Source organism: Lampetra planeri, chromosome 24 (assembly GCF_965212315.1).
Source record: "Lampetra planeri chromosome 24, kcLamPlan1.2.h2, whole genome shotgun sequence".
Classification (NCBI taxonomy): domain Eukaryota; kingdom Metazoa; phylum Chordata; class Hyperoartia; order Petromyzontiformes; family Petromyzontidae; genus Lampetra; species Lampetra planeri.
The window spans coordinates 693,406-981,763 of NC_136130.1; the positions used below are offsets into that span (position 1 = coordinate 693,406).

The window sequence follows — 288,358 nt, forward strand, 5'->3', positions numbered from 1 at the left end:
CTACACTTGCAGAGATGTCTGCATTTCGGATTGCATTCCTAAAGGTAGATCTCCAGGCTCGATAGTTCTCAGAGTGGTCATCAAACTTAACGAGTCCTGTGTTGATTATTTCGCGGTGAGCCAGCTACCTAGCAAAGTCCCCTAGTCCTGCTGATCCAGGGTGTGTCCATACTGGCGCTTGTGAGGTGGCATTATTGGCAGGATTGCCTTGCATGCCGTCATTCGCGATGGCGTTGGACTGTGGGCCCAAAGGGTTTCGATCACGTTGGTTGGATCCCCTTATGTGACTGTCTGGAATGTGGGTCTGACTTGGTGCATCTGTAACGGATTCCGGAGACACTTGTAGAGGTAACTTCTTTATTACAATACAACACTCCAACAGTACTCCAACAGTCCAACACTCCAACTCTCCAACACTCCAACTCTCCAACACTCCTGATACTCTGTTACAGCCTAGGTACACAGCCTAGGTACACAGCCTAGATACTCTACTCTGGCTATGCTCTGGAACTCGCCCTCACAAGGTCGTAGAGTCGGGAGTTCCAGAGTCCCACCACTGGCTCTCACATCTTCCCAGGGTCCTCCGATGGCTGGTCTTGGGTCTTGGGTCTTGAGCTACGACTGGCCCTGATCGTCCAGGGAGCTCCGCTTTTATGCCCAGTCCCCAACGAGGGGTGGGGCCGTGTGCGCCCCCAGATATCCCACAGAGCACACATAGCCCCCCCCTTTGGCGGCGCCAAGGGGATTAAGCGCCTGGGAACTCAACGCCTGATGCCAAGAGGCTTAAGCGTCTGACCTGCCTGAGAACCCACGCCTGGCGCCAAGGGGATTAAGCGCCTGGCCCTCCCAGGGACCCAGAGCCCCCAACAGCCCCTCACTTCTTATGTCACTACACATCCACGTCTGACCCCACGTGCGCGACGCTGAGTCGGCGACTAACTCTCAGGGCAGGATATGCATTTCCACCATTCCCATAGTCAGCATTCATGTTCATTCGGTGTGGAGATGGCGAAGCCTGAACGTCCACCCTTCATTATGGTTTGGTGGAGGACCAAAATTAGCAACAAAAACAGGAACTTCCTGTATACATACGCTCCACCTCTACCGTGAGGCAAGACAACACCCCTTGTAAAGCAGGCCTCGTCTACACACACATGCATGCATCATGGTCGGGATCGAACCCACGACCTCCTGCATACCAGACGAGGTGGTTACAATCCCACCGCCGCAGGTGGGTGGGGGCTGACTGCTGCCGTAATGCTCCGCGACCAATGGGGAGGGGAGGGTGCGAGGTGGGGGGTGGATCGGCCACTGAATGGCATGTCCTCACTTAAGAACAGTGAGGCTCTTATAATTACGAAAATACAGCCACACACCTGCTGGGACTTTGCCAGGGAACACTTGAGCATACACCCCTTGTAAAAGCAGGCCTCGTCTACACACACCCAGGTCTAAGAACACACACCTTGTACTCGATAACATGCAGGCCTCATCTACAACATGCACACCGAGTACTCTAGTCCTGTGCTTCTCAACCGGTGCGCTGTGGCACCTTCACGGGTGTGCCGTGCTATATTCGGTGGCTAGCAGTAAGTACCCGGCATTGCCCGGGGGAACAATATATTTCAAAACTTCTCAAAACTTAAAAAATAACATACATATGTAGTGAGTCCAACTGAGTCGCAGACGTTGTCTTGGGAGCAACACTATTTATTCAATAACTCAACACAACATAACAACCTACACTTGGGTGTTGAATGCTCATCTAGCCACGCAACGGCAGAACTAGACACGGTTCGCTATCCCGGCCCGGACCACAAGCTGGGTCCCGGACCACGTAGCTAGAGGCTTCTTTTACACGATGTCAATCTTCATCACCAGCAACACGAAGAACCCCGAGCCCCTCACGGGGCCCCCGTTATATTGGCCCGGGCTGGGGCTGGTTCTGCCCCTCGCCCCGGCCACCTTCGAGATCTCTCGAGCTCTTTCCCGAAGGCTCCCGAGAGCTCTTTTATACCACATGACCGCCCAGCGGCCCCCGTCCACCGGTGCCCCCCCTCCAATATCATCTGGTCACGTGTCGGCCGGTCAACCAGCGTATCATGCCCCAACGTAACCCTTACTGGCTGACGCTCCCTCTCGCTCCCTCACCGGGAGCCTGCACCGCACACTATACGTGGTGCCTCCGCGCTGACCAGCGCTCACCCAAGCCCCGCTAGAGCTGGTACTACTGTAGAGGAGTAAAATGGGGACATGACGTCAGGTGTGCCATTCAGTGCGATGACGTCACATCTCCTAGGGTACTTAAGGGATACCCCATGACGTAAGCGGGGTCACTGTGGGAACGAGTAAAGTAAACAGGGTGAAGAGGGAACCAGGGGTAGAGAGAGGGATCGAATAGGGAGTCTGGGGAGAAGCCGGTGGTAGCCGTAGAGGTGCTTCTCTCTCCGGTCGGTGGAGTCGGCAGAGTCCACGATCCAACACGAGAGAGACTGGAGCTAGCCGGCAGGGACCCAGACTCAGAGTAGGACCCCTAGCCCCTGGGAGTTGTGTACCCTGTGTAATATTGATCAGCTTTAATAAACCCTGGCGGAAGCCCTTAACTTACCTCCGTCTACGAGTACGTCCGTCAGAACTTCTCTACACTACGCCCAGTAAGCGGGCTACACATAATTCCAAGTTGCCAATACATTATCCGCCGTGGCTTCGTAAGCCTGGCAGCACACAGTGACATTCACAGTCACTACAGTAGTAACTGCACACATTGGGGTGGGAGGGGGAGAAGAGGACATCACACTTTGAAGAATTACCTCAGCGTTGTGTGTCTTTTTTTTGTGTATTAAAGCGAATGATAATTTTTCCCCACCCCCACCGATTGCGCGTGTGCGTTGCTATGGGAACCACGACGTTTCGTGCATGCGATGATGCGTGCTTTGGCGCGCGCTCAGCATAGTAATATAATCATTTATACTATAAATTTTATAGTATGCGGGGGCGATACTCTTATGCGGCGACGGAAGCTCATTTTATGCTAATCTCTCTCCCTAATCTATCTCTCCCTAATCTCCCCCATTAACACAACTGACATGCTTGCGTCCGGGGATAGAATTCCTCTCCAGCTCAGACCCCGCTTGCTTGCCCATCGTCACATAAATAACCTCTTGTTGTAACAGCTCTCTCGCTGGTTCAGCAGTTCCACTGCTGGATTATTTTTTCCGCCTGAGGACGACATCTTGTGTTGTGATCGAAACGTCGTGATTTATTATTTTTTTTATTAAATTTGATTGTTTTTCTATCTACGTGACTTTACCGAAAGAACCAAAGAGTATAGTACTAAATTGTCAATTTAACTACAGTGGTACACCGGAGATCGAACTTAATTCGTTCCAGAAGGCCATTCGAACACCGATTTGTTCGAACACCGAATTATTTTTCTCCATAAGAATTAATGTAAATGACATTAATTGGTTTCAGACACAAGACATCTCTCATTATAAAGCATTTTTACACGAAGTTTACAGTAATTACATGCATAAAATCATACAAAAAAACAAGAAACACAATCAATAAATGGAATAAATATATGGAATAAATCAAATAAAGTTGATGGCTTGAGTGGAAGGTGGTGAGGAGGAGGTGGTGGTGTTATTGTATAATAACGTCTGGTAACTGCCCTTCTGGGGTTCTTTCTCTTTTGTGCCTCTTTTATGCTACTAGCTGTGAGTCACTTGAGCTCTTTTTGACTAAAAACTTATCTAAAGAGGTTTGTTTCTGCCTCCGTTTAAGGATGTTTCGAAAATGACACATTGCATTATTATTAAAAAGATTGCTCACTCGGTTGGCCACTGCCTTATCTGGATGATATTTTTCTACAAAATTCTGTAACTCAACCCATTTTGCACACATTTCTTTTATCACTAAAATAAAGTAAAGTTAAGGAACGATGTTTTGCGGATAACTGCACTGGGTGAAAGCTACGCGTTAACTGAGCCTCTCACACGGTAAAACCTTTGTCTGGGCAAGCGTCATGCACGCTGGCCATACGCGTCTCAGCCGTACAGGTTCTTTCAAGTCGCGATTGCCCGTTCGACCTCCGAATTTCTTTCGGTTTCCGGGGCAAAAAATGTTCGGAAATATCGTTCGAACACCGATTTGTTCGAGTTCTGGTGCGTTCGATCTCCGAGGTTCTACTGCACTTTAAAGTTCGAAATGTAAACCCCAGTTTGTGAGATCAAAGCGTCGCAAGTTGCGTACACAGACAGACGGAGAGACACACAGAGAGACAAAAAAATACTTTTATCAGTAAGAATTAAAAGTACTTGCAATAGTAATTTACCTAAATACATTTTCCCATAAAAGGCCCATTGGCATTGTACCGTTCAGCCATGCTACTTAGGGGGAAAACGTTTAACGTGCTACATGTAAAGTTTGCACACAATAACCCTAATCTTTATAATTCATATAATTATATATTTTAAAGCAATTTGAGGATAAATGAAAAGAAAACTTTGATCATTACCTGAATAATTAAAATAAAAGCCAACGCGCGGTGGGAAAAAAACTTTCACTTACGCTCCAATAATCGATTTTTTAAATCGATCAAAGGAATCGAAGGTTGTAGATTTCTTTAGAATCGGCCTATTCCCGTTTAATCGATACCACAAACGCTCACCCGATATCGATTCTCGCCAGTCCTGGATGCGGGTTGACGCCGCACACTCAGAGGCGTAGCTAGGATATTTTGCGCCCGGGGACGAACTATAAAATTGCCACCCCCCCCCCCCCCCCCCCGTTTAATCACATTTTCCTATTACATCGAATAAGGAATAACAATTTAAATTTTAATGAAACATTGTATTTAAAGAAGCAAATGTATAGAAATTATATTACATGGCTCACTCAGTCATTGTCGTAGACTGGTTGACATAGTCTACAAAATATTAATTTTTCTTGATTTCACTGTCGCAAACTGGTCAATCACGTAATAAAAATCTTTTTTTTCAAATGTTTGTCTTTCAACGCTAAGAAGAGCAAGATCGCTGAGACGATCTTGTCCCATTAAAGCACGCAAATACGACAAAATAAGTTTCAATTTTTTGAACGACCGCTCACAGCTTGCAATTGAAACTGCTATTGTTAATAAAATTTGCAGTGAAATTCGCAAATTCGGAAATATGTCGTCTCCATAACACACATTAAAACCAAGAAGATCCAAAGGAGTTTCTGGTAGAACTTCATTCCGGTTACTGAGCAGCATTTTGCAATCTCCAATTTCTGTGAAAAGTTCGTGCCCATTGATGTCGGTGTCATAGAAATTTCCAAAATCTGTGCAATTTCGACGAATTGCATCGACATCTGTGTCGGATAGAAGAGTTTTGACGTCCAGCAGAAATCCAAATTTTGTGTTCAGGTCTTTTAGTCGTAAAAACCGTGTTGACATCTGTTGAAGTCGATAAAATACGCTCTTCATAACGCGCATACTTTCTTCTTCTGTTGAAAGTCCTGCATCTCTTGCCAGTTCTCCTGGCATCTTCCGACGTCGCCTAATTCTTCTGTCCACATCGATCCCCCAGGCTGTGTGTGGTGCCGTCGCCACGAAGCCGCTCGGCGGGCGCCCCATCTACGACCTTGTGATGCCGCCGCCACGAAGCCGCTCGGCGGGCGCCCCATCTACGACCTCGCCACCACCAAGCGACGGAGCAAACCCCGCTTCCCCCTCACCTCACCTCACATAAACACACCCGCACGCATTTCCCCCCCATAGAGCTCCGAGGGGAGGTCACCTGGCTGACCGGTTTTCACCCGAGAAGTCCTTACCGGGATAATCTTCACGGTTTCCTGCGGCCAGGGAATTGGACGACCTCCCCCGATGCTGATTCGCACCGCGGCGCTGTGACCGGCATTAAGATTGCATGGTTGCGGCGAGGGGCCACTCGGCCACCGTGATTGAAACGCACCCCACGCATGCACGTATCGACGGGGCAGGCAGAGGAGGAGCGAGACGGCTAATTGGCATGACAAAGGCGCCGTGCACCGGCGCGGTCAGGCCGACCACCCATTATTATGGAGGGGCATAAGAATAGAACTAATTTGAATACGCGCCGCGCATAAGCATTGTTATGGAGGAGCATGAGAATGGGACTAATTTAGAATGCGCGCCACGCGTAAGGGCCGCGGGAGCAAGGAGGGCTGGGGAGGCGGGGCCCTGGGGACGGGGAGATAGGATAAAAAGCGGATGTAGCGAGGTGGAGGCTCTCTTGCTCCGGAGACAGGCCACGAGACGCTCTCCAGCCCAGCGACTCGGACGTCCGTGCGACGCATCGAGGTACGCAGTGAGGACGGGATCAGCGGAACGCCGTGGGCACCTAATCGTGAGTAAGTGGAAAGGGGGTATTGGAAAAGAGACTAGAGAGTCCAGAGCCGCCTAGAACATATCCCTCCGATAGATCGGGTACAGACCCAGGGACGATAACGTAGGCCTGCCACGCCGATCGATACTGTCCCAACAGTAAAGCGCAGTCGCCGAGAATAAACCATTAATAACCCAGCACAGCCTCGAGTGGTCTTACGAGTGAGTGAAGCGCGTGGTGCTGTGTGCAGGTGTGTGCGCTCGTAGCGTGGGGGGGGGTCGGTGCTTCCACAGGTACCCGCTCCGTCTATCGCCGCAGGGACTCGCGCGGTGTAAGGGCAGCGTCATTCGCCCTCCGACCCCTGACTCTCGTTCAGAGCGTGTGATTGGTGGAGAGACAACGCAGCGTTTACAGGTGAACGAGAGCGGGCGGCGAGCTATGCCTTTCACACGAGCTCGCCGAGGGGCGGACCAGGGAGGGGAGCCGTCGGGCGATGAGCCTAGCGACGGCAGCAGCTGGTCGCAGACCAGCGAGGGGTCGGCAAACGGAGGAGCCGCTGCCATCGGCACGCAGCAGGGAGGGACCTCGGGGACCAGCGGCCCCAACATGTGCATCTTGTTTTGGCGTTTTCTATAGCAACTTGGCTCAAATCATCACGAAGCTTGACAAATTCATGCTCCAAAGATTCAAAATCAGTTGCTGTAAGCGCTTCTGAACACGATAAATTTTTCCAAGAATGACATTCCAGAAATGTAATAAAACTATGAAGTTAAAATTTAATACGCATGCCTGTAACTGTTCTGCATCACTTCTGGTTTCAGGCGTCATAGTTACGTCCTCTGATAATTTGTCTTGCAGCCCTACTAGTTCATCCAGTCCTTCATAGATAGCTTTAACAGCTTCTGATCGTGTATTCCAGCGTGTTTCAGGCCGTCGTAGTTTCCGCCTCCAAAAAACAGGCCAGTGACTAAGGCTGAAAGACTGCGCCTGTCTGTTGTTTGGGACGCTCTTCCATGTAAGTTCTTAATAGGCGCGCGTACCAAAATGTAATTACATGACATGTAGGTTGTGTGTGGCGGGATATATAAACTTTTAGGTTGAGGTGTAGATTTGTGCAGTAGTTTCAGGCTGCCGCGCCCGCCGCAATAAGTTATAATGTGACGTTGTAAGCCTCATTTTGGCGCCCCTTTACCTTGGCGCCCGGGGACATATGTACCCCCCTGCCCCCCCCTAGCTACGCCTCTGCACACACTTCATGGTCACCCCCCCCCCCCTAAAAAAATATACAAAAGTATATTTTTATACAGTCTGGAAGCTACCCACATGCCAAATTTCAAGTTTCTTGCATGTCGGGAAATATGCTAAACATTTCAAATAGCCGGCTCTATGGTGTGAGTGCACTGTGGAATAGCTTTACAACCCGGCTTCGCGCGGGACTTGGATTCATCACGCCCGCGCCGCTTTTGTCTCCCCAGTGGCGATGTTCACACACCACACCAGTTACTCGTTTAAGGCTGAGTCGACCTAGGTGAGGTCCAGGACCAGTTCAAATAATCGTCACCAGTGGTGGCCGTGGGCGGAAATCAAACTCGGGTCGCCAGGTTCATAGTGCAGCGCGCTAACCACTACACTACCGCTCCCCCCCCCACACACACTACCGCGTCCATAGGTACACATACACGTGCTTGCTGCAGACACACACAACTTTCAGGGTGCGTACGGCAGTAAGCGACTGAAATAATAAAGCAATGCTGCGCGAAAAACGCCTTAGACCTGCAATACATGTGTATGGCACTTTATTCGCCGAGGGTTGAGGGGAGATGCGTGACATCAGCTGGCACACTGCGTTACGCTTCCGCATGCGGGTGACATCACAGATGTGACGTCACAGCTCACTTACCGTGCAAAATATATGCATTATTGCGCCCCCCCCCCCCCCCCCCAAAATATATACAAAAGTCTATTTTTATAATTTTTGCATGGTGCACAGTCTGGAAAGTACCCACATGGCAAATTTCAAGTTTGTTGCATGTCGGGAAGTATGCTAAACATTTTTAACAGACACACATATTCACAAATTTTCACTTTATATACACATATATAATAGCCCCTATCTGTCATTCTGTGACTGTGATTAACGCCCCCGGATTGGTTGAAGTGCGTCACGTGACCGCGAGCAAGCAGCCAACCAGAGGTGTGCCCCTCCAAAACATGTACGCCCCCGGATTGGTTGAAATGCGTCACGTGACCGCGAGCGACCCAATTCGTGTTGTGGTGTGCCCCGCACTTCGGAGGCCCGAGAAGCAGCAAGATCACGGCCACAGCGCCGGAGACGCAGCCACGGAAAGCTGACGGTCGATCCAGTCACACACGGCTCACTCATACACACAGCTCATTCACACACACACAATCGCATGCAGCTCAGAGGAGACGGATGAGTGAGAGTGAGTGAGGCAGAGCCGTGCTCCGTTCACTGCTGCCCTGAGGAACCCCCGTGCTCTCTCCACTGCTGCCCTGAGGCAGAGCCGTGCTCGCTCCGCTGTTGCCCTGAGGGACAGCCGTGCTCTGTCCATTACATTAGTACTCGAGTTTTTTTGGTGCTTAAATCCACTGCTGGATGAAGGCCCACCGCACGCTGTGCGAGTGGATTGTAAGGATTTCCTTGACCAGTCTGTTGGGGGCCGCCGCACGCTGTGGTTGTTGGGCGGTGCCGCAGGCTGTGATTGTTGGCGGGTGCCGCAGGCTGTGGTTGTTCGGGGCCGCTGCAGGCTGTGGTTGTTCGGGGACGCTGCATGCTGTGGTTGTGAGAGTGAGGTAACTATATACTATGTTGTTGGGGGGCGCCATCGGCGCCCCCCAACAACCTAGTATATAGATAGTAGGAGAGAAGAAAACCCCACGACTCCACCCTCCCATCTCCATTGGTCGAGGCGCAGCACGGCAGCAGTCACCCGTCAGTTGAGCAAATACGGAGACACACACAGACAGGCACGGGGGATACAGACACACAGAGACACTGAAACACACATACACACGGAGACACACACGAGAAACATGGACACATGCACTTGGGCAAATAATTGTCACGGGTGTTGGCAGCGCCACTCGATTTCCTCCTTAATGAGATCAGCACGAGCAAGGAAGGGATTGTAAATTCTCGCTTAGCTACGATGCATCCCACTCACCCGTGCACCTACCCAGTTTTTGGGTTGGTGTAGCCGCGAAGACCAAGCCGGCTCTATGGTGTGAGTGCACTGGAATGAAAGATTGAGAAGCGCTGTTGTAGAAAAGCCGCCTAGTACTCTAGGATATGCACCTGCTACTCTATAACAGCGGTTCTCAAAGTCGTTTTCTTTTTCGCGGACCACTTGAAAATTGCGCGGGTTCTCGGCGGACCACTTGGTTAACTTTTATTTCTTTCTGCTCCAAATGAAAGAACAGAACACTCACATTTTATTAACTCTAGTCACACCTTTTTAATATGATCAATGTGATGAAAGTTCCATGAAGTCGGGTGTAATGATTGTCAGCTTTAGGCCTCACATCAGGTTCAGCATTGATCCCGCTTCTTCGTTTGGACTCGAAGGCGCCAAGTGAGATGACATCCCGTCTCGCACAGCGACGGAGTGCCAAGTGGCATCGCAAAGTGCACTTGCGTTGTGTGCAGGGTTCTGGCTGAATCTCCATTTCTTTTTAATCCAAAACTCCCAATAGCAAGGAAGGTCTTTTGAAATTACGACTGTGAATGTGTACGTCGCAAGAATGCTCCGACACGCGGCAGTCCCTTGTGCCTTAGCACAGGCCAGCAGGCAGCTCGTCGGTCTCAACGCCGAGTGGGGTTCACAGAATCCAGTCTGTTGGGTTCGGCTTCAACTGGAAAGTGACCTTCAAAGTGTATCTTGAAAGCGACCAAGGTATTCTTCGGTCTTATTTTTTTGTCGTCAAGAACGAGTTCGTGTTCAGATGGAAAGCCTTCCGATGTTGGAAATGCGCGAGTGTCATCTCTCTTCGCGCGACTTTAGGCAAACAGGTCAAGTTTTTTTTATCGTTGCATTGTTTTTTGACTCGCGCTTCCAATACAGTTGTAGTGTCATTTATGATGGCACTATGGTATGGCGACAGTACCGTGTGAGTGATATTGTATGTGCAGAGCCTCTCCCTGGCACCTGAGTGTGCATACCAGGGTAAAGGCTGAGTAAACATGAGGGGGCACGTGACCGGATGAGGTGGTAACGAGGACCAGGGAGAGGGTGAGAGGAACACGTGATGTGGGTCCTGAACTGTCACGAAGGATCTGGAAAAGGGGCGTGGCCAGGGGCGGGGCCTGGCCACGCCACAAGTATAAAAGCCGAGCCCCAGGAGGGACCGGGGTTGGTCCTGGCTGGGAAGAAACCTCCGTCGTCGTGGTCTCCGGTCTCCGCGCACGTGGACCAGGCAGTGTGTTGGCTGTCCAAGACCGATTTAGTAGTTGTCCCATCCAGAGTGTCAATATCCATCTCCCCCGAGTGTATATAGTTAGATAGCAACAGTAGTTCACCACCCTATGTCGTTCTCCCGTTAGTGTTAACGTAATGTTAGTTAATAAAACGTGTTGCCTCCAAGTTCAAGTGCTTCGAATGAACCCATTACACAGTCACTGAAACCCCCTGCAGCCCCAAGTTAAGCTCAATGAGGCGTGCGAATACAGAGGTGAAGCCAATCCCGAGAGCCAGGATGCATCTTCAAAACAGCGTGTGAATTGAAATGGTCTATTAGAAATAACTTTACTTCTGAAAGTAGCTTCAACAAACAAGTACTATGCCTCTTGACAACCACCTTATTACTTCTGTATGATGAAGAATGTGGACACGGGCATCACCCATTTTACTGCACAGTTCACTAAAAAGTCGGGAAATTCAGTTTTGAGCTTTTTAAAAATTAAATTACCTTTTCCCAGCAAAATTCAAAACGGCCTTTATTTCCATGGCGCATTCTTGACGAATGCGTAATCATCTGTACGTAAAACTTTTTTATCACACTATCGTAGCCGATGTGAGCTTGCCTGTGACGAGTCGCATCGTTTCATTGTGCACTGCTGGTTGCTACGGAGAACCAGGTGCATTTATCTTTATTACAGTAGACTCGCGATTACCCACGTGAGGTTGAGCCGATTTGCAGATTAACAACGCACCTGAGATTGTTACATGAACAAATAACCCATGGATTTTCCCGTAAGCCCAAATTAATAATCTAAGAACAGTCATACAATGTTATTCTTGGAAATGTTTACTGTATTACAGGTTACGTGCTTTAACCGAACCAATATGTGCTCCGGTTAATCCTAAATCCACGTGATCGCCTCTACAGTACATTAGCTGCATATATTTTTAACAGGGGGCAGAGTTTAATTGATTTGGATTGGCGTGGCTCTACTGTCCACTTAGTGGGTCGAGTCTTCTGAGCGTGATCAGGAAAGAGCTATCACTGAGCACGCGCATCATCGATCGGTCGATCGTGAGTATTCATTATAAATCGAAAGACTAACAATCCAAATCGTCAGTTGTGCTTCATTTTGAATGATTTATCCGATCATTTATTTTCAGTTTTAATCTACGAAAGTATACGATGGCAAAGAAACAGAAAAAAATGTATCTGTATAAATGGTGTTGGCATAGAGTTCCGCGGAAAATTTATATATGTTTTATTATTCGCGATTTTTTATTATCCGCGACTGGCCTCCCCGTCATTAGTGCGGATACTCGAGTCTCCTATATTTAAGAGAAGACAATGGTGATCAAGGATTGGACCCCGAGCTCCCACGTGCACAGTAGGGTACCAGGCACACCCCTAATTTAGATTTGGGGCTGACTGCAGACTGAGTCGTATTCTATTATTTAATTTAATTTATTATTTTATCTTTAGACGTGACTTAACCGAAAGAAACAAATAATAATTCCTGCAGTCACGAAAGTTCTAAAATTAAGATTGAACCACTTCTACGGGGAAGTTTTAAGCTAATCTTTTTTCTCTCTCTCTGGCGACTTGTTTTCTCTGCCTGTGTCCTCTCTTTAGATTGTTCACACTTAAATTCTAACTTAGCAATCTTTGAAATACGTAATCAACCAGGCTATGCGTTAATTGTGTGTTGACCGACCCTCTGTGTTGTATTACATTACATTTCGATTTTTTACTAGGTTATTTAATTTTAGTGTGTCCTTCTCCTGATTTTCAGGCTTGCTTGCCGTGCCATCGCATTCGCAGCACCACGTCTGTTGACCACTCATTGATATGCTATTTTTTTCTCTAACACTCCTCCCTCTCTCTGCCTCCGCCCCCCCTCTGTCTATTTAAGGCCACCCCACAGAGACGATCACCCCTCTCTGTTACCTGTGTTGCTCTCGCTATGTATCTTGGTGATATCTGTCTGCTAATATGTCTGTCTATAGTTTTCTGGTTAGATTTTATGTCGCTATTTCATTATACCTGATGATGATTGCTTGTGTTGCAATCGAAACGTCGTATTCTATTATTTAATTTAATTTATTATTTTATCTTTAGACGTGACTTAACCGAAAGAAACAAATAATAATTCCTGCAGTCACGAAAGTTCTAAAATTAAGATTGAACCACTTCTACGGGGAAGTTTTAAGCTAATCTTTTTTCTCTCTCTCTGGCGACTTGTTTTCTCTGCCTGTGTCCTCTCTTTAGATTGTTCACACTTAAATTCTAACTTAGCAATCTTTGAAATACGTAATCAACCAGGCTATGCGTTAATTGTGTGTTGACCGACCCTCTGTGTTGTATTACATTACATTTCGATATTTTACTAGGTTATTTAATTTTAGTGTGTCCTCCTGATTTTCAGGCTTGCTTGCCGTGCCATCGCATTCGCAGCACCACGTCTGTTGACCACTCATTGATATGCTGATTTTTTCTCTAACCCTCCTCCCTCTCTCTGCCTCCGCCCCCCCCCCCCTCTGTCTATTTAAGGCCACCCCACAGAGACGATCACCCCTCTCTGTTACCTGTGTTGCTCTCGCTATGTAGCTTGGTGATATCTGTCTGCTAATATGTCTGTCTATAGTTTTCTGGTTAGATTTTATGTCGCTATTTCATTATACCTGATGATGATTGCTTGTGTTGCAATCGAAACGTCGTATTCTATTATTTAATTTAATTTCTTATTTTATCTTTAGACGTGACTTAACCGAAAGAAACAAATAATAATTCCTGCAGTCACGAAAGTTCTAAAATTAAGATTGCAGACTGAGGAATTCAGCTGCGGTGTTGTGAAGTGAGGGTGCTTCTGATCGCTATTTCAGATAAGGCCACTGCCCTTCAGAAGAACGCTGCGCTACGAAATAATGTTTCGCAGATTTCACCCCCCCCCCCCCACCCCGTGTACAACGCAGAATCTCTACTCATCATCGTCTCCAGACTTTATTTTTTTTCATTGTTAATTCGTTCATTTCTCAATCCGATTGTATTGGCGGGGGTCGCAGCGGCCAGCATGTTGAGTAAGATGGTCCAGACCTCCCTTTCCCTGGCGACAAACTGTAGCTTTTCCTGTGGAATTTCAGGCCAGCTGAGTGACATAGTATCGCCAGCGTTTCCCCGGCTCCAGGATCTTCGTCCAGTGGGACGTGCCCGGTAGAGTTCCAGGGGGAGTCTATCGGGGGGGGGGGGCATCCTTACCAGGTGCCCGAACTACCTCAACGGGCTCATCTCGATCCGGAGGAGCAGCGGCTCGACTCTGAGGCTCTCCCGGATTACCGAGCTCCTCACCAGATCAAGGAGAGAAACCTCATTTCGGTCCCTTGTACTCGGGATCTGATCCTTTCGGTCATTACCTACAGCTCGTGACCATAGCTGAGGGTGGGAACGTAGGTCGACCTGTAAACCGAAAGCTTTGTTCAAGAACTCAGCTCCTGCTTCACTACCACGGAACGGTACATTGCCTGCAACACTGCGATCACCGGACCGATCCACCAGCCGATCTCCCGCTTCCACTTACCATCACTCGCGAAAGAGACCCCAAAGTACTTAGACTCCTCCACTAAGGGCAGCTATTCCCCCCTCATCTGGAGAGCACAATTCTACTTCAGATTTATATACCGCCCTTTCCATCTCCCGGGAGTGAACCATGACAACAGATTTGGAGGCACTGATCCTTATCCCAGCCACTTCGCACTCGGCATAAAACCGTTCAAGTGCATGCTTGGAGATCACAGACAGACGAGGCAAACAGGAAAACGTCATCTGCAAAAAAATAGCGATGCCACCTCCATGCCCCTGTACTGGATACTCTCCATACCTCGGCTGCGCCTTGATATCCTGTCCATGAAAATCACAAACAGGAGTGCAGACAAGACGCACGCTTGGCGGAGTCCAACACCCACAGTGAACGACTTTGATTTAACACCAAAAATACGGACACAGCTCTCACTCCGAGAATAGACAGACCGGATAGCACACAAAAACTGCAACGGTACATCATACTCCTTCTCCAAGTCTGCAAAGCAGAGGTAGGACTGGAGAAGCATACTCCCAAGACCCCTCAAATATCTGTGAGAGGGAAAAGAGCTGGTCCATTGCTCCACGACAACGACGGAATCCACATTGTTTCTGCTGAGTCTGGGGCTCGACCACCGGGCGGAGCCTCCTCTCGAGCACTCTGGCATAAGCTTTACCTGGGATGCTGAGGAGTGTGATCCCTCTGTAGTTGGAGCACACCCTCTGGTCCCCTTAATTTGGGAACCACGACCCCAGTTTGCCAATCCAGAGGTACTGTACCCACCTTCCATGCAACATTGAAGAGGCGCATTAACCACGACCCTCCTACGCTGTCCAGCGCTTTCAACAACTCTGGGCGAATCTCGTCCACCTCAGCTGCTTTGCCGCTTACGAAGGCCCTCAACCGCCGACCTGTTCCCCCCTCACAAGGATTCACGACAGGAGGAGAGGAGACAGGGCAGACCGGCTACACTGTATATATATTTCGCATCTAGAAGCTCGCTGACACTTCCTCTCCATAATTATGCAACCTTTCCACGGACCACCTGAACAGAGCCCGCTGCTCTAGAACGTACATCAGTAATACTCTAGAATATACATCTCTTATACTCTGGAACATACATCCATAATACTTTAGAACATACATCTCTTATACTCTAGAACGTACATCTGTAATATTCTAGAACGTACATCCGTAATATTCTAGAACGTACATCCGTAATACTGTAGAACATACATCCGCACTTAGGGCGGTCTTCAATGAAACACAGGAACCCTGTCCGTGGCGCAGTGCGATTGTTTTTACAGTAATGGTCCGAATTAACACGTACATACAACATGCAGCACTTTGATTTACACTCAGCAGCGTGAGATATATATAACGTACCCAGCGGAATCCGTCACGTAAACATCTCCAATAGCAGCAGCAGCGGGTTAACTCGCTCTCAATATTAAACGATAACAAATATCAGAAATAAAGATCGCTTACGACGGGAAGAAAAAGCAGCGTCTTGGTGACAAAATAAGTTAAGCAAACGCTTCGCCGGCTGCCCGTATCCGTTCCTCTACGTAATGCCAGAGCAGGGTTCCCTTCGCTTTATGCGGTCGATTAGTTAACAAGTATAACCCGTAAAAACAAAGTTTTTCACTAACAGGACCCTGCGGGGTGGGCTGGTAGGAACGAATAACCAAAGAATATAAACATAATGTATTATTACACTTGTTTAGCCAGGAAAGCCCCACTGAGTCTAAAGGTTTTGTAGGGTCCTGCCAAGTGTTTGCAGTAGGGGGCGATGTTGCTACACCGAATCGGACGATACGAAGGGAGAGTGTGAGGCCTACTTCTAGGCTTTAGGCCTAGCTGTAGGCGTTAGGCCGCTGTGAGTTAATTTGTAATTTAAATGTTTTAATTATTTATGTAAAAGCTTTAAATGTAAATGTTTCTATTTAAAAACATCAGGGAATGTAACATTGTAAAACATTAACTCCCTTTCACACACGCGGGGGTACGATACGAAGGGAGAGGTTGATGCCTAGTTCTAGGCTTTAGGCCTAGCTGTAGGCTTTAGGCCGCCGTGAGTTAATTTTAAAATTAAATGTTTTTATTATTTATGTAAAAGCTTTAAATTTAAATGTTTCTATTTAAAAGCATCAGGGAATGTAACATTGTTAAACATTAACTCCCTTGCACACACGCGGGGGTACGATACGAAGGGAGAGTGATAGGCGTAGTTCGAGGCTTTAGGCCTAGCTGTAGGCTTTAGGGCGCTGTGAGTAAAATTTGAATTTAAAAGTTTTCATTAAAAGCTATCTGAGGGAATTATAAGGGAATGTTACACTTGTTTAGCCAGGAAAGCGTCACTGAGTCTAAAGGTTTTTGTAGGGTCATGCCAAGTGTTTGCAGTAGGGGGCGATGTTGCTACACGGTCGGACGGACGGTCGGACGGACGGACGATATAATCTATTGTAGGCTAGTCCACTTCGTTCCTACCAGTATAAATCCTTTATATGTGTGGCGGCTAGAGTCCTCTCGTCCTCTGGCTTGAGATGGCTGCCACCTATGGGTCAGATGATTGCATGGCACCATTAAGCAATTGGTAATTAAATATAATATTTTTGTCCTAAAAGTGTAAAATTTTGTAAAAAAAGTTTCACGAACATTCATTGTCACGCACAACGAGTCTGTGTGGAAAATGTCAGCTCGATTAGATCACGGGAAGTGGGTTAAAAAACGACCGAAAGATTTGCACGGTCGTAAGCAAGCAAGCGCGCAAGTGAACTTAATATAAAGGATTTTTAAAAAAGCGGGCAGCGCAAAGCGAAACGGCATAGTGTGGGGACCGTACGGTCAGCCAACAAGCCAGAGGGGAGGACACAGTACACACACAGTGTACACACAGTACACACACACAGTGTACACAGAGTACACACACAGTATACACAGAGTACACACAGCACACAGTGTACACAAAATACACACACAGAGTACACACACAGTATACACACAGCACGCACAGCGTACACAAAATACACACACAGTGTACACACAGAGTACACACACAGTACACATACAGTGTACACACAGCACACACATTGTACACAAAGTGCACACACAGTGCACACACAGAGTACACACACAGTATACACGGAGTACACACAGCACACACACAGTGTACACAAAGTACACACACAGTGCACACACAGAGTACACACACAGAGTACACACACAGTATACACAGAGTACACACAGCACACACAGTGTACACAAAGTACACACACAGACAACACACAGTATACACAGGGTACACACAACACACACAGTGTACACAAAATACACACACAGAGTACACACACAGTATACACACAGCACACACAGTGTACACAAAATACACACAGTGTACACACAGTACACATACAGTGTACACACAGCACACACAGTGTACACAAAGTGCACACACAGTACACACACAGAGTACACACACAGTATACACGGAGTACACACAGCACACACACAGTGTACACAAAGTACACACACATAGACAACACACAGTATACACAGGGTACACACAACACACACAGTGTACACAAAATACACACACAGAGTACACACACAGTATACACACAGCACACACAGTGTACACAAAATACACACACAGTGTACACACAGTACACATACAGTGTACACACAGCACACACAGTGTACACAAAATACACACACAGAGTACACACACAGTATACACACAGCACACACAGTGTACACAAAATATACACACAGTGTACACACAGTACACACACAGAGTACACACACAGTATACACGGAGTACACACAGCACACACACAGTGTACACAAAGTACACACACAGTGCACATACAGAGTACACACACAGTATACACAGAGTACACACAGCACACACAGTGTACACAAAGTACACACACAGAGACAACACACAGTATACACAGAGTACACACAACACACACAGTGTACACAAAATACACACACAGAGTACACACACAGTATACACACAGCACACACAGTGTACACAAAATACACACACACAGTACACACACAGTATACACACAGCACACACAGTGTACACAAAATACACACAGTGTACACACATAGTACACACACAGTACACATACAGTGTACACACAGCACACAGTGTACACAAAATGCACACACAGAGTACACACACAGTATACACGGAGTACACACAGCACACACACAGTGTACACAAAGTACACACACAGTGTACACACAGAGTACACACACAGTACACATACAGTGTACACACAGCACACACAGTGTACACAAAGTGCACACACAGTACACACACAGAGTACACACACAGTATACACGGAGTACACACAGCACACACACAGTGTACACAAAGTACACACACAGTGCACACACAGAGTACACACACAGTATACACAGAGTACACACAGCACACACAGTGTACACAAAGTACACACACAGAGACAACACACAGTATACACAGAGTACACACAACACACACAGTGTACACAAAATACACACACAGAGTACACACACAGTATACACACAGCACACACAGTGTACACAAAATACACACACAGTGTACACACAGAGTACACACACAGTACACATACAGTGTACACACAGCACACACAGTGTACACAAAGTGCACACACAGTGCACACAGAGTACACACACAGTATACACGGAGTACACACAGCACACACACAGTGTACACAAAGTACACACACAGTGCACACACAGAGTACACACACAGTATACACAGAGTACACACAGTACATGTGCAGTACACACAGTATTTACAGTACACGCACAGTACACACACAGTACACACAGTGTGCACGCAACACACACAGTACATATGCAGAGGCGTGTATGGGCTATATCAGAGGTCGCAACCGGGTACCCGATACCCGTACCCTACCCGATACCCGGCTACCCGTACCCGGCCGGGTACGGGTACCCGTTTGCGACCCTGGTGCGGCCGTGTACGGGTAAGGAATCAAAACCCGTTGCGACCTCTGGGCTATATGTAGCGATGTGAACGGACTGGGAACACTTACCTGTAGGGCAGTGGCGGCTCCTGCAAAATCTCTCAGGGGGGCAAATGTCTGGATGATTGATAAGGATAAGGTCCACCCATGCAATGGATAAATTAACAGCTTAAGCATGTAAAGGAAACTTCACTTCTTTAATATTAATGAAAAATAAAGTGACTCTTACAATACATCTTGTTTGTTTCTATACTCACTATTAAAACAAACCACTCAAATTTCTTTTATTAAAGATTCCACTAGGTGGCGACAAATTATATTGTTTGATGAAACGTGCTTACGTATGATGACGTAAGCACGTATGATGACGTAAGCACGTTAGGGCGAGCCCTCCCGGAAGCCATAGAGAATGCATTGCAGCGCCCCCGTTCGAAAAAAAACATCTTTGAATGTAAGTCTATGGGACCACTCGGGGCGATTCTCAGCTGGAGGGAAATCGCCCAAAAAGAGGCGGTACTCCACAGAACGTAGCATGACGCTGATTGGACTATATCCAGAGGCACAGTGACGGCTAGCGTGCCTCTGTGGTTGAATGACATTGGTGGTGCGTCGCCCAATCGCCCTAATGAAGAAACCGCCCCTGCTGTAGGGGCTGACACAGTCCAGCAAGGGCAGTCGCAATATCCCTCGCCCCGGAGCAGGAGGGGGCGGTGTCGTGTTCTGTGATCTCCCGGGGCCCCTCCCAACGGGTGGGGGCTGCGGGGTGTCCTACGATCCCTCGGGACCCCGCCCCTCGGTTTGGAGGTGTATAAAAGGCGGACCTCTCTACAGGCTCAGGGCCAGTTGAAGACAGAAGACGGAGCAAGCTAGGTAGGACCCTGGGACCCCTAGCCCAACCACCCTTGTCAGGGCCAGGACTCTGTGTGGCTCAGTGGTGAGACCCTGGGAACCCCCGGCCCGACGTCCTTATCAGGGCCGGGTCCAAGCGGGCCAGTGGTTGGGACCCGTACCCTGGCTAGGTCGGGTCAGATAGCCTCCCCTAGGAAATACATAGCCGGAGGACCTGAGAGCGTAGCCGGTGTCAGGCACGCTAGCCGTAGGCTATGTTCCTAGGCTGTATAGCTGGCTGTTACTGTTGTGTGTTATAAATAAACAAGTGTTGCCTCCAAGATCCGTCTCCAGAATCTGCAACACTACACAGAGTACACACACAGTACGCACATACTCTTTGGTTCTTTCGGTAAAGTCACGTAGGTAGAAAAAATAATAGATCACGACGTTTAGATCGCAACAGCAAGCGACCGTCTTTTTTCAGAAGACGGTCGCTGTTGTTGCGATCGAAACGTCATGATCTATTATGTTTTCTACCTACGTGACTTTGCCGAAAGAACCAAAGAATATGGATTACTGCAGTCACGAAAGCTTCAAATCAAGTACGCACATAGTACACACACTGTACACACGCAGTACACACGCAGTAATACAGACAGTACACACGCAGTACACAGTACACATGCAGTACATACACAGTACACACAGTACACAGTGTTGTTCCATGCCCGACCGCATAGCCGCCAAATGAGAGTGAATTCAACCCACGTAGAGCTCATATTTGGTAGAAACAACAGGTTAGCCGCGTATTTGGGAAACTGCAGAAAGGGAACCCGTGCAAAGCGAGTGATACCCGTAACGAACCAAAGACGAGCGGGGGAAGTCAGCAGTCAGGCGATGAGAGGGTGCCAAATGACACCCAAGTTCTGCAGCCCTCTATATATGACGGTGTTATGGGGCAACTCATGTGTGTTTACGTATGGGAGAAAAGCAGAGCACCTGGATAAAACACACCCGAGTGAGAGGACAACACTCTATCCCACACAGACGAATGTCGGGAGTCCGAATGTAGCTGGAGCTCCTCCTGGTGTGCTAGGGTGCGGCCACCTCTTCAAACGCCCGCAGGAAGGGAGGTTCACAGCATTGGGGTGCGGCGATCTACAAACCCTTGCTGCTGCTGCTGCCTCCACGGTTGCTGGGTTACAGGCAGCCACGTGCAGCAGCAGCGTAGCGACCGCCAAAAAATGACACAGATGTGTTACGCAGTCCGCATAGGCTGGAGGCACGCGATTCGCTCGTCTGCTTATTTATTTTCGTTTCGTTCTTGATACGACGGCGCGGGTTGTGGTTTTTCTCGGCTTAACGAGCACTCGCGCCTTGACTGACACAAAACGTCACGAGATGCGGAGAGGCGAGCGTCACGTTGATGGGGGCCACTGCAGCGAGAGCACGGGCGGTCGCCAGGGGCGACGGTGCCGGTGCTGGGCGGTCGCCAGAGGCGACAGTGCCGGTGCTGGGCGGTCGCCAGGGGCGACGGTGCCGGGCGGTCGCCAGGGGCGACGGTGCCGGGCGGTCGCCAGGGGCGACGGTGCCGGGCGGTCGCCAGGGGCGACGGTGCCGGGCGGTCGCCAGGGGCGACGGTGCCGGGCGGTCGCCAGGGGCGACGGTGCCGGGCGGTCGCCAGGGGCGACGGTGCCGTGCGGTCGCCAGGGGCGACGGTGCCGGGCGGTCGCCAGGGGCGACGGTGCCGGTGCCGGGCAGTCGCCAGGGGCGATGGTGCCGGGCCAGGTGCTCCCCTGGGTTTCCGTTCAGAAGCAGGAGCAATGACTACTTGTGCTCAAAATTCCCATTTTACGTTAACTTATATTGAGTGACTTACCAAGTTACAGCCACTTACCAATATCTTGTGCTGTGATTTGTTTGATTTATTTTGGGCCCTCCTGGTATAAAAGCCTCAACCCATGGCAAGTGACCCACCCCTACTTAACATCTGTGTAAAATAGCTTTATAGCTCATTTTATTCCTCCAGAAGAAATACAAATTCTGATTATGAAATGGCCCACGGCAGTTGAGCACGCCACACCACTGTTCCCCCTGTACTGCGAGTAGCGTCCTTATTAGAACTGTAATGCGATGGAATAAATCCCATAGCTTACTTTGACTCATATAGCTCACTCACTGCGTCACCAATGCATTAACGTGAAAGAACGTGTTTGCGAAACGGTGCGTCCTTCTTACGTTTGCAATGCGATTGTTGTTTTGCGTTTGATTGCCGCAACGCAGCGCCGGTGTTTCCCGCACGCGCAATATTTCTCTTGCACGGTATCCGTGCCGTGAGCCAGTCCCTTCCCTTGAGAACTGCCGCCGCCCGCTTTTATCCCAGATTTCGATTTCCCCGCTAAATTACAGCCACTGGATTCGGATAAAGCTCTAGGATTGAGTTGGAAACTGGTAAAGTGGCAGATGACCACGGCAGCTAACAGGCGACCGCGGCAGATGGAATGCGGCCGGCGATGGACGAGCGCGGCGTCGGTCGCTACATGGAGCTCTCGAGCGACTGGTTCACGTAGGGCAGCAGCTTCGCGTCCCGGCGGCACGGCGCAGTCCGCGACGGCGCGCCGGGACGCCTGGCGCAGTTCACGTACGAGTGACGCCCCGGCGACGTCGCCGGCAGCGGGGTGCTGGCACTGCTCTGCTGCCGAGAGCGCTCGCAGCTCCGCAAAGTGGAGCGCGGGCTGGATGTGGATGCGGCCTCGAGCGTGGCGACGGCAACGCCGCCACCGCCGCCAGCATCGGCGCCGTCCGGAGGCTTCGGCGACTCGAACGGCGGCACGTAGGCGAGGTTCGAGAAATTCCCGTTGGAGAAAGGTGGCCCCGGCCAGAGAGACGGCGCGTGGCCGTGCCAGACGTACTCGTGGCACGGCGTCCTCGAGGTTTCGTCTGCGCGGTCTCCTCCCAGCGGCGGCGGCGATGTCGCGTTGTCCCCGGTGCCCGGGGACGCCCGACGGTCTGAGAGGTCGTCCTCAAGCCTCGCTGCGTTCGGCAAGAGGCGGGCCACGCTCGCGTCCTTGTTGTTATTGTTGTTGTTGCGTAGAGGCGGCGGGGATCCGATGCCAGCGCCCCGGTCCGTGACGGATTTCGGCACGAGGCTCGGAGCGGACTCGATCAGAAGCGGGAGCTCGATTTCCTTGCCGAGGTCGTCAAAAATCTTTCCTTCGAAAACGTCGATCATTGCCGTCTCCCCTGCGATCTTCATCGTTCCCAACTCCTTCCTCCCCGCCGTGGGCGATGTCTCTGTCAGCTCCGAGAGGACCTCGACGACACAGACCTGCGCGTTCGAGTCGGCTGGGACTGTGCAGCCGACTTCATACGACTCACCCAACCACCTCTGTTGCATAAAGAAGACAAAGATCCCCCGTATAGCCTTAACAGAACTGTTGGGGCAGGTGCTGTTAGCGAGCACCTATGAAGGCCGGCACAGCACACGAGGGGGTGTGGGTGGCCAACACCACGCCCGGCAGCCTTTGTCTCCCTCGTGGCGATGTTTAAACACTGCACCAGGCACTCAATGAGCCTGAGTCGACCTAGGGGATGCCCGGGACAGGTTCAGATAATCGTCACTGGTGTTGGCTGTGAGCGGGAATCGAACCCGGGTCGCCAGGTTCGAAGCGCTAACCGTTACACTACCGCTCCCCACACGTGCACACACATGCACACACACACGTACACACACACGTACACACACACATGCACACACACACACGTACACACACACATGCACACACACACACGCGCACATGCACACACAACAACAACCACCACCAAGTGGCGGTGACGTCACCACGGCGCTTGTGCCAGGCTATGTGCACTCTAAGGCCTCGTAGGTCACGGGACAGACCCATGTGTCATGGGTTGACTGACTAAGATGAGTGGCCGATGCGCCACCTGTGCCCCCTACTGTGCCAACTTGTGCATACACACACACACGCGCGCACACGACAAAGATCGCCCGTTCATAACAGGTTTTTTTTGTTAGATCGTGTAAAATAGAAATGTGTGGTTAAACCCACCACCAATTCGTAAGGTCTGTCACGTAATCAAACAAAAAGGTATGTCACGTAAACAAAAACTGGCAATTTGTTACTAGTTCACCACATTTATATTTATGCGATCTAACTCAAAACCCCATATTATGAATACTGGTATCTAAAGCCTTTGTGTTAAATCCCCCGTTCAGCATTGCTGCCGTGACCTGCAGTGCTGGTGGTGGTTGAGCACGCTGTGATGGAGACGAAACAATCGGTGTCTGCTCGAGCGACTCCCACACATGGGCGGATGATCAATGTGTGAAGTACACGGCACACAGCAACCGCTGTCGTAGCAGTAGCGCTAGTCGAGTGATAAGGAGACGAGCGACCACCGCTGAGCAAGTGACTGGAATTGAATCGGTCACTGCCGGATCATCAATCACCCAGACCGCTGCTTCACTCTGAGTTGTATCCCCGCACCTGCGATTGGCACGGTTGGCTACGTACGGTGCGAAAGAAGTTCAACGTACACACGGGCGTATGAGGTGCAGGAGTCCGTGAGAAGGACCTGCGTGCGCCACCCGGGCGAGGGCAGCAGCAGGGTGCTGCCTGTGCTCATTTACACGCCGCTGGGACGAGCGCTCTCCAACTCACTGCCTGGAGCTCGTTTCCATCGGTGACTTTTATCGCTGACACCGTCGAGAAAGCGACCGAAGAGTTGAATAAGGAAGCGCACCGAGTGGGGCTCCAGATGGACAGACACAAAAGTGAGGCTTTTAGATTTACAGATCCACCATCCCTGCCCATTCACCACACTCCATCCACCATCCACCACACCCCATCCACCATACACTACGCCCCATCCACCACACCCCATCTACCATCCACCACACCCTATCCACCATACACCACGCCCCATTCACCATGCCCTGTGTCCACCACGCCCCGTGTCCACCACACCCCGTCCACCACGCCCCATCCACCACACCCCATCCACCATCCATCACACCCTGTGTCCACCACGCCCCGTGTCCACCACACCCCATCCACCATCCACCACACCCTGTGTCCACCACGCCCCGTGTCCACCACGCCCCGTCCACTGCTTTATGCCTGTGGAGCCGGCACTGGCCATCTGGTGCCCAGAGAATGTGGGGTAGAAGTGAGGGGGCAGTGGGGGCTGGTGGCGGTGTGGCTACCTGGAAGAGGCCGGCAAAGTGAGTCTCCAAGCTGGGGATGGGAGGCCACACGTGCTCCTTGATTCTGCACCACACAAGAAGACAAATGATCATCCCTGTCGCCTGTTACAGACACCTGGGGCGAGTGGCGTTAAAGCGAGTGGGGCCGGTGAAGGCCGTCACGGCACGCGAGGTGGTAGGTTGGTAAACACCTTTGTCTACCCGATGTTCACTACACACCGCGCCAGATACTCATTGAAGGCCACGTTGACCCAGGGAAAGCCCAGGCTAAACGCACACACAAACACACGCACGCACACAGGCACACGGACACACCCGTGCAGTGCGCACACTTGGCTGGGCCCGTACGAGGCGCAACGTAGCGGTGGATTGAGCATGCGGACCTGCCGGCGTGAGCGAGCGACGCGCCCAGAGCCATGAGCAGCAGCAGCAGCAGCGCCACCACCGCCAGCGCGCGGATGATCCAGGCGGCACCATCTGCACCGAAGAGAAACATCCTCCGTGTAGCCCACACACGGACTGCTGGGCCAAGTGCTGTTCGTTGAGCAGCAGCGCCTGTGACGGCCGCGCCCCTATGAAGAGGTGGTGTGGCCAGCGCCATGCCATGGCCGTCTTTGTCTCCCCAATGTTGATGTTTTAACGCAGCGCACCAGATACTCATTTAAGGCCGAGTCGATCTAGAGGTGGCCCAGACCCGATTCAGATGCAGGTGCGTGCATTTCATTCTGTCCCAGGCTTGGCCTCACCGCCGACGCCGCCACTCGTTATTGTTCGCAAGCCGTGCGCACACTCCTTGCGTCAACGCCTTTGCTTGTTATCATGAGGGGTAACTGTGGCTGTGTTGTTATCGTGAGGGATAACGGTGGCTGTGTGTTGTTATCGTGAGGGGTAACTGTGGATGTGTTGTTATCGTGAGAGTTAACTGTGGGTGTGTGTTGTTATCGTGAGGGTTAACTGTGGGTGTGTGTTATCGTGAGGGGTAACTGGCTGTGTTGTTATCGTGAGGGGTAACTGTGGCTGTGTTGTTATCGTGAGGGGTAACTGTGGCTGTGTTGTTATCGTGAGGGGTAACTGTGGATGTGTACCCTCATCTCGAGTTCGTTGTCCTGCCATGGGGTAGTGACTGCTGCCCGATGTTATAGTGCAAACGTGATTCATATTTGCATTTTTTTGTATTTATCCATGCCCTGTAATGTACAGGGTGCTTCAAAAATGTTTACACTTATATGGGACTATCGTTTTTAATGGAAAAGAACGGATAATACTACACTGTCACATCATAAATGTCTGTTAATAGCGTCAAAAAGTCAGAGTCTCCACTTGTTCGCCATCATTGTTATCGCTTGTCTGGAATCTTCTCCAGGTGGTCTCCAGAGCCCGGAGGCACATTTCTCGTACTATTGTTGCCAGTTCGCAGAAGTGTAAGAGCATTTTTGAAGCAACCTGCACTTGGAGGAATGCCTCGCTTCACGCGGCACTTTGCAGGCATCTCGACTGGCGCGTTGAACGAGGGCTCGCTGTTCTGTACGATCCACCCGACTGCCCCCTCCCTCGCCCCCCCGTTGTTAGTCACGTGTCTGGACGCCACGGGTGGCAAGCTGTTAACTACCTCGCCTAATCTACCGGACGTTGTGGGTTCGATCCCGACCCTGACGCCTGCTGTATATTCGGAGTGTGCGTGTCTCTCTCCCCGTGGTCGCGTGGATTTTTCTCCGGGTCCTCTGGTTTTTCTCTCCACGTTTAGAATCATGTTTTTAGATTATTTGGCTGCTATATATGTCCACGTGATGATAAGCCACTTTGTTGAGCTATCATTTGTGGCCAGGTCGCTTCTGAAAACGTTCGACATAGCTCAGTGGGCCTTACCTGGTAAAAAAAAAGTTTCGTTTAGTTATGAGTCCATAATTATGAAAATATCTTAGTTGTGTTGAAACGCGTTACTCTAGTAGGTTTTGGATCAGGAAAAAAATTATCGGGAACGCATCTTAGTTCATAAAATGTGTTACATTATGTAAAGACGCGTTTCAATACACGATTTTTTACTTTTGCGTTCAGGTGTTTCGATATCGCAGCTGAAACGCATACAGAGGCACGCCCGCATTCGTCACCGATGTTGGCCGTGAGTGGGAATCCAACATGGGTAGTCGGGTTCGAGGTGCAGTGCTAACCGCCGTGCCACCGATCCCAGCGCACGCACGCAGACAACGTGACCGCCAAGTTCCGCCGTGTGACCGCCACGTTCCGCCGTGTGACCGCGCAGACAGAACGTCGGCAAGTCGGCGGCGCGCCACGTTGTTACTACGGAGATGGAGAAATAGCGGCCCTCCTGGGGACGGAGGAAACGCCACCGCCACTTCTTGCGCAAGGGCGACCTGGGTTACAATGTCAGGTGTTGTTAGCGAGCGCCTATTAAGGCCCGCGCTGCCGCTCCCTCCGAGGGGGTGGTGTAGCTGGTGTGAGCTCACCGATGATGAATCGCACTATAATTGTGCACTCTGCAAATAGCTACAGGGAGCCAGGTACGATGTTTTGTGTTAAATAATGATGATGATTGTTGTAAGAGAAGGCAATTGTGGTCATTGGGTCCTGAGGCGCCACGTCCACAGCAGAGTACGGGGGCATGCCTCCAATTTAGATTTGGGCTGACTTCGGACTTAGGAATTCAGCTGCGTTGGTGTGACGTGGAGGGTGGTGTGACGTGAGGTGGTGTGACGTGGAGGGTGGTGTGACGTGGGGGTGGTGTGACGTGGTCGTGTGACGTGGAGGGTTGTGTGACGTGGTGGTGTGACGTGGTGGTGTGATGTGAAGGTGGTGTGATGTGAAGGTGGTACGACGTGTGTGGTGTGATGTGATGTGGAGGGTGGTGTGATGTGAGGGTGGTGTGACGTGGTGGTGTGACGTGGTGGTGTGATGTGAAGGTGGTGTGACGTGTGTGGTGTGATGTGACGTGGAGGGTGGTGTGATGTGAGGGTGGTGTGATGTGGAGGGTGGTGTGACAGGGTGGTGTGACGTGGTGGTGTGACCTGAAGAGGGTGGTGTGACGTGAGGGGTGTCTCTGTTCTCCTATCCCGATCTCGCAAGGATTCACCGCGGGAGGAGAGGCGTCAGGGTCGACCGGCTACACCAGCACCACGGAGGCGGCGTGCTGGTGTCGCCAAGTCCAAGTAAACACTCACGAGAGACGGGAGTCCTAACCCCTAGGGTTTGTGGTTTTACCCAATTTCCGGGTGATATTTTCAAACCTGGCAATTTTTCGTATTGCAACACCGGCATGCGCCACGGTGGCTAAGAGACGTTAACTACCTCGCCTGGTATGCAGGAGGTCGTGGGTTCGATCCCGACCCTGACGCCTGCTGTATATTTGGAGTTTGCGTGTCTCTCTCCCGATGGTCGCGTGGATTTTTCTCCAGGTCCTCCACATGTAAAATCAGCATCACGCATTTAGAACATTTGGCTGCTTTACATTTCTACATAATGAGCCACTTTGTTGAACTTTCATTTGTGATAGCCAGGTCGCTACTGAAATAGATCTCTAGAGCTCAGTAGGGCTGACTTGGTAAATAGAAAAAAACAATTGTGATTATTTTGGTTCGGTGTTCTGCGAATATCGAGCAAGCTTGTGTGAGTCCCGTGCGGTGCAAGAGGTTGAGACTTTGTGTTCTAGAGTACGAGGTGTGCGTGTTGTAGACTAGTCCAGGCGTGTGTTCCAGACTTCTCGGCATTCGTGTTCTAGAGAGCACACGGTGCCAGCGTTGCGGAGTTGTGTGCCTGGTAAAATAAAAAGTAGTTATCGTCGTTTTTGAGTTTCAGTGCCGTGGGCCACATCTCACCCGTGGGGGCGCGGGGCTTGACGCTGACGGGGGAGCTCCAGGCCCCCCACTCTCCCGCGAGGCTCACGCCGTCGGGCCTGGCACGCACCTGCACCAGGTAGCCCGGCCCGGCCCGCAGGCTGTGCAGCCGGTGGTGGCCTCCCTCGGCATGGCCCACACTCACGAGCTGACGGGGGGCACCGGTGGTGGGGATGAGGGGGGCACCAGGGGGGGGGGGGTCACGGAGGGAGACGCGCAGGGACCGCTGCAGCCAATCGGAGCCGGTTTGAGCCTCACAGTGTGCGGCAAGGCACGCGGCATCACCGTGCAGGGAAGGGGGTGAAGTTTCTCGCGGGCACGGTAAGGCCGGCAAGGAGTCACGGCACCAGGAGAGGGTAGCCCCCTCGTGTAGCAATAGGATTATGGTTAGGATCAGCTCGAGGTAAATTTAAGGATTAGGGTTAGGGATAGGTTAAGTATAGGGAGTATAATTATGGTTAGCATTAGGTAAAAGTTACGTTTAGGGAGTATAATTATGGTTAGCATTAGGTAAAGGTTAAGTTTAGAAAATCGCATGATGGTTAGGTATAAGGTTAGGCGGTGAGGATCAGGGACAGCTTGGGGTTGACATTAGCAATAGGATTTGAATTGGGGTTAAGAATAAGGTTGGAGATTAGGGGTTATGATGTTAAGTATTAGGGCTAGAGATAAGTTTGTGTTTAGGGTTAGGATTATGGTCAGGGTTAAGAATAAAGTTGGGGTGAGTGGATAGGATTGTGGTTAGGATTAGGGTGAGCGATACGTTTTCAACGAGGGATAATATTGTGGTTGGGGTGTGGGGCGATGAGGAACGGCAGTGGCGGACCTTCCACACGGAGGAGTTGTCGGCGATGTAGCGCAGCTCGTAGTGAAGGTGTTCGCTCAGCTCCTGGCTGGGCGGCCCCCACGCCACCGTCACGTCGCCCCCGGAGCCGTCGGGCTCGGCGCTCACGTTCACGGGGGGGCCCGGTCGCACTGTCCATACATGGCCATTAGTATCACCGTCATCATCATCGTCGTCGTCACGATCATCATCATCGTCACGGTCATCATCATCGTCACGGTCAATCATCGTCGTCACGGCCATCATTGTCATCAAAGGTTTATGTTATCTTAACATGCGTGAAATGCTTTGAACCTAGTGCTATGAGAGGCACTCGAAAATAAACATTAGTATTACTCTGATTAAAACTGCATGAAAACTCCACAAGGACGGGCTAAAGAAAATCAGTCGCCATTCTGACTGCCTGGAAATTCACGAATCCTCCTTCAATGTTCAAGTCGTGCCAAAACAGCCTCAACGCGTCCGGGAGTCTGGTGACCAGGACCGGAAGGGCAATGACCATCGTCATCATCCAGACCGTCAAGAGAAGCGAGCGGGGCTTGATGCGTCATGGCCAGAAGGGACGATGGCAAAAAAAAACGATGGAGCGGCAGCCGAAGAACGGCGTGCTGTAAGCGAGCACCTATTAAAGCCGGAACTGCACACGAGGGGATGGGTGGCCATCACCACGCTCGACCGCCTTTGTCTCCCCAGTGGAGATGTTTTTACGCACCACACTAGGAACTAATTTGAGGTTGAGTCGACCTAGGGGAGGCCCAGGACCGGCTCAGATAATCGTCACTGGTGTTGGCCGCGACCAAGAATCGAACCCGGGTCGCCGGGTTCATAGCGCAGAACACTAACCACTACACTACCGCTCCCCACACACGTACACACACACACGTACACACACACGTACATACACACGTACACACACACGTACACACACACGTACATACACACACACGTACACACACGTACATACACACATACGTAGACACACACGTAGACACACACACGTAGACACAAACACACGTACACACACACGTACAACAACCGCCATTCGCCACTAGGTGGCGGTGACGTCACCACGACGCTTGTACCAGGCCAAGTGCACCTTGAGGCCACGTGAAGTGTCGAACGCCCGCTGGCAGGAGGTCACGGGGCAGACCCAGCAGGTGCCATGGGTCGACTGACCGAGATGACCGAGATGACTGGCTGATGCACCACCTGTGCCCCCTACTGTACCAACTCGCTGTGCTTTAGCCACACGGCGCTCCGCTCATTGTTGTGAGCGTCGCTCCTCCACCCTCCGTTGTTGTTGGAGGGCGACTGCCTCCAACTGCCCAGTAGCGTCCTTCACGAGCCTCCTCCACTGAGGCCGATCTTGACACCGCTGGTACCAGTCATCGGCAAGTCCACTCAGCTCCACGTCCTCCTGTACCACATCACTCCATCTCCTCTCTAGCCCGTGCCGCGCCCGTCTAGCCCCCTCGATCCGGCCGAACAAAAGCTGTTTAGGCATGCGGTAGCTGGGCATGCGGGCCACATGACCCAGCCAACGCAGCCTTGCCCACCGGAGGAGCTCACCGATGTGACTTTGCCAAGATCTTTCAAGGATTTGTGAGCTCCTCACACAATCCAGCCCGGTTAAACCCAGGATGGATCGCAGGCAGGCCAGCCTAAATGTTTCCAACCGACGAAGATGCTCCATTAGGGGGGTCCACGTTTCGCAAGCGTCGAGAAGGGAGGGAATGACCGTGGCCGAGAAGACCTGAAGCTTCGTGCGGAGCGACTGATTCGGAGTGAGACCTCTGCTGAATAACTGGAGCCGGTCATAAGCACACTGCCCAGGTATGGGAAACTCTCCACTCTCTCCACAACTGCCCATCACCGATTGGGAGTTGTGGGGGTGGAGTGTCCGATGGTACAAAATACCCAGGCAGGTGCTTAGTTTTGGTGGGGCTGATGGTAAGGCCCCACCTCTTAGTGGCACGCTCCAGTCTCAGCAGCAGCGTCTCCAACTCCTCTTCTGAATGAGCAGCTATTACCAAATCATTGGCATACATAACGTGGTTGACCAATAGGGAGCCATCCCTTGATCGCACCCGGGCGTCGATCAGCCTCCCATTAAATCTGTACCAAATGGAAATTCCCCCGGTACAGCTATTGAAGGCTTCACGAACTACGCAGTCGAAATAGATGTTAAATAATGTGGGAGCCAGAGGACATCCCTGTCGCACCCCAAGGTGTACAGGGAAAGGCTCCGACTCCCGGCCACGTAGTTTTACCCGGCCCGCTCACCATCATGAAGGCCCTTAATGATCGTGAGCAGAGGGTCAGGGACTCCGAAAGCACGAAGAACAACCCAGAGCCCAGGCCTACTGATGGTATCATTGGAATTCCAACACATGTACACACACACGTACACACACACACGTACATACACACACGTACACACACGTACACACACACGTACACACATAGGTACACACACAGACACGTACACAAACACACACGTACACACGTACACACACGTATACACACACACGTACACACACACGTACACACACCCACGTACACACACACGTACACACCCTGCTGACGCACGAGGAAGGGCCCTAGCTGCACTTCGTGCCGCCCGTTTGCATTGGAGGCGTTCACGGTCACCAGCACGGCGCTGTCTTCGTGCACGGGGAAGCCGCAGCGCCAAGTCGGGCCTCGCTCCGCTTCCTCGTCCCACTCCTCCTCCCGCTGCCACTCAGCAGCACAGGGCTGAGCTCGCCCCCCGCTGCCGGCGCACGTACACACGCACGTATACACACGTGTATGAGCACGCACGCAGAGACACGCATGAACACGCACACACACGAACACGCACACACAAACAAGCGCACACACACGCACACGCACAACGGCGACGTTGTCGTGACAGCACCCAGCGGTAACGCCGTTCCACCGCTCGCGCGGATGTCCGCGGTTTGAATCCGGCAGGCCGCCCTGGTTATTACTGCTGGGGGTGCTTTCACAGTGGACGTTAAAGATCCTGCGACGTCATTCAAAACGAGGAATAGGCCATCGTGTAGCGGGGTCACGGTCCAGATTTTCCAACTAATAAAAAAATGACAGCGCAAACTACTCAATCTGGATTATATGCAGCAGCAATAATCGCCCCCTACTGGCAGACTGATGACCGTTTGCAGGCCAGGCGCTGAGTTACCTTGTGCCGCACAAGGACAGCTGCCACTGGGGGTGCCCTGTTTAATTGTTTGAGATGAGACGCGAGGATGTCAGTGAAGCAGTGAGACTCCACGGCGTGAAGAGGAGTGCGGCACTACCAACACACAAATCGTCGTCATCATCGTCATTGCAATTGTCGTCATCGTCGTCATTGCCATCGTCGTCATCGTCGTCATCCTCGTGATCATCGTCATCGTCGTCATTGTTGTCGTCATTGTTATCATCGTCGGCATCGTCATCACGACGGTCAAAACATATCGGCATCACCGCAACACGACACGCAGCGCCATTACCCGAGTCGATAGTAAGCCGTGAAGGAGGTGTCGCTCAGGTTGGCGGCTCGAGGGCCCTGCCACTCACACACGACGGACAGCAGGTCGGCCGTGAAGCAGCGGACGTCCAGCTTCCCTGGAAACGACGACAACGAGGATGAGGATGGGATGCTCGCGTGCGAACTCGACGGGGCTGTGGTCGCCACCAAGCCGGGGTATTGCCGTCGTGCGTGTCGGGTGGCAGCAGTCGATTTGTACCGACACCCGGCACCGTTGTTGCATTGAATTTCATCGCAGTGACTGCCGAGCAGTTTGCATGACAGACCTCATGCCGAATGAGAAATGTGTCCAGGTTTGCTCTGTGGGAAGGAGAACAACCTGAAAGGGAGCTCAGACGCGGAGTCGGCACCGCTGACATCCTGGCTTTGAATTTGGATTTCAGTCATTAAAACCGGGGTTTCAAGCGTAGCGAGTCGATGGATCTCCAGACGCGCACACACACGCGGATCTACAGATGCACACACACGCGGATCTCCAGACGCACACACACACTCGGATCTCCAGACGCACACACACACGCGGATCACCAGACGCACACACACACGCGGATCTCCAGACGCACACACACACGCGAATCTCCAGACGCGCACACACACGCGAATCTCCAGACGCGCACACACACACGCGGATCTTCAGACGCACAGACACACGCGGATCTCCAGACGCACACACACACGCGGATCTCCAGACGCACACACACACGCGGATCTCCAGATGGACACACACACTCGGATCTCCAGACGCACACACACACGCGAATCTCCAGACGCACACACACACGCGAATCTCCAGACGCGCACACACACACGCGGATCTTCAGACGCGCACACACACACGCGGATCACCAGACGCACACACACACGCGGATCTCCAGACGCACACACACACGCGGATCTCCAGACGCACACACAAACGCGGATCTTCCAGACGCACACACACACGCGGATCTCCAGACGCACACACACACGCGGATCTCCAGACGCACACACACACGCGAATCTCCAGACGCGCACACACACACGCGGATCTTCAGACGCGCACACACACACGCGGATCACCAGACGCACACACACACGCGGATCTCCAGACGCACACACAAATGCGGATCTCCAGACGCACACACACACGCGGATATCCAGATGGACACACACACTCGGATCTCCAGACGCGCACACACACGCGGATCTCCAGACGCACACACACACGCGGATCTCGAGACGCACACACACACGCGGATCTTCCAGACGCACACACACACGCACATCTCCAGATGCACACACACGGATCTCCAGACGCACACACACACGCGGATCTCCAGACGCACACACACACGCGGATCTCCAGACGCGCACACACACGCGGATCTCCAGACGCACACACACACACACATCTCCAGATGCACACACACGCGGATCTCGCGACGCAAACACACACGCGGATCTCCAGACACGTACACACATGCGGATCTCCAGACGCGCACACACACGCGGATCTCCAAATGCGCACACACACGCGGATCTCCAGACGCACACACACACTCGGATCTCCAGACGCACACACACACGCGAATCTCCAGACGCGCACACACACACGCGGATCTTCAGACGCACACACACACGCGGATCTCCAGACGCACACACACACGCGGATCTCCAGACGCACACACACACGCGGATCTCCAGATGGACACACACACTCGGATCTCCAGACGCGCACACACACGCGGATCTCCAAACGCGCACACACACGCGGATCTCCAGACGCGCACACGCACTCGGATCTCCAGACGCACACACACACGCGGATCACCAGACGCACACACACACGCGGATCTTCCAGACGCACACACACACGCGGATCTCCAGACGCACACACACACGCGAATCTCCAGACGCACACACACACGCGAATCTCCAGACGCGCACACACACACGCGGATCTTCAGACGCGCACACACACGCGCGGATCACCAGACGCACACACACACATGGATCTCCAGACGCACACACACACGCACATCTCCAGATGCACACACACACACGGATCTCCAGACGCACACACACACGCGGATCTCCAGACGCACACACACACGCGGATCTCCAGACGCGCACACACACGCGGATCTCCAGACGCACACACACACACACATCTCCAGATGCACACACACACGCGGATCTCGCGACGCAAACACACACGCGGATCTCCAGACACGTACACACATGCGGATCTCCAGACGCGCACACACACACGGATCTCCAAACGCGCACACACACGCGGATCTCCAGACGCACACACACACTCGGATCTCCAGACGCACACACACACGCGAATCTCCAGACGCGCACACACACACGCGGATCTTCAGACGCACACACACACGCGGATCTCCAGACGCACACACACACGCGGATCTCCAGACGCACACACACACGCGGATCTCCAGATGGACACACACACTCGGATCTCCAGACGCGCACACACACGCGGATCTCCAAACGCGCACACACACGCGGATCTCCAGACGCACACACACACTCGGATCTCCAGATGCACACACACACACGGATCACCAGACGCACACACACACGCGGATCTTCCAGACGCACACACACACGCGGATCTCCAGACGCACACACACACGCGAATCTCCAGACGCACACACACACGCGAATATCCAGACGCGCACACACACACACACACGGATCTTCAGACGCGCACACACACGCGCGGATCACCAGACGCACACACACACACGGATCTCCAGACGCACACACACACGCGGATCTCCAGACGCACACACACACGCGGATCTCCAGATGGACACACACACTCGGATCTCCAGACGCGCACACACACGCGGATCTCCAGACGCACACACACACGCGGATCTCGAGACGCACACACACACGCGGATCTTCCAGACGCACACACACACGCACATCTCCAGATGCACACACACACGCGGATCTCCAGATGCACACACACACGCGAATCTCCAGACGCACACACACACGCGGATCTCCAGACGCACACACACACGCGGATCTCCAGATGCACACACACACGCGGATCTCCAGACGCACACACACATGCGGATCTCGAGATGCCCACACACACGCGGATCTTCCAGACGCACACACACACGCGGATCTCCAGACGTACACACACACGCGGATCTCCAGACGCGCAAACACACGCGGATCTCCAGACGCACACACACACACACATCTCCAGATGCACACACACACGCGGATCTCGAGACGCAAACACACACGCGGATCTCCAGACACGTACACACATGCGGATCTCCAGACGCGCACACACACGCGGATCTCGAGACGCACACACACACGCGGATCTCCAGACGCGCACACACACGCGGATCTCCAGACGCACACACACATCTCCAGCTGCACACACACACGCGGATCTCGAGACGCAAACACACACGCAGATCTCCAGACACGTACACACATGCGGATCTCAAGGCGCGCACACACACGCGGATCTCCAGACGCGCACACACACGCGGATCTCCAGACGCACACACACACGCGGATCTCGAAACGCCCACACACACGCGGATCTCCAGACGCGCACACACACGCGGATCTCCAGACGCACACACACACACACACATCTCCAGATGCACACACACACGCGGATCTCGAGACGCAAACACACACGCGGATCTCCAGACACGTACACACATGCGGATCTCCAGACGCGCACACACACGCGGATCTCCAGACGCGCACACACACACGGATCTCCAGACGCACACACGCGGATCTCGAGACGCGCACACACACGCGAATCTCCAGACGCGCAACACACGCGGATCTCCAGACGCACACACACGCGGATCTCCAGACATGCACACACACGCGGATCTCCAGACGCGCACACACACACGGATTTCCAGACGCGCACACACACGCGGATCTCCAGACGCGCACACACACACGGATCTCTAGACGCACACACACACGCGGATCTACAGACAGACATACACACGTGGATCTCCAGACGCGCACACACACACGGATCTCCAGATGCGCACACACACGCGGATCTCCAGACGCACACACACACGCGGATCTCGAGACGCCCACACACACGTGGATCTCCAGACGTGCACACAGACGCGGATCTCCAGACGCACACACACACGCGGATCTCGAGATGCACACACACACGCGGATCTTCCAGACGCACACACACACGCACATCTCCAGATGCACACACACACACGGATCTCCAGACGCACACACACACGCGGATCTCCAGACGCACACACACATGCGGATCTCTAGACGCGCACACACACGCGGATCTCCAGACGCACACACACACACACATCTCCAGATGCACACACACACGCGGATCTCGCGACGCAAACACACACGCGGATATCCAGACACGTACACACATGCGGATCTCCAGACGCGCACACACACGCGGATCTCCAAACGCGCACACACGCGGATCTCCAGACGCACACACACACTCGGATCTCCAGACGCACACACACACGCGAATCTCCAGACGCGCACACACACACGCGGATCTTCAGACGCACACACACACGCGGATCTCCAGACGCACACACACACGCGGATCTCCAGATGGACACACACACTCGGATCTCCAAAAGCGCACACACACGCGGATCTCCAAACGCGCACACACACGCGGATCTCCAGACGCACACACACACTCGGATCTCCAGACACACACACACACGCGGATCACCAGACGCACACACACATGCGGATCTTCCAGACGCACACACACACGCGGATCTCCAGACGCACACACACACACACATCTCCAGATGCACACACACACGCGGATCTTCAGACGCGCACACACACGCGCGGATCACCAGACGCACACACACACATGGATCTCCAGACGCACACACACACGCGGATCTCCAGACGCATACACACACGCGGATCTCCAGATGGACACACACACTCGGATCTCCAGACGCGCACACACACGCGGATCTCCAGACGCACACACACGCGGATCTCGAGACGCACACACACACGCGGATCTTCCAGACGCACACACACACGCACATCTCCAGATGCACACACACACGCGGATCTCCAGATGCACACACACGCGGATCTCCAGACGCACACACACACGCGGATCTCCAGACGCACACACACACGCGGATCTCCAGATGCACACACACACGCGGATCTCCAGACGCACACACACACGCGGATCTCGAGATGCCCACACACACGCGGATCTTCCAGACGCACACACACACGCGGATCTCCAGACGTACACACACACGCGGATCTCCAGACGCGCAAACACACGCGGATCTCCAGACGCACACACACACACATCTCCAGATGCACACACACACGCGGATCTCGAGACGCAAACACACACGCGGATCTCCAGACACGTACACACATGCGGATCTCCAGACGCGCACACACACGCGGATCTCGAGACGCACACACACACGCGGATCTCGAGACGCAAACACACACGCAGATCTCCAGACACGTACACACATGCGGATCTCAAGACGCGCACACACACGCGGATCTCCAGACGCGCACACACACGCGGATCTCCAGACGCACACACACACGCGGATCTCGAAACGCCCACACACACGCGGATCTCCAGACGCGCACACACACGCGGATCTCCAGACGCACACACACACACACACATCTCCAGATGCACACACACACGCGGATCTCGAGACGCAAACACACACGCGGATCTCCAGACACGTACACACATGCGGATCTCCAGACGCGCACACACACGCGGATCTCCAGACGCGCACACACACACGGATCTCCAGACGCGCACACACACGCGGATCTACAGATGCACACACACGCGGATCTCCATACGCACAGACACACGCGGATCTCCAGACGCACACACACACGCGGATCTCCAGACGCGCACACACACGCGGATCTACAGACGCACACACACGCGGATCTCCAGACGCACACACGCGGATCTCGAGACGCGCACACACACGCGAATCTCCAGACGCGCAACACACGTGGATCTCCAGACGCACACACACGCGGATCTCCAGACGCGCACACACACACGGATCTCCAGACGCGCACACACACGCGGATCTCCAGACGCGCACACACACACGGATCTCTAGACGCGCACACACACGCGGATCTACAGACAGACATACACACGTGGATCTCCAGAACCGCACACACACAGGGATCTCCAGATGCGCACACACACGCGGATCTCCAGACGCACACACACACGCGGATCTCGAGACGCCCACACACACGTGGATCTCCAGACGCGCACACAGACGCGGATCTCCAGACGCGCGCACACACGCGGATCTCGAGACGCCCACACACACGCGGATCTCCAGACGCGCACACACACGCGGATCTACAGATGCACACACACGCGGATCTCCATACGCACAGACACACGCGGATCTCCAGACGCACACACACACGCGGATCTCCAGACGCATACACACACGCGGATCTACAGACGCACACACACGCGGATCTCCAGACGCACACACGCGGATCTCGAGACGCGCACACACACGCGAATCTCCAGACGCGCAACACACGCGGATCTCCAGACGCACACACACGCGGATCTCCAGACGCGCACACACACACGGATCTCCAGACGCGCACACACACGCGGATCTCCAGACGCGCACACACACACGGATCTCTAGACGCGCACACACACGCGGATCTACAGACAGACATACACACGTGGATCTCCAGAACCGCACACACACAGGGATCTCCAGATGCGCACACACACGCGGATCTCCAGACGCACACACACACGCGGATCTCGAGACGCCCACACACACGTGGATCTCCAGACGCGCACACAGACGCGGATCTCCAGACGCGCGCACACACGCGGATCTCGAGACGCCCACACACACGCGGATCTCCAGACGCGCACACACACGCGGATCTCCAGACGCACACACACACATCTCCAGATGCACACACACACGCGAATCTCGAGACGCAAACACACACGCGGATCTCCAGACGCGCACACACACACGGATCTCCAGACGCGCACACACACGCGGATCTACAGACGCACACACACGCGGATCTCCATACGCACACACACACACGCGGATCTCCAGACGCACACACACACGCGGATCTCGAGACGCACACACACACGCGGATCTCCAGACGCACACACACACGCGGATCTCCAGACGCACACACACACACGGATCTACAGACGCGCACACACACGCGGATCTACAGACGCACACACACGCGGATCGCTATACGCACACACACACACGCGGATCTCCAGACGCACACACGCGGATCTCGAGACGCACACACACACGCGGATCTCCAGACGCACACACACACGCGGATCTCCAGACGCACACACACACACGCAGATCTCCATACGCACAGACACACGCGGATCTCGAGACGCGCACACACGCGGATCTCCAGACGCACACACACGCGGATCTCCAGACACGGACACACACGCGAATCTCCAGACGCACACACACGCGGATCTCCAGACACGGACACACACGCGGATCTCCAGACGCGCACACACACACGGATCTCCATACGCACACACACACACGCGGATCTCCAGACGCACACACACACGCGGATCTCCAGACGCACACACAAACGCGGATCTCCAGACGCGCACACACACGCGGATCTCCAGACGCACACACACACACGCAGATCTCCAGACGCACACACACACGCGGATCTCGAGACTCGCACACACACGCGAATCTCCAGACACGTACACACATGCGGATCTCCATACGCACACACACACACGCGGATCTCCAGACGCACACACGCGGATCTCGAGACGCACACACACACGCGGATCTCCAGACGCACACACACACGCGGATCTCCAGACGCACACACACACACGCAGATCTCCAGACGCACACACACACGCGGATCTCGAGACGCGCACACACGCGGATCTCCAGACGCACACACACGCGGATCTCCAGACACGGACACACACGCGAATCTCCAGACGCACACACACGCGGATCTCCAGACACGGACACACACGCGGATCTCCAGACGCGCACACACACACGGATCTCCATACGCACACACACACACGCGGATCTCCAGACGCACACACACACGCGGATCTCCAGACGCACACACAAACGCGGATCTCCAGACGCGCACACACACGCGGATCTCCAGACGCACACACACACACGCAGATCTCCAGACGCACACACACATGAGGATCTCGAGACTCGCACACACACGCGAATCTCCAGACACGTACACACATGCAGATCTCCAGACGCGCACACACACGCGGATCTCCAAACGCGCACACACACGCGGATCTCCAGACGCACACACACACTCGGATCTCCAGACGCACACACACACGCGAATCTCCAGACGCGCACACACACACGCGGATCTTCAGACGCACACACACACGCGGATCTCCAGACGCACACACACACGCGGATCTCCAGACGCACACACACACGCGGATCTCCAGATGGACACACACACTCGGATCTCCAGACGCGCACACACACGCGGATCTCCAAACGCGCACACACACGCGGATCTCCAGACGCACACACACACTCGGATCTCCAGACGCACACACACACGCGGATCACCAGACGCACACACACACGCGGATCTTCCAGACGCACACACACACGTAGATCTCCATACGCACACACACACGCGAATCTCCAGACGCACACACACACGCGAATCTCCAGACGCGCACACACACGCGGATCTTCAGACGCGCACACACACGCGCGGATCTCCAGACGCACACACACACACGGATCTCCAGACGCACACACACACGCGGATCTCCAGACGCACACACACACGCGGATCTCCAGATGGACACACACACTCGAATCTCCAGACGCGCACACACACGCGGATCTCCAGACGCACACACACACGCGGATCTCGAGACGCACACACACACGCGGATCTTCCAGACGCACACACACACGCGGATCTCGAGACGCACACACACACGCGGATCTTCCAGATGCACACACACACGCGGATCTCCAGACGCGCAAACACACGCGGATCTCCAGACGCACACACACACACATCTCCAGATGCACACACACACGCGGATCTCGAGACGCAAACACACACGCGGATCTCCAGACACGTACACACATGCAGATCTCCAGACGCGCACACACACGCGGATCTCGAGACGCACACACACACGCGGATCTCCAGACGCGCACACACACGCGGATCTCCAGACGCACACACACACATCTCCAGATGCACACACACACGCGGATCTCGAGACGCAAACACACCCGCGGATCTCCAGACACGTACACACATGCGGATCTCAAGACGCGCACACACACGCGGATCTCCAGACGCGCACACACACGCGGATCTCAAGACGCACACACACACGCGGATCTCGAGACGCCCACACACACGCGGATCTCCAGACCCGCACACACACGCGGATCTCCAGACGCACACACACACACACATCTCCAGATGCACACACACACGCGGATCTCGAGACGCAAACACACACGCGGATCTCCAGACACGTACACACATGCGGATCTCCCGACGCGCACACACACGCGGATCTCCAGACGCGCACACACACACGGATCTCCAGATGCGCACACACACGCGGATCTACAGATGCACACACACGCGGATCTCCATACGCACAGACACACGCGGATCTCCAGACGCACACACGCGGATCTCCAGACGCGCACACACACGCGGATCTACAGACGCACACACACGCGGATCTCCAGACGCACACACGCGGATCTCGAGACGCGCACACACACGCAAATCTCCAGACGCGCAACACACGCGGATCTCCAGACGCACACACACGCGGATCTCCAGACACGCACACACACGCGGATCTCCAGACGCGCACACACACACGGATCTCCAGACGCGCACATACACGCGGATCTCCAGACGCGCACACACACACGGATCTCTAGACGCGCACACACACGCGGATCTACAGACAGACACACACACACGGATCTCCAGATGCGCACACACACGCGGATCTCCAGACGCACACACACACGCGGATCTCGAGACGCCCACACACACGTGGATCTCCAGACGCGCACACAGACGCGGATCTCTAGACGCGCGCACACACGCGGATCTCGAGACGCCCACACACACGCGGATCTCCAGACGCGCACACACACGCGGATCTCCAGACGCACACACACACACATCTCCAGATGCACACACACACGCGAATCTCGAGATGCAAACACACACGCGGATCTCCAGACACGTACACACATGCGGATCTCCAGACGCACACACACACGCGGATCTCCAGACGTGCACACACACACGGATCTCCAGACGCGCACACACACGCGGATCTACAGACGCACACACACGCGGATCTCCATACGCACACAGACACACGCGGATCTCCAGACGCACACACACACGCGGATCTCGAGACGCACACACACACGCGGATCTCCAGACGCACACACACACGCGGATCTCCAGACGCACACACACACACGAATCTCCAGACGCGCACACACACGCGGATCTACAGACGCACACACACGCGGATCTCCATATGCACACACACACACGCGGATCTCCAGACGCACACACGCGGATCTCGAGACGCACACACACACGCGGATCTCCAGACGCACACACACACGCGGATCTCCAGACGCACACACACACACGCAGATCTCCAGACGCACACACACACGCGGATCTCGAGACGCGCACACACGCGGATCTCCAGACGCACACACACGCAGATCTCCAGACACGGACACACACGCGAATCTCCAGACGCACACACACGCGGATCTCCAGACACGGACACACACGCGGATCTCCAGACGCGCACACACACACGGATCTCCATACGCACACACACACACGCGGATCTCCAGACGCACACACACACGCGGATCTGCAAACGCACACACACACGCGGATCTCCAGACGCGCACACACACGCGGATCTCCAGACGCACACACACACACGCAGATCTCCAGACGCACACACACACGCGGATCTCGAGACTCGCACACACACGCGAATCTCCAGACGCGCAACACACGCGGATCTCCAGACGCACACACACGCGGATCTCCAGACACGCACACACACGCGGATCTCCAGACGCGCACACACACACGGATCTCCAGACGCAAACACACGCGGATCTCCAGACACGCACACACACGCGGATCTCCAGACGCACACACACGCGGATCTCCAGATGCGCACACACACGGATCTCCAGACGCGCACACACACACGGATCTCCAGACGCGCACACACACGCAGATCTCCAGACGCGCACACACACACGGATCTCTAGACGCGCACACACACGCGGATCTACAGACAGACACACACACGTGGATCTCCAGACGCGCACACACACACGGATCTCCAGATGCGCACACACACGCGGATCTACAGACAAACACACAGACGTGGATCTCCAGACGCGCGCACACACACGCGGATCTACAGACACACACACACACTCGGAATCGAGATGCGCACACACACACACGCGGATCTCCAGTCGCACACACACACTCGGATCTTCAGACGCACACACACACTCGGATCTCCAGACGCACACACACACTCGGATCTCTAGACACACACACACTCGGATCTCCAGACGCGCACACACGCACATGTGGATCTCGAGACGCGCACACACACACGCGGATCTCCAGACGCACACACACACTCGGATCTCGAGACGCGCACACACACACGCGGATCTCCAGATGCACACAAACACTCGGATCTCCAGACGCACACACACACTCGGATCTCGAGACGCGCACACACACACGGATCTCCAGACGCACACACACACTCGGATCTCCAGACACACACACACACACTCGGATCTCCAGACGCGCACACACACACATGTGGATCTCGAGACGCGCACACACACGCGGATCTCCAGACGCACACACACACGCGGATCTCCAGACGCACACACACACACGAATCTCCAGACGCGCACACACACGCGGATCTACAGACGCACACACACGCGGATCTCCATATGCACACACACACACGCGGATCTCCAGACGCACACACGCGGATCTCGAGACGCACACACACACGCGGATCTCCAGACGCACACACACACGCGGATCTCCAGACGCACACACACACACGCAGATCTCCAGACGCACACACACACGCGGATCTCGAGACGCGCACACACGCGGATCTCCAGACGCACACACACGCAGATCTCCAGACACGGACACACACGCGAATCTCCAGACGCACACACACGCGGATCTCCAGACACGGACACACACGCGGATCTCCAGACGCGCACACACACACGGATCTCCATACGCACACACACACACGCGGATCTCCAGACGCACACACACACGCGGATCTGCAAACGCACACACACACGCGGATCTCCAGACGCGCACACACACGCGGATCTCCAGACGCACACACACACACGCAGATCTCCAGACGCACACACACACGCGGATCTCGAGACTCGCACACACACGCGAATCTCCAGACGCGCAACACACGCGGATCTCCAGACGCACACACACGCGGATCTCCAGACACGCACACACACGCGGATCTCCAGACGCGCACACACACACGGATCTCCAGACGCAAACACACGCGGATCTCCAGACACGCACACACACGCGGATCTCCAGACGCACACACACGCGGATCTCCAGATGCGCACACACACGGATCTCCAGACGCGCACACACACACGGATCTCCAGACGCGCACACACACGCAGATCTCCAGACGCGCACACACACACGGATCTCTAGACGCGCACACACACGCGGATCTACAGACAGACACACACACGTGGATCTCCAGACGCGCACACACACACGGATCTCCAGATGCGCACACACACGCGGATCTACAGACAAACACACAGACGTGGATCTCCAGACGCGCGCACACACACGCGGATCTACAGACACACACACACACTCGGAATCGAGATGCGCACACACACACACGCGGATCTCCAGTCGCACACACACACTCGGATCTTCAGACGCACACACACACTCGGATCTCCAGACGCACACACACACTCGGATCTCTAGACACACACACACTCGGATCTCCAGACGCGCACACACGCACATGTGGATCTCGAGACGCGCACACACACACGCGGATCTCCAGACGCACACACACACTCGGATCTCGAGACGCGCACACACACACGCGGATCTCCAGATGCACACAAACACTCGGATCTCCAGACGCACACACACACTCGGATCTCGAGACGCGCACACACACACGGATCTCCAGACGCACACACACACTCGGATCTCCAGACACACACACACACACTCGGATCTCCAGACGCGCACACACACACATGTGGATCTCGAGACGCGCACACACACGCGGATCTCCAGACGCACACACACACTCGGATCTCGAGATGTGCACACACACACGCGGATCTCCAGACGCACACAAACACTCGGATCTCCAGACGCACACACACACTCGGATCTCGAGACACGCACACACACGCGGATCTCGAGACGCGCACACACACTCGGATCTCCAGACACACACACGCGGATCTCCAGACGCACACACACACTCGGATCTCGAGACGCGCACACACACACGCGGATCTCCAGATGCACACAAACACTCGGATCTCCAGACGCACACACACACTCGGATCTCGAGACGCGCACACACACACGGATCTCCAGACGCACACACACACTCGGATCTCCAGACACACACACACACACTCGGATCTCCAGACGCGCACACACACACATGTGGATCTCGAGACGCGCACACACACGCGGATCTCCAGACGCACACACACACTCGGATCTCGAGATGTGCACACACACACGCGGATCTCCAGACGCACACAAACACTCGGATCTCCAGACGCACACACACACTCGGATCTCGAGACACGCACACACACGCGGATCTCGAGACGCGCACACACACTCGGATCTCCAGACACACACACGCGGATCTCCAGACGCACACACACACTCGGATCTCCAGACGCACAAACACACTCGGATCTCGAGACGCGCACACACACACGCGGATCTCCAGACGCACACACACACTCGGATCTCCAGATGCACACACACTCGGATCTCCAGACGCACACACACGCGGATCTCCAGACGCACACAAACACACTCGGATCTCCAGACGCACACACACACTCGGATCTCCAGACACACACACACACGCGAATCTCCAGACGCGCACACACACGCGGATCTCGAGACGAACGAAAGCGGCATCTGAGGGGCGAGGCGGAGGCAGCGGCGAGCTCACCGGTGACGAACGGAGGGGCCGCCGTCACCGCTGGCGACCACGTGCTCCAGGGCCCTGCGTACTGACTCTGGTCCGAGGGCCGGGCCCTGACGCGGAACCTGTACGCGGCGGCCTCCTCGTCGGGGAAGTGCAGCTCCGCCCAAGTGTCGTACGCGGTCTTCTCCTGCGGCCAACACGCACGCTCGGCTCCCTTCACGGAGCACGCGGCAACGGAGCCGAGGGATTTCCCGGCGCCGAGGGCACCGACGCCTCGTCAGGGCTCCCCCTCACAAAAGACCCAACTCACACGATCCCTGGGGTCGACGCTCACAGTTTACCCTGAAACCGCGTCCGCACAAACCGTGGCAGTAGATGCGGATACCTGATGTTGCGCAACTGGACAATGTGAAACTCTCCAGCGGTGTGCGACTCTGGTCATCCAGAACAGACCATACAACATGTAACGACGCAATGCCCCGATCCACAAATGGGAAGAAGACGTCACCGTGATACGGTACCGCTGCTCCTGACGCGGTTATCTGGACCTAACCATCTGAATGTGAAATTGAAGTCGTTGCTCTGCATCTACATCCGCCGTACGGAAGAAGGAGGAGGAGGAGACCGAGCAAGAATCTCGCTACGGCTTGGAGCGCGAGCACGGATCGCTCGAAAGACGCGGCGGCCGTGTCGGGGGGCCGGGGCGGGGGGGGCAGGAAGGGGGGCGGCCGATCACAGCCGAGGGCTCTCACGTGCGATGGAGCGGCGGGCTCGGGGGTCGCGCGGCCGCCCTCCGTCACCCGCGCGTAGCATAGCTGGAAGAGGAGAGCAAAGTCGCTGCCCGGGGCAGGCGCCCACGATGCGCGCAGGCGGCCCTGGCGGCCGTCGCTCCTCACCGCCAGCTCGCCCGGCGGGTCGACCAGAACTGGCAGGGCAGCAGCAGCGGCGGCAGCGGTCAGCACGGGACAGCGGCGCCATCTCCCCTCACGTCTCCCCCCCGCGTCTCCCCCGCGTTCCCCCGAGTCTCCCCCCCGGCGTCTCCCCCCCGCGTCTCCCCCGTGTCTCCCCTGCGTCTCCCCCCAAAGTCTCCCCCCCGCGTCTCCCCCGCGTCTCCCCCCCGCGTCTCCCCCGCGTCTCCCCCCCGCGTCTCCCCCGCGTCTCCCCCGCGTCTCCCCCCCCCCCGCGTCTTCCCCGCGTCTCCCCCGCGTCTCCCCCCGGCGTCTCCCCCGCGTCTCCCCCGCATCTCCCCCCGTGTTGCCCCCCGCGTCTCCCCCCCGCGTCTCCCCCCCGCGTCTCCCCCGTGTCTCCCCTGCGTCTCCCCCCAAAGTCTCCCCCCCGCGTCTCCCCCGCGTCTCCCCCCCGCGTCTCCCCCGCGTCTCCCCCATGCGTCTCCCCCGCGTCTGCCCCGCGTCTCCCCCCCGCGTCTCCCCCGCGTCTCCCCCGCGTCTCCACCCCGCGTCTCCCCCGCGTCTCCCCCGCGTCTCCCCCGCATCTCCCCCCGTGTTGCCCCCCGCATCTCCCCCCCGCGTCTCCCCCGCGTTTCCTCTCGCGTCTCCCCCGCATCTCCCCCGCGTCTCCCCCACGTCTGCCCCCCGCGTCTCCCCTGCGTTTCCCCCGCGTCTCCCCCCCGCGTCTTCCCGGCGTCTCCCCCCCGCGTCTCCCCCACGTCTCCCCCGGCGTTTCCCCCCGCGTCTCCCCCGCGTCTCCCCCCGCGTTTCCCCCCGCGTTTCCCCTGCGTCTCCCCCCACGTTTCCCCCCGCATCTCCCCCCCGCATCTCCTCCAAGCGTCTCCCCCGCATCTCCCCCGCGACTCCCCCGCGTCTCCACCCCGCGTCTCCCCCGCGTCTCCCCCGCATCTCCCCCCCGCGTCTCCCCCACGTCTCCCCCGCGTCACCCCGCGTCTCCCCCGCGTCTCCCCCCGCGTTTCTCCCCACGTCTCCCCCCCGCGTCTCCCCCGTGTCTCCCCCCGCGTCTCCCCCCCGCGTCTCCCCCGCGTCTCCCTCGCGTCTCCCCTCGCGTTTCCCCCCGCGTCTTTCCCCCGCGTCTCCCCCGCGTCTCCCCAGCGTTCCCCCCACGTCTCCCCCCCGCGTCTCCCCCGCGTCTCCCCCCCGCGTTTCCCCCGCGTCTACCCCGCGTCTCCCCCGCGTTTCCCCCCCCGTCTCCCCCCCGCGTCTCCCCCCCGCGTCTCCCCCGTGTCTCCCCCCGCGTCTCCCCTCCGCGTCTCCCCCGCGTCTCCCCCCCCGCGTCTCCCCCGCGTCTCCCCCTGTGTTTCCCCCCGCGTCTCCCCCCCACGTCTCCCCCACGTCTCCCCCGCGTCTCCCCCCACGTCTCCCCCCCCCCGCGTCTTCCCCGCGTCTCCCCCCCGCGTCTCCCCCGCGTCTCCCCCGCGTCTCCCCCGCGTTTCCCCCCGCGTCTCTCCCCCGCGTCTCCCCCGCGTCTCCCCCGCGTCTCCCCCCCGCGTCTCCCCCGCGTCTCCCCCGCGTCTCCCCCGCGTTTCCCCCCGCGTCTCCCCCCCGTGTCTCCCGCGCGTCTCCCCCGCGTCTCCCCCCCGCGTCTCCCCCGCGTCTCCCCCCCGTGTCTCCCTCGCGTCTCCCCCGCGTCTCTCCCGCGTCTCCCCCCACGTTTCCCCCTGCATCTCCCCCCCGCGTCTCCCCCGCATCTCCCCCGCGTCTCCCCCGCGTCTCCCCCCCGCGTCTCCCCCGCGTCTCCCCCGCGTCTCCCCCCCGCGTCTCCCCCGCGTCTCCCCCGCGTCTCCCCCCGCGTTTCCCCCCGCGTCTCCCCCCCGCGTCTCCCCCGTGTTCCCCCCGCGTCTCCCCCCCGCGTCTCCCCCGCGTCTCCCCCCCGCGTCTCCCCCGTGTCTCCCCCCCGCGTCTCCCCCGCGTCTCCCCCGCGTCTCCCCCCCGCGTCTCCCCCGCGTCTCCCCCGCGTCTCCCCCCGCGTTTCCCCCCGCGTCTCCCCCCCACGTCTCCCCCGCGTCTCCCTGCCGCGTCTCCCCCGCGTCTCCCCCCGCGTATCCCCCCGCGTCTCCCCCGCGTTTCCCCCCGCGTCTCCCCCGCGTGCCCCCCGCGTGCCCCCCGCATCTCCCCCCCGCGTCTCCCCCCCGCGTCTCCCCCCGCGTCTCCCCCGCGTGCCCCCCGCATCTCGCCCACGTCTCCCCCGCCTACCCAGCTGGTCGATGTAGACTCTGTCCGCGTGGTAGAGCGGGGGGGGCCGCGCGGTGGCGCCTCCCCCCGCACCGGGCCGCTCCCGCGGGATGGTGATGCGGAGCGGAGTGAAGTGGATGACGTCCCTCTCCGGGAAGCGGCAGCGGAACGTGGCCAGGAGGCCGCCGTGGGTGCGCTCCAGCTGCGGCTCCCGCGACGAGGGGCACTCCATCACCCCCTCCTCCTCCTCACCATCCTCCTCCTCCTCACTGGGGACGAGCACATGGACGGCCAACCTCATCACACACATCATCGTCATCGATCGTTCGGTCTCATCGCACGCAACTCCAGCCCTTCAGTGCCATCGTAACGACACGTGCCTCAGCCCCTCCCCCCCGTGGCGGGGGTTCACTGCTGGGGGCGAGTGCCGTGAACGAGCAGCTCTGATGGCCAGCGTCACGCTCGGCCGACTTCGTCTCCCGAGTGCCGATGTTCATAAATTGCAGCAGGTACTCAATTAAGGCCGAGTCGTCCTAGGGGAGGTCCAGGACCAGTTAAAGTATTTACTTCCACTGTCGGTCGTGAGCAGAAATAGAACTCGAGTCACTGGGATCGTAGCGAGTGGGCCAGTGTGTGGGTGGCTGGCTGGTGGGTGAGTCGGTGGGTGGGTGGGTGGCTGGTGGGTGGGTGGGTGGGTGGCTGGTGGGTGAGTCGGTGAGTGGGTGGCGGATGGGTGAGTCGGTGAGTGGGTGGGTGAGTCACTGGGTTAGTTTGTGCAGGTGGGTGAATGGCTGGGTGAGCAAGTTGGTTGATGGGTGGCTGGGTGAGCGAGTTGGTTAATGGGTGGCTGGGTGAGCGAGTTGGTTAATGGGTGGCTGGGTGAGCGAGTTGGTTAATGGGTGGCTGGGTGAGCGAGTTGGTTGATGGGTGGCTGGGTGAGCAAGTTGGTTAATGGGTGGCTGGGTGAGCGAGTGGTGAATGGGTGGCTGGATGAGCGAGTGGTCAATGGGTGGCTGGGTGAGCGAGTTGGTTAATGGGTGGCTGGGTGAGCGAGTTGGTTGATGGGTGGCTGGGTGAGCGAGTTGGTTAATGGGTGGCTGGGTGAGCAAGTTGGTGAATGGGTGGCTGGGTGAGCGAGTGGTGAATGGGTGACTGGGTGAGCGAGTTGGTTGATGGGTGGCTGGGTGAGCAAGTTGGTTAATGGGTGGCTGGGTGAGCAAGTTGGTTAATGGGTGGCTGGGTGAGCGAGTTGGTTAATGGGTGGCTGGGTAAGCGAGTTGGTTGATGGGTGGCTGGGTGAGCAAGTTGGTTAATGGGTGGCTGGGTGAACGAGTTGGTTAATGGGTGGCTGGGTGAGAAAGTTGGTTAATGGGTGGCTGGGTGAGCAAGTTGGTTAATGGGTGGCTGGGTGAGCGAGTTGGTTAATGGGTGGCTGGGTGAGCGAGTTGGTTAATTGATGGCTGGGTGAGCGAGTTGGTTGATGGGTGGCTGGGTGAGCAAGTTGGTTGATGGGTGGCTGGGTGAGCGAGTTGGTTAATGGGTGGCTGGGTGAGCGAGTTGTTGATGGGTGGCTGGGTGAGCAAGTTGGTTGATGGGTGGCTGGATGAGCGAGTTGGTTGATGGGTGGCTGGGTGAGCAAGTTGGTTAATGGGTGGCTGGGTGAGCGAGTTGGTTAATGGGTGGCTGGGTGAGCAAGTTGGTTAATGGGTGGCTGGGTGAGCGAGTGGTGAATGGGTGGCTGGGTGAGCGAGTTGGTTAATGGGTGGCTGGGTGAGCGAGTTGGTTGATGGGTGGCTGGGTGAGCGAGTTGGTTAATGGGTGGCTGGGTGAGCAAGTTGGTTGATGGGTGTCTGGGTGAGCGAGTGGTGGTCGTGCGTTGTTGTGACCTGAGAGCGGTTGAAATGGTAGGGTCCGTCGGCTGCCTGACCCACTCACCCACACACCCACTCACCCACTCACGCACTCACCCACACACTCACTCACCCGCTCACCCACTCACCCCCACACCCACTCACTCATAGAAGGCGTAGAGGAGCCTCGAGTGCTGGAGCTCAGCTGGCACCTCCCCCAGCTCGCCCCCCAGCTCGCCCCTCACCCCCCACTCGCAGCTGAACTCCTCCTGGCGCGGAGCTCTGCACCGGACGAAGGCGATGCGCGGCCCCAGCGCGGGGTCCACGGTGCCCGCGGGGAAGAGAGAAGCCCCTGCACACGGGGGACACCCAGCACTGTCACTCACCTACTCACTGAGTGTGTGTAGGGTGGTTCTACAGACAGGGCACCCAGCACTGCCACTCACTGTGTGTGTGTGTGTGCAGGGTGGTTCTACAGACAGGACACCAGCACTGTCACTCACTCTGTGTGTGTGCAGGGTAGTTCTACAGACAGCACACCCAGCACTGTCACTCACTGTGTGTGTGCAGGGTGGTTCTACAGACATCACACCAAGCACTGTCACTCACTGTGTGTGTGCAGGGTGGTTCTACAGAACCATCCAAGTCCGGCAAAACAACCCCCTACCTTCTTGCGGTGCCGGATGGGCAACAATGTCGTGGGCAGTGCTGTGGGGGGAGGGCCAATGCCCATTGACCTCTCCCTTCATGGCGTCTGTGACCACCACTGTGGCTAAACGGGGGCTCTGGACGTGTGCGAGGGGCTGGTAACCCCTCCACCTTCAATTTATTACCACGAAACTACGAATTAAACATAAATATGTAACAAAAAAGCTTGTGCTGGAGGCCCCGGGGGGACAGGTGTCTATGACGTCTTCTGGCCAAACCCCAATTGGCGGAGCCAGGAGATTGAATCTTCACCCTCGGGGCTCCTCTAGAAACAACGAAAAGCCACTACGGATGGCCACGTGGAATGTTCGAATGCTCACTGCGGAGGAGAGGCTGCCACTCCTTTGTTGGGAGCTGGACCGGTACCGCCTGGATCTCTGTGGCATTCAGGAGGTCCGGTGGACCGGTTCTGGCTCCTGCCACCATGAGGGGTGGACAGTCCTCCTCTACTCAGGGCAGGAGACTGCCAAACAACAGGGTGTGGCTCTTCTTCTGAACAAAATAATGAAGGGGGTGTGGGAGTGTGGCGGTGAGGTGTGGGAAGCTGTAAGCCCCAGGATACTTTGGGCTCGCCTTCCCATCAACCGGAGGCGAGGAGTAGTGGTCGTAGTTACTTATGACCCCACCGAAGACGAACATCCGTGAAGGGATGAAGGCAAAGCCGATGAGTCAGATGCCTTCTATGACCTCCTGTCACAGGTTCTAGCTAAAGTGGCCACTCGGGACAGAGTCATCTTGTTGGGCGACTTCAATGCCCGAGTTGGTCATGATGCTGGCACCTGGGCTGGAGTGATTGGAAGGCATGGGCCAGATCAGCTCAATAACAACGGTAGGAGGCTGCTAGATTTTTGTGCAGCCAATGGCCTTGTAATTACCAACACGCTCTTCTGGCATCAGCGCATCCAGACAACATCATGGATGCATGCCGGGTCCAAGCAAGAACATCTGCTGGACTACATAGTGACGGACAAGCGGATGCGAGCCCATGTCCTTGACACCAGGACCTACCGTGGAGCTGATCTGCCCTCTGACCATCGACTAGTCATCTGTAAGATGCGCCTGCCATTCTTCCACTCCGGTGGTGGGTGTACACCCAGGACCCCATTCCAACCTAAAGTGGCCTGGTCTCAGTTAGCTGATGCAAGTTGCAAGCGAGAATTTCATCATTGCTTGCAGCTGGGGTTGGCATCGTCCCCCACTCCTGATGTCGAGGGTAAATGGGCGAGGTTTAGGACTGTGACTCATGCAGCTGCAATGGCTGCTTTGGGTACGCGGTCCAGACCTCCCCAGAAACCCTGGCTGACAGAGGAGGTGTTCAGGATAGTTGAGAAAAAGCGACAGGCCCACTCTCATCGGCGACAACATCCCACGTCAGAGAATGAGGAGGCTTACCGCAGCCTTCGTTCGGAGGTTCGGAGAGCCGTAAGGCGCTGCAAGGATGGGTGGTGGTCGCGGGTTGCTGAGGAGATGGAGTCTGCCTCAGTGGCCGCGATCACAAATCACTATTTAACTCCATCAAAAAAGTAACCTGCAGCGCCACACCTATTACCATCATTAGGGGAAAAAATGGTGATTCAATCTCCGACCCCCAGGAACAGGTTTTCAGATTTGCTGAGCAATTCTGTGAGGTCCTGGGGGAGGGGAAATCCTTCAGCCAGGAAAATATCATGCCACAAAGTGGGGATAACCCTGCTGAGGCTGCGGTGCCTAAAATATTGGAAGAAGTCACCCCTGTGAGTGGCTGGCTGAGGTGCCATCTGTTGAGGAAGTACTGAAGGCGATCCGGAGTCTGAGACCAGGAAAGGCACCTGGTAGAGATGATCTCCCAAGCGAAATGCTTAGGGAGGGTGGCGTTTGTGCACAGACTGCCCTATATGCTACAGGAGAGGTGAAGGGAATTCCAACAAGACCTACATCTCTGCTTATTGACCTGGTCAAGGCCTATGATACCATCAGTAGGCCTGGGCTCTGGGTTGTTCTTCGTGCTTTCGGAGTCCCTGACCCTCTGCTCACGATCATTAAAGACCTTCATGATGGTGAGCGGGCCCGGGTAAAACTACGTGGCCGGGAGTCAGAGCCTTTCCCTGTACACCTTAGGGTGCGACAGGGATGTCCTCTGGCTCCCACGTTATTTAACATCCATTTTGACCACGTAGTTCGTGAAGCCTTCAATAGCTGTACCGGGGGAATTTCCATTTGGTACAGATATAATGGGAGGCTGATCGATGTCCGGGTGCGATCAAGGGATGGCTCCCTATTGGTCAACCACGTTATGTATGCCGATGATTTGGTAATAGCTCCTCATTCAGAGGAGGAGTTGGAGATGCTGCTGCTGAGACTGGAGCGTGCCACTAAGAGGTGGGGCCTTACCATCAGCCCCACCAAAACTAAGCACCTGCCTGGGTATTTTGTACCATCGGACACTCCACCCCCACAACTCCCAATCGGTGATGGGGCAGTAGTGGAGAGAGTGGAGAGTTTCCCATACCTGGGCAGTGTGCTTATGACCGGCTCCAGTTTAACAGCAGAGGTCTCACTCCGAATCAGTCGAGCGGCAATATATTTTCATCGGTTGCGTAACGCTGTGTGGAAGCTACCTGGTCTGTCGCTCCGCACGAAGCTTCAGGTCTTCTCGGCCACAGTCATTCCCTCCCTTCTCTACACTTGCGAAACGTGGACCCCCCTAATGGAGTACCTTCGTCGGTTGGAAACATTTAGGCTGGCCTGCCTACGATCCATCCTGGGTTTAACCAGGCTGGATTGTGTGAGGAGCTCACAAATCCTTGAAAGATCTGGGCAAGGTTACATCGGTGAGCTCCTCCGGCAGGCAAGGCTGCGTTGGCTGGGTCATGTAGCCCGCATGCCCAGCCACCTCATGCCCAAACAGCTTTTGTTCGGCCAGATTGAGGGGGCTAAACGGGCGCGACTCGGGCTAGAGAAGAGATGGAGTGATGGGGTACAGGAGGACGTGGAGCTGAGTGGACTTGCCGATGACTGGTACCAGCGGTGTAAAGATCGGCCATCGGCCTCTGTGGAGGAGGCTCGTGAAGGACGCTACAGGGCAGTTGGAGGCAGTCGCCCTCCAACAACAACGGATGGCGGAGGAGCGACACTCACAACAACGAGCGGAGCGCCGTGTGGCTAAAGCACAGCAAGTTGGCACAGTAGGGGGCACAGGTGGTGCATCAGCCAGTCATCTCGGTCATTTCAGTCAGTCGTGGAACCTGGGTCTGCCCCGTGACCTCCTGCCAGCGGGCGTTCGACACTTCAAGTGGCCTCAGGGTGCACATGGCCTGGCACAAGCGTCGTGTGGACGTCACCGCCACTTAGTGGCGAATGGCGGTTGTTCTTGTTGTCTACAGACAGGGCACCCAGCACTGCCACTCACTGTATATGTGTGTGTGCAGGGTGGTTCTACAGACAGGACTCCAGCACTGTCACTCACTGTGTGTGTGTGCAGGGTGGTTCTACAGACAGGACACGAGCACTGTCACTCACTGTGTGTGTGTGCAGGGTGGTTCTACGGACACAAGGACACCGTTGTCTGTAATCTTGTCACGGCTCGTGTGGAACAACAGCGTGCACCACCACAGTCCGTGGAACACGGCGCGTATGCAGCTCGCATACAGCTCGTATACAGCTCGCGTGCAGCTCGAGTGCAGCTCGCGTGCAGCTCGCGGACAGCTCGCATACAGCTCTTATCCGGCTCGCGTGCGGCTCGCATGCGGCTCGCATCCGGCGCAGCAGGGCAGGGGTGGTAGCGGCGTGCGTTGTTCGCCAGGAGAGCCTCAGCGAGTCTCTGCTGCTAACGCTGCTACTGTTGCTGCTAACGCCGCTACTACTGCTGCTAACGCTGTTGCTACTGCTGCTGCTAACGTTGCTGCTGCTACTACTGCTGCTACTACTGCTGCTGCTACTACTGCTGCTACTACTGCTGCTACTACTACTACTACTGCTGCTACTGCTGCTAACGCTAACGCTGCTGCTAACGCTGCCGCTTCAAGTCTCCTGTCAACGACACGGTCCGTATTGCCGGTTGCTGCTGTTGTTGTTGTCGAGTTAGTGGGAGGACCCGAGAGAGAACTCGCCCACGCACACCACGGGGTTCACTCCACGTTCCGCACAGACGGCTTCACGCACACCACGAGAGGCTGGGTGGTTCACCAGTCTTGGTGTGAGCCACCAATCCTTGCATCAGACTGGACAGCCTGACACTGAGACAGCGCGAATCCACCACCATCATCAGCAGCAGCAGCACCACCACCCCGAATCCCACCATCATCACGCGGCCAGCGTGAGGAGAGACCCCTTGAGCCCCCCCCCTCACCCCAGGGTCCCCCCCTCGCTCCCAGGGTCCACTTACCCGCAGTGTCGAACCCTCGCGCCCGCTGGGGCAGCGGCAGCAGCAGCAGCAGGAAGAAGGAGAAGAAGGAGACCGTGGACGTCACCACGAGCCCCGTCCGCGGCTCTCGGGGTCCCATCCCGCGTCGAGGGGGTGCGGGACCCTCTCCTCACCCACTTAGCCGGCGATCACCACAGCAGATGACCACAGGAGATGACCACAGGGGATCATCACAGGGGATCATCACAGGGGATCAACACTGGGGGTCACCAGAGGCCTCCCGGGACGCGGCGACGCAGAGAGACGAGATGCGCCCTGCCCCGGGGCCCCGTGTCAAGTGGCGGGGTCTGGGGGGGAGCGCGGGAGGGGAGCCCCCCCCCACGGCTCCGTGACGCGGCCAGACCGCAGGGGCTCGGCACCACCGCCCCCTCCCCTCTCCCCTCCATCCCCTAACCCCACCCCATCCCACTCTCCGTTATCCCCCTCAACCCACCTCTCCCCGGTGCGTTCCACGTGGACTGCGCACACGTAGTACACACACACACGTAGTACACACACACGTAGAACACGTGTGTGCTGTACACACAGACGTGGAACACGCGTGTGCTGTACACACAGAAGTGGAACACGATCGTGCGCGCACTGCTGCACACTGAGATCTCAGGCTATTCATGCAGACAGCGGTCACTACTCAGCACGTTCACGGTTCCAATCGCTGTGTTTTACAGCAGTTAATGCGCACTCAGTGGAACGCATTCTTCTATATGTATTGATCGGAGGTGCGGGACAACAATGCGTGGGACGTGTTTCACGATCATCGGACGCGTGTAGCGTGTAGCGAGTTCATTTGAATGGGGGTGCATTGTTGGTAAACGCGGACAGGCGGAGCGTGGTGGGGAGTCGTGAGGACTGCGGCAACCCCGAGTTATGTAATAGGGAAAGTTCCCGACTTACGAACGGGATCGGTTCCTGAGGTCTGTTTGCAAGTGGATCGGTTTGTAAGTCGGAACACAACAACGATGTGCTGTGTTTAAACGCACATACGGGTCAGTGTTATACATTGCGCAGCCGATGAAAAGATAATGCCACCCGACCGATTCGGAGTGAGACCTCTGCTGTCAAACCGGAGCTGGTCATAAGCACACTGCACAGGTATGGGAAACTCTCCACACTCTCCACAACTGCTCCATCAACAATGAGGAGCTGAGGGAGTGGAGTGTTTGGTGGCACAAAATACCCAGGCAGGTGATTCGTTTTGGTGGGGCTGATGGTAAGACCCCACCTCGTCGTGGCACACTCCAGGTTCAGCAGCAGCGCCTCCTCCTCTGAGTGAGCAGCAATCACCAGATGGTCAGCATACATCACGTGGTTGACGAATTAGGAGCCATCTCTCGACCGCACCCGGGCATCGATCAGCATCGAGTTGTATCTGTACCAGATGGAAATTTCTATAGTCCAGCCACGCACACACGTGCGCACACGCACACTCAGTTTCACGCGCACACAAACGCTCACTTTCACACACACAACAACAACAACCGCCATTCGCCACTAAGTGGCGGTGACGTCACCACGACGCTTGTGCCAGGCCATGTGCACCTTGAGGCGACGAGAAGTGTCGAACACCCGCTGGCAAGAGGTCACGGGGCAGACCCAGGTGCCACGGGTCGACTGACTGAGATGACCGAAACGACTGGCTGATGCACCACCTGTGCCCCCTACTGTGCCAACTTGCTGTGCTTTAGCCACCCGGCGCTCCGCTCGTTGTTGTGAGCGTCGCTCCTCCGCCCTCTGTTGTTGTTGGAGGGCGACTGCCTCCAACTGCCCAGCCGCGTCTTTTACGAGCCTCCTCCACAGAGGCTGATCTTCACACCGCTGGTACCAGTCATCGGCAAGTCCACTCAGATCCACGTCCTCCTGTACCACACCACTCCATCTCTTCTCTAGCCCGTGCCGCGCCCGTTTAGCCCCCTCGATCCGGCCGAACAATAGCTGTTTAGGCATGCGGTGGCTGGGCATGCGGGCTACATGACCCAGCAAACGCAGCCTTGCCTGCCGGAGGAGCTCACCGATGGGACTTTGCCCAGATCTTTCAAGGATTTGTGAGCTCCTCACACAACCCAGCCTGGTTAAACCCAGGATGGATCGTAAGCAGGCCAGCCTAAATGTTTCCAACCGGCGAAGATGCTCCATTATGGGGGTCCACATTTCGCAAGCGTAGAGAAGGGAGGGAAATGACTGTGGCCGAGAAGACCTGAAGCTTCGTGCGGAGCGACAGACCAGGTAGCTTCCACACAGCGTTACGCAACCGATGAAAAGATATTGCCGCTCGACTGATTCGGAGTGAGACCTCTGCTGTTAAACTGGAGCCGGTCATAAGCACACTGCCCAGGTATGGGAAGCTCTCCACTCTCTCCACTACTGCCCCATCACCGATTGGGAGTTGTGGAGGTGGAGTGTCCGATGGTACAAAATACCCAGGCAGGTGCTTAGTTTTGGTGGGGCTGATGGTAAGGCCCCACCTCTTATTGGCACGCTCCAGTCTCAGCAGCAGCGTCTCCAACTCCTCTTCTGAATGAGCAGCTATTACCAAATCATCGGCATACATAACGTGGTTGACCAATAGGGAGCCATCTCTTGATCGCACCCGGGCGTCGATCAGCCTCCCATTATATCTGTACCAAACGGAAAATCCCCCGGTACAGCTATTGAAGGCTTCACGAACTACGCGGTCAAAATAGATGTTAAATAATGTGAGAGCCAGAGGACATTCCTGTCGCACCCCAAGGTGTACAGGGAAAGGCTCTGACTCCCGGCCACGTAGTTTTACCCGGGCCCGCTCACCATCATGAAGGTCCTTAATGATCGTGAGCAGAGGGTCAGGGACTCCGAAAGCACGAAGAACAACCCAGAGCCCAGGCCTACTGATGGTATCATAGGCCTTGACCAGGTCAATAAAGCAGAGGTGTAGGTCTTGTTGGAATTCCCTACACCTCTGCTGTAGCAGACGAACAGAAAATATGGCATCTGTGCAGGACCGCCCTTTCCTGAAACCGCATTGGGGCTCCGCAAGCCCCTCCTCAGCGTACCTAGCAAGGCGATGTTGAATAACCCTTGCCAGGACCTTTCCCGGCACACTGAGGAGTGAGATGCCCCTGTAGTTGTTACAGTCTGTGCGGTCCCCCTTCTTAAAGAGGGGGACCACCAGGGCATCCTTCCAATCCTGCGGAACCCGTCCAGTGGTCAAGACTGTTGTTATGATGTCATGTAGGGCAGTCTGTGCACAAACGCCACCCTCCCTCAGCATTTCGCTTGGGAGATCATCTCTGCCCGGTGCCTTTCCTGGTCTCAGACTCCGGATCGCCTTCAGTACTTCCTCAACAGATGGCACCTCAGTCAGCCACTCACAGGGGGTGACCTCCTCCAATATTTGAGGCACCGCAGCCTCAGCAGGGTTATCCCCACTTTGTGCCATGATGTTTTCCTCGCTGAGGATTTCCCCTCCCCCAGGACCTCACAGAAATGCTCAGCAAATATGCAAACCTGTTCCTGGGGGTCGGAGATTGGATCACCGTTTTTTCCCCTAATGATGGTAATAGGTGTGGTGCTGCAGGTTACTTTTTTGATGGAGTTAAATAGTGATTTGTGATCGCGGGCCACTGAGGAAAACTCTATCTCCTCAGCAACCCGCAACCACCACCCATCCTTGCAGTGCCTTACGGCTCTCCGACCTCCGAGCGAAGGCTGCGGTAAACCTCCTCATTCTCTGACGTGGGATTCTGTAGCCGATGAGAGTGGGCCTGTCGCTTTTTCTCAACTAACCTGAACACCTCCTCTGTCAGCCAGGGTTTCTGGAGAGGTCTGAACCGCGTACCCAAAGCAGCCATTGCAGCTGCATGAGTCACAGTCCTAAACCTCGCCCATTTACCCTCGACATCAGGAGGAGTGGGGGACGATGCCAACCCCAGCTGCAAGCGATGATGAAATTCTCGCTTGAAACTTGCATCAGCTAACTGAGACCAGGCCACTTTTGGTTTGAATTGGGTCCTGGGTGTACACCCACCACCGGAGTGGAAGAATGGCAGGCGCATCTTACAGATGACTAGTCGATGGTCAGAGGGCAAATCAGCTCCACGGAAGGTCCTGGTGTCAAGGACATGGGCTCGCATCCGCTTGTCCGTCACTATGTAGTCCAGCAGATGTTCTTGCTTGGACCCGGCATCCATCCATGATGTTGTGTGGATGCGCCGATGCCGGAAGAGCATGTTGGTAATTAGTCCATGGGCTGCACAAAAATCTAGCAGCCTCCTACCGTTGTTATTGAGCTGATCTGGCCCATTCCTTCCAATCACTCCAGACCAGGTGCCAGCAGCATGACAAACTCGGGCATTGAAGTCACCCAACAAGATGACTCTGTCCCGAGTGGCCACTTTAGCCAGCACCTGTGACAGGTCAAAGAAGGCATCTGACTCATCAGCTTTTCCTGCATCCCTCCACGGATGTTCGTCTTCGGTGGGGGCAGAAGTAACCACGACCACCACTCCTCGCCTCCGGTTGATGGGAAGGCGAGCCCAAAGTATCCTGGGGCCTACAGCTTCCCACACCTCACCGCCACGCTCCCACGCCCCCTTCATTCTTTTGTTCAGAAGAAGAGCCACACCCTGTTGTTTGGCAGTCTCCTGCCCCGAGTGGAGGACTGTCCACCCCTCATGGTGGCAGGAGCCAGAACCGATCCACTGGACCTCCTGAATGCCACAGAGATCCAGGCGGTACCGGTCCAGCTCCCGACAAAGCAGTGGCAGCCTCTCCTCCGCAGTGAGCGTTCGAACATTCCACGTGGCCATCCATAGTGGTTTTATGTTGTTTCTGGAGGAGCCCCGAGGGTGAAGATTCAATCTCCTGGCTCCGCCAATTGGGGTTTGGCCAGGTACAAGCTTATTTGTTACATCTTTATGTTTATATCGTAGTCTCGTGGTAATTAATTGAAGGTGGAGGGGTTACCAGCCCCTCGCACCCGTCCAGAGCCCCCGTTTAGCCACTGTTGTGGTCACAGACGCCATGAGGGGAGAGGCCAATGGGCATTGGCCCTCCCCCCACTGCAATGTCCACGACAGTGTTACCCGTTCGGCACCGCGAGGAGGTAGGGGGTTGTTTTGCTGGACACACACACGTGCACACACACACGCGCACACACACACACGTGCACACACGCGCACACACACACACGTGCACACACTCACACACGCGTGCACACACACACACACGTACACACACACACGTACTCACACACATACACGTGCACACACTCACACACATACACGTGCACACACTCACACACACGTGCACACACACACGTGCACACACGTGCACACACACACACACGTGCACACACGTGCACACACACACACGTGCACACACGTGCACACACACACGTGCACACACACGTGCACACACACACTCCTAGCGGGATGCTGCGACTCATCACATGACGCGGAGGGTTGTCCTGAATACAGAGTTCTGCGGTTCAGTTCACAAGTGCGAGTCCGCCGTTTGTAAGCCAGATGGTTAAAAAAAAATACCTTATGGAAGCTCGTTCATAATTTCGGATGTTCGTAAGTCGTCGACTGCCTGTATCTCCTTCCGCTGACCTTCTGTTGAACAAGGGGTGATACGACGATGCACAGCGAGAGTTCCGAATGGATTCCTGGTCTCGAGTCCTGATGCCGATTACACAATCAGATAAAATGAGGCCACGATAATGACGGTGTCGAATGTTGAGGAGGCCATGCCGCCTGCGTGCGGTCATCCTCAGCCCACAGTTTTATTCTCTTCTTCATGATGATGGCGCCGCATGAGCTGGCTGCTGCCGTGGTCATGTCGCTCACTCTGTTGCCTGCACTCCTCTCTCTCTTCGTCTTAGCTCCCTGTCCTTTCCTTCCATTGCTCCGCTCCGGTCTCCCTGCACTGCAGCCCACGGTATAAATCTCCGCCGCAGCAGCATCAGCGACTCACGACCTCGAGTCCTCCTTTCTGCGCCAGTGGCCAGGACCGTGGCCACTGCCGCAGCGTCATTCCTCCACGGTGGCAGAGGCAGCAGCCCCAAGAGGTTTCTGGGTTATATCGCGTAAATGTAAACGTGTCGTTAAACCCGCCACCACCCAACACAGCCAGTTAGTAAGGTTTGTCACGTCAACAATACATGCCAATCCATTACTAGTTCAGCATACCGGTGTTGGAGAGTAAACCTACAGCATTTATAATGTTGTAACATTGTAAATGTTGTGGGTTTGTAACATTTACAATGTAGTCAATGTTGTGGGTTTGTAACATTTACAGTGTTGTAAATATTGTGGGTTTACTCTCCAACACACCGGTGTGCTGTGCTAGTGTCGTGTAATAGCATCAAAGGAGCCGAGAGCGGGGAGCTCGAGGCTGCCGGTTCTGGGAATGGACTCGTCTCGTCGTCGCTGTCGTCTCGTCGCCGTCGTCGCTTATCGTCTCCACTAGACGTTGCGCTACGAAGGAGAACAGTTGGCTATCTCAGTCGGCGCCGTCAGTGCTAGGCGGCTGAGCTAGTGGAGAGTGTGCGGACGAGGCCGTGGAAGTTGTTAATAAAGTGCCTCCTAGAAACTCCGTCTCTGAGTCGTTGACACTCCACGAGTAACGATTTGGCATGGTTTGTTTACATGACAAACCTTACTAATTAGCTGCGTCGGGTGGTGGCGGATTTAAGATTTAAATTTACGCGATCTAACCCCAAAAAACACCTGATTTGCTTTTTTGTTGCTCTTCTGTAAACGTTGACGAGGCTCTACACAGGGCCCATCTCAAGAGGTTGATGCCGTCACAACTCTGACCTCGTCGCTTTCTATCCTTGTCGCCATCACGCCACCTAACGCCACCTCTTCCTGAAGACACAGGAAATAAGTTGATCGCAAATCGAGCTCAGATACTTTTGTTTTATTCCAAAAATATTTTATTGGCAAACATTTCAGAGCAGTTAGCTATACACACAGTATACCAGTCGGTTTCAAATTATAACCCTAACTTCAAAAGTGAAAAAAGTGAGAGCAATGTATATACAGTGTGCCACACATATCCCTGTCGCTACAACGAGAATAGAAATAACTGTAAACTTGAGAGACTCTTCAATGCAGTAGTATTGACAACTTTTTCAATTTTAGACAACCAAGGTGTTCAACTGTCATGGCACCCAGAAGTTCCTGCCAGCTTACATAATTTTACAAAACGTAAGTAGGAATCTTCCTTTAAAACAGGAAAGAAACAAGAGAGCAGTCGTCCCTGGTGCAGGTTCTGTCAGGCTCCACAAAGCGCATTTGGAGGCCCGAGGCTAAAATAATGGCAGGTGAGGCCTAGCCCTGAGGCCTTGCTTGGCCTTTTCTTGAGGCCCGGGGAAAATGCCCCCCCGCCCCCACAATCTCTGCGGCCCTTGCGGACAATTATGATTAAAACTGTGACAATAACAAAAAAATCTTCGCAAGACAGCCCAGAACTCGGCTCCAGCTCCAAGGCCACGGTCCAGACTCGAGCACATTACGTGTCACGCAACACCTTAAAGCGTATTTTATCAAAAGAGGTACAAAGTAAATCAGATACAAAAAATTAGTAATAAAAATACTGCGGTTATTCCGGTACACAAATTCAGAAGACACTAGAATCCAGTTTTTACGAAAAGGTCGTTTCATATTGCCCAGAATTTAAATATCGAAGAGAGCGAGCAGCACCACCGTGCCGCGGAGGAGGCATCTGGCCCGGATGTCGCGGACACGGGGAGTGAGGGCGGGGCTCGCCGGCGGGTATCCGCGGATGCCAGCGCAGGCCCCCGCACGGCCGTCCGGCTCGGCCACGGCCTTAGGCTTAGGCCTCCTCCGCGGAGCAGTCGATGCCGGCGTAGGTGAAGTTTTCGAACAGAGCCGTGTTGACGTAGGCCTGAGCGGGGCAGAGCAGGGCGGCTGTCAGCTGGACGAACGAGCGAGCGCGCAGGCGGGCGGCAGATTCCCACGGTGTTTATGAAACGCTCGTGGCCGGTTTCACCGAGAGGTGCCGCGCCGATGCCTTGCGAGCGTCTTTCTCACCTTGCGAGCCTCCAGCATGCGGTTGAGCGACACGCACACCTGCGAGAACGGGGGCCGCTCGTTGGGACGATCTCTCCAGCACTGCCTCATCAGCTCATACCTGCGGCACGTCACAACGTCACGTCACACGCGCATGCTGCGGATAGCTTAGGGCATCGCGACATCACAACATCACGTCGCACGGACACTGCGGAAGAGTTCGCGTTTCGCCGAGACTCAGAGACACACCTTTGTGCCGCAAGTCTTGACTTGTCTAAGCCTCAACTTGAAACTCACTGGCACGGCATGCACAACTACTACAGCTCGAGTTCCTGCACGAACATGATATTCTCTGTCCGTCTGCTACACAAGAGGTGTAGGGAATTTCAACAGGACCTACATCTCTGCTTTATTGACCTTCATCAAGGCTTGTGATACCATCAATAGGCCAGGACTCTGGGTTGTTCTTCGTGCTTTCAGGGTCCCTAATCCTCTGCTCACAATAGTTAGGGCTTTCGTGATGGTGGACAGACCCGGGTAAAGCTGCGTGGCTGAGAGTCACAGCAATTCTCTGGTCCCCTTTGGGGTGTGAGAGAGATGTCTTCTAGCTCCTACATTATTTGGCAATGTAATTCAGCTTTCCATGGTTGTACCGGATGATTTCCCATCTGGTACAGATACACAAGAAGCTTGATCAATGCCTGGGTCCGGTCAAGGGATGGCTCCCTATTGGTCAACCGTGTTATGTATGCTGATCATCTGGTCATTGCTGTTCACCCTGAGGAGTTGGAGACTCTGCTGCTGAACCTGGAACGTGCCAGTAGGAGGTGGTGCCTTATCATCTGCCTGGGAATTTTAAGGTCATCAAGTACTCCACCCCAGTAACTTCCTATTAGTGATGAGGTCGTTGGGGAGAAAGTGGATTTCTCATATCTGGGCAGTCTGCTCATGACCAGTTCTGCTTTGGCAGCAGTCTCACTCAGAATCAGTGGAGCGGGCGTTTGCTTTGTGATAATCGACGTCCCGGACACCCTTACGAGATGAGATGTTCCATCTGCAGGGATTGTCCAGGTGAAATATCCCAAGTAATAAATAAACGTTAAACTACGGAGCAAAAAAAAAAGCTCCACTCAACAAAAACTCCACTGTCGCTCATTCCGCCCGAAAACCGCCCCGCGTCTCCGCCGAAATCTCTGGACCCGACATCGAACGCCACGACGTCGCGGGAACCACGCCGGCCGACCGGCGCGACAGTCGAGGAAGTGCGCAACTCACACTTCGTCGTCGCAACTGAGCGGCTTCTCCATGCGGAATCCCTGCGGCAGCTTCTCGTATAGCTCAGCGCACGTCATCCCACAGTACGGCGTGCCTCCTGCAGCCAGCGGTGGGTAGGAGAGCAGGTGGGTGGGAGAGTAAGTGAGCAGGCATGCAGGTGGGCAGGAGGGCAGGTGGGCGGGTGGCCATGGCACGAAGCATCGTCACTTTCAAGTGCAAATCGTCATCAGAATCGTGACAGCCGTGCAGTGAGCGAGGCTGTGCCACGAGCCTCAATGACCACGATGCCATCGCCTCGATGATGTCAGCACTCACCTAAGCTCACGATCTCCCACAGCAGCACCCCAAACGACCACCTGTGAACGGGAGAGAGAGAGGCGTTGGATCGGCGGAGCACCCATGAATCCCCGTGCGGGTCTCCAGCGGGACCCTGGTACCGGCCTGGATTCAGTCTCCAATCTCTGCCTTGAGGCGTTCGGCCCGCGGGGGTTGAGACGCGACGTGTCACCGGCGCGCATGGCCCGGCGCGTGTGTGTGATGCGAGGCACGGCACATGCGGGGGAGGGGGGGTAGTGGGGGGGGCGTTTCACAGACGCAGGCGTTGCGCCGTGCGGACATTGGGGTGACAGAGCGAGCAAGCCTCAGCACATTTGTGCGACCACGGCAGCGGCCAGTTCCGTGTGACCGTGTTCCGTGTGACCATGTTCCGTGTGACCGTGTTCCGTGTGACCGACTCTTTCACACCACTCGCCAGTCTCGCTCGCGCGGGGCGGGCGCGTGGCCGAGCCAGAGCAACCTTAAGCTCAGTCGGCAGTAAAAAATAAAGAATAAACCTGATGCAAGATAAAGCGAGTTCCTGCTCAAATGAGAATTGAGGCATCGACGCTCGTCCCTTGTCCGCAGGACAGAGCTGGTTTCTGGGAGATTTCGCATTCCTATGGAGGCGGAAAGTCTATCCGCAGGACAGCCACTGTTGGAATTCCCGACGATACGGTGCTCATGTGATCCATCCCGGGGGGAGCAGGGTGACGGGCTCTGTGGTGGAACCGCTCGCCCCACCGCCAAGTCCCCCGGAGTCAGACCTCTACAAACGCCGCGTGGCACCGTCACGCCACCGGAATAACGCGCGGGGAACCATCGCGGCACCGAGTCCCCCAACATCCCTCACCAAAAAACATTCAAGATTCCTATGACAAGTTTCCTATATTTACCCTCAATTTACAAAATTATTCCCAAATCAGTCGGGCAGGAATAGAAAGAGGATGTGGACATTTCTATTGCCCCATCACAATGGGCATGGTGAACATATCCGCTCACTATTTTAACCCCTTGGGTAACAGCTGCGGCCGCAGTGCTTAGCACACTGTGCTATGAACCCCGTGACCCGAGTTCACGGCCACAGCCAACACCAGTGGCGATGGATCGATAACTGAACCCCCACATCCCCCTTCACACTGACCAGCGTGGTGAAGTATGGTCATACAACCTCCCCCATGACCGACAACATCGTGGGAAGGTCTTCATTGAGCAGTGGATGTTGTTGTTGTTTTTAGCCAGGTCGTACTCGGCTCACCAACAACACCACCTACTGCCCGTGCTCAGAAGGAACCACGGGGAACTCTCTCAAGTGCGGTGAACCAATTCAACAACAACACTCGCCATCATGAGCAGCAGGCACCATCGGTCCACTGTTGGATGAAGGCTCCTCCCAGAGCCCCCCCCCCCCACTGCCACCCCTCGCTATCCTGCGGCCTCACAATCCGCCCAGCTGCCTGCTGCACACACGAGGAGCCTCCTCGGCTGCCACTTCGGGCGGCCTCCGTCTTTCTCACCGCGGAGACTTTTGTCCCCCGGTGCTGCTCACTGCACGAATGTCGTTTATCTCGTCTGCAGTGTGTCCAGGCCGGGGCGTCTCACGCTCACCTGCACGCTCACCCACGCGGCTCACCCGCGGGGACCCTCAGCCGCCACGTGCGGCCCCAGGTGTGCGCATCGCCGCTACATTTACACCTTCACGGGATCCTCTGCCCCCATCACTGCAGCGAGGCGGCGTGGGGAGGGGGGCTCGGGATGGGGGGGGGGTCACAGCCCCCGGCTCCACGCGCTCGGCGCGGGCGGCGGATTCGAGACTCGCGCGGCCGCAGCAGAAGCAGCACGGCCAAGGCCGCGACAGGAAAAGCTGCCGTGGCCTGGACACTGCAGAACAATCGTGCGGCTGGGAGTGCAGGGCGCAGATAAGAAGTGGGGAATGCAGGAAGCCGCACGGGGGGCGGGGGGAGCGCCACCAGCCCAGACACACACGCGCACAGACATAAACACGCGCACACACACAGACACACACACGCACAGACATAAACAGAGGCGCACACACACGCACAGACACACACGCGCACAGACATAAACACGCGCACACACACGCGCAAACACACGCACAGACACACAGACACACACACGCACAGACATAAACACAGGCGCACACACACGCGCACACACACGCACAGACACACACACACGCGCACAGACATAAACACACGCAGATACACACGCGTGTAAACAGGCGCGCAAACAACGCACAGACACGAAAACAAACACATAAATAAACACAACATACTCTTTGGTTCTTTCGGTAAAGTCACGTATAAGGATAAAATAATAAATGTAAATATTTTCTCTTTATACGTGACTTTACCGAAAGAACCAAAGAGTAATTCCTGCAGTCACGAAAGCTCCAAATTAAACACAACATAGAAATATTCCTCTATATAACCTGCTTGGGCAAGTGTTGTTCGCAAGCACCTATTAAGATGGGCATAGCACACAAGTGGGTGGGTGGCCAGCCCCACGCCCTCTCACGTTTGCCTCACCACACCGGGGTAATAATGTCAAGCTTAGTCCACCTAGAGGAAGCCCAGGACCGGTTCAGATATTCATCACCAATGTTGGCGATGAGCGGGAGTCAAACTTGGGTCACAGCGTTTTTTATCGCAGTCTGGTGGCCACTACGCCACCGCTCCCCCTCACACACCTGTAAACACACAGACACACGTAGAGAGACACACACAGACACACGTAGAGAGACACACACAGACACACGTAGAGATACACACACAGACACACGTAGAGAGACACACACACATACACACGTAGAGAGACACACAGACACACGCAGAGAGACACACACAGACACACGTAGAGCGATACATAGACACACGTAGAGACACACACAGACACACGTAGAGAGACACATACACAGACACACGTAGAGAGACACACACAGACACACGTAGAGAGACACACAGACACACGTAGAGAGACACACACAGACACCCGTAGAGAGACACAGACACACGTAGAGAGACACACACAGACACACGTAGAGAGACACACACAGACACACGTAGAGAGACACACGTAGAGAGACACAGACAGGTAGGAGAGTGCGTGGAGGGGGGTTGAGTGAGATGAAAGGGGAGAAGTAGGAGAGTGTGTGGAGGGGGGTAGAGTGAGATGAGAGGGGAGCGGTAGAAGAGTGCGTGGAGGGGGGTAGAGTGAGATGAGAGGGGAGAGGTAGGAAAGTGCGTGGAGGAAGGTAGAGTGAGATGAGAGGGGAGAGGTAGGAGAGTGCGTGGAGGGGGGTAGAGTGAGATGAGATGGGAGAGGTAGGAGAGTGCGTGGAGGGGATTAGAGAGAGATGAGAGGGGAGAGGTAGGAGAGTGCGTGGAGGGGGGTAGAGTGAGATAAGACGAGAGAGGTAGGAGAGTGCTTGGAGGGGGGTAGAGTGAGATGAGAGGGGAGAGGTAGGAGAGTGCGTGGATGGGAGTAGAGTGAGATGAGAGGGGAGAGGTAGGAGAGTGCGTGGAGGGGGGTAGAGTGAGATGAGAGGTAGGAGAGTGCGTGGAGGGGGTAGAGTTAGATGAGACTAGAGAAGTAGGAGAGTGCGTGGAGGGGGGTAGAGTGAGATGAGAGGGGAGAGGTAGGAGAGTGCGTGGAGGGGGGTAGAGTGAGATGAGAGGGGAGAGGTAGGAGAGTGCATGGAGGGGGGTAGGGTGAGATGAGAGGGGGAGGTAGGGGAGTGCGTGGAGGGGGGTAGAGTGAGATGAGAGGGGAGAAGTAGGAGAGTGCGTCGAGGGGGGTGGAGTGAGATGAGAGGGGAGAGGTAGGGGAGTGCATGGAGGGGGGTAGAGTGAGATGAGAGGGGAGAGGTAGGAGAGTGCGTAGAGGGGAGTAGAGAGAGATGAGAGGGGAGAGGTAGGAGAGTGCGTGGTGGGGGGTAGAGTGAGATGAGAGGGGAGAGGTAGGAGAGTGTGTGGAGGGGGGTAGAGTGAGATGAGACGAGAGAGGTAGGAGAGTGCGTGGAGGGGGGTAGAGTGAGATGAGAGGGGAGAGGTAGGAGAGTGCGTGGAGGTGGGTAGAGTGAGATGAGAAGGGAGAGGTAGGAGAGTGCGTGGAGGGGGGAAGAGTGAGATGAGAGGGAAGAGGTAGGAGAGTGCGTGGAGGGGGGTAGAGTGAGATGAGAGGGGAGATGTAGGAAAGTGCGTGGAGGGGGGTAGAGTTAGATGAGAGGGGAGAGGTAGGAGAGTGCGTGGAGAGGGGTAGAGTGAGATGAGAGGGGAGCGGTAGGAGAGTGTGTGGAGGGGGTAGAGTGAGATGAGAGGGGAGAGGTAGGAGAGTGCGTGGAGGGGGGTAGAGTGAGATGAGAGGGGAGTAGAGAGAGATGAGAGGGGAGAGGTAGGAGAGTGCGTGGAGGGGGGTAGAGTGAGATGAGAGGTAGGAGAGTGCGTGGAGGGGGGTAGAGTGAGATGAGACAAGAGAGGTAGGAGAGTGCCTGGAGGGGGGTAGAGTGAGATGAGAGGGGAGAGGTAGGAGAGTGCGTGGAGGGGGGTAGAGTGAGATGAGAGGGGAGAGGTAGGAGAGTGCATGGAGGGGGGTAGAGTGAGATGAGAGGGGAGAAGTAGGGGAGTGCGTGGAGGGGGGTAGAGTGAGATGAGAGGGGAGAGGTAGGAGAGTGCGTAGATGGGAGTAGAGTGAGATGAGAGGGGAGAGGTAGGAGAGTGCGTGGAGGGGGGTAGAGTGAGATGAGAGGGGAGCGGTAGGAGAGTGTGTGGAGGGGGTAGAGTGAGATGAGAGGGGAGAGGTAGGAGAGTGTGTGGAGGGGGGTAGAGTGAGATGAGAGGAAAGAGGTATGAAAGTGCGTCGAGGGGGGTGGAGTGAGATGAGAGGGGAGAGGTAGGAGAGTGCGTGGAGGGGGGTAGAGTGAGATGAAAGGGGAGAGGTAGGAGAGTGCGTGGAGGGGGGTAGAGTGAGATGAGAGGAAAGAGGTATGAGAGTGCGTCGAGGGGGGTGGAGTGAGATGAGAGGGGAGAGGTAGGAGAGTGCGTCGAGGGGGGTAGAGTAAGATGAGAGGAAAGAGGAATGAGAGTGCGTCGAGGGAGGTGGAGTGAGATGAGAGGGGAGAGGTAGGAGAGTGCGTCGAGGGGGGTGGAGTGAGATGAGAGGGGAGAGGTAGGGGAGTGTGTGGAGGGGGGTAGAGTGAGATGAGAGGGGAGAGGTAGGAGAGTGCGTGGATGGGAGTAGAGTGAGATGAGAGGGGAGATGTAGGAAAGTGCATGGAGGGGGGTAGAGTTAGATGAGAGGGGAGAGGTAGGAGAGTGCGTGGAGAGGGGTAGAGTGAGATGAGAGGGGAGCGGTAGGATAGTGTGTGGAGGGGGTAGAGTGAGATGAGAGGGGAGAGGTAGGAGAGTGCGTGGAGGGGGGTAGAGTGACATGAGAGGGGAGTAGAGAGAGATGAGAGGGGAGAGGTAGGAGAGTGCATGGAGGGGGGTAAAGTGAGATGAGAGGTAAGAGAGTGCGTGGAGGGGGGTAGAGTGAGATGAGACAAGAGAGGTAGGAGAGTGCCTGGAGGGGGGTAGAGTGAGATGAACGGGGAGAGGTAGGAGAGTGCGTGGAGGGGGATAGAGTGAGATGAGAGGGGAGAGGTAGGAGAGTGCATGGAGGGGGTAGAGTGAGATGAGAGGGGAGAAGTAGGGGAGAGCGTGGAGGGGGGTAGAGTGAGATGAGAGGGGAGAGGTAGGAGAGTGCGTGGATGGGAGTAGAGTGAGATGAGAGGGGAGAGGTAGGAGAGTGCGTGGAGGGGGGTAGAGTGAGATGAGAGGGGAGCGGTAGGAGAGTGTGTGGAGGGGGTAAAGTGAGATGAGAGGGGAGAGGTAGGAGAGTGTGTGGAGGGGGGTAGAGTGAGATGAGAGGAAAGAGGTATGAGAGTGCGTCGAGGGGGGTGGAGTGAGATGAGAGGGGAGAGGTAGGAGAGTGCGTGGAGGGGGGTAGAGTGAGATGAGACGAGAGAGGTAGGAGAGTGCGTGGAGGGGGGTAGAGTGAGATGAGAGGGGAGAGGTAGGAGAGTGCGTGGATGGGAGTAGAGTGAGATGAGAGGGGAGAGGTAGGAGAGTGCGTGGAGGGGGGTAGAGTGAGATGAGAGGTAGGAGAGTGCGTGGAGGGGGGTAGAGTCAGATGAGATGAGAGAGGTAGGAGATTGCGTGGAGGGGGGTAGAGTGAGATGAGAGGGGAGAGGTAGGAGAGTGCATGTAGAGGGGTAGAGTGAGATGAGAGGGGAGAGGTAGGGGAGTGCGTGGAGGGGGGTAGAGTGAGATGAGAGGGGAGAGGTAGGAGAGTGCATGTAGGGGGGTAGAGTGAGATGAGAGGGGAGAGGTTGGGGAGTGCGTGGAGGGGGGTAGAGTGAGATGAGAGGGGAGAGGTAGGAGAGTGCGTTAATGGGAGTAGAGTGAGATGAGAGGGGAGAGGTAGGAGAGTGCGTGGAGGGGGGTAGAGTGAGATGAGAGGTAGGAGAGTGCGTGGAGGGGGGTAGAGTGAGATGAGACGAGAGAGGTAGGAGAGTGCGTGGAGGGGGGTAGAGTGAGATGAGAGGGGAGAGGTAGGAGAGTGCATGTAGGGGGGTAGAGTGAGATGAGAGGGGAGAGGTAGGGGAGTGCGTGGAGGGGGGTAGAGTGAGATGAGAGGGGAGAGGTAGGAGAGTGCATGTAGGGGGGTAGAGTGAGATGAGAGGGGAGAGGTAGGGGAGTGCGTGGAGGGGGGTAGAGTGAGATGAGAGGGGAGAGGTAAGAGAGTGCGTGGATGGGAGTAGAGTGAGATGAGAGGGGAGAGGTAGGAGAGTGCGTGGAAGGGGGTAGAGTGAGATGAGACGAGAGAGGTAGGAGAGTGCGTGGAGGGGGGTAGAGTGAGATGAGAGGGGAGATGTAGGAAACTGCGTAGAGGGGGTAGAGTGAAATGAGAGGGTAAACGTAGGAGAGTGCGTGGAGGGGGGTAGAGTGAGATGAGAGGGGAGAGGTAGGAGAGTGCGTGGAGGGGAGTAGAAAGAGATGAGAGGGGAGGGGTAGGAGAGTGCGTGGAAGGGGGTAGAGTGAGATGAGAGGGGAGAGGTAGGAGAGTGCGTGGATGGGAGTAGAGTGAGATGAGAGGGGAGAGGTAGGAGAGTGCGTGGAAGGGGGTAGAGTGAGATGAGACGAGAGAGGTAGGAGAGTGCGTGGAGGGGGGTAGAGTGAGATGAGAGGGGAGATGTAGGAAACTGCGTGGAGGGGGTAGAGTGAGATGAGAGGGGAAAAGTAGGAGAGTGCGTGGAGGGGGGTAGAGTGAGATGAGAGGGGAGAGGTAGGAGAGTGCGTGGAGGGGAGTAGAGAGAGATGAGAGGGGAGGGGTAGGAGAGTGCGTGGAGGGGGGTAGAGTGAGATGAGAGGGGAGAGGTAGGAGAGTGCGTGGAGGGGAGTAGAGAGAGATGAGAGGGGGGAGGTAGGAGAGTGCGTGGAGGGGGGTAGAGTGAGATGAGAGGGGAGAGGTAGGAAACTGCGTGGAGGGGGTAGAGTGAGATGAGAGGGGAGAGGTAGGGGAGTGCGTGGAGGGGGGTAGAGTGAGATGAGAGGGGAGAGGTAGGAGAGTGCGTGGATGGGAGTAGAGTGAGATGAGAGGGGAGAGGTAGGAGAGTGCGTGGAAGGGGGTAGAGTGAGATGAGACGAGAGAGGTAGGAGAGTGCGTGGAGGGGGGTAGAGTGAGATGAGAGGGGAGATGTAGGAAACTGCGTGGAGGGGGTAGAGTGAGATGAGAGGGGAAAAGTAGGAGAGTGCGTGGAGGGGGGTAGAGTGAGATGAGAGGGGAGAGGTAGGAGAGTGCGTGGAGGGGAGTAGAGAGAGATGAGAGGGGAGGGGTAGGAGAGTGCGTGGAGGGGGGTAGAGTGAGATGAGAGGGGAGAGGTAGGGGAGTGCGTGGAGGGGGGTAGAGTGAGATGAGAGGGGAGAGGTAGGAGAGTGCGTGGATGGGAGTAGAGTGAGATGAGAGGGGAGAGGTAGGAGAGTGCGTGGAAGGGGGTAGAGTGAGATGAGACGAGAGAGGTAGGAGAGTGCGTGGAGGGGGGTAGAGTGAGATGAGAGGGGAGATGTAGGAAACTGCGTGGAGGGGGTAGAGTGAGATGAGAGGGGAAAAGTAGGAGAGTGCGTGGAGGGGGGTAGAGAGAGATGAGAGGGGAGAGGTAGGAGAGTGCGTGGAGGGGAGTAGAGAGAGATGAGAGGGGAGGGGTAGGAGAGTGCGTGGAGGGGGGTAGAGTGAGATGAGAGGGGAGAGGTAGGAGAGTGCGTGGAGAGGAGTAGAGAGAGATGAGAGGGGAGAGGTAGGAGAGTGCGTGGAGGGGGGTAGAGTGAGATGAGAGGGGAGAGGTAGGAGAGTGCGTGGAGGGGGGTAGAGTGAGATGAGACAAGAGAGGTAAGAGAGTGCGTGGAGGGGGGTAGAGTGAGATGAGAGGGGAGAGGTAGGAGAGTGCGTGGAGGGGGGTAGAGTGAGATGAGAGGGGAGAGGTAGGAGAGTGCGTGGAGGGGGGTAGAGTGAGATGAGAGGGGAGAGGTAGGAGAGTGCGTGGAGGGGGGTAGAGTGAGATGAGAGGGGAGAGGTAGGAGAGTGCATGGATGGGAGTAAAGTGAGATGAGAGGGGAGATATAGGAAAGTGCGTGGAGGGGGGTAGAGTTAGATGAGAGGGGAGAGGTAGGAGAGTGCGTGGAGGGAGGTAGAGTGAGATGAGAGGGGAGAAGTAGGAGAGTGCATGGAGGGTAGTAGAGAGAGATGAGAGGGGAGAGGTAGGAGAGTGCGTGGAGGGGGTAGAGTGAGATGAGAGGGGAGAGGTAGGAGAGTGCGTGGAGGGGAGTAGAGAGAGATGAGGGGGGAGAGGTAGGAGAGTGCGTGGAGGGGGGTAGAGTGAGATGAGAGGGGAGAGGTAGGAGAGTGCGTGGAGGGGGGTAGAGTGAGATGAGAGGGGAGAGGTAGGAGAGTGCGTGGAGGGGGGTAGAGTGAGATGAGAGGGGAGAGGTAGGAGAGTGCGTGGATGGGAGTAGAGTGAGATGAGAGGGGAGAGGTAGGAGAGTGCGTGGAGGGGGGTAGAGTGAGATGAGAGGTAGGAGAGTGCGTAGAGGGGGGAAGAGTGAGATGAGACGAGAGAGGTACGAGAGTGCGTGGAGGGGGATAGAGTGAGATGAGAGGGGAGAGGTAGGAGAGTGCGTGGAGGGGGGTAGAGTGAGATGAGAGGGGAGAGGTAGGAGAGTGCATGTAGGGGGGTAGAGTGAGATGAGAGGGGAGAGGTAGGGGAGTGCGTGGAGGGGGGTAGAGTGAGATGAGACGAGAAAGGTAGGAGAGTGCGTGGAGGGGGGTAGAGAGAGATGAGAGGGGAGAGGTAGGAGAGTGCGTGGAGGGGAGTAGAGAGAGATGAGAGGGGAGGGGTAGGAGAGTGCGTGGAGGGGGGTAGAGTGAGATGAGAGGGGAGAGGTAGGAGAGTGCGTGGAGGGGAGTAGAGAGAGATGAGAGGGGAGAGGTAGGAGAGTGCGTGGAGGGGGGTAGAGTGAGATGAGAGGGGAGAGGTAGGAGAGTGCGTGGAGGGGGTAGAGTGAGATGAGAGGGGAGAGGTAGGAGAGTGCGTGGAGGGGGGTAGAGTGAGATGAGAGGGGAGAGGTAGGAGAGTGCCTGGATGAGAGTAGAGTGAGATGAGAGGGGAGATGTAGGAAAGTGCGTGGAGGGGGGTAGAGTTAGATGATAGGGGAGAGGTAGGAGAGTGCGTGGAGGGGGGTAGAGTGAGATGAGAGGGGAGAAGTAGGAGAGTGCGTGGAGGGTAGTAGAGAGAGATGAGAGGGGAGAGGTAGGAGAGTGCGTGGAGGGGGTAGAGTGAGATGAGAGGGGAGAGGTAGGAGAGTGCGTGGAGGGGAGTAGAGAGAGATGAGGGGGGAGAGGTAGGAGAGTGTGTGGAGGGGGGTAGAGTGAGATGAGACGGGAGAGGTAGGAGAGTGCGTGGAGGGGGGTAGAGTGAGATGAGAGGGGAGAGGTAGGAGAGTGCGTGGAGGGGGGTAGAGTGAGATGAGAGGGGAGAGGTAGGAGAGTGTGTGGAGGGGGGTAGAGTGAGATGAGACGAGAGAGGTAGGAGAGTGAGTGGAGGGGGGTAGAGTGAAATGAGAGGGGAGAGGTAGGATAGTGCGTGGAGGGGGGTAGAGTGAGATGAGAGGGGAGAGGTAGGAGAGTGCGTGGAGGGGGGTAGAGTGAGATGAGACGAGAGAGGTAGGAGAGTGCGTGGAGGGGGGTAGAGTGAGATGAGATGGGAGAGGTAGGAGAGTGCGTGGAGGGGGGTAGAGTGAGATGAGAGGGGAGAGGTAGGGGAGTGCGTGGAGGGGGGTAGAGTGAGATGAGAGGGGAGAGGGAGGAGAATGCGTGGAGGGGGGTAGAGTGAGATGAGACGAGAGAGGTAGGAGAGTGCGTGGAGGGGGGTAGAGTGAGATGAGAGGGGAGAGGTAGGAGAGTGCGTGGAGGGGGTAGAGTGAGATGAGAGGGGAGAGGTAGGAGAGTGCGTGGAGGGGGGTAGAGTGAGATGAGAGGGGAGAGGTAGGGGAGTGCGTGGAGGGGGGTAGAGTGAGATGAGAGGGGAGAGGTAGGAGAGTGCGTGGATGGGAGCAGAGTGAGATGAGAGGGGGGAGGTAGGAGAGTGCGTGGAGGGGGGTAGAGTGAGATGAGAGGGGAGAGGTAAGAGAGTGTGTGGAGGGGGGTAGAGTGAGATGAGATGAGAGAGGTAGGAGAGTGCGTGGAGGGGGTAGAATGAGATGAGAGGGGAGATGTAGGAGAGTGCGTGGAAGGGGGTAGAGTGAGATGAGAGGGGAGAGGTAGGAGAGTGCGTGGAGGGGGGTAGAGTGAGATGAGATGAGAGAGGTAGGAGAGTGCGTGGAGGGGGGTAGAGTGAGATGAGAGGGGGGAGGTAGGAGAGTGCGTGGAGGGGGGTAGAGTGAGATGAGAGGGGAGAGGTAGGAGAATGCGTGGAGGGAGGTAGAGTGAGATGAGAGGGGAGAGGTAGGGGAGTGCGTGGAGGGGGGTAGAGTGAGATGAGAGGGGAGAGGTAGGAGAGTGTGTGGATGGGAGTAGAGTGAGATGAGAGGGGAGAGGTAGGAGAGTGCGTGGAGGGGGTAGAGTGAGATGAGAGGGGAGAAGTAGAAGAGTGCGTGGAGGGGGGTAGAGTGAGATGAGATGAGAGAGGTAGGAGAGTGCGTGGAGGGGGGTAGAGTGAGATGAGATGAGAGAGGTAAGAGAGTGCGTGGAGGGGGGTAGAGTGAGATTAGAGGGGAGAGGTAGGAGAGTGCGTGGAGGGGAGAAGGTGACTGTGCTATCTTTCATCCCAGGAATGGATTTGGGAGCTGGTGGAGGGATTTTATTTATATCTGTGGATACGGGTCAAGAAGTCACATTCATACGCAGACGCAGACACACCGCGGCACGTGTACACGAAGACACAGACGTAGACACAAGACACATCGATGGACACAAAGGGTTGTTCTCATTTGGCAAAACAAAATAAATTCACTGCAGACACACGCAGAGCCTCGCAAAGACAAAGGCAGAACGCACACACACAGACACACAATGATAACACAAAGATCCCCCGTATAGCCTTAATAGACTGTAGGGGCAAGTGCTGTTAGCGAACACCTATGAAGGCCGGAACGGTACACGAGGTGGTGGGTGGCCAGCACCACGCCCGACCGTCTTTGTCTCCCCAGTGCCGATGTTTACACACCACACCAGGTACTCATATCAGGCTGAGTCGACCTAGGGGAGGCCCAGGACCGGTTCAGATAATCGTCACTGGTGTTGGCCGTGAGCGGGAATCGTACCCGGGTCGCTAGGTTCGTAGCACAGCGCGCTAACCGCTACACTACCGCTCCCCATTCACAGACACACACACACACAGATACACACACAGACACACACACATACACACACACACAGACACACACAGACACACACACAGCAACATCCGCCATTCGCCACTAAGTGGCGGTGACGTCACCACGACGCTTGTGCCAGGCTATGTGCACCTTGAGGCCACGTGAAGTGTTGAACGCCCGTTGGCAGGAGGTCACGGGGCAGACCCAGGTGCCACAGGTCAACTGACTGAGATGACAGTGATGACTACTGTGCCAACTTGCTGTGCTTTAGCAACCCGGCGCTCTGCTCGTTGTTGTGAGCGTCGCTCCTCCGTCCTCTGTTGTTGTTGGAGGGCGACTGCCTCCAACTGCCCAGTAGCATCCTTAATGAGCCTCCTCCACTGAGGCCGATCTTGACACCGCTGGTACCAGTCATCGGCAAGTCCACTCAGCTCCACGTCCTCCTGTACCACATCACTCCATATCTTCTGTAGCCCGTGCCACGCCCGTTTAGCCCCCTCTATCCGGCCGAACAAAAGCTGTTTAGGCATACGGTGGCTGGGCATGCGGGCTAAATGACCCAGCCAACACAGCCTTGCCTGCCGGAGGAGCTCACCGATGGGACTTTGCCCAGGTCTTTCAAGGATTTGTGAGCTCCTCACACAATCCTGCCTGGTTAAACCCAGGATGGATCGTACGCAGGCCAGCCTAAATGTTTCTAACCGGCGAAGATGCTCCATTAGGGGGGTCCACGTTTCGCAAGCATAGAGAAGGGAGGGAATGACCGTGGCCGAGAAGACCTGAAGCTTCGTGCGGACTGACAGACCAGGTAGCTTCCACACAGCGTTACGCAACCGATGAAAAGATATTGCCGCTCGACTGATTCGGAGTGAGACCTCTGCTGTTAAACCGGAGCCGCTCACGAGCACACTGCCCAGGTATGGGAAACTCTCAACTCTCTCCACAACTGCCCCATCACCAATTCGTAGTTGTGGGGGTGGAGTGTCCGATGGTACAAAATACCCAGGCAGGTGCTTAGTTTTGATGGGGCTGATGGTAAGGCCCCACCTCTTAGAGGGCACGCTCCAGTTTCAGCAGCAGCATCTCCAACTCCTCCTCTGAATGAGCAGCTATTACCAAATCATCGGCATACATACCATCGTTGACAAGAGGGAGCCATCCCTTGACCGCACCCGGGCATCGATCAGCCTCCCATTACATCTGTACCAAATGGAAATTCCCCCGGTACAGCTATTGAAGGCTTCACGAACGACGTGTTCAAAATATGTAAAATAATGTGGGAGCCAGAGAACATCCCTGTCGCACCCCAAGGTGTACAGGGAATGGCTCTGACTCCCGGCCACGTAGTTTTACGCGGGCCCGCTCACCATCATGAAGGTCCTTAATGATCGTGAGCAGAGGGTCAGGGACTAACACAACCTGGAACGCTGGGCCAAGGTTCATAACAAGAACTTCATTTTCAGGGACAACGACGCAGAGACGCGAGGAGGAACCGCAGACAAGCGGGAAGGCAGTCGTGTGGTGAGCCGGCACCAACGACTGCCCAAGCTCTGCGGTCCTCTATATATTCAGGTGTTACCGGCCAATTAATTAATATTTATATGTGGGATGAAATTGGATTGCCCGGAGAAAACCCAAGCGTGCGGAACAAATGGAGTCCACATTTTTGCTGTACCACCTCGCCTCTTTTTCGACGCGCCGGGGCTATCGATTCACCCGAGAGAGCCTCGCCGAGTCTCAAGACTACTACTCAGGAGGCTCCCGCATTGGGATGCTTGGCTTACGCCCATTGATGAGAGTTGAAAACGTGGGAGCCGGCGTAACGTGGAGAATACCCCACGAACGCGAGGGGGTAAAGCCCTCGGCCCAGACGCGGTTACAAACGCCACCGCTCTCCGGCTCCCGACGCACGCGCGCATCCAGGTGACGGAATCAACGGATGCACGTGCACCCCACGTGGCTTTCCCCGGGAAATTCTCCGATTTTTTCAGTTGAAAATAAACATCCATACGGGGGCCGTGAGGTCCCGCGTCCCGGCCCAGGCCGCCCGCCGACGCGGCGAGTCTGTGCGGGGACGGAGTAACGTAAGCGCATTACGAAACGGCTCATCGTGTGAAAATGAACCTTATGGCGGGACCCTGGGGTCCCGAATAAACGAAAGTCAAAATCGTAATTAATTGATTTTTCGCGACTCCGTCCCACCACCCACATAAACGCCGCGACCCACCTGGCGCGGATCGCTCTGTTGTCACGTCGTGTCCAAGCGAGCGAGGACGATTGGGCAGAAGAGCTGAACAAGCGAATGCACTCCATGCTCGGGTATGGGCAGGATCATAAATCTTATCCAAAGCTGCTCAAACTGCCTACACGACTTAAGTCCTTAATTTGTCATAACAGTATGCATACTACAGTGAAACTGCTCTCTTATCTTCATTATTATTTGTGACCTACCAATGTCTGCAGCCAGAATCAATCGATGACAATCCTATTACCTGCAGATATTTAACAGATGCGTTGCACCGTTAATTCCTCCTGTTTGATACTTCTCTTGTATGTATGCATCTGTGCAGATAGGTTTTTTTTTAGCGATTAAGTCATAGTCCCCACATACCGCTCATAACAATGCGGATAAGAGGAGCGGCGACCCACTACTCTGTAGAGGCGGGGTCTCAAACTCGCGGCCCGCGGGCCAATTGCGGCCCTCGGGACGATATTTTGTGGCCCCCACCTTAATATGAAAGTTTAATGTTAGTGCGGCCCGCGAGTTTTATATTGTAGCAACCCCGCTGTTAGCTGCTGTGTGGGACAATGTTATGATGTTCTGGTTTCCTACTGTGTGCCTGTCCAGTGAATGCGGCATGCATGTGAGTGACATGGGGGGCGGGGTCGTGTGTGTGTGTGTTTGTGTACGTGTGAGAGTGAGTGAGAGAGAGAGCCGGGAGAAAAAAGAGTGGCTTTGGATATGCGGAGAGCAGGAGGGTGAAATTCATAGTTTTCCGCCCTCTTTCGCGCAGGTCATGATGTATCCAGTGCTTCATTTGTAAATCACAAGGTGCCGGAACGCTAAGTACATATGACAGTGCAGGTACGACGAGCACAGATCCCGGAACGCACATAAAACGACGCTTAAAACAGCACACACATGCCACTTACAATGCAGTGGGACTTATTTAGGCTATACTGCAGTGACGGTATCAGTCTTTGTGTCAGTGATTAATAAAGTGGCATCTTGAGCAAAGGCGACTTCTGTGTCCAGCGGAGAAAACGAACGGAACACACACACACACACAATTTGTTAAATTGAAGGCAAATTCAAGGGACACCACGGCTCCTTTACGCACACGCTGCACTGTGAGGTTTTGGGAGCTTCTTTACGCAGACGGATTATTCTAAACTGCAGCAGTTTATAACACGTCATTGAGCTAATATCTACATTTTACAGTCTGGGCTGTTTTACATTATTATTTACACCTGATGTGTGGATGAATTTTAATGATTTAAATTCCCTCATCCTCTGGTGGTGACATTTACGCACCGAGCCACAGTCTGTACATGACGATGTGCATAATTATTTTGGTTCATCTTAGAAGTTTGCATTTGTTATTATTTTATGAAATTGTGATGCTGTTGTTAAGAAAGCTTTATATATAACTTATTAGATTATCTTGTTATTGCGTGGCCACAAATTAGTAATTCATCCACCGATGTCAACAGGGGCTCCGTAATTTTCTAGTGATTACATTATATTGTTATATTTTATTTCAATCATTTCTTTAAAAACTTTTTTTAATATTCATATTTTTTTCGATACGAGTACCGGATCTGCTCAAATAAGTCCCGGAACGCAGGCAAGCCAACACGCCGGCACAAAGTAAGCACAAAAATGTATAGAAAAATGTGATGATGTGACTGAAGGCAGCGAAAGCCCCGACAGTGGCCAGCAGCATTTGAACCCCGTGGTCACACAATGACGCTGCCTCATATAGTCCTCTCCTCTCCCTCTTTCGGCTCTCCACTGTGCGCGCACCTGAGCGCGTCAAAGCGCAGATCCACAGCTCATCCCGGCTCAGATCCCCGTGCTTTGAACAGAGAAGCGTGTATAGTAGCAGCCGCTACAGCTGTGTCTGCCTGTGACTGGGGTGTGGGGACGAAATCTGATGGGAACGCATTACCCCCCCCCGCCCCATAATCTACGCACCTGTTGTGACCGGAAAAAGCGGAAATGACGTGCATTTGCGGAAATTACATCTCCGTGCGTCGCTGGTTGGCTAAACACTTGACTTAAACTTCATTGCGTGAGCGACAGCAAGTGGAATGAATATATATCTTGTCACAAAGCCCCAATCATGTCTTTTTCAAAGCCTGCAGTGAAGAGAAAGGTTGGTGACGAGCACAGACAATTTCAGGAAAAGTGGGAGATGCAATATTTCTTTGTTGAGCACATGAGCACCCCGACGTGTCTTATTTGTACAGAAAAAGTTGCGGTGCACAAGGAATACAACCTCAAACGTCATTACTCAACTAGACATGCTGAGGAGTATGCAAAATACCAGGGAGATGAGAGAGCCAACCGGGTTACCAATCTTAAAACATGTCTACTGAGGCAATAAAATGTCTTCAAGAAAGCAACCAAAGAGAATAATGCAGCAGTCGAAGTAAGCTACGTGGTTAGTGAGATGATTGCTAAGGCAGGAAAGCCATTCACAGAAGGCGAGTTTATCAAAAAGTGCATCTTACAGGCTGCAAGTATAGTCTGTCCAGAAAAGAAAGGTCAGTTTAGCAACATCAGCCTTTCTGCTAACACCGTGGCAGAGCGCATTTCTGACCTGTCAAGTGACATTTATGATCAACTGCGTGAGAAAGCCAAATTTTTCAATGCATACTCAGTCGCTCTTGACGAGAGTTCAGACATCACTGACACTGCTCAGCTCACAATATATGTCCGTGGTGTTGATGACAATTTTGAAGTGATGGAGGAGTTGATCACAGTAATTCCAATGCATGGCCACACCACCGCTCAGGAGATATTTTGCCAGCTGTGTGATGCCATTGTGAATGCCGGTTTGCCATGGAAGAAGTTTGTTGGAATAACAACCGACGGAGTGCCATCAATGACAGGGAGGAAAAATAGACTGGTGGCACTTGTTCAAAGAAAACTAGAAGAGGAGGGTGTGGAGGAGGCCATTGCTCTGCACTGCATCATCCATCAGCAGGCCCTTTGCAGCAAATGCCTGAAGTTTGACAATGTGATGTCTGTTGTTGTGAAATGCATCAACCAAATCAGATCCAGGGGCTTAAAGCACCGGATGTTCCGTACTTTTTTAGAGGAAATGGAGTCAGAATATGAGGATGTGCTCTACTTCACCGAGGTACGTTGGCTCAGCAGGGGAAACGTCTTGAAGAGATTTTTTGAATTGAGAGCAGAAGTGAAAACCTTCATGGAGAAGGATGGGGTGGCTGTTCCTGTGCTAAGTGATCCCAAATGGCTCATGGACTTAGCTTTTCTTGTTGACATCACGCATGAGCTGAATGTACTGAACAAGAAGTTACAAGGCCAGGGGCAGCTCGTCAGTGCTGCCTATGACAACGTGAGAGCATTCTCCACAAAACTTGTGTTATGGAAAGCCCAGCTCTCTCAGACAAACCTTTGCCATTTCCCAGCATGCAAGGCACTCCTGAATGCAGGCACACCATTCAGTGGTGAGAAGTATGTTGATGCCATTTTGAGGCTACAGGAGGAATTTGATCACAGATTTGCAGACTTCAAAACGCACAGAGCCACTTTTCAAATTTTTGCGGATCCCTTCTCCTTTGATGTGCAAGATGCCCCTCCTGTACTTCAAATGGAGCTCATTGACCTGCAGTGCAACTCTGACCTCAAAGCCAAGTTTAGGGAGGTGAGTGGAAAAGAAGACAAGCTTGGGCAATTTTTGCGAGAATTGAACCCCAGCTTCCCTGAGCTTTCCCGAATGTTCAAGCGGACCATGCGCCTTTTTGGGAGCACATATTTGTGTGAAAAGCTCTTCTCCACCTTGAACTTCAATAAGTCCAAGTACAGGTCCAGACTTACTGATGATCATCTTCAAGCCATACTGAGGGTCTCAACTGCTTCCTCCCTCAAGCCCAATGTGGCTCAGCTATGTGAGAGGAAGTAGGCAAGAGAAGCCATGTTCAGAAGAACCGTTCATGTTCTTCAATATTCTATTCATGTTCAGAAGAACCCATTGAAGTAAAATAACTGTTAGTAATGACATTTGAGAAGTTTGGATTTTTTTAGCAAAGTTTTTTTTGTGGAATACCTGATGCGGCCCAGCCTCACCCTGATACTGCCTCCAGCGGCCCCCATGTAATTTGAGTTTGAGACCCCTGCTGTAGAGTAACATTGGTATAAACGCTTGTTACAATATGAACAGCGCATTAAAAACGCGTACTATTTTACTGTTTACAAAGTGTGTTCACAAATCCACACTGAGAAACACGATGATTGACAGAGGGCTGTACATTATTTTTTTCGATAGTGCATTTAAATATAGGTACTACAGGTAAGCAGTTTTCAGTTTTAAAGGCATAGTTTAACAAGACAACACTTGCAACCATCCTTCAAACCCATTGGTGAAAAAGAGCAAAGTGTTTGTTTACATTATAATATAATGTTTACATTATAATATAATGTTTACGCAAGAGCCGGGGGCTTATGGGACCCCAGGGTCCAGCCATACGGTTTGAATGTCTAGCAGCAATACCGGAGGATCGATGTGACCACTGGGAGAACATGCAAGCTCCAAATATATAGGTGTCAGGGTCGGCATCGAACCCACGACCTCCTGTATACATCCAAGCGAGGTAGTTAACATCTCCTAGTCACTTGGCATCATCCCCTCCTTCACAGACACCAGGCGCATTATTGCTCTTGTCATTACGCTTGTTTACACCGGGGAGCCTCAAGACTCTTCTTCAGGAGGGTCCTGCTTAAGGGGGGGAGGGGGGGCGACGATTGCTGCTGTCGTCTATCCCAATTGATTAATCTGCGGTGGATAATTTTTTTGGACAAATTGTGAGTGACGCCTGCCACTCTTCTTCGAATTACTTCGCGGGATCTTTGACGTCCACTGTGAGTGAAGCAGAGGGCCACGTTCTCGCGTGATCTTTACGGTTACCGCCGCCGTCAGAGGCAGTTAGGAGCCTAATTAGCAGATCATCCGTGGCCTCGGCCTGCGGCGACTCAGCAGGCTGGGCCGTGGTTGTGTGGGGGCATGGGGGGAGGGGGCGGGGTGGGCGCGTGGTAGCGGCGCGATGAGCAGGGAGGGCACCGCATTGCGGCCCCCGATAGCACCGTCCCCCGCTGGACCCCAGCGGCCGCGTGGAAGCGTTTCGGGAGAGAGATAAGCCCGCACTTGCGGCCGCCGTGCGTGGGAAGGTGGATTGTGGGTCGTGGTGGCGGCGGGACGTGGGGGGCGTGTGGGAACGAGCCGCAGCGCCCACCACCCACCGCCCCCGCGCTCATCCCAGCCGCACGGATGCGATCAACGTCGCGGCGTCTTCACGCCCTGGCGTTTGCCAATTTGTTTACCCGGCAAAGCCTCGCCGAGTCTCAAGACGCTCTCTCGCGAGGGTCCTGCTCTTTCGCAGTATGGAAAGGGCGGCGGCGATCGCTGCTCCGCGTGATTCCAGAGTCAATGATTTTACTAAATGTGGCCAATTTGAGACCACGACGCCGGAGCGCAATGGCTCACTATTCTCCTTCAAATAACGTCGCGGTATCGGCTGTTTGAGCAAAACAGGCGGCACGTGGTATGGCACGGTTATCAACGAGGCCCACTGCATTCAAACCGCAAATCCTCTAGGAAACCAGCGGCAGAACGAGCTCCCCGCTGGTCCACAGCACCGACTCGTGCGGAAGGTCCCCACCGCCACCTCCGAAACGCTCTATTTAACTATTTTTTTTATTTTACCAGGTAAGGTACCACTGAGCTATATGGCTCTTTTTGGAAGCGACCTGGCCATCACAAATGATAGCTCCACGAAGTGGCTTATCATTTGGAAATTTATAGCAGCCAAATACTCTGTAATTACACTTTGATTCGAAATGTGGAGGGAAAAACTAGAGGAACCTGCGAAAAATCCACGTTACCACGGGAAGAGAGAGAACATGCAAACTCCAAATATACAGGCATCAGGATCGAACCCACGACCTCCTGTATACCAGACGAGGAAGTTAACATCTCGCCACCGTGGCACCCTGTACCGCAAACCGGGCCTCCTCTTTGTTCCAGTTACCCCAGGCCTTCTGCTGTGAGCTACGGTCGGCCTCCGGAGTCCAAAGCCGTCGCGTGGGATCAACCTTCCCGCTCGGCCATCGAGCACACGGCCGAGACGCGTTCCCTGGCTGTCCGAGCCCGGGCTCCGGACCTCTGTGAAGAGACGAAGTCCCACAGCCTCCCCTATGCCGCTACCCCCTCCCTTCTCTCTGAAGTCAGAGTGATTTGCTGTTCAAACGAGCGTTGAGGCATCGGTGCTCAACTCCCGTTTAACAGCCCCTGAGCCAGTGGTGGAAATTCCACATTCCTGTGGTGGGGATCCCGGTCTATACATAAAGACAACCGCCGATGACTTCCGCCACAAATTGGTACTCATTCTATTGACCCCGTGAGGAGGGATGATGGGTTGAGTCAACCCCTCCAACCGAGAATGGAACACGTGCTCCGTGGACCCGAGGGGCCTGCAAGGTCATGGGGAAGTGGTCGGCTGTGTACGCTGTGATCTGGAGCAGCCTGAACGTTGAATAACGCATGTCGGTGATGCTGCTGACGCGTTTTCAGTGGTGCGCACAAGCTCAGCCAACAATAACACACTCATCACGTACGCCAATAACAATGACACCTGCGTGCGCATGGGCCGAAATTAGAAATATATCATAGGCGACGTTTCAGGCAATGCCTCTTCTTCACAGCTATGCACGAGGCCTGTAAGCCAGCGCTGTGGGGAGGCAGTGAGGGTTGGTGGATCACCACATGCCATTGTTGCGAAACTCCCCGTGGCCGTCAAGGCGCATGGAGCGTGTTTGATGAACAGCGCTGGCGTCCTACAGTTTTTTTAGATTTTAACGACGACGTTGGGTGAAGTGCCAAACATTTGAATCCGCAGACAAAACGTGCTTACGCGACATTGGTAACCGATACAGACAGAACAACTTTCGTGTGCGTTGACTGTGTGCGATATTCATCCCGTAAACGCGTAGTGCTGTATAAGTTATAGATGTTAAATGTTTGTGCACGTCTCACTACGTATTGGCCACGCGTGTGTGGGGTTGCCAACAGTCTGGGAGTTGGCCACCTGTGTGTGGGTGGCAGGAATTGATTTGTGCCGAGATCTCGTACCGGCGTTGCTGTGTTCAACTTCACTGCAGGAGACTGCACTGTTTTGACAATAGGCCCAGTGCTGACTGAGAAGTACGTATGGGTTTGGTTTACAGTAGAAAAAAAGTGGCCACCTATTTTTGTGTGTGCTGGCATGCGCCGGCGCGTGCCGATGTGTGCTGGTGTGCCACTCACACGTCGCTTTTGGACGTATACACGCTGTAGTTCAGCGACTCGATGGCCATCCATCGCACGGGCAGCCGCCCCTGGCGAGAAGGAGGAGAGAGACACAGAAGAGGAGGGAGTGAGTGAGCGAGCGAGCCGATGCCATCGCGCCCGGTGCCAACGTACCGCCACAGCAGAGGAGCGCCCACCACACAACAAATGGCAACCACCACCAGACCCCACACACGGTACCACCATCACGTCACGTCGTTGCGGGACCTTCACTTGTCTCTGTCCTGTTTGTGGGAATCCTGCCCAGAGTCTCCTGATTCTGTTGTGACGGCAGCAAAGATGCTCAGTATCTCAAAATGGCAACGTTGAGGTCTGCTAGCCGCAACGATAGGGCCAACGATTGATCTGCTGTGGATTGTCTTCAATTTTCCATTTATGAAGGAGATGTGCTACATCGGCCTGTAGATGTTGTGATGCAATTGATGGTCACACCACCAGTGTCCTCTTGAAAAAATCCCATAGCTAGGAGGTGGGATGATGCTTGGGTTTTGAACGAGGAGGTGTTTAGTATTCTGGACGTCCACATTGTTCCACTCTGTTCGCCAGCAGCGTTCCTCCCGATCTGGGGGTGAGATTCTAGGACTGTGACAGCAGCAGCAGTAGTGGCGCCATCCCAGAAGAGGGATTGAGACTTGAGTCAGCGGCGAGGAGCATTGTTGAGGTCTAGGTTGATGGGTGGATATGTGGCTATTGTTGGCCAGAAAATGTAAAAACTCCTTTGCAGTTTGCGCTATATTTTGTGGCAGAAGGTTCACCAGAACAGGGACCCAGGGGATTTGGTGTCGGATTCAGTCTGCGAATGATTTACCTACTCAGACACTAAATAAAAGAATAGATTATTGCTACAACGATCGTTTGCATCTGTGGGTATGGGAGGACGCAACCCAAAGTAGATGGCTCTCATCTTGTAGGATGCACACTCGGAGTTGTGCGTTCAGAGTGTGAAGCCTCGATAGTGATTGAACACGAAGACTTTTAAACACACAGCATGACAGCACTGTGGTGACATCGCCGCTCTGACATTGAATGTCATCGCAACTCAGCACATTTTGTGTCAACACTAACGCCGTCCACGGCCTTGCAAAGAGAATACATAGATGTTTCGGGCAACAAGCCTTCTTCAGAGCACATGAATCAACATTGAATCATGAATGAATCGTTTATCTTCGATAAAGGCCATTGTTTGAAACGTCGCGTATTATAAAAAGTTATTTTTAAAGGCAACGCACAGTGTTATTATTGACATGGAGCATGTTGAGTTGTTGTTTGCGCTTGTACACCACTGCCAAGACAGTAGCAACATCACCAGACAATTTAGTAAAAGTTATGGTAGCGAGGATGATGATGTCACGGTGATGTCACTGGCAGACCAAGAAGACGTTCTTGACCGTGATTTTTAGTCATTTTTTTTCACATGGACGACCGCTCGCGTCGGATAGCCCGGGAAACTCGGCCAATTTGGAAGCTGTAACACGAGAGCTGTGGATGTCCCGGTTTGAATCCGTGCTGGAGCCGCTCGCCGTGAAGCCAGCTTCTCAAGTGCCCAGCCACAAACGAAGGCACGCAAACAAGCGCGACCATCAAGCTTCTCACTTGATTTTGTGAAATGCCACAGCTCTGAGAATAAAAAAAAGTCATCTTCATTGTCACGGGATGGACATTTTCCTGCAGCAGGGCACGCGGGACAATGCAGCCCCCTCGTGTGTGGGCGAGAGGTCGCCGGAAGGGATCACGGAATGTACTTCCTCTGCGACGTCTTCTCGCGAGCCGCGAGCGCGCCGCCTGACATCCAGTTTGACCTTTTCTCCAGCCGGCGTAACCGCGAACGCTTTCGCACAGTAATTTGTCTCGAACAAACTTTTGCGACAGCAAGAAAATGCACTTCGTTGAATCATTGCTTTGAGTACGTATGTGTGTGCGAGCACTATTGGATCCTTTCCGTAGATCGGGTAGTTGTTGGTTTTTTTGCTCCGATTTCTTTCCGTTTGTACCCACCATGGTCTTTTTCACGTAGACCTCCTCGCCGCGCGACAGCCCGAAGTCGGCGATCTTCGCCACGTAGTTTTCCGCCACCAGGATGTTGCGAGCGGCCAGGTCTCGGTGAATAAACTGGTAACGACAAAGAGAAAAAGATGCCCGCTCCTGTGTCAGCCTTTAACACTCTTCGGGGGCTAGCGCTGTCAGCAAGACGCCTACGAACGCTGATACGGCGCACAAGGTGGGGTGGGTGGCCACAGCACCACTTTCCCGGCCGTCTTTTTCTCCCCAGTGCCGATGTTTGCACACCATACCAGGAACAGTAGAACCCCCTGTTAACGACAGTAATTGGTTCCACGAAACCGGTCGATAAGTGATTTGGTCGTTAAGCGAGTATAGGAGATACATTTTTAAGACTTAATTCGTTCCGATAGCATCGAAAGTTACCCTTTTTCACCAAAAAAACGTACTTTCTAATATTTAAACAATGGATATTAATACATAACGATACTAACAACATTATAAATACGTAATATTAAAAGAAACATGTTTAATCAATGCATTACCTACTATAATCATTCAGAAATGTCTGTCCGTCTTGTGCGTGACAACACTCCACATGAGGCCCACCCCCCTGCGTGACGTCACTCCACATGAGGCCCACCCCCCTCATTAATATTCATGAGTGGGTGGATTTTTACACTAACGCAGAAGGTCGAGCTGAATTAAATAATTTATTAAGCAAAGTCGCTTCAAATATGACGTTTCTTTACAGAAAGTGACGGTAAAAAATAAATCTATGCAGCACAGTGCTACATCCGTGTGTGACGTCACTGCAAAAGAGCCCCCCCCCTTCATTAATATTCATGCCCGCGTGGAAATTTACACTAACGCACAAGAAGGTCGCGCACTCCACATGCCGCACCCCTCCGCTAATTAATAATCATGAGCGGGTGACGTCACTCCACATGGGGCAACCCCCCCCCCCCTCATTAATAATCATGAGCTGAACAATTTTTCTATTGAATATTTCATATTTACTGCAATATACACCCGTGCTTGGACGGGCAAAAAGGCGAGTTAATTAATATTAACTGTACCTACAATAGCCCGTCGTTAACAATGGTCAGTAAGCGAACACATTGGGCTCTAAGCGATTAGTCGTTAACAGGGGTGGTCGTAAAGAGGGGTGCTACTCTACTCATATAAAGGCCGAGTCGAACAAGGGGAAGGCCTGGGACCCGTATTGGTCGTGAGCAGGAATTGAACTTGGGTCACCAGATTCGTAATGCAGCGCGTTAACCGCTGCTCCACACCGCTCCTCACACGCACCTCTAAAAATTAAACTATTTATCTTTTACGTGGTAATGCCCACTGAGCTATATAGCCCTTTTTCATAAGCGACACGGCCACAAATGATAGCTCAACGAAGTGGCTTTTCATGTGGAAATTCATAGAAACCAAATACTCTAAACGCATGATCCTAAATATGGAGGGAAAAAGCGGAGGACCCGGAGAAAAATCCACGCGACCAGTGGGAGAGAGACACGCAAACTCCAAATATACAGCAGGCGTCAGGGTCAGAATGGAATCCACGACGTCCTGCATACCAGGCGAGGGAGTTCACATCTCGCCACTGCGGCACCTCACACACACACCTGACACCAAGACAGATCCCCCCCCCATGTAGCCTTGAACACACACACACTGGACACACACCAGACACACACCGGACCTGCTTCTCGCTCAGGTACTGCATGCCCTTGGCCACGTCTGCCGCGAACTGCAGCAGCTGCTGCGAGGAGAGCGTGGAGGCCGTGCCGTGCTCCTTGGCGAACGCCGGGTCCGTCTCCAGCACCCTGCTCTTGCGCAGGAAGTCCAGCAGGTTCCCGAACGCCGCAAACTCTATCGCGATGTACAGGTACCCTGCGCCGACCGGTCCGGGGGATCAGATGCTGGAGCCACGAAGATTCCGCCCACGTCCCCTCCGCTCCCCCTCCACAGCGTGCTAATCGCGATTCTGATTAGCGCGGTTGGCTACGTACGGCGTGAAAGAAATTCAACATGCATACATACAACCAGTGCCCGATTAAGCTAGTGCGGGCCTGTAGCATATGTTACATAGCGGCCCTAAATAAAAAAAACACACAAATATTAAAACACAAAATTTTAACTTGCATAGTAAATACTCTTTGGGTCTTTCGGTAAAGTCATGTAGATAGAAAAATAATTAAATTAAATAAAAAATCACGTTTCGATCGCAAAACAAGCAATCGTCTTCAGGTGAAAAAATACAGCAGGTGGAATGCTGAGGCAGGAATAAATGTAGTGAGAGAGCTACTGCGGCCAAAGGTTATATCGGTTTGAGATGGGAACAACCCAAGGGTAAGTGGGCGGGGCTAGAGATGGAATTTGCAAGTAAATGTAGGATCGCAGAGCTAGCTATACCTCGGCCATTGTATTGCTAGAGATTAGCATGTCAATCTGTTAATGTAACCCCACGGCTACGGTGCTGAAGAAGCCATTGTATTGCTCAAGATTAGAGATGAACATGTCAATGTGAGACGGCTCCCGCAGCAGCGGCTGTGTTAATGAGAGACATTCAGCATATTAAACAACGAGTGCCACCGCCGCATCGAGTAAAAGGGAGCGGCTGCAATGTTAGTGAGACATTTAGCCTGTTAATGTAACGACATTTAACAAGGTAATGTAACTCAGAGAGTCGGAAATAACTGCTAACATCGGCAGGTAGGATGGAAGCATCACAGCCAGTTATGACCAAAAATAACGTCCTTACAATGATTGCTCAGTTAGTACCCATCTTCTCGGTTGAAATTGTGTCTGTGTTTATATATCTGGATAGCTTCATGAACAAATCTTTGTTGATAGCCAGTGGGTTTGCATAGTACCTTCGCCTTGGAGAAATCAATTTAATGTGTGCCCACAGCGCTAAAACAATGATCAGCCACGGCAGAGGTGTTGGTTCTACCGTGTTTCATAGTAAAGTAATTGTATTTTTTCATTTGTTATACGGCCAGATAATGCGAGAAATCGCTAACCTTAAACACCCAGTCGTTCATAAAAGTTGAAGTGCAGAATCACTGAACCGGCATTGATAGCTTGAAATAATTTAGCGCGGGGCCCTTGAAAGTGCGGGGCCCGTAGCTACTACACGTGTAGAAGCTACTACACGGCTACTACATAGCTACTACACGTAGCGTTCCCCAAGTAGCACGATGCCACTCGCTCCGCGACAGCTGCTCACGCTATGCGAGTTCTAAACCAGGAGGCTTCAATGGGCCGACTTGGCCTCGGCAAGGTAAGGTAAAAGTTAAAAAGTTAAAACAACGAGCTTACCTTTACCCTACCTTTTACCTTACCACAATACAATCACTCTACCCTACCTTTTACCCTTTAGCAGGTAAGGTAAAAAGCAACGAGCCTACCTTTACCCTACCTTTTACCCTTACCCCATACAAATTACCCGATTACATGGTAATTACTAGGGCACTACACATGAACAAGGTTTATAACGGTAAATGCTGGGTAGAGCGCTTTATTCATATAGAATACTCTCGATGATTCCAGTTTTACACGCTTGTCGTTTTTGTCATTGTTGTTGTCATCGTTGTTGTATCCTCAAATCTTGTAACTAAATTTTAACCCACTTCCTAATGTGGTATCGACTGCAAACTTGGTATACTTATGTCATACTGATGACAATATATTCTATCATAAAAATATATATTATTTTTTATATGTTATGTTTCGGCTTGGGTCTAATTGTCCACGCTCAACTCACGTTGGCTGTAATTGGCCACGGTCCCTTACATTATGGCAAGCTTCAGGGCCGATTCCTGGAGTCGTGGAGTTCTGCCATTACTAGTACATTTAATAATAGCGTGTTTTTTAAAAGTTTTTTTTAAATATTACTGATTAAATGGAGGCCACGGACTGCACCACGGAGTTTATAGCGGTAAACAAGGTACCGTATTTACCGGGTAATACTTCGCGCTAACTTTACCCTACCGGATAATTCTTCCGAGCTACCTTTACCCTACCCTTTACCTTACCCCTTGGCATGTCAACACTTTTACCCTTTACCTTTACCCTTTTACCCGATAAAAAGGGTAAATTCCCTCCCTTGCCGAGGCCTAGGGCCGAGACTGGCGGCGTAGCCGTCGTCGTGAGCTGTGTGTGTCCGTGTCTGTGTGCGTCCGTGTCTGTGTGCGTCCGTGCGCGCGCGTGGGAGACATCGTTCCGTGTTGGAGCAGCGGCCTCCCGTGTCTGAGCGAGAGGGAGGCGCTTGCTCAGGTCGCGTTGTTGCGAGTTTGTTGTTGTGAGTTTGTTGTTGCGAGTTTGTTGTTGTGAGTTTGGGACCGGATAAGTGTAACCGCACCGAGTCGAGAGCCGCTGTGGTGTTTACGGGGCGGGGGGTAAGGCAAAGGGATAGCGAGCGATGCTGATAACACGACGACGTTGTTGTTGCGGTTGTCATTTTTGTAAAAAAAAAAATCTGAAAAAGAAGAAAATGTTTTTCCCTTCCCGGCAATAACGCAAGAGGAGGTGTTAAGATGTCAAAACAAGCAGACACGCCACCTATTATTGCAATGCGTCACATTCTGCATTAACCACACATATTTGTGGTCAAAACATGCAAACACATCTAATTAATTGTGGTAGCAAAACGGTTCCCGAAGATGAAACTACTTAAACCCGAGCTACTCATGACTTGTGCTGTTCACCTTTTGGCGTTCTTTTGGTCCCTAGCATCGGTGAGACAGACCCACGAAGCCGGCTGTCTCAGTTTAAAAGACAACGCATGCATTACCAAAGCACACGTTTTCATGTTTTACCACAAGCGTGTGCAGTGAATGCAGACTTGATGCCTTGTAATGTGTGTCCAGTCAACGAAGATGGTCACCGCACCGCGCGTTTTCAGATGCGCATCTGTGGCCGTCTGGAACGTTCTTCTTTCCAATACAAGGAAGCAACTAGAGCAATGCACTTCTAAATCTAGATTGAAAAATAATTTCTATGAAACTGATTCTTGTGTTTAGTTTATTGCCCCCCCCCCGCACCTCCGATTAGCATGGTTAGCTATGTACGGTGTGAAAGAAGTTCAACACATACATAGACATTGGGTTTATTGACATTTTAACACCTCTTGTATTATTGCCAGTAATGAGTAAACAGCCTTGTCTTTATTTTTATCATCTTAATAGTGGCATTAAGAGACCCGTAGATGTCCGTTGTTGTTTGTTGTTGTTCTTGGCCACAGCGACTGGCTGGCGGGATGGGCAGCACGGTGTGCGTGGGAGTTCTGCGGCACGCTCAGCAGCAGCCGCAGCCGCAGCAGCAGCAGGAGGCGGTGGCGGCGCTCTGCGGTGTCGGGCGCGGCCGGCGATATCTGCCGGCCACGAGCGGCGGCTGCGTGGCCGCTGCTCTGGTCGGGTGGAGCTACTGCGAGCGATTGCGAGTGGGCGCGCGTATCCGAGGCGGCTGTACTTGGGGCTTTTTTGGCCGCGTGGCTAAAACCGCCCGCCCGGCCGCCCGCGCACATTCTGTGCTTTAAAAACACGCCGGTGGTTATTTATTGTTTTTGGTTAAATCTCCGATTGATTGGGCGGCTCTCCAAAAGCGTCCGAAACCGAATCCCTCCCCCCCCCCACATCGCGAGGGACGGAACCCGGCTCCGATCGGCGGAGATGACGCCCGGCAGGAGGGAGCGGCGTGTTTTACCTCTGTGCTCGCAGGCACCGATGAGGTTGATGATGTTGGGATGGTGCCCGAGCTTGCACAAGACCTCGAGCTCTCCCGCGAAGTCTCGGTGGTCATCTTCAGATGCGAATTCTGTTGTGGAGGCATTTGTCAAAAGCGCGGTATTCAAACACCGACGGCGTTCGTTGTCGAACGTGAACAAGGGGAAAGGCGAAAGCTGCGTGGATTCGTGCTCGAAGGATCAATCTCGTAATCCGTCAGGTTCGGCCTGCGGTCATCTCTCCCTCTGATTCGCATGCCTGAGTCACAATGGAAATTCCACATTCCTATGGCAGGGGATAAATCTATACCACGATGGGGCAGCGGCTGTTGACTTTTCCGCAATGTGGTAACCTACTGGATCATTGGGCCGATGAATGGCAATCCGATTGGACAAAACCGACAAAGATTTGAACTCGCAACCTCACGATTGCGGCGATGCAAATCTCACCACTTTACCGCGGCACGACTGTGCAGGCTCAGGCTGAGCAACGCCTCACATGACAACATCGTACACTGCGCAGTATCGTACATCGCACAATACCCTCCAAGATCATTCAGTATCGTACAATATCGTGCATCGGACAGCGTTGTACAACATCGTACAACATTGGGCAATATCGTACAGCAACGTTGATTGTGCAACATCAAATAATATTGTACATTGTACAGTATCGTACAATAGGGCACGTTGCACGGTGTCGTACATCGTACACTGTACATGATACGGTATCGTACAGCACCGTAAAGTATCGTACAATACTGCACATCGTAGAATATTGAACATCGTACAGTATCGTACATCGCACACTTTCCTACATCATAGAAAGCACAACATTGCACAGCATCATACATCAGCGTGAAATATCATAACAACGTCGTACAGCGTCGTGCAGTATCGTACAACATCGAACAATGTCGTACAGCACGGCACAACATCGTCCAACGTTGTGCAGCATCGTACATGAAACGAACGATCCTTCACACAGCCCAAGAGTGCCCCGGGGTGGGCGATTCTGCCCGCCCGCCCACCCGCTCGCTCGCCCGCCCACCTTTGAGCATCTTGATGGCGACGTTGATCTTCGTGCCGTCCTTCTTCACCAGCGCCTTGATCACCTGCCCGAAGTTGCCCTCGCCGATCATGTCCTCGAACTTGATGTCGTCCCAGTCGAGCACGGGGTAGCTGATGGGCTCTGGGGGGGGCTTGGGTCGGCGGCTCAGGGTCAGCGTTCCCGACGCAAACTGCACGACTGGCTCGTCCCGCTGGGCACGGTGGTGGGGAGGGGTGGGGGTGGCAGTGGCACCGGGGGGGGGGGTCTCACGGTTCACGTTCATTTTGTGTCATTGGGCGAGGGGCTCGGCGGGAGACGGGCTCGAGGATCGACTTTAATTTCGCGAGAGCAGTCGACCTTCTCGTGAGCTTGGGGGGGGGGGGGGGGGGTGGCGGTGGGCACCGAAATCGCAAAAGGTGCTCCCCGATGTCAAATAAAGCACAGAGGGCGAAGAAAAATTTAAAGGAGCGCAAAAGGCGACCCGCGGCAAAAAAGCCGATCGAACGGAAATCGGAACAGAAGCATGCAAAGAGAAGCCAGCGCCGAAAAACAACAACTGGATAGAATCGGCGAAAAAACTATCGAGTATAAACGAGAGCAAAAACAACCATACATCAACGTTAATTTAAATAGCCCTCATCAGGTGAGGAGAAACCATTTATCGTGGCAGTAATAACTCAAATGATGGCCTAGATTTACCCATAACGGCCTCCCGGTACATCTGAAGAGCCCTTTAGAAGGGTGTTGCTACATTTGGATGGTTGGACAATCTCCTGAGTGGAAAGCTGGGGCTTCGCGAGGCTTGCCGTTACTCCGCATACACGACGGGACAACAACACTCCAAAGATCCACAAGGGATATATTCAAGAAACCTTTTTACATATCGCCAATGTCTCGATGAGGTCACTACCCAATAGGTTGCGCTGTCGGCATCGCGTCAGGATCCTTTCGGATCTGCCGCAGTGTTAGAGAGCGGCCCACAGACGTTCAAATTCTGCTCTGTTCTTGCGTACCATGGCGATGTGTTTGTGAGCTAAATGGCAATGATGAGATTTGATAGCCACGAGAGGGCTTCAGGAGAGAGCTCGTGTAGTTTTGCTACTCCTCCCTTGAGGGAGCACAGGCTCCAGTTATTTACCATAGAGTCCATAGTTCAGGTCGCGTGGCCACCATCGCACTACTGAGGAGTATCTTAAATTCTCCATTCATGAAAGAGATGTGCGCATCGGCCTGTAGATGGTTATGACGCGGTTGACGGTTCCACTGGTGTCTTAGAGGAGGAATGTCAAAGTCAGGGGGTTCCACGTTCGGGTCTCGAAGAGGTGTTTATTATTCTGGACGTCCGTGTTATTCCACTCTGTGCACCAGCGTTCGTCTTGAAAAGCATTAGCGAAATAATACATAATTGCGTTATTCAATTGTGGATCTTTGCAGTTTTGTGTACAAGCTACCGGACCAGGCTGGGGCGCAGTGACTCTGCTACTGATCAGATGAGTGAGAGGGCGGCAGTCCCCAACACATCAGCTGAGGCGCCCCAGAGGTTGTTCCTGGAAGATTGTATAGCAGAGCAATTCTTGTTTTGGTCTTTTCACAGATCAATTTGATGTGGGGCTTGAAGGTCAGGCTTTCTATCCGTGATAAACCCTACATATGTTTGTGTAGGGTCATAGGTGCACTGGGCTACCACAGAAGGGAACGTCAAGGAGTGGCATCTGCTGCACAATCTACTGATTGTGGCCAACTTCAGCAGCAGGCCATGACACCAAACGGTGTCACCGGCAGCAGAGAGGTTTTCTGTTGACGCTGCAAAACCGGTTTTAATGAGAGTCTTGTGGCTTTCCGGGTTTCAGAATGACGATGGCTTTGGCTTCCTTCCATGCTGTCATTTCATCTCTGCCTGTCCTGTATATGCCGGTGAAGAGGTTTGCAAGCCATTGTTGTCCATGGCTGCTATTAAGCGTCTACGTGATAAGCCACATCGTTGAGCTATCATTTGTAGAGAGGTTTTCTGTTGACGCTGCAAACCGGTTTTAATGAGAGTCTTGTGGCTTTCCGGGTTTCAGAAGGACGATGGCTTTGGCTTCCTTCCATGCTGCCATTTCATCTCTGCCTGTCCTGTATATGCCGGTGAAGAGGTTTGCAAGCCATTGTTGTCCATGGCTGCTATTAAGCGTCTACGTGATAAGCCACATCGTTGAGCTATTATTTGTAGCTTAGGTCGCATCTGAAAAGGAAGCTAATAGCTCAGTGGGCTTTACCCAGTAAAATAAAACGGGTTTAGTTTTATTTGAATATTTTTTTCTCATTCATGTGCTTACCTCTCCTATATTTAGCACTCCTGGCGTACTTTTGTACTGTTTGTTGTTGTAACGTTCTGACCCCGTGCCCCGAATGGACATCTGTGAAAAAGAGCTTTATAGCTCATCGGATTCCTCCAGTGTCAATACATATCATGAGTCTTACAGTTGCAGGTTTTATCAGCAACTCAGGACACGCAGGCCGTCATATCCCCGATGCCTCGGTGGGCTTTGTTACCCCGAGGGCCGCTGACGGTCATTGGCTCAAGGTGATGGGGAGCTGTTTCGGGGCAGCATGTGTGTGGCGAGCTTGTCCACTCCTCTTACTTGAGCAGGACAGCAGCGTGAAGAAGCCGCAGCGTTCACTGTGGTTGTTGGCGCTCTGCGCTCTGTTGGATTTGAGGCACCCCAGGGTTCCGGAGGAGCTGCCAGGCGTTACAGCCGGAGTGAAGTCCGAGACTGTGGTTACGTCTTTCCGTGTAGAGTTCAGAGACTCGAGCAGTGCGGTGCCCTTATCGTGGTCATCGCTTCTGATGAACTCTTTCTGGTTCTGGTTGGCAACGTGGCGGTAGAGGATACTCCTTCGGGATGTTGCCTTTTACAGCAGATGTCAACATTTTTATGAATTTATATCAAAGTCATCCGGCTGTGGCTCTAGGTTCTTCAATTGGGCTTCAGTAACTTTTTCGTAGCCGTGCCATTTGGCATTCTGAAAGTTCCTCCGATTAGAGAGTTCGTCCGACCTGGTCGGGCGTCAGGTGCGGAAGCCACAACAGATTCCGCCCACCTCCCCTCCGCTCCCTCCCCAGCATAGCCACCCATGCTAATCACACCTCTGATTAGCACAGTTGGCTATATACGGTGCAAAAGAAGTTCAACATACATACACACATACATACATGCTCTGGGAAAATTGCCGATTATTGTTCTTGAAGCAATTAGTAGTGACTGTCCGGTAAGTCTGGGTTATGCTCCTTATTGCCATTGGGCGGAGTGAAATGCTGCTTAGGGCTGCTTAGGGCTGCTCAGGGCTGCTTAGGGCTGCTTAGGGCTGTATACATAAGTGGATATCACAGAGCTACCTCTTAGAGTTCTTCTTCAAGTGACCTCTGGTCCACACACAGCAGAGAGGGCAGCACTGTCTCACGCGCTCTGCCATATGAGAGTGATGTTCGTCGCGGTATTTTAATTCTCAGAGCTCGAGTTTGTTGAGCCACGTTAAGCGCAGAACCAAATTTGAGGTGATGGTTTTTGTGCGGTTGTTGGCGACCGGGCTGAGAGGTGATGGGCTCAATCGTTGTAGAGGAAATGAGAGACAATGTAACTGAGCAGACAACGCGCCTCGTCCTTCCCATATATGTCTCTCCACATTAAAATGTACGGTATTTTTGCACGTCCCAACAATCACATGGAATTGAATATTGGCAGCTGGATTAGTTCAACACAAGCAAAACTCTGCGTGCCAACACTGGTCCAGAGTTTTAAACGAAGCAATCAACTATTTTTTTTATTTTACCAGGTAAGGCCCACTGAGCTATATAGCGACCTGGCCACAAATTATAGCTCAACAAAGTGGCTTATCATGTGGACATTTCTAGCAGCCAAATACTCTAAACGCGTATTTTTAGATGTGGAGGTAAAAACCGGAGGACCCGGAGAAAAATCCACACGACCACGGGGAGAGCATGCAAACTACAAATATACAGCAGGCGTCAGGGTCGGATTTGAACCCACGACCTCCTGCATACCAGGTGAGGTAGTTAACATCTCACCACCGTGGCGAGTCAAACTCAGCTGTGTAGAACCAATGAGGATGGTAGCAACCCCGTGGAGTTTTGTGGCAAAATCACGAGTGAGCACATGCCTTCTTCTTGTCCTCTCTGGTGGCGCGGAGGGCATTCTAGTCTCACCACCGTGGCACCCCGCTCAATGCAAGTTTTGCTTGCATTGAACCAATTCTGCTGAAATGATGCCCTTCCTGAAGGCAAAGTGGCTGATGGGATGTGTTAAAAAAAATACACTTCGCAAGAAAACCTCCATTGCCTCCACTGGGCGTCTCACCACCACATGTGGTCAACCGCATTGAGCAACAGAGACAAAAATCACAGCACTCCATCCGGCTCCTGTGCGCTCATGGCTGAATGGCGGTGGCGGTGATGGTGATGGCGGCTGATTTGGTTGTGGCCAAGTGGCAGAGTAGCAGTTGACTGGTGGGTTTGGTGGCAAAGGTGGCGATGGTGGTTGCTGATTGGTGGTGGTGGCCGCTGATTTGGTGGTGGCTGAGTGGTGGTTGACTGGTGGGTTTGGTGACAAAGGTGGCAGTGGCGGCCGATTGGTGGTGGCGGTGGCCGCTGATTGGGCGGTGATGGGAGTGACTGAATGGCGGTGACGGCTGATTGGTGGTGGCGGTGACGGTCGTGGCAGACATATGGCAGTGGCGATGGAGGTCGTGACGGCTGATTGGTGATGGCAGATGATTGGTGATGGCAGATGATTGGTCGTGGCGGTGCCAGCCGATTGGGCGCAGGCTGAGTGGCAGAGTGGCGGTGGCAGCTGATTGGTGGCGGTGGCGATGGTGCCAATGATTGGGCGCTGGCCGAGTGGCTGAGTGGCGACGGTGGCGAGGGCTCACCAATCCCGGCGGGTAGATGAATGTGCGGCGTCGGCGGAAGACGCTACCGCGCAGGCAGAGCAGCACGAGCACGACAAGCAGGATGGTGAGGCAGGTGACGGCCACGGAGCCCATCACGGCCAGCAGCAGCTGCGGCTCGGGCCCAGCGGCGGGCCCCCCCGTTGCCTGGGCGTCCCCACCGCCGCCCCTGTCCTGCGACATCACTGCGGGCGCGCACACACGCACGGACACGAGCGTCTCGTAAATGCATTGTAACTTACAGTACATGTCTATTGCGAAATTGAGTCGTGAGTTCTGGATTAGGGCACTGCGCTACCGACCTGGCGACCCGAGTGCAATTTCCAATAACAGCGGCGGATAATTGAACCGGTTCTCACTCAGGACTTCCCCCTCGGTCGACTCAGCCTTAAAATGAGTACCTGGTGCGATGCATATATAAAAAAAATCATCGCTGTGGAGACAAAGGCAGTCAGGCGTGGTGTTGGCCACCCACACCATCACGTGCCGTGCCGGCCTTCATGGATGCTCGCTAACTGCACTTGCTACAGAGGGGAATGTTCGTCTCTGTCTTGTGCGTATGGACTCATGCACATGTGCACATGACTGTGTATGTGATTCATGGCCAAAGTTGGGAGAGGAAATCCATTAACCAGGCACTCATCACCACCTAGTGGAGCATACAGGCACATGTACGTATGTATATTGAACTTCTTTCGCAAAGTACGAAGCCAACCATGCTAATTGGAGGTGCGGGAGTAGGACAAGCAACTAAACACAAAAAACAATTCTAAACAAAGGAGTTTTGAATCTAGATTTAAAAGTGCATAGCTCCAGTGCCTTCTCAATATCGGAAGGAAGAGCATTCCAGACAGCCGCAGAAGGGCATCCGAAAACACGCTTTGCAGTGACCGTCTTTGTTCGATGGCCAGCCATAAGCTTCATGTGATGGTTTAATCTCCTTGAAGAGATCAGCGAGGTACACGCCACACACACACACGGCCCGCACGCACCTGCGATGGTGCAGAGGGGGGGGGGGGGAGAGCAGCACCTCCGATGGTGGAGAGAGGAGGGGGGCGGCACCTGCGATGGTTGAGAGCGTGCGGAGCTCGCGGATGATGTTGGGCGAGCTCTCCCCCACGTTGTTGCGGGCGACGATTTCGAGGAGGTACGGCCGCTCAGGCTCGAGGCCCGTAATACGTGCCTCGGAGTGCACAGGCCCAGCCTCGCCGCCCTCCGGCAGCTTCACCACCCGATCCAGCGGCTCGCGGTCCCCGTACACCTGCACCAGGCGCGGTGCGCGGACGGCGGGATTCACGGCGACACAATTCATGGTATAATTCGCGATAGGTTCACGTGTACCGTCGACAATACCGGAATCTTACCGAGATCCAACGCCTACGTTGTTCAAAGACACTGGTGGTGTGACTATCAACTGCATCAGAACGTCTACAGGCCGATTCGCACATCTCCTTCATTAGTGGGACATTCAAGACGAGCCTCAGTAGTGCGATGGTGGCCATGCAACCCAACCTACAGACTATAGAGTAAACCACCGTTCAAAAGGAGGAGGAACAGCAAAACGACACCAATTCTCTCCTAAGAGACCACAACATTGGTATTTAGCTTCTGAACGTATTGCTGCCTTACACAAGAACAAAACCACGTCCTCCCTGTCTCCCCTCGCTGGTCTGACGAGCAGTGTTGTATCATGCGTGACCATGGCGTTGTGCGTCTCCCTCCCAATGACTTCTGTCCCTGAATCCCCATGCTTCCCTTTCACCATCGCCATCGTTCTCGTGGTGAGCAGAGCGTGGGGACCGGTGGTGAGCGGAGCGTGGGGACTGGCGGTGGGCCCAGCTGGGAGGCGGTGTTGGTGCCAGGGCTCACCTTGTAGCGCAGGATGATGGCAGAGATGAAGTGCCCCTCGGCCACACTCCAGGACACGGTGGCCGCCGTGTCCGTGGTGTTGTAGATGTGGACATCTGTGGGGGCGGGCGGGGGACCTGCCACACACACACGACCGTACGCACGTGCGCACACACGTACAATTACGCACACGCACACACGTGGCGCAGTCCATCGGCGTGCGCCGTGAGAGTCTGAAATCGGGAATCTGCTTCTCCGTGCGGAGCCGCGGCGCACAGATGGAGTGGCCAGGGTGATGCTCGTCTACGGTGCTGCCACCTGCCCAGGTTTGACCCAGATTTGCGCGAGGTCAAACCTGGTTTTGACGGAGGTTTGTTCCTCGTGAGCCTGAAGATTGGCACCTGTATTTGAGTGATGGCAGGAGTTGAGTTTTGATCATATAAAACACGAATTAGAGCGCGTGCATATTTAAAGAATCGGACATTTGAGCCAAAGCGCAAACGTCCCTCGTATGCCAGCCTGAACGTGTGAGAGCCAGGACTGGTGAGAGCCTGGATGGGTAAGAGCCCGGTGGTGGCGGCAGCGGTGGTACTGGTGGTGGTGGTGGCGGCAGTGTCATTGGCGGCGCTCACGGTTGCTGTGGGTCCACGCGGTGATGGCCTCGCTCCACGCGCCGGGCTCCTGTGCGTGCGCGCGAACGCGGAACGAGTAGCGCGACGCCGGCTGCAGCTGCGCCGCCGTGAGCTGCGCCCGGTCGCCGGGCGTCACGGCCTCGCGGGGCACGGCGTCCATCACCCCTGCCGGCGACGAGGAGCCGGACCCCGCCGGCCCCGCGGGCCCCGGGCCTGCGGAACCCGCGGCCCCCGCCCCGGAGCCGGGCGCCCGCCGCCACTCGACGAGATAGCGCACGATGCGGCCACGGTGCGACGAGGGCGGCTCCCAGCTCAGGCGCACGGCCGTCTGATTGAGGGCGCGAGCGCGCAGGCCCAGCGGCACCGAGGGGCCTGGGGGAGGCCGAGATGGGGGAGCGCGTGACGAGACGCAGCGAGAGACACGGCGGGGCGTGGTAAGACGCGGCGAGACACGGCGAGACAGGATGAGAATCGGACACGGCGAGACAAGATGCGTACCGAGCGAGCCAAGCAGGAAGCTGTGGCTCTGTGAGGGCGGCCCGCGGCTGCCGCAGTTGTAGAGCAGCAGATGCAGCGAGTAGCGGTGGTCGGGCTCCAGGTCCTGCACGGAGCGCTCCTGCGCCTCCAGCCCCGGCACCTTGACCTCGCGCAAGAAGCCGTCGGCCGGGCGGTGGAAGAGCAGCACCACGCCCTCGGCGTTCTCCACGACGGGCGGCGGCGCCGGCAGCGACCACGCCACCCGCACCTCCGTGCGGCCCGTCGCGGCAACGGGGCCCAGCACGGGGGCCACCGTGGGGTCTGGACGTCATGGCGGAGACACGGGAAGGGAGGGGAGACGTTGGTTCTGGGGAATCGGTCCAGGACCGCGCGGGCTGTTTTGGCGAGCGTGCCGCGCGTGGTTTTGTTTTTTTACCGGGGCAGTCTGTCTGCAGCATGGCCTCGGGGCCCCGCGGCCCGGAGCCCTCAGGCCCTGGACGCTGCAGCTGCACCCTCAGGCTGTAGTTGGTGAGCGGCTGGAGGTTTCCGAGCAGGTAGGACGACACGTTCTCCACTGCACGGGCACGGCAGAGACGCGGCACGGACACGGCAGAGACGCGGCATGGACAAAGCAGGGACACATCACAGAAATCGTCAAGGTAATCACCATAGATGTCGTAGTAATTGTAAAAATTAACTAAACTATTGTTATTTTACCAGGTCATCACAGTGATTGTCACGGTAAACGTCACGGTCATCATTAAAGAAGACATCACGGTGATCACCACGTAGGCGTCACGGTGAAGCGCGGCACTCACGGTATACGTCGCACAGCTTCTCGGCAGGGCGGCTGCTGGAGGTGTAGATGAGGCGGGCGCCCTGGAGCGGCCCGTCGCCCTTGTGCGGCGTCACCATGAGGTCCAGCATGAGCGCCGTGCTGAACCGCTGCACGAGCCGCGGCGGGGACTCGGGCGAGGGTGGCACTGCCGGAGGAGGGAGAGCGAGGGAAGGGGGGCCACGACGGAATTGAACGCGGGAACGACTGCGGGCGGCCGACCGCGCCGCGGCACCGGTCGCTGCAGCCCCGGTGGTCGACGCGTCTCCGGTTCCCGCGTTCTTCGCGGCCCGGCAGCCGGGCCTCTATCCACGGTCGGCGGGGCCCCGGCGCGGCTGCACCGCCTACTCGGCACAACTCGGCACTGTCTAACCCCAGAGCCACCGGGGTCAGCGGCGTAGCTGCCGATGGGTGCAGCCATCGCCATTAGTTAGCGTCACCCGGGAATCGGCCGCCCGCGGTGGCGATCTCGAGTGTCGTCGTGGATAATGTGCGCGGCCGAGTGACCGAGCGGACGATCCGTCTCGTTACCATTGCAGTGAAACTCACAAGGGGGGGACGTTCTTGGAGCGCGACGCTCCGATTTCAACCAAAATATAATAACGATGACGGAGCAGGATTGGTGGAATGTTACGTGGTGCCCTCGTGGACCATGGGCTGATTTAATCACATTTCAATGTTGAGGAACAAGAGTGGATATGACTACAGAAGTGAGAGAAACACGATGGGCGGCACACGACTGACGAATGTTGACATCATCACATCCGCACCGTCCTCCACAACCTTGACAGTTTTTACTTGAGGAGGTCCATTTCAAAACGATACTGAACTGGCTCGGGCCTGTGGTCGATGTATCTCGCCATGCACCATGCACACTTGATGACACGGAAAACCGGTTGTGCGCATGGGACTGCAGCTGTGAAATAAAGCCGAATGGCATCGTAAAGAGAGGGCAGGTTGATGATCGCCACGGTAAGCAGAAGGAACGGCTCCGGCTAAAGTGCACGTGGCGTGCGAGGGGTCTTGGGGCGATTGCTCAGTCGCCGCTCCTGAGCGGGCCACACGCGACGTCACCAGGCCTGCCCTGCCGCCGTACACCGTCAACACTCACGGCGGTTGGCTGACAGAGCACGTCGCCCTCCGTGAATGTTCCTTGTCAGTTCTCAAGCGCAGTAATTTTATAGTCGTCTTTGTTACTTATATGCTCCAGTATGTTGCGTGTTGTTAAGTTTTCTGCTGGACGAGAGGGTCCTTGCCCGTTAAGACCAGCAGTTCACCAGCTTTGGTTCAAGCGAGCCTGACTGCTGATGATACACCGAATGTTGAAACCTGTCCAGACAGCGAATGTTGAACCGGTTTGTAGTTTTTCGCGTCTTAAAATCAATGCACTCCCAGAAGGCCGTGCTGTGTCAGAAATATGTAGAGAGACTGATATGTGAAGGAGACACATTGTCTGGTTATCTAATTTGTCATGACATAAGGTTACATTTGTAAACCTAATATGGATAAATAATAATGATGTCAACTTGTAACGCACCACAACCGTGTAGGCACAGTGTTCACTCATCGCTCCCGTAGAGAGAGAACGACTTGGGAGGCGCGAGAGGGAACCACAGACACGAGGGAGGCAGCCGCAGCCACACCATGAGCCAGCGCCACCAACAATCGTCCGAGCTCTGCGGTCCTCTATATATTCAGGTGTTTACACGACCAAGAATTTGAGATATAGGCTCGACTGCCACGCAACGAGCATTTCTCTGCGGCGTGCATGGGGGCGAATGTGCGTGTGTCGTCGTCGTCGTCCCCCCAGTGCAGATGAGAGGTGAATTTGTTTCTTTCCAGTTCGATGAGCACAGGGAACAAAGGCCCAAAACATCGAGCGGCCAGTAACCAACAGCACTGTTATCAAACTTGTCACAGATAAGAGCGTAACACGTTTCGAGTTTAGGGATAAAAGAGATGCGGTGGGGAGCGGTTCTGCGGTGTCTGCTTCCCGCGAGCCGTTCTCTAGGCGCGCCGCACCGTGCCGCGAAAGATACCGAGAGACGATTCTCCGTCGCGTGACGCCGACAGCGCAGTGTGCATGGCGTGGGTGGGACGAGGCGGAGGAGGAAGATTGAGAGCGCGAATGTCCACGAGACCTTTGAAGGCGACGCGGAAAGACTTCTCGTCACGGCCTGCAGGTGTCTCCACGCGGCACCTCCACTCCCCATCGTCCGTCACCTTGGCCTCGGCCAGCTTGAACGTCGATGTGGTGACATTCCTCTCCGTGCTGGATGATGCAGGCTGGAGCACAGGACACGATGCCGAAATCACGTGGGGTCACGTGGGTTCACGCGGGGTCACACGGGGTCACATGTGAGAACGCAGGGTCACACGGGAGAACACGGGGTCATGCAGGGTCGCGTGGGGTCACACAGGAGAACACGGGGTTGCATGGGGTCACACGTGCGTTGTGGTGCGGTCTAGCGTGGTGCAGTTTTCCACAGTGCGGTGCGGTGCTCACGCTGAGCTTGGAGCCGTCGGGCCGGAGCAGCTCGATGTTGTCGCGCCGCGGCGTGGGGAACCCTGTGGCGGAGCAGTTGAGCTGCAGCCGCGTGCGAGCGTTAATCTCCAGGTCGTCGAGCGGCTCCAGTATGCAGGGGGGGGTCAGGGCTGCGTGGGGGGGCAGGGATCGGGCGTAAAAAACTAAGTGTGGCAATGAATAAAATAGAAATAGGGGCAAAAGCAACAGCGTTACACGGAATACAGTACACGAACATAAGTCAATACGAAACAAAGTATATCTCCTGGAACGAAAGTGATGTTGAAAATCCATTCATGCAGGAGTAAGATTAAATTGTTACGTGCGCTGATTGCAATGGTTGCGCACGACGGTTGCGTATCGTTGCGTGCAATCTCACCCTCCTGCTCGCACCGCGTGCCCTTCCAGCCCTCGGGGCAGACGCAGCCTCGGAAGGGGTCGCAGGGCGCCCCGCGTTCACACTCGCACTTGAAGCGGCAGTTTGGCCCGTAATCCCCTGCGCCGCACGCTGAGCACCACACACACACACAAGTGCAACCTTAACAGGCTGCTGGGGCAAGTGCTGTTAGCGAGTAGCACCAATGAAGGCCGGCACGGCACGCGAGTGGGTGGGTGGGTGGGTGGCCAGCATGACGCCCGGCCGCCTTTGTCTCCCCAGTGGCGATGTTTACACACCGCACCAGGTACTCGTTTGAGGCTGAGTCGACCTAGGGGAGGCCCAGGACCGGTTCTGATAATCGTCACTGGTGTTGGCTGTGAGCGGGAATCGAACTAGGGTCGCCGGGTTCGTAGCGCAGCGCACCAACCGCTCCCCACAACAACGACAACAACACGCACGCACCAACACGCACGCTCCCGAACACACAAATCCGGCAGCCCGTCCTCACTGGCCCTGCGGCGGTGCGGCATCGACCGGGAAACGCTCGGCACTGCCTGCTTCGCTCGCGGCGGACGTTCATCGAGATCCCGCGACGTCATTCGAAGAGGAAGCCTTCGCGTGCCGGCGTCACACTCCAAATTTGAATAAAATGTCCACCGCAAATCACTCGGTTGGGAAACACGCATTGCAAACCTAGGCAGGACCCTCCTGACAAAGAGTCTTGAGACTCAGCGAGGCTTTCCTGGGTAAACAAGCGGAATCATAATAATAACAATACGTCTCGTCCATGGTGAGTAAAAATACTCTGGCGCATAGTACTCCTATAGTTAATACTGTACACACCGCTGTATTAACCAGGGCGGCATGCCAGATCGAACCACATATACCCCTGCAACAAGGAGCAGATAACTACCGCTGCGCCATGCTGGTGCACAATGCATGGAGTACACAACATGAAGCACAACATAGAGCAGGGAGCACACAACATGGAGCACACAACATAGAGCACACAGCATAGAGCAGAGCACAGCATAGAACAGGGAGCACACAACATAGAGCATGAAACACAACATAGAGCACACAGCATAGAGCAGAGCACAGCATAGAACAGGGAGCACACAACATAGAGCATGAAACACAACATAGAGCACACAGCATAGAGCATGAAACACACAACATGGAGCACACAGCATAGAGCAGAGCACAGCATAGAACAGGGAGCACACAACATGGAGCAGAGAGCACACAGCACAGAGCAGGGAGCACAGCATAGAGCACAGCATGGAGCAGGGCTCACACAACATAGAGCACACAACATAGAGCACACAGCATAGAACATGAAACACACAACATAGAGCACGCAACATAGAGCATGAAACACACAACATAGAGCACGCAACATAGAGCATGAAACACACAACATGGAGCACACAGCATAGAGCAGAGCACAGCATAGAACAGGGAGCACACAACATGGAGCATAAAACACAACATAGAGCATGAAACACAACATGGAGCACACAACATAGAGCATGGAGCACACAACATAGAGCATGGAGCATACAACATGGAGCACACAACATAGAGCATGGAGCACACAACATAGAGCATGGAGCATACAACATGGAGCACACAGCATAGAGCATGGAGCACACAACATAGAGCATGGAGCATACAACATGGAGCACTCAACATAGAGCATGGAGCACACAACATAGAGCATGGAGCATACAACATGGAGCACTCAACATAGAGCATGGAGCACACAACATAGAGCACACAACATAGAGCATGGAGCACACAACATAGAGCACACAACATAGAGCACAGCATAGAGCATGGAGCACACAACATGGAGCACACAGCATAGAGCATGGCGCACACAACATGGAGCACACAACATAGAGCACAGCATAGAGCATGAAACACAACATAGAGCACACAACATAGAGCATGGAGCACACAACATGGAGCACACAACATAGAGCACAGCATAGAGCATGAAACACAACATGGAGCACACAACATAGAGCATGGAGCACACAACATGGAGCACACAACATAGAGCATGGAGCACACAACATGGAGCACACAGCATATAGCATGGAGCACACAGCATAGAGCAGAGCACAGCATAGAGTAGGGAGCACACAACATGGAACACACAACGTAGAGCATGAAACACACAACATAGAGCGTGAAACACAACATGGAGCACACAACATAGAGCATGGAGCACACAACATGGAGCACACAGCATATAGCATGGAGCACACAGCATAGAGCAGAGCACAGCATAGAGTAGGGAGCACACAACATGGAGCACACAACATAGAGCATGAAACAAACACGCAAGATGGAGCACATCGCATAGAGCATGGAGCACACAACATGGAGCACACAGCATAGAGCAGAGCACAGCATAGAGTAGGGAGCACACAACATAGAGCATGAAACACACACCATAGAGCATGGAGCACACAACATGGAGCACACAGCATAGAGCACAGCATAGAGTAGGGAGCACACAACATGGAGCATGAACCACACAACATAGAGCACACAGCATAGAGCATGGAGCACACAACATGGAGCACACAGCATATAGGATGGAGCACACAGCACGGGGCGAGCGGGGCGTCTGGGTGCTCACGCTTGTCACAGTCTGGGCCGTGCCACCCGGTCGCGCAGGAGCAGCCGTAGGGGTCCGGGAGGCAGAACGTGTAGAAGTTGCAGCCGCCGTCCTTGCAACGCTCGGAGCACTTGCTCCCAAACGCATTGTCCCCGCATCCTGCAAAGACAAAGATCGCCCGTGTATCGCCTTGAACAGACCGTTGGGGCAAGTTCTGTTTGCAAGCGGCACCTACGAAGGCCGACATGGCGCACCTGAGTGGGCCGCCTTTGCCAGTGCTGATGTTTACACACAGCATCCAGATATCTCATTTGAGGCCGAGTCAACCTAGGGGAGGGCTCATAGGCGGTTCAAACGATGGCCACTTTTATTGGTGGTGAGCGGGAATCGAAGTCGCGTCGTCAGTGCGCCACCGCTCCGAACAGGCGCGCGCAGTCGCCGCTGGCAGGGCGTGCATTGATTGACAGTTCTATGTAAACACAGTTAATTCGTAACATAAATAATCACAAACTATGCCCGTCTATCCCTACGTAAAAGATATATATATTTTTTAAATGTATGTTCACACGTTCCATAAGCCGCATGGCCTTCTGCGAATGCATCATTTCAGCAAGATTGGTTCAACACTTGTGTTCAATAAGTGCTCTGAAATACACTTCTTAAAGGCCGAGTGGCCGATGGCATGTGTTAGAAAATACACTAAGTGAAAATATGTAATGGCAATATCCCAAACGTGGGTATTGTTTGAAACGAATTATCCTAAGCCAGGGGTTCTCATCATTTTTTGGAAACGTTTCCGAGACAGGTCCTTGAGAAGGGACATTGCCCAAAACGTCACCTGTCATGTTTCATTTTAAGGCCAAGCAGTGTTGGGTTTTTGTTATTGGCGGTTGAATAAATTGCTATATTTTTCAAATCGTATGACGACTACTGCTGGTTCATTTACAAACATAAATTCATGATCATCATCATCGCACCGGTGTCGATGCATCGGTCGAGAGGTGACGCCAAACTCCCCCCCCCTGCCCCCCCCCTCCCCACCGCTCGTTCCCCCGGCCCCCGCGCTGACTTCACGCCCATTACCGGTCTCGCACACGGGGCCCATGAAGCCCGGTGGGCACACGCAGGTGCCGCTGTCCTCGTGGCACACGCCGCCATGGAGGCACGCCGGGCACTGCCGCGCGCAGTCCAGTCCCCACAGGTCCGCGGGACACCCTGCAGGGATGATGGAGTCATCATCATCATCAGGTCATCGTCATCAGGTCATCATCATCGGGTCATCATCATCAGGTCATCATCATCTTCAGGTCATTGTCATCAGCTCATCATCGGGGCGGCTTGCGAGTGCTGTTGCCATGGCGACAGAGGCCGTCGCATCTGCCCCACGTGACCTCCAGGGTCGAGGTCGGTGCCGGCTCAACGCCTTCGAGTTGAAGCAACGCAGCTTCAACTCGAAGCTTCAGCCGGGCCTGCCCATCATCACCAAGCCTCTTAATGATTACGCTGTGTAACAACAACAAAATGTGTTCCTGGCTAGTAAGTGTTGTTTTCCAATTACTTGTGCCTCAAAAGTACAGAAAATAGCTATTATTTCCCACAAACTTTGCTTTTGTGACTAGGACAGTGATATTTTGAAATTGACCTATTTTCAATGAGAAAACGTGTGCATTTGTGTCATTCCTTCACGTAAAGTCCTGGTCACAAAAGCAAAATTTGTGGGGAATAATAGGCATTTTATATACTTTTGAGGCACAAGCCATTCGAAAATAACACTACCCAGGAACAAAAATAGTGTTACATATTGTGATGTACAGAGGCTCAGGGACCCCGAGAGCATGACAAATAACCCAGAGCCCTGGCCTATTGATGGTATCACGAGCCTTGACGAAGGTCAATAAAGCAGTGATGTAGGTCCTGTTGAAATTCTCTACACCTCTGCTGTAGCAGATGGACAGAGAATATGGCGCCCGTGCAGAAACGCCCCAGCTTGAAACCACATTGGGGCTCCGCAAGTCTGTTCTCAGCATGCTGGCAAGGCAACGGTAAATAACCCTTGCCAGGACTCTTCACTGCAAACTGAGGAGGGAGATGCCCCGGTAGTTGTTACAATCAAGTACGGTCCCATTTCTTGATGAGGGGGACCACTCGGGCATCCTTCCAATCCTGTCTGTAGTCCAGACAGTTGTGATTATGTCACATTTGGCAGTCTATACACAAACGCCACCTTCCCTCAGCAGTTCGCTTGGGAGACAATCTCTGCCTGGCACTTTTCCTGATGTGCCATCTGTTGAGGAATTACGAGGAGCGCAGACAAACACAAAGGTCCCCCGTATAGCCTTAAACAACTGGGGAAAGTGCTCTCCGCGAGCACCGATTAAGACCGGCACGGCACACGAGGGGGTGGGTGGCCAACACCACACCCGGCCGCCTTTGTCTCCCTAGTGGCGATGTTTACACACTACACCAGGTACTCATTTGATGCTGAGTCGACCAAGGGTAGGCCCAGGACCGATTCAGACAATCGTCACTGGTGTTGGCCATGAGGGAGAATCGAACTCGGTTCGCCGGGTTTGTACTTTGTAGCACCGCGCGCTAACCACTACCAAAACTATTTTTATTTTATTTAATCAGGTAAGGCCCACTGAGCTATGTAGCACTTTTTAAGAAGTGACCTTGTCACAAATCATATAGCTCAACGTGCGGAAATGTAAAACAGCCAAATAGTCTAAACACGTGATGTTGTTTCTAAATATGGAGGAAAAAACCAGAGGACCCTGAGAAAAATCCACGCGACCACGGGGAGAGAGACACGCAAACTCCAAATATACAGCTCGCTTTTTTTACGATCAGAGGAAACAAGAAGATGTTCGGTTTAGTCGACACTTTGCTTCATTCATCATGTCGGGTTTTTTTTCTTCCATAGCTTTGCAACCCACAACCACCTGCATACCAGGCGAGGGAGATAACATTTCAACACCGTGGCACCCACCTACTACCGCTCCCCACGCACACGCACACACGCGCTGGCTCTGGGTGACACGAGCGACCGCGCGACGTGACCGGGCGTCCCTCTCTCTCTTCCTCTCTCTCTCTTCCAGTCTCTCTTCCTCTCCCTCTCTCCCTCTCTCTCTCTCTTCCTCTCTTTTTTTTACGATCTCTCGCTCTCGTTCTCATCACGTGGCTCGGAGCGGAGTTCGCCGGACTCACGGCGCACGATGAGGCGAGTGCAGGCGCCCAAGAGCCAGCTGTTGCTGACGTAGCGCGCGCAGTAGACGCCGGCGTGTGCCGGGGTGGCGTTCGCGATATGCAGCGTCACCTTGCCCTGCACCACCTCGCTCACGGGGGTCGTGGTGTCAAACGAGCCTGCGACGGGAGGGGGCAGAGGGGCACAGCCACTAAGACAATGGACAAGGCGAAGAAAAAATGAGAATAAATTGATATCATATTAATAATATGAGTTACTTGCATGGCCAGTCGTTACGCTCACAACAAGGAGGGCCTGGGTTTGATTCCTGACTCGGGCGGCCTTCCTGTTTGGAGTTTATAAGCCACGCAACGCAGTTACTTGTACACTGAAATGTTTGGTCCAAGATTATTACCTTTGTGTGTGTTATTAACAAAGGAAGGATTCTAACGGGAGGACCAGGAGAAAGTCCGTGCACAACAGGGAGAGAACTTAGCAACTCCACACAGAAGTGTGCCACAGCCTGGAATCAAAGCCAGATAATTCACGCTGTGAGGCACGAATGTTACCGCTGCGAAGGCAAAAAACACCCGTATAGCGTTAACAGACTGTTGGGGCAAGTGCTGTTAGCGAGCACCTATGAAGGTCGGCACGGCACACGAGGAGGTCGGTGACCAACACCACGCCCGGACACTTTTGTCTCCCCAGTGCTGTTTGCACATTTCACCAGGTACTCATTTGAGGCTGAGTTAACCTAGGGGAATCCCAGGGCCAGTTTAAATATTCGCTTTCACTCTTATTGGTCACGAGCGGGAATTGAAATTGCCGTGTTGATTGCGCAGCGCGCTAACCACTGCGCCACCGCTCCCCCCACACACGCACACACTGAAAACAGGCCAAGTGGTGGGATTCACGCGGCTTGTGAAGACGATTAAAAACATCTCTGGGCCAAAGATGACGCGCGGCTGCCATAGCAGACAGGGACCGTGCCGGGGTTTGGAGGGTAAGGAGGGAGGGGTGGAGGAGGAGGAGGAGGCGGGAGACACAGCGACTCCGAGGGTCCTGGTGCCAGGCCCAACTGGCTCCTCTCCCGGCCTCATCCCTGGCTGGGTCGGGCTGCGGTTGGGCGTAGCCTTTCCTGATTCCCACATTTAAATCAACGTCGCATTGTGGACAATTTACTTCCTAGTTTTTTCTTCAGCAACAACAACAATGTGCCTAAAACTGATGCTAGATCCCTCCTCATTGCGCGGAACGGATCGACAGACAAGCCACTTTTCCCGTGAATGTCTTATCCCCTACGGACGAAGCAGACTCAAAAGATGTTCCTCCTGCCTGGTTAATAATCGCAAACGCTGCCAGTTCCTCCACCGCGCTTCCCTCTCGTCTTGGTCGAGAACGCGGCACTGTTGGCGAGGGATGGCCCTCACGTTCTGTGGTTACATTTCGAACGGCGGTCGCATTGCGATGGGGGGGAACAAAAGGAGAGATCCCGACTCTCACACAAGCCGCACACTCCGTTCATTTCCAAGCCGTGCAGTCCAGGACTGGAGGCAGTGAGGGTTGGTGGAGCACAAAAAAGTTGCTAAACTTCCTTCCCGTGCACATCGAGGAGATGCCATACCCTCACTTTAGAGGAGAAGGCAGTAAAGTACGTGTGGACTCCATATGTTCCATTTCATTTGGATAGAGTCTTCCCCCCTCGCACACGTGGGTTTTCTGTGATCTCTATGCGAATATACAGGTGACTGTGAGTCCATGGACCTCTATGTCAGTCTATGGGTCTCTATGTAAGTCAATGGGTCTGTCTCTATGTGAGTCTGTGGGTCTCTATACGAGTCTGTAGATATCGGTGTGAGGTCTTTGTGTCTCTACCAGAGGCTCACTCTCAGCCCACTTTTTTAGGAGCGACAAATGGGATCCAGGGTGCCAAACTCAACAAGCCCGAGGAGACGGAATTGTCTGCTTGTTTATTTTATTTAGATTCTACGCAACGATGTGAATGATTGTTTTGTGAATTACGATTGAATTTTGACTCCAACTAGGACACGTATCGAACAGAAGGGTCCTTGCCGATAAACAAGTGGCAGTTCACCACCATTGGTCCAAGCAAGTTTGACTGCTGCTGATGAGACGCTGAATGTCAAGACATGACCAGACTTTTGCTTGTATCGAACCACAGTGCTGCTGAAATTATGGCACAGTAAGAAGGGCTATGTGGCTGATGGGATGTGTATTTTTTTAAATATTTTATGTGGAGGGAAATATACGGGAAGGAGGAGGGGTATCGTCTGCTTATCGATTTCATTCGAGTTACCAAACTCAGTCCTTTGCTTTTCAATTGCTACAGGAACATCGTCATCATCATCATCATCATCGTTATCACGGTCATCATCGTCCTCATGACGATCTACATCGTCATCATGGCCATCTACACCGTCATCATGGCCATCTACATCGTCATCATGGTCATCTACACCGTCATCATGGCCATCTACACCGTCATCATGGTCATCTACATCGTCATCATCATCATCATCATCGTTATCACGGTCATCATCGTCCTCATGACGATCTACATCGTCACCATGGCCATCTACACCGTCATCATGGCCATCTACATCGTCATCATGGTCATCTACACCGTCATCATGGCCATCTACACCGTCATCATGGTCATCTACATCGTCATCATGGTCATCTACACCGTCATCATGGTCATCTACACCGTCATCATGGCCATCTACATCGTCATCATGGTCATCTACACCGTCATCATGGCCATCTACATCGTCATCATGGCCATCTACACCGTCATTATGTCCATCTACACCGTCATCATGGTCATCTACATCGTCATCATGGCCATCTACATCGTCATCATGGCCATCTACACCGTCATCATGGTCATCTACATCGTCATCATGGTCATCTACATCGTCATCATGGTCATCTACACCGTCATCATGGTCATCTACACCGTCATCATGGCCATCTACACCTTTATCATGGTCATCTACACCGTCATCATGGTCATCTACATCGTCATTATGGCCATCTACACCGTCATCATGGTCATCTACATCGTCATCATGGCCATCTACATCGTCATCATGGTCATCTACATCGTCATCATGGTCATCTACATCGTCATCGTGGCCATCTACACCGTCATCGTGGCCATCTACATCGTCATCATGGCCATCTACACCGTCATCATGGCCATCTACATCGTCATCATGGCCATCTACACCGTCATCATGGTCATCTACACCGTCATCATGGTCATCCACATCGTCATCATGGTCATCTACACTGTCATCATGGTCATCTACATCGTCATCATGGCCATCTACACCGTCATCATGGTCATCTACATCGTCATCATGGTCATCTACACCGTCATCATGGCCATCTACACCGTCATCATGGTCATCTACATCGTCATCACGGCCATCTACATCGTCATCATGGCCATCTACACCGTCATCATGGCCATCTACATCGTCATCATGGTCATCTACATCGTCATCATGGTCATCTACACCGTCATCATGGTCATCTACATCGTCATCATGGCCATCTACACCGGCATCATGGCCATCTACATCGTCATCATGGCCATCTACACCGTCATCATGGTCATCTACACCGTCATCATGGCCATCTACACCGTCATCATGGTCATCTACATCGTCATCATGGTCATCTACACCGTCATCATGGCCATCTACACCGTCATCATGGTCATCTATATCGTCATCATGGTCATCTACATCGTCATCGTGGCCATCTACACCGTCATCATGGCCATCTACATCGTCATTATGGTCATCTACATCTTCATCATGGCCATCTACATCGTCATCATGGCCATCTACATCGTCATCATGGCCATATACATCGTCATCATGGTCATCTACATCGTCATCATGGTCATCTAGATCGTCATCATGGCCATCTAGATCGTCATCATGGTCATCTAGATCGTCATCATGGCCATATACATCGTCATCATGGCCATTTACATCGTCATTATGGCCATCTACACCGTCATCATGGCCATCTACATCGTCACCATGGCCATCTACATCGTCATCATGGCCATCTACATCGTCATCATGGCCATCTACATCGTCATCATGGCCATCTACATCGTCATCATGGCCATCTACATCATCATCATGGCCATCTACATCGTCATCATGGCCATCGACATCGTCATCATCGCCATCTACACCGTCATCATGGCCATCTACATCGTCATCATGGCCATCTACACCGTCATCATGGTCATCTACATCGTCATCGTGGCCATCTACACCGTCATCATGGCCATCTACATCGTCATTATGGTCATCTACATCTTCATCATGGCCATCTACATCGTCATCATGGCCATCTACATCGTCATCATGGCCATATACATCGTCATCATGGTCATCTACATCGTCATCATGGTCATCTAGATCGTCATCATGGCCATCTAGATCGTCATCATGGTCATCTAGATCGTCATCATGGCCATATACATCGTCATCATGGCCATCTACATCGTCATTATGGCCATCTACACCGTCATCATGGCCATCTACATCGTCACCATGGCCATCTACATCGTCATCATGGCCATCTACATCGTCATCATGGCCATCTACATCGTCATCATGGCCATCTACATCGTCATCATGGCCATCTACATCATCATCATGGCCATCTACATCGTCATCATGGCCATCGACATCGTCATCATCGCCATCTACACCGTCATCATGGCCATCTACATCGTCATCATGGCCATCTACACCGTCATCATGGCCATCTACATCGTCATCATGGCCATCTACACCGTAATCATGGTCATCTACACTGGCATCATGGCCATCTACATCATCATCGTCACCATGCTTCACATAAGGAGGAGTGCCAGCACGCCGGGCTCACCGTTTTTCAGCCACATGATGTCCTCGTTGAGTTTGGTGACGGCCATCATCTCGATGGAGGCCGTCTCCCCGCGGCTCACCGTCACCGTGGGGCGGCTCGGCAGGAAGAAGGCTGCGGTGACACAGTCGGTGGCACGTGGTCAGTGACACATGGTGACGTACGGCGACACAACGCTCTGAAACACCGTGACTCATGGCGACAAATGGCCGTGACACATGGCGACGCGCGATGACGCACAATGACGGTGACACTCGGTGAAACGGGCATGCCATAAGACGCCATCATTGCACTTATTTTCCCAGGAAATCCTCGCTGAGTCTCCTCTTTTGCAGGAGGGTCCTGCCAAATTTTTGCAATCGGGGGGAGGGGGGGGGGGCGACGGGTTGCTCTGCGTTCCCCAATCGAGTCATTCGTGCGGTATTATTCTAATCTGGGAAATGCGGACTGTGACGCTGTCGCACGATGCCCTTCTCCTCTTCTTTGATGACTTCACGGGGTCTTTAATGGACGCTGTGAGCTAATACCACACCACCACAGTATTTACCGGGGCCGCCTACCAGATTCCCACCGCGAACTTCAAATGCCACATCACCGCCCATTGCACTGACACACACACCGCACTCCCCGCCACCTCCAGGCTGACTCACGTCCACCCTCGCTACCCCCAAAAGCAGCTCTCATCGGTCACTCAGTGGCGGTGACGTCACGATGGTGCTGGTGCCATGCTAGGTGCAGGTTGTGGCGTGTGAAAGACATCGCCGCTGGCAGGTCACGGGACAGACGCTGCGGGTGTCGCGGCTTGGCCGAGTGACGGGTGGCACCAGCTGAGCTGGCCACTGTGTCCCCGACTCAAAGGCAAAGATCCCCCGTATAGTCTTAAAAAGACTGTCGGGGCAAGTGCTGTTAGCGAGACGGGGGGCCAACGCCACGCCCCAGCCACATTCGTCTCCCCAGTGCTCAGTTCACACACCGCACCACATACTCGTGTAAGGCTGAGTCGACCTAGGTGAGGCCCAGGGACCAGTTCAAATATTCGGCCGCTATGTGTTTTGGGCCCTGGGCGAGATTCGAACTCGGTAGCCGAGGTTCGTAAGAGGAGGGATCAGGAGTGGGCGATGAGGAGGGAGGGGTGAGGGGGGGATGAGGAGGGGGAGGGATCAGGAAGGGGGGGATAATGAGGGGGGGGATGAGGAGGGAGGGGTGAGGGGGAGGGATGAAAAGGGGGGGGGATGAGGAGGGGGGGATGAGGGGGGGGGGGTGAGGAGGGAGGGGTGAGGGGGAGGGATGAGGAGGGGGGGGGGATGAGGAGGGGGGGGGGGGGTGAGGAGGGGGGGGATGAGGAGGGGGGGGGGGTAGGCCCGCACCGCGCTCGCTGATCTTGGTGGTCGTCAGCACGGCCATGTCGGCGCCCCGCCGGCTGCTGGCGAGGCAGCTGAAGACGCCGAGTCGCGCCCAGCTGAGCCTGGCGGAGAGCGTGAGTCGCACGGTGTTGACGCGGCGGGAGTCGCGCTGGCTCTCGAGTCGCGGGGCCTGGCGCGCCGACATCACGGGCTCCAGCTCGCGCGTGAGGCGCAGGTCTACGTCGCGCTCACCCGCCACGCACAGCAGCGCGGTCTCCTTGTGGTCGCCCACCGTGGGACCGAAGTTGATGAGGGTCACGTCCATGACGCCGCCTGGTGCCGGGCGTCGTCGTCATCATCATCATCACCGCCACCATCATCATCACCACCACCATCAGCACCACCATCAGCAGGAGTATCACGCGCGCATGGCAGGCTCTGCGAGAAGCTTCGCCCACACTCAGTGATGTTTTGTACTTCACCAGGTGAGGCTCACTGAGCCATATCGCTCTGCCTCAGAAGCGACCTGGCCACAAATGACGGCCCATCAAAGTGGCCCATCATCGTGTGGAAATGTAAGGCAGCCAAGTAAAACCATCGCTAGAATCATCATCACGACCACCTTCGCCACCGTTATCATCACCATCCCCACCACCACGGGGGTTGCCGCCGTTTACAAAAAACAAACCCAGGCACATGTATCAGTCGTCGCGAGTCGATTATGAAAACCGCGCAGTTTGCTTGGGATAACGCGCAGTGCTAAACTGGTACCAGATCTGTGGACAAATCCATTCCTGCCACTCGAACATACGTGCCCTTGTCCAGGTCCAACTCAAACAGTTGGGCAAGCCATCACTCTCATCATCACGAGCAGCAAGAGGCACACACAGAGACCCGTGGACTCGCGTGGAGACCACCCGTCTGAGAAGGGCTCTGGAGATGCCACCGGTGTAGAACAGGAGGAGAGGGAGTGTGGAGATGGGAGAAGGTCGTGGGGCCAGATGAGGACCCCTGGAGGTGACTCGAGCAAGAGGCGTCCAACAACACGAGCCCATGGGGAGAGATAACCCGTGCGGTCATGGGACTTTTGGCTTGGAAGAAGATGTAAATGCTATGGGTCTCTATGCAGGTCTATGGATAATATGAATATATATGGGGCTCTGTGTTACGTGTCTCTGAGTCGGAGTTTTTGGTTACGTATTTGTGTCTGCGTGTCTCGTACGATCACGCGAGTCTGTAGGTCTGTACGTGCATCTCTACGCATATCTACGGGATGTCCCTACGTAACCCTATGAGTGCCTCTAAGGGCGGTGGACGTGACTGTAGCGGAGAGACAGAAATAGCAGCACGACGGAGACAATCCGAGCAGCAGCAGCAGCTGACCCCACACAAGAAGAAGAAGACGGAGTCCATGGATCACCTCGCTGCCCGAACTCTCACCTGGCCCCCCCGTGCTGAGCGGCAGCCACGGCAGGCAGCAGCAGGCGAGGCGCAGAGGCCACATCACCAACGCTGCCATCATCACCATCCTCCTCCACCTCCTTGTTGTCACTCCTCCCCGGGCGCGGATTCTCGTCTCCGAGCGGTGTGGAGCGGCGGCGTCGGTCAAAATCCTCTCGCGAACACAAGCCGCAGCCTCCTCCTCCCCTGCCCCAGCGCCGTCGCGAGGTGAAATCGAGCGAGGCGCCGTCCCCGAGACCTTCCCGGGCGCTGCAGTGACGACCACTGTCGGTGACTGCGTCGCGAGTGAATGGTCAGGGGGTGGCTCTGCGCCTCCAGCCCGCATGACATCAGCCAGCCCGGCCGGGGCCAGGGCGGAGTGGGGGCCACGGTGCAGGATGTGGGGTTGGTGGGGGGTGGGTATCGGTCCACGACTTGTTTGATCAAAACATCTCTCTCTTCCTCGGCACTGCTCCCCCCACTTCATCAACGCCCCCTCCCCCGCCCCTGCAGGGAGCTGCTGCTGCCCAGACTGCGTGCCTCTGTCGGGAATGTCGGGGCAGCTCCGTCAAACGGCGCATCAACAATAACAGCGTGAACGAGCGCAACATATAATATGTCCGTCCACGTAGATAACGATGTTATTTATTAGTCTTTGTTTACGCACGCCCCATCGGCCCACACGTGCACAATATTCAGCAACTTTTTGTTCAACACAAGAGAAACTTGTGCTTGAACAATGAACGTCGTGGAGACTGTAACAGCACGAGTAAGCAGAGTAAGTGTGGGGGTCGCTAGCCCCCGAGATCCCTCCCTCGATAATGCTAACGGCCGGGCTAACATCATCAATCGCCCCCCCGCTGCTAAGCGAACCGCTGCTAGGTTCCTCACCCATGGTGTGGGAGCCGTCGCCCGAGGATTCCCCTCCACCGCGGGTCCGCGTAGCATGCATGGTTAATTACGTGCGCGCACACCCACACACAGCTCCACACGCGATACCCACTCTTGCGCCGCTCTGCGCCGCGCTGGCCGCTCACGTTACGATCGCGCACCTGGGGTACGCCGATTACGCACGCCGAGAGCTTACGCAAGTAACGAGCACACGTAAGCGGGGCACACGCCGACACAACGACTCAAGTTGCCGCCGCCGTGCGCGCGAGACAAACCGTACAACAATGCGCAGCCGATTACGCGCTCGAGCCGCGGGGTTGGGGGTCAGGGGCCCACCACTGCGCCGCACTTTACGCAAGTAACGAGCACACGCAAGCTCGCACAAAGCTAACAGCTTCACTGCGCACCGCGGTTTCGCACACGCGAGCGGGGCGCACGCCGACACGACGACTCGTCCCCTCCCGCACTCACGCGTGCACGTCAACACAAGTATCGTACAAGGACGATTCTCCTCTCACGCGGCTGCGTAGGCACGCCAACACACAAAAGTGCTCTCCCCGGGCGTTAACACACACCTCCGTACCCGCACAATCGTACAGAGACCACGGCCTTTACGCATACAACGACCACACACCCGCGAATGCAGTGCACGCTAATACCACGTTCAAAAACACCCAACAACACGGTTTTGTTACTACGCTCGAGATTTTATTAGCCCTTGTTAACCCACCGAGCCACCCGTGTGTGTGTGCGGGCCAGCAAGGCGCTTCTAACCCACTCTCCGGTGGCGTGCAGCCCTATTCTATGCTGCGCTCTCTGTTAAACCGCTTTCCTACTCGTCCTTACCCCGAACTAACCCTCTCCTATGGATCCTACTCTCCGCTCTGAGGTGTTGTAAGGCGCGTAATACGATACCGTCTGTAGTTCTTGGTGACCTTGCGGCGCTCAGATCGTCCTGCAGACAATCTAGCGGCTCGCCCGATGACTCCCTCGTCGCTGACTCCGTGTCAAAACTCCAGAAAAAGAGACCTCCCTACTGCCCCTGCGTTTTCTTTTAAACTATTCACATCAAAGGCTAGGCGCCCCCGTCCCGACCGCCTTGGTCTCTCGACCAATCCTGAGCCTAGGATTTCCCGCTCTTTTGCGATCCCGCCGGCCTTTGACCTTTCGACCAATCAGTCGCTCCGGGTCCTGATCCCAGCTATCTGCCCTGCTGACCCGTGTTTGTGTTTGTATGCGTTTCTAACTGCGGGGCTCTCTGAGCTCGCCGTGGTCGTGCGATCTCAAATCCGCCCACGGCGCCGCAGTGTTACTTGGCCTGGGAAGGGTCCTGTCCAATTCCCTGGCCCTGAGAAACCGTGGGGTAACCCCCCGAGGGGGCCCTCGGGTGAAAACTCAGGGTAGGTGACCCGACCACGAGGCCCTACGTGGGTGCGGGTGCGTGCTTATGTGGGGGGGGGTGATGGGGGGCAGTGCGGTGGTGGAAGCCGGGCGGCTCCCTGGCTCGGCAGAGCGGCCCCGTCGCTGTGGCACCACATAGCCCCCCGGGGTGCCAGTCCCCGTCCTGGGTTGACTGGAGCACCTCGCCTGGGTTGCCCCCACGAGGTATCGCCGCGGGGTCCGCGGGATTCGCCCGGCCCTTGTGGCTGGCCTCGGGGGTGGCGGCTCCGTCTCCTGGGGCTCTGGCGGTGGTCTCCTCCTCCATTCCAACGGCTCCCCTCGGCCTCTGGCACCTGCGGGCTGGGGAACAAACTCAGAGGCGGTGGGGTTTAAGGGTCGCCGTCCTCGTCGCCCCTGGCCCCGCCCGGGGCCCCTCGGAGCCCGGGGCTCCGTGGGGCCCATATACTGCGCGAGGCCCCCGGGCACGGGGGGTGGGGGGACCCCGGGGTTTCGGGGTACTTGGACGGCGGGGCTCCCCCCCTCGGGGGCTGCTCGCCACGGCTTCAGTCGGCGGATGTTGACCACCATCTCCCGGCCCCTCTCTCCTCCCTGAATCAGCACCGTCCATGGTGAGATCTGCCGTCTCACAATCCAGGGTCCTCGCCAGTAGGTGGTCAGCTTCCCCACCTGTCCGGCACCGACGCGGGGAGTGTACAGCCACACCTCGGAGCCCGCAGTGTAGAAGGGGGGCTCCATATGGGGTCGGGCGCCCTGCTCTTGCCGCTGGTGCGCGGCCTCTCCGTGCGGGTAGGCTCGGCCCCTGGCCCCTCGCAGGGTCTCCAGCAAGTGCTCCACGGGGTGGCTCCCTTCCTCCCGTTGCGGCGGAGGGACACCGAACAGCAGATCTGCGGGCAGGCGAGACTCGCAACCAAACATCATTAGGAACGGGGTCTGTCCTGTAGATGTGTGAACGGCGGTGGTGTAGGCGAACAGGGCATAGGGGAGGTGTTCGTCCCAGTCCTGTTGATTCGCGGCCGCCATGCGTTTAAGCTTCCCGGCCAGAGTCTGGTTCATCCTCTCTACCATCCCGTTCGCCTGGGGGTGATACGCCGTGGTTCGGTCCTTCTGGATCCCGAACTCTCGGCACAGCGCCTGGAATAGTTCGGCCTCGAATTCACTACCCTGGTCGGTAATGACTCGTTCGGGGATCCCGCACTTAAGTACGTAGTTTTCCACGAAGGCCCGGGCCACTACGAGGGCTGTTTTATCCGGGATAGCCACCGCCACGGGGTAGCGGGTGAAGTACTCCACCGCTACGAGAATATATCGGTTGCCCCGGTGGGATCGTGGAAAGGGCCCCTGCAGGTCGATTCCGACCAACTGATTCGTCCGACTGACTCGGAACGGCCTCAGGGGTACCTGGTACCTCGCCGGCTTTTGCCCACACTGCTGACAGGCTCGGCAGCCCTGCACCCAGGCGGCCACATCTTGCGCCAATTTAGGCCAGAGATACTGGCGACGCAGAGTCTCCCGGGTGCGCCGTTCCCCATCATGGCCCCCGAGCGGGTGGTCGTGTACCAGTCGTAGTAGTTGGGGTCGCACATGGGCGGGAACGCAGATGCACCCCGGCTGCCCAGCGTCGGCCAGTTCCGTCACCACCCCATTTTCTACACACAACCGGGCATACAAACCGCTCCAGGGCCCTGGTAGTGCATCCTTCTTCTCTCGCAGTGCCGCCTCCACCGCCGCCAGATCCGGATCCCGCTGCTGGGTTTGTCGCAGCTGCTCGTCGTCCAAGCCCGGGAAGGCGCAGCCGACATCCTCTTGGATCCGCCCGGTTGGGGTGGGATGATCCGTCTGTCCCCGGGCTCCTTCTGCAGGGGTTCCTGCGGCGCACACCGCACTTTCTCTCGGGGGGGGGAGTTTAGTTTCCGCGCGCTCCTTGGGTTCTGCTGCCTGGCGGCAGCGTCCCCCCGTGAAACACGGGCAGGCGTCTCCCTCCCTCGTCTCAGCGCGCACCGCGGGCCGTCTTGACAAGGCGTCCGCGTTCGCGTGTGTCCGCCCCGCTCGGTACTCGATCTGCAGGTTGTACTCCTGCAGCTGCGCCAGCCATCGAGCCATCTGCCCCCGCGGTTCCTTGAATGTAAGGAGGAACTGCAGTGCATAATGATCGGTGCGCACACGACATCTCCTGCCATACAAGTACGGTCGGAACTGTTTACACGCGAAAATCACGGCATACAGTTCCTGACGGGTTACGCAATAGTTCAGCTCGGCCCCGCTCAGGGTCCGACTGGCGTACGCGATGACCCGCTCCGTCCCACCCTGCACTTGCGACAGCACCGCGCCCAGCCCACTGCTGCAGGCATCAGTGTCCAAAATAAAATCGGTGGTGAAATCTGGGAAAGCCAAGGTGGGGGTGTGGGTGAGGTGGTCTTTGAGTGTGGTGAAAGCCGTCTGACAGGCCTCCGACCACTGATAGGGGTTCTTATGGGAGGTGAGTTGGGTGAGGGGGCGTGCAATCTCACTGAATCCCTTTACAAATCGACGGTAATAAGTGGCGAGTCCCAAGAATGACCTGATCTCCGTCAGGTTCCTCGGCCGCGGCCAATCCACTATGGCACGCACCTTCTCGGGATCGGTGCTCACCCCTGCCTCGCTGACTCGGTGTCCGAGGTACCCCACCTCGCGCTGCGCAATGTAACACTTACGCGGCTTGAGCTTGAGATGGGCTGCTCGCAGTCGCTGGAATACTTCCTGCAGCCTGGACCAGTGTTCGGACAGCGACCTACTGAACACTATTACGTCGTCCAGGTAAATCAGGCACTGTTCCCACTGTAAGCCCCGCATCACCAACTCAATCAACCGCTGGAACGTCGCGGGCGCGTTAGTGAGTCCGAACGGCAACACTCGAAACTCAAACAGGCCCATCGGGGTGGTGAATGCTGTTTTTGGCCGATCCTCCTCCGTCATCTCCACCTGCCAGTAACCGGACGCCAGATCGAGGGTGGAAAAATACCGCGTCCCTGCGAGACTGTCGAAGGTGTCGTCGATGCGGGGTATGGGGAAGGCATCGCCGAGCGTGACTGCATTTAGTTTACGGTAATCGACGCAGAACCGGGTTGACCCATCCTTTTTCGTTACTAGTACCACTGGGGCTGACCAGGGGCTCGCCGAGGGCTGAATTATGTTATCGCGTAGCATATCCGTGACTGCCTCTTTGATCTGGGTCCGTTCAGGCGCGCCCACTCGGTATGCGGGGAGTTTGATGGGTCGGGCTGCACCTGTGTCAATTTGGTGCTTGACCAGGTCGGTCCGGCCCACGTCCGAATCGTGCTCACTGAACACGTCGGCGTACTCCCGCAATAACCCGCGCAGCTGATCGGCCTCCCCCTTAGGTAAGGCTGCCCAAGGCACATGTAACGCATCCTGCAGTGGAACAATCTCGGCTCGGGGGGTCGGGCCGACCCGCCAGGCCAGATCCTGGCTGTCCTCGGGGCGGCCAGGGTCCTCCGCCCAGAGTGCGAACACCGAGTCGTTCGAGTGGCGAGCGTGCAGGGGGTGTACGGTGGCTACCGGGGTGCGTCGTCGTATCATTGCCGGGGTACTGTGTGGGTTAAACACACGTATAAACAGCCGGCCCCCATCTGCGTTTACCAGTGTGGCTGACCCTACCACCCCGTATCGCGATGCCAACTCCGGGTGAGGAGTCAGCATTACCTCGCCCAATGGTCGGTGGGTTGGGTCGGTGGAGAGGGTTGCCACTGGCACCAGCATCTCGGCGAGAGGTCCGATGGTGACGGCCGACACCAGCGTAGCGGCCACGGGTGTGAAGCGTGGGCGATTCGGCTCCTGTCCTAGGAACGGAATCCGCTCCCCGCTGCCCTCCACCGTAGCGCATCATTGCCGGGGTTGTACGTTAAGTCCCAACTTTTCCAGGAGGTCCGTTCCTGCAATGCACTCGTGGCACAACACACTCGACACGTAGAATTCCTGTGTGCACACCTGGTTTCCTAGACGGACCTCGAGGGAGACCTTCCCCAGCAACCCCATCCCGGCTCTGCTTGCCGTGTGCAGTGCGCGATCCGGGGCCTGCAGACAGCCCACGTCCACCCCGAGCATGCTGCAGTGCGCGGCGCTCATGAGAGAGGCCACGGCGCCCGTGTCCAGTAGGATCCGGGTGCGCTGCCCGTTCACCTGGCCTTCCACCAGCGACGTGGCTCCCGTTATCCCTGCCACCAGCTCCCGCAGCCAATCGCCCGAGGTCCCCGCGCCCTTGGGTGTTGTCGTTGTAACCTGTTTATGGATCACTCGCTCGCCATTATTCTCATTATCGTCTATTTGTATCGGGACCGCGTCGATTGCACCCCTAGTTGGTCAGCTCACTAGGAGGCGTTGGAGTTTAACCCCCTGCGCCTGCCTAGCTCGGGTAATTTCAGGACAGTCTCTCACTAGATGCCCTCGGCGATCGCACATATAACATGCCCGGGGAGGGGGGGCGGCTCCGTAGCGGGTCCCCTGTCCGCTCCCTCTCCCTCCCCCAGTACGCAGTTGCCCCACATCGGACTCTAATTGGGACACCCTCCCGGCTAGCCCCCCTACTGTCGAGCGTAGTTCCCCCATCTCAGACTGGAGTGCCTTCATATTTTTATTTGCTTCCTCGCGTGCTTGGGTTACCTTACCGTCCATTTGGTCTACCCGGCCAGCAATATCTCCCATGCCGGTCTGTAACCCGGCTACCCACCCCGGGGTGGTCTCGCTGGGTCTCTGGGGCTCCCTTGCCCGTCCCCTTACTGCGAATGCGGGCTCTTCCTCCTCGTCGGAGAGTAGGCTCGCTACGGCGCACTTTCGTCCCAGCCCCCGGAGCTGCATGCGTTCGCTGTGAATTCTTTCATACTTACGTGCGCGCTCGACAAGGGTGTTAAAGGGAAGACGTGGGCAGCTCATGTCTGGCTGCCACCACGCCGTGCGAGACAGGTACCGCTGGATTTTCTCGGCGGCCAGTTCCTCAATAACATCAGTTGCGTACCCCGGGCGTGCGATCTTTGTTAACTCGCGCACATCCTCGGCGTAATCACGTAGATCTTCGCCAGGTTGGCGACGGCGCGCCTCTAAGGCCGATTTTGCTTCCTCCTCGTCACGCGTGCCAAAACGCTGATCGAGTCGGCGCATCAGCTCCTCTAGCTGTGTCTGTGCGCTCGCGGGTAACGCTTCTACAAAATCGGCTGCCCGCCCATCAAGATTCATATTAAGTTGACGTACTGCCTGCGCGTACGTCCATCCATTAATTTCCTTGGCCCCTAAGAGATTGCGGGCGAATGCCTTCCACGAAGGTGCCCCCCGGCCGGTAAATATTAGTCTTATTTTAGCGTGAGGTAACGCGGGGGTCCGTACCGCTTCTGACACCAATTTGTGGGGGTCGCTAGCCCCCGAGATTCCTCCCTCGATAATGCTAACGGCCGGGCTAACATCATCAATCGCCCCCCCGCTGCTAAGCGAACCGCTGCTAGGTTCCTCACCCATGGTGTGGGAGCCGTCGCCCGAGGATTCCCCTCCACCGCGGGTCCGCGTAGCATGCATGGTTAATTAAGTGCGCGCACACCCACACACAGCTCCACACGCGATACCCACTCTTGTGCCGCTCTGCGCCGCGCTGGCCGCTCATGTTACGATCGCGCACCTGGGGTACGCCGATTACGCACGCCGAGAGCTTACGCAAGTAACGAGCACACGTAAGCGGGGCACACGCCGACACAACGACTCAAGTTGCCGCCGCCGTGCGCGCGAGACAAACCGTACAACAATGCGCAGCCGATTACGCGCTCGAGCCGCGGGGTTGGGGGTCAGGGGCCCACCACCGCGCCGCACTTTACGCAAGTAACGAGCACACGCAAGCTCGCACAAAGCTAACAGCTTCACTGCGCACCGCGGTTTCGCACACGCGAGCGGGGCGCACGCCGACACGACGACTCGTCCCCTCCCGCACTCGCGCGTGCACGTCAACACAAGTATCGTACAAGGACGATTCTCCTCTCACACGGCTGCGTAGGCACGCCAACACACAAAAGTGCTCTCCCCGGGCGTTAACACACACACCTCCGTACCCGCACAATCGTACAGAGACCACGGCCTTTACGCATACAACGACCACACACCCGCGAATGCAGTGCACGCTAATACCACGTTCAAAAACACCCAACAACACGGTTTTGTTACTACGCTCGAGATTTTATTAGCCCTTGTTAACCCACCGAGCCACCCGTGTGTGTGTGCGGGCCAGCAAGGCGCTTCTAACCCACTCTCCGGTGGCGTGCAGCCCTATTCTATGCTGCGCTCTCTGTTAAACTGCTTTCCTACTCGTCCTTACCCCGAACTAACCCTCTCCTACGGATCCTACTCTCCGCTCTGAGGTGTTGTAAGGCGCGTAATACGATACCGTCTGTAGTTCTTGGTGACCTTGCGGCGCTCAGATCGTCCTGCAGACAATCTAGCGGCTCGCCCGATGACTCCCTCGTCGCTGACTCCATGTCAAAACTCCAGAAAAAGAGACCTCCCTACTGCCCCTGCGTTTTCTTTTAAACTATTCACATCAAAGGCTAGGCGCCCCCGTCCCGACCGCCTTGGTCTCTCGACCAATCCTGAGCCTAGGATTTCCCGCTCTTTTGCGATCCCGCCGGCCTTTGACCTTTCGACCAATCAGTCGCTCCGGGTCCTGATCCCAGCTATCTGCCCTGCTGACCCGTGTTTGTGTTTGTATGCGTTTCTAACTGCGGGGCTCTCTGAGCTCGCCGTGGTCGTGCGATCTCAAATCCGCCCACGGCGCCGCAGTGTTACTTGGCCTGGGAAGGGTCCTGTCCAATTCCCTGGCCCTGAGAAACCGTGGGGTAACCCCCCGAGGGGGCCCTCGGGTGAAAACTCAGGGTAGGTGACCCGACCACGAGGCCCTACGTGGGTGCGGGTGCGTGCTTATGTGGGGGGGGTGATGGGGGGCAGTGCGGTGGTGGAAGCCGGGCGGCTCCCTGGCTCGGCAGAGCGGCCCCGTCGCTGTGGCACCACATAAGCTAACTGCTTATTGTTGTTTGTGTTCTTGCCGTATTGATGTATGCACAGTAGTCGATCTATTGGACACATATAGCACAGCGAGGGTGTTTGCCGATACACATCTGACATTGCTCAATGCGCGTGGATTTGATCTTTAACACTCCTTTGTGCTAAAGCAGAAGTAACCTTTGCTCCCGTAACGATATTAATTGGATATCAGGTGCCGAATGATGTGCGACAACTCATTTTGACTCACGCGATGTGACCCAAACATGATGAATACTCTGTCGCGAAAGCCTACGTGATGTGTCGAACGTACGACAGCTCGCATTATTCTTCTTGGTTCTTTCGGTAAAGTCACGTAGAAGGGAAGTAATAAAATAATACAAATAAAACATAATAGAATGAAATAATTCTCACGACGTTTCGGCTATATAAAAACTGGGTTGGAGATGGAAGAGCGCCTTAACAAAAAGAATGTGCATATGAAGAGGAATTTAGCATATTCATGGCAAATGCGTAGGAGGTGGGCGGGGAGGGGTTTCAAAGTCATATTATGCCCATGCATTATGCAGGATCAGCAGCACCAAGGGGGGGTGCAGGGAGTAGCATTAACAAAGGAAAGGAATGTTAATGATATGTAGCTGCAGTTACTAAACAACCACGTAGAAAACTAAAGTATAAACTACATAAAAAACTAAAGTAAAAACTGCATAGCACCATCAGTATACTTACTATACTCTACAATAAGCTGAGTTACTAACAGCAAGTAATACATTACAATTCTACGTCATAAAAATTATATAATGCTTCCATCTAAACTTTATTCTCTTACATCACACGAGCATATACCATACTATATACTGCCATAGATAAACCCAACATTAAATTATATACTGTATTACTATAAACCACCCTATACCTTATACATTTCAACATAACACTATGTATTATTCTACCCACCCTAATGTGTATCGAAATGGTTTATTATGTCCTTCCAATGATTGCTAAGCCAGAATCCATCTTCTCGGTTAAAATTGTCTCTGTGTTTGTATATGTGAATCGCCTCATGAACGAATCTCTCATGATAGCCAGATGGCTTGCAGAGAACCTCTGTCTTGGAGAAGTCAATGTCATGTGCGCCCACTGAGTTGTAACAGTGATCTGCCACGGCTGAGGTGTTTGTCCTACCGTGTTTCAGGTCAGCTTTATGTTCACGGATGCGGTCCGAGACATGTCGTTTGGTTTCCCCAATGTAACTGCTACCACAGAGGCAACTTAGTTTGTAGACACCAGGGTACTGTATGTCTGGAACCACATCTTTTACAGACGGTACCAGATCACGGATTTTATGTACTGTGTTGAATCGGACCTGGATCTTGTGTTTAATCAGGATTTTGGAGATCGTTTTTGTGACCCCAGCAATGTAGGGTAAGGTGATGGTCTTGAAAGGCTCCTCAACAGCATCCTTCTTGATGGTTGGAGTGATGGCTTTGCGGATTGTGTAGTCGGAGTAACCATTAGCCTTAAGAGCTTGGCGTACGTGTTTGAGTTCACTGGAAATGTGTTCATGGTCGGAGATGCATTGGGCTCTATGATATAGAGTCTTGATGAGGGAATTCTTCTGGGATGGATGGTGGTGGGAATCCGGTTTTAGATAAGCATCCGTATGGGTGGCTTTCCTGTAGACTGAGTGGCTCATTGAACCATCAGGTCTCCTTTTGATTAGGACATCCAAAAAGGGTAGCTTGCCATCATTTTCGACTTCCATGGTGAATCTGATGGCTGGGTGTATGGAATTGATGTGGTCGAGAAATTGGTCTAGAGCAGGCCGGCCATGTGGCCAGATGACAAAAGTGTCGTCTACGTACCTCTTCCATAAGGTCGGGCGTAGAGTGGCAGTCTGGATGGCGTCCGTCTCAAATTTCTCCATGAAGATGTTGGCTACAACCGGAGATAGGGGGGAGCCCATTGGGGTGCCCTCAATTTGCTTGTAGAAAGTTTCATTCCAGGTGAAGTATGTATTGGTTAAGCAGTGTCTCACCAGGGGGGGTACCCCAGCATTCAGTCCTTGATGAACCAAGTCTTCAATGATTGCGATGGTGTCAGGTACAGGAACCTTGGTGAATAAGGAAACCACATCAAAACTGACAAGCAGGTCGCCTGGGGACAGGGCAATCCCCTTGATTGTCGATACCAGGTCAGTAGAGTTTAGTACTGCAGAGGTGGTTTTTCCAGTGAAAGGCCGTAGGATTTCAGACAAAAAACGAGCCAATTTATAGGTGGGGGAGTTGATAGTAGAGACAATGGGACGAAGAGGTGTATCTTCTTTATGTATCTTTGGCAAGCCGTATAATCTTGGTGGCCTGGCTGCAGAAGGTTTCAACGAGAACTGTTTGGTCTGATCAAATAATGCGGTTGAATCAGAAATGATTTTGTTGGTTTTAGTGATGAAAAAGAGACCCCACCAACAGCCTCGTCACTAATAAGGTATAGGGTGGTTTATAGTAATACAGTATATAATTTAATGTTGGGTTTATCTATGGCAGTATATAGTATGGTATATGCTCGTGTGATGTAAGAGAATAAAGTTTAGATGGAAGCATATTATATAATTTTTACGACGTAGAATTGTAATGTATTACTTGCTGTTAGTAACTCAGCTTATTGTAGAGTATAGTAAGTATACTGATGGTGCTATGCAGTTTTTACTTTAGTTTTTTATGTAGTTTATACTTTAGTTTTCTACGTGGTTGTTTAGTAACTGCAGCTACATATCATTAACATTCCTTTCCTTTGTTAATGCTACTCCCTGCACCCCCCCTTGGTGCTGCTGATCCTGCATAATGCATGGGCATAATATGACTTTGAAACCCCCCCCGCCCACCTCCTACGCATTTGCCATGAATATGCTAAATTCCTCTTCATATGCACATTCTTTTTGTTAAGGCGCTCTTCCACCTCCAACCCAGTTTTTATATAAGCTCCTAGCTTGGTAGTGTCTCATTCTTCACCTGAGGACGGCTGCTTGCATTGTAGCCGAAACGTCGTGAGAATTATTTCATTCTATTATGTTTTATTTTTATTATTTTATTACTTCCCTTCTACGTGACTTTACCGAAAGAACCAAGAAGATGAATCCCTGCAGTCACGAAAGCTTTAAATCGAAAAAGGTCACATTATTGGTTCAAGTCTGCCCGACCGCTGAGCGTTGCTTGTGTAATAGAGTTCACGACTCTTGGACGCCGGAGTTGGAGGCACACGGGTTTATTCACACAGCACAGTTGTGGCATACAACACTAGAGGGGGTGTCGGCCCCCTCACCCGGCTAGCTGGGGATACACGCGCTAGCTACTTCCTAGCCTGCCTCCTAGTCCTCCTCTAACGGGCTAGGGGAGGCTATCTGGCCCGACACTGGTAAGTCGGGCCCGGTACCCTGAGTCCCAGACCAGCGCTGACAAGAGCACCGGCTCTGGATCTCGGGACCACGCCGCTGGCTCGGTCCTGTTCGGCCCTGATAAGGACGGCGAACCAGGGGAGTCCAGGGCTCTAGCTAAGACGTCTTCAGTCTTCACTGGTTAGCTTAACAAGAACCCCGAGCCCTCCGATACATCCCCTTTTATACCCTACCCCCCGCTGAGGGGTGGGGCCCCCCCGGGGTGCCTGGCGCGGACGTCGTAGAGAGCACCTCCCCGTGCACTCACGTAGCCCCGCCCACTGTGTTTGTTTGCCATAAGCTGCCATGCATAACGGGCTCTCTCTCTAACACCCCTACACTTGTATGTCGAACTTATTTCGCACCGTACGCAGCCAACCGTGCGAATCGGAGAGATTGAACTTCTGCTGCTGCTCACTACTGGCACTGCTAAGAAGGAACCCCACGCGGCTGTGTGGCATGGCCGCGCTGGTGTGGACGGCAGTGGCGGAAACAATCAGAATATCGATTTATACTGGAGAAATCCGATGAGCTATAAAGCTATTTTTCATATGTCCAGTCGGGGCGGGTAAGAACGTCACAACAAATAAAAAAACGTGATCGTAGTGCAGATGTAAAGGAGAGCCAACACACGGTTGCAGGGGGTTCGTCTTTGATTTCTTTCCTCCCATCCACACCTGTCCCCAGCCGCCCCAATCTCGTTCCCGCCCGTTCTCTCCCTTATATCTCCTCGCCTGCTCCTCCACCTTCTCCTGTCACCGTCCCACTCCCCCTCCTATTGGTGGGAATCCTTCCCCTGACACCCCTACACAGAGTACAAGAAAGGTAAACAAATCACCCAAACAGATACAACTCAACCATCCCCATCATCCTACCAGGCAGAGCCCACTCAGGTACAGGATTGGGGGCAGCGTTGGAGGCACTGCCCCCCCCTCCGCCCCGCTTAGGAAGTTTCTGGATTCGTCTTTAGAGGACAAATCTAGAAGTGAGGCAGTTCGATGGTGGTTCCCCCCCTAGACCACACCGTATCACTGTGACTTGCCTCAAAGGTCGTAATAATAACAATCCAGAAGTTACGCCTTTATTCATCCAGCAAGGCTTACGACCTTTTTTTGTTCAAGAGGACCCCGCATTGCGATGTTTGTAGTTTACTCTCCCACGGCGGACAGTTCGCAAACACGACACCGACTCGCCGCCTCGCGAGGGCCCTTCTCGTCGTGGCGAGCAGACCTTCACATTGGCATCGAGGCTCTTCCTCGACGCACGGCTTGCCAGCGTGGCGGGCCCAAGACTAATAATCACTCGTGCCATGTTTGAGGATAATTTCCATCATTGATGAGCGCGTGTGGCTGGCTTCGCGTTCGTGAGAAACCCGAGAACTCAAGACTCAATTAGAATATTTACAGTGGAGGAGTCCGATGAGCTATACAGCTTTTTCACAGAAGTCCAGCAGGGGCAAGGGGTCAGAAGATTACAACAACACACAAACACGGTAGGCGACATGAACCCATAACGCCGGCATACGAGGCGGGGGGTGTTGAGGGAGACTCAGCGACCGCTATCTCCTGGCCCACGCCTCCTCCTCCTCGCTGCCCCCACGCCGACACGACCTGGCAAGCCGTGGTGACCACGGAGCCCCATACTGGGGGCGACGCGCGTTGAGCACGCGGGGAAGGGGCTGCAGCTGAGCGAGGCGTTGGGACACCAGGCAGAATGAAAATCATTTGGCTGACAGTCTCTCCACCGAGCGCCACTTCGAATGTAGCCGACTCTATACATTTTTACTTAAAACTTTCGTGACTGCAGGGATTCATATTCTTGGTTTTTTCGGTAAATTCACGTAGACAGAAAATAATAAATAACAAAAAGCTACGTTTCGATCGCAACGCGAGCGGTCGTCACCAGGCTGCTAATAGTTGTGTGCAAACCCTCCCCGTAGAGGCGGTTACATCTTGACTTAAATCTACCGTGACTGCAGGCATTCATATTATTATTTTTGTTATTTTCTTTGAACATATCTACGTGACTTTACCGAAAGAACCAAGAATACCGACTCTATAATTGAACAGTAAAATGTACGATCTTGGCTCACTCTGGGAGACAGAACGACTCAGGCGCGACGAGGAACCACGCGGATACGCGGGGAGGCGGCGGCAGCAGCGGCCACTCGTGTTGAATCAATGCCGTGAAGATGCACTCCGAGAAGGCGGTGTGGCCTTTGTACGTGGAGGGACAGCAGACACAATGTGTATGGTCTGCTTATTCATTGTCTCGTAAAGAGTATTGGTTCAATACTTAAGCCCCCCCCATCGCCTTACTATCTTCACACGAGCTTCTAAAACCAATCAATTTAAATACTGTCACGACTCAATGATGTTATCTACTGGACAGCTGGGACAAGGAGCTGCCAGTGAACCAAGCAGATTGGGCTGATATCTTTAACACTATTCAACAACATACGCAGCATCATCGAACAATAAGTTAGTAAATCTACTGCTGCCCTAAGGAGGGTCACAAGCTTGGAGGAATAATTTACCCTCACCCCTTGCCACCGTAAATATCCTCGGTCGCTTGGTAAGCACTGACAAAGTCTGCATCAGTGTGTCACAAATTGCTCCTGCTGTGTATGTAGCCATCATGACGAGTAATAGGGAAATGAAAGCTCGCATGTCATTGAACTGAGAGATACATGAAACGACAAAATTAAATGCATGCTACACGTGGCATGGAATCGAACGAGAAAAAAAAACGGGCTTTATTTATATCAAATAAAAACAGCAGTTACACACATTTGATAATGGTTATTTAAAGACCTCGTTATGGATAATTTCATGAAAAAAGGCATGTAGTATAAGAATGAAGTGCGTCATACGAATAAGTAATTATTTCAAATTATAACGCAAACAGTATTCGCTCATTCTCGACGAGAAAACGACTCGGATGCGCGGGGAAGAGCCACAGACGAGCGGGAAGGCAGCCACGCAATGAGCCGGCATCAAGACGCTCTCAAGAATAAACGCACCTGCAGATTCTCAACCCCCATCCGCCCCCTCCTGCCGCTCGAGAAAGCACGACCATCGCCAGGTTATTTCCCCAGACAACCGAGGCGCTGCTTCTGCAGTGCAGGAGGAGGGTGCGGGGTTAAATGTGCTGCACCTGTGCCAGCGCAACAGTGCCAGTTGCACGTCAGCACATTCACAATCAGAATCGTTATTTAGACTGCAGGAATCCGATGAGCTACGAAGCTCTATTTTTCACAGGCGTCCAGTCTGGGCGGATCAATAGGTGTGGCTGACTGCTGATGGGGCTGACGAGTGTCAGAGCAATTGAACATGTGGTGGGCAGAATGGAGGGTTTTCACCTGCTTCAGGTTTCACCCAGAGTCTGGGAATGTATCATCTTGTGTTGCGGGTGGCAGGAATTATAATCCGACTTAGAAACGTGTCCGGGTTTGGTCCAAGTGGAAAAGGTGGCAGCCCGAGCGCAGTGGCCAATCCTGTAGGCCCTCAGGCCCTGCCGCCCTGCAGGCCCTCCTGGAGCAGCCTGTTGTACTGGGACACCTGCTGCATGACGCTCTTCATCAGGGGCTGGTAGTCGCTCTCCATGCTCTTGGTTGCGATGACTGTTCTGGGAGTCAAGGGAAGCCCAGGGAGATTGCAGCGCAGCACTCTGGTAATGTGACCGCATTTGTGGCCACACAGAAAGCAATTAAAACACAAGAGTTTCACAACCGTTCGCGACTCGAGGACGGCAGCGGTTGCCGTGCGCACTTTTCCGCGTTGAAGTGCGCACTGCACACGCCACGGGTTAAAGGAACGACAACGCAAATGAATGACACACAAACAGCTGACAGGCACGACTCCCCATCATGCCGTGCGTGCGTGTCACATGAGCACTACATTGCATGCACAACGCTCGCAGCCTTGCCCACACATTTTGCCGTTGCGATGAGGTCACTTCCACGAAGTGATGCAGTTGAACAGTGGATTTCTAATAACTGGTGCTTCTGGGACTGTCAATTCGAGAGCGGCCACGTTGGCCAGTTATCTTCACGTGCGTGCAACACAACACACATTATAGCCTAGTCTACAAACGTGATTTATATTCAGCGAATATAAATGCATGTGCCAGTTGTTGGTATTGATTCAGTTGACCAAAAAGGTCACCGAGGACTAAAGACTAAAGAGCCGGGATCAAGGATGGACCGGCAATCATTACGGCACACAGCGAGACCTCTCCAGGACTCACAATCCTCCCGTCGTCGGTTACTATGCCACAGGAAAGAAAAAAAACACTTTTTGTGTTCAACTTTTAAATGCTAATATTTAAAGTAATGTCACGCATGAACATTACTATTGAAACAACCTTCGCACGTAACCAGCAACGCGTCCCTACTTCCACCCGAGTGGCGAATGTCACAGGGCATGGCCGCCACGCGGTGAGGACACAAACCCAAAGGAGACTTAAAAAGTCAATACCGGCACAAGCCGCCGGGCCCGGTGCAACACAAACTACATCTACTGCAAGGCCGGGGGCAGTTTGCTCATCATACGTGCATATGATGTGCAGTGCTTATGTCACTCTGCTGCTGGATGAAGGCCTCCCTATACCATGCGGGTTGTAGGGGTTATTTGATCACCACACTGGTCGGTGCCGGGTTGGTGAAGGCGGGGAAGCATGGACAATGTAGTCGAGTACAATGCATTGGATTTCGTCGCACATCCCACAGCCTAGAAAACCGATTAATGCATGATTGTTGCTCATCTAAGCACTATCCAGGCTCACATCTGCTTCGCTATATGGGTGATTTACTCGTGACGGAGCTGTCGCCATGGAGCCGTGCAGTGAGAACTTTCCCACGCGAGCCACCACCGCGGGGAGACAGGAAGACAGCGGTGGGCGACGCGCGAGGGAAGGCGAGGGGGCTCAGGATGTCTCTCCACTACTCTCAATGGAATCTCCGGCAGCTGCGAGGTGTCTAGGGTCCGCCAGAACCACGACACAACTACGTCGACGTGCCGAGTGGAAAGTGCCTCGGTCTCAAAGACGGCGATTCCCAACCTGTTTGGACCACTGCGCGCCACCGCTGCGAACCCACAAAAGAATGGGTTTGCGCACACCACCGTGCCCCAACAACTAAGATTCAAACGTAAAGCTGCTCTCAATGGTAATGTCTACGACAACTCCCAAAGGTCCTGCGGAGACCGGTGGTGCCCAACACTGCCACTCTAAGGCCAAGGAAGCACGCGGCAATGGCCATGCAACTTTGCTTCTCTCCAAGTGACCAGTAACGTAGATGTGATTTGCAGAGTTTGACCAGTGCAACCAGTTTACAGCGGTGGAAATCCACTCGTAAAATAAACAAATCGGGCATCTCGTCGCAAATGCCGACGTGCAGAATTATTTTGGGAAGTCACGGTTGTACAAAGGATGCAGGGGGATGAGGGGAGACAGGATGGGCCCTGCCACTCTTTTGAGCCGATTCCCTGGACATGCCGAGGAAACGCACTTTCCTCTCCAGTGCGCAATGGCACTACAATAGACGGCGGCGCATCTTTACGTGCTAATATGTTAAGAAAATAATGTCCACTGTGTGTTTGTAATGATCTCTTTCAGTGTGGGCAGTAAAGATGCAAGTGTATTCAAAACATCCTCCCATTCTGCACAAAATCAACACTCGGACCCATCCAAACACGGTGAAAAAATTGTTTAGACTTTGAATGAATCATGCATAAATATTTTTCGAACAAAACTTTACAAAGACAAAGATACACCGTCTCGCCTTCAACAGGTTATTGGGGCAATTGCTGTTCGTGAGAACCTATGAAGGCCGGCAAGGCACACAATGTAGTAAGTGACCAACACCACACCTGGCCACATTTCTCTCCCTAGTGCTGATGCTTACACACTGGACTATGTACTCAATTTTAAGGCTGAGTTGACCCAGGGGAGGCCCAGGAACGGTTCAGTTATTTTCCGTTACTGGCCGTGAGTGGCAATCAAACTAGCGTCGCCGAGTTCATAATGCAGTGCACTGACCACTGTGCCCACCGCTCCCTACAGAACTGTACATAACACAAAAAGACAAAGACAGTCGCTGTTCTCTCTGCCTGCTGCACGCAATAGGAATGTCATCTTGTCACCAGTCCCGCATGCTGCAGCCTGGAGAAGGCAGGAAATGGGGTCTCAGACACTCGCTTCCTCTGGAACGGATCCAGTGAAGCGGCGACCAGGGAGGCCACACGAGACACGACAGAGAGGCACTGGGCTCATCTCGCTGGGCCCCGCACCTGGGCCTGCGAGATGCTTGGCGACAGCTTACACACAACCAAGCTCATTGCAAAACTAAATATAAATGAGGTTGATTAATTGTGCCAGGTCCAGGTGCAATGTGATCCACTATGTGTAATGCCAAGGGTCGGGGTGAGAGTCTATGGGTCTCAATGTGAGTCTGTGTATCTCAGTGATGAGGAAAAGGATGCTGCTAGCAAATGCAGGATCGCCGCTCTATCCACTCCTGGATGCGATCATCTTGAGCTGAACATTGCCGACTCAAGAGACCACTGAATGGCTCAAGACAATGTACTTGAGTATACTGGATGCTACTTTGTCTTGCCCACATGTAATCCTTGTACATTAAACATACAATGGCTACAGAAGAGAGCCCCACTCCAGAGACCCCACAGCTTCCCATGAGAAAATAAATACACGTAGTCTTCATGTGCAAAGGATACACTCCTTCATCACAAAATTGTTCTGTTCATGATGCTGCCACTTGCGTTCAAGGTTCGTCAGCTGAAACACAAAAGAAGAAATCGCGCAATTATCCACAATGTCGACTGCCCATGAGTGGTGTCTGTACGTGGGAGTGCTGAGTGTGGGTGTCTGTGAGAATGAGTGGTGTACATGGGGTTCTCTGTCGTAGTGTACGTAGTGTGTATGGGTTTCTGTAGTAGAGCGAGTGGTGTGTATGGGTCTTCCTGTGAGAGTGAGTGGTGTGTATGGGTTTCTGTAGTAGAGTGAGTGGTGTGTATGGGTTTCTCTGTGGTAGAGTATGTACAGTAAGTATGTATGTGGAACTTATTTCGCACTGTACATAGCCTACTGTGGTAATCGGAGATCCAATGAGTAGTGCATATGGGTTTATTTGTGAAAGTGAGTGGTGTGTATGTGTCTTTCTATAATAGCACAAATTGTACGTAGGGGCAACACTGATCGCGTTACACGTTTCTGTCGGCCAAGTGCAGCTTGGGCTTTATTACAGGAAACACTAACACATCCAAAGATGACGTAGCAACCCATGGAAACCCAATCCCAAAAGTTTCCAGTCTTACAGCCGCTCCTACAGTGACACCCGCACGTGCCTAAATGGAATAGACATCGACTCAGTCAAAGTAATTTCCTGTTCCAATGAGCATCGAGGCATTGGTGCTCATCTCCTGTTTACACCCCTGAGCCAATTGTAGAAATTCCATATTTCTATGACAGGCGTGAGTCTGTCCCTTAGGACAACAGCTGTTGACTCCCCCATAAGGTGAGACTGATTTTACCGACCCCGGAGGGATGATGGGCTGAGTCCATTCCCCCTAACCAGGAGCTGAATTCGCAACTTTCGGCTAGCAAGGCGTGCACTCTACAAGAGGCTGGGAAAGACGGCAAATTAAATTAGGTAAAGTACATAAGCAATTTTAAACAATTGGATGCAAACTGGGAGTATCTGATGCAAAGTTCTTGAGTAATATCATGCACTGAGCTAAGAAGAAGGAAGACCATTATCACCAACGTCTTTTGTGATAGAATAAACGCACGAGCACTACCCGTGCGATCTGCCTAGACCGCCGCTGTGGGTGGAGCTTCCCCAATGTCATTTGCAACACATCTTTCCATCTTCCTGTTTTGACGTATTTACTCACAGGTCTATTTTTACGGGGAGGAATATAAAGACCCCCATGCCGGGTGTGCCTGTGAAGACGGGGTCATTTTTTACGGTGGCATTTATTACAAGAACCAAGACGTTCATGTTTCCAAGCAAAGGCCAATGTGAAATTTGGCAGTGAGAAAGCCAGTGAGACAATGAAACAATTGGAAACATTTGAGGAATGTTCCCGTTAGTTTAAACAGTGGAGAACACACAATATTATTTTTTTCCAAAATAAAAATTACCATCGATGCGTATATCAAAGAACAGAGAACACAGCGTGCGTGGTTTCCCAATCTGAGGCCGCAAAACGACACCTTCCGTCACTGAACACTCGCGGCGGCTGGAGAGAGCTTCAGTCGTATCGCTGAGGCATGCTGGTAAAAAGTCTTGACTCTTGCTCAGCTGCAGTCATTAAAAGAAATTCCTATTTTCATTATTTTATGTTTTAATGTCCCTTGAGTGTGACTGCTAGAATGTAAATAATACATGCACAAGGGCAGCGATTGGCATTGCAGATGTTTGTAATTATTATGCTTGTTAACCCAAGAAAGCCTCACTCTGAATCCTGCCAAGTTTTTGTAAAAGGAGGGAGCAATGTTGCGATGTGTATAATCCTAATTAAGAAATGTCCAAGTAATCTTTCAGCATTGGGATGTTGTGTGACCAATACCGGCTACATGTATGGCTTTCTTAGTCATGCAGAACAAGGAGGAAAATGTATAAATTCCACACAGAAATACGCCCAAGTCAGGAATCGAACCCAGGTTTTTTCAAGGTTAAAGCGTTGCCACTACGGCACCACCGTGCCGCCCACTGCACCCTCAGCTGCCGCTCCCCGGCGAGCACCGAGTGAGGTACGGCACCTGGGCGTGCGTCTCGTTTTCCTGCAGCTGCGCGCGTGCCGCCTCCGCCTCGCCGCTCAGCGCCTGCAGCCGCTTGCGGAACGCGTCTCTCCGCAGCACCAGCGTCACCTTCTCCTCCTGCAGCCTCTGTCGGCCAGAATAACACATCCTCCGCTCGACATCCTGCTCACCCTCTTCAACCACAAATTACTCACACTAACACATTCATTCGGATGCATTTCCCATGTTAAAATAGTGTCACGCTATTTATCTCTGTTTTAATATAATAAAAGGAATTGTTAATAATTTGCCCAGGAAAGTCATACTTGATTTCAGTCAATTTTTCAGGAGGATCTTGCTCCATTGAGATGTTTGGCCAACAACAATCACTGTGTGTGTGTTTTAGCTATAGGAGGGAACCAGAGAACCCAGAGAAACCCCATGTAGAAGAAGGGGAGGACATACTCCACACAGATAATTCCACGGGTCAAGAATAAAACCCCAGGTTCTTATACGAATGCTCTAGTGTCACCACTGCACCACCCTGCTGCCCCATTTATGTTGTTGTGTTAAGGGCAATGTAAAAATGTACTGATTTCTTGTTCAAAATATTTGTACTGTAGTCAAAGCGATTTCTTGTTCAAATGAGCATTGAGCTTGTGCCCATCTCCTGTTCAGTCCTGAGCCAGTGGTGCAAACTCCACATTCCAATGAGTCTATTATTTGGACAACAACTATTGACTACCTCACAAAGTGCTACCTATTTTATTGACCCTGGAGCGATGGTGGGTTAAGTCAACCCTCAACAAAGGACTTTAAACTGCAATCTTGTACGGTGAACTTCGTTCGCATGGCACATAGCCCACCGTGCTAACCGGAGGTGCCTAACTCACTGTGAGCCATCCGTTTTACCGCAGAGCCACCTGATCAGATACGTTGCCACTCAGGCAATACCCTGTCCTCAGCTGACACAATTATTTGTGTTTTAGAGAAGACAAACCGGCCAGGTGCCCGCTTAGCGATGCAGCGAGTAGCTCGCGATTGGGAAGTTTGCGAACTCCAATCCTTTGACCTGAAACAAAAACTCAACAATTTTTATTTTACCAGGTAAGGCTTACTAAGTTGCTATATAGCTCTATTTCAGAAGTCACCTGGCCACAAATGATAGCTCAAAGAATTGGCTTCTCACGTGGAAATTTATAGCAGCCGAAAAATATAAAATCATGTTTCGAAATGTGGAAGGCAAAAACCGGAGGACCCGGAGAAAAATCCACGTGACCACGGGGAGAGACATCCAAACTTAATTTGGAGCTTTCGTGACTGCAGGAATTATTATTTGGTTCTTTCGGTAAAGTCACGTATAAAGATAAAATAATAATTTAAATTAAATACTAGCATACGACGTTTCGATTGCAACACAAGCAATCATCATCAGGTATAAATTAAATAGAAACACAAATCTAGTATACTTAGAAATGTAATGTAATACAACAGAGAGTCGGATAACATAACAGTCAACACCCTATCTGGTTGATTACGTTCTTCCTGAGAATGCTAAATTTGAGAGAGAGATTAAACACAGAACCAGAAACATATAGACAGACATATAAGCAGACAGATATCACAGAGATACATAGAGAGAGAGCAAACATAGGCACAAAGAGAAACTATGCCTCTGTGTCGAGGCCTTATATAGAGAGAGGGGGGGCGGGGGCGGGGAGAGAGGGAGGGGTTAGAGAAATTAGCATGTCCATGAGTGGAAATGGTGAGTGGCAAGGTGTAAAAAGCTTGAGAGAGGGGGGCAGGGGCGGAGAGAGAGGGGTTAGAGAAATCAGCATGTCAATGAGTAGCACGATGAGTGGTACGGTACGAAAGCTTGAAAAAATTAGGAGGCAGGGAGAGAGACACACTAAATTAACTAACCTAGCAAAAATTTCGAAATGTAATGCAATGCAACACAGAGGGTCGGTCTCAAGCTTTTTACACCTTGCCACTCATCATTTCCACTCATGGACATGCTAATTTCTCTAACCCCTCCCTCTCTCCCGGCCCCCGCCCCCCCTCTCTCTATTTAAGGCCTCGACACAGAGGCGTAGTTTCTCTTTGTGGCTATGTTTGCTCTCTCTCTATGTATCTCTGTGATATCTGTCTGCTTATATGTCTGTCTATATATTTCTGGTTCTGTGTTTAATCTCTCTCTCAAATTTAGCATTCTCAGGAAGAACGCAATCAACCAGATAGGGTGTTGACTGTTATGTTATCCGACTCTCTGTTGTATTACATTACATTTCTAAGTATACTAGATTTGTGTTTCTATTTAATTTATACCTGATGATGATTGCTTGTGTTGCAATCGAAACGTCGTATGCTAGTATTTAATTTAAATTATTATTTTATCTTTATACGTGACTTTACCGAAAGAACCAAAGAATAAAGACATCCAAACTCCAAATATCCAACAGGCGTCAGGGTCGGGATCGAACCCACGACCTCCTGTATACGAGGCGAAGTAGTGCACATCTCGCTACCGTGGCGAGTAAAACTCGGCTGTGAAGTTTTGTGACAAAATCACGAGTGAGCACATACCTTCTTCTTGTCCTCTCCGGCGGCACGGAGGGCATCCAAGTCACTGTAAACCACCAGATCCTCCGTCATGCTCCGCTCGCGCTCCTTCAGGGCCTCCAGCTCAGCCTGAATCTTCGTCTCTAGCTGCTTCACCTTTTCCAGGTCCAACTGAAGCCGCTGGCTCTCTTTAGGCAACACGGACACACGAGCACAGACGCACGCACGGAGCAGAGAAGCAGGAAGCACAGGTAAGCGGTTTCCCAGCATACGCCACAGCTACTGCACTTGAAACGCAAAGCACCTTAAGTCCTTCTCGGCAGGTAATTATGTTGGAGGGAAGTAATAAAATAATAAAAATAAAACATAATAAAACAATTCTCACGACGTTTCGGCGTTGTGGCCGAAACGTCGTGAGAATTGTTTTATTATGTTTTATTTTTATTATTTTATTACTTCCCTTCTACGTGACTTTACCGAAAGAACCAAGAAGATGAATCCCTGCAGTCACGAAAGCTTTAAATCGAAATTATGTTGGAGTTGGAACACACAGGATCACCAGGAGGTCCTACGACACTGTGCTCAATATCATTCAATGTACGTAATCCAGTCAGGTTGATTGTTGATCCAGCCCTCACTGATTCACTCCAGGCATTCGCCCACTGGCGGAGAGTTGTCTCCTTATCGCTCTATCACTACTACCATGGTTCATGTTTCCATGCATTCCACCACCCATCTTGCAGACTCAGTTTTACTAGACTGACTGTTTCATCTGAACCACCACACTGCAAGTCACAACACTCACCCACTCACCCACCCACTCACTCACTCACCCACCCACTCACTCACCACACTGCAGGTGGCAACACTCACCCACTCACCACACTTGCAGGTCACAACACTCACTCACTCACTCACCACACTGCAGGTGACAACACTCACTCACCCACTCACCACACTGCAGCTCACAACACTCACTCACCCATCACCACACTGCAGCTCACAACACTCACTCACCACACTGCAGGTGGCAACACTCACTCACTTGCCACACTGCAGGTCATAACACTCACTCCCCCACTCACCACACTGCAGGTCACAACACTCACTCACCACACTGCAGATCACAACACTCACCACACTGCAGGTCACAACAACACACTCACTCACCACACTGTAGATCACAACACTCACTCACCACACTGCAGGTCACAACAACACACTCACTCACCACACTGCAGGTCACCCACTCACTCACTCACCACACTGCAGGTCACCCACTCACTCACTCACCACACTGCAGGTCACAACACTTCTCCCCCCCTCTGCTTTTTCCCCTCGCACTGCTACACTTTGGAATTCCCTCCCACCATTGTCCATTTTCCCCAAGTTCTTATAATAATAATAACCTTGCTCAATTCAAGAAGTAATAAAACATCTTCACGCTTATCTATTACAACTTTGATAGGGCTTCATCTTCTTGGTTCTTTCGGTAAAGTCACGTAGAAGGGAAGTAATAAAATAATAAAAATAAAACATAATAAAACAATTCTCACGACGTTTCGGCCACAACGCAAGCAGCCGTCCTCAGGCGAAGAATGAGAACATTATCAAGCTAGGAGCTTATATAGGTGTTGCGAGGAGGAGCGCCTTAACAAAAGAATGTGCATATGAAGAGGAATTTAGCATACCAATGGACAATGCGTAGGAGGTGGGCGGAGCGGTTTCAAAGTCCCATTATGCCCATGCATTATGCAGGATCAACAGCACCACGGGGGGGGCGCAAGGAACAGCGTTAATAAAGGAAAGGAATGTTAGTGATATGTAGCTGCATTTACCAAACAACCACGTAGAAAACCAAAGTAAAAACTACATAAAAAACTAAAATATAAACTGAAACTTACTATACTCTACAATAAGCTGAGTTACTAACAACAAATAATAAATTACAATTCTACGTCGTAAGAAGTATATAATATACTTCCATCTAAACTTTATTCTCTTAGCATATACAGTACTATATACTGCCATAGATAAACCCAACATTAAATTATATACTGTATTGCTGTAAACCACCCTATACTTTATACATTTTAATATAACACTATGTATTATTCAACTCACCCTAATGTGTATCGAAATGGTTTATTACGTCCTTCCAATGATTGCTAAGCCTGAATCCATCTTCTCGGTTAAAATTGTCTCTGTGTTTGTATATGTGAATCGCCTCATGAACGAATCTCTCATGATAGCCAGATGGCTTGCAGAGAACCTCCGTCTTGGAGAAGTCAATGTCATGTGAGCCCACTGAGTTGTAACAGTGGTCTGCCACGGCTGAGGTGTTTGTCCTACCGTGTTTTAGATCAGCTTTATGTTCACGAATGCGGTCTGAGACGTGTCGTTTGGTTTCCCCAATGTAACTGCTTCCACAGAGGCAACTTAGTTTGTAGACGCCAGGGTACTGTATGTCTGGAATCACATCTTTTACAGATGGTACCAGATCACGGACTTTATGTACTGTGTTGAATCGGACCTGGATCTTGTGTTTAATCAGGATTTTGGAGATCTTTTTTGTGACCCCAGCAATGTAGGGTAAGGTGATGGTCTTGAAAGGCTCCTCAACAGGATCTTTCTTGATGGTTGGAGTGATGGCTTTGCGGATTGTGTAGTCGGAGTAACTATTAGCCTTAAGAGCTTGGCGTACGTGTTTGAGTTGAATTAGCTCAATTAAAAAAGAGGGATGACATTGTCATCCTCTCAGCCGACAAAGGTAATGCCACTGTCATCATGGACAAAATAGAATACAACAACAAAATTCAAGAACTACTCAACGATGGCAGCTATACAAAAATAAAAAGAGACCCCACCAACAGCCTCGTCTCCAAAACCAACAACATCATTTCTGCTTCAACCGCATTAATTGATCAGACCAAACAGTTCTCGTTGAAACCTTCTGCAGCCAGGCCACCAAGATTGTACGGCTTGCCAAAGATACATAAAGAAGATACACCTCTTCGTCCCATTGTCTCTACTATCAACTCCCCCACTTACAAACTGGCTCGTTTTTTGTCTGAAATCCTACGGCCTTTCACTGGAAAAACCACCTCTGCAGTACTAAACTCTACTGACCTGGTATCGACAATCAAGGGGATTGCCCTGTCCCCAGACGACCTGCTTGTCAGTTTTGATGTGGTTTCCTTGTTCACCAAGGTGCCTGTGCCTGACACCATCACAATCATTGAAGACTTGGTTCATCAAGGACTAAATGCTGGGGTACCCCCCCTGGTGAGACACTGCTTAACCAATACATACTTCACCTGGAATGGAACCTTCTACAAGCAAATTGAGGGCACCCCAATGGGCTCCCCCCTATCTCCGGTTGTAGCCAACATCTTCATGGAGAAATTTGAGACGGACGCCATCCAGACTGCCACTCTACGCCCGACCTTATGGAAGAGGTACGTAGACGACACTTTTGTCATCTGGCCACATGGCCGGCCTGCTCTAGACCAATTTCTCGACCACATCAATTCCATACACCCAGCCATCAGATTCACCATGGACGTCGAAAATGATGGCAAGCTACCCTTTTTGGATGTCCTAATCAAAAGGAGACCTGATGGTTCAATGAGCCACTCTGTCTACAGGAAAGCCACCCACACGGATGCTTATCTAAAACCGGATTCCCACCACCATCCATCCCAGAAGAATTCCCTCATCAAGACTCTATATCATAGAGCCCAATGCATCTCCGACCATGAACACATTTCCAGTGAACTCAAACACGTACGCCAAGCTCTTAAGGCTAATGGTTACGCCGACTACACAATCCGCAAAGCCATCACTCCAACCATCAAGAAAGATCCTGTTGAGGAGCCTTTCAAGACCATCACCTTACCCTACATTGCTGGGGTCACAAAAAAGATCTCCAAAATCCTGATTAAACACAAGATCCAGGTCCGATTCAACACAGTACATAAAGTCCGTGATCTGGTACCATCTGTAAAAGATGTGATTCCAGACATACAGTACCCTGGCGTCTACAAACTAAGTTGCCTCTGTGGAAGCAGTTACATTGGGGAAACCAAACGACACGTCTCAGACCGCATTCGTGAACATAAAGCTGATCTAAAACACGGTAGGACAAACACCTCAGCCGTGGCAGACCACTGTTACAACTCAGTGGGCTCACATGACATTGACTTCTCCAAGACGGAGGTTCTCTGCAAGCCATCTGGCTATCATGAGAGATTCGTTCATGAGGCGATTCACATATACAAACACAGAGACAATTTTAACCGAGAAGATGGATTCAGGCTTAGCAATCATTGGAAGGACGTAATAAACCATTTCGATACACATTAGGGTGAGTTGAATAATACATAGTGTTATATTAAAATGTATAAAGTATAGGGTGGTTTACAGCAATACAGTATATAATTTAATGTTGGGTTTATCTATGGCAGTATATAGTACTGTATATGCTAAGAGAATAAAGTTTAGATGGAAGTATATTATATACTTCTTACGACGTAGAATTGTAATTTATTATTTGTTGTTAGTAACTCAGCTTATTGTAGAGTATAGTAAGTTTCAGTTTATATTTTAGTTTTTTATGTAGTTTTTACTTTGGTTTTCTACGTGGTTGTTTGGTAAATGCAGCTACATATCACTAACATTCCTTTCCTTTATTAACGCTGTTCCTTGCGCCCCCCCCCCCGTGGTGCTGTTGATCCTGCATAATGCATGGGCATAATGGGACTTTGAAACCCCTCCGCCCACCTCCTACGCATTGTCCATTGGTATGCTAAATTCCTCTTCATATGCACATTCTTTTGTTAAGGCGCTCCTCCTCGCAACACCTATATAAGCTCCTAGCTTGATAATGTTCTCATTCTTCGCCTGAGGACGGCTGCTTGCGTTGTGGCCGAAACGTCGTGAGAATTGTTTTATTATGTTTTATTTTTATTATTTTATTACTTCCCTTCTACGTGACTTTACCGAAAGAACCAAGAAGATGAATCCCTGCAGTCACGAAAGCTTTAAATCGAAATTTAACCGCCTCTACGGGGAGGGTTTCCACATAACTTTGAGATCCTTCAACAAGCTCCGGGATAAGAAGGCTCAGCTAATCGAGTCTCTCACCTTTCTGAAGAGATGCCGCGACTCTAAGGTAATACCAAACGCATTTACACTAACATCTGCAGCTGTAACTTCTTCTAATGCGAAACGAATTCTGTCTAGAACTAGCTTAGCTCTTATCTCAGAGAAAATCAGACTTACGCGCACCGAACTAGATCAGTTAGACAAGACACTCTACAAATCACACTTATCTTTGAGTGCAACAATGTCCACATCGGATTGGGAACACGTGGAAAAAATGACTGCCTCTTCAGCTGCCGCTATGTCGACTAAATGTAAGGACAACTTGATTTCCAAATTCAACCGCCTCTCAAACAAGAAACCGGACCCACACATTGAAAAACTAGATGTTAACAAAGTCGTAATTAATCGCAGTAACAGTCCTATTTCTGAAGGTTTGAAATCCGTTTTAGCTAAAGGACTAAACTTTGCAGTCACACCTAGACACATACCAGTTAATAATATAATTGCTCGAGTAGATGTAGCTCTCAAGGGCTTGAGTCACAGCGTTCCTCCACCCACTGATGTGGTTGTGGGTAGTGCAGTGGTTAGCGCGCGGTGCTATGAACCTGGCAACCTAAGTTCGAATCCCTCTGACGAATAATATAAGTGACAAATATCTGAACTGGTGCTGGGCCTCCCCTTGGTGGACTCCCGCCTTAAATGGGTGCCTGGTGCAGTGTGTAAACATCAACACTAGGGAGGACAAATGTGGCCAGGCGGAGTGTCGGCCACCCACCCCTTCATAGGTGTGCCGTGCTGGCCTTCATAGGTACTCGCTAATAGCACTTTCTCCAACAGTCTGTATAAAGCTATATGGGTGATCTTAGTATTTTGTGGTTATGATTATGTTGAGGGAGGGGAGATAAGGTTTCTTAAATCTGCTGCTTAAAGTCATGGAATACACTAGGTTGCCCATCCATACGTTTCATTGACATAAGACATAATTTTTGAAGATACTCATTCAGAGATAAAAAAAGCGTATTTAAATATCTGAAGTTCATTACAGTGGTGGTGTGAAACGTATACCAACACTGTATTATTTGAAATCAACTCTCCGAGCCACCGTGGCGGTAACAGTGTTTTCATTTCCGATATCAGCCCAGAGGAGACGGGGGTTGCAGGTTTGCTCGGCATGAAGAGCGGTTTTGGTGACAACTCGGTGGATAAATCAGAGCGGAGCCAGGAGGAATACGCCCTGGAGACACCACTGCGCAGCAGGTAAAGGCCCCCACCCACAAACCAACTCCCAGGCGAGCAGCAGGCTGGCCAAATATTCCACGTCGTAGCATCCAACTCCGATGAGCACAGTTGGCAACGTACGGTGCGAAATAAGTTTAACATACATGAATATGTGGTACACTGTGATATAAATCCAGCCACCTGAGTTCGATTCCCGGCCATGACTATTGTCAGTCGCGAGTCAAATCTTAACCAGTCCCTGGGTTCTCCGACTTCACCTCCGCACTGACCAGCATGGTGAAGTATGGTCAAACAACACCCATTAACCGATATCGTATGAGGAAGGGCCTTCATGCAACGGTGGATTGATGAAAGGCTGAAAATGAAATAAGTTATTCAATACAATCACCTAACGCTTAATGGATGTATGTAGTGTGAATGCGAGCTTGTGGAACATCCTAATGAACCAGGCCTTGTCTGGCCGTGGCCCACGGTGGCTATAGGATCAACACACAGGCCCCGCTAGTGCTTCAACACAAATGATGCGGTGCCCAACCTCCAGACAGGCCGTGAGCCGTCACCTCCGACTTCTTCATCTCCGTCTCCTTGAAGGTCAAGTCCTCCTGCATGGTTCTAAGCTCCTGGGCTGACACGTTCGAGATCTGCTTGCTCCTGCCCATGCTCTGCATCAACCACCAACAAATAACACATTTTCGTGACACATTTCCATTGTAAATAAGCAAACACGCCTCCTCCTTCCCATATCCCCCATATCCATCCCTCCAAAGTCTTTTTTTTTTACACATCCCATTAACCACACGACCTTCTGGGAGTGCATCATTTTAGCCAGCATTGATGATGTTGCGTTTTATTTACATTGCACTAAAACCATTTAAATGTCAAGAACGAAACATTGTATAACCAAACTTTATTTGGAGCTTTCGTGACTGCAGGAATTATTCTTTGGTTCTTTCGGTAAAGTCACGTATAAAGATAAAATAATAAATTAAATACTAGCATACGACGTTTCGATTGCAACACAAGCAATCATCATCAGGTATAAATTAAATAGAAACACAAATCTAGTATACTTAGAAATGTAATGTAATACAACAGAGAGTCGGATAACATAACAGTCAACACCCTATCTGGTTGATTGCGTTCTTCCTGAGAATGCTAAATTTGAGAAAGAGATTAAACACAGAACCAGAATCATAGACAGACATATAAGCAGACAGATATCACAGAGATACATAGAGAGAGAGCAAACATAGGCACAAAAAGAAACTACGCCTCTGTGTCGAGGCCTTAAATAGAGAAAGGGGAGGGCGGGGGCGGGGAGAGAGGGAGAGGTTAGAGAAATTAGCATGTCCATGAGTGGAAACGGTGAGTGGCAAGGTGTAAAAAGCTTGAGACAGGGGGGCAGGGGCGGAGAGAGAGGGGTTAGAGAAATTAGCATGTCAATGAGTAGCACGATGAGTGGTACGGTACGAAAGCTTGAAAAAATTAGGAGGCAGGGAGAGAGACACACTCAATTAACTAACCTAGCAAAATTTCGAAATGTAATGCAATGAAACACAGAGGGTCGGTCAACACACAATTAACGCATAGCCTGGTTGATTACGTTCTTCCAAAGATTGCTAAATTAGAAGTTAAGTGTGAAATTTGAAAAAACCCAGACACGAAGACCGATACACAAGCAGAGAGAGACAACGAAAAAATCCAGAGAGAGAGAGAAAAAAATAAACTTAAAACTTCCCCGTAGAAGTGGTTCAAACTTAATTTGGAGCTTTCGTAACTGCAGGAATTATTCTTTGGTTCTTTCGGTAAAGTCACGTATAAAGATAAAATAATAAATTAAATACTAGCATACGACGTTTCGATTGCAACACAAGCAATCATCATCAGGTATAAATTAAATAGAAACACAAATCTAGTATATTTAGAAATGTAATGTAATACAACAGAGAGTCGGATAACATAACAGTCAACACCCTATCTGGTTGATTACGTTCTTCCTGAGAATGCTAAATTTGAGAGAGAGATTAAACACAGAACCAGAAACATAGACAGACATATAAGCAGACAGATATCACAGAGATACATAGAGAGAGAGCAAACATAGGCACAAAAAGAAACTACGCCTCTGTGTCGAGGCCTTAAATAGAGAAACGGGAGGGCGGGGGCGGGGAGAGAAGGAGGGGTTAGAGAAATTAGCATGTCCATGAGTGGAAACGGTGAGTGGCAAGGTGTAAAAAGCTTGAGAGAGGGGGGCAGGGGCGGAGAGAGAGGGGTTAGAGAAATTAGCATGTCAATGAGTAGCACGATGAGTGGTACGGTAAGAAAGCTTGAAAAAATTAGGAGGCAGGGAGAGAGACACACTCAATTAACTAACCTAGCAAAATTTCGAAATGTAATGCAATGAAACACAGAGGGTCGGTCAACACACAATTAACGCATAGCCTGGTTGATTACGTTCTTCCAAAGATTGCTAAATTAGAAGTTAAGTGTGAAATTTTAAAAAACCCAGACACGAAGACCGATACACAAGCAGAGAGAGACAACGAAAAAATCCAGAGAGAGAGAGAAAAAAATAAACTTAAAACTTCCCCGTAGAAGTGGTTCAAACTTAATTTGGAGCTTTCGTAACTGCAGGAATTATTCTTTGGTTCTTTCGGTAAAGTCACGTATAAAGATAAAATAATAAATTAAATACTAGCATACGACGTTTCGATTGCAACACAAGCAATCATCATCAGGTATAAATTAAATAGAAACACAAATCTAGTATACTTAGAAATGTAATGTAATACAACAGAGAGTCGGATAACATAACAGTCAACACCCTATCTGGTTGATTACGTTCTTCCTGAGAATGCTAAATTTGAGAGAGAGATTAAACACAGAACCAGAAACATAGACAGACATATAAGCAGACAGATATCACAGAGATACATAGAGAGAGAGCAAACATAGGCACAAAAAGAAACTACGCCTCTGTGTCGAGGCCTTAAATAGAGAAAGGGGAGGGCGGGGGCGGGGAGAGAAGGAGGGGTTAGAGAAATTAGCATGTCCATGAGTGGAAACGGTGAGTGGCAAGGTGTAAAAAGCTTGAGAGAGGGGGGCAGGGGCGGAGAGAGAGGGGTTAGAGAAATTAGCATGTCAATGAGTAGCACGATGAGTGGTACGGTAAGAAAGCTTGAAAAAATTAGGAGGCAGGGAGAGAGACACACTAAATTAACTAACCTAGCAAAAATTTCGAAATGTAATGCAATGCAACACAGAGGGTCGGTCAACACACAATTAACGCATAGCCTGGTTGATTACGTTATTCTATTTAATTTATACCTGATGATGATTGCTTGTGTTGCAATCGAAATGTCGTATGCTAGTATTTAATTTATTATTTTATCTTTATACGTGACTTTACCGAAAGAACCAAAGAATAATTCCTGCAGTCACGAAAGCTCCAAATTAAGTTTGAACCACTTCTACGGGGAAGTTTTAAGTTTATTTTTTTCTCTCTCTCTCTGGGTTTTTTCGTTGTCTCTCTCTGCTTGTGTATCGGTCTTCGTGTCTGGGTTTTTTCAAATTTCACACTTAACTTCTAATTTAGCAATCTTTGGAAGAACGTAATCAACCAGGCTATGCGTTCATTGTGTGTTGACCGACCCTCTGTGTTGCATTGCATTACATTTCGAAATTTTTGCTAGGTTAGTTAATTTAGTGTGTCTCTCTCCCTGCCTCCTAATTTTTTCAAGCTTTCGTACCGTACCGCTCATCGTGCTACTCATTGACATGCTAATTTCTCTAACCCTTCTCTCTCCGCCCCTGCCCCCCTCTCTCAAGCTTTTTACACCTTGCCACTCACCGTTTCCACTCATGGACATGCTAATTTCTCTAACCCCTCCCTCTCTCCCCGCCCCCGCCCTCCCCTTTCTCTATTTAAGGCCTCGACACAGAGGCGTAGTTTCTCTTTGTGCCTATGTTTGCTCTCTCTCTATGTATCTCTGTGATATCTGTCGGCTTATATGTCTGTCTATGTTTCTGGTTCTGTGTTTAATCTCTCTCTCAAATTTAGCATTCTCAGGAAGAACGTAATCAACCAGATAGGGTGTTGACTGTTATGTTATCCGACTCTCTGTTGTATTACATTACATTTCTAAGTATACTAGATTTGTGTTTCTATTTAATTTATACCTGATGATGATTGCTTGTGTTGCAATCGAAACGTCGTATGCTAGTATTCAATTTATTATTTTATCTTTATACGTGACTTTACCGAAAGAACCAAAGAATACATTGTATAACGTTTGTGATTCAACATCACAGCAGAGGGTTTGAACTCTACCCCATGGGACACACACGTATATTGTCCAGGAATCTTGAGCGACACTGTATTTCTGTGACAATAACTTTCCCCCGCGTCACAGCGAGCTCGACAGTAAATTAATGCGCACCGCTCCGCCGTTACATTTGCAGTTGAAGCGGTTGCCCTCAGCAAGTGATTTAATATGAAATAGCCCTTGGCTGAGCCCTCCGGCATGAGTGGGCTTTGCCGAGCACACTCTCTGCTTGAAGTGCTCAGAACAATCGCAGGATGTTTACTCTGTGCCACAGCCTGCGGTGTGACAGGAGCCCCACTCACTCGGGCTTACAGTATCAGCAGGAATGGATGGAGGTTTATTTCGACTACAAGAATCTTTTGCAATGTCCGCGTTTTTCTTTTTTTTCGTTCAAATTCGCTGCTTTTCTCCGGAGTGTACTCTTTAGCGCAGAGTACAGTGGCGTTGCACACTACGTGCTGTGTAACATAACAGATCAAAAAACGTGGACTTTAACGGAGAACATGGAACAAAAAAAGTGCTTAAAGAAGCGTGTAAAAATGCATGCTTGAAGTTACGGGGACATCATTAGATTGACTGTTAATAAAAGTTGAAGATGTTTGGTCAGGACGCGTCACAGCGAGCAGGGACAACGGTGGGCGGTGGTCAAGACTGAGGATGGAGCAGCAGCCAAATGGGCGAAACAGCGCTCGGACGGGCGCCAAGGAGATGAAGTAATGAAATTTAGGTGCAGGCGCTGGGTGGATTGTGACACCTCAGGATCATATGGGATGGCAGCAGCCTGGAGAGGCCTTAATTTAGCAGTGGATTGATCATTTCGGATGTTAATGACAATGACGGTGTTCTGCCTATGTTGTAACATTACAACGAACTGCAATGATGCGAGCAGCTGATGTGGTAGCAACGGTACAATGGACACACTGCTGATGACATCAGAGATGGCGAAACAACTGTCGCAGGTGACAGCACAGGAAAGTGATACAATACCAAGGGTGGCAGCGCCACACTGATCGGAAGCACTCATCCTGTGAGGAGTGAGCTCAGTTGTTGCGGCAACCACCTCCCATGCACCTACCACGCAACCGCACCACGCACCCCTCCAGACACCCTCTCCACGCACCCCTCCATTTACCCCCATCACGCACCCCCCCATGCACCCTCTCCACGCACCCTGCTGATGCTCTCCAACAAGGACACAATGGCGGCCTCCAGCTCCGCCTTCCTCTCCACCTCCTGCCGGCGGTTCTCCTCAAATGCCGACAAGAATTCTGAAAGGGTGCGGCGAAAACAGAAGCATGGCCACCACCGTCAGCACGGATATTCAGTAACCAGTCAAACAAAATCTCAAAGTGAGTTCGAGCTCGTATGAGCAGAGGCATCGGTGCTCATATTCTATTTACAGCCATGCAGAGCCCGTGGTGGAAATCTAACGTGAATCTATCAGTAGGACAACCACGATGTTAACTTCCCCGCAGTGTGCTCATCATTTTATCCATCCCCAGAAGGGGCGATAGGCTGAGGATTTTAATTCGCAACCTCGCGAGCCACTCTCATTACCACTGAGCAGCCAACTGGCCAGACGGCAGGAACCATGAATCATTAACGCCATTTCACTTTACTGCCGAGATTGAGAATGGATTAAAATGACTAAACTACCTTGAAAAACAATACAAGTACAACACAAAACGTAGAAACAAAAATTAAAAAAAATACGAAAATCGACATGTTTTCTGGGAATGACATTACTATCCAGTATTTGATATCTATTGCATCATTAAACCGGCCAGGTCGCTCAGAGGCAGAGCGAGTGAGCGAACGGCTCATAATCAGAAGGCTTCGAGTTCAAATCCTGGTTAGGGAGGGGGTTGACTCAACCCATCACACCCCGTGGGGTCGATAAAATAACTACCACTCCGTGGGGGACATCACCGGCACTTGTTCATTTGGATGTGGAATTTCCACCACTGGCCCAGGGCTGTGAAGAGGAAGTAGATGAGGAGAGAGGAAAAAATACTTCCATTTCTTTTTACTTATTTTGCAAGAATCGCACTTTCAAAGAACCCCCCCCCCAAAGATAGCACCTTCCAAAATAAGAAAACACACATGAGCGCTTCATGCAGCCCACGGACAGAAAACACTCGAGCAGAAAGGAGTAGCACACACAGCCAGGACCAGAGGGACGTGGGGGTCTCTCCGCCTGACACGCGTGAGTGATTCGAATCCCAGAACATTCAGGGATATGACCTATTCACAAGGGGAATATTTTCTAAATTTGATAAAGCAAAGTAATTTGTAATATACATGGGAACATTGCTCAAAATATTAGTGGCGACTCTAAATAAATGTATGCGATCTAACCCAAAAACCTCTATTATGGATCTAAATGGCTATAAACATGCCCGCTCATCAGACAGGAATATTACAAGGATAGATTCCTCTAAGCCAGATATTCACAACTTACCATCCATGCTTTCTTCCCTCTTCTTAAGCTCTTTATACTTCTGATTGCGTTCACCTTTATATAAAAAAACACACACACCGACATGTATGTAAATGGGCAATTTAAATGTAAATGCACAGAAGGCATTTGTTCTAACATGTTTCACTACCCGACCATTAATATTCAATTGAAAGCACCTTGATTCATGATTGGTTTCTTTTAGTTGGGTGGTGGTGGCTATGCAAGTGGCTTGTAATCGAGCAGGGTTGGTGGATCACGCACATTTTGCGACATTCCCTTCCCGTGGGCGTCCAGGAGGAGCCTGTAACCCTTGCTTGCCAGAAGAATGCACTACAACAAAAATGGTGACCCCACCTGTTGTCTGTACGGGATAATGTTTTTCCCTTTGCACTTGTGGGTTTTCTCCAGGTTCTCCGATTTCCTCTCACTCATTAATTGGGCGATAACACCGAATATATATAGGGGACCGCAGAGCTTTGGAAACTGTTGTCACCGGCTTACGGCATGGCTGCCTTCCCGCTTTGTCTGCGGTTCCTCGCGCTTCTGAGTTGCTCTCCTTACGAGAGAGTGAATACTGTGCGCATTTAAATTATTCTTATTTTGGGTCACATTATGTAGATACAATATACATTTCTGTAAGTATAACCCTCCAGCACCCGACAGAGCCAATCATATGAAGTTGTCACATCATGAGCAAATGTGCCAATTGATTTGTTTTTTTTCAGCAAACCGGAGGAGGAAGTTTGACAAAGAATCTTACCTTCTACATTGGTTAGAAATGAAAAGACAAAAACATGCAGAGAGAGGTTAAAATGTAGAGCTCTTGTGGGATAGACAGAAACACAAAAATATGAAAGGAAAACATCGGACGGGAATCATCTTCAACTCTGAACTATTCGGGGCAACGAGAGGGGTGTAAGGGGGGGCGGGTTACCCGGATAAACAAAAACAGGGATAATTCCAAAACGCGTTTAAGTGTATGCTATCAAGTATATGTATCGTTTAAGTACATAAAACAGAGATAAAGTCCCTTTCAAACCCCCTCTCTACGTCTGGGACATACAGGTCCAGTGTCGCTGGGACACCCAACCTCGGCAATTGCATGAGAACCCCCCCCCCCCCCGCTTCAACCGAAACGCGCACAGCGCGGCGTCACGCTCCCCCCATACGTTAGTGCTTGACCCCTTTACACCCCATCCCTCCCTCTATCTCCCCACCCTTCTTCTTGTTTATATAAAAAAAAAGAAAATTACCCAGCCAACACTGTCGAAAGTCAAACAATAGGCTCTATAATTAAGGATGCACACAATCTGCAACCCCGGGGCGATATGTTTATTGTTAGAAATGCTACCTTGTGTCGGAAAACATGAATGAAGGAAATTTACAACAAATAAATGAATAAAAAGATTGTGATGCACTGTACACCACGAGCAAATACTTGGCAGGACCCTCCTGAAAAAAAGATTCTTGAGGCTTTCCTGGGTAAACAAGCATTCTAATAATAAAAAATACGTTATAAATTTCTTCAAGTTAGCAGTTTACTTGGCCGATATGCATGTGGTCCCATGAGTACTGCCGGCCACTTCACCCGCGACGGCTGAGGAGTGGGCTAATCATTAATGAGACCAGTTCTTGCACAGGGATGTTAATTATTTATTTTCTAGCAAGGTTAATCCACAAAGCCAGGTGACATGCAACGCATGTGTGTGTGCAGGTGCCACTGCTGTAGCGTTCCTTACCCTGGTGTTCCTCGATGTCATTCTCCAATTGCCCAATCTCCTCATTCAGGTGGCCGATTTTTTCCTTCACTTCTGACAACCTGACGCATGTGAATTCATTTTTCACAATGTAGTACAACTTTGCCGAATAATTCAGGGTGCACTGCGGACATTGCAGGGCATGCATCATTCACTGCAGTGTGATCAGATGAATTTGCGACAATTTTGGGAAGCAATTCAATAACCTTTTTATATATATCTTATTTGTATCGTCTCCTTTATATGAGCCATCTCATATGTTCCACCTTGTTTCCGCCATTAGCATAATTGTTACAATCGGCATACAATTTACAGAAATCCAAAAAATGCATATATACTTTCAACCATAGTTCAATTCATACAATGGGGTGTAGGATTCGATTAAAATCGTTTAATTGTTACACTGCTGAGTCCATCAGTCATATACCAGTCCATTATATTATCGTTGTTGTTGTTGCAAGTGAAACGTTGCGCTGGAGAAGTGGTTACTCTTGTTGAGATATTGCCGAACAAGTTCAACAGCGCGAACCCCTGATGAAAGGAAACTGCTCTTACTGTCTGTCCATGCTGGCTATTTCTTGGTTGTCTTCCTTAACCTGACAAATGACACATTGATCACATAAAAAAAACACTTTCATTACCTGGCAAACTACATTCAAAATAATCGCACAATATGCACCTCCTGCTTTCCACATTTGTCTGGCCACAGAGAAAAGAAGACTTTCATTACACAGATCCCCTCGGCCACATGATTTTCTCAGAGTACATATCTTTAAAGTTTTATTTTAATAGAAGCAAACTCTGGACCGGTTTTGACATGCAGTGTTTGACATGCAATGTCTCATCAGCAGTCGGGACTTGCTTAAACCAATCAATGATTGGTGAACTGGCAAATGTTTATCGGCAAGGATCCTGTCTGTTGGATGTAAGCCTTAGTTCGATGCAAAATTATATAATACATAAAAAATAATTATCAGCATCGTTGAGCAGACATTCATTTATTACTCTCTCTGCGGCCAGGTGGTTCAATTCGGGAGGTTGTGAGTTCAATTCCTGGTTGGGCTGTTGACTCGGCCCATCATCCTTCCCTCCGGGGTCTATAAAATTAGCACCACTTTGGGGAAATCACCAGCGGTTGTCCTGTACAGACTCGTCCTCATCATAGGAATGTGGAATTTCCACCACTGGCTCAGGGCTGTAAACGAGAGAGGGGCACCTCAATGTTCATTTGAGAAATAAATCACTCAGACTTTGGCTACACACAAAGACAAAGATTCCCCATATAGCCTTAACAGACTGTTGGGGCAAGTGCTGTCAGCGAGCACACACGCAAAAGCAGATAAATAAATAATGAATGCTCAATGAAACACACCTGCTTGAGCAGTCGCTCTCTCTCCTCTTCAGGGGTCAGCATGGCCTGATCCTCGGCCTGCATCTGATTGCGCTTCGCCTCCACCTCCCGCAGCTTCCCGTACAGCGCCACGCACTCCAACTTCAGGGGGGTGCTTGCCATGCTCTGTCAAACAAAAAACAAAGACAAAGATCCCCCGTATAGCCTTAATAGACTGTTGGGGCAAGTACTGTTGTGAGTAGCACCTATGAAGGCCGGCACAAGCACACAAAGGAGTGGGTGGCCAGCACCACACTATAACAGCAGTTATTCACCACTAAGTGGTGGTGACATCAGCACAGCGCCTGTGCCAGACTAGGTGCACTGTGAGGCTGTTGTGTGGAGTGTGGAAGGCTCGCTGGCAGGTCATGGTACAGACGGAGGAGTTGTGACTGCACCACCTGTGCTCCCTCCTGTGACCCCTGGAGTTCCATTCGTTGAACGTCACTCCTTTGCCCCCCGCTGTTGTTGGAGGGCAAATCTTCCAACTGTCCATTAGTGCCCTCCACAAACAAGCCTCCTTCAGAGGCTGATCTCCGACAACGCTGATACCAGTCATCGGCACAAGTCTAATCAGCCCCATATCGTGTGTCGCGCCAATTTAGCACCCCCGATCTGGTCAAACAGAAGCTGCTTGGGATGGCTGGGCAAGTGGACGACATGACCCAACCAATGCAGCCTCGCCTGCTGGAGGAGCTCACTGATGTCAAGACCTTTCTAAGGTTTGTGAGCTCCTCAGACAATCCGGCCTGGTTAAACCCAGGATGAATCGCAAGTAGGCCAGTCTGAATGTCGCAAGCTGTTCCTCTAAAGTAGTCAACATTTTTCTAACATAAGAAGAGAGGGCATAACTGTGGCTGAGAAGACCCTGAGCTTCATATGGAGCAATAGGACAGGGAGCTTCCACACAGCATTACAGAGCAAATGAAAATATGCGATCCCGATTGATTCGAAGTGAAAACAGAGCTGATCATAAGCACTGTCCAGGTATGGGAAATCCTCTACTCTCTCCACAACAGCCCCGTTATACTGGAAAAAACACATGACTGTGGTGATGGGACTTGAAAAGACGTTTAACAAATTTTAACACGTATATAAAACCTCATAAATATCTATACTCTTTGGTTCTTTCGGTAAAGTCACGTAGGTATAAAATAAAGTAAATCACAACGTTTCGGGCGCAACTCAAGAGTCCGTCATCAGGTTTGAAAGCATGGTCTGCTGCTGATGCAGACTGTTTTTAAAAGGTTTGAAATGGGTGTAGCCCAAGGGTCATACAGAAGTGGCTGGGTCTAGTGATGTTAATGTGAAAAAATAGCATGTAACTGGGTATGGAAGTGGCTATGTAATGTGAGAGATTAGCATGAAATAACAGCTGACATAGGCAGGTAGGATGGAAACATCACAGTCAGTTAAGACTTTACCTGGTTAATAACGACCTTCCAATGAGTGCTCAGTTTGTAACCATCATCTCGGTTGAAGTTGTGTCTGTGTCTATATATGTCTGGATGGCTTCATGAACAAATCTCTGAAGGTAGCCGGTAGGTTTGCAGAGTACCTCCGTTTTGGAAAAATCTATTTCGTGTGAGCCCACAGCGTTAAAACAATGATCAGCAACGGGCCGATGTATTGGTCCTACCGTGTTTCAGATCTGCCTTGTGTTCACGAACGCGGTCCGTATTATTTCCCCAATGTAGCTGTTGTCGCAACCACAACTCAGTCTGTAGACACCAGGGTACTGCATGGCAGGAATCACATCCTTTACAGATGGGATTAAATCACGGATTTTGTGTACTGTGTTGAAACGAACCTGGATCCTGTGTTTGTTCAAGATTTTGGAAATATTTTTGGTAACGCCTGCTATGTATGGCAAAGTGATGGTTTTGGTTGGCTCCTCAGAAGGTTGTCTCCCCATCGCTGGGGAGGCAGCTTTGTGGATTGTACAGTCAGAGTATCCGTTCATCCTGAGGGCTTGGTGTACGTGCTCCAACTCACTAGCTAGGTGGTGCTGGTCGGAGATGCAACGGGCCCTACGGTGTAGTGTTTTGATGAGGGAATTATAAATATCATATATCATAAATATCTATCAAAGTAGGTTTCGGCTCTTTTTCATAAATAAGTTACATTTTTATGACTAGTCTGGACTGGTTTTGCATTCCGGTTCACACTTAATTCTCAATGAGAACAACTTTGCCCATCATTGCAATCTCCTATATTGTGACTGTTTCCTTCCATTGTCGATACGAAGAAATACGCACTGGGTTTGTTTTTAAAGGCATTTCTGCTCCTGCCCTCACACTGCTCCCACTTTGGAATCCCCTCCCATCGTCGGCTCTATTCCCCAAGCTATTCACAATATTTATAATAATATTGCTCAATTCAAGAAACGTGTTACACTCTTACAGATCTTTTACAACTTCCACAAGTGCTGTTTGTTGCTGGTGGGCCGAATGATGTTTTGGGCCTTCGGGACCTGTGCTGAGCAACTGTGTAAAAAAATATATACTGAGACGATACCACAAAATCTATAGTCAATTCCACATTTAAATGTCCATTAAAATTCCTATGTTATGGCTTTACCATTCTTCGAAGCCACGGATGAACCATCAACCGCATCAGAACATCTACAGGCCGATGTTGCACATCTCCTTCATGAATGGAATATTAAAAACAATCCACAGTAGTGCGACTGTGGCTATGCAACCCAAACTATCCACCGTATAGTAACCCACTGTAGCCTGCTCTCCTTCAATGAAGAGAAAAACGACACGAACTTTCTGCTGAAGCCATCTCGTGGCTAGTAGACCTCAATATTAGCATTCAACTCCTAAGCATATATAGCCGTGCAAAAAAGTTACGTCCCAAGGTTAAAGACTATATTTGGAAATTGGCCTTTTTACCTTGAAGCATTCTCTCTTATATTAAAAATCCAATTGCTTCCCAGGCGGCTCTAATAGGAAATCAAATGTGTTGCTTGGGCACCTGTGCGTGCCTTGCCACACGTGGGATCAGTGGGCGACAGAGCGTTCAGCAGCAGCCAGGCGCAGCTGCCTCCTCTTCATCTGCAGAGCAACGCTCTTCACAGAGCGTTGGGGACTCTCAAGTCGGTTGAGTCTTTTAGGTCCCCATCTTAAAACGTGTTTGTCTTCACTTGCATACCACCCGTCCGTGTAGGTCCTGTGCCTTTTACATTCTTTAATTTTATTCAGTGTCATTTGTTTATGCTTTTATCTATCGAGGGTTTCATTCAGTTTTATTTGTTCAGTCTTGCATTATTTTACGTAAAGCGTTGTGAGGCCTTGTGTGAATGGCACTGTATAAAATCAAGTTTTAATTGGTTAGTCATTGCCAATACAATTCCTCTTAAACAATAGTGTACTCCACAGCTTAAATGTATATTACTGTACTTGAAATTAATTAATATTTTGTGTTATCTGTTTTTTGGTTATCAATGCTTCATTCTGTTCATGTGATGTAGCCTAATAGATTAATGCTTATACGAATATCACATTGACAAATATGATTCACGGTTAGTTACTGTTGGGTTAGATCGTGTCAGTACAATGCCACATTTTAACTATAACCCTCTACCGCCCAACAGAGCCAATCAAATTCAGTTGTTCCGAGGGCAAATATGGCAATTGACTTGGTTTATCAGCAACATGGGAATGTTGAAAAACAAATACAATTAGAAATTTTCTCTCGATATATGTTTCGCTGGATATTACATCTATCATCATCAGGTGATAACAAAGGCTCAGCTCTATCACACATGAAAGAGCTTCCTGATCCAGGTCCTTAAGTAGGTGCCATGACATCATCCAGTTTAATAATTAGCATTGATTGGCAGGTGATTGGTTATGATGGGCAGGTCATATTAGCATTATAAAGTGCATTTATTTAACAGTTATGCTATTATTAATCATATTAAGGTGTATTGCGTTGGAAATGAAGCTGTAATTTTAATGTTGTTGTGATTCTAGTAAAGTGTTAATTGGTTAATAGGATTAGTTAGTATCATGAGTATAAACACTATGAGGAATTACTGAAGTTTATTGAGCAGATTGATACATTGATATAATCAATGATCAATTGGTTTAGTCTAAATGGCTCAAGTTGTTTACTTTCATTATGATTTTAGTGAAGTGTATTTTAATAAGATTAATTAAATTAGTAGGTAACTCAGTTCCCACATGCCCATCAACATCTGCAGAGCCCAGTGTCCAACCGACATATTCCTCCCAGGGGGTTGGTGAACCCCATCTCAGAATAAGTTGCTTGGTTTGATATCTTGTCGGGTTCTATTGACAGTTCATCTGAATGAGTGACCACCGCCCTGATGGACAGTCTCCCCGGTTGAAAGTCAAGTTGCTCAGTTACATTTATGTCTTGCTATTGACAGTGTTCTGTGAGTAACTGACCTACCCTGCCCTGGGGGTTGATTACCCCAGCTCAGAATAAGTGCCTTGGTTTTTTATCTTGTCAGGTGCTTTTGACACAGCATCAGAGTAAGCGACCTCCGCCTCACTGAGGGTTGGTTAACTCAGCTTGGAGTGAGTTACTCGGATATACTTACCCGTTGCTATTGACTACGCTCTGTAGGTAACCGACCTACCCTTCCTCTGCGGGTTAGCTTGAATTACAATGTTACATTTTATTTACCGTTTGTTGAAACGGGATGAGTGGTTGCTGAGCACAGGTCGAAAGGCCCACAATGTCAAGCAGCCAGCAACAAACGGCACCGTTAAAGTTATTATAGTAAGAGACAACAAGGTTCTTGAATTATAAGAACTTGGGGGAAAATAAATGATGGGAGGGAATGCCAAAGGTAAGTAGTGCAAGGTAAGAAGCAAAAAGAAAAATAATAACCTCCATTTTATAAAGCGCCTTCATACTGAAGTATCTCAAAGCGCTGGACATACAAATAAAACTACACTCACGAATAGAGATATAAGGGAAATAGAAATCTGATAATAACAATATCAATAACAACTCTAGAAATTCCAATGAAATGAACAATGAAAAAAGATAATCATATTTGCAGAGTGATCCAATCGGACAACAAATTGGGTTTTAAAATCTTATGTCACAGGGAAATCCTGTACAAATAGCTGCATTTTAGGACATAATTGAGAAAGTGAAAAACTCAGAATCCCTAATGAGCCGAGGAATGTTGTTATGAGTGAGCAAGCGAGTGGGTGGGTGATCAGGATGAGTTGTCGTGATCTGTGTTGTAGTATTTTAGCAGTGTGGATGACATGAAAGTCATCCTGGTATAACCGAGTCCTCAACATTGTTAGCAGAATCAAAAAGTGATGTTCACGGAAGAGTAACCTACTAATCTTATCTTACATAGATTTATATTGCGCCTTATTCCAAGGCACTTTGCAAGAATTATACAATTGTAGATAAGATAGTGCTTGCAATAAAGAGTTGTGTTATTAAAAGTGGTGATGTAGTTATGGTGACAGGAGAATATGTGGGAGTGTTTTGAGGAGGGGTTTGGGTATGGGTAGTGATAGGGGTAGTGACAGGGGTTGGGGTAGTAATAGTGGTTAGGGGTAAGTGATAGGGGTTGGGGTAGTAATAGGGGTAGGGGTAAGTGATAGGAGTTGGGGTAGTAATAGGGGTAGGGGTAAGTGATAGCTTTAGGGGAAACTGACAGGGGTTGGGGTAGTAATAGGGGATAGGGGTAAGCGATAGGGGTTGGGGTAGTGACAGGGGTTGTGGTAGTTATAGGGGTAGGGGTAAGTGATAGGAGTTGGGGTAGTAATAGGGGTAAGTGATAGGCATTGGGGTAGGACTGGTTGTAGCTGGGGGGTGGAGGTTAGGGAGTAGCAGTAACTTTCCGATTAGCATCATTGGCTACGTACGATGCGAAAGAAAGTTCAACATACATATGTAAGGACAGTATGGGGCCTTGTGGCCGTAAATAAGGATTGCAGCGATGAGGACAGGCAGGGGTCCAGTGAGGTAACAGGCTGAGGAGTCAACGCGGGGGGTAGAGATGGAACCCCCGGGGTGTTATTGTGAGGCAAAGGAGAGAGTTTGGGATAAGGGGCATGGCAGAGCCGAGGGAAATAAAAGGCAGCGCGGAGCGGGACTCGAGGCGGCTGTGGGGAGTCGTGGTCCGCACCGTCGTCGCGGTCATCACGGTGGATCGCCCTCATCATCTTGGAAGGCTGGGGAAGAAGTTCTATATCTTCGCTGTGGCTACTACATCACGGCTCCTGTAGAGTCAGTCGGCTATATAGCGAGCGTCGCGTATCAGCTACGTAGTCACCCAGTTGTGTAGAATCAACCTGCGTCCACCTGGAGACACGTCATCGAGTCGGGTGGACTGTAATATATAATAAATATATAACTTAAGCAAGGCAGCGTCTCTGAGTGCTACATTACACATACATGGGCAAGGGAGAAGAGATTGGTTGTTTTAAAGGATGAACGGAAACAGTTTAGTGAAGAGGATTGTCTCATGTGCATGGTAGTTAGTCAGGATAAATCAGTGGGTGCTCACCTGGTTTAAATAAAGGATATACACATACATACTTTTTTATTTAAAGCTTTCGTGACTCCAGGGATTCATATTCTTGGTTCTTTCGGTAAAGTCACGTAGAAGGGAAACAATAAAAATATAAAATAATAAAATTGTATTGTTTTTTTATATTTGTATTATTTTATTGTTTCCCTTCTACGTGGCTTTACCGAAAGAAACAAGAACACATATATACTTGTTGGTAACGTGACCTGAACATTCGTACTCAACAAGAGAAAACAACAAATGCATAAAAGATACTCACAAGTTTTGCTCCGTAAGATTAGAGCACGCCAACAATTGTGCGTTGGCCACTACTGTCCTCACTGTGGGCACGTGACACGGTAAGCATTACGTTTACACCGGGCAGGTACACGAGCTACAAGGTGCCCAGTGGTCAAGGGGAATAACTAACCGCTTCCAAAGATGACTTCTTCGCAGAGAGGTCATCCAACTCTTGCTGTTTGGCCTCAAGCTCCTGCAAGAAACAAATATAAAACACATCAGCATTAAGCCCGTCATGTACACGCGCGACTGAAACTCGTTGTGCTATTATGCCTTCTAAGTTCTTTATTTCTCCACACCATAAGCCTTCAAGTGCAAAAATACAATATTATACAAAATCTCAACGATCACAATAGTGAATTATTCTCAGTGATCATTATCAAACATGTTTTATCCACTGCTGGAGGAAGCCTCTCCACATCACAGTTCCGTGATGCCACAACCCATCTTGCTCCCGCACGTGGGCTGATATCGTTCCGTCTACTTGATTGGTCGTCCTCTCGGAGGAGGTTCCCTCCTTCAGCTGCCATTCTGTCACCAGCCTTGTCCCCATCGGCCATCATCCTTTCTTGCGACATGTCCTCCCCAACCACGCTTACTTTACTGAAGTGTCAATGTGATTGGAGTTTGATCTGATGAATGTGCTAGCTCTCAGTCTTTAAGTGTAATTCCAAGCATGCATCTGTCCAATGCTTCTTTCAGCACTTCTCAGCTTTGTTTGATTTTATTTGTTAGTGTCCACGTTTATAATCCATGTCACAAATACAAGGTACACAAGCAGAGCCACAAAAGGAGCAGCGCACGCAAACCGGGATGTGAGATACTCTACTCACGTACTCGCGCACACAATCACGATGGTTCCACACACATAAAGCCAAGTCAAAGTGATTTCCTGCTCAAGTGAGCATTGAAGCATTGGTGCTCATCTCCTGTTTACAACCCTCAGCCAGTGGTCTAAATTCAACATTACATTGTCAGGGGTGAGTCTATCCATAACGTTATTGTTTTATTGATCCAGGAAGGATGATGGATGACGGGTTGAGTCAACCCCACAAACCTGGATTTTAAATCCACAACCTAACGACTGCAAGCCACTCGCCGTACTGCTGAGCCACCAGGCCAGTTTTACGTGGGGTACAAACCGCCGTAATTCACATGCGTGGCAGCCTTAACGGGTCACACGTGAGGTGCAAGTGCCTCGTTTGCCTTGGTGAGCTGTGGATCAGGAAATAATGGCAGCGGAGGGAGGAAGTGGCCCTCGCCAGGGGTCAGGCAGAGAGAGGAAGGTGCCGAGAGGCAGGATTTGCAGGCCCGTGTGGAATTTTGTCCCCAAGGTTTCCCCTCAGTGTTTGCTGAGATGAACTCTTTCCTCCTCTACTGTCGGACAGAGATATTCAGTGCTTCCTTCCACCGCATTGTCTGCACCTTCCTTTCAGCTACAACTTTCTTCACAGCCCATACCCCAGCCACCCAACTCTGTTCACGGAGAGCTTTCTCCCACCGCGTTAAAGGCAAAAACAAAAAACGCACTTCCCTTGTAGCGTTATTACACTCAGCGGTGTATACCACCAACAAAGAAATTAGTAATTCCAGCACTCACCGTTCAAATACTGTATTATATATGAAAGGAAAAGGCCAAGGCCACGTTGGCACATCTCAATTTTCCTGCTAGTTTATCAGCGGGAGTGATGCATGGGTGGTGAAACATGCCCCACCCTGTGGGTGCAGCAAAGTTCGTGTACAACTCACCCGCCTGTCTGCACGCCACGGCAAACCCATTCGTTCAAAATTCCTAGCCCGAGGCTATAAAACTAAACTATAAACTATTTTATTTTACCAGGTAAGGCCCACTGAGCTATATACCTGTTTTTCAGAATCGACCTGGCCACAAATGATAGCCCAATGAAGTGGCTTATCATGTGGAAATATATAGCAGCCAAATACTATAAATGCACGTTTCTACTCTGTTTACAATACACAGGAATACTTGTGACTAACATATCACAAAGAATGTGTGGACATATGTTGACTGCGCAGGTTTGTTTTCAGTTTCCCACGAGCCTAGTGATCAAGGGGAACAACTGACACCACCAGATGGTGGTAGGGTTTGGCTTGTCAGAGTAAATGTTGGAAATCGCTGGATGTCGACCGTGCGGCAGCTGAGGGATCTGCGCGGAGGGTGGAACGCGTTGGCAATGCCGTGTAGTGGCATCAACAGCCTGAGCCGTGATGACATCTCGATCTATCCATACCAATGTCAGTAAAAAGTGGTAATATCACAAAGTATACCCGCAATATGTGTTGTATTTGATACTTTTTCCGTGTATCACAGAGGGTAACTGTCAACACTACACAGTATTATTGAAAGCAAAAGTTTTCCTCCACAGTTCGACTATGCCAAACCAGGCTTTAAAAGTGTGTTTTGCTTTAATCACATGGTTACAGCATTCTATTCTTAAAATCATTTCAGTAGCCAAAGTTTTGTGTTTGGCGACAGCAGTTATAAAAAAAAAATACAAGCAGCAGTAAGTGAAGTTGTTTAGCCTTTAAGGAGAGCTGGGAATGTTTGGAAGGATAACACGGCAGGGCATTTCGGGTGCGCTGCAGTGCCTCGATAAAGTTGTTGTTGCAAACAGCTTCCTTGCGTAGCCAATCACATCCTTCCTGCCGAGTGCAACTCTGCAGTGCTCGTTAACAATAGCTGTGCTCCTGTCCCAGGCCTAAACTCAGCCCCACCTTCATGCTTCCTTCCTCTTTTAAGATTAGATATGCGCATCACTCGAAGCAACGTCAGCTCTTCGTTTGGAAACAACCAAATTATTTAGTAAAATTTCGAACACCTACAAAGCGTTGTCAACACATTTCCCAATGCGCTCCGTGACAGCTTTGCCAGCGCCCTCTCTCCCATTCAACAAGCAAACAGCTTCCTCTCCCCGAGTGAAACTGTGCCCACACCCCACCAGAGTCCTCAATCCGGTCCCTGAAGGTTTTGAATCGAATGCAGGGGAAAGAGGGTGCAAGTGAATACCCCTCGTGGTGTAAAGTAAAGTTGCAGTATAAATAGCTTAAACTGTGATTGTGGGGGAATTTAAATGGCCACGTATTACACGAAGGATTTCGGTTACGCAACTTCTCTCCTTGCGTATGGCAGGTTGATTAGCCACAACGTGATACATCAATGTCATGCTTGATGGGCCAGTGAGGGCTACCGGGATGATGTTGTGAATGTCCGCTGCCAACGAACGAGCGAAGGATCGCGGCATTATTGGACGAGGAATTCCATCGTTTGCCTGTGATAGCCACCGTTACAATGCGAGCTGCTTTTAATTTTCACACCAGTGAAATAGGTGGATTGCACCTGCGTGTGCGAATTATGGATGAAATAATAATAATTTCCACTTGGAATGTGCAGCGCAGTAATTGCTCACTCTCAAAGGGAATAACTGAGAGGGGTGAGGAAGAACCACAGAAAAGTGGGAAGGCAGCAGCCAGGCGGTCAGCCAGCACCAATAATTGCCCAAGCTCTGCAGTCCTCTATAATGAGTGTTTACATGTGGGAGGAAACCGGAGGACCAGGAGAAAACCCACGCGTGCGAGGCGGCAACACTTTCCATACAGACGGAAGAAGTGCAATGGACATTTTACTGTACTGCCTTCTCCTGGCGAGCCAGGGTATGGGCACATCCTCGACGCCCACAGGATGGGTGTTTGACATTTTTGTGCAATGATCCACCAACTCTCGCTGCCTCTACAGTGCTGGATTAACGGGCTACATGTGCCACCGCCGTCACGTGAAATGGATTGTGTGGGCCGGGGTGGATCGAGAATGCAGCTGACCTGCAGGAGCCGCTCGTTGGCCTCCTTCATCTCCATGTAGCTGCGCTGCTGCTCGGGAGCCATGTTCTGCACAATCACGTCAGCTGCCTGGCGCTCTCGCTCGATCTCTTGCTCCACGGCCTTCATCTGAGACTCCTTCCTGTGCAGTCACCGCAACGGGAGCATGTGAAGGGTGACGAGCAGTACCGCAAAACAGAAACGAGCCGATGAACTCTTACCAAAACAATTTCGGATCTAGACTTTATTTAACAGAAACCTTGAATGTGGGACGTCTGGATCTAAACATCGCACACACATCTTCTTGGTTTTTTCGGTAAAGTCACGTAGAAGGGAAATAATAAAATAATAAAAATTTTACATAATAAAATAATTCTCACGACGTTTCGGCCACAACGCAAGCAGCCGTCCTCAGGTGAAGACCAGGTCTGTCGGGGAGACAGCGTCATTCAGACGCTGTCTCCCCGAAAGCTTTAAATCGAAATCACACACACTCTCATCACACCTCCGATGAGCATGGTTGGCCATGAATAATCGACTGCTCGATGAAGGCCTCCCCAAGCCGTGGACACCTTTCACGATCCCGCGATGCAAAAATCGATCAAGCACCTGCACACAAACTGATTTCATCACTCCATCTCCCTGCTTGGACGTCCCCTCGGATGTGTTCCATTCCTTGGCTGCTACTCTGTTATTATTCTTGTCCATCATCCCTTCTCGCGCTTACACATCCTGCACAATCCCATTTACTTTTCGTAACAGTTTGGATGATGTCACGAACCTGGGTGTGTTCTTTAATCCACGTGTACCTCTTTCTCAATATTATTCCGAGCATGCATTTCTCCACACTGCTTTGCTAATTTTGAGTTTTTGTTCTATATTTTTTGTTCAAGGCTGCGGTGTCTGAACCACACTTGAGAATGCTTCTCAATTACAACAAACTAAGTAAAATTGAAAACCCTCTGTTGTAGTGCTTACACTAAAATTGTGATTTAAACGTACAGTGAATAATGGGAGATAGTGTATGTCATGCCTTTGCCCAATCACCGCAATGCTCTTAGGCTCGGCAGATCTCAGAAGCTAAGCACGGTTTGAGCTTTGACAGTGCTTGGATGGGTCACTGCCATGCTTAACAGGCAGTGTATACTGGTGGGGCTACGTGGTGACCAGTAGAGGGTAATACAGAATACAAATATTTGTTGTGCTTTACTTATATGCTCCCACATCTATGCTCCCCCGCCTTCGCCAAACCATAAGACCAGCATGGTGAGTACGGGTCAAATAAACCTCACGACCCTCAGCATCCGGAGGCCGTCATTCACCAGCAGTGCATTAAAAAAGAGCATGCGAGCAATGCTAACAATGGTTTGTGCTGTTCACTGTGATGAATACTCACGCTCTCCTCTCAGTGAAGATGGCGTCCATTCCCTGGGCTTCACGGTCATTCTGTACCTTCAGCTGTCCCACACACACAGGGAAAGTTTTATACTCCCCTATCATAGTGAATCCTGGATGTATTCACTCTATGGAATTACATGACAAGACCATAAAGCACAATGGCACATATTTGTTGTATTATTGGATGTGGCGGTTAATATATGGACAGGGTATTTTAATTAAAAAAATACCTCAAAAGCACCACCAGAATGTAAATATTACTTTCATTTGTGTTTTGTTCATGACTCTCGAGCAATGTTTTAGAGCAGAGGTTCCCAACCCTGGTCTGCATGGCCATGGGAAGTGGTCTGCGGAATTGCCCAAAGCTCAAATATGTAAGGTTGTATGAATGACTCATCAACAAAACAGCTGGCTATTGACTGAATCTGTTGATTGCTTGACTGGTTTGGAGAAATTTTCATTTTGCTAAATGTTTACTGGTGCACAGTTTTGCGCGCAAGAAAAGCGTTGGCAGGTTGAGAGCGAGTGGTGCGCGGGTCCTGAAAGGTTGGGGAACCGCTTCACATTCCAGGAGCTTCACCTGTGTTTCAGGGGCTTGACTGTGTTGTGCAAACGGTGATTGGCTGCCATCCTCACTCACCATGTTGTATTCCTGCTGAACCTCCTCTATATCCGTGTTGGTGTTCAGCTTGTCAACCAGCTAATTGGGGAAAAACACAACAATGTATTTTTTTAACATAGGTGCTACAAATCTGGCTCATAGTAGTTGGGTTTGTATCGCTTTACAAACCTGCACCTGGTATGCTGTATTCAGGAGACATAATAACATTTTTACACCTAACATATATAAATAGTGAAAAGACAGCTTGGCTGTTCTAGAAGGGCTAGACAGCTGGCATTTGGCACATCCAAATCTATGCTTGTAAATAAACCATGGAGAAATTTGGCCACCAAAATTTATGGCCCAGAAATTGATTGCTATATTCCAATGCAGCAGCAATGCCAATGCAGCAAAAGGCCACTAGGAAATCGCTACACCCCGCTCCACACACCACACTGCTGACGGTGGAGGTTGATTGACAAGAAAACACAAGTGAAGTCATGACCCAAAGTGGTTGATGATCTCTTTCCAATGATTGCTGAGTCTATTACCTTCCTCTTGGTGGAAATTGTGTCTGTGTCTGTATATATGTGTAATAACAGCCATATAGGGTTCACGTGGGGATTGGCTTGCCGGTCCTGCTTTGTAGCCAATAAGGGTTGAGACAGGGAGCATGGCCCCGGCGTGATCACGGCATGTCAGCAGGGGTGATTGGCCTGGCCATTCGGGGCCCCAGCTAATGGGGAGCCGGATCAGAGGCGTGGTCCCGGGATTGACAGGGAACCATCGAGAACGGTCAAGGCTGTCCATGGAGGATTGGCTGGGGGGTACCACGTGACGAAGGGATGAAGAGAGAGAGAGAGGGAATGATCGAGAGCAGACTTGGGAACGACAAGAGCAGGGTCACGCGCGTACAGGGGCTCTGGGTGCCACATGCGCGGTGGGGACTTGGTGTGAAGTCTGCCCTCTCTCCGTTGTCTGCCAGCAACGGAGAGTGTGTGAGTAAAGTGTATTTGTGGAAGTGGAAATAAAAAGGACTGATTCCGAAGCCGTCTCTAGAAGGATTATTACATATGGATGGCTTAATGAACGAATCTTTGGTGATAGCCAGTAGGCTTGCAAAGTACCATCGTCTTAGATAAATAAATTTCGTGTGAGCCAGCCGCATTAAAATAATGATCAGCCATGGCAGAAGTATTGGTCCTACCGTGTTTCAAATCTGCCTTATGCTCACGAACACGGTCCGAGACATGTCGCTAGTTTCCCCAATGTAACTGCTGCCGCAGATACAGCTTAGTTTGTAGATGCCGGGATATTGCATGTCAGGGATCTTGTCCTTCACAGATGGGATCAGATCACGAATTTTACGTAGTGTTAAATCGGACCTGGATCTTCTGTTGGTTCATGATTTTGGAAATCTTTTTGGTTACCCCTGCTATGTATGGCAGGGTGATGGTTTTGATTGGATCCTCAGATGGCTCCTTCCTCACGGTTGGGGTGATGGCTTTGCAAATTGTGTAGTCAGAATATCCATTTGCCTTGAGAGCTTGGTGCATGTGTTTGAGTTCACTGGTTAGGTGTTCATGGTCGGAGATACATTGAGCTCTATGGTGTAGCGTTTTGATGAGGGAATTCTCCTGGGATGGATGGTGGTGGGAATCAGGTTTTGTAGTGATTTCATGGCGGCCCTTTGCTGCATTGACATTGCTGCTGCATTGGCATTGCTGCCCCACTCATGCTGCTGGTGCTGCTGATACACTTGGGCTACGCCCATCTCCAAACCTTTATAAACAGTTTGCCTTTAGAGGCTAACCCCTTTTCCTGATGACGACCGCTTGTGTTGCGATCGAAACGTCGTAATATTTTTAGTCACTTTATTTTTATTATTCTTTTTTCTATCTACGTGACTTTACCGAAAGAACCAAAGAATATGAATTCCTGCAGTCACGAAAGTTAAGTCAAAATTTTAACTGATTGCTTTTATTCATGGGACATTACCAGTCTAACTTCCTAAATCCTCCAAGCCTCATGCTAAACACCTGAAAATATAAAGCCTGCATCAATAGTGAACAAAGAAATGTGTTTGTCTACGGCGTGTGAGAGTTGATAAACCCAAAACCAGTTACTCGTACATGATGACGTACATAAGCAGTCGCTAGCAACTGGGAGGAGTGAGTGCCTCACGTAAATTCAAATGTTCTACAAGAGCTTGAAAGCTAAAATTGTACTCATACAGCCCAGTCTATGCTTCTCTTTCTTCGTGCCATATCCTCTCAAATTGCATCCATTTGTTAAAAAAACGACTTACGTCACTTAATTTTCTGACTTCTTATACGTATAATTCTCCCAGTCACCTAGAAACAAAAAAAGTGTGCGGTCTCCAAAACTGGGTACAAAAATTGTGGTACCATTGAATGTTTTAACCTCATTCTACAATCATTTGTATCCGAGAGGTTTGGAAAGGACCGAATAATCCCGTTGTGCCATCTTATTTGCAACAACTCAATTCCTGGGACACTGTAAAGAGGGTGACACAGAAGTCACTAGTACAGGGAAGAAGGGTAAACAAAGATTAATCACACCTCTGAGGAGTACCTCCGATTAACACGGTTGGCTACATACAGTGTGCAAAAGAAGGTCAACAAACAGTACATAAATTTCGATTTAAAGCTTTCATGACTGCAGGGATTCATATTCGTGGTTCTTTGGGTAAAGTCACGAAGGGAAATAATAAAATAATAAAAATAAAACTATAAAATCGAAACGTCGAGAGAATTTGATTGTTTTATTTTTATTATTTTATTATTTCCCTTCTACGTGATTTTACTAATATTCAGTACATATGTAATATTGTAAATTACGGCGGGAGACAGCACACTTTATTAACACTTTCCTTTGCCACAATAACACGTGTGGTCACTACAGCTCACGCTACACGTTCCACCCGGCTACACACACACGGGCTCTCCAGCCCGTAGCTTCCAGGGGAACTTACAGACCCACCCCAGCTTGGGTTTGGATCACGACCACTGGGTCCCGCAGCCCGGCCCTCACACGGACGTCCGGCCGCGGGTCCCAAGGTCCCGCCTCTGAGCCACACAGGGTCCCGGCCCTTACAAGGACAGCGGGACTAGGGGTCTCAGGGCCCTATCTCTTCCTCCTCCGTCTTCACTGGTTACCAACTCTCCGAGCGCCCGCGCGCATCGCCTTTTATAGTCCTCCGCTCCCGAGGGGACGGAGCCTATGCGGACCGCGATGTGAGCACCCACTCTAGTTGACCAATCACCCCGCGCTGCCACACAATCCCTCACTGTCAGCGCGCGTCACCAATACACAGCCAATCACCACGCGCTGCCACATGATCCCTACTGCCAGCGCGTATCACCACTACACATACATAACGAATCACTCATAACTTCACCCAGGCTGTCAAAATGGACTGCGCCAGCAGGGGGCGCTAGACTCCCTGGCAAGAGAGCAGTGAGGGAGGCCGCAATAAGTAGCAGTCGTGGGATAATGAATCACTGTTGCCTTGCATTGTCAGTATCAAATAAATACAATATTTGTTATAAGCGTGTTAACTGGTATTTAGGTTTCTAAAGAGAAAACAAGAAAATATAATAAATAATACATATACAGTACATTCCTTTCTTTTATTTTTATATTATATCATTTCAACTTGTCACGCAGACAGTATTCATTCACCTTCAAAGAGAGAGAATGACTCAAGAAGCACGAAGAGGACCACTTACAAGTGAGAAGGCAGCCAAGCGGTGAGCCGGCACTACCAACAATTTCCCAAGCTCTACAGTTCTCTATATATATGTTGGTATTATCAGACAATTAATGAGTGTTTACATGTCAGAAATCCAAAGCACCCAGAGAAAACCCACACGTTCGAGGGGGGAAAAGCTCCATCCCATACAGACGAGGGACACGTGGGGTTCACATTTCCTGGTGAGCCAGGGAATGGCATCACCTCGACGCTCACGGGGAGTTTGGCAACATTTGTGCGATCCACTAATCCCTCGACTCCACAGTACAGGATTACAGGCATGCACCACCACCGCAAAGCTATATTAGACACACGTTAATTATGATAAAACTACAGTGTGCTGTGAATGCTCACATTAAAAATGATAAACGTTTCACAAATCTAAATGGCCTACAAGTCTCTGAATTTTCAACTCTTCTTCTGTAAATGCCACCTCACCATATTGTAGTCAGCCAGTTCACCCTGCTTTTCCTTTATCTCCGATGCCAGAACTTCCGCCCTATTGAAAAGGAACAAATTTAATTCATGAAAAAATATATATAGTGCTTGACAATGTTAAACATGCAGTAACAATTTGAGGTTCAAGAGGGTAAGTGAACTGCAGGTTCTTAGGTTCAAATCTGGGCAGCTACTACCCATGATTAAAAACTGGGTTGTCTAGTACAGTATGGGGAATCGATGGTCTCATACCCGGTCACCAATAACCGCACAGAACAAAAACACATTATAACTATTGTGAAATGGGTAATGCAGAAAGGCCTTCAAAGGTGCTGTGGAAAATCGCTTCTGTGGACCGTTCTCTGACACGTGGTTTGTCGCACTGCTCTGTGAAATGTATGGATTCTTCATCTAGTGACATAACGCCAATACCATGACGGGTATACATACATTAGGGAGAACTACCAGCATATTTTACAACTCACTGTTACCACAGAGGCACTTTAACATGTTTATGAGCTCACCTCTTCTCATAGGCCAGGTATGTAGAATTCTCCTGGTTAAAGTTGTCAACTTCTTTTTGAAGCTTGTTGTTTTCAGCAATTAACTCATTCATTTTGCTCCTGCACCACACACACATGCATCACATCAGTTAGCATTAACAGTGAAGAATTAGACTATGGAATGTGCCCACATCTAAACGTCTGCACCACAATAAGATTGATCATTTACTGCAAATGTATACAATTGATTCTCCAACCAGAATTCCCATTACCAATTCCTTGCACAGAAAGTATAAACTGCGTGCAAAACAAACTCCCAATTGTTCGTGAGGTCCTTTTTTTCAAGGCCCTTGAACTGTTGCAGTAGCATGATTAACACTGTAACAGGCAGTAAACATAATCATCATAATTGGAATTTGTAATGTGCCACAAAGTATTCACTTACTCTGAGAGAGAGAGAACGACTCAGAGGCGCAATGAAGAACCACAGACAAGCGGGAAAGGCAGCCAGGTGGTAAGGGGGTGCCAAAAAGTGCCCGCCTTGCAGTCCTCTACATATGAAGATGTTATTGGCCAATTAATTCATGTTTAAATGTGGGAGTAATCCGGAGCACGTAGAGAAAAGCGAAGTGTGCGAGGGGACAACTGTAACCCATAGAGACTTAACTTGGTGGCATTGACATATTTGCTATTCTGCCTTTTCCCGACAAGCCAGGGCATGACACATTGATGCCCACGATAAGGGAGTTTTGCAACATTTGTGCAATCCACCAACCCTTGCCCACAGTGCTGGATTACAGGCGTGCATCAATAAACATATCAATGGTTCAATTATGTCATTTATCAACAGGTCACTGCCAGATTTATTTTATAAAACTCCACATCGGTTTCTGAACTCCAGAGCTCACAGCCATGATTAACCTATGATTACCAATCTCTTGTATGCATATACACAGCACACCACTGTACACTGCAGGTGAGTAACTGGCCAGGTGGTCTCAGCGGTAGAGCGCCCAGTGCACAGTCAAGGTCGCAAGTTCAAATCCTGGTTTGGGGGGAATTGACTCAGCCCATTATCCCTGCTTCGGGACCAATAAAATGAGTTCCACTTTGTGCGAAAGTCAACAGTGGTTGTCCTATGTATAGACTAGCCACCCACCCCACCCACCCAACCGCCATTGGAATATGGAATTTACACCACTGGCTCTGCAGGGCTGTAAACTGGAGATTAGCACCGATGCCTCAATGCTCATTTGAGCAGGAGATTCACTTTGACTTGTTGACACTGGACGCACCTGATAGTTGGTAATAACGAAGAGCCGTACTGTGGAGCGTTAACAAGGACTGGAGTTGACTAACACTGCTGTAAACAGTATTCAATAGTCTTACCTTAATTGACCAAGGAAGTAAGACTTGTCCATAATTTGCCTCTGTGGTCCTGGAAACAAAGCTCAGTTTTAATTGCATTTTTTTAACTCGCATCATGTGTGGTGTCATAGGTACCACTAATAACATCACGACAATTAGCACCTCTGCGGAAAATGCAACACCCGCTGCCAGGCTGTGATAATGTAGAAGCTGTTGTCTAATTCAAAATCTAAGTGTGAGGAATGAGGTTTACAGCGTGAACGGTTTTGGAAATGTAAGTAATCTTTTGCAAATATTTTTAACTGCGAACCTAATGCAAAGTAACCAATAAATCGTGTAAAATTATAGGGTAGAATCAGGTTCCCCGTTTCAACCTTTGGAAGCTGTTTTCATCCCGCTGAGGCCTTCACGAGTCACAGGGCGGTCTGCCACGCGAATCTGTGCTCCCAGAAGCCCGGCTCCAGCACCACGAGCTTGGGTACCTGGGCGCGCCGCTGTTCCCGGCGGCATCTGCCAACACAGCGAAGGGCACAGCCGGTCTGACCGGACTCAGTGGGCTGTACTATAGCAGTACAGCATTATATACAGTACAGCATTCTTCAGTCAGCCTAGGTCTATTATAAAAACTGTGTAATATATTGCAATAAAGATGTACACAAAACTACCAGATCTCAGTATAAATCAATCTTTCCTGCCACACAGGCCACTGATGACAATTTCCGGACTGACAAGTGGCAGCCCTACTCATGAAGCAGCACTGTGTGAGCAGGCAAGTGCACCAGCAGCCCACTGCATGGGTGCATGATGAGCATGTGTTTTGGTGGTATATAACATGATATGGTTTCATTGGTATGCGTGGTGTCACAGGGATGTGTGTGCATGTGTGGTGTCATAGGTAATGTGTGTGGTGTCACAGGTGCGTGGTGTCACAGGTGTGTGGAATCACAATTGTGTGTGTGTGGTATCGCAGCTATGTGAAGTGTCACAGGTGTGTGTATGGTGTCACAGGGATGTGTGTGTGGTGTCACAGGTGAGTGGATGACATTACAGGTGTGTGTGTGTGTCGCGTGTCACAGCGGTGTGTGTGGGGTGATCGTCTTGCTGGTGCGCGTTATCTGTCGGTGTCGGGTGGCACGCACAGCAGTGCCGAGACGAGCCATGGGGCGGATCCCGGTGGGGGGTCGTGTAGCAGGCCCCCCTGGGGCCCCGCGCGTCCCAGGCCGGGCGCTGCTCCCGGGCCGCCTCCCGCTCGCCGTGTCGGCACGAAACTCGCTCCTGGGTGGACGAGACAATCAGCACCAGCGGCACAACTGTACGCATGTGACCGGCATGCATGTCAGGGCAGTGCCAACCTCACTGCACCTAATATAATTCAACGACAAGCACTCAGCTCGACTGATAATCCAGCACTAACCGATTCAATGCAGTCAGTCAGCAGTGGTGAGTCGCCTCCTTATCACTCTTTTATCGCTACTACCACGACGGTTACTGTTCCCGTGAACTTGTTGAAAAGTCTTTTCCCATCCATACTGTGTTTAACCACCATACTGCTGGCCACAACACTCACTCAACCCATGAACACACTTACCCACTCACTCACCCACTCAATCATTCACTTACTCACCACACTGCAGAGCTAAACACTACTCGTTTTACTCTTTGGTTCTTTCGGTAAAGTCACGTATAAAGATAAAATAACAAAATAAATAATAGCATACTACGACGTTTTGATTGCAACACAAGCAATCATCATCAGGTATAAAAGAAATAGCAACAAAAATCTAACCAGAAAACTATAGACAGACATATAAGGAGACAGATATCACAAAGATACACAGAGAGAGAACACGCATCGGCACAAAGAGAGAGAACGTCTCTACTCGTTTTGCTCCTTTCCTCACACTGCCCAACTTTGAAATTCCTTCCTATCGTCTCTTTTGCCAAGCGCAAATAAATGTTCTCAAGTTAAGAAAAGTGTTAACTCGTGTTTATTACAAGTCTCTTCAGCTACACACATACATCAAACCACAGCAAGCCAGTCTTGTGATTCCTCCACGAGCTCCAAGTTCAACAACAACAGCAGCCGCCATTCGCCACTAAGTGGTGGTGACGTCACGAGGGCGCACGTTAAGGCCACGTGAAGTGTTGAACGCCCACTGGCAGGTCACGGGACAGACCCAGCAGGTGCCATGGTTGGAATAATATCGATGACTGCCCGATGCACCACCTGTGCCCCCGACTGTGCCAACTTGTTGTTTTAGCCACCCGGCATTCCGCTCGTTGTTGTGAGCGTCGCTCATCTGCCCTCAGTTGTTGTTGGAGGGCGACTGCCTCCAACTGCCCAGTAGCGTCCTTCACGAGCCTCCTCCACAGAGGCCGATCTTGACACTGCTGGTACCAGTCATCGGCAAGTCCACTCAGCTCCACATCCTGTACCACATCACTCCATAGCTCCAAGTTCACCGCCAGTTAAACACTCATCACCTTCAAGATCCTCCATGAACTCACCCCCTGCCTTACCTCTCCACTCTCGTCTCACTCTACTCCCCTGCACTCACTCTCCTACCTCTCCACTCTCGTCTTAATCTACTCCCCTCCACTCAAGACTCCTACCTCTCTATTCTTATCTCATTCTTCTCTCCTTCACGTGTCCTAAACTCCAACAAACGAGGACTTATTGCAAACACCTCAACCAACCTGCACTCAACAATGGGTCACTCCTCTACTGTTAACGGCATCGCTTGGAACGGGACTCCCTTCCACCCGCCAGCCCACCCCAACCCAAGTCCAGGCTCCGTCTCTCTGTTCACGACTGTTTTACCATCTTTTAAGTGCTTCAGTTTGCACTTTACACGCACAATCCCCTCCCTTGAGTTCCCATGTCCCCCACGTTATGGACAGCGCCTTGAGAAGCATTAGGAATCAGCAGGAGCCATGATCAACCCAGTTAGTCCACGTTTACAAAGTATCAATCAACAAGCAATCATGTTTTTACGTCTGAGTGGCCTTGATTAGTGAATGGGTCAAATCGTTAGCCGTCGCGGTGTGAATGACAACGCCGTTCGTCGCAAGTGGTTGTCACACAAGTCGCTGTTATATGCCACATCAAGACATTGGAACCACGAACGCGGTGCCAAGTGGCACCGACAACTTGAGAGGTCTCCACTGGATGAAGGCCTCCCAAGGCCACCGCTCTATAAACAAACTGCTTTGTATTGCTGCGCTCTTGTCGTGTCCTATGGATAGGCTCCCCGCCACAGGAACGTGGAAATGCCATCACTGGCTCTGCCCTGACTGTACTGACACGCGGTTACATTGAGACGCGTGATGGTGGAGAGTCAACGCGGTAAGCAGGCGGTGAGTAGGCCTCGCCTCGCCGTGCTCGCCACTCGCACGCAGCTCGCGCGACTCACATTGCTGCTGCTGCTGCTGCGGCTTCGTAAACCACGCGCCGCCGGGGGTTTCTCCAAATGCCCGAAGAGTTTCTCTGGAGACGAAGAAAACTTCGCGACTGCAGGAGGCGAGGTTCGTATTAGAACCGCGACTCAGGCGTCAGGGCCGTTCCCACGGCAACCAGGAGCGGGATGACGTCACTGCCGGGTACATGACGACATCCGCTAAACCCGCGCCTCGTGACGTCATCTTCCGATACCACGCACCGTGACGTAGGCCTACCGATGACCACATCTCGTGACGCCATCCGCTCACACCACGCCTCGTGACGTCATTCACGGACCGTGCACCTCGTGACACTTCACCTGACGGCTCGTAAACCCTCAGCTGCGTCACGTCGTCTGCTAATTTCGTGTACGCAAAGCTGAGGTTCGTTGCTCCATCTCCACAGGGGGCGTCCTCTGTCGCTGTCTTGCCTCCTTTTGCTCACTCAGTTTTTGGTCTTGAGTCTTGACCATCGGCCATCGTCACATTGTGGTGGAAGTTCCACATGCCTATATAATTGTCACATCCCTATGGACATTCCACATCCCTATGAGCCAGGTGCCAGGTGGCTATGCATATGATAACCACTGCTTGACTTCCCCCACAAAGTGGTATGGGCCGAGTAAAACACACCCCCCCGCCCCCCACACACAGAATTTGCACTTGCAACCTCCCGATTGCAAGTCCCTTGTAAGGAGGAACTACGGACGAGCGGGCAAGGCAGCCACGGCTGTGAGCCGGCGCCAACAATTACCCAAGCTCTGCGGTCCTCTATACACGAAGGGGTTATCGGCCAATTAATAAGTGCTTACGTGTGGGAGGAAACCGGAGCGCATGGAGAAACCCCATACGTGCGAGGGGACAACCCTCTATCCCATACAGACGGAACAGGTGGAGTGCACATTTTGCCGTAACGCCTTCTGGCGAGCCGGGATTTGCTTCCTCCTCCCCCTCCTCGACGCCCACGGAAAGGGAGTGTCGCAACACGTGTGTGATCCACCCATACTCGCTGCCTCCGTCGTGTGCTGGACTCCAGGTAGGCGCTAAAGCCGCCATGCCAAATACCCATCTTGTGGGTCCGTGGCAAATTTCGCTGAGCGCCAACACTCGAGAGGGGGCCCTGCAGGGGGTTGTTTGGCCTGGGTGCCGTGGTGGTGAGATGTTAATCGCTTCCCCTGGTATACAGGAGGTCGTGGGTTCGATCCCGACCATGACGCCTGTGTATTTGTAGTTCGCATTCTCTCTCCCCATGGTCGCGTGGATTTTTCTCCAGGTCCTCCGGTTTTCCCCTCCACATTTAGAAACATGCGCTTACAGTATTTGGCTGCTATAAATGTCCACATTGATAAACCACTTCGTTGAGCTATCATTTGTGGCCCATGTCGCTTACAGTTCAATGGGCCTTCCCCGGTAAAATAAAAATAGTTAGCTAGTCAGACACATGTCGGAGGATATCGGAGAATCCTGAAAAATAGTTCCAGACATACAAGGCAACAGCACTCAAAACTCAACACAGATAGCATCAAGAATCCGTTGTAACTGTCAACCGAAGTGACATTCCCTCACCGCCTCACAGCCATTGCCTGGAACACGTGGTATTCTCAGGCGCCAGTCTCAACCCTTGCTGAAGAGGGGTGCATACATGACGATGTATTTGTAGGGCATTTGGGTGCTTGCTGATAGCTGCTGGTGAGGTTAAAATAGCTTCACAATCGCTAAAATACGTTTTGTTGACACCCAGAGATTGGACAGTGGAGTCACGTTATGCAGATATATTACGACAAAGGCGGATCACATTCACCACGACACGCTGAGCGCTGCTTCGTCGCATCATGGTTCACATTGCACATCAATGTTTACATCCAGCAAGTCATCCCCATAACATGACACGTACAATCAGTAACAGTTGCTTTGATTTCTGATCAGTTATTTTGCTCTGATTTCTATTTGCTTCTTTGATGTGCTTTGTTTCCATATTGTAGCTTTTGTGATTTTGATTCTTAAATATGTTATTGTTAGTGTTCACGTGAGGTTAGAAACACTTAAGTCTGTCTGTGCTCTCCAGTTACCTGGGTGAAAAGTGGACTAAGTTATTGGCCAATCCTGGCCGAGCTGGCTCAAAAACGCAATAAACTAACTAACGTGACCCGAGTCGCTATTGCAGAATTAGACTCTTTCCAGGCCTCGTGAGGTCTCTCCCGGTTAAAGAAACTTGAGTACATTGTTTTCATCACATCAAAATAGCCCTGGAATATACGATTCATATATCATGTACTACTAACATTCCGTAAATTCCATGTTTATAAAGTGACTCCATGTGATCATATGAACAATTTAAAAAACACAGACTCGTTGAGATTCGACCACTCGGTTTGTGGCTCGCGGCCACTCTAGATCCGCGCGTCACCATCAACCATAAATGTTTTTACACGGACCACGCGCACCCATAACATTTTACAGACTTACAACCACTCTAACCACTCTAACGAATGCACCTGCTGTCTTGATTAGCCCTGAATAAAATATAAGACTTTAATATTTTAAAAAATCTAACATCAATGATGTATTTGACAATTCAAATATATGTAATTGTCATGTTATTAAATGTCATTCTTGTTAACGTGAGAAGTCAATAAATATCTAAGTGTGTGATCTCCAGTTGACTGGCTGAAAAGTGGTGCTCTCCTTACCCAATCCTGGCCAGCCTGGCTCTAAAACTCGATAAACGATCATCGCACCTCCAATCCGCATGGTTGGCTACGTAAGATACAAAAGAACTTCAACATACATACAAATATATAATTCATTTGTGCAATGGGCAGCAACAAGAAATAGCTGCTTTGTGAACACAAATTTACGCGACAGTTTCAAGGGGGCCACTTCCCCATGGGGGCTTTGCGGCACGGGGTTGGGGAGCCACTGCACTCGGAGATGGCTGAACCCCCAAGGGATGGCACTCGCGGCCGTAAACGAGGTGACGGGTCACGCCGCCGCGTCCCGTAGCTCCCGGGTCACGATCAGAGGTCGGCCACCCGGACTTCAGAGTTCCCCAAGCTGACAAACGCTCACGCTGATGCTGCTGCTGCTACAAGGCCGACCACGGCACGCTGGACCCACAAACGACGCCCGGTGGAGCTGTTCGTCTACGGCACGCGGGCCGTTCCAGGACTACTCACTTAGGATCACTTGATCCCGTGCGGCCCTGCCACTTGAGCGTGATATCTAGCGGTCGCCGCAATCACCGAGACGCACGTGCAATTTGGAAACCGTGATGTGATATCGACGCGTTAGCGGCGGTGGCATGCATGCAGAAGAGCCGGTATGAAGTCGATTCGTCCTTGCAGCAGCACACGTTCGATGCCCTTTGTTTCCCCTCTGCAGAAGTGTTGCGTTGTAGGAATAGGAAGCATCCTGAAAGTGCGGGTAAACACGTGCGTGTTTGGTGTTCAGAGAAGCGCCGGTATACAATACCGGCGTGTACCGAAACGTTTGCTCCTCCGTGCGTTTGTGAGAGGAAAGGAGGCCCAGGCATCGCATCGGAAACGATAAATAGAAGAAAAAAGTCAAAAGTTATTTCCTGCTCACATTGGGCATTGAGGCATTGGTGCTAATTTCCCGTTTACAGCGCTGCAGAGCCAGTGGTGGAAATTAGTCTCATGGTGTCTACCGATAGGACAACCCGCAGATATCTTTCCCCACAAAGTGGAACTCATTTTTATCGACCCTGAAAGGTTAATGGGCCAAGTCAAGCCCTTCTACCAGGATTTTAACTTCCAATCTTCGCTCGCTCTATGCTGAGCAGCCACCTGGCTGGCTTGGGGTAAACCCTCGTTCGATGTTGTGCTATTACCGGATAACACCACGGTGAGTGGTGATACGTGGTTGCCTATCAGAGGGTCATCACCGTTTGTCCGCTACACGACCAGGTTGGCCGTGCTGGCCGTTTGTTCAACGGGCTGCGTGGCCGCGGGGCCCTCCCTTGTCGTGGCGAGCCTGGCCAGGAGCCGCCTTGTCGTGAGCACCATGCACGAGGCCAGCAGCACTAAGGCGCGTGTCGTGACGCCGTACACCACCGTGGCCACGAGGATGATGCCGCCACCGGCGAGGAGGACGACCGCGACCCCGTGCATGGCCGTCCAGGCGGCCGCCCCGGAGTTTCTCTGTTGCGCGACAACGAGCATCGCAGAGCCCGCGATGACGCCGCCGGCTCCGCTCAACAGGAAGATGATGACATCGAGGCCTCCTCCGTCCATCAGGAAGCTCACGGTTGACCTCCTATAGACGAAGCTCATGTGATGCACGGTGGAGATGACCAGCAGCTTGAAGACCACCAGGAAGCTCCACATGCAGAGGAAGATGGCCGCGCCAAACTGCCAGTTCACCTGGGCGTACGAGACGTCGACGATGATGACGACGGCCCCGATCATGCAAGCGACGGAGAGACCCACCGACGCGAAAAAGCACAGGGTGGAGCTCCGGGGCTTCTCAAACCACCAGAGGTCCACGTCGCCCTCCAGGGGGTCCGGGTTCGGCGGGGGCGCAGCGCCGCGGCCTTGCGGGAGACCCCCGCCGTTGGCGGCCGCCGCATCCACGTCGGTGTCGGTGTCTCCTGCCGGCTCGGACATGGCGCTGTGGCGCTGTCGCGCTGCACGGACAGGGGTCGCACGCGCACTCGGTTGACACAGCGGTAGAGCGAGCAGACCACCACCTCGATCCTAGTATCTCTCAACACCACTTGTCGTAGCCTTACGGATACTAGTGTGGCATAAAATCAACAGGTGGCTGAAACCACTGCCCGAGAGGTTATTCTCTTGGACCCCATTTCACGAACATCACCGAGGTCACTGATAACAGACCATGGAGCATATTAAACGAAACTAGTTTTTACTCGTGTAATTTCCCGTTACATGACGGATTCATGAAAAAAATATTTCATGAAAAACACGACAATTTAAAGATTTTATTGCATTTCTCTATTCGAAAAATGTTTCTATGTAAATCACCTTCATCGAGCTATATGAAAGCTGTTACTATTTATTATTGATCGGAAGGGGAGAGGTCTGTGTTCACGAATTTTCACAAATGTTCACTCTAACTGTGAGCAAAAGTGATCAAAGTGAAACAGCAGAGTTATAAAGCGAAGGGATCTCAATGTTAACCACAAATGACTAAAATACATATCTGACTGGATCTATGAATACATCTATGACTAGGTTTGGACAGTACTTGCTTTTTGAGCAAAATAATGCATGATGTAATCTGAACCTGGTATTGTGTCATACATTATATGAATTGCATCATGTAATTCCTAGAAGTCATGGATGATGCAATCATAACTAGGCTTACATCCCTCTGCTGAATAAATTGCCCTATATCAGCTCAAGAAATCATGCAGTATCGTGCTCTCTTATTTGTCAGTGTTTGATTTTGCAAAGGGACACAATTCTGTTCAGCCAAAGTGAGCAGAGATGCCTCGTAATTGTGTGAACAAAGCAGATAACTTCTGCTATGTTTGTGGTGAAGTGACTTTTGCATCGCAAAAACGCACGATAACCACTATCGTTAAGAGAGCCTTTAAACTTTCTTTTGGCTGCAAAATTGGAGATCAGGACAAGATGTGGGCACTACACATATGCTGCAACACTTGTGTAACAAATCTTCGCCAGTGGTTGAACAGGAAAAGGAAATCTATGCCTTTTGCAGTGCCAATGATTTGGAGAGAGCCAACAGATCACATCAGCAATTGACACTTCTGCATGGCGCCTCCAATTGGGAAAGGTGTGTCAAAGAAGAAACAATGGACTGTGCATTATCCAAACATTCCATCAGCTATATGCTCAGTACCCCACGGAGAAGGACTGCCGGTTCCTGATGCACCAGAATCATTTTCACTTGAGTCAGAGGAGGAAGAGGCTAAAACTTCTGGTCCTAAACCATCAAGGTCACATGACCCAGATTTTCTCCCATCCTCCTCCTCTGAACCACACCTCATAACACAAGGTGAACTGAAAGACCTTGTCAGGGATTTTGAACTACCCAAGGGCAAGGTGGAGCTGTTGGGCTCTAGACTGCAGTAGTGGCATCTCCTGCCAAGTGATGTTAGGATTTTCATGTTCCGTGACCGTCAAAATAATATTGCCCCATTCTTCTTCATGGAAGGTGATCTTGTAGCCTGCAACAACATCGATGGTGTGATGGCAGCCCTCGACATCGTTCATGATCCAGATGAGTGGAGACTGTTCATTAGATTAATCGAAGATGAATCTTAAAGCTGTTTTGCTGCATAATGGCAATGTTTTGCCATCAATTCCAGTTGGTCATGCAGTTGGTATGAAGGAAACATATGACAACATGAAACAACATTTGAGGTACATAAACTATGACCAACATCAGTGGCAGCTTTGTGGCGATTTGAAGGTTGTTGCTCTCTTGCTTGGTCTGCAGACTGGATACACAAAGTACCGCTGTTTTCTCTGCGAATGGGATAGTCGTGCGAGAGATTCCCACTACATCAAGAAAGATTGGCCACACCGACAGTCATTAGAGCCTGGGAGGAAAAGTGTTCAGCATCCAACACTTGTTGAAACAAGGAAAATGTTGTTACCACCCTTACACATCAAGCTGGGTCTGATGAAGAACTTTGACAAAGCAATGGACAAAACACAAGCAGCTTTCAAGTACCTCCGTGGAAATTTTCCAAGGTTACGTGAAGCTAAGATAAAGGAAGGTGTCTTTGTTGGTCCTCAGATTCGTGAACTTCTTCGAGATTATACATTTGACAGTGCACTGCGTGGCAAGGAAAGACGGCATGGAACGCCTTCCAGTTAGTGGCAACACATTTTTTCGGAAACAACAAGGGAGTTGGTGGAAAACCTCCGGCATACAAAAGCCTTGGTTGCAACATGTCACTAAAGATATATTTTTGCACTCTCCTCTCGGTTTTTTCTCACCGAACTGCGGAGCAGTGAGCGACGAGCATGGCGAGCGATGTCACCAGGACATTGCGACAATGGAGAAACGCTATTAGGGCAAATGGAGCCCATCAATGCTTGCAGACTATTGCTGGACAGTGACAAGAGATGCTCCATTTAATGAATACAAGAGACAAGCCAAGAAGCGCCGAGTAGACACTGAATAAGGACTAAACTATGTACTTATATATACATAATAGCTTTTTGCCTTTTGTTTCATAATACATTTTATTTTTGTAACCCTTTTGCTGATTTTTTAAGTGTTACGTGAACAGCCCAGGTGACATGTTATCGTGTAAACCAACCATAAACACATGAAAAGACCGAGGTTTACAATTTAAGAGTAAAACTCTATCTACAAAATATAGATAGACCTAAAATGTAAAAACTTTAATATCTTGGGAACAGTAGCCAATCATTTGTTTAATTGTCTTATTTGAATTCAGCACATCAAAACCATAATAAACAGCACATTTAATCTCTGAAGAAGACGACATCTAAAGAATTGTAGACCAGTGTAATCAGTAACAATTTTAAGAAGCCTTTCATTAGTTTTCTTTTTTAAATTGCATGAAAATCCACGGAGCCTACCCAGCGTTACACACGGCGTACATATCACCAAAACGACGTGCATAACTTGAGGAGGTAAGGCCCACTGATCTATGTAGCTGTTTTTCAGAAGCAACCTGGGCACAAATGATCGCCCATCGAAGTGGCTTATCACGTGGAAAAGTATAGCGGCCAAATGCTCTAAAAGCACGTTTTAAATGGAGACGGAATATCCGGAGGACATCAGGGTCGGGGTCGAAAACACGACTTCCTGTATACCCTGAGAGGTAGCGAACATCTCGCCAGAGCGGCTCAATGCCAGATTCACAAATAGGAAGGAGGCATCATCACAGCGATACACTCTGACGCAATCGTCTGGCTCATCAGCCACCTCAACGTAGAAGTGCAAGCTACGTTGCTCTACACCTACGTGAGCCGCACAAAAATGGAAGACTGGGCCCGGTCCAAGACGAAGTGAACGCGGCCTTCGATGGACGCGGTTCTCAGCAGAGACTCACGGAGGCGCGCGGACGATGTCGCTGCGCAGGAATGGGTTACGGGCACCGCACCGGCTGAGTTGACGAGACCAAAGTCTCGTCCGGGGTTAATGATTTGCCGCGCAACGCAACACAACAACACCGTTTCCTGGCGATGCGGTGATAGAGTGCGGTCTAAGGTACACCGTCTCAAGCACCATGACCGTCACAACCCACTTGCTCCACGCCATGTTTATAACACTCAACCACTAAATCACTGAGTCGTCACGGATATAATAAGTAACGCAATAAATACAGTACGCTGATGATACACCTACCTATTCTTAGGTTTTTTCGGTAAAGTCACGTAGGTAAAACATCAAAATTAATGAAAATAAAATAAAAGAAAAAGAAAAATCACGACGTTTCGGAGGCAACACAAGTCTCCGTCATCAGGTGGGACCGTCACAGCCGAATTAGCTGCATCAAGTGAGGCAACGATTCAAGAAGTAATCCCTTATAAGTAAGTTGAAGGGGGGAGGAGAGGGGGGGGGAGCTCATCAAAATGTGGTAGCCAATGAATGGAACGTATCGGGAGGGAGGGGGGCGGGGCTCAAAGACAGCACGGTGTGCTAAGCACAACGCATCGGGAGGGGGAGGGGGGGGAGCGGGGCCAAAACAATGGACGACGACCTGGACGCGGCTGCTGCTACACACGCCAACACAATGGACAGAGAGGGGGGAGGGGAGGTCTGATACACATGATAGACAAAAGAACGAAAATGCCCATGTTTATACCAATGCTGGCTGAACAATGAAAAGAGCACTGCCAAAAAATTACTGGGGATGTTAACACTCGGTGAAGTAAAGTAAAATAGTGCCTGTCAGATAAGATGGTCCAAAAAAGTGTAATTAAGTCTTTTTTGCGTGGTTGATAACATCTTTCCAATGATTACTAAGTTTGTACCCATCATCACGGTTGAAATTATGTCTGTGTTTGTATATTTGTATGGCTTCGTGTACAAACCTTTGATGGTAGCCGGGAGGTTTGCAGAGAACCTTGGTCTCGGAAAAGACAATTTCATGAGAGCCCACCTACCTGCCCATATTTACACATCCCATCAGTGATGATTTTTTTCAGAAGCTATTGGTTTCATCGAAGCAAAAACTCTGCATCAGACTCGACATTGTGTTTAGTTTTGATGTTTGTATTGAGTTTGTTGTCCTTGCCCGCACCTCAGATTAGCAGGGTTGGCTACGTACGGTGGGAACGAAGTCCAAAATAGATAAAGAAGAGTCAAGCTGGCTTAAAGTACGTTTGATTTCTTAGAGACGTTCAAATATCGACAACATATTTAATAGACGTACTTAATACATCCTCAATTATCTACAATATATATAAAATCACTAAATAACGGGATATATCCTTAATTATAGGCAAATTGATACATTTTTGAGCACGCATAAAGAATCAAACTTAGCAACAAATATCTTGCCTTTGCGGGGACCAAGAGCAGTGGTTACCAACGGGGGTTACGTGAGGTGATTTACCAACGTGTGAAATTATATCTATCTTACATTAGAGTAATTGGTGAATGATCATGTTGTGTGAATCTCCATTATAGAGGTTTTTTTGGGTTAGATCGCGTAAATATATAAATGTGTCGTTAAAACCCGCCACAACCAACTAGTAAGGGTTGTCACGTAAACAGAACATGGCCAATTCGTCACCAGTACAGCACTAGTGTGTAGTGTATAGTGTAGTGCAGGGGTCCTCAAACTACGGCCCGCGGGCCATGGTCACTAATTGGGCTGCGCTTGTGAGCACTCATTGGGCTGCGCTTGTGAGCACTAATTGGGCTGCGCTGGTGAGCACTCATTGGGCTGCGGTGGTGGGCACTGATTGGGCTGCGGTGGCGAGCAGTGATTTGGCTGCGCTGGTGAGCACTGATTGAGCTGCGGCGGTGGGCACTGATTGAGCTGCGGCGGTGGGCACTCATTGGGCTGCGCTGGTGAATGGTTCAATGGGCCAATTGACTGGACTTGCCCCCCAGGCCTAAGGCTGCCAGCCCTCCCCTGGCTGCTCTTGACTGGCTCTCCCTCCCTCAGCTCCCTCACTTGCCCCTCGGCTCCACTCCCAGTGATATTCCTGTGTGCTGGGGATGTAGATCGCCAGCACACGCACCGCTGAGTAAATGATAGAGGGGTAATAACAGAGTGATCTCTGATCTCTGGAGGGGCTGCCTGCTGTTTTCCCGTGCTGGTCAGTGACAGACAGCCGAGGAGTAGGAAACCCAATTTAAATGACAGTAAGTGCATTTATATTCTGATTGCTATTCAGTTATATGAGGTTATATGTTGTATGTTGTGTAAGCCCCGGTTCATACTGTTGCGATTTCTGAGCAGTGCGAGTTCAGCCATATGCTTGTATGGCTGAACTTGCATTAGATTCGGAAGAAAAAAGGCACATGTGCCTTCTTTTTTCCTGCAGTGGAATCGGATCGCATGGGTCTTCTCCCCCATGCGATCAGATTCCTCTGCGAGTTCGCAGATCGCACTGCGATCTGTGAACAAAACTGCAGGTGTAATTAACTTTTTAATGGCACCCGCACCAGTGTGAGCCTGGGGTAAAAGCGGAGTTCCCCCAATCAGACTGCATTGATGGGCAGTGCAGTTTGTATGTCTCTGTGTGGGCAAAGTTATTGCTGGTATATTGTTTTTGTAGCGCTGTATATATATTGGTATTTTACTAATAGCAATTTTGACTCCCTAGGAAACAATGATGTCAAGAAAGAGAAAAATTGACTCGGAGTGTAGGATATTCAAAGAACAGTGGACTTATGATTACTTTTTCATGCAGTACAAGGAAAGAGCTGTGTGTCTGATATGCCAGAATATAGTGTATGTGTTCAAAGAATACAATTTACGTCGACACTATGAAACTCAACATAAAGATAAATATGATTGTTTGGTCGGAGAAGTGAGAAAAGATAAAATATTAAAGCTGAAAAATACATTAACAACTCAGCAAAATACTTTTGTGAAGCAGAAGCAGCTAAATATTTCATCACTGCGAGCAAGTTTTCAAGTTGCCAAGCTAATAGCGTGCACTGGCAGACCATTCGTGGAGGGAGAATTTGTTAAAGAATGCCTTCTTTCTGTTGCCAAAAAGATGTGTCCAGAGAAGGCCGATTTATTTAGTACAGTGAGTCTTTCAGGACCTACAATTACACGGAGGATTGAATAAATGGGAGACAATTTGCATCAGCATTTGCAAAACTCCACAAAAAAACTTTCCTATTTTTCCTTGGCACTCGACGAAAGCAATGATGTTCGTGATTCTGCACAACTTCTAATTTTTATTCGTGGGACGAATGACTATTTCGAAGTCACAGAAGAGCTAGCTGCACTGCAAAGCATCAAAGGAACAACTACAGGAGAGGATATCTATGAAAAGGTTTGCCAAACTGTGAATGGTTTGGAGCTGAACTGGGCTAAACTAGCCAGTGTGACAACTGATGGTGCTCCTAGCATGGTGGGGTCTAAGAAAGGAGTAATTGCTCGCATTAACCAAGAGATGGACAAACATAACCATTCTCATCCAATAGCCATACACTGCCTCATCCACCAACAAGCGCTGTGTAGTAAATCACTGAAGTGGGACTCTGTTATGAAAATTGTGGTATCTTGTGTTAACTTCATTAGAGCTCATGCACTAAACCACAGATAATTTCAGGAATTTCTGTCTGAGCTAAATGTTGACTATGAAGATGTTCTGTACCACACAGAAGTCCGTTGGCTGAGTCGAGGGAGAGTTTTGAAACGTTTCTATGACTTCCACAGATTACAGCTTTTCTGTTTTCAAAAAACAAAGAAGTACCAGAGCTCAATGATGCAGAATGGAAATGGCACCTTGCCTTTCTGACAGATGTAACAGAGCTACTCAACAGTTTCAATGTGCAACTTCAAGGAAGGGGGAAGCTCATCTGTGATATGCAATCACATGTCAAAGCATTTGAAGTAAAATTAGGCCTCCTCATCAAACAAGTGAAGGAGGAAAACTTCTGCCATCTCCCCACAACTCAAAATCTGTTAGCGGAAAAACCATTGGTTGCATTCCCAAACAAAACATGTGTGGATTCACTGGAAAAATTGCAAAAGGAGTTCCAATTTAGATTTAAAGAGCTTCATCTCCATGAACAGGACATACAGCTTTTCCATAACCCATTTTCTATTGACATTGAAAATGTGGATACAATTTACCAAATGGAACTGGCTGAACTGCAGAATTGTGACTCTCTGAAAGACGCATTCAAGTCAAGCAGCCTTCATAATTTCTATGCATCTCTCTCCTCTGAGACGTATCCTCATCTCAGGAACCATGCACTCAAAATGGCAACCATCTTTGGCAGCACTTATGTCTGTGAACAGACTTTTTCCAGAATGAAACATTTAAAATCTCCAACCAGATCTAGACTAACGGATGCACACTTGCATCACTTGTTACGACTAGCAGTGACAAATATGGAACCGGACATTGACCATCTCATTAGCCAAAAGCAGGCCCATAGTTCCCATTGAAATACTGGCAAGTTTGTTGATTTAACTTTACTTGTTCTTCATTTTAAATATTGTATTTGTTCCCGTTTTGTTTCTTCACTTCAAAATAAGATATATGCAGTGTGCATAGGAATTTGTTAATAGTTTTTTTTAACTATAGTCCGGCCCTCCAACGGTCTGAGGGACAGTGAACTGGCCCCCTGTTTAAAAAGTTTGAGGACCCCTGGTGTAGTGTATAGTAGTGTAGTGTATAATGTAGTGTATAGTGTAGTGTACTAGTACAGCACACCGGTGTGTTGGAGATCCAAGCCACAACATTTACAATCTGAGTACGACGTTTCGCCAGTAATTACAACAAACTTCATCAGGCGACAGCCAGATTTGTGGAGAAGTCCACCTGTTTAATTCCTTATATAGAGGCGTAGATGTGGTGACCACACTTCTACACTCTTGCGCAAAGTGGGGGGGGGATTACTGAGGCAACGTACATGATGCATGCACATTATGCGAGCCCTTTGATCTTGTCCTTCCTGTCCATTGTGTGTATTAAAATAGCCGTACCAATGGTAAACTATTGAAGTGTGGTGGCCGGTATAGGCATGTATTTAAATAATGTATTAGTTGATGATTCGCTTCCACGCAGCACTAAGGCGGTAGCTATCGGAACGGTTAAAGTTATTTTTATTTCTTTCAATTTCGATATACTCTCTAATTAGTCTTGGCCAGTAGTAGCTAGTTTTGTATGAATCTGCCAATATAAAATAACTACGATACAATGTCAATCCGTATGGTACCCTAGAAGGATATAAAAGACATTTCTAAACTCATGGGCCGTAAGCAACGCGGGTTTCCAAAAGGAACAGCGAGCGCATGCAAGAGCGCCCCGTCGAATTTTTATTTATTTCGCTTGCAGTTATTTTTCTAGTCAGGATAGACCTCACAAAATGGACAATGAATAACAAAAAAATTAACCCGTAAAAACTAAGTTTTTCACTATAAATCCTTTATATGCGTGGCGGCTAGAGTCCTCTCGTCCTCTGGCTTGAGATGGCTGCCACCTATGGGTCAGATGATTGCCTGCCACCATTAAGCAATTGGTAATTAAATATAAAAAAAAAATTCCTAAAAAGTGTAAAGTTATGGAAAAAAATTTTCACGAAAATAAATTGTCACGCACAACGAGTCTGTGTGCAAAATGTCAGCTCGATTGGATCACGGGAAGTGGGTTAAAAAACGACCGAAAGATTTGCACGGTCGTAAGCGCGCAAGCAAGCAAGCAAGTGAACTTAATATAAAGGATTTAAAAATTAACCCGTAAAAACAAAGTTTTTCACTATAAATCCTTTATATGCGTGGCGGCTAGAGTCCTCTCGTCCTCTGGCTTGAGATGGCTGCCACCTATGGGTCAGATGATTGCCTGCCACCATTAAGCAATTGGTAATTAAATATAAAAAAAATTCCTTAAAAGTGTAAAGTTATGGGAAAAAAATTTCACGAAAATAAATTGTCACGCACAACGAGTCTGTGTGCAAAATGTCAGCTCGATTGGATCACGGGAAGTGGGTTAAAAAACGACCGAAAGATTTGCACTGTCGTAAGCGCGCAAGCAAGCAAGCAAGTGAACTTAATATAAAGGATTTAAAAATATACCCGTAAAAACAAAGTTTTTCACTATAAATCCTTTATATGCGTGGCGGCTAGAGTCCTCTCGTCCTCTGGCTTGAGATGGCTGCCACCTATGGGTCAGATGATTGCCTGCCACCATTAAGCAATTGGTAATCAAATATAAAAAAAAAAATCCTAAAAAGTGTAAAGTTATGGGAAAAAAATACACGAAAATAAATTGTCACGCACAACGAGTCTGTGTGCAAAATGTCAGCTCGATTGGATCACGGGAAGTGGGTTAAAAAACGACCGAAAGATTTGCACGGTCGTAAGCGCGCAAGCAAGCAAGTGAACTTAATATAAAGGATTTAAAAATAGATATATCCATGTAAATTATTCATACATTTATTTTTCAGAAACATGTTGGGTCATGCAAGGTGGTGGGGGAGGGGGGCTACACTCGTTTGAAACTAAATTCAACCTTTGTTGGGTGCCAGTAGCCAACGAAGGTTGAATTTAGTTTCAAACGAGTGTCGTAGAGGCCACGGGGTTGGCCGAGAGGTGCGAATCTGCAGGCGCGAGGGGTTCCAGACCGGGGGAGGGGAGAGGGGGGTCCAAGGAGGGGATCGGAGGAGGCGGGAGGAGCCGCTCGCTGGCGGCCCGCTGGTGTTTGTCTCCACGTTCGTGTGCCGGGGCCGTGACGCATGTCCACTTGTGCCTCCTTGCTGCATTGTTTGTCAAGAGTCGTCCCTCCCTGACAGGCAATACGCGCGGTGCCCACAGGCGCTCTCTCTTCGTGAGTGAATTGTACGTACGGACGTCCTTCTGTGGAGTAAATCCCGCCTGAGTTGTCTCCACACCGCACCTCGACATAAGTAACGGGATAAAAAAAATATATACGTTGGCACTCTGTCTCCTGTACGTGTCTGTCTCTCCACTTAAAATGTGAGTATTTTTTTTTATTCTTTATTAATTTCCACCCCGTTTGATCCATGGATAAATAGGCTTCATAGCAACCCCGGGGTGCCTCAAATCCAACAGAGCGCAGAGCGCCAACAATCACAGTGAACGCTGCGCTCTGTCCTGCTCAAGTAAGAGGAGTGGAGTGGACAAGCTCGCCACACACATGCTGCCCCGAAACAGCTCCCCGTCACCTTGAGCCAACGACCGTCAGCAAGAGATCTGAGGAGGCCACGCAACCGCCGTCGTAGTGGAATAGGCCCTCGGGGTAACAAAGCCGACCGAGACATCGGGGATATGACGGCCTGCGTGTCCTGAGTTGCTGATAGAACCTGCGACTGTATGACGCAGGATATTTATTTATAATGGAGGAATACGATGAGCTAAAGGGTTCTTTTCACACATGTCCAGTCGGGGCACGGGGTCAGAACCTTACAACAACAAGCAATACAACAGGACGACAGGAGTGCTAAATATAGGAGAGGTAAGCACATCACTAATAACAAATATTCAAATAAAACGAAACTGTTTTATTTTACCAGGTAAAGCCCACTGAGCTTTTAGCTTATTTTTCAGAAGTGACCTAAGCTACAAATGATAGCTCAACGATGTGGCTTATCACGTAGACATTTAGAGCAGTCATGGACAACAATGGCTGGCAAATCTCTCCACCGTCATACACAGGACAGGCAGAGTCATGGAAGCATGGCAGCAAGCCAAAGTCATCGCTATTCTAAAACCCAGAAAGCCGCAAGACTCCAGCTGCAGGCCACTATCGTCCCTCGTGTCCTCCACCTCCAAGCTGGCGGAACGTGCCGTGCCAGACTCTCCCCCATTATCGACGATCAACTGCCTCCTAACCGAAGCGGGATTTCAAACTGGCCGTCGCTGCTGCAGTCTGATCATTGCCTGGTCTCCGGAGTCAACAGAAAACCGGCACAGCAACTGGTGATCTATCTGCTGCCCATAACACCGTTTGGTGCCACGGCCTCCTGCCACTCTTCACCGACTGATGCTCAGCAACCGCACTCTCAAGGTGCAGCTCGCTGCTGAACACCGCCACAAGAGAACCATGAACAATGGCCTCCCTCAGTGCTCAATACAGGCAAGTTCACGATGCTGATAGCACAGCCTTTACTGCACTGGACACCAACCCCGAGAACATTGCCAATATCCTAACAGCTGATCTTTATTGGAGGCATATTTCTGTCACTGGAGACTTTGACTAAATCCCTCCAAAACCACCACAAGCGCTCTCCACCTAAACAATCACTCAGCAGGTGCCACCCCTTGAAGTGTCCTCCTGTAGTCGCCCAGTGCGCTATGACCCCACTCCAAAGATATCTAGGGGTCATCACGGACAGAAGCCTGACCCCTTCTCCTTTGGCGGAGGCGGGATTGGACTTGGCCCATTATCTCTCCGCCTGTCCATGGTCCTTTAAAATATGCACCTCTTTGGGGAAGTCAACAGCGGTATTCCTCTGGATACATTTCCCCCCATCCCCATCATAGGAATGTGGAACATCCACCACTGGCTCTGCGGGGATGTAAACAAAGGAGCACCAATGCCTCAGTGTGGCTCATTTGCACTCGTGTAGAGGACTCGTGTTTATAGGGCTCGTGTTTATAGGACTCGTGTTTATAGGACTCGTGTTTATAGGACTCGTGTGTATGGGACTCGTGTGTAAAGGACTCGTGTGTATAGGACCCGTGTGTATATGGCTCGCGTATAAAGGACGCATAAGGGCGACCATTATTAAATGTTAATCGTCACTCGCGGCAAACAACTACCGCCATTACTGCCTATCTTAAGCCAGGATAAAGGAGGAGGGTTTGCGTCTGGTGGCAACCGGCTGTAAAACACTGAAGCCCCGAAGTGGGCAGAGGATGCGAAGAATCTCGGGACCCAATGACTTTGCCACTGCAGGGAGTGCAGACCTGGCGGTGGTCGTTGCGTCGTCTGCACACATCGAGATGCAGAAACAAAATGGGAAGAGCAGAAGGTTGTTGGGGAGCAAGATAAGATTGGCCACATGAAATATTGGAACAATGACAGGAAAAGGTCAGGATTACCAGGCTGCTTGAGGAGGAGAGTCAACGTTGCATGCATCCAGGAAACAAAACGGGAAGGCAGCAGAGCGAAAGAGATTGGATGTGGTTTTGAATTGCTATACCATGAAACAACAGCAATGAGAAATTGGATTGGAGTTGTGCTGATTGAGGCGATGAAGACGAAGGTGTGGAAATCAGAAGAGTGAATGACAGACAGAAGATAGTTAGACTGGTACTGGACAGTGGGGTTGTAAATGTGGTGTCTGCATAAGCCCCGCAGATGGGCTGCAGTGGGCAAGAGAAGGATTCATTTAGGGAGAGCTTAGACCAGGAGCTTCAGAGCTTACTGGTAGATGAAGCAGTGGTGATGGGCGCAGACTTAAATGGAAGAGTGGGAAGAAGTAAGGACAGATATGAAAGGAACCATGGTGGATGTGGATATGGCAGTAGGAATGGGGGAGGACATTCTTCGAATAGTCCAAGCCAATGCTTTTTGAGTGAATACCTACTTCCAGAAGCAGGAGGGACATGTGATGACCTGTCAGAGTGGAGAAGTGAAGAGCCAGCTAGATTTAGTTTTGGTGAGGAGAAAGCACCTAAATGGAGTGAAAACTACAAAGTGATCCCGGGAGAGTTTGTGATTGACCAACAGATTACCAGCGAGAGACTGCGTCGTGAAAGGAGATAGGAAGAGGAAGGTGAGACAAAAGAACTGTAGCAGGGAGAACTTAAAAAGTGTAAGGCCTAGGGGGAGCGTGAATGAAAAATGGGAACTGGTGAGTGGAATACTGAAAGCAGCAGGTATTACCGTGGGAGACATCTACCATGTGAATCTCGTTAAGAACAGTGAAGGACGATCAATCTTGGATGAGATCAAGTTTAGAGATGGAATGAGTACTTTGAGAAGTTGCCAAATATGGAAAACCCAAGACACGAGATGGCTGAGAAACATCAAAGAGTAGAAGTAGTTGCACAGACTACAGCCAGAGAAGAGGTAGTGGCGGCTCTGGGGAGCATGACATATCAAAAGGCAGTGGGGTCAGATGAGATTCCAATGGATGTTTAAATCAATGGGAGAGAAGGGTGTTGAAATATTGATGGGGCTGTTTGGGAATATCTGGATGGTTCCCATCTTTGAAGGAAAAGGTGATGTACAAGTGTCAGAACTACATATCATTGATGAGCCACACCATGGAACTGGGAAAGGATCATAGAAAGGAGGCTGACGAAGCTGGTGGATATTGGTGAGAGTTTGGATTCACAGGGAATGTCAACAATGGATGCAATCTTTGCACTGATTGATCGAGAAGTTCAGAGAGAACAGGAAAATTACGTGGGTCCGAAGGTGCAAGTGATGCAAGTGGAAGGAGAGAGATCAAGAGGAAGGCAGAAGAAGATGGAGGTGGAGCGATGTGGTGCGATCAGATATGGTGGCCTGAGGAGTGGAAAGAGAGATGGCATAGGACAGGGCAGTGTGGAGGTTGGCAAGGATTGTGGACCCCACACGAGTAGGACAAATGTGTGGAAGAATAAGTTAACCATTCGGCTGGCTGCTTCTTCAGGGACGATCCTGATTGCTCACCCGGGATCGCCACTCCTTATCTGTGTCCGTTCGACCAGCGAGCATGGGGACTGACTGGGGAGGCTCGTGATGAACGCTGCTACTGGGCAGTTGGAGGCAGTCGCCCTCCAACAACAACATCGGAGCGCAGAGGAGCGACGCTCACAACAATGAGCGGAGCGCCGGGCGGCTGCAAAGCAGCAAAGTTGGCACAGCAGAGGGGTACATCTCTTGCATCTGCCAGCAGTGATCTCAGTCAACCCATTGGCACCTGCTGGATCTGTCCTGTGACCTGTCAGGAACGAGCCTTTGACACTTCACGTGACCTCAAAGTGCACCTAGCCTGGCATAGGCGCCATGGTGACGTTGCCGCCACTTCGTAGCGAATTGCGGGTATTATTGGTTATTGGGATTTCAAAGGGGAGTGCGTGGTGGGGGAGGCGTGAGAACCTTTGGGAGGACATGAGGCATAGAAGGGACACGGGGGCGAGGACAGCTCGAGGTCTTGATCTCCTTCGGTGCCACGCCTGTTGAGACAAGCCCGGCCGTGGGTAACTCTGCGACCGCGATCTTCTACAACTTGTGAACAAGGGGGAGCGATGGGGCTCTCGGAAAAAAAGAGATGTGTGTGTGGCGTTGGAGTCGTGACAGAACGCCACAAATCATTTGCACCGAGACAGAAAACACACGGGAGAAACAAACGTGACGTTTATTATCATTTATAATTATCACACACGCGAGCCGGACCATGAATCATATTCCCTCGTTTAGAGTGGAGGCTGTCTCAGCCTCTCTCAGTCCAGGGCAAGGATGCTTGCTTGCATCGTTGCTGCATAACAAAAAACCCCACAAAACTCCGATATCGCTCGTCGTGTAGATGCGTGTGGCTCAGTGTGCTCTTGTGTCGAGTTCCGCTCTCACAATGCTTGTTGTTTGCTCGGAGGAATACATTCCGCTACTAACGCGATACGCAGGAAACCTAAAAACGAATGCCACACGCAGACTTCCGCGTGCCCAATCCGCAGTGCTCTTATTATTGTTGTTATTGCTATTACTATTATTATTGTTGTTGTTATTGCTCGAGACTAATTCCTCCTTGGTGCGGGGGGCCAGTCGTGCAGGCCGTACAGTGGCATGAAGCGACCTCGGGAAACTGTAAGCCATTGAAGATCAGAAATAATAATAATAATCATCATCAATCGTTGCATTTATCGGGCACTTGAATGCCTCGGGAACTCGAAAGTGCCTCAAGTCACACCTCATCTCAAACATTCGAAGGGCACTCCCGTGGCAGCTGTCACCCACGGTACAGAGTTGACTTGGCACCAGCCCTGCAAGTGGGGGGGGAGGGGGGCATGTTTATCACTTTGTTGTGTAAATCTTTGCCCTATTTAAGACCGGAAGCAAGTAGATCTCTTCATAATTCTGGCAAAATCGCCCCGGATGACGCTGGATGATGTCATTACCGGCGAAACGTCACGGTACTCAAATTGTGATTGTTGTGGATTTACTCTCCAACAGCATCACTGGTGGGCTGAAGTAGTAACTCATTGGAACGTTTTGTTTGCGTGACAACACTTACTGGTTGGCTGTGGCGGGTCACTTACGCGATCTAACCCACAAACTTGAATGATGTGTACATCCGAATTGCAGGTCATTTTTCAAATTTGAGCAAAATTTGGACCGTGACGCCGGCACACAGTGGGCCCCACTTGTATTTGAATGTCACGCAACGTATAACGTCCACTGCAAGTTCAGGAGACGGGGCCGTAGTATTTCACGTTTAATACACTCGCAGCATTAACCTGGGCCACATGCCAGATCCGAACTGCAAAACCCCTCGCAAAGAGTGCGGCTGCCGTCCTCTTCAAACCACATGCGCTCGGTGACCGCGTGATGTCTTCTGCCAGTCTGGAGCTGCCGCCGAGTGCCTGACGCCTTCGGAACCGGTCACTGGGCAGCACTCGGCATATTGAGCAATCGATTCACTTATTATGTACACGTCTCGAGTGCAGCATGGTCAACGAATGACCGCACACATTTCATACCTCACACAGTGCAATGCTGAAGGCGGGTCTGCTGAAAAACATGTATAGACAATGCCATCACCCTGTTCAAAGAGAGACATATATCCTTCAAACATCGTCGAAGAAGAGCGATGATTATTATTAATATCGTTCACCTGCAGAGGTTTCCAGTTATTATCACAAACAGCACCCGACGTTATCAGTAGCAGCGTGTGCTAATGTGCAATGTGAAGTCACAAACGCTCCTAAGGTGAGCGAGCGGCTCGCGATCGGAAGGTCCGTGAGTTCCCATCATCCCTCAGGGTTAGATTTAAAAAAAAAAATCACTTCGCGAGGAAGTCCACAGTGTTTGTCCTTAACACGGCGCCAGGCTTTCGTGACCAATGTTATTATTCGCTGCATGAGTACAATGCGTGTTGGACACCCTCCTCCAGACGTCCGCACCCAATTGTTAAATGTGCGTGGATCTCTCTCCAACACTACCCATGTGCTGCTGGAGCAGCAATCAGTTGTTCGTCACGTGACAACTTTATTCACCGGCTATGTCGAGTCAAGGAGGGTGTAACGACACACATTTTACTCGCACGGCGACCCAACCCAGAAACCAATTATTTGTAGTTATTTTTTGGATAGACTCTCCTCCCTCCATAGATATCCGGACTTACTTCAAATGATTCAGGGGGCTGTAAACAGGAGTTGTCTCCATCGCCTCGATGCTCCTTTGACTTCTGAGGCCAGTAACAATTAAAATCTCCGGTGATATCCACTCATTGTCTCCATTTAATGTCACGATTCGCTCACACAGCAGATACGCACTTTGCATGGTTGTGGAGCGAGTTAAATATATTTGGCCGCAGGGATCACATCAACCAGTCCACAAACAATTGAGAAAAATAATCCATACGCAATGTTACGTACAAGCAGCGTAATATTTGATTCGGTTCATAAAATGTTTACCTGCGAAATCCCTACCATATTAACCGCTTCTCTGCACTGGCTTTAGGTAATACGTGTAGAATTGCTTTACAAATTCTGTTACCGATGGTTAAAGCACGACATGCAATGGCACCAGATGTACTCGTCAGAGTTCGTTGTTCCCATTCAGCTTTAGCAGCGTGTGATAAGGTCGCCTGAGAGCAGTGGCCCCTGCTCTGCATTGCGAGGGTCAGGCTCAGGAGGAGAGGAGGTGGCTTTGTGTGTTCAGGCTCCACAACTGTGGAACTCTGCCCCAACGCATCAGAGGTCGCCTCGCAGGAGCTACGGTTAACTCAAGGCTTAAGGCCCATTTCTATACTCTCGCCTTTTGATTTTACTCTGGTATCTTGCGACAATTTTACCCTTTAGTTTTTCCTTCTCTTTGTGTTTTTACAATTATACGAGCGTTTACACATTTGTCTTTCTGAATTTTTTTTTGCCTTAACCTCGTGTGAAGTGGCCTTGAACTCTTGTGGCATTAAAGGTGCGCTCTCTGGAGACTATCATTATTATTATTTGATCATTATTATGGGTGGAAAATGTACCTTGCATGTCAATATGATTCCCTTTGTGTAAAAAAATCACGGCGGAAGCCAGAGGGCGCATGGGGCCGCACACGGACACCAACAACAGCCAACGGGGGGCCACGGCGCCAAGTAGCGAGCGTCGTTGCATTTCGGAAAGGGTCATTTTTGCCGTGATATTTCCACGAGGTTTGTGGATTACCGGCACTTACGGTGATCACAAGTAAGTTTTGTCCGAGACAACTTTCGTTTTTTTTGCGTCCTGTTTTTTCTGCAGCACAATTGTCTTTGCTCTGATTTATATTGCTTCATTGCTGTACTTAGCTTCTATATCATTGCTTTGATCATTTAGGTGACCCGGCTAACTTTTGCAGATCAGACACTCATCCTGCTCTGTTGAATTCTCACCTGGTCACACAAAATCAACTTGAAACTCAAAACTTCGAACCGGCACCTTTATGTGTTTAACAACATTCACAACAACCACAAATAACATCTCGCACATTTCCCAGCGGCGACCGACGAGAACCAAAAAGAGCCTAGGGATCCGCTTGTAACCATGGGCGACATGCCGAGGGCCCGGTCGCGAGACAACGCCACAGCCGCTACTTCCCGGGGTAACGCGTCAACGCATCTCAGCGAGCGAAGAAGTGGTGAGCAGACTCGGGTGCAAAACCAGGAGAAAGTTCGCGTGCGACCAGGCTCATCGGTCACGGCTGGGCCATTGCGTTACTCGGCCGCCTGGCCGATAACGTCGAGGGGCCCAGGCAACACGGGCAGAAGGAGGCCGGTTGAAACCCTTGCAGATACGGCGACGGGATCGGTTCACATCGCCCGTCCCGGAATTCACGGCCCAGAGCCCTTTAAGGTTTGGATTTTCTGAGACGCGTCGAGAGCGTTTTTTGGCTTCATGGTGGTAGCAAAAACAAACCCAAATCCAGTTAAAGTCGCAGCACCAACGGACGCCCCTCGACACGCACGCCACACTTGCAAAGGCGATAACACTGCATCAGGGTCATTAAAATCGGTAAGACAGTTTTTCACGGCAAATCGTAATGTTTCAATATGATTTATCCTCGTCATCCCCACGGATTATGAAGAAAAAAAACAACCCCTAAATGGGCAGTGGAGAATAACAACTCCCCCCCCCACCCACCCCCGCACTCCGACCCACCTACACGAACGGCTGCTCGACGATACAAATTCACCCCAAACCCCCCGTGGTGCGGCGGCCACCAACCATCAATATTTTCTCTCGGACTCGCGACTGCAGCTGCGGGGAATGGCTCGACGGACGTCTGCAGTCCGCGCAGGCTGGTTTAGAGAAACGTTTAAAAAAGCAGAGCGACACGTTGAGCGTGGTCCCGAGAGCATTTGGTGTCACGGCAACGCACGTTTGCAGAATGCTCATCGCAGTACCAGGTCGATTGCTTCCGTTTTTGTCTCTGTTAGCGAATCTGTGGCTGAGACGAACAGGAAAGCGACGTACGGGTATCTTTAGGCAAAACAAGTGATTTCGGTGAATGTACCTTTCGACGTCGCCGCCGCTGGATGAGGCTGGGGCTATGGCTTAACATTCCCTCGGGCGAGAACGCGAGGACCTCCGTGACCACCGTCACCCGCCCTTCCGCGCCCGTACATCTCCCGCCGCCGCTGTCTAATGCGTCGGAAGCCGCATCGACACAGCGGGCGGGCACGAGCCTCACGGCGCAGACCCCGGCAGCCCTCCACGTTTGCTTCACGGACGACGCAGGAGCCAGCAGCACGCACGCACGCGCGTGTTGCACAATCTCCGGCATCTCCGCAGGGACCGCACACCGCATAGATGGGGTGCGCTGGCACTCCGCGAATCCACTGCCGTTATCGGATCCCCGCAGAGCTAGCAGCCGGGAGCTCCTTCTCGCCCGCCCGTGCGCGCGCATCCACGGTTAGGGGAAAGGCCGAGAGGAGTCTCGTTCCTCTCACGAGAGGAACTCGTGAGGCTCCGAATAGTCCGTGATGAGGTCCTCCAGCTGGTGGTCGAGCTGCAGGAACGACGGTCGGCAAGCCTCCTCCTTGTGCCAGCAGTTGTACATGATGGAGTAGAAGTCTCGCGGGCAGTTCGCGGGACACGGCATGCGGTAGCCGTGTTCCAGCTCCTCCAGGACCTCCGCGTTGGTCATCCCTGAGTGTGGGGGGGGGGGGAGACAGTGGTACACGGCGCTGGATGCAGGGAGACACGGCGGAGTGGTTGGCATGCTCATTCACTGGAAAGCCAAAGTGGTTTCCTGCTCGAATGAGCAGTGAGGCATTGGTATTCATCCCTTGCCTACAAACCTAAGCCAATGGTGGATATTCCACATTGTCCTGGCAGGGGGGCAGGTCTCTGCATGGATAGGACAACTGTCGTTGACCTCCCCACAAAGTGGTTTTATAGACCGTGGAGGGATGGTGGGCTGCATCCAGGTTTGAACTTGCAACCTTCCGATTGCGAGCTGTTCACTATGCAGCTGAGCCACCTGGACATACAGAAAGAATGAAGCCCAACACGGGTGTTGCACAGCATGCATGGACGCGCATTGTTCATGTGTGTGTGTGTTAATGTGTGGTGCTGGCCACAAAACTACCCCCTTAATGCCCACCCACCACATGCGCTCACGACCAGCACTTTCCCAGCAGCGTGTGTGGCTATATGGGGATTATTTGTCTCGTCTCTGCACGTGCGTGCGGAGCGGTCATGCATTCCAAGCCCAGTGGACCGCAGTTTGATTCCCACTCAGGACCAAGAACTGTGGTGAATATTTTAACTGATGTTGGGCCTTCCCCAGGCCGACAGGCCTAAATGAGTGTGGCCTTCAAAGGTGCTCGCTAACAACATTTTTATTTGGCCACGTAAAAAAAAGATTTTAAAAAAATGTACAAATCCCATCAGTCACATGGCCATCTGGGAGTAAAACATTTTTCGCAGCACTTGGTTGAACGCAAGCAAACTCTGGATGAGTTTTGACATTCAGTGCCTCATAATGTTGTTACTGTATGTAAAACTTTAAGGGGATGTTTGTCATCGTGTAGGTGTTGTGTGGAGCGGTGGAACAGCGGCTGGCGCATTGCGGTACGAACCCAGCAAACCCGAGGCTGATTTCCGCTCACGGCTGTGAACAGTGACAAATATTTCAACTGGTACTGGGTCTCCATTACGTCGACTCAGATGAGCAGCTGGTTCGGTGTGTAAATATCAGCACTGTGGGGAGACAAAGGCGGCCGGGCGTGGTGCTGGCCGCCCACCCCACGCGTGCCGTGCTGGCGTTCCACAGGTGGTCGCTCACAGCACCTCACCCCAACAGTGCGTCAGGGGCTATACGGCGGGACCTTGGGTCTTGGTGTGTGGTTTAAGGCGTTTTCTCTGCTGCTGCTGCTCACCCGCGTAGGGCACCTTTCCGTACGTGACGATCTCGTACAGCAAGATGCCAAACGACCACACGTCCGACTTTATGGTGAAGCGGCTGTAGTTGGCTGCTTCGGGGGCCGTCCACTTCACGGGGAACTTCCCTCCCTCCCGGGCGATGTACTCGTCATCCTGCGATCAAACACGGACAAAAATTCCCCCGTATAGCCTATAACAGCCTGTTGAGGCGAGGTGCTGTTAGCGAGTAGGAGCACCTATGAAGGTCGGCACAGCGCAAGGTGGGGGTGGGTGACCAGCACCACCTGCCGGCCACCTCTGTTTCCCTAGTGGCGATGTTTACACATCGCACCAGATACTCATTTGAGGCTGAGATGACCTAGGGGAGGCCCCGGACCGGTGCAGATAATCGTCACTGAGGCTGTTTCTTCCTGACCTGCTTTTTTGCTTTTACCATCTACATAACAAAGGCTCAGTCCCATTAGCAGCAGCCGCACATTAACAACTCTGGCACCTCCCCCTCTCAACCAGTCTACATAACAAAGGCTCAATCCTTTATTATGTAGACTAGCCGTAGCTTCAGCTTCACCAACCTTATCATAATAATAAAAAAAACTCCTATCCAGAGGCCAACCCTGGCTCCTCCCCCCTCAACCAGTATATATACAAGGTCGGATCTCTTGGAATTTCTCATTTACTTGATACAGCAAGCGTGCTGTAACGGTTCCACCTGCAGACGGAAGCTTGTGTTGCCTCCGAAACGTCGTGATTTTTATTTTATTTTTATTTTACGTTTATTAATTTAAATTTTTAACCTACGTGACTTTACCGAAAAAAACCTAAGAATATGAATCCTTGTAGTCACGAAAGCTTCAAATCTAGAAGACAACCAAATACTTAAGGCTCCTTAGTTTTGTTACATATGGCCCTTTTTGTGTTACTTATGTTTTCCAGAACGGCGCTATTCATTATTCTGTGTTGTAACATAGAGAGGGTTCTGTTAGTTCACTCACATTGGTTCAAGAAAAGCCTGACGGCTGATGAGACAGTGAATGTAGCTTGTGCTGAACCAATTCTGTTAAAATTATGCACTCCCAGAAGGCTGTGTGACTAATGCGAAAACAAAATCGATATTATTTATTTGCTTTTTAATATGTGAAGGCAGATTGCCTGCTTATTTATTTTGTTTCTTATAATCTCCACAATGCCGGTCATGAATATTTTGAGGTAAATCCAAAACAACAACAAAAATCACGCTCATCCCAAACGTTGCGTCGAGGCCGGATTTTGGGAGTTTCTGGACGACGGTGATCCGAACGTCGGGAGCGGGTCGCTACCGTTCAGCCAGGTGAGAACTCAAGGAGCTAGGATTGCCCCATTTACAAGAGTAGCCTGGGTAAAGTTCAGTCTGTGACTCGAACCCAGGTCACTCACTGTCAAAGGCAGCCATGTAGTATGTACGTTGAACTTCTTTTGCACGGTACATAGCCAACCGTGCTAATCAGAGGTGCGGAGGAGGGCCAAGAAACTAAGCAGAAAAAACTGTTCTAAAGAAAATTATTTTGAATCTAGACGATTTAAAAGTCCACTGTTCCAGTGGCTTCCTAATATCGGAAGGGAGAGCATTCCAGACGGCCGCAGAAGCACATCTGAAAGCGTGCAATATGGTAACCATCTTTGTTCGATGGCCAGCCAAAATCCGCTGCGAGGATGACCGGAGTTCGAATGGTGGTTAATGCTCCTTGACGAGATCATCAAGGTATTGTGCTTCATTTGTGGCAAGCACTCTGTGTGTAGTAATCAGAAGTGACCTCATGACACATTAGTTCGGCAACCGGAATCCAATGCGAGCTCGGCGAGCACTGGACGGACACGGTCGAATCTTGCAGTACCCGCCACCACACGTGCCAGAAAACATTTGCACACGCTGCAGCTGTAGAGACGGACTGATCGGGTGGGGGAGCGGCAACGCTGCGGGGCCCCTCCCCCTCAAACCAAGCCCCCGCGCGCCACGCACACGCCGGCGCCGGCGACCCACCTTGATGACGCGCGCCAGCCCGAAGTCGGCCACCTTGCAGGTGAGGTTGTCTCCAACCAGGATGTTCCGCGCCGCCAGGTCGCGGTGGATGTAGTTCTGGGCCTCCAGGTAGGCCATGCCCGACGCCACCTGCACGGCCATGTTGATGAGGTGGCACATCTTCAGGACGCCCCCCTCGTCGTCTGCAAGTAAAGGCGCGCGCGACGCACAACGAACGTCGGGGACGGCGTCAAGTTTGATTTTGTTTGACCAGATGACAACTCACGAGACCAAGGATAGAGTCTCATTTGCAAGAGTGACCTGGGTCGCCAAAGATAAATGAATAAGCAAAGAAAAAATTACAATCACGAAGAAACCAACGATGCAGAAAAGATAAATGAGAGAAAAAAATAAGCAAATAGAATCGAGAAAAAAACCAACCGGATTACAAAAAAACAAGCGCATTACGGACAGAATTGAACACAGTGCACAAACTTAAATAATTGTAACATTAAATTATTTATCTTGAAATGAAAGTAGGCTACAACAAATTAATTTTAAAAACAGGAGTAAATTTCAGTTACAGAATTATCCACGTGAACGGATTTAGCGGTGACGGTTGCACTAGTATGGACAGGCACATGGATGTACCAAGTCAAACGCAACTGCGAGTGAAGATATCACGGAGGTTCAACAGCTCCACGGCAGCCAGATGGAGATTTCTAATTCTCAAGAGCCGGAATTTAGGCAAATTATACGAAAACCCAAATGTGAGTGTCATAGTGTTTTTGTGCAGTAATTGGTAACTGGAGCTGCCGTGGTTCAAACGGAATCCAGGTAGCCAGTCCGATTCAATCTCCCGGCGTGGCAGTTTAAACCACGGTGCAAGTTTAATAAATCCCCAACACCACCGCTTCTGCCAAACCAGCAGTGTCAATGGGTACAACCACGGTTAGTCGATCGTCGAGCAGAGTGTGGATACTCCCACCTACTCCAGCAGTGGAAGAGTAGACCAAATACTATCTGGAGTTTGCTCGAGTGGAGGTCCCACAGACCCTGGTCTTGGGTTAGCAGGCGAGAATTTGGGGTTGCCACCATCCCCCCACCCCTCCTCTTTCTGTTGGTTACATTCAGGACTTGGCTCATGCAGCTGCTATGGCTGAGGAGAAACCCCTCAGCTCAAATACAGTGAGGGAAAAAAGTATTTGATCCCCTGCTGATTTTGTACGTTTGCCCACTGACAAAGAAATGATCAGTCTATAATTTTAATGGTAGGTTTATTTGAACAGTGAGAGACAGAATAACAACAACAAAATCCAGAAAAACGCATGTCAAAAATGTTATAAATTGATTTGCATTTCATCAGCTGCGTAACGCTGCGTGAAAGCTACCTAGTGTATCACCCCATACAAAGAGTTGGGTATTTTCAGCCACAGTTATGCCCTCCCTTCTCTCGACTTACAAAACGTGGAGCCCTTTAAAGGAACATCTGTGCTGATTTGAAACATGTAGGCTGGCCTGCCTATGTTCCATCCTAGGTTTAACCAGATTGTATTGTGTGAGGAGCTTTCAGATCTTTGAAAGATCTGGACTCCGTACTATTAGTAAGCTCCTCCAGCAGGCGAAGCTGCTTTGGCTGGGTCATGTAGCCCGCATGCCCAGTCACTTCATAGGCAAGCAGCTTCTGCTTGGCCAGATAGAGGGGGCTAAATGGATGTTGCAAGGGCTAGAGAAGAGGTGGGCTGATGTGGTATAAAAGGATGTGGAGCTGAGTCGAATGGTACTGGCCGTGTCAAGATCGGCCTCAGTGGAAGAGGCTCATGAAGGATTGCTACCTGGGCAGTTGGAGGCAGTCGCCCTCCAACAACAGGGGAGGGCAGAGAAGCGATGCTCACAACAATGAGCAGAGCAAGTTGGCACAGTGGAGAGCACAGGTGGTATGTCTGCCAGTCATCTCAGTCAACCGTGACCTACCGGCGGGCACTCGACACTTCACTGTCTTTAAGGTGCACATAGCCTGGCATAAGCGCCGTGGTGATGTCATCGTCACTTAGTGGAGAATGGCGGTTGGTATTGTTGTTGTTGTGAGTGTGCGTGTGAGTGTGCATGTAAGTGTTAGCGCCTGTGAGTATGAGTGTGAGCGCGTGTGTGTGAGTGTGTGCGTGCGAGCGGCTCACTCTGCAGGTACTGCAGCAGGCTGCCGTTCACCATGAGCTCCGTGATGATGTAGATGGGCTCCTCCGCGGTGCACACAGCGTACAGCTGGATGAGGTTGCAGTGCGTGAACCTCTTCATGATGTGCGCCTCAGCCAGGAACTCTTCGGGCACCATGGCTCCTGTGGGGACGCAAGGCCCAGAGGGCCCAGAGTGTCAAGCGGCCGGCAACAAACAGCAACTGTCAAAGTTGTGAGCGACAAAGAGAGGAAACGCGATTCTGGAAGTGACCAAGGATATCAGAAGAAAATAGACTCAACGCATTCGCCAATAGTACCGTGGCCTTAAGAGGAAAAATATGAAAGGTGACGTTTCAAGCAATGACCCAAAACATCGCCTACTTTCTAAGTGTTCATGTTACGTATTTATTTATGTATTTACCTATTTCTTTTTACGGCCACAGTGTTGTCGACACATGTGTGGGGGGTTTTATGTTATTTGTGGTTGTGCACCACTGACAATGCAGCAACAGCATCACCAGATAAGTGGAGGTTCTTACAAGAGCTTGGGGAATACCACGACGAAAGGAGGGGATTCCAAAGTGGAGCAGTGTAATGGGGAGAAGCAGAGAGAGAGAAGTGATGTGATCTGCAATGAGTTTCACGTGAGAATCTATTGCCAAGCAGATTATTATTTGGCGTTGGCGCTGATGCAGGCGTTGCGAGTGGTGCACAATTAACAAAAAAACACTCAACGTGTTTAGGCATATAGAGGAGGCTCCACGCGAAGCTTCGGCTGTTCTCGGCCACAGTCACCACCTCCCTTCTCTACGACAGTGAAACCTAGACCCCTTTAAATGAACATCTGTGCCAGTTTGAAACACGCAGGGCTGACCCGCCTGCGGTTTATTCTGGGTTTAACCGAGCTGGATTGTGTGAGGAGCTCACAGATCCTCGAAAGATGTGGACACAATCCCATTGGTGAGCTCTTCCGGTGGATAAGGCTGCATTGGTTGGTTCGTGTAGCCTGTATGACCAACCACTGTATGCCCAGGCACATTCTATTTGGCCGGATAGTGGGGGATATACAGGCACGGCACAGGCTATAGAGGACATGGGCTGATGTGGTACAGGAGAATGTGGAGGTGAAAGGACTTGCCGATGACTGGTACTGGCAGTGTCAAGATCGGCCTCTGCGGAGGAGGATCATGAAGGACGCAGTTGGAGGCAGCTGCCTTCCAAGAACAGTGGACGGCAGAGGAGCGACGCTCACAACAACATAAATTGAAGCGGCGGGCAGCTAAAACGCAGCAAGTTGGCAAAGTAGGGAGCACAGGTGGTGCATCTGTCAGTCAACTCATTCGGTCAACCCATGGCACCTGGGAACCTCCTGCCAGTGAGCCTTCAACATATCACGTGGCCTCAGGTTGCACCTAGTCTGGCACAAGTGCCATGGTAACACCACCGCCACGTAGTGGTGAACGGTAGTTGTTGTTGAATATATGTAGGTGTGTACATCATGGGACCTCCTTTGCCAGTACCAAAATATACTAATAGGGTATTTCCCCTTTTTTCTGGCAACAAAACTGACACCTTTTGCAAGGAATCATGCTTACATTAACCACAATACTTGCAGTCAAATGCAAACAAAAAACAATACTCTGATAATTTATGCATTGTCTTTGAAACTGATTGGTCCACACCAGAGACAGCTTTCTTTGGAGCCTAGTCTCATATGGTGTTCGACCAGATGACGCCAAAAGGCGCACAGTTCAAAGACAACGCACTACCAGAGTAATGAGAGCTCGGGGTGAGCAGCTACATCATGGGACCTCCTTTGCCAGTACCAAAATATACTAATAGGGTTTTTCCCCTTTTTTCTCGCAACAAAACTGACACCTTTTGCAAGGAATCATGCTTACATTAACCACAATACTTGCAGTCAAATGCAAACAAAAAACAATACTCTGATAATTTATGCATTGTCTTTGAGACTGATTGGTCCACACCAGAGACAGCTTTCGTTGTCTTTGAACTGTGCGCCTTTTGGCGTCATCTGGTCGAACACCATATGAAACTAGGCTCCAAAGAAAGCTGTCTCTGGTGTGGGTCAATCAGTTTCAAAGACAATGCATAAATTATCAGAGTATTGTTTTTTGTTTGCATTTGACTGCAAGTATTGTGGTTAATGTAAGCATGATTCCTTGCAAAAGGTGTCAAGTTTTGTTGCCAGAAAAAAGGGGAAAAACCCTATTAGTATAGGTGTGTACATGTTTGTGTGTAGTGGAGTGATGTGGTACAGGAGGACGTGGAGCTGAGTGGACTTGCCGATGACTGGTACCAGCGGTGTAAAGATCGTCCTCTGTGGAGGAGGCTCGTGAAGGACGCTACTGGGCAGTTGAAGGCAGTCGCCCTCCAACAACAACGGAGGGCGGAGGAGCGACGCTCACAACAACGAGCGGAGCGCTGGGTGGCTAAAGCACAGCAAGTTGGTACAGTAGGGGGCACGGGTGGTGCATCAGCCAGTCATCTCGGTTATCTTAGTCAGTCGACCCGTGGCACCAGGGTCTGCCCCGTGACCTCCTGCCAGCAGGCGTTCGACACTTCACGTGGCCTCAAGTAGCACATGGCCTGGCACAAGCGTTGTGGTGACGTCGCCGCCACTTAGTGGCGAATGGCGGTTGTTGTGTGTTGTGGGGAGCGGTAGTGCAGCAGTTAGCGTGCTGCACTATGAACCCAGTGACCCGGGTTTGATTCCTGCTCACGGCCAACACCAGTGACGATTATCTGAACCGGTCCCAGGCCTACCCTAGGTCGACTCAGCCTCAAATGAGTAACTGGTGCGGTGTGTAAACATCGCCACTGGGGAGACAAAGGCGGTCGGGCGTGGTGCTGGCCACCCACCCCCTCGTGTACCGTTCCGGCCTACATAGGTGCTCGCTAACAGCACTTGTTCCAACAGTCTGTTTAAGCAATATGGGGAGTCTTTGTCGAAGGTGTGTGTATGCGTGTGTATGCGTGTGTGTGTGCGTGTGTGTGTGTTTGCTGTGTGTGCGGCGCGTGTCTGTGAGTACCAGGCTTGAGAGTCTTGACGGCGACGCGCGTCGTCTTGTTCCACAGGCCCTCGTACACCTCCCCGAACTGGCCGGCCCCGAGCTGGCGCAGTAGCTCGATGGAGCTCCTCTTCACCTCCCACTGGTCCACCGTGTCGTGCGAGAGGCCGAAGGTCACAGGGCTCGTGACCTGCGGAGTAAAAATAAAAACGCAAACCCCCTTAAGTCAGCGCGATTCACTCCGCTAGTGAGCACTGAGCAGGCGCTCATCTCCCGTTTACAGCATTGCAGAGTGGTGGAAATGCTATGTTCCTATGGTCGGGGACGAGTCTATCCATAGGACAATTTGTTGAATCCCCAAGAAGTGGTACTCATTTTATAGACCCCCAGAAAGACGGACGATGGTCAACCCCTGCAACTAGGATTTAAACTCACGACTTTCGGAGTGCAAGCCGCTCGCGCAACCTCTGAGCAGCCGCGTGGCCGGATCGGCAATTTTAATATTTTAGAAATAATGAACTCATTGTATTTGTTTTAATTTCTGTAATTCTAAAGTATACACTGTAGACAGGTTAACAAAAAAATTAGCTAACACTCCCATTCTCGCACAGGTGTCTGAGACGGATGCTGGGAATTCCTTGGCAAAGCAAAGCAGATGTCCAAAGAGAACACGGGGCAGGGTGAGTGCCTCGGCTAATTGATGGGAGGTGAAACGGTTGCGCTGGGTGGGCTGTGCGTGTAGGGTGCGTGGGACCATTCCCAAGGCCGGCGTTGGAGTGGTCTCCACAAGTCGCCGACCAAGGGGATTAAGAGATTAGCACCTCCAATTAGCACGGTGTGAAAAAAGCTGAGGGCGCAACGGTGGTGAGATGTTAACTACCTCGCCTGGTATACAGGAGGTCGTGGGTTCCATCCCGACCCTGACGCCTGCTGTATATTTGGAGTTTGCGTGTCTCTCTCATCATCATCATCATCACGGTGGCTAAGAGATGTTAACTACCTCGCCTGGTGTACAGGAGGTCGTGGGTTCTACCCCGACCCTGACGCCTGCTGTGTATTTGGAGTTTGCGTGTCTCTCTCTCATCATCATCACGGTGGTAAAGAAATGTTAACTACCTCGTCTGGTATACATGAGGTCGTGGGTTCTATCCCGACCCTGACGCCTGCTGCTGTATATTTGGAGTTTGCGTGTCTCTCTCTCTCTCATCATCATCATCACAGTGCTTAAGAGATGTTAACTACCTCACCTGGTATACAGGAGGTCGTGGGTTCTATCCCGACCCTGACGCCTGCTGTATATTTGGAGTTTGCGTGTCTCTCCCCGTGGTTGTGTAATGTAGTAACTCGGCGGGAGACGACTTCACGGGTAACACACTCTTTATTTTATCAACTCGTTCACAGGTGACTAACACCTACTTCGTATCTCGGGTGACAAACACCCACTTAGTATCTCGGGTGACAAACACCCACTTAGCTACTTGGCGACTAACGCCCACTGAGCTACTCGGATGACCAACATCCACTTAGTATCTCGGGTGACAAACACCCACTTAGCTACTCGGCGACTAACGCCACTGAGCTACTCGGATGACCAACATCCACTTAGCTACTCGGCGACTAACGCCACTGAGCTACTCGGGACACTCCCTGCCCGGGGTATCCGTCTCGACTGTGGGTCCCCAGCCCGACCCACGGGGGCGTCGGACCCCGGGTCCCACAGCCTCGCCTCCGAGCCACACAGGGCCCCGGTCCCCACAAGGACTAGGGGTCTCGGGGCACTAGGTCTTCAGCTCCGTCTTCGGGTCTTCAACTGGGTAACTCTCCCCGAGTGCTCTCGCGCGTCCCCCTTTATACCCCACCTGCGGACGTCGCTGCGAGCACCCACTTATTCGACCAATCGCCGGGCGCTGGCTACGATCCTGTTTTCCCACATCTCATCGTGCCTCACCACCCACGCCGCGCCGCCCCGTCATCTGTCACTCCCGGCGCGCGCGTCCACACCACGCCCACAACGCGTGCCCAACCCCGCACCCCGCGCCGCCCCGTAATCCATCACTGTCACAGTCGGCGCACGTCAACACCACCACTACATCACCCCCTACCACATAGCTCGCAGCCGACCCGGCTGCTATAAAAATACACAAACCGCCCTGTGTGCCCCGTAACACAACACAACAACAAGAACAACTAACGTAACAACACAACACGACGCGAACACTACCATCCGCAACCATCAACCAGTGCCACCGCGACAATAGAACAATATATACAAACCGGCGAGTGACAATAGCAATGTGTATGCAAAAAGGAAAATAAATGGAAAAATTTTTTTTTCTTTCGACTCGTGCAGTGTCCCCTTCTTTTTCCGAGCGTCCCTACAACGGGACATTACCCCGGCAGAGGGGAACACCGGGCGAGCTCGGTGTAGAGAAAAAACGTCTTCATGAAAATTGTTGAGCCCTAGCCCGAGTCCGCCTTGCCGGTCCGTCGTACGGCACCAGACGCGGTTGAACGTCCGGTGGTGCCGGCGGTTCAGGAAGACATCGGCCAGGCATCGAGGACCCGTGCGTGCCCCGGGGTTCAGGCTCTCGACGGTCAGCAGCCGTCAAGCCCGAGGCACCTGGGGGTGGGTCAGGTGGAGACACGTGAGGATCAGCCTGCGACACCTCCCTCCCCGAGTCGACGGTCACATCACACGCCCGGTCGTCACGGCACAGAACGGGGTCACACGGTGCCGCATAGGGCTTCAGTCGGGAGGGGTGCACGTACCAACGGCGTTTCCCCCATTTAATCTGTATACTCTGGGGTCGTGCAACCCGCACAATTTCCACCGGTCCCCTCCAAGGTCTCAACAACTTGGGGGACGTAGCCAACGGTGCATGTGGACAATGCAGCCAGGCCTTATCGCCTGGTTTCCAATCATGCGTATGCACCCTCCTTTCATGCAATTTCTCGTTCGCAATTTGCCGCGACCGCGAATTCAACCTTGCCGCCTCCCGTGCTTCAGTCAATTTGGCGATATTAAATTTGATGTGGTCTGCCAATTTAGATTTTGCACGTGGCTGGGAAATCCCCAGTTGGACGTCCATGGCCGGATCGGCCTCCCGCCCATACATAAGAAAAAATGGGGAAAACCCCGTCGCCGCATGAGGGGCCATTCGATAGGCCGCGAGTACCCCCGGCACCTGTAAGTCCCAATCAACCTGATCGTCGCAGACCTGTTGGCACAACATAGACGTAATCGTCCTGTTCAGACGCTCAACCATCCCGTCAGTCTGCGGGTGGTAGGGGGAAGTACGCACTTTCTTTGTACCCAACAGGTCGCACACCTCGCGCAACAAAACGCTCGAAAAATTCTTTCCTTGATCCGTCAGCAAGCGTTCGGGGGCGCCCTTGTCCAAAACATAACCCTGGACAAAGGCGTCCGCCACCGCCGCAGCCGACTGGTTGGCGAGCGGCCATGCCATAGGCCATCGGGTGAAGTATTCCACGCCAACCAGCAGGAACCTATTTCCCCTTGGTGTAGCCGGAAAGGGCCCCAAGATGTCCAACGCTACCAATTCGTTTATACGCGAAACCTGAATGGATTGCAGCGGTGGATTAGCTGCCAATGGTGGCGGTTTCCTTTTGGCGCACCCTACGCATCCCTTAAGAATATTCGCCACGTCGTTACCCATCCCCGGCCAATAATAGTCTCGCTGGATTAGGGCGAGCGTTTTGTGAAACCCCAGATGCATGAGCCGTTCATGAGCTGCCAGAACAACCCTACCCCGCATAGCAACAGGCACAACGAGCACGTGACGCCGGGACATGTTGTCCCACTTCATCAAAAGGCCCTGTCTGCACACCCAGGAACCGACCCGCGCCTCCCCTACCTCGGGAGCGCCAACTTTCTGACGTAGCGTAAGTAGGGAGCTGTCGGACATCTGGAGGCGGCCCCACTCAATGAGGGGCAACGACAACAGCGAATCCCTCCCCGTGTGGGCGTCCTCTCCCGGGGTGTCAGTGGCGGCGAGCGCAACTCCCGGGGTGCCGGCGACCGGGGGTTTGCACCGCGCCGATCCCAACAAACATGTGCAGTCCGTGCACGGAGGCAACCGCGACAAGGCGTCCGCATTTGAGTGTCGCAACCCCTTGCGGTAAATCGTCGTGAATTGGTAGTCTTGAAGGACCTCCAACCATCGGGACAATTGGCCCGATGGCTGTGCCACGCGCATAGCGTATTGTAGAGCCGCATGGTCCGTACGGACCGTAAAATGACGGCCGTAAAGATACGGCCTGAATTGCTGTGTAAAAAACACAATGGCTAACAATTCACGACGAGTTACGCAATAGCGTTGTTCGGCGGGGGAAAGAACTCTACTACCGTAGGCGACCACCCGTTCAACCCCCCCGACCACCTGTGAGAGCACCCCCCCGATACCCGTATTGCTGGCGTCCGTGTCAAGCAAAAACGGTTGTGTGAAATCGGGGTAACACAAGGGGGGAGCCTGCACCAAGGCGTCACGGAGGGAGCAGAACGCAGCCTCCTCTTCCGCCCCCCAGTGAAACCTCACACCCTTAGCCGTCAAAGCGTGCAGGGGCTTGGCTATGGTGGCAAATTGCTTGACAAAACGACGGTAATAGGAGGCGAAACCAATGAAACTACGAACCTCCGTGACCGAGGTTGGCGTTGGCCATGAGCTGACGCAATGCGTCTTAGCAGGGTCCGTCGAGATCCCTGAACGACTCACGATATGGCCCAAATACCTGACCGATTCCCGAAGCAGAAAACATTTAGCCGGTTTAAATTTAAGCTTAGCGGAACGCATCCTGAGGAACACCGCTCTCAGTCGCTGGAGGTGCTCCTCGAAAGTCCGACTAAAGACGATGATATCGTCGAGATAAATCAAACAGGTATCCCATTGGAGGCCCGACAAAACCAATTCCATGAGTCTCTGGAACGTGGCGGGAGCGGAATGTAAGCCCATGGGCAAACGGTTGAATTCAAATAGGCCCCCAGGTGTCCGGAAAGCAGTTTTAGGTTTAGACTCGTTATCGAGTGGCAATTGCCAAAATCCAGAAAGCAGATCGAGTGTGGAAAAAAACTGCGCTCCCGCCAAGGCGTCCAGCGACTCATCCATCCTGGGGAGCGGATACGCATCCGCCATCGAGATTTTGTTTAAGCGGCGGAAATCGACACAAAACCGCAAGGACCCGTCCTGTTTCTTTACTAGGACAATAGGAGCACCCCACGGACTAGAAGAGGGCGAAATGATATCGGCCGCCAACATATCATTAACCGCCGATTGCACATGTTCCTTCTCGGCTGGGCTGAGCCGGAAGGGATTCTGACGAATAGGGGCCGCGTCCCCTGTAGCTATGTGGTGGCGCAACAGGTCAGTGCAACCGATATCGTACTTATGTTTGCTGAACACGTCAGCAAACTCGATTAGCAAACCCCTCAATGCTCCCAATTGCACCTCGGACAAGTTAGCAGAACCGGCACACAACGAGTCCAACCACTCAGTCCCCTCATCACTTGGAGGATGCGACTTAACAGTGAAATCCGCTTGAGCCACGAGCCGTTCCTCAACGGGTAGCGGCGCGGCGTGAGCCAGCACCGTTCCCTGCGCAATTACGGCCGGCCGCGACCCCGTATTCAGGACCATTACGAACGGCTCACTGTCCCCTCTCACCATGGTTTGAGCAACCGCTAAGTCGAGGCCCCTACTGGCTCTGTTAGACGGCCCCAACAGCACCCCCTGTGCCTCCGCACCCACCTCGAGTGGCTTCCTGAACCGAAGGGGTACTAACATTTGCGATCCCGGGGGCACCCGTACAGTGTGAGTCGCCAGCGCCTGCACCGTCGCACAAACCGTGCGCATTTTGGTAGGGCTCGACAAGAACGCAACCCGCTGACCTGACGGAAGCTCTATGCAGGCCTGATCTATAAGAATTTTGATGGGCATTTTGGACAAAAAGTCCGTACCTAGCAAACAGGGAACGGCCAGCGATGATGATACGAAAATAGGGCCCGCCAATTTGATGTCACCAATGCAAATAGTCGCCCGAATCTGGCCGATGATCCCCAGGGATCCCCCATTCGCCGCATAAAATGGCACATCTACTGGCAGAAGGGGTCTACTTTGGACGGGAAGAATGTTATAAATAAGGTCCGAGATGATGGTGGCCGACGCACCCGTGTCAACAAGCACCCGGACCTCAACCCCGTCAATGAACCCCGTTACCACGGACGACCCGGCCGACGCAGCCACGATCCTGTGGGCCAATTCGGACCACTCGACTGCTTGCGGGCCGCGTACGGACCCCCCTCGCCGAAATGAACCCCCGGCACCCAGCCGCGAACCCCCCACCGCGAAGCGGCGACCCGAACGTGCCGTGTTTGTGGACCGAACGTGTGAGATGCCGCGACTTGCCGGGTTTTGTTGGGATGACTTGTGGCCCTGGTCGTCGTCCCGACGTGGTCCTGTGGCGCGCTGACGCGGGGCCCGGCACCCGGCTGCGACGTGACCCCGAAGGCCGCAGTTGTAGCAGACGACGGACGTCGTAGGTTTCGGTTGCTCCAGCTTGCGGGGCGAACGTGTGGGCGAACGACCTCCCGTTCTCCACTCCCCCGGACGCGATGCAGCGAAGGCCTGCTCCTGCACCGCAGCTGGCTGAGGTTCGGCGATCGTGGCGGCCAGTGCCGCGTTCCCCGCCCATTTGCAGACGACCCCCGGCTTGCGTTTGAGGACCTCGTACGCGTGAATGCTCGTGGCGATCGCCAGGGAGCAGATATCCATCTCGTCCGCCACGTTGATGGGGACCCCCAACTCGTGGGCCAACACCAGCAGCTGCTCCGTCACCATGGCGTCCTTCCCCTCCTTATCCATGCGGGGAAAAGCTGCGTCCGCCAAGGCGAGTAGTGCCGTGCGATAGGCGAGCGTCGTTTCTCCAGCCACCTTCCGCCGATCGTAGAACTGGTGGCGACACGTGGAGGGCGGCCCGAACACCTTCGCCATCAGGTGTAGTGCGGCCTGGAGCGTAGAGCGGGACGACCTTGCAGCAGATGTGAAGGCTGCAAGCGCGTCGTCGTCAAGCATCGCTGGCAACGCACGCAGGGCAGTGGTGTCGGACCACCCCGACATCTCCTGATGAGCGAGGAACCTTCGTTGGAAGGCTCCCCAGTCGCCCCCATCCGCCTTGAACGCCGACAGCGCGGGCAATCTTTGCTGGAGGACCCGATCGTCGTCGACGTCGGAGAGATTTTCCCGCGCTCCGCTGTAGTTGTGTAAAATGTCGGCTCGGTTGTCAGGCGCAAAATGGAGGGCTCCGGCGCGCGCTGATGACGTGGGCTGCGCTGCGCAGAGGTGTCCGGCCACGTGGCGTCCGTCTTTCCCGCCAATCGGTGACGGCCCCCCAAAAACGGCGGCAACTTCCAGACTTTTGGCGCGAAGCGCCTTTTGGCGGGAATCCTCCAACGTCGCTTCCTCCACGACCCCCGCAGCCGTTTTTCCGCTCGCCGGAACGGAGATGTCGGCCAAGACAGCGGCGGCGGCGAGTAGCAACTCCGCCAACCGGGAGTGCGCGTCCTGGAGGCTGGTGTCGGAGGCAAGCGGAGCGTCGGCCATCACCGCGAAGTGCTGCATCGGCGGCAACTCCTCGTCCTCTACTCCCGAGGTCGGTGTCCCCGGTACGCCGTCGTCGTCCCGACCTCGCTCGTGGGTACGGGTAGTCTTCCTTGTGTCCATACTTCTTGAAGACAGGTTTACTTCTGACGCCAGTTGTAATGTAGTAACTCGGCGGGAGACGACTTCACGGGTAACACACTCTTTATTTTATCAACTCGTTCACAGGTGACTAACACCTACTTCGTATCTCGGGTGACAAACACCCACTTAGTATCTCGGGTGACAAACACCCACTTAGCTACTTGGCGACTAACGCCCACTGAGCTACTCGGATGACCAACATCCACTTAGTATCTCGGGTGACAAACACCCACTTAGCTACTCGGCGACTAACGCCACTGAGCTACTCGGATGACCAACATCCACTTAGCTACTCGGCGACTAACGCCACTGAGCTACTCGGGACACTCCCTGCCCGGGGTATCCGTCTCGACTGTGGGTCCCCAGCCCGACCCACGGGGGCGTCGGACCCCGGGTCCCACAGCCTCGCCTCCGAGCCACACAGGGCCCCGGTCCCCACAAGGACTAGGGGTCTCGGGGCACTAGGTCTTCAGCTCCGTCTTCGGGTCTTCAACTGGGTAACTCTCCCCGAGTGCTCTCGCGCGTCCCCCTTTATACCCCACCTGCGGACGTCGCTGCGAGCACCCACTTATTCGACCAATCGCCGGGCGCTGGCTACGATCCTGTTTTCCCACATCTCATCGTGCCTCACCACCCACGCCGCGCCGCCCCGTCATCTGTCACTCCCGGCGCGCGCGTCCACACCACGCCCACAACGCGTGCCCAACCCCGCACCCCGCGCCGCCCCATAATCCATCACTGTCACAGTCGGCGCACGTCAACACCACCACTACAGTTGCATGGATTTTACTCCAGGTCCTCCGGTTTTCCCTCCACAATTAGAAACACGAGTTTACAGTATTTGGCTGCGTAAGTTTTCACATGGTAAGCCACTTCGTTGAGCTATAATTTGTGGCCAGGTCGCTTCTGAAAAAGAACTAAATAGCTCAGTGGACCTTACCTGGTAAAATTAAAAAAAAATTTAGTTTATACATATATACAAGATAAGTCTTAATTCTAGATTTGAAGCTTTCGTGACTGCAAGGCATCATATTCTTAGGTTTTTTCGGTAAAGACTTTACCGAAAAAACCTAAGAATAAGATAAGTCTTCTAAGAGCAGATAGTTGGAGACTGTCAGGGTAGATCTATGGGTCTCTGCATCTTTGTGTGAGTCTATGGGTCTATGTGAGTATAAGATCAGATTGCAGGAAACTGTTAGGGCAGATCTATATATCTCTATGTGAGTCTGTGTTGTCTCCATGTGAGTCTATTGGTCTATGTGAGTCGAAGACCACATGGTGGGAGACTGTAAGAGCAGATGTATGTGTCTCTGTGTGATTCTGTGGGTCTCCATGTCAGTCTATGGGTCTATGTGAGTCTAAGGCCACACAGTGGGAGGTTTTGAGGGTAGATCTATGTGTCTTTGCGAGTCTGTGGGTCTCAATGTGAGTCTATCGGTCTACGTGAGTCTAATGCCACACAGCAGGAGACTGTAAGGGCAAATCTATGTGTCTCTGTGTGAGTCTGTGGGTTTCTGTGCGAGTCAGTGGGTCTCCACGTGAGTCTAAGGCCACACGGTGGCCACACGGTGGGAGGCTGTCGGGGTAGATCTTGGAACTCGCTGCGTGTCGACCCATTGGTAGCTGATGCGGGATCTGGCGGATCATGGAACGCGTTGGTAGTGAGGTGCGGTGGTGCTGCTGAAGGCATTAACAGCCTTGGCCAGGCTGATGACTTCCTGATCTTGCGTGAATATAAAAACAAATCTGAGAGAGGCAGCCGAGTGACTCGGGGCGTCTGCACAACAAGCCAGGTTTCAAATCCCAGAAGCCACCCGGCGAGGAAACTGGCTCTCGTGTTTGGCGAGTTGCTGCTCTCAGCCCGGTAGGGAACAAAAAAGTGTACAAATCTAAACAATGTAGCTTTTCATTAAAACATTTTTATACAAATCAAGCTCTGATGAATAAAACCCTCGATGTGACTGCCCACAAAACGAACATCATAATAGTGGAGGCACGTGAGAAAGTAGAAGATGACATCTCGATCTACCCTGGCCCCTGCCCTGGCCGGGCCCTTGCGGGGCCGCACCTGCACGCAGGGCGAGATGAGCGCGCACTTGAGGCCGTTGGCCTCGAGCACGTGGTGCCGCACGAGCTCCTGCAGCGTGGAGAAGGCGGCGCGCTTGTTGATGGTGAAGCCCCCTCTCTCCAGGGGCTGGATGTGGTAGTGCCGCACCTGCTCCACGTCCCGCACTGCACACACACGCAGGGCACACACACATGCAGGGCACACACACACACACGCAGGGCACGCACACAGGGCACGCACACACACACGCAGGGCGCACACACACACGCAGGGCGCACACACACACGCAGGGCGCGCACGCAGGGCATGCACACACACCCGCAGGGCGCACACACACACACACGCAGGGCGCACACACACACGGAGGGCGCGCACACACACGCAGGGCGCGCACACACACGCAGGGCGCACACATACACACACACGCAGGGCGCACACACACACGCAGGGCGCACACACACACACGCAGGGCGCGCAGGGCGCACGGATTACGGCAGCAGTCCCCCAACAACCAAAGGTCAAAGTGATGCTCTGCTCAAATGAAGCATTGAGGAAGCCGCCCACCTTCTATTTCAGCCTTGAGCCAGTGGTGGAAATCCACAAGCATATTCGCAGTTGAACATCCCCCACAAAGTGGTACGCATTTTTATCGACCCCGGAGGGATGACGATGGGCTGAGTGACCCCCCCCCAACAGGGATTTGAACTCGCGACCTTCTGATCGCGAGCCGCTCGCTCGACCGCTGAGCAGCCGCCTGGCACCACCGACCGTGCCCCAAGAACGCGACTCTGACGAGTACTGAACAGCGTTGACGACTAAAACGCCATACCTAAACGGTTGTGCAATAGGCAACAAGAAGTACGGTGGTTTGTGCAGGCTCGCGTGAGAGTTAGAAACCCCGGCGAGCCAAATTTTGCAAAACGAATGTCGGCAAAAATAAAAAATAAAATATTTCAACGCAGCCTCCTGCGCCACCTAGGGCAGGAGGCTGCAGTGCGCGAGTATGGGGAACGGCGGTGGAGTGGTTAGCGCGCTGCGCGACGAATCTGGCGACCCGCAATTGATTCCCGCTCATGGCTAACACGTGGCAATTAGCTGTACCGGTCCTGGGCCTCCCCTAGGTCGAGTCAGCCTCAAATGAGTGCCTGGTGCGGTGTGTAAAACATCGCCACTCGGGAGACAAAGGCGGCCGGGCGTAATGTTGGCCATCCACTCCCTTGTGTGCCGTGCCGGCCTTCATAGGTGCTCGCAAAAACAACCCCGACCTCCTTGGGGTGCCGGACGGGCAACGTTGTCGTGGGCAGTGCCGTGGGGGGAGGGCCAATTCTGATTGGCCTTTCCCCTCAGGGCGTTTGTAGCCACCACAGCAGCTAAATTGGGGCTCTGGACGGGTGCGAGGGGCTGGTAATCCCTCCACCTTCAATAAATTACCACTAAACCACGTCTAAAATATCTCGTTAATAAGCTTTTAGCCGAAGGCCCCGGGGGGACAGGCGTCTATGACGTCTCCTGGCCAAACCCCATTTGGCGCAGCCAGGAGATTGAATCGTTACCCTCGGGGCTCCTCCAGAAACAATAAAAAGCCACTATGGATGGCCACGTGGAGGGATGCAGGCAAGGCCGATGAGTCAGATGCCTTCTATGACATCCTGTCACAGGTGCTGGCTAAAGTGGCCCCTCGGGATAGAGTCATCTTGTTGGGTGACTTTAATGCCCGAGTTGGTCATGATGCTGGCACCTGGTCTGGAGTGATTGGAAGGCATAGGCCAGATCAGCTCAATAACAACGGAAGGAGGCTGCTAGATTTTTTTGTGCAGCCCATTGGCTTGTAATTACCAACACGCTGTTCCAGTATCGGCGCATCCACACAACATCATGGATTCATGCCGGGTCCTTGCAAGAACATCTGCTGGACTACATAGTGACGGAACAGCGGATGCGAGCCCATGTCCTTGACACCAGGACCTACCGTGGAGCTGATCTGCCCTCTGACCATCGACTTGTCATCTGTAAGATACGCCTGCCATTCTTCCACTCCGGTGGTGGGTGTCCACCCAGGACCCCATTCCAACCTAAGGTGGCCTGGTCTCAGCTAGCTGATGAAAGTTGCGAGCGAGAATTTCATCATCGCTTGCGGCTGGGGTTGGCATCATCCCCCACTCCTCCTGATGTCGAGGGTAAATGGGCGAGGTTTAGGACTGTGACTCATGCAGCTGCAATGGCTGCTTTGGGTACGCGGTCCAGACCTCCCCAGAGACCCTGGCTGACAGAGGAGGTGTTCAAGCTGGCTGAGAAAATGCGACAGGCCCACTCTAACCGTCTACAGCATCCTACGTCAGAGAATGAGGAGGCTTACCGCAGCCTTCGCTCTTAGGTTCGGAGAGCCGTGAGGCACTGCAAGGATGGGTGGTGGTCACGGGTTGCTGAGGAGATGGAGTCTGCCTCAATGGCCCGTGATCACAAATCCCTATTTAACTCCATCAAAAAAGTTACCTGCAGCGCCACACCTATTACCATCATTAGGGGGAAAACGGTGATCCAATCTCCAACCCCCAGGAACAGGTTTGCAGATTTGCTGAGCATTTCTGTGAAGTCCTGGGGGAGGGGAAATCCCTCGACATGGAAAACATCGTGGGACAAAGTGGGGATGACCCTGCTGAGGCTGCGGTGCCTCAAATATTGGAAGAAGAAGTCACCCCCTGTGAGTGGCTGGCTGAGGTGCCATCTGTTGAGGAAGTACTAAAGGTGATCCAGAGTCTGAGACCAGGAAAGGCACCGGGCAGAGATGATCTCCCAAGCGAAATGCTGATGGAGGGTGGCGTTTGTGCACAGACTGCCCTACATGACATCATAACAACAGTCTGGACCACTGGACAGGTTCCGCAGGATTGGAAGGATGCCCTGGTGGTCCCCCTATTTAAGAAGGGGGGCTGCACAGACTGTAACAACTACAGGGGCATCTCACTCCACAGTGTGCCGGGAAAGGTCCTGGCAAGGATTATTCAACATCGCCTTGCCAGGCACGCTGAGGAGAGGCTTGCGGAGCCCCAATGTGGTTTTAGGAAAGGGCGGTCCTGCACAGATGCCCTATTCTCTGTCCGTTTGCTACAGCAGAGGTGTAGGGAATTCCAACAAGACCTACATCTCTGCTTTATTGACCTGGTCAAGGCCTATGATACCATCAGTAGGCCTGGGCTCTGGGTTATTGTTCGTGCTTTCGGAGTCCCTGACCCTCTGCTCACGATCATTAAGGACCTTCATGATGGTGAGCGGGCCCGGGTAAAACTACGTGGCTGGGAGTCAGAGCCATTCCCTGTACACCTTGGGGTGCGACAGGGATGTCCTCTGGCTCCCACATTATTTAACATATTTTTCAACCACGTAGTTCGTGAAGCCTTTGATGGCTGTACCAGAGGAATTTATATCTGGTACAAATACAATGGGAGGCTGATCAATGCCCGGGTACGGCCAAGGGATGGCTCCCTATTGGTCAACCACGTTATGTATGCCGATGATTTGGTAATTGACCCTCACTCAGAGGAGGAGTTGGAGGCGCTGCTGCTGAACCTGGAGCATGCCACTAAGAGGTGGGGCCTTACCATCAGCCCCACCAAAACTAAGCACCTGCCTGGGTTTTTGTACCATCGGACACTCCACCCCCACAACTCCCAATCGATGATGGGGCAGTTGTGGAGAGAGTGGAGCGTTTCCACTACCTGGGCAGTGTGCTCATGACCGGCTCTGGTTTGACAGCAGAGGTCTCACTCCGAATCAGTCGAGCGGCATTATCTTTTCATCGGTTGCGTAACGCTGTGTGGAAGCGACCTGGTCTGTCGCTCCGCACGAAGCTTCAAGTACTCTTTGGTTTTTTCGGTAAAGTACGTAGGTGAAAATAAAAAAAGAATGAAAACAACTAAATTGAATTTTATAATGATTTATTTTAGTTGTTTTCATTCTCATTTTATTTTCACCTACGTGACTTTACCGAAAAAAACAACGAATATGGATCCTTGCAGTCACGAAAACTTCAAATATAGAAGCTTCAAGTCTTCTCGGCCACGGTCATTCCCTCCCTTCTCTACACTTGCGAAACGTGGACCCCCACAATGGAATATCTTCGCCGGTTAGAAACATTTAGGCTGGCCTGCCTACGATCCATCCTGGGTTTAACCAGCCTGGATTGTGTGAGGAGCTCACAAATCCTTGAACGATCTTGGCAAAGTCCCATCGGTGAGCACCTCCGGCAGGCAAGGCTGCGTTGGCTGGGTCATGTAGACTGCATGCTCAGCTACCGCATGCCTAAACAGCTTTTGTTCGGCCGGATAGAGGGGGCTAAACGGGCGCGGCACGGGCTAGAGAAGAGATGGAGTGATGTGGTACAGGAGGATGTGGAGCTGAGTGGACTTGCCGATAGCTGGTGTCAAGATCGGCCTCTGTGGAGGAGGCTCGTAAAAGACGCTGCTGGGCTGTTGGAGGCAGTCGCCCTCCAACAACAACGGAGGGCGGAGGAGCGACGCTCACAACAACGAGCGGAGCGCTGGGTTGCTAAAGCACAGCAAGTTGGCACAGTAGGGGGCACAGGTGGTGCATTAGCCAGTCATCTCGGTTATCTTAGTCAGTCGACCCGTGGCACCTGGGTCTGCCCCGTGACCTCCTGCCAGCGGGCGTTCGACACTTCACGTGGCCTCAAGGTGTACATAGCCTGGCACAAGCGTCGTGGTGACGTCACCGCCACTTAGTGGCAAATGGCGGTTGTGGTTGGTGTGTGTACAAGTCGATGTGTGTGTGTAAGTCGATGTGTGTATGTCTGAGTCGATGGGTGTGAGTCGATATGTGTGTGAATACTTCGATGTATGTGTGTGTGTAAGTCCATGTGTGTATGTGAGTCGATGTGTGTGTGTGAGTCGCTGTGTGTGTGTACAAGTCGATGTGTGTGTGTAACTCCATGCGTGTGTGTCTAATGGGGGAGCAATAGTGTAGTGGTTAGCGCGCTGCGCTAACCACTACACTATTGTCACTGGTGTTGGTTCACGGCCAACACCAGTGACGATTATCTGAACCGGTCCTGGGCCTCTGCTACGTCGACTCAGCCTCAAATGAGTACCTGGTGCGGTGTGTAAAAACATCGCTACTGGGGAGACAAAGGCGGTCGGGCGTGGTGCTGGCCACCCACCCCCTCGTGTACCGTTCCGGCCTTCATAGGTGCTCGCTAACAGCACTTGCCCCTACAGTCTGTTAATTCTATATGGGGGATCTTTGTCTTTGTTTTTTGTGTTTGTGTCTAAAGTCGATGTCTGTGTGTGTGAGTCCATATGTGTCTGAGTGTGTAAGTCGATGTGTTTGTATGTGTGTGGGTCAATGTCTGTGTGTGTGTAAGACGGTGTGTGTGTCTGACTTCCCGCTAGTGGCTTACAGTGAGGGAAAATAGTATTTGATCCCCTGCTGATTTTGTACGTTTGCCCACTGACAAAGAAATGATCAGTCTATAATTTTAATGGTAGGTTTATTTGAACAGTGAGAGACATAATAACAACAACAAAATCCAGAAAAATGCATGTCAAAAATGTTATAAATTGATTTGCATTTAAATGAGGGAAATAAGTATTTGACCCCCTTTTAATCGGAAAGATTTCTGACTCCCAGGTGTCTTTTATACAAGCAATGAGCTGAGATTAGGAGCACACTCTTAAAGGGAGTGCTCCTAATCTCAGCTTGTTACCTGTATAAAAGACACCTGTTCACAGAAGCAATCAATCAATCAGATTACAAACTCTCCACCATGGCCAAGACCAAAGAGCTCTCCAAGGATGTCAGGGACAAGATTGTAGACCTACACAAGGCTGGAATGGGCTACAAGACCATCGCCAAGCAGCTTGGTGAGAAGGTGACAACAGTTGGTGCGATTATTCGCAAATGGAAGAAACACAAAAGAACTGTCAATCTCCCTCGGCCTGGGGCTCCATGCAAGATCTCACCTCGTGGAGTTGCAATGATCATGAGAACGGTGAGGAATCAGCTCAGAACTACACGGGAGGATCTTGTCAATGATCTCAAGGCAGCTGGGACCATAGTCACCAAGAAAACAGTTGGTAACACACTACGCCGTGAAGGACTGATATCCTGCAGTGCCGGCAAGGTCCCCCTGCTAAGAAAGCACATATACATGCCCGTCTGAAGTTTGCCAATGAACATCTGAATGATTCAGAGGACAACTGGGTGAAAGTGTTGTGGTCAGATGAGACCAAAATGGAGCTCTTTGGCATCAACTCAACTCGCCGTGTTTGGAGGAGGAGGAATGCTGCCTATGACCCCAAGAAAACCATCCCCACCGTCAAACATGGAGGTGGAAACATTATGCTTTGGGGGTGTTTTTCTGCTAAGGGGACAGGACAACTTCACCGCATCAAAGGGACGATGGACGGGCCATGTACCGTCAAATCTTGGGTGAGAACCTCCTTCCCTCAGCCAGGGCATTGAAAATGTGTCGTGGATGGGTATTCCAGCATTACAATGACCCAAAACACATGGCCAAGGCAATAAAGGAGTGGCTCAAGAAGAAGCACATTAAGGTCCTGGAGTGGCCTAGCCAGTCTCCAGACCTGAATCCCATAGAAAATATGTGGAGGGAGCTGAAGGTTCGAGTTGCCAAACGTCAGCCTCGAAACCGTAATGACTTGGAGAAGATCTGCAAATAGGTGTGGGACAAAATCCCTCCTGAGATGTGTGCAAACCTGGTGGCCAAGTACAAGAAACGTCTGATCTTTGTGATTGCCAACAAGGGTTGTGCAACCAAGTACTAAGTCATGTTTTGCAGAGGGGCAAATACTTATTTCCCTCATTAAAATGCAAATCAATTTATAACATATTTGACATGCGTTTTTCTGGATTTTGTTGTTGTTATTCTGTCTCTCACTGTTCAAATAAACCTACCACCAAAATTATAGACTGATCATTTCTTTGTCAGTGGGCAAACGTACAAAAGTAGCAGGGGATCAAATACTTTTTTCCCTCACTGTATAAACTCCTGGAATGCATCATCCCTCCGGAGAATCAGCCCCCTCACTGAGTCAGTGATCCCTGACAAACAAGCGAGAATCCGGCCTGGACGCAGCTGCTGTGACCAAGTTTTGGGCCTTGCGATGTGTATCGAGGCTGGATTCCAGAAGAAATCGAAGAGCAGCGCTGCCTTTGTGGAATTGTCATCGGCCTTTGACACCGTCTGGATTATGGTCTTGATACTCTTTGGTTCTTTCTGTAAAGTCACATGGGTAGAAAAAATAAAATAAAACGTGACTTTACCGAAAGAACCAAAGAGTATGGATTCCTGCAGTCACGAAAGCTTCAAATCATGATTAAGGTCTTGATGTTGAAGCTCACAAGGACCATTTCCTGCTTCGAAACAAGACGCCTGATCTGGACGATGCTGAGCAATAGGCAACTGTGCATTGCCACAAGGTTCAGTACTCGTGCCATGGCTCTTCAATGTCTCAACAAGCAACATGCCGCCAACCGGGTCACGCGCATTTGTACGGTGCGGATGACCTTGCCCTGCCAACGCAAGCAGCCACTTTCAACAACATCGAAGCTACTCTGAACGAAGACCTAAACACCATAGGGAAATATTTACGGAAATGGAGGCTCAAGCCAAATCCCCAACAGACAGTCACCGCATTTCATCTTGGTAATAGAAGCGCCAAGCACACTCTGAAAGTGACCTTCTACGGCAACACTGTACGACACGACCCCACTCCAACCTATCTCTGCGTGAAGCTGGACCGTACGCTAACCTTCTATGACCACCTGAAGAAGGTAGCCAGCAAGACCAAAACAAGGATCAACCTGGTCCAGAAACGGGCAAGCACAAGCTGGGAAGCGTCTGCACCCTCAGTGCTACGGACATCGACGATGGCCCTCGTGCACTCTGTAGCCGAGTGCTGTGCACCAGTATAAACCAGAAGTAGTCACGCTCGACTTGTTGATGTCCAACTGAACACTGCAAGGTGGTGCATCACTGGAACCCTCAAGTCGACCCCAACACCCGGCTGCCCGTGCTGTTACGAATCTCTTCCCCACCAGATCTGCCGCAACGCTGCAACCCTCCGGGAAAGTCTTGCGAATCGAGGAAAACAGTCGCCCCTTCCCATACATAAGGATCTCAGTAACGTCCCTCGTCATCACTTGAAGTCACGCAGCAAGCCCTTTTGGGCCCTTGCGCTCCGATGTGCGACTGTGGTCATCCAGAACAGACGGAAAATGACGCAATGCTCGATTCACAAATACGAAGGAGACATCACAGCGATGATACACTCCGCTGATCCTGACGCGGTTATCTAGACTTGACCACCTGAATATGAAATTGTAGTTGTTGCACTGCATCTACATTAGCCATAGAAAAGAAGATAGACTCACATGAACACCCATGGACTCACACAGACACACAAAGACCCACAGATCTCGCCTGACAATCTCCCACCATCTGGTCTTAATCTTTAGGTTTAAGTAAATGTAAATATAAAAAAGATTCAACGTGCTTGTAATGCCAGCTAGAGTTTGCAGCCACTGTGGAGCCTATGCACGTAGCCTCTATTCCAGAACTATGGAGGCAGTGAGGGTTGATGGATCACCGCACGCCGATGTTGTGAAACTCCCTTCCTGTGGGCGTCGAGGTGGTGCCATACCCTGGCTTGCCAGTAGAAGGCAGTACAGCAAAACTGTGGACTCCACCTGTTCCGTCTGTATGGGATATAGTGTTTCCCCCTCGCATGCATGGGTTTTCTCTGAGTGCTCCTGTTTCCTTCCACGTGTAAACACTAATTAATTGGCCGATAAAAAAACGTAAACTTTGTTCGAAATTAATTAATGCCAAGTGCAGATCTTGTGTAACCGTTGGTAGCGCCGGCTCCTCACCACCGCTACTGCCTCCCCGCTCCTCTGCGGTTCCTCCTTCTGGCCCCTCCGAGTGGTTCCTCTCTCTCTCTCGATGCAAGAGCGAGCAAATACTGTACGGCGGTGCCGCTACAAGTTGAGATCATTATCGTTTTTTTTATATTATTACAGAGCTGTGCGCAATAAAATAGATTGATTTTGATTATTATTAAAGCAAAGAGCCTGACCTACTTTGCCTCCGGGCTGTGCCGGGGTTGGAGTGTAGTGCGGCTCCGTGAGAGTGACATGGAGCTCAGGAGGCGGGGTGGGGGGTACAATCAGCATGAACCGACTTCAATGGGGAGGGGACCGGGCCTGCCCGCTTGTAAATAACAAAACCACACTGCTCGCTCTTGCAAAAGCCGTATATTAAAACTGATTCTGGCTCGTGAGGAGGGGATTTCCATGCATTACAACAAATGCCCCATTCCAGGAAGTGGTGGACAAGGAAGACCCTGGCGGCGTTAGTGTGAAAAAATTTAACCACGAACCCACATATTTCAACGCGTAGAAATATAATATAAATATTATATTTGAAACATTATATAGAGGCAGCAAGCAAACTGAACATGAAAAAACTGTGCGCGTCACCTGTTTCCTGAAGCCAGCAAATAAGCCGAAGATAGAATGCCCCATTACATTTAGAGCTCGGCCGTTTCCTCTAATCCACGCTGTGTGGCACTAAAGGTCTTACCCACCCACACGATCAACCACTCACTGGCCCACTAACTCTCACACTCACTCTCTCACTCTCACCCATCCACTGACCCATCCACTTACCAACAAACAACCCGCTCACTTACCCACCAAACCACCAATTCACTCACCCATCAAACCATTCACTCACCCACCAAACCACCAAATCACTCACCCATCAAACCGCCCACTTACCCACCAAACGACCCACTCACTCACGAAACCACCGACCTACTCGTCCACCAAGCCATCCACTCACTCACCCTCCAAACCACCCATTCACTCACCCACCAAACCACCCACCCACTTACCCACCAAACCACCCATTTACTCACCCACCAAACCACCCACCCACTTACCCACCAAACCACCCATCCACTCACCCACCAAACCACCCACTTACCCACCAAACCACCCATCCACTCACCCACCAAACCACCCACCCACTTACCCACCAAACCACTCATTTACTCACCCACCAAACCACCCACCCACTTACCCACCAAACCACCCATCCACTCACCCACCAAACCACCCACTTACCCACCAAACCACCCATCCACTCACCCACCAAACCACCCACTTACCCACCAAACCACCCACCCACTCACACACCAAACCACCCATTTACTCACCCACCAAACCCCCCACTCGCTTACCCACCAAGCTATCAACTCACTCATCCACCAAACCACTAACTCACCCACTAAACCATCAACTCACCCACCAAGCCATCAACTAACTCACCCACCAAACCACTAACTCACCCACTAAACCATCAACTCACCCACCAAACCATCCACTCACCCACCCACAAAACCACCCACTCATCCGCCCAAAAAACCATCCACTCACCCACCCACTAAACCACCTACGCACTCACCCAACAAACCACCCACGCACTCACCCACCCACTCACCCACCACACTGCCGGTCAGAACATTTCTCTTTCTGCTTCTTATGTTGCACTGCTCCACTTTGGAATCCCCTCCCTTCATCATTATCGTCTCTTTCCCCACCACCCCCTCCCCTCAAGATTTTATAACAACTTTAAACAAAGTGTAGTGACATCGTTGGATGTCACTCTGTATGTCACTGTGTATGTCACTGTGTGAAGCCGGCCTGGGAGAGGCACGGCGCGCGATGTACTGACATCACCGAGGGTGGATGCAGTGCCGGCCCTAGCAGGGCTTGGTGAGCACTGATGGACAGTGATGGATGGCACCACGCTCTGCGTGCGGTGCCAGCCCTTACGGGATAGAGGGCAAGAGTGCCGGCACGGTACGGGGTTACGAGGGGGCCACGGCACTCCGGTTGAACCCGGGGAAGACGTGACCGGAGGTATCTTCCCGGGGACCCCCAAAGGGGGACTGGGGGGATCACGTGTCCAATTGGAGATCCTCCTCGAGGGTTCGAGAAGGTGGACGTGGCTAGGGGCGGAGCGAGCCCCGCCGCACAGGTAACAAGCCGGAGTCCTGAGCGGCACCGGCTGCTGTTGTTATCCTCAAGACTCTACGTTCTACGCCCTGCGTCCGAAGACAAGTCACCAACACGAGGACCGGGACCCAAGCTGGGGTCCCGTCCATCGTAGCTACTCCCAGTGTAGTTAGCGTAGTTAGTGTAGTTAGCCTGGTAGACCACCACCATAGCTTACTATCTAGTGAAGGGGCAGTTACCCCTTTGTGTTAGTGTGTTGGTATTAATAAATGTGTTGCCTCCAAGAATACGACTGAGTCTCCGTTTGAGCTCACTACAAAAGTATTAGGCGATGCTGCTGCTGCTGAATTGACAGTGGTGCACAGCCACAGTCAACAAACACCCAAACGCGTTCACCAATGACACTCTCGGTTAAATGGAACGATCGGCATGAGGAAACCACAAGAGCAGGAAGGCAGCTCGACGGTGAATCAGTGCTACCGACAATTGCCCGAGCTTTGGTGGTTCTCTATTTGTCAAGGCGTTTTCAGCAAATTAATGTTCATACACGTGGGAGAAAACCCAGGGACCAAAAGATAACTCGCGTGCGAGGGGAAACAGACAAAACCGGCGGAGTCCACAATTTGCCGTACCACCTTCCTCCAGCCAGCCTCGACGCCCACGGGAAGGGACTTTTACGACAACACTTGTTCGCTGTCTCCACAGCGCTGGATTCCAGGCCACGTGCAGAGCCACCACGGCCCAGTTATGAGATGTTTGAGATGGTGAGGCATTTAAATGCCACATAAATGCAAGGACTATCATAATTATAACTCTTACTTGAGAATAAACAGATTACCCAGGATCCCACCGCCCCGCACAGCTTCACCCCTGCTCGTACCGGAGAGTGCGTAAGCGCCATGCTTGCTCTCGCTCTCGCGGATGAGGAAGGAGCCGTGGTCGTTGCCCCTGGCGAGCAGCAGCTTCACCGCGTCCGCCCGGCTGATCTTCCCGAAGAACCACCTGGAGAGGGAGAGACGGAGCCGGTTCGGAGTCACGCAGGGAGAGGGGGACATGCGCACCGAGGACACGCCGAGGATGCGGCGATCTCGACAGCGGGCGCCCGGGAATTTGATCGTTATTTCATCATCATACGGGCATTGGTGGCTGCGCACGTGGCTGCCTTAATCCAGCACAGTGGAGGCAGCGAAGGTTGGTGATCGCCGTGAAAATGTTGATTTTAAACTCCCTTCGTGTGGCCCTCAAGGATATACCGTACCCAGGTTTGCCAGAAGGCAGTACAGCAAATAATAACCTCTATTTTATAAAGCGCATTTAATATTGAAGTATCTGAAAGTGCTATACATAAAATAAAACTACACTCACAAGTATAGATACAATTTAAGCGAAATAGAAAGCTGATAATTACAATATCAATGACTACTCTCGAAATTCCAACAAAATAAAGAACCATGATAGAAGCGAATAATAAGTACAGAGTAATCCAAACAGACAACATTGGTTTTCAAATCTTAAGTTGCGGGGAAAGCCTGTTGTACAAATAGGCGAGTAGCAAGACGGTGATTTCAATAGTGAAACAGAATCCCGAATGGACCGAGGAAGCTGATTCCACAATCGCGGAGCTGGCTGCAGGAGGCTCCATGTCCCCATAGAACAACAGACCAGAATCGGCAGGTCTACGTTTTCGCAGTGGTAAATAAAACTTAAGATTGGCGAGATATTTAGGAGCCAGCCTATCTATCCAAGGCCACAAACGTGAGAAGCAGAATATTAAAGTCGATTATGTACTTTACAGGGAGCCAGTGCAGGGACGAGAATAGGAGTGATATCGTCATACGATTTAGATCTAGCTAAACCCGGGCAGCTGAGTTAAATATGTGGACTCCACCTGTTCCATCTGTGGAATTGAGTGTTTCTCCCTCGAATGCGTGGGTTCTCTCCAGGTGCTGTAGTTTCCTTCCAAACTCATTAAATGGCCGATAACTCCTTAAATTATAGAGGACGGCAGAGCTTGGGAAACTGTTGGTAGTGCCGGCTCTCCGCGTGGCTGCCTTTCTGCTCGTCTATGGTTCGTCACGTGGCACACGTGAAATCACCGCAAGATAATTACCTCATATGCGGTGGCGTCATCGGCAGGGAGGCGCGCGCTTGGCTTATGTCACTACCTGGGCCGAAGAGGCTTAACTATTTAACGCTAGGTTTTGCTTTGTTTAATTGCCAGGGTATATTGTCACACTGTGGGCGCCACGGTGCCGAGATGTTGATTACCTTGCCTGGTATAGAGATCGTGGGTTCGATCCCAACCCTGATGATTCCTGTAAATTTGTAGTTTGCGTGTCTCTTTTCCCGTGTCTGCATTTTTCCCTCCACATTTGTAAACGTGCTTTTATAGAGTATTTGGCTGCTATACATTTCCACGTAATAAGCCACTTCATTGGGCTATCACTTATGACCAGGTCGTTTCTGAAAAAAGAGGTATAGAGCTTAGTGGACCTTACCTAGTAAGGTCGTGTGGATTTGGCTGGATAGACTCGCCCCCACCATAGGAATATGTAATTGCCATTAACGGATGAGGGTTCGCCACCGCGTTACTGTATCGTTCCGCGTTACTGTATAATTCCGCGTACTGTATCGTTCCACGTACTGTATCATTCCGCTCATCCACGCAGCTCAAGAAAGTAGTTTGTCGTCGACCGCTCAGAAACAGCGTTCTAACGGTGTGAGTTTCATGTCATAATGTGCAGTCTGCGTTATAACAGTGCGCATTCCACGTCATAATTGTCCGCATTACACGTTATAAGTGTCCCAAATGGAAGAACGGTATTATAGCAAAGACGCGTTGTGCGAACACCACGTGTTTAGTGAGTACTTGTTGTATGGTGGCGAGGTGTTAGCTACCTCGCCTGGTATACAGGAGGTGGTGGGATCGATCCCGACCCTGAGGCCTACAGTATATTTCGATTTTTGCGTGTCTCACTCTCTGTGGTCTTGTGGATTTTTATCCGGGTTTCCCCTCCACATTTAGAAACATGCATTTATAGTAATTGGCTGCTATAAATTTCACATGATAAGCCACTTTGTTAATCTCTCATTTGTGGCCAGGTCGCTTCTGAAAAAGAGCTACAGTAGAACCTCGGAGATCGAACGCACCAGAACTCGAACAAATCGGTGTTAGAACGATATTTCCGAACATTTTTTGCCCCGGAAACCGAATGAAATTCGGAGGTCGAACGGGCAATCGCGACTTGAAAGAACCTGTACGACTGAGACGCGTATGGCCAGCGTGCATGACGCTTGCCCAGACAAAGGTTTGACTACTTCCTCCTCACCACCTTCCACTCAAGCCATCAACTCTCCTTACTACAGGTAAAGTGAAGTTCAATGTTCATTTATTTCATTTATTACATATATTTATTCATTTATTACATTTATTTATTGTTTCTTGTTTTTTTGTATGATTTTATGCATGTAATTACTGTAAACTTCGTGTAACAGTTCTTTATAATGAGAGCTTTCTTGTGTCTGGAACAAATTAATGTCATTAACACTCATTCTTATGGGAAAAATGTATTCGGTGTTCGAACAAATCGGTGTTCGAATGGCCTTCTGGAACGAATTAAGTTCGATCTCGGGGGTACCACTGTATATGTCTCAGTGGGCCTTAGCTGGTAAAATAAAATATATATTTTTAAATAGTTTATACTTTATACCCTGGCACCACGATTCTATACTCATACCAATCCACGGTGACCGTGCGATACGGAGGGAGGGACGCGGCGAAGGCAATGGCGTTTTCAGCCGTATGCTGGAGAGCGACAGAATCGGCTTCCTGTTTCTTCCACGAGTCACCTCCACTCAGCGCTGGGAATCCGCGTTCACCAGAGCCGCTGGGAAACGTGAAGCCTCGTGCTGTCAACACGCTCTGTCGCTGTGTTTGTGTATTTAACTCTACTCAGGTCTCACTTAAAAAAAGCGACTTTCAGTCCTCGATGGGCTCCTCAAAGTGATTTCCCTGCTCAGGTGAGCACTGACAGACCGGTGTTTATCTCCTGTTTACAGATCTGTAGAGCCAGTGGTGGAAATTCCACGTTCCTATGGCAGGGGTGAGTATATCCACATGACAACTACTATTTTATTATTGTATATTATTTTATTATATTATTCTATTATGTTTTATTTTATTATTTTATTATTTCCCTTCTACGTGACTTTACCGAAAGAACCAAGAAGATAACAATTGCTGTTGCCTTCCATAATATCGTTTTTCTGGGGTTAGATTGCGTAAATATAAATGTGTTGTTACGTTTAACTTATTTTGCACCATACATAGCCAACCGTGCTAACCGTAGGTGCGGTTCCTGTGTTGTCATCTCATCAGCACCCCCGACTGCAACACACCCCCTCCCCCCGCGCCCCCCCACGGAGCGTCTCAATCTCTCTCCCGAGGTGTTTTTGCTGTTGGCTTCTCCAGCCCGACAATAAAATTCCGAAGCATTGCGTGATCCCAGGGGCGTGCGTAATATTTTTTCCACAGGTTTGAGGTTTTAGCCAGTAGCGTAATGTCATCTGTGCTCCGGTTTACCAGAAACGCTTATCGGCCGCGCACCTGCAAGCCGTCCGGCAAGTTATTGCCAATCTGCCCGGAACCTCCGCACCCCGGTAGGTTCCGGGCCGCCCGTCACGACGGTCGCCATCACGACAACGGTGTTTGTCACGAAGGCGATGGCGCCAATGCGGGGTGGGGGGGGGGCTCCCGAGTTTAGTTTCGAGCCAATTTGGTTTGACGTCACATGGGAACGCAATAGGCCAGGATCGGAGGCAAATCAAGATAACAAATCCAGAAGCTTACAAAGTTTCTCAATTTATCCTGAAATGTCAAGTTGTTTTATTTAATATAGTGTCCTTCCTTCATACAAAACACATTAAACGTATTTTCTCTGGTAAATATCAATGAAATACCAATTTTTGGGGTCTTAAGCAGGTGCAAATCCGAATAACTGGAATTTAAACAGTGGCCGGATAACGGGAAGAATGCTCTGTGCTCTGCTAACCTCCGGATAACTGGTACCACGGATAACCGGAGCAAGGATCAAGGGGAGTTCTCCTGCAACCAGGGCGGCCTCCGGGCTCCAACTGCGAACCTCCTCGGCAACGAGCTGCGAGCTCGCGACCGTTTGGGGGACGCACCACCGCCCCGGCTGGGGGCGCTTTGCACGGCATTCAAACGTTGAAAACGCGCGGCACGGACGTGGCGGGGGCTGTGCCGCAGGCTCTGGCGTGACGGCTGCCGTCACTCTTTGCGCTACAGCGTGGTCGCGTGTCGCTATCGCCGCTTCCCCCTTAACTGCCGAGCCACGGGGCGAGGGGGTGTCGACTTGAGAGGTCGTGTCTCCCTCTGCGGTGGCGAGCCTCTGGAGCGACCGCCACACGAACATCAGTTGGCGGTGCTGCACTCATGTCACCCACATAGAGTTGGCATTTAGCGGCGCCGTGGAGAATTCAAGGAACAAAACGAACCTCCTCCTGCTTCCGAATGCCGTTCCTCCACGTAATTTTGTTTTGTTTACACATCCCATGAGTAACCACAGCCTTCTGGGAGTGCATCATTTCAACAGCATTGGTGCAACACGAGCGATACTCTGCATTCGACATTCAGCGTCTGTATCGCCACTACCGTGGTTACTGTCACCGTGGCATTCATTCCTTGATTCCTCCACCCATGTTCAGGACTCGGGTCTACCAGACACCGACTATTTTGGTCTCATTCACACTGCAGGTTACAACAACACGCTCACCCATCCACTAACTCGCCACGCTGCACGTCACGAGACCTCTCTTTCTGCGTCTCCCCTCGCACTCCTCCACTTTGGCATTGCCTCCCATCATCGTTTCTCTCCCCCAAGCGTTTAGAATAACAACAACCTTTGCTCAATTCAAGAAACGCGTTAGATTCTTAACAATTTCAACTTTTCCTAGGTGGTTTTCTAGGTACAGCTGCGTGTTTAATGTTTCTGTCCATTTGTTTGCTGGATGCTTGACGTCTTGGTCCTTTGGGCCTGCGCCCAGCAACTGTGGCTGCCTTGCTAGTGTGCCCAATGCTTTCTTCAGCCAGCGCTGCAGTGGCGAGATGTTAACTACCTCGCCTGGTATACAGGAGGTCGTGGGTTCTATCCCGACCCTGATCCCTGTATATTTGGAGTTTGCGTGTCTTTCTCCCCGTGCTTGCGTTTTTCCCTCCAAGTGAAGCCCCAAAAAGCTACCACAGACAACTGGCTCGGGGATCGGCACCCCCTCCCCCCCCCCCCCACATTAGCCGGGATAATCTAACAGAGTAGGCCATTGTCGGCCGGCGTCACCGTCCACATTCTTCCAAATTTGAAAATGTACCCACAAATTACTTAATTGGGATTACAGAGCGCAGCAGCAATCATCGCCCTGCCACTGGCAGACTAATGCCCATTCACAGGTCCAGGTGCTGAGTCACCTTGTGCCACACAGGGACAGCTGCCACTGGGGGTGCCCGTTAAATGTGTCGAGATGATGAGATGTGACGCAAGTAATTTGCGTCACATCTTAAATAGTTAAGCCTCTTCGGCCATCACAAGCCAAGCACGTGCCTCCCCCCCTCCGATGTCACCACATATGAGGTCATTGTCTTGATATGACATCACATCGTGTGCTGCATGACCTCTCAGAAGCGCGAGGAACCACAGACGCCACCAGCGTAGAGGACAGCTCTATCAACAACTCACGATCATTGTTATCGTTATATTCGGGTGGGCTAAGAGGCCGAAGGTGGGGTACAATGCCTCCTTTGTCCTGGTGTGCACGCACGGGCTTTGTCTGTGGAGCTACAGACACCAGTAGCAGGTGCCTCAACAAGATGGTGCCAATTTGCACCTCAACTCCCATTATGGCCGATGACATCACTTCTGTGAGCACCAGCATAAAAAAGGCCTTTAACCCCACGTAGGCCTCTTACCCCACCCCAATATCATTATGGCACGCGACTCAATCTCAAGGCGCCATGCCACACAAAGCTGACCAAGCGCCCGGTGCTCGGTCGCGGCAGTCAGGGGGGACGCTGAGGAGGGGGGGGGGGGTCACTCAACTGTGGCTAGGGGGCGACAGCTCGGGGGACAAACCCTATGCTACCTGGTCTCCTTGTGTCCCCTCGAGGTCAACTTCACTAACGTTACAGTTTAATTCTGCAATAATAAAAATACTGGTAACCGACCAATTACGCCGAGAGCCATTTATCAGAAACACCCAAAACGAAAGATAAAAAATAAACGTAACAGGATTTTGCAACCATTGATTCGTAATTGATTTCGAGGTCAGATCGGTCACGTGAGTAAACGTGTGCGTCATACACCATCCTCCACTCAACACGGCCAATGAATGTAATTGTCACATGAACAAATCTGCCAATTGATTACTGCTTCAGCACACGGGTGTGTTGTTGGAGAGCAATCCACACACACTTTAAACAATTGGGTGTGGATGTTTCGTTGGTAGTTACAGCTTGCTTCAACAGGCAGCTTGTAGCGTTATTAAATTTCCTCCAGTCTTGGGTTTAACCCAAACATAAAGTATGCAACAAGCTGAAAGATGCTCAAAGAAGAAGCATGAAGAGGTGCGTTGCTTGGAATTGCCACTGAGACAGAGACAGTAAAAATACGTGGAAGAGAGAAAAGTATCAAATCACAGACCTCATATTGACTTGTTCAGCAAATAAGCAAGTTGGGGCCTGCTGCAGCAATGGGGTCTGAGATGTACAGAAGAAGAGTAGCACCAGCAAAGGATATATTTCAGAAAATGGGATCTATACCTGCAGTCATCAACTTACGAACACCCAACTTACGAACATCCACACTTACGAACCAGCTTCCATTAATTTTTTTTTACATCAACTGACAAACGCAAACTCGCACTTGTGAACTGAACCGCGGAACTATTTTGTTCAGCACAGCGATTAGCTGCGAAATGAGTCTGGGAGTGAGTGTTTGTGTGTGTGCACGTGCGCACGTGTGTATGTAAAAGTGAGTGTGTGAAGTGAGTGTGTGTGAAAGTGAGTGTGCCTGTGTGTGCACGTGTGTTTGTGCGTACACACACAAATAATGCCCATCTCACCAGGCTCTCAGGTTCTCCCAACTGCATTGGCCCCTTTCAAATGGTGCCCTCGGAGGACGAACTATCTCAAGAGTCATCATTCCGAGTCGGCTGAGTGAGCTTTTTAAGGTGAACTTCCACCATCTACTCCAAGAGATCCAAACGTCCCTGGAAGTGTTTAATGATGTCCCATTGTCTCTTACTAACAGGGTGCACTTTCTTAAAATCATGACCCTCCCAAAGATATTGTACCACCTGAGAATGATTCCAAACCAGATCCCTAAAACCTTTATTCGGAAATTGCCCTTCCACGTTTCTTCTTTCATTTGGAATTGCAAAGCCGCGAGAATAAGTTACCAGACCCTTACCCAGACACGGAGAGAGGACTTGCTCTACCGGATTTTGGAAAATACTACCTCGCAGCCGGCTTGCATACCTCGAAGCATTGGATCTCGGAGGAGAGAGACGGAGTGTGAACACCTTAGGAAAAAGCCTCAGTCTCTCCATGGAATCTGGAAGGTCTCGCTCACTCGCACCCTCAGGATAAGCCCTTGGGCATAAAGCCACTAGAGATGGTCAACACTACGCTGTGGATGTGCAGAAACAGACTCGCACGGATCCCAAGGGTACTCCACTCCTACTCCCAACTTTGGAATAATCCGGCACTGTGAGTTGAAAACAAGGGAATCAGATGGTCTGATTGGGAAGCAGTCCAGATTCATAGAGTATGGGACCTCCTGGCAGATAATGGTCACATAGACACATTCCAATCTATTAGATACAGCTACAACCTCCCCAATTCTCAGTTTTTTCTAAATACCTCCAGATCTGGGACGTGATCACCAGAGTCAGAGGGAGATATCTGATAACACCTCCTCCTGCAGTAATAAAGTGGCTCCAGTCAGATAAAGAGAGATACAAACGATCTGAGGCATACCGGCTTCTGATCTCAGGGGCACAAAGTGGATGACTTCAGACCCTAGATTTGGAATGGACCCAGATTTGGAATTCCACCTCCCAAGGGGTCAGATCCCTCCCCCTGAGAACCATCCAATTAACATTTCTCACGTCCGACTTTGCTGAGTTATATGAACACATGAGGGTATTCAATAGGATTAACAACACATCTGTAAAAATAGGTGTGGAAACTACCCTGTGGGCCGAAGAGGAGTGGGACTGGCTCGAGAGCAGAACATTTTATAAGGACTTTTCAATATAGCAGCCTCCCATACTGAACGGTTGTATTCATCAGGCCAAATCTCAGCACTGGAGCATCTGAGCTATACGCTCATAGACAAGGAAGAAGAATACAGCACGTGCATGGGGTCCATTCCGAAACCTGAGAACAGTCGTAAATACCTGAGCCCAGAACGGCAATGACCAGGCCAACCACGCCCCCTCCCCCAAATGAAAATCTCTCCCTCCCCACCCCGCCTGCTCTGAGGAGTCCGGTGTGCCTGATACCGTCGATGTAACTGGTAATGCCGTCCAGAGTGTCAGGATGTTGCAATTTTACGATGTGAGGGAGGATGTGGAATAAAAAAAAATGTTAAGCGTTCAATGTGAAGGATGCCTCAACCAGGATTTTTAAAGGTAGGGAATTGGTTGTGGAAAAGCAAATTTCAGGTGAATCTGTAAGTTCCCAATACATTTGTGACAGAGCTAAAAGGTATCTTCTTATAACGTTATTTTGTTAAAATTGCATGTTTAAATGTTATAGACGATGTTTTTAGGGTGAAAAAAGTCAACTTTCCACCGTATTTTCACAAACTAAGCCTTTCACCTTTGTTTCCTACGAGCTTTACTACCCGGCTTCGCCCGGGACTTGGATTCTTGTCTTGATGATAGACGGCCTACGCGGAGGGTGGGGGGGGGGTGACGTCAGCAGGCACACTGCGTAACGCTGCCCCATGCCGGTGACATCACAGATGTGACGTCACCGCTCACTTGCCGTGCAAAATATATCCATTATTGCGCCCCCCCCAAAAATACAAAAGTCTATTTTTAAAGTTTTTGCATTGCGTACAGTCTGGAAGCTTCTCACATGCCAAGTTTCAAGTTTGTTGCATGTTGGGAAATATGCTAAACATTTCGAACAGACACACATTCACAAATTTCCCTTTCATATATATAGCTATCGATTAACGATAATTTAAGTTAGCAATGGTTTTCGTGGAACCAATTAATATCATTAACCGATGGACCGCTGTATTTATTCCAGCATTACATGCAAATGTACAATATTTCTGCTTAGGAGTGTAACGATGCTTCCTTGTTTTGTTGAACCATAACATTTTATAACTGACCGTATGTGCATTTAAATACCTTTACATTACTGTGCTCCGACTTATGAACCGTTCGACTTATGAATGGGTCTCAGGAACGGACTCCCCGTATTGAAAAATAAGAACGTATTAATAACATCGAGAATTAGAATACTGCATTGTTGTATATCCAGAAATGTTCTCTTATACGGATGAGAAAGCTGTGAATCGTTGGGTCTCTATGCGAGTCTATGGGTCTCTATTCAAGTCTGATGCTCCCTTGTGAGTCTGTGTGTCTCTATGTGACTCTACATATAAAGTCTCGATGATAATGTATTTGTCTCTATATGAGTCTATGGGTCTTTGTGAAAGCTGGACAATTACAAAAACTCGAAACAGGAACCTAGAAAGAACAGAAATGTGTTTTTTAAGAAGTGAAACATTTCATGGACAGACAAGATAAGTAATGTATTGAGTCACGTAACAAGATTAGTAATATATTGAGTAATTTAACAAGATGTGTAATGTATTACAGATAGCAGAATTCGAGAAATTTTCATTAGAGAAAGGCAAAGTTACATTTCTTGGACAAGTAATAAAAAAACAAGAGACTCAATAGAAACGTGGTGTGACTGGGAATACTCGAGGTACAGCAAGAAGCCAGGGGAAGACAGTGAACTCAGTTATATTCGCAATTTAAACAATTGTATGCAACAGCGAGGATCCAATGTGAAGTACTTGAGGGATATCATTGACAGAGCTGAATAGAAGGCCAAGTATAAGGAGTTGGAAAATCCAAATCTCACCCCCCAGCATATCGACATCAAATCCCCACCACCGTCCTCCCATCTGAAATCGATCGAGACGTCGGCTATTTTGAACGCGCGCCTCCACACTTCTCTGTCGGCCGAAAAGAACCCCCAGCGCCACCCAACGGCGCGGGACACAGGGGGGGGCAGTGGCGTCCCGAACAAGAACCGCACCGAAGGCCCCATGCAGGAACAGCGCCGGTTCCTCTCTGCTGCCCCGACGGCAGTAGGGGACCGCTCTCAATATCCGCGACGTACCAACCACCACCACTACCACCGTGTCCCAACCACCATCACACCACCACCGCGTCCCAACTACCGCCAAATACAAAGGGCGGACTAGTCCACTCAGCTACTCCAATACAACAAGTGGACTAGTCCACTCAGCTACCCCACTACAACAAGTGGATCAGTCCACTCAGCTACCCCACTACAACAAGTGGATCAGTCCACTCAGCTACCCCACTACAACAAGTGGATCAGTCCATTCAGCTACCCCACTACAAGTGGATCAGTCCACTCAGCTACCCCACTACAACAAGTGGACTAGTCCACTCAGCTACCCCACTACAACAAGTGGATTAGTCCACTCAGCTACCCCACTACTACAAGTGGACTAGTCCACTCAGCTACCCCACTACAACAAGTGGATTAGTCCACTCAGCTACCCCACTACAACAAGTGGATTAGTCCACTCAAGCTCCACCTCGGATGCTGCCGTGGATTCGCTTACAACATTAAAAACACAATTGCAGCCTGCTGCGTTTTTTCAAATGGTAGCCATGATCGCCAACGTCTCTGAGAAAGGACATGGTACATTGAGAGAGAGATTAACATTACCCACAGACTAACATTACCCACAGACTAACACTGCCCATAGACTAACACTGCCCATAGACTAACACAGCCCATAGACTAACACAGCCCATAGACTAACACAGTCCATAGACTACCATTGCCCATAGACTTACATTGCCCACAGACTAGCATTGCCCATAGACTAACATTGCCCATAGACTAACATTACCCATACACTAACATTGCCCATAGACTAACACTGCCCATAGACTAACATTGCCCATAGACTAAGATTTCCCACAGACTACCATTGCCCATAGACTACCATTGCCCATAGACTTACATTGCCCATAGACTAACATTGCCCATACACTAGCATTGCCCATAGACTAACATTGCCCATAGACTAACATTGCCCATACACTAACATTGCCCATAGACTAACACTGCCCATAGACTAACATTGCCCATAGACTAACATTTCCCACAGACTACCATTGCCCACAGACTACCATTGCCCATAGACTAACATTGCCCATACACTAACATTGCCCATAGACTAACATTGCCCATAGACTAACATTTCCCACAGACTACCATTGCCCATAGACTAACATTGCCCATAGACTAACACAGCACATAGACTAACACTGCCCATAGACTACCACTGCCCATAGACTAACACTGCCCATAGACTACTAACAAGTTCTCGAGTGAATATTCATGGCCAGAGCTAAACGGTTTGAGAGCGCGCGTGGCACACAGCGTCAGAGAGGATGAGGTCAGGACTTGAACACGGACTGTGATGGATGGCGAAGCGGCGTCGTGGAGGCCCGCATCCAGCAGTAGGTAGACCATGGCTGATGATCATGGCTAATGACGACGACGACAAGGTGATTGACGCAGCACCGCGGCCACTGCCGCCGTTCCGACAAACTGGGGAAGTGACCAGCGGCTGATCTGCCCGGCTGAACGTGGGGACAACGTGAGCGCAACGCCCCACGTCCACTGGGTGTGCAGGAGGAGCTCTCACGCACTATCGTATTCTAAACTAAACTAAATTGTTGGTATTTTCCCAGATAAGGGGCCCTCTGGCGCTAAGTAGCTCTTGTTCAGAAGCGACCTGGCTCTCGTGACAGCTCGACGAAGCGGCTTATCGTGTGGAAGTTCACGGCAACCAGTAATTTGAACGCATGTTGATAGATGTTGGAGGGATACAACCGGAGGACCCGGAGAAAAATCCAGGCGACCACAGCGAGAGAGAGAGAGACTGGGAAATCCAAATTCAGCAGGCGTCAGGGTCGGGATGGAACCCAGCACCTCCTGTATAGCAGGCGAGGGAGCTGCTAACACCTCCTAGCCACCGTAGAGCAACGTACTCGCTCAACGCGTGGTGCTCGCACAACGCGTCTTCACTATAACCCCATTCTTACATTTAGGACTGTTTTCTCACGTGGAATGCACCCCTTGTCACGTGCACCGCTGTCGCATGGAACTCGCACCGCGAGAACGCGGTACGGCACAGCACGCGGTAGCGCACCCTCATCCGTTGGCGGAATTTCCATATTCCTGTGACGGGGGACGAGTTTAGTCACGAGACAACCACTGCTTGAATTCTCCCACAAAAGCGGTTCGATATTTTATCGACCTCGGAGGGAAGGATGGAGCCGAGTCCCCCCCACCCTCCAAGCAGGATTTGAACTCGCGACCTTCCGATTGCGAGCCACCGAGTCAGCCGACCGGATGACTTCAGCTCTCGCCGTTTTACTTTGACGGTAAAACGCGAACAACACCAACACTCGCTTCTCACCAATACGACCCGATCGGCTTACCCACCCGCCCGTCCAACCCCTACGGTTGCCACCCTGCCCGGCTTTGGGACTGTGGGAAAGGTGGCAACCTCCGTTTACAGTGTGGAGGTGCCCCGCTCGAATGGGCCACGCCTGGGCCCCCCCCCCCCCCCGCCCGTCCGCCAGCACGGGGGAAGGCCCGCAGGTCACTGGGCTGCCTGTCTGTGCTCACATCCTGCAGGAAACCTCCACTTCCTGTTTGCTGCGAGCCTTTGGCACAGAGCGACTGCAGCGGTGTCGGGCCCATCGCTACCATCACCGAGCGAGGACCTCGCGGCCACACCCCCAGCGGCTCTCGACGGGCGAAAGCGTGGCCCGAACGCGTGGCCCGAACTCGTGGCCGAGGGGACGGACTCACCTCCCACCACGGACATCCAAAGTGACCTCCCTGCTCAAAATCTCATCTCCCGTTTTACAGCCCCGCAGAGACAACGGTGGAAATTCCACGTTGATATGGCGGCGGATGGGGAAGGGTGCGAGTCAATGGGACGACCGCTGTTGACTTTCTCACAAATTGGTACTTTGTTTGTTCAAACCCGGAGGAAGACAGGAATGATGAGCTGAGTCGTGTGGACATAGCAGCCAAATACTATAATCCTGCCGCAGGATTTGAACTTGCAATTTTCTGATCACGTGCCGCTCGCTCTGCCATTGAGCAGCCGAATACCAGGCCTTGAAGTCGGTGAAAATGGTCATGTTTAGTCTGGGGCTTACACTTGTGTTAGTGGTGGCTTACACTTGTGTTACAGTGCTGGAGTACACTTGTGTTACAATGCGAGAAGCTCGCTCTCCGGACCGACTGTTGCGTCTCACCCGTACAGTTAAAACCAACATCAACACTGCGGATCTCAGCAACACAAAACACACCGGAGGTGATGAGTGCTGTGAGCGAGCAGCAGCAGCTATGAAGGCCGGCACGGCTCGTCACTGCTGCTTCTTACACATCACGACATTTTAGGCCGCGTAAACCTAGGGGGGGGGAGAACCCAGAACAAGCTGAGATATTTGTGAGTTTTGGTGGCGAGTTGAAAAATAAGTGAACACCTCAGTTGGCTTTGCCTGGTAGGATAAGGATGGTTTGGTTATATCTGTTTGTGTTTAGGTGATTTGCACTTTGCACTCCTATCGTGTTTTGTTGTGACGTTCTTACCCGCCCCGACGAGACGTCTGTGAGAAAGAGCTTTATAGCTCATCGGATTCCTCCAGTATAAATACAACGACTCAGATCGCCTGGATTGTAGCGCAGTGCACTCACCAACACGGACTCACCTCGCATCTCTGCTTCTTTTCCTCCCACTGCTCCACTTCAGAATGTCCTCCACCCATCACCATCGTCTCTACCCCCCCCACCGCAAAGCCCTCACAATAATCTTTCTCAATTCCAGAAACACGTAACGCCCTTTTCCACTGTACAACTTTGCTAATAGTGCTGTTTGTAGCTGTGATCAACAACAATAGACAAAGATCCCCCGTATTGCCTTAACTGAAGGAGCAAACTATAACCTTTTTATTTTACCAGGAAAGGCCCACTGAGCTATGGAGCTGTTTTTTACAAGCGACCTGGCCACAAACAATAGTGCAACGAAGTGGCTTATTTCGTGTAAAATTATAGCAGCCAAATACTCTCAACGCGTGTTCTAAATGTGGAGGGGTAAACCGGAGAGAAATCCACTCGACCACCGGGAGAACACGCAGACTCCAAATATACAGCAGCAGGCATCAGGGTCGGGATAGAACCCACGACCTCCTGCATACCAGGCGAGGTAGTTAACATCTCTTAGCCACCGTGATGATGATGAGAGAGAGACACGCAAACTACAAATATACAGCAGCAGGCATCAGGGTCGGGATCGCGCCCACGACCTCCTGTACACCAGGCGAGGTAGTTAACATCTCCTAGCCACCGTGATGATGATGATGAGAGACACCGCAAACTCCAAATATACAGCAGCAGGCATCAGGGTCGGGATCGCGCCCACGACCTCCTGTACACCAGGCGAGGTAGTTAACATCTCTTAGCCACCGTGATGATGATGATGAGAGAGAGACACGCAGACTCCAAATATATAGCAGCAGGCATCAGGGTCGGGATCGCGCCCACGACCTCCTGTACACCAGGCGAGGTAGTTAACATCTCTTAGCCACAAGCCCTGTTAGTGAGCACGTATGAAGCCGGCACGGCATACGAGGGGTGAGAGACGAATATATCCATAGGGCAATAGTTGACTTCCCCCACAAAGCGGTATCTATTTTATCGATCCCCACGGAATGATGGGACGAGTCACCGCCCCCTCCAACCAGGATTTCAACTCGCCACCTTGGGATGGCGAGCCCGCTTGCTTGACTGCCTTGTGACCGGGGCGGCACAGCGAGAACAGCTGGACTGGGAGGGAAGGGGAGCCGGTGCGTGGTGCTGAGTCGGCCTCGGGGAGACCCAGGACCGGTACAGATAATGATCCTCTCACTGCTGTTGGCCGTGAGCGGGAATCGAACTCGGGATCGCTGGGTTCAACAACGCACACTCCTCACCCCCACAGATGATGCAATGCTCCTTTGAGCATGGCATCGCTCATGACTTTTTAAATATAAACCAAGCAAGGCCAGATCTTTCACTCATCAGTACCGCTTGCGGTGGCATTAACTTTATCGGCTCCAGTGTCTTTATGTGGTCAATAATCGCGAATTGTGTAATGACGAGTCGAGTGGCTATTCAAAATATATGAAGGTAAAGGTGCATCTCTGCAATGACTTAATGACTTGCTCACCACGCTGCTGGCGGCAGGGGCCTCCCCAGCGAGCGAACTCTGAACGAGAGCGATGTTCGGTCTCCTCTTCCACGACGACCGCACATTGCCCCACCACACACCACAGCCCCCCCCCCCCCCCGCCAATCGACTCAACTTGCGCCCATTCCTGCTGCTGGGTGGACATGGCCAGTGGGGGGGGGGGGGTTATGGTTTTTTGCGACTTGCCCCCATCGTTCCAAACTGCCGCGCCTGGAGATAGAATCGGGAGTGGCGACCCCTGAATTGCAAGTCCAGCGTGCTGAATATTGCACTGCTGTGGCAGGTTGCGCAACACACGCAGCCGTTTAGTTCCAATGATGAGTCAAGTCAAGTTAAAACAAACAATTACATACAGTGAGGGAAAAAAGTATTTGATCCCCTGCTGATTTTGTACATTTGCCCACTGAAAAAGAAATGATCAGTCTATAATTTTAATGGTAGGTTTATTTGAACAGTGAGAGACAGAATAACAACAAAAAATCCAGAAAAACGCATGTCAAAAATGTTATAAATTGATTTGCATTTTAATGAGGGAAATAAGTATTTGACCCCTCTGCAAAACATGACTTAGTACTTGGTGGCAAAACCCTTGTTGGCAATCACAGAGGTCAGACGTTTCTTGTAGTTGGCCACCAGGTTTGCACACATCTCAGGAGAAATTTTGTCCCACTCTTCTTTGCAGATCTTCTCCAAGTCATTAAGGTTTCGAGGCTGACGTTTGGCAACTCGAACCTTCAGCTCCCTCCACAGATTTTCTATGGGATTAAGGTCTGGAGACTGGCTAGGCCACTCCAGGACCTTAATGTGCTTCTTGAGCCACTCCTTTGTTGCCTTGTCCGTGTGTTTTTGGGTCATTGCCATGCTGGAATACCCATCCACGACCTATTTTCAATGCCCTGGCTGAGGGAAGGAGATTCTCACCCAAGATTTGACGGTACATGGCCCCGTCCATCGTCCCTTTGATGCGGTAAAGTTGTCCTGTCCCCTTAGCAGAAAAACACCCCCAAAGCATAATGTTTCCACCTCCATGTTTGACGGTGGGGATGGTGTTCTTGGGCTCATAGGCAGCATTCCTCCTCCAAACACGGCGAGTTGAGTTGATGCCAAAGAGCTCCATTTTGGTCTCATCTGACCACAACACTTTCACCCAGTTGTCCTCTGAATCATTCAGATGTTCATTGGCAAACTTCAGACGGGCATGTATATGTGCTTTATTGAGCAGGGGGATCTTGTGGGCGCTGCAGGATTTCAGTCCTTCACGGCGTAGTGTGTTACCAACTGTTTTCTTGGTGACTATGGTGCCAGCTGCCTTAAGATCATTGACAAGATCCTCCCGTGTAGTTCTGGGCTGATTCCTCACCGTTCTCATGATCATTGCAACTCCACGAGGTGAGATCTTGCATGGAACCCCAGGCCGAGGGAGTTTGACAGTTCTTTTGTGTTTCTTCCATTTGCGAATAATCACACCAACTGTTGTCACCTTCTCACCAAGTTGCTTGGCGATGGTCTTGTAGCCCATTCCAGCCTTGTGTAGATCTACAATCGTGTCCGTGACATCCTTGGATAGCTCTTTGGTCTTGGCCATGGTGGAGAGTTTGGAATCTGATTGATTCCTTCTGTGAACAGGTGTCTTTTATACAGGTAGCAAGCTGAGATTAGGAGCACTCCCTTTAAGAGTGTGCTCCTAATCTCGGCTCGTTACCTGTCTAAAAGACACCTGGGAGCCAGACATCTTTCCGATTGAGAGGGGGTCAAATACTTATTTCCCTCATTAAAATGCCAATCAATTTATAACATTTTTGACATGCGTTTTTCTGGATCTTTTTGTTGTTATTCTGTTTCTCACTGTTCAAATAAACCTACCATTAAAACTATAGACTGATCATTTCTTTGACAGTGAGCAAACGTACAAAATCAGTAGGGGATCAAATACCCTTTTCCCTCACTGTATCTGGCACAAATCTGCCACTCACAGCGCCATCACATTAACACTCAACAGCTTTTTTTGTAATGTAATGACCGACTCTCTGTGTTGCATTGCATTACATTTCAAAATTTTACTAAGTTTGTTTGATTAAGTGTGTTTTCTCTCTCTCTCTCTCTCCGTGTCCTCGTGTTGTCGCTCTAGTATTTCCTGCAGTCACGAAAGCTCCAAATCTGTCATTGACATTCTCATTTATCTACCCCCCCCCTCTCTCTGCCCCGTCTCTCTCTATTTAAGGCCTCGACACAGAGGCGTTGTTTCTCAGTGTGCCTATGTGTGTCTCTCTCTGTGTGTCTCTGTGTTGTCTCTCTCTGCTTGTGTGTCTGTCTGTGTGTCTCCGTGTCTGTGTTTTGTCTCTCTCTCAAATTTAGCAATCTTTGGAAGAACGCCATCAACCAGGTAGGGTGTTGACTGTTATGTTAGCCGACTCTCTGTGTTGTATTGCATTATATTTTTCAGTTTACTAGGTTTATTTTCTCTTTCATTCGTACCTGATGTTGATTGCTTGTGTTGCAATCGAAACGTCGTATACTATTATTTAATTTTTTTTTCTTTCTACTTGACTTCACCGAAAGACCCAAAGAATGTGAATTCCTGCAGTCACGAAAGCTTTAAGTCAAGAAATAACTGGAGACTCCATTTCTTTACTCCATGTGGCCTGATGGGATTTACATTTGCAAATGTTTTCTGATCAGTTTATTTCCAAATAGTCATACGAATAATTACATTGTTTGTAGCCATTGAGCACCACGATTGTGGCTTCTTTGTCCTCCTTGTGCCAGCAATGTTTGAATTGTCAATTATTTTTTTAATAGCCACACTTTGTGATTATTGACGGGTTTGTCTGCTAGCCAGTAGCTACCATTAGGTGACAATGTATATTCCTATTTAAAAACTGTGTTATGAAGAAGAGACTTAGCCAGAAACATCAACTATTACATTTTGAAACATCGTTATTGACCAAAGTATTTTTTGCATTGGGATTCGTTCAATATCGTCTTCATATATTATCATAATTCTGTTGTTTTCCCACAATATAAATAAATTGTGCTATAGTCCAATTTAATGGCTTTCCAGACCAATATTAATTCAGCATTTGTGCCCGCACAGGCTGAGTGACTAAAGCTCACGCACGGCTGTCGTTCCATGTGCAGACACAGAGCGCGCTTCTGCTCAGATTTCCATTTAGCCACAATGCTCTACGGCAACACGTGCTGAGCGTGCAGGTGACATCATCCCCAGTGATAGCATTACTGCGGACCCAGCCACCACGTGGTGTGTGTGTGAGTAAGCCCAGCCACCATGTGGTGTGTGTGAGTAAGCCCAGCCACCACGTGGTGTGTGTGTGAGTAAGCCCAGCCATCACGTGGTGTGTGTGTGAGTAAGCCCAGCCACCACGTGGTGTGTGTGTGTGAGTAAGCCCAGCTACCACGTGTTGTGTGTGGCTGAGTAAGCCCAGCCACCACGTGGTGTGTGTGCCTGAGTAATCCCAGCTATCACGTGGTGTGTGTGGCTGAGTAAGCCCAGCCACCACGTGGTGTGGCTGAGTAAGCCCAGCCACCACGTGGTGTGTGTGGCTGAGTAAGCCCAGCCACCACGTGGTGTGGCTGAGTAAGCCCAGCCACCACGTGGTGTGTGGCTGAGTAAGCCCAGCCACCACGTGGTTTGTGGCTGAGTAAGCCCAGCCATCACGTGGTGTGTGTGTATGGCTGAGTAAGCCCAGCTACCACGTGGTGTGTGTTTCTTCCATTTGCGAATAATCACACCAACTGTTGTCACCTTCTCACCAAGTTGCTTGGCGATGGTCTTGTAGCCCATTCCAGCCTTGTGTAGATCTACAATCGTGTCCGTGACATCCTTGGATAGCTCTTTGGTCTTGGCCATGGTGGAGAGTTTGGAATCTGATTGATTCCTTCTGTGAACAGGTGTCTTTTATACAGGTAGCAAGCTGAGATTAGGAGCACTCCCTTTAAGAGTGTGCTCCTAATCTCGGCTCGTTACCTGTCTAAAAGACACCTGGGAGCCAGACATCTTTCCGATTGAGAGGGGGTCAAATACTTATTTCCCTCATTAAAATGCCAATCAATTTATAACATTTTTGACATGCGTTTTTCTGGATCTTTTTGTTGTTATTCTGTTTCTCACTGTTCAAATAAACCTACCATTAAAACTATAGACTGATCATTTCTTTGACAGTGAGCAAACGTACAAAATCAGTAGGGGATCAAATACCCTTTTCCCTCACTGTATCTGGCACAAATCTGCCACTCACAGCGCCATCACATTAACACTCAACAGCTTTTTTTGTAATGTAATGACCGACTCTCTGTGTTGCATTGCATTACATTTCAAAATTTTACTAAGTTTGTTTGATTAAGTGTGTTTTCTCTCTCTCTCTCTCTCCGTGTCCTCGTGTTGTCGCTCTAGTATTTCCTGCAGTCACGAAAGCTCCAAATCTGTCATTGACATTCTCATTTATCTACCCCCCCCCCTCTCTCTGCCCCGTCTCTCTCTATTTAAGGCCTCGACACAGAGGCGTTGTTTCTCAGTGTGCCTATGTGTGTCTCTCTCTGTGTGTCTCTGTGTTGTCTCTCTCTGCTTGTGTGTCTGTCTGTGTGTCTCCGTGTCTGTGTTTTGTCTCTCTCTCAAATTTAGCAATCTTTGGAAGAACGCCATCAACCAGGTAGGGTGTTGACTGTTATGTTAGCCGACTCTCTGTGTTGTATTGCATTATATTTTTCAGTTTACTAGGTTTATTTTCTCTTTCATTCGTACCTGATGTTGATTGCTTGTGTTGCAATCGAAACGTCGTATACTATTATTTAATGTTTTTTTCTTTCTACTTGACTTCACCGAAAGACCCAAAGAATGTGAATTCCTGCAGTCACGAAAGCTTTAAGTCAAGAAATAACTGGAGACTCCATTTCTTTACTCCATGTGGCCTGATGGGATTTACATTTGCAAATGTTTTCTGATCAGTTTATTTCCAAATAGTCATACGAATAGTTACATTGTTTGTAGCCATTGAGCACCACGATTGTGGCTTCTTTGTCCTCCTTGTGCCAGCAATGTTTGAATTGTCAATTATTTTTTTAATAGCCACACTTTGTGATTATTGACGGGTTTGTCTGCTAGCCAGTAGCTACCATTAGGTGACAATGTATATTCCTATTTAAAAACTGTGTTATGAAGAAGAGACTTAGCCAGAAACATCAACTATTACATTTTGAAACATCGTTATTGACCAAAGTATTTTTTGCATTGGGATTCGTTCAATATCGTCTTCATATATTATCATAATTCTGTTGTTTTCCCACAATATAAATAAATTGTGCTATAGTCCAATTTAATGGCTTTCCAGACCAATATTAATTCAGCATTTGTGCCCGCACAGGCTGAGTGACTAAAGCTCACGCACGGCTGTCGTTCCATGTGCAGACACAGAGCGCGCTTCTGCTCAGATTTCCATTTAGCCACAATGCTCTACGGCAACACGTGCTGAGCGTGCAGGTGACATCATCCCCAGTGATAGCATTACTGCGGACCCAGCCACCACGTGGTGTGTGTGTGAGTAAGCCCAGCCACCATGTGGTGTGTGTGAGTAAGCCCAGCCACCACGTGGTGTGTGTGTGAGTAAGCCCAGCCATCACGTGGTGTGTGTGTGAGTAAGCCCAGCCACCACGTGGTGTGTGTGTGTGAGTAAGCCCAGCTACCACGTGTTGTGTGTGGCTGAGTAAGCCCAGCCACCACGTGGTGTGTGTGCCTGAGTAATCCCAGCTATCACGTGGTGTGTGTGGCTGAGTAAGCCCAGCCACCACGTGGTGTGGCTGAGTAAGCCCAGCCACCACGTGGTGTGTGTGGCTGAGTAAGCCCAGCCACCACGTGGTGTGGCTGAGTAAGCCCAGCCACCACGTGGTGTGTGGCTGAGTAAGCCCAGCCACCACGTGGTTTGTGGCTGAGTAAGCCCAGCCATCACGTGGTGTGTGTGTATGGCTGAGTAAGCCCAGCTACCACGTGGTGTGTGTGTGAGTAAGCCCAGCCACCACGTGGTCTGTGTGTGTAAGCCCAGCTACCACGTGGGTGTGTGTGGCTGAGTAAGCCCAGCCACCACGTGGTGTGTGTGTGAGTAAGCCCAGCCACCACGTGGTGTGTGTGTGTAAGCCCAGCCACCACGTGGTGTGTGTGTGAGTAAGCCCAGCCACCACGTGGTCTGTGTGTGTGAGTAAGCCCAGCCACCACGTGGTGTGTGTAAGCCCAGCTACCACGTGGTGTGTGTGGCTAAGTCGGATGTGCACTCACAAATTCACAGATGCTTGCGGGATAACGGATCTTGTTTGGTGTAAATGATTTGCTGCTATTGCCTTGGAAGGGCTACGCAAGCTGAATTAACAATACCTCTCAACACACTCGGCAACTATGCTGTGGCCGGAAAAGATGTTTTATAAAGAAGGACCATTGCCCGAAACGTTGGCGATATTGTTTTATTTCAACACCACGGTGGTGTTGTTGATGAGTGTGTTGAGTTTGTTTGTTGTTGCAGCGTATCTGAGAGCAGCCAGCATCACACACACCACAGCGGCACGTGTGGCACGGGCGATGGTGGTTGTTGTCATGCTTCCCCGCGTGTCAGGAGAGCGGCTGCGAGAACGAAGCCGCGGCTTCCAGAGGCGCCACTTCCTGGCCTTGGCCCCCGCTTTCCTGGGTTCGGGTCGCTCGCAGGCCAAACAGGACGTGAGGCAACGACACACGGGGCACGCGTGCGCACGCGCACTCACACAGCCACTGCCACGAACCCCAACAACAGACAAAGATCCCCGGTGTCGCCTTGAACAGATTGTTGAGGTCTTAGCGAGCACCGCCTATGAAGGCGGCCGGCACGACACGCGCCAATGCTGCTTTTTACACAACACCACAGGTATTCGTTTAAGGCTGAGTCGACATAGGGGAGGCTCAGAATCGGTTCAATATTCGCCACTGTTGTTGCTTGCGAGGGGTAATGAAACTGGCGTCACCGGGTTCGTCGTGCAGTTCACCCACCACTACACGACCGCTTCCCACAACACGCGCAGCCGCCCACACACAAACACTCCTACACACGTGGAGACAAAGATCCCCCGTGTAGCCTTTAACAGGCTGGCAGTGATTTTTTTTTTCTTTCAGCAGCATTGGTTCAACACAAAGCAAAACTCAGGACCGGTTTCGACATTAAGCGGGAGACGGTCGACGCCTCCGCGTGGTGGCCCCAGGCGCGTCGGGTCCTCGCGTGACCGTTAAACACAAGGGTCACCGTCATGTCGCCCAAATGGCCGTCGTCAATGCGAATGCAGATGTGAGCCCGAGAGCTGAATGCCAAAAGAAAGGCCCTCCTATAATGGCCAGAAACATACTCGACGCGAGCGCTCAGCAACCGCACTCTCAGGGTGCAGCTCGCTGGTGAACACCGCCGCAAGAGAACCATGAACATTGGCCTCCCTCAGTGCTCAGTACGAGCACCGCCACTAAGTAACATTTATATAGATCAGTGGCCTGCCATGCACATCATCAGGCAAGTTCACGATGCTGATAGCACAGCCTTTACTGCACTGGACACCAACCCCGAGAACATTGCCAATATCCTAACAGCTGATCTTTATTGGAGACATATTTCTGTCATGGGAGACTTCGACTAAATCCCTCCAAAACCACCACAAGCGCTTTCCACCTGAACAATCACTCAGCAGGTGCCACCCCTTGAAGTGTCCTCCTGTGGTCGCCCAGTGCGCTATGACCCCACGGCAGGATATCTAGGGGTCATGGATAGAACCCTGACCTTCAAGCCCCACATCAAACAGACCTGTGGAAAGGCCAAATCAAGAATCGCCCTGCTGCAGAATCTTCCAGGAACAACCTCTGGGGTGCATGAGCTGATGTGTTGGGGACTGCCGCCCTCACCCTCATCTGCTCAATAGCAGAGTCACTGCGCCTCAGCCTCGTACGGGAGCTCGTACACAAACCGCTAAATACACAATAACGCAATGCGTATTGTCACCGGAACACTGAAACTTGGCACCAATCCCCGATTGACCGAAATTGGCGGCCGCGTGATATCGTAAACGCATCGCTAATCGAAACAATGGGGGCAACCTATTGGAGGCGGATCATTCATCGAAATATCATGACTCGATGGCATCGTAAACCGAGGGACCACTGCACGGAGGGGCTTGCTTGGACCAATGCTGGTGAACTGGCAGATGTTTGAAGGCAAGGAACCCTCTCTGTTAGACTTGGGGCCTGCTGGATTTTAATTCAAACGGATATCACTGAACTACCTCTGAGATCCCTCAAACGACCCCTGGTCCACAGCAGAGGGCTGCCCTTTCCCACTCGCTCTGCTATATGAGAGAAATGTTCATCACGCGACAATTAAACATGATTTTACTTCCCAGAGCTGGAATTTTAACGACAAACTATTTTTTATTTTATCAGGCAAGCCCTACTAATCTACGTAGCTCTTTTTCAGAAGCGGTCTGGCCACAAATGATAGCTCAACGAAGTGGCTTATCACGTGGACATTTATAGCAGCCAAACACTCTAAACGCGTGTTGATTCCGGACGTGGAGGGAAAAACCAGAAAACCGGGAAAAAACAATCCACGCGACCACGGGGAGAGAGACACGCGAACTCTAAATATACAGGCGTCAGGGTTGGGATCGAATCCACGACCTCCTGTATACCAGGCGAGGTAGTTAACATCTCGCCACCGAGGCACCCAAATTTTAGCCAAAAGTACAGAAACACGTTAAATAGGATAGGTGTTTATGTGTGCAGTTATTGGTGACTGGGCTGGGACCATTAACTCACTCCACTTGAGAACGCGGTTTAATCACTACCCAGTCGATGTGAGTGTCTCTGTGAGTCAACGGGTCTCTGTAAGAGACACCGGTGGCAGGGCCATCAACTCACAACACTCAAGACCCGGATTATTTCCATTAGAACCCAGGTCCTCAGCATTGCCGGCTCAGTGCTCTGACTTCTGAATCACTCGACCGCCTCAATCTTCTATTGCTACGACGACGGTCACTGGTATCATGAACCCCACCCGTTGATTCCTCTACCAATGCCGAGGGCTCGCCCGACCAAACTGACTTGTATCATCTTAGCCACACGGTTATCAGCCGTAATATTGTGGATGATATTGGTCGTGAAAGCCTACTCACCCACTCACCACACTGCAGGTCACTCACCCACTCACTCACTCACCACACTGCAGGTCACCCACCCACTCACCACACTGCAGGTCACTCACCCACTCACTCACCACACTGCAGGTCACCCACCCACTCACCATACTGCAGGTCACCCACCCACTCACTCACCACACTGCAGGTCACCCACCCACTCACTCACCACACTGCAGGTCACCCACCCACTCACCACACTGCAGGTCACCCACCCACTCACTCACTCACCACACTGCAAGTCACCCACCCACTCACCATACTGCAGGTCACCCACCCACTCACTCACCACACTGCAGGTCACCCACGCACTCAATCACCACACTGCAGGTCACCCACCCACTCACCACACTGCAGGTCACCCACCCACTCACTCACCACACTGCAGGTCACCCACCCACTCACCACACTGCAGGTCACTCACCCACTCACTCACCACACTGCAGGTCACTCACTCACCCACTCACTCACCACACTGCAGGTCACCCACCCACTCACTCAATCACCACACCGCAGATCACCCACCCACTCACCACACTGCAGGTCACTCACCACACTGCAGGTGACAATAGTTTTCTGTCTGCGTCTTCGTCTTGCACTGCTCCACTGGAGAGTTCCCCTGCCACCACCGTTGCTTTCCCCCAAGCGCTGACAAATAATAACTCGTCTCAATTGAGAAACGCATTCCACTTTTTTGCAACTTTGATAACGTTGTTTGTTTTATGGGAATTTGGCATATTGGGCGTCTGGGCCTGCGCTCAGCAAACTGAGTATCTCTCTGCTGGTGAGAAATGTGGCTTCTTTGGCCCTCGAGGGCAGAGGTTCTCAGAGAGCGGTCCCAGGGACCAGCGGCGTTGGCCTGTGACGCTCCTCCAGGTGGTCCGTGTGGCTGTGATGCAAATGCAGGTTGATGCGGACAATAATGACGACGTTTATACACATTTTTTTCGAACAGTCATTAATATTTGAGGTAAACTGCCCTGATTAAACTACCCTAACCCTAAGCTCTCAATACCCCCTCCCCCTCAAAATATCCTTATAGCTGCGTAAAAAAAAAAGGTTTTTATGAATCATTTTGTCTGAGTGGTATTTAGAGAGAAAGAAGCGAATGCGTTTTGTCACCAGGGGTTCGGGGGGGCTGGGCTGGGTGGTCTGCGGAAATGTTTGCATTGGCCGAGTGGTCCGCGGGTGACAACAAGTTTGAGAAACGCCGTCGTAGAGCCATCGGCTTCCATCACTCGGTGCAGCGTCCTGTTGCGGCAGCACCGCGCGACAACACGCCACCGCTCCGAGCGATGTGGGAGCGAAGCTGGAGGCACGCGGTAATCTCGCATGACCACCTGACGAAGGTGGCCGCTAAGGCGACGAAGACGAAACTGGCCAAGTACAAGCCTGGAAGGAGCATCAGCACTTGGCGCTACGGACATCAGCGCCGATACTACGGACATCAGCGCTAGCACTAGAGACATCAACACTACCGCTAGAGACAACAGCGCTACAGACATCAGCGCCGATGTTACAGACATCAGTGCTAGAGCTATGGACATCAGCGCTGGGCCACAAGCATCGGGAAGCGCCTCTGTGGACCAGATGAGGCCACACTCGACTTGTTGATGATTTCCAACTGAACACTGCAATGCGTTGGTGCAACACTGGAACGCTCAAGTCGACACCAGCACCCTGGTCTCCCGTGTTGTTGCACCTCGTTCCCCCATCCATTCGTTGCGATGTATGTATTTATGGACGTTGAACTGATTTCACACCATACGAAGCCAACCGTGCTAATCGGAGGTGCGGGGGAAGCACAACAAACTAAACACAAAAAAGCAGTTCTAATGATATTAGTTTTACATTTAGATTTAAAAGTGCACAACTCCAGTGGCTTCCTAATATCGGAAGGAAGAGCGTTCCAGATGGCCGCAGAAGCGCATCTGAAAGCGCGCGATGCGGTGACCATCTTTGTTCGATGTTTAGGCAACATCTGCTGCGAGGATGGCTGGAGTTTGCGTGATGGGTTATGCTCTATGATGAGATCAGCAAGGTATTTGCGTTAATTTGTGGCAAGCACTTTGTGTGTAATGAGCGCGACCTTGTAATATAATCGTTCAGCAACCAAAAGCCAATGCAGCTCAGCGAGATCCAGACGGACACAATCCTCCAAGGTAAAATCCAGCGAATCGTGGAAAACGTCGTCTCCCCGTTCACCAGAATCTCACCAGCGCTCGAAGGTCGCGCAAGCACTTTTGGACCCACGCGTTTCATCTCGAACAATGCAACTTCAACCCTGATGATGCTCGCACAAGGAGTCACAAACTACTCGCGAAAGATCCAACACGAAGCTTCTGGGCCGCAACGCTAAACCACATCCACGGACAAATGATAGCAGCAACAGAAGTCGATACTTAATGCACAAGTGTAAAATGAAAAATTATCTGGCAGTCTCCGACTGTGGTCACCCAGAGGAGATCACGGAACAAATAATAATGACTCAATGCCTGATTCGAAAATATGGAAGAGGCGATAATCACAGCGATAATAAGCTCCACTATTCCCGACGCAATCGTCTGGCTCAACCGCCTCAATGTATAAATACAGTTGCTGCTCTCCATCAAGATCAGCTGTACGAGGAAGAGATCTACAGAGATATATTAGAGATACAGATTTACATACAGAGTCATTCACTCACATAGAGACCCACACACTCACAGACATACAGATTTACTTACAGAGCCATGCACTCACACAGAGACCCACACACTCACACTGACATACAGATTCACGTACAGAGCCATTCACTCACAGAGAGACCCACACACTCACACAGACATACAGATTCACGTACAGAGCCATTCACTCACACAGAGACCCACACACTCACACAGACATACAGATTCACTTACAGAGCCATGCACTCACACAGAGACCCACACACTCACACTGACATACAGATTCACGTACAGAGCCATTCACTCACAGAGAGACCCACACACTCACACAGACATACAGATTCACGTACAGAGCCATTCACTCACACAGAGACCCACACACTCACACAGACATACAGATTCCCGTACAGAGCCATTCACTCACAGAGAGACCCACACACTCACACAGACATACAGATTCACGTACAGAGGCATTCACTCACACAGAGACCCACACACTCACACAGACATACAGAATCACGTACAGAGTCATGCATTCACATAGAGACCCACACACACAGACATACAGATTCACGTACAGAGCCATTCACTCACACAGAGACCCACACACTCACAGTCTCACACAGACATACAGATTCACGTACAGAGCCATTCACTCACACAGAGACCCACACACTCACACAGACATACCGATTCACGTACAGAGCCATTCTCTCACATAGAGACCCACACACTCACACAGTGATCTATGCGAAGGAGGCATCGTCAAAGCGATACACTCCACTGCTCCTGACGCAACCATCTGGCCCCACCACCTCAATGTAACATCGCAGTTGTTGCTCTTCGTCGACATCAGCTGTGCGAAGGCAAAACGGCCGTGTCGTGTTTTAAGTCGACACAGAAGTCAAGAGGTCAAAGTGAGCTGATGAAATGGGGCCCATTCCAAGTGACATGGTCACAGGCAGGAGATTACAACACCCGACACTTGCCTGTCGAATGTACCGAGGGCGAAACTCACAACGCGGTTCTCACTCGCGGAATTCCATCACTTCAACCTCGTCCTTGGCGACTTGCCCATCTCAATCACGGTTCGATGCTGAGCTGTAGAGTCCGCGCAGTAACTCGCGATTGGCTTGTACAGCCGCGTGTCCGCTTCCACACCAGTGCCACAATAATAACCCTTAAACACAGTCACGTCCTGTGTGTGAACGTTTTTTTATGTAATTTGTCCAAGCCAAATTGAATTACAGAGAACTTTATTTAACGTTGGTTTCAGGAGGGTCCTGCCAACAACGTTGCTGATTGACCAATTGAACAACTTGCTGCGTAATTATTGTTTGCGCAATACCAGTCGACATCATCTCTCTCTCTCTTGCTGTCGGGGACGAATCACACAAACGCGACGCTGAACGGCCACCCAGTCTGGGAATCGGACCCAGGCGACCTTCTGTGCTGTGACCACCACCCCCGCCGCCCACCTGAAACAGCCGAATGGCAACTCCCTCCTCCCTCCCTCCCTCCTTTTGTTTTATGCCACTGACATTTATTCCACCGCGACGCAGATTTGCGTGCAGATCCGAGATGTCTTCATTGGCTTTGCCCGCCGCGGTCAGCGCGGAGCGTGCGTGCCCACGGAGAAGAAAGTCCACCGAGCAGCGGTCCCGATAATTGAGACTCGGTGCGCTGCTGCCGCTGCTGCTGAGGCTGAGGCCGTCGGGCAACAGCGGCCAGGAGCAAAGCACGGAGCCAGGAAATCCACGATAAATCCACGCGTGCGCAACGGCCTCTTCCCCAACAGCGGAACGCAACGGGGAATCCCAGCGTGCCGTGCTTGCGCCGCTGACTACATCACCGACTCCATCGAATGTCACGGTTCTCATCCACCCGCGTTGAACGCGTGTGGCACAGGCGGCCGGCCATCCGGGGTGAATGCCGCGGGTGGATTATAACCGTGACATTCGGGTTCACCGTCTGCTTCTTTAAAAAAAAAGAGTCTGCCATTGCGTGACGACGTCACGGTCCAAAATTTTCCATATTCTAAAAATTACACCGCAAATCGCTCGATTGAGATTTGCGCGTGAGCAACATTGGCAGGGCCCTCTGAAGACTAGAGCCTTGAGACTCGGTGAGACTTCCCTGGGATAACAAGCGCCTACACGGCATAGGAACAATAATGTCAACAACAATAAGAACAATAACAACAACATGAACGCAGTGTACGTGCACAAGTGACACTGCCGCGTCGCCGTGCGGGAAGCGGCTGCTTTGCTCGCGCCGTCTCCGTTGCAGGGGTCCGGCCGCGTCGTGGGGAGATTAATTAGCGAGCTGGAGGCCAGGCCGAGCTCCACGACGGGCTGGAGGCCAGGCTGAGCTCCACGAGTAATCTCCCTTCCCGTCCGCGGCGTTGTTTAAACTTTATAAGCGAGGCGGTGCCGAGCTGTCGTGTTAGCACGCGTTTCACCGGCTGGGCCTGCCACGGTCACCCCCAGTGACTGCGGCATTACTCCCTCCCTCCCTGCCTCCCTCCCTGCCTCCCTCCCTCACCACCACCACCCCGGCAAGACGCAGGTGCGTGCCGGTGCACGGCTCAATGCAAAAGGGGAATATATTCCCCCAAACAGCCTTCAAAACACTGTTAGGGCGACTGCTGTTCGCAAGCACCCATGCAGGCCGGCACGGAACCACCCGGAGGTGGTGTGGCCGGGAAAAAAAAAACACGCCCGGCTGCCTGTTCATCCCCGACGCTGATATATAAACAGCGCACCAGGTTCTACTCACTTACATTGCTCCGTTTCTGGAAGCCCCGGATCGGTATGGATATTTGCCACGGATGTTGGCCGTGCATGGAACTCGGAGCGCCGGGTTCGCAGCGCGGCGCGCTACCCCCCCCCCACGCCGCCGCTGCGAACGCACGCAACGCGCTCTAAGCCCCCCCAGCTCGCTCGCCTCAACGCAGCGCACTAACCGCTACACCACCGCTCCCCAGAATGTGTGCACGGTCCAGGCACACACATGTCGAGCAGTATGCAGGCGCGTCTGCTTTGTGCTTTCAGGCGCACACACAGAGAGAGGTGCAAAGGCAAAGATGTGTTTAGAAGCACGCGTTTAGAGTATTTGGCTGCTATGAATGTCAATTTGTTTGAGCTTTCATTTGTGGCCAGGCCGCTTCTGAAAAAGAGCTGCGTAGCTCAGCGGGCCTCACCTGGTGAAATGAAAACATTTGTTTGACACCAAACAAAACAACCTGAACACACTCATCAACGACAGCACTGTTCATTGTGATTGTGCACCACTGCCAAGTAATCTGCCAATCGAGTCTCGTCTGAGACACTCTGCGTGCTTGGGGTCACGCTGTGTTCGACCGCCACACCGCAGGTCACGGCCCTCGTCTCTCTGCTTCTTCCCTGCCACTGCTCCACTTTGGGGATTCCCTCCCATCACGGTCTCTCCTCTCCCAAGCCCTTGAACAGGCAGCACCAACCCGTCACGGTCTCTCCCCTCCCAAGCCCTTGAACAGGCAGCACCAACCCGTCACGGTCTCTCCTCTCCCAAGCCCTTGAACAGGCAGCACCAACCCGTCACGGTCTCTCCCCTCCCAAGCCCTTGAACAGGCAGCACCAACCCGTCACGGTCTCTCCCCTCCCAAGCCCTTGAACAGGCAGCACCAACCCGTCACGGTCTCTCCCCTCCCAAGCCCTTGAACAGGCAGCACCAACCCGTCACGGTCTCTCCCCTCCCAAGCCCTTGAACAGGCAGCACCAACCCGTCACGGTCTCTCCTCTCCCAAGCCCTTGAACAAGCAGCACCAACCCGTCACGGTCTCTCCCTTCCCAAGCCCTTGAACAGGCAGCACCAACCCGTCACGGTCTCTCCTCTCCCAAGCCCTTGAACAGGCAGCACCAACCCGTCACGGTCTCTCCCCTCCCAAGCCCTTGAACAGGCAGCACCAACCCGTCACGGTCTCTCCCCTCCCAAGCCCTTGAACAGGCAGCACCAACCCGTCACGGTCTCTCCCCTCCCAAGCCCTTGAACAGGCAGCACCAACCCGTCACGGTCTCTCCCCTCCCAAGCCCTTGAACAGGCAGCACCAACCCGTCACGGTCTCTCCTCTCCCAAGCCCTTGAACAAGCAGCACCAACCCGTCACGGTCTCTCCCTTCCCAAGCCCTTGAACAGGCAGCACCAACCCGTCACGGTCTCTCCCCTCCCAAGCCCTTGAACAGGCAGCACCAACCCGTCACGGTCTCTCCTCTCCCAAGCCCTTGAACAGGCAGCACCAACCCGTCACGATCTCTCCTCTCCCAAGCCCTTGAACAGGCAGCACCAACCCGTCACGGTCTCTCCCCTCCCAAGCCCTTGAACAGGCAGCACCAACCCGTCACGGTCTCTCCCCTCCCAAGCCCTTGAACAGGCAGCACCAACCCGTCACGGTCTCTCCCCTCCCAAGCCCTTGAACAGGCAGCACCAACCCGTCACGGTCTCTCCTCTCCCAAGCCCTTGAACAAGCAGCACCAACCCGTCACGGTCTCTCCCTTCCCAAGCCCTTGAACAGGCAGCACCAACCCGTCACGGTCTCTCCTCTCCCAAGCCCTTGAACAGGCAGCACCAACCCGTCACGGTCTCTCCCCTCCCAAGCCCTTGAACAGGCAGCACCAACCCGTCACGGTCTCTCCCCTCCAAAGCCCTTGAACAGGCAGCACCAACCCGTCACGGTCTCTCCCCTCCCAAGCCCTTGAACAGGCAGCACCAACCCGTCACGGTCTCTCCCCTCCCAAGCCCTTGAACAGGCAGCACCAACCCGTCACGGTCTCTCCTCTCCCAAGCCCTTGAACAAGCAGCACCAACCCGTCACGGTCTCTCCCTTCCCAAGCCCTTGAACAGGCAGCACCAACCCGTCACGGTCTCTCCCCTCCCAAGCCCTTGAACAGGCAGCACCAACCCGTCACGGTCTCTCCTCTCCCAAGCCCTTGAACAGGCAGCACCAACCCGTCACGGTCTCTCCCCTCCCAAGCCCTTGAACAGGCAGCACCAACCCGTCACGGTCTCTCCCTTCCCAAGCCCTTGAACAGGCAGCACCAACCCGTCACGGTCTCTCCTCTCCCAAGCCCTTGAACAGGCAGCACCAACCCGTCACGGTCTCTCCCCTCCCAAGCCCTTGAATAGGCAGCACCAACTCGTCACGATCTCTGCTCTCCCAAGCCCTTGAACAGGCAGCACCAACCCGTCACGGTCTCTCCCCTCCCAAGCCCTTGAACAGGCAGCACCAACCCGTCACGGTCTCTCCTCTCCCAAGCCCTTGAACAGGCAGCACCAACCCGTCACGGTCTCTCCCCTCCCAAGCCCTTGAACAGGCAGCACCAACCCGTCACGGTCTCTCCCTTCCCACGCCCTTGAACAGGCAGCACCAACCCGTCACGGTCTCTCCTCTCCCAAGCCCTTGAACAGGCAGCACCAACCCGTCACGGTCTCTCCCCTCCCAAGCCCTTGAACAGGCAGCACCAACCCGTCACGGTCTCTCCTCTCCCAATCCCTTGAACAGGCAGCACCAACCCGTCACGGTCTCTCCTCTCCCAAGCCCTTGAACAGGCAGCACCAACTCGTTAACGCCAACCCACAATCCGCTATCCCACAAGCGTCGGTGAACATTTTGCGAGCGCTCGTCCCACATGATACGCGACCACGCAGCCACGCACCATCGCAAAGCTCCCGTGGCAAGGGTGGGTAACGAGAGGGTGGGTAACGAGAAGGGTGGGTAACGAGATCATGGGTTGGGTTCGGCGATAGCAACACACACGTGCGACCGCAGCCAGCCACACGGACACACACACACCACGTGATGGCCGGGCTTACTCACACACACACACCACGTGGTGGCTGGGCTTACTCACACACACACCACGTGATGGCTGGGCTTACTCACACACCACGTGATTGCTGGGCTTACTCAGCCACACACCACGTGGTAGCTGGGCTTACTCACACACACCACGTGGTGGCTGGGCTTACTCACACACACACACCACGTGGTGGCTGGGCTTACTCAGGCACACACACCACGTGGTAGCTGGGCTTACTAGCCACACACACCACGTGGTGGCTGGGCTTACTCACACACACACCACGTGGTGGCTGGGCTTACTCAGCCACGCCACGTGATGGCTGGGCTTACTCACACACACACCACGTGGTAGCTGGGCTTACTCAGCCACACACACACACCACGTGATGGCTGGGCTTACTCAGCCACGCCACGTGATGGCTGGGCTTTCTCACACGCACACCACGTGGTAGATGGGCTTACTCAGCCACACACACCACGTGGTGGCTGGGCTTACTCAGCCACACACACACCACGTGGTGGCTGGGCTTACTCACACACACACCACGTGGTAACTGGGATTGTAGCGGTGCTCTCTCCGGGGCTGACGTTGCTTCACCTCTGTTTCCATAACCACACCGCAAACCGCACCTCCGATTAGCCCGTGAAGTTCAACACATACAGACCGTGGTATGTGGTCGTCTTGGCGCGTGCACGCACACAGACGCACACACACACACGCGCACACACACACGCACACACGCACGCACACACACACGCACGCACGCATACACACACACGCACACACACGCACACACACGCACACACACGCACGCATGCACGCACACACGCACGCACACACACGCACGCACACACACACGCGCACGCCTGCACGCTCAGCACGTGTTGCTTTGGAGTATTTATGGCTAAAGGAAACTCAAAGTGGAACCGCGCTCTGCGTCTTCACACGTAACGACAGTATGCATGCTGCTGCATGAATTCACATTGATATGGAAAGCCCAATCAGGCTGATGGACTGAAAACAAAAGTTATTTCCTAAAACTGTGGCGACACAGATTCATGATTCTGTTCTCGCGCATGGCGACACGCTCATGAGATCGATATCAGCGTCGAGGTCTGCTGCTGGACACAGCGACAAGAGGCCTGCAGGAGAGAGAGTTGGTGTCGTTTGGGTCTCCCTACTCCCTTGAAGGGTCTCTATTGGTCTCTATCTCTATGGGTCTCTATCTCTATGGGTCTCTATCTCTATGGGTCTCTATTGCTGTGGGTCTCTATGGGTCTCTGGTTCTGTATCTCTATGGGTCTCTATCGCTATGGGTCTCTATCGCTACGGGTCTCTATCGCTATGGGTCTCTATCGCTATGGGTCTCTGGTTCTGTATCTCTATGGGTCTCTATCTCTATGGGTCTCTATGGGTCTCTATCTCTATGGGTCACTATGCATCCATGCGGTTTAGTGTATGGTCCGTAGTTTGAGTTGCGCGGCCACAGTCGCAAGGCTGTGGCTTGTTTCTTTTATTTTCTTGATTGTGACAACACATGAAGACGGCCGATATTGTTTTACTCTTAAGGAGTGTCGGTGAGAGTCATGCAGACGGCTTCCCTGTGCCAAAGCAGAGGAAAGCACCGCATGGCCACAAGCCCCACCACAGTCGGGTAAAGGGGCGTGACTTTGCTGGAGACCACGGTTTTTAATACCACCAAGGTTTTTAATACCACCAAGGTCAACACGACTTTAAGGAAAAACAAATAGCGACAAAATGAGAAATTAAAGAGCCTGCGTTGGCAGTGCTGCAAAAGACACACACACGAAGAACCTATGAAGGCGCTGCGAATAACACATGCCGATTAAAGATAAACACCCGACCTATGACACACGCAAACCTCGCGCGGTGCCCCGCGGCCTCAACGCTGGGGTCTCCGGCCCGGTCAGCGGCAGCGCCGCGGTGGCCAGGAGACGTGGACCACGTCGCCTGGTACACAGGAGGTCGTTGGTTTCGATCCAGACCCTGACGCCTGCTGCTGTATATTTGGAGTTTGCGGTGTCTCTCTCTCTCATCATCATCACGGTGGCTAGTAGATGTTAACTACCTCGCCTGGTATACAGGAGGTCGTGGGCGCGATCCCGACCCTGACGCCTGCTGCTTTATATTTGGAGTTTGCGTGTCTCTCTGCCCGTGGTTTTCCCCTCCACATTTGGCTGCTGTAAATGTCCACGTAATGAGACGCTTCGTTGAGCTATCATTCGTGATAGCCACGTCGCTTCTGAAAAAAAGAGCTGTATGGCGCAGTGGGCATTACCTGGTAAAAATTAAAACAAAAGAGACTTTTTAGATTCAGCAGATGTTTGGGATCTGTCGTCGAGTCCGAGGCAGAATTAAATCAGCGTTGTCAGTCCCAAAGAGCTCACTCGGAGCGTGTGCCATCGGCGGGGTGGCGCATTCGCGACGGACCCGACTCGCGAGAGCGCACGGCTAAACGTCACGCTGAGACTCACTTCAGTGACTCGCTTCAGTGACTCGTTTCAGAGACTCGCTTCAGGCGACTCGCTTCACGACACTCGCTTCAGTGACTCGCTTCAATGACTCGTTTCAGAGACTCGCTTCAGGCGACTCGCTTCACGCCACTCGCTTCAGTGACTCGCTTCACGCCACTCGCTTCAGTGACTCGCTTCACGCCACTCGCTTCAGTGACTCGCTTCACGACACTCGCTTCAGTGACTCGCTTCACGACACTCGCTTCAGTGACTCGCTTGACGCCACTCGTTTCAGTGACTCGCTTCACGACACTCGCTTCAGTGACTCGCTTCAGTGACTCGTTTCACAGACTCGCTTCACGCCACTCGCTTCAGTGACTCGCTTCACGCCACTCGCTTCAATGACTCGCTTCACGACACTCGCTTCAGACTCGCTTCACGACACTCGCTTCAGTGACTCGCTTCACGCCACTCGCTTCAGTGACTCGCTTCACGACACTCGCTTCAGTGACTCGCTTCACGACACTCGCTTCAGTGACTCGCTTCACGACACTCGCTTCAGTGACTCGCTTCACGACACTCGCTTCAGTGACTCGCTTCACGACACTCGCTTCAGTGACTCGCTTCAAGACACTCGCTTCATTATCTCGCTTCACTACACTCGCTTCAGTGACTCGCTTCACGACACTCGCTTCATTATCTCGCTTCACGACACTCGCTTCATTATCTCGCTTCACGACACTCGCTTCAGTGACTCGCTTCACGACACTCGCTTCATTTACTCGCTTCACGACACTCGCTTCAGTGACTCGCTTCACGCCACTCGCTTCAGTGACTCGCTTCACGCCACTCGCTTCAGTGACTCGCTTCACGCCACTCGCTTCAGTGACTCGCTTCACGACACTCGCTTCAGTGACTCGCTTCACGACACTCGCTTCAGTGACTCGCTTGACGCCACTCGTTTCAGTGACTCGCTTCACGACACTCGCTTCAGTGACTCGCTTCAGTGACTCGTTTCACAGACTCGCTTCACGCCACTCGCTTCAGTGACTCGCTTCACGCCACTCGCTTCAATGACTCGCTTCACGACACTCGCTTCAGACTCGCTTCACGACACTCGCTTCAGTGACTCGCTTCACGCCACTCGCTTCAGTGACTCGCTTCACGACACTCGCTTCAGTGACTCGCTTCACGACACTCGCTTCAGTGACTCGCTTCACGACACTCGCTTCAGTGACTCGCTTCACGACACTCGCTTCAGTGACTCGCTTCACGACACTCGCTTCAGTGACTCGCTTCACGACACTCGCTTCAGTGACTCGCTTCAAGACACTCGCTTCATTATCTCGCTTCACTACACTCGCTTCAGTGACTCGCTTCACGACACTCGCTTCATTATCTCGCTTCACGACACTCGCTTCATTATCTCGCTTCACGACACTCGCTTCAGTGACTCGCTTCACGACACTCGCTTCATTTACTCGCTTCACGACACTCGCTTCGCGCGACTCGCTTCACGACGCTCGCTCGCGGAGCTTCAGCGACAGGGTGTGGAGCGCGGCCTCCTGCCGGTGATGTGGCGGGCGCCTTCGTGAGGAAATTAAAGACGCGGATGAGGATGAAGGAAACTTGTGTAAACCCGAACCCACAAACGAAACAAACATCTGGGAGGGAGGCGGATAAAAACAGACGAAGGTAACCCTGGTAGCCTCGAACCGACTGCTGGGGCTACCGCGTCGGCGAGGCACAGGAGGGGGGTGAGCGGCCAAACACCACGCCCGGCCGCCTTTGTCTCCTCAGTGCTCACGTGTTTTTTACGCATCGCACGAAGCACTCGTTCGAGGCTCCGACGACCTTGTGGAGACTTCGCGGCTGGTTCAAATAATCGCCACTCGTACTTCGACGTGAGCGGGGGAACTCGAGCAGCCGCGTTTGTCGTGTCGTGCGCCACAGTAAGGGCCCACTGGGCTACACGGCTCGTTTTCAGAAGCGACCTGGCCACAAATGATAACGCGACGAAGTGGTGTATCACGTAGCAATGCATAGCTAACAAAATACTCTCAAAGCATGTTTCTAAATGTGGAGGGAAAATCGCAGGGCCCCGAGAAAAATCCACGCGGCCACGGGGAGAGAGACACGCAAACTCCAAATATACAGCAGCAGGCGTCAAGGGTTGGGATCGAACCCACGGCCTCCTGTACACCAGGCGAGGTAGTTAACATCTCTTAGCCACCGGGATGATGAGAGAGAGAGACACGCAAACTCCAAATATACAGCAGCAGGCGTCAGGGTCGGGATCGAACCCACGACCTCCTGTGCACCAGGCGAGGTAGTTGGCGCGCCGCCATCCCCCGCACAGAACGCCACTCGCTCCTGAACGGGCCACGGCGCCGCGTCAGCCCAGCACGCAACTGGGCGTCCCCACGCGCCAGCGCATGGAAGTCCTCGCCCCAAACCCCGATCCAGTCCATGGGGGAACAACAATCCACCAGCATCCACGCCGTGTGTGTAGACAGTGTGTGTGTAGTCAGTGTGTGTGTGTGGTCAGTGTGTGTAGTGTGTGTGTGTAGTCTGTATGTGTGTGTAGTCAGTGTGCGTAGTCTGGGTGTGTAGTGTGTGTCTGTGTGTAGTGTGTGTCTGTGTGTAGTGTGTGTCTGTGTAATGTAGTGTGTGTGTAGTGTGTGTGTGTAGTGTGTGTGTAGTGTAGTCAGTGTGTGTGTGTGTAGTCAGTGTGTGTGTGTGGTCTGTGTGTGTGTAGTAAGTGTGTGTGTGTAGTCTGTGTGTGTGTGTAGTCAGCGTGTGTGTGTAGTTTGTGTGTGTGCGTCAGGGAGCGGTGGTGTAGCGGTTAGCGCCACGCTGCGCTACGAACCTGGCGATCCGAATTCCAATCCCGCTCACGGCCAATCCCGGTGACGATTATCTGAACCGGTCCTGGGCCTCCCCTAGGTCGACTCAACCTCAAATGAGTACCTGGTGTGTAGTAGTAAACATCGCCACTAGGGAGACAAAGGCGGCCAGGTGTGGTGCTAACCCACCCCCTCGTGTGCCGTTCCGGCCTTCATCGTTTGTGCTACTCGCTAACAGCACTTGCCCCATCAGTCTGTTCAGGCTATACGGGGGTCTTTGTGAGATCGGAGTGAGTGAGTTGAGCGATCAACCCCCCCCCCCCTCGTCTGTGAAGTTCACGCAGCAGTTGGGAGAGGCTGAGGGCCCAGGCGGGGTTCGGATACACCCGGCACCACCATCATCATCATTCCTCCGTTCTGGGTCGATAAACTAAATGAGTAACCACTTTGTGGGGGTGGTCAAGCAGTGTTTGCCCCATATATAACCCCCCCCCCCCGACCTTAACCGCCATAGGAATGTGGAATGTCCACTACTGGCTCTGCATGGCTGGAAACGGGAGATGAGCGGTTTGGCAGCAGCTATGGGCTCAGCACCAGCGGCAGGGTCGTGACGGTGGCCATTAGAGGCCAATTCTGATAGAACCTCGACCCGTGCAGGGGTCTCAGGGTGGAGAGGGTCTCAGGGTGGAGAGGGTCTCAGGGTGGAGGGGGTCTCAGGGTGGAGAGGGTCTCAGGGTAAAGAGGGTCTCAGGGTGGAGAGGGTCTCAGGGTGGAGAGGGTCTCAGGGTGGAGGGGGTCTCAGGGTGGAGGAGGTCTCAGGGTGGGGATGGTCTCAGGGTGGAGGGGGTCTCAGGGTGGAGATGGTCTCAGGGTGAGGAGGGTCTCAGGGTAAAGAGGGTCGCAGGGTGGAAGAGGTCTCAGGATGGAGAGGGTCTCAGGGTGGAGAGGGTCTCAGGGTGGAGAGGGTCTCAGGGTAAAGAGGGTCTCAGGGTGGAGGGGGTCTCAGGGTGGAGAGGGTCTCAGGGTGGAGAGGGTCTCAGGGTGGAGAGGGTCTCAGGGTAAAGAGGGTCTCAGGGTGGAGGAGGTCTCAGGGTGGAGGGGGTCTCAGGGTGGAGAGGGTCTCAGGGTGGAGAGGGTCTCAGGGTGGAGAGGGTCTCAGGGTAAAGAGGGTCTCAGGGTGGAGGAGGTCTCAGAGTGGAGGGGGTCTCAGGGTGGAGAGGGTCTCAGGGTGGAGGGGGTCTCAGGGTGGAGGGGGTCTCAGGGTGGAGGGGGTCTCAGGGTAAAGAGGGTCTCAGGGTGGAGGGGGTCTCAGGGTGGAGATGGTCTCAGGGTGGAGGGGGTCTCAGGGTGGAGAGGGTCTCAGGGTGGAGGGGGTCTCAGTGTGGAGGGGGTCTCAGGGTGGAGAGGGTCTCAGGGTGGAAGTGGTCTCAGGGTGGAGAGGGTCTCAGGGTGGAGGGGGTCTCAGGGTGGAGGGGGTCTCAGGGTGGAGGGGGTCTCAGGGTGGAGGGGGTCTCAGGGTGGAGGGGGTCTCAGGGTAAAGAGGGTCTCAGGGTGGAGGGGGTCTCAGGGTGGAGAGGGTCTCAGGGTGGAGGGGGTCTCAGGGTGGAGGGGGTCTCAGGGTGGAGGGGGTCTCAGGGTGGAGGGGGTTAGAGATGAATGGGGAGGGGGTGACGGTGCAGGCGCCCCCCGGGCTTCGTACTCACGGCTCTGCCTCGATGCTCTGCACCCTCGCCACGTAGTTAGCCGGGATCCACCCTTCGGGGCCCCCCTCCGAGGGGGCCCCGCGCTCCACGAGCCACGCGTACCACCAGCTGTCAGGGCCCGCGTCGGGGACCTTCAGCAGGTCTCCCTTCACGAAGCTCAGGTCGTCCTGGGTCCTTGCCTCGTAGTCGAACAGGGCCACAAAGAGGTGAGGGGCCACGGGCCCGTTGGGGGGCCCAGGATCGTCGGGGCGCCGCTCGACCGAGCACGGGCAGCCCATGGCTCCCGGGAACCCCCTCAGAGGAGTTCCCCCCCACCGGGGACCTCCCCCCCCCCCTCCTACTTACTAGAGACTCGTCTAGCCTGGGGTCCACGCGACTCACCGCGGGCCCCCTTACGTCTCAAATCGGGGCCCTCTCACGGGACTCCTTCGCTCGTGGAGCCCGGAGCACGGGACCCCTCTAAGACACCGTTCGCCCTCGCCTCCAGTGGGGCCCCGCGGGTCCCCTTGGTGGCAGCGCGTATGGAGGAGGAGCTGGAGGTGAAGAGGACGACGATGTTGTTGTTGTTGAGGCTGCAAGGAGCAGCAGACCCCCTCACGTTCCGCGCTGGTCCCCTCTCGGGCCCCGGGGAGTCCGGGCCGGGTCCGTGCGGTCTCGGCGACAGAAACCTCTCAGCGTCGCGGGGCCCCGCCTCTGTGTTCCACCGAGAGCTGCACCCTCCTCCCTCTCCTCTTCCTCCTCCTCCCCCCTCCTCTTCCTCCTCCTCCCCTCTTCTTCCCAGGTCTCCACTCCCCTCCCTCACCCTTCCCTTAACCAGGTCTCCTACCCCGTCTCCCTCTGGTCTTCGATCTGCCACCCAGGTCTCCTATTCCTATTAACCCAGGTCCCCTGTCTCTCACCGCGGTCTCCCCCCCCACACCCGGTCGGCTGTCGTCTCGATGTCGCAGCCGGGCGGACTGCGCCCCAGCGCTCGCCTGGACCCCCCGGGCCTGCCCCCGCGACTCGCAGGAAACCCGGGCGGGTGGACCCCGCGTGATCCCCACGGGGTCCACCCCCACCCCATCCCTCGCAATACAATGGCGCAGCGGTGAACCCCTCGGGGATTTTCGGGGGTATAGTCATCGTCACCAGCAGCAGCAGCAGCCAAGATCAATCCACTGCTGGGTGAAGGCGAGTGAGTGGGTGAATGGACGAGTGAGTGAGCAGGGTGGTGGACGGGTGAGCGAGATGGTTGTGATCCCGCGGTGTAACGATCCACCCGGCAGCTGCACACAAACCGAGCTCACCGCTCCATCTCCCCGGTTGGACGTCCTCTCGGGCTGCCACTCCGTAGTTATCCTTTTCCATCGTCCGTGGTCCCTGCGAGCCGTGACGCGTCCTGCCCAGGCCCCACTCGCTCCTCTTGACGGTCTGGATCAGGGGGTCGGCAACCTGCAGCTTCGGAGCCGCATGCGGTGGCTCTTTAAGGACTGCAGCGCGGCTCTTGAAATTCGAAAAAAAATGGCTCTTCTTGTTGTTTTGGTTGCCGAACCCTGACCATGGGAGTCCAGGTAACCATGGAAGTCCAGTTTACCATGGAAGTCCAGTTTAACATGGAAGTCCAATTCACCATGGAAGTCCAGGTAACCATGGAAATCCAATTCACCATGGAAATCCAGTTCACCATGGGAGTCCAGTTCACCATGGAAGTCCAGTTCACCATGGGAGTCCAGTTCACCATGGAAGTCCAGTTCGCCATGGGAGTCCAGTTCGCCATGGGAGTCCAGTTCACCATGGAAATCCAGTTCACCATGGGAGTCCAGTTCACCATGGAAGTCCAGTTCACCATAGGCAGGGTTCAGCAACCTATGGCTCCGGAGCCGCATGCGGCTCATGAAGGGCTGCTTCGTGACATCATTTATTAAGGATCCACCGTCTGTCGCGTTCACCACACGCATTACGGATCTTTAAATACAGTATTGCTGCTTTTTACCGAAAAAGATTGTCTCTTGTTGTTTTGGTTGCCGGCCCCTGGTCGAGATGATGATGATAGTGTCTCTATCCTGTTCTCTAATCCACGCATTCCTCGTCTCTCCGTCTCTCAGTGCTATTCCACGCGCGCGTCTTGTGCACTTGTCGGTTTTTGTTCCGCACGTTTGGTTCGTGGCCGCGGTGTCGGCAGCAGGAGACGCTACTACCACGCTCTGGCGAGACACATTCCTCCTTGGCGCCTTGGTTACCTGGGAGGACGGTACTGGTGCCTCACAGCAAGGAGCCATGGGTTCGATCACCGAGTCAGGCGCCTTTCTGTGCGGAGTTTGTATTCCTGTTATCCATGGGTTTCATCCGGATTCTGCGGTTTACTCCCATGGCTAACCACACACGCGCACACACGATAGTAACTAAAAACATTCATATTCTTGGTTCTTTCGGTAAAGTCATGTAGAAGGGAAATAATAAAATAATCAAAATCAAACAATAAAATTCAATTAAAACGTCGTAATTTAATTTACTTATTTTTTTCTTTTATTTTATTTTTTATTTTTCTTTACCTACATGACTTTACCGAAAGAACCAAGAATATGAATCCATGCAGTCACGAAAGCTTTAAATTGAAAAATAAAAACATTCCGTCAACTTGTAACGTGCCGGCACATCAGCGTTCACCCATCGCTCTCAAAGAAAGACAGATGAGGAGGCGGCAACGAGGAGGAACCACAGGGAATCGGGGAAGGCAGCAGCAGCCAGGCGGTCAGCCGTCACTACCTATAATTGCCCAGGCTCTGGGGTCCTCTATATATTATAACGATGAGTGTTTACACGCAAGAGGGAAACTGGCGCGCCGGGAAAAATCCAACACGCTTTTAGATGCGCTTCTACGGTTGTCTGGAACGCTCTTCCTTCCGATACAATGGACTTTTAAATATTGATTGAAAACTCGTTTCTTTAAAACTGCGTTTTGTGTTTAGTTTGTTGTCCTTTCCCCGCACCTCTGATAAGCACGGTTGGCTACAAACGGTGTGAAAAATGTTCAACATACACGTATCCAATTAATACGTTTTTTATGTAAACAATGGGAGGAAACCGGAGCACCCCGATAAAAACCGGCACATGCGAGGGGGAAACGCTCTATCCCATGCAGACGAAACAAGTGTTGCTGTTCCGCCCTCTCGTGACGTCCAAAGGTTTAGGGCACCTCGACCTGCAAGGAAAGGGCGTTTCCCGACATTTCTGTGATCCGCCAACCCTCGCCGCCTCCGCAAACTGGATCACGTGTGCGCCGCGACGTAACCACCCAATGCTTAAAACATGATCCTGCAAATTACTCGAGTGGCATTACACGCCGGAGCAGCAACATCATGCCCGCTACTTCTGCGACAAATTGGCAGGCCCCTCATGGAAGCGGTTCTTGAGACTCGGTGAGATTTCCCTGGGTAAACAAGCGGAAGAATAATGATAGTAACACTAATTAAAGTTTATATGTTTAACCAGGTGCGAACTCTCCTCGTGGACTTTCCGGAGCCACAGCCGCCCATACAGATTGCAATAATGATAGGCAGAGGCGGCAGATAGCCCAGCGTGTCGCGTGGCAATGCCTCCCTCTGCTGGCGTTTCACTTTGAATTCAACAGCCAAAGCCATTTCCTGCCCGTATGACCATCGAGGCATTTGTGCTCATCTCCCGTTTACAGCCGAGCAAAGCCAGTGGTGGAGATTCCACGTTCATACGGCGGGGCTGAGTCTATCCATTGGACAGCCATTTTAACACGTAGGCTTTCGCGACTAATATTACTAATAATAAAGGTTTTTGGGTGAGATCGCGTTATTTATAAACTGACTAACCTCTACGGGGAGGATACGTTTCTTAAAACCAGAAAGTTGGAGAAGCTCCGCATTAAGCGGGTAAAATTGATATCTTCACTGGCGTTCCTCAATGGTGCAGAGATTCGAAGGTAATACCAAACGCAGTTAAAATAACACATCACATAAAGTCTGTTAAAGTTAACCAAATACTACACAAAGCCAGCGAATTATTTTTGCTAGAGAAAATACAGCACAACAGGAGTGAATTATCTCTCATTTCGGAATCTCTAAAGCACTTGCACTTAAATAAAAGCAATAGTGTATCCTTTCATTATTGGAATATAATCGATACTATAACACAACAATCGTCTGATAATTTATTTAATCTAACAAAAACTCTAACAAATTATCTATACTTCATAACAAACAATTCTAAACTAAAAACAAACAATTTAAAAACAAAACCGAAATGAACTTAACTAACTGTTTTAACCAGCGACATGATTTCCATCCTTTCTAAACGCCTTAACTTTGCCGTATCCCATGCACAATTTCAGTAGATGAGATAATTGCCGAGGTGGAATCAGCAGTAAAACACCTTCCACATAATGAGGCAGAGATGACTAGACACGAGGTTGCCAAAATAATTGAGAATAGTAAAGTACCAAAAATACATATTAGCTCTAACGAAGCAAAAGCCTTAAGAGAGCTCCGATTAAATAAAGATATTCAAATTCTGGCAGCTGATAAAGGCCGCACTCCTGTAGCGATGTCACGAGCCGATTATGATAATAAAATTAAAGATTTACTAGAGGAAAGTACCTACATTAAAATTAAACGAGATCCAACTAATACTACTGCAATCATTGCAAATTCATTCATCCCCAAAACTGAGCAATACCAAATTAAGCCAAGGGCCTCAATACCACCTAGACTGTATGGGCTACCAAAGATTCAGAAAATCGGCATCCCATTACGACCCATAGTAAGTACAATTGTCTCTGCCACATATAAATTAGCAAAATATATAATTAACAAATACAGCCCTACATCGGTAGGACATCTTCATTCATAAGAAATTCAGAACATCTTGTGAATCTGATTAAAGATATTAAACTTAATCCGAATGATATTCTGGTGAGTTTTGATGTGATTTATTTATTCACTTAGGTTCCAGTTAGCGAGTCGCTTAAATTACTTGATACACTAGTAGATAATACAGGTTTACCAAAAAGATATTCCAAAACTAGCTGACCATTGTTTAAATAACACTTACTTCTTATGGAGAGGTGATTTCTTTAAACAAAAGGAAGCAGCAGCAATGGGCTCTCCTTTATCTCCTGCTTTAGCAAATCTGTACATGGAAAATATTGAAACAAGAGCACTTGCCTCAAGTACATTCAAACCATATTTCTGGTTTAGATATGTTGATGACACTTTGTTTGTCTGGCCACATGGTAAAGATACACTTAATGAATTTATAAATCATCTCAATGCACGAAACTCGGCCATCCAGTTCACCATGGAAACGGAGGTGAATAACACACTCCCTTTCCTAGATATTTTGCTTGGACATGGCCTAAATGGCAAAATAACACACAGTGTTTACCAAAAGGGAACGCACACTGATGCCTATCTGAATGCAGATTCACATCATCACCCAGTTCAAAAATCCTCCCTTATCAAGACGCTCATACATCGGGCTAAAATAGTGTCAGATGGTGAAAGTCTATGGAGAGAGATTAAACATGTTAAAGAAGCACTACGACAGAATGGCTACAATAATGCTCAAATTAACAGAGCACTGAATGCCAAATCACGATCGCAAAGCAACACTGCTGAAAGTGATCAGATTATTAAAACAAATAAAATACCGATTCGAAGCTTTCGTGACTGCAGGAATCCATACTCTTTGGTTCTGAAGTACCGTTGAGGACGCTTGACACCAAGGTTGAGGCACACGTATGTTTATTCGTGTAAGCGGTCAGAACAGGACAGCACTAGAGGGGGTATCGGCCCCCTCACCCGGATAGCTGGGGATACTTCGCTAGCTATCCTGATCTGCCTCGTAGTCCTCCAGTTACTGGGCTAGGGGAGGCTGTCTGGGCCGACACTGGTTAGCCGGCCTACGGTACCCGGAGTCCCAGAGACTGACTCTGGGTCGCGGGACCACGCCACTGGCTCGGTCCTGCGCGGTCCTGACAAGGGCGGCGTCTCAGGTGAGTCCAGGGCTTCTAGCTAGACGGTCTTCAGTCTTCCTTCTCCATCCTAATACTGAGCCCCGATCTCTCCGGCTCATCCCCCTTTATACCCCTCAGAGGATCACAACTCCGGGCAACCCCCCAGGCTGCCCGGTGCGGACGTCGTTGCGGGCACCTCCCCGTTAGCACTCACGGAGCCCCGCCCCCTGTGCTTGTTTCCCGTGTGATCCCATGCATACAACCCTACACATACAGCCCCTCCGTAACAGCCCTACATCACCCCCCCCTACACAGCTCGCAGCCGTCCCGGCTGCAACAATTCCAATAAAGGTATATTAACCCCTTGAGCCCCGCGTGTGCCTCAATTTTTTTAACCATAACGAGAAGAGAACAACAATAACAATAACAACAATAAAAACCATAAAAACCCCGAAGGGAAAATAACCCGACGCACCCCCCCCCCCCAAATAAATACGAATTCCGTAACACAACGTATATACAAATCGCCAGGAACCCCCAGCACACACACAACACAACACACACAGTGTGCCAGGAGCACACCACCGACGCAGCACACAGTAACCATGACACGTGAAGGAAAATAAGAATTTTTTTTTTCTTCCTTTTGTGTATTATAAGAGTCTGCGCATTTTAGCGCGCGTCCTTGCCGCAGGCCCGTCACACGGGGCAACCCCGGACGGCGGACCATCCGGTGGCGGCTGTCCCTTTCGAGATGAGGTCGCGATTGAAGTCGCGCGACCGTCGGCATCACCCGTGTGGGTTGTTGGGCGTGAGCCCGTCATTCCCGGTGCGCCTGGGGGCGGGACAGCCGGCAACACATCAGGCGAGAGCAGCGACGGACCCTCCGAGTCGGTCGACCCCCCACATGCTTGGCCCTGCGTGTGTGGAGTGGGGCCTCGCACCGCAACAAACGGTTTTAGCCTAGAGGGGTGTACAAACCACCGGCGCCTCCCCCATTTGATATGAACGCACTGAGGCCTCAAAACCTCGACAACCTCGACGGGGCCCCGCCACGGGCGCACGAGTTTTGAGGAGGTCGCGAGTGGTACCTGGGGACAGTGCAGCCATGCCCTGTCCCCTGGCTTCCACTGCAGCACGTGCGCGCGAGCCAGTCTGAGGCGCTCGTTCGCCTTTTGACGCCTGTCAGAATTTAGCCTCGCAGCATCCCGCGCCTCAGTCAGTTTGTCAAGGTTAAATTTAACGTGTTCGTCCAATTTAGTTTTACCCAGCGGCGCGGGGATCTGCAGCTGTGCCCGAACAGGTGGGTCGGGTTCGCGGCCATACATAAGAAAGAAGGGTGAAAATCCCGTCGCAGCATGGGGAGCCAATCTGTATGCCGCTAGAACCCCTTGAATTTGTAAGTCCCAATCAGTCTGTGAGTCCGAAACCTGCTGCGACAACATAGACGTGATGGTGCGATGCAGACGCTCGA

The 288,358-nt window shown here is 51.6% G+C and overlaps 5 protein-coding genes across 8 annotated transcripts; all 5 read right to left on the bottom strand.

The window, feature by feature from the left end:
• Positions 1-13,753: 13,753 nt before the first annotated feature.
• Positions 13,754-58,479, bottom strand: MPL (MPL proto-oncogene, thrombopoietin receptor). Its single transcript, XM_078605358.1, has 12 exons — positions 58,169-58,479; positions 53,263-53,449; positions 51,269-51,516; positions 48,857-49,029; positions 48,129-48,291; positions 33,618-33,732; positions 32,682-32,875; positions 30,088-30,236; positions 29,244-29,409; positions 25,797-25,890; positions 25,414-25,477; positions 13,754-23,574 (listed from the first exon to the last, which is right to left on the bottom strand). Exons 1-12 carry the CDS (start codon positions 58,284-58,286, stop codon positions 22,723-22,725), a joined length of 2,523 nt encoding a protein of 840 aa, XP_078461484.1. The 5' UTR covers positions 58,287-58,479; the 3' UTR covers positions 13,754-22,722.
• A 6,613-nt stretch (positions 58,480-65,092) lies between these two features.
• TIE1 (tyrosine kinase with immunoglobulin like and EGF like domains 1) lies at positions 65,093-123,694 on the bottom strand. 2 transcript variants are annotated; one of them, XM_078605360.1, is made up of 25 exons: positions 123,304-123,694; positions 121,888-122,196; positions 120,524-120,634; positions 115,603-115,758; positions 113,479-113,610; positions 112,417-112,554; positions 109,764-109,892; positions 109,367-109,515; positions 109,002-109,146; positions 106,844-107,008; positions 106,462-106,599; positions 106,047-106,346; positions 105,549-105,920; positions 104,938-105,053; positions 104,131-104,329; positions 103,051-103,253; positions 98,122-98,272; positions 97,052-97,162; positions 93,045-93,235; positions 91,328-91,441; positions 89,291-89,361; positions 67,813-67,853; positions 67,498-67,594; positions 66,244-66,343; positions 65,093-66,097 (listed from the first exon to the last, which is right to left on the bottom strand). In XM_078605360.1, exons 1-25 carry the CDS (start codon positions 123,647-123,649, stop codon positions 66,026-66,028), a joined length of 4,056 nt encoding a protein of 1,351 aa, XP_078461486.1. In that variant the 5' UTR covers positions 123,650-123,694; the 3' UTR covers positions 65,093-66,025. The 2 variants fall into 2 exon arrangements, with proteins under 2 accessions (XP_078461486.1, XP_078461485.1); XM_078605359.1 differs by having other exon boundaries at positions 98,122-98,332; positions 123,304-123,693.
• A 15,083-nt stretch (positions 123,695-138,777) lies between these two features.
• On the bottom strand, positions 138,778-185,986 carry IFT74 (intraflagellar transport 74). Of its 2 annotated transcripts, none has more exons than XM_078605362.1 (20): positions 185,805-185,986; positions 183,531-183,666; positions 182,766-182,901; positions 182,413-182,461; positions 181,045-181,143; positions 180,521-180,581; positions 176,347-176,406; positions 175,705-175,766; positions 174,312-174,450; positions 170,605-170,667; positions 163,637-163,780; positions 162,820-162,860; positions 162,247-162,326; positions 160,508-160,561; positions 159,217-159,314; positions 154,257-154,383; positions 147,401-147,564; positions 144,836-144,961; positions 142,786-142,846; positions 138,778-139,673 (listed from the first exon to the last, which is right to left on the bottom strand). In XM_078605362.1, coding segments are annotated over exons 1-20 (1,818 nt in total). In that variant the 5' UTR covers positions 185,807-185,986; the 3' UTR covers positions 138,778-139,557. The 2 variants fall into 2 exon arrangements, with proteins under 2 accessions (XP_078461488.1, XP_078461487.1); XM_078605361.1 differs by lacking the exon at positions 185,805-185,986 and adding an exon at positions 184,411-184,528.
• Positions 185,987-187,586: 1,600 nt separating this feature from the next.
• Positions 187,587-193,953, bottom strand: TMEM125 (transmembrane protein 125). 2 transcript variants are annotated; one of them, XM_078605365.1, is made up of 2 exons: positions 193,868-193,953; positions 187,587-190,474 (listed from the first exon to the last, which is right to left on the bottom strand). In XM_078605365.1, the coding sequence occupies exon 2, from the start codon at positions 190,452-190,454 to the stop codon at positions 189,744-189,746; it is 711 nt and encodes a 236-aa protein (XP_078461491.1). In that variant the 5' UTR covers positions 190,455-190,474; positions 193,868-193,953; the 3' UTR covers positions 187,587-189,743. The 2 variants fall into 2 exon arrangements, with proteins under 2 accessions (XP_078461491.1, XP_078461492.1); XM_078605366.1 differs by having other exon boundaries at positions 193,780-193,909.
• A 15,300-nt stretch (positions 193,954-209,253) lies between these two features.
• LOC144726630 (tyrosine-protein kinase Src42A-like) lies at positions 209,254-281,238 on the bottom strand. The gene is made up of 8 exons (XM_078605363.1): positions 280,923-281,238; positions 240,455-240,576; positions 228,517-228,680; positions 218,716-218,884; positions 215,666-215,824; positions 213,510-213,691; positions 211,489-211,645; positions 209,254-210,253 (listed from the first exon to the last, which is right to left on the bottom strand). Exons 1-8 carry the CDS (start codon positions 281,198-281,200, stop codon positions 210,051-210,053), a joined length of 1,434 nt encoding a protein of 477 aa, XP_078461489.1. The 5' UTR covers positions 281,201-281,238; the 3' UTR covers positions 209,254-210,050.
• Between the last annotated feature and the right edge of the window lie 7,120 nt (positions 281,239-288,358).

What these genes read in the sequence shown, in the direction of transcription:
- TMEM125 (XM_078605365.1), bottom strand. Translation starts at nt 190,454, where the DNA reads ATGTCCGAGCCGGCAGGAGACACCGACACCGACGTGGATGCGGCGGCC.
- MPL (XM_078605358.1), bottom strand. Translation starts at nt 58,286, where the DNA reads ATGGGACCCCGAGAGCCGCGGACGGGGCTCGTGGTGACGTCCACGGTC. An exon ending in CTTCCTCGTGCGTCAGCAGG is followed by an intron (nt 30,237 to 32,681) that starts GTGTGTACGTGT and finishes ATGTATGGACAG; the next exon opens with TGCGACCGGGCCCCCCCGTG. An exon ending in TCGCTCGCTCACGCCGGCAG is followed by an intron (nt 25,478 to 25,796) that starts GTCCGCATGCTC and finishes TGTGTGGTGCAG; the next exon opens with AATCAAGGAGCACGTGTGGC.
- LOC144726630 (XM_078605363.1), bottom strand. Translation starts at nt 281,200, where the DNA reads ATGGGCTGCCCGTGCTCGGTCGAGCGGCGCCCCGACGATCCTGGGCCC. An exon ending in TGGCGCTTACGCACTCTCCG is followed by an intron (nt 228,681 to 240,454) that starts GTACGAGCAGGG and finishes GTGTGTGTGCAG; the next exon opens with TGCGGGACGTGGAGCAGGTG. An exon ending in CGGAAAGGTGCCCTACGCGG is followed by an intron (nt 210,254 to 211,488) that starts GTGAGCAGCAGC and finishes CCCCACACTCAG; the next exon opens with GGATGACCAACGCGGAGGTC.
- IFT74 (XM_078605361.1), bottom strand. Translation starts at nt 184,481, where the DNA reads ATGGCGGCTGCTGTTGTTGTTGAACTTGGAGCTCGTGGAGGAATCACA. An exon ending in TACCTGGCCTATGAGAAGAG is followed by an intron (nt 180,582 to 181,044) that starts GTGAGCTCATAA and finishes CCTTTTCAATAG; the next exon opens with GGCGGAAGTTCTGGCATCGG. An exon ending in TGTTGGAGAGCATCAGCAGG is followed by an intron (nt 154,384 to 159,216) that starts GTGCGTGGAGAG and finishes TGGTTGATGCAG; the next exon opens with AGCATGGGCAGGAGCAAGCA.
- TIE1 (XM_078605359.1), bottom strand. Translation starts at nt 123,649, where the DNA reads ATGCGGGCTGGAGGCGCAGAGCCACCCCCTGACCATTCACTCGCGACG. An exon ending in CATCATGTGGCTGAAAAACG is followed by an intron (nt 115,759 to 120,523) that starts GTGAGCCCGGCG and finishes CTCCCGTCGCAG; the next exon opens with GCTCGTTTGACACCACGACC. An exon ending in AGTACCTGAGCGAGAAGCAG is followed by an intron (nt 91,442 to 93,044) that starts GTCCGGTGTGTG and finishes TGTCGTTACCAG; the next exon opens with TTTATTCACCGAGACCTGGC.